The following is a 223727-nucleotide window of genomic DNA, read 5'->3' on the forward strand; positions in this document are numbered from 1 at the left end:
TGCCCTCGATGTCTGGCCTTAAATAACACTAAAATCTTGTGTATGATAAAACGGAAAACCGTCAGAATTTGAAATGTCATGTCTCAAAGAATATTAATTTACTATTCAAATGTACCACGTGGAATTGTGAAGCACTTTTCTGAGAAGCCTGAGCCAGCAGGCGCTTTACTGCAGGAATCCAGGTATTAGTCAGCAGCGTGTATCGCTTTCCAGGAAACGCTGCGCTCATTTCTACTTTTTATCTGAGCTCTCCCACGCTTTCTCACACACACAAGCAGTGAAAGCTAGCTCGCAACTTGACCCCAGATAGACGCCAAAATACGAAACGACAATAAAATATCTAAATGTGTCGAAGTTATCGTCGAAGTTTTGCTGTTAATAATAATAGTCAGATAAAATGGAGATAAAGTTACATTTTCTCCCAGGGCAACTATAATTTGCATAACAAATTAATGTTTCTGGTGTATTTTCATGTTCAATGTTGCCATTACTTTGTTATATTTATTTATGAATGAATGCATGGGGGGGGGTGTGACCTTGTGGTTGCAGTTCTACTGATAACCACTAGGGTGCAGAGTTGTGCACAGGAAGCGGCTGACTCGCTGGCCTCATAGCAGGCAGCATAAAGGAGACGTTCAGGGCTCTCCGGCAAATAAAAAACTTCATGGCTGGAAGAAGTCGACGGCGATGCGCGCGGCTAGGCTAGGCTAAAGCTAGTCTGAGGCTGGGCTGGGCTTTGCGGAGGGGACGCTTCCGAAGGCGGCCGAACCTCCACAAGGGCCTTGTTTTTTTTATTTTTTTGCCTTTTTTTTATTATAAGTGTAAGCTTGCTATAAACTAACACAAGAACCGCATTCATCTCGTGCGCCTTTTCTAATGGAACATTTGAGTTAATTAGCCTCGGAGAAAAAGAAAAGCAGGACCGACGAGTCAGCGACCCCCCCCCACAAGGCTTCTTCCTCCTCCTCCTCCTCCTCCTGTGTGGCGGTGACCGAATTGGTACCATGGCAGCTACTTTGTCGGCCGAGGAAGAAGAGGTAGGCCCTTTGTGTGTTTGTGTTCAATTCGAGGGACTGGAACCGTGTCAATGCTCGAATGCGGACTGAAATGTTGCCCAGAAAGCCGAGCGGAACTGCTGTTATCGATTTGTGGCGCATTATTGCATCACCGACAGTTCCCATGTGTGTTTGAGTCGTTGTGTTGAGCAAATGACCCCTCCTCGCCTCCATGCATAACCAATGCAAGCCCCCCTTGAGTGGGTGGAGGGCACAGCAGCTGTGGAAAATATGCGCATTTTATGACTAGTATCGTCTTTTCAAAAAAATCGTTTTTTTCCCAGTTTTTTCTGTGGTCTTTAAACGCATCATCATTATTGCATTGCGTTAACTGAACAGCACGACTTTGTTCCCCCCCCCCAAAAAAAACAACAACTAGTTATGCATAGCTCATTAATGCCATAAGACATCCGTTCATCGATTTTGGTGTACACCCGGGAATGGTCGCCAGACAGAAGCGCGACCATTCACACTTTAGTGTGTTTTTGTTTTTTCCTTAAACATTCAAACTCCTAACTGGGAAAGTGCACTGCCTGATAGTGAGAGGTGTTCCTAATATTTTGCTCTTATGATGCAGTGTTAAGTTCCAAGTACAACATAATTACATGCTTGCTGTGACTTGATGAATGACATGATGAATGCACGTATGAAATGAAATGATGAAGCAAACGCCCTGGCGGATGCGATAATTAGAGTTGTCAGGATTATGCAAATGCGAGTTTAACCACAACGAAAATCAAATAAAAAATGGAATCGTCGGTGCAGGTCAAACGACGTGACGCACGGCTACTACTTTTCCTCGAAACAATACTAGTTTGAGTATTCCCTTTTGATGACTCACTTTATGATTACATAAAGTTTCAGTTAACACAATGACTGATCATTTTGATTCATGAAGTTTCAATTGATACAATGACGGATCATTTTAAACAAAGACCTTTCTGTCTTTCTGACACATGATTGATGCTTCACTGGTGAAGTACTGGCGTACTTGGCGAGTACTCGATACTTTGAAATAAGGTTGGGGTTGGCCCAAATGTGATAACCTGGTTTTGGTACTCGCCCATCCCAAGTTGAACTGTAGGAAAATAAATAGTTGCTCGCTTCTCTGGCTTCCTCCTCCCACATTCTAAAGACATACTTGTTAAGTTTATTGTCTAAATTCTCAGTAGGTGTGACCTGCGACCGGTCCAGGGTGTACGCCGCCTCGCCCCAAATACAAGAATGAATTCAAATAAATGTTGAAGAATAAATAGTTCTTAAACATGACATGAAGTTGTGGAAAAAAAGACACAGAACTGTACTGTACTTCGAAAACAAACGCTGAATCGCCACATGATTGCCGTTGCATTCCAGCATTTAGCCTGGACCGCCCGACCACGTGTTCCCACTTTGAGTTGAGTTAGCATGTTTTTCCTCGTTGGCGATTCCTCGCTTCTTCCTCGTAGTCATCGTCTGCCTACTTTGTTTCATTCTTAGTTTTTTTTTCTAATGGGGGGGGTCCTATGGTGTGTGTGTGTGTGTGTGTGTGTGTGTGTGTGTGTGTGTGTGTGTGTGTGTGTGTGTGTGTGTGTGTGTGTGTGTGTGTGTGTGTGTGTGTGTGTGTGTGTGTGTGTGTGTGTGTGTGTGTGTGTGTGTGTGTGTGTGTGTGTGTGTGTGTGTGTGTCAGGGGAACCCACACACACGCGCACACACACATCGTGGAACTTCATTCAGGCAGCTGTTAAAAGCATTTCCACGAGACTCTTGTTTGAGGGGCGGGGTTGGTTGCAGAGTGCACGTGTGTGTCTGTCATGTGCTTATGTGCATGTATGTGTGCGTGTGTGTGTTGCGTGCGCTCCCAGGAAGCAGAGAAAGTGGGAAGAGAGGGCCTCGAGTGTTGTCGTATCGACTTCCTGTTTTTTGGGCATCGACTGCCTCGTCCCAAATGGAAGTGAGCCCCAATTTGGCCGCCATGTTACCAAACACAACATCTGCAAATGCTTTTTATGGCTTTTATACATAAACAAGATCTCTAAGCAATTAATAGATTAGCAAGAATAATGATTGATGAATTGGATAATTGTTAAGTACCGTTGGAATAGAACTAAAAATGGATCTGCCTTAGCTAAGTTTCAGCACAGAAAACAGTCACGAAGTAATCGACGCGGCATCGCGCTAATTAGATGACGTCGGCATTAAGTTTGGCTCTCGCAAACTAGTTACGCAAGCGAGCTCGTGGAAACTGCATCGTGACGGTCCCAAGCGTTGAGGGGAAACATCTGCCACGATCGGGTAAATATTTACGCATCCTCAAAGAAACAAATAAGCCACTCGTCCGCCGTTAGCGCGCCAACGCCACGGCGGAACGGATCCGCTGATTTGATCCCACCAGCCCCCCTCCTGAGAAACCAAACAAGAAAGTCTACTCCAGGAAGTCGGGGTCGTGGTCTGTAGGCGAGTGAGGGGGGGGCGTACCTGACAGGAAGTTGTCTTTGGCGCTAACATCTGAGGCCCAGCTTGACTTGAAGTCTATCAATAATGTTGTCACACTCCCGAGTGGATGCAAAATGCTGACGTCAGCTAAACACTTTGACAGACTCGATACGCTCACGTCGGAAAGAAAAGAAAACAAAAAATGAGACCGTAATCATCAATTTCCATTTATACTTGTGTGACGGTGATCATTCGGAGGCTGGAGATGAGGGGTACCTAATGGAGTGACCGGTGGATCCAAGTGTCAGGTGCACCGGCGCCTCACGTGGTGCATGTTAAGGCCCGAGAACAGAGCAACGGCTTTATATCTCGTCGTCTTTCCTCGAGAGAGAGAAAAAGAGGGGAAGAGCAGACACAGTGGCATCCTGTCTTCGGGCCCTCGCCACCCCTCACTGAGCGTTTTGTCCTCCGAAAGAGGATCCCACAAGTGGACTTCCTGCACCCCACGGCCCGCCGCCTCCGCCAACCCCACGACTCCCTTCGCGCTTGTGACCACAAAAAGTAGAAGGCCACGTGGGGTGCTGAGATGGCGGCGACTCAGAGTTTTCGGGGTGGGGGCACAGGAAGTACCCCTGACACACACACACCTTTGTGAGACTGCTAAATTTAGGGGAAGCTTTTTCAAAGTCAATTAGATTTATTTAGTTTTTCCAAAGGTCTAGGTTTGTGAATAGCTAAAAATATGACCTTTTTTTTTTTTGTTTCCGCTTGGTTTATTTTCTCGTAAACCCACCAGGGGGCCTTTCTGCTATTCTCTTGGGTTCTTTTCTGTGGTCGCTGCCAGATTCCACAAGAAGCTCATTAGCATCGCCCGACACAGCTGGCGGAAGTCGGAGCGACACGCTTTGGTGTTCGCTCATGATAGAAGGGGGAGGAAGCAGCTCTCAAAGGATTGTGAAATAAAATAAAATAGTTTGTTGTAAAATTCTACGCGCATGTGTCGCAGCAGTTCATGCTAGCGTGTTAGCATTGTTGCTAAGACTATTGGTGAGCCTCATATGAAAGTGATTTTTGTTTTTCCTAACTTTTCCGTTCCGGTATTTTTGCGGTTTTATGTGACGTTGTCGGCATCTGTTTCAGGCTATCAGACAGTTCCTGGAGGAAATCACCAAGTGGACCAGTCAGCATGGAGTCTCGCCGCTCTCCAGGGAACTGGCCGTCAAGTTCCTCATGGCGCGCAAGTTCGACGTGTTCCGAGCCATCCAGCTGTTCCACAGTTACAGGGTAGGCAAGCTTCCCGTTTTTTTTTTTTTTTTTGCCGCCGTCTCGTGTCTTCGCTTGACCCGGCCTTCTCCAGGAAACGCGGCTGAAAGAAGGCATCGTCAGACTTCAGCCTCAAGAAGAACCTCTGCGCTCGGAGCTGCTCAGCGGAAAGTTCACGGTGCTGGTAGGTTGCGCTCCGCGTTGTGTCGAAATGACCATTTTTGTCTTCTCGATTGTGCTCAGTCGCTGTTAATAAATTCCAAATTTATCACCTCTGCGGTTGACGTAAGTAATGCCCCTTGGCGCCGTTTGTGGAAATACGTTATTTGTTGCTAGCGCGCCACCCGCCAATTCCGAGACGTGAATGAGCAACATTAGCGAGTAGGGACGTGTTCTAATTTGGAATCAAATATTTCCGTGAGGTGGAAGATATATTTAGCCTTTTGTCATCCAAATTCCACCCGTAATAAAGACTCCCGCTTCCCTCCGTGCCTTCCCGCCGATGCAGCCGATTGACGTGGATGCTGCACACGTCGTTCATATCCTGTCCAAAGTATTTTTAGCCCTATTCCTGTATCGGCTGCTGTTAAATCGTCTTCCTTCAGCAGCAGCGTCATTTACTGAATCCACAGTTGCTCCTCCTGCTATGGACTCAAAAATAAATAAAAATCCAGCCGGTAAATTCGAGCGCCTCCGTGTGGTCGAGTCTAGAATTGTCACGTTTGAATTTCATTGAGAATAGTGACTCAACCTTGATAAAGATAAAAAACGACCCGGTTTTGTCAGTTGTGGGCAGGTTACCTGGAAATATGTTTTTCTATTTTATTTTTACATGTTTTTAATTACATTTTTTTATTTTTAATGTTTTTTTTATTTTTTGCAGAGTGCTCGGGATCCGTCAGGAGCCTCCATCGCCTTGTACACTGCCAAACTTCATCACCCAAACAAGACGGGCAACCACGTGGTTCTGCAGGCACTCTTCTACCTCCTGGATCGCGCCGTGGAGAGGCGAGCATTTTGACTCCCACCTAAAAAAAAAAATGTTTTGGAGTACCTATTATTGTGTTCTAAACTTATTTGTCACCAACAGCTTCGAGACTCAGAGGAACGGCTTGGTGTTCATCTACGACATGGCCGGTTCCGACTACACAAATTTTGAGCTGGACCTGAGCAAGAAGATTCTCAACTTACTGAAGGTTTGTCATTAGGACTGATCTCAACATCTGAGGCCGGATTTGTACTGCAGGTCCAAGTGGCAATGCTTTTTTCTGTATTCCCTCAACTCTTTTAGGGGGCGTTCCCGGCCAGGTTGAAGAAGGTGTTGATTGTCGGGGCGCCGGTGTGGTTTCGAGTACCCTACAACCTGCTCAGTCTGCTGCTGGAGAAACTTCGGGAGCGTGTAAGTGACTTCCCGTTTTATAGCCCACCTCATGTGCTGGAGACGAGCCATTAGACTTTCAGACAGGGACAAAACACTCTTAAGGAGCTCCACCTCCTGATATGGCTCGCGAGGCCACGCCCCTCAGTCAGGGAATACGGCAGGAAAAAAGTCAACTGAAATCTTGGCTTCCAGGTCCAGTTTGTGAAGATGGTCGAGCTGCGGCAGCACCTACCCAGGGACTGCCTTCCCCAGCACCTGGGAGGCCTTCTTCCCCTGGACACCTTCAGCTGGAACCAGCAGCTTCTCGCAGGCCAGAACGGCCGTGTGGACCCCGTGGACGAGCTGGTGGGCATCCCCCTGGAGGACTCCTCCATTCACATCCCAGGACCAGAATCCATGCGCCCGCAGGAGCTGCTGACGCACCTCGGGAGACTCCAACGCTCCGGCATCCACCTGGAGTACGAGGAGCTCCGGAGAGAAGCGCCGCCGGGGACCTTCCACTGTGCACAGTGAGTTCCTTCAAATATGGATCTGTCACTTTATTTGTCCCAAACACGACACGAGTGGAACGTCGCCATCTTTGGCCTTTCATTCTTTTTATTTACAGAGCCGTCTACAATCTGGAGCGGAATCGATATGGAGATGTTCTGTGTCTTGATCAAACAAGAGTCCGCCTGAAACCACGAAAGAGCGAGGTTCGCCACTGGCCGACTTGAGGCTTGACGCTGTCAATCAAGTGCTTAATTTTAGAAACATGTCCCAACAGAGATCTGACTACATCAACGCGAGCTTCATGGATGGTTACAAACAGAAGAACGCGTATATTGGTACTCAAGGTAAAACACACATTGTGTTCTTTTGAAGTATCTGCATTTTCCGTTCTGTTCAGTGTATTTATAGAAAATGGATGTGTACCTAGTATCGACCTGTGCGGTACACCAATTCGGAATATTATTGCGAATATTTATCTGTTGCAACTAATTATGAGCTTACTTGCATGATAAAATTGCTTGTTCGCCACACTGTAGGTCCCCTGGAAAAGACCTACGGTGACTTTTGGAGAATGGTTTGGGAGCAAAATGTGCTTGTTGTCGTCATGACAACCAGGTAATTTGATTTTGAAAAATTCTGACAAGCTCTGGTCGAACCGCAAGTTGGACCACTTAGGGTTCTGAGAAAAGAATGCAAAGTTCCTCATGGTTGCAGGACGGAGGAGGGCAGCCGAAGGAAATGCGGACAGTACTGGCCCCTGGTTGAAGGTGGCCAGGAGGTCTACGGTCACATAGCTGTGGTGAATCAAAGGGTTGACCACTACACCCACTACAACCACACCATCCTTGAGCTGCACAACACTGAGGTAAGGCCACAATATGTCACTTGAATATTCCCATGCAACTAAGATGTCCCCAATGGTCCAAACAGACATGTGAACAAAGGCAAGTGAGTCATTTCCAGTACCTCAGCTGGCCCGACTACGGCGTCCCGACCTCGGCGGTGACTCTCATCGACTTCCTGTCGGCTGTGAAGAAAGAGCAGTGGAATATGATCAAGGCCTTGGGACCTCAGTGGACGGGATACCCGCAGAGACCCCCCATGGTGGTTCACTGTAGCGCTGGGATCGGCAGGACGGGTGAGGAGGCATCTGCACTTACGTGGACATCAGAGCAGAGCGTAACTCGCTAACATGGTTGTGTTTTTCTCCCCCAGGTACCTTCTGTGCCTTGGACATCTGTCTGTCGCAGTTACAAGACGTGGGCTCGCTCAACGTGTGCCAGACGGTGCGACGCATGAGAACCCAGAGGGCCTTCAGTATCCAAACCCCGGACCAGTACTACTTCTGCTACAACGCCATTTTGGAGCAAGCCCAAAGGCAAGGCTTGCTCCCGACCAATCAGTGAGCTGCGCTTCATTCCTCACACCCATTTCCATCCATAATACACCCAGCCACAAAATTCTGCTGTTTGCCCCAAGACGCTCGTCTTGCCAAGTGCTGTCCTTGTCTTTCCTGGAACCATTCGTCAGCATGTGACAATGTGTGTGCGTGTTTGTGTGGCTGTATGGAGTCCAGCAAACAGGTTGTATGGTCTCATTGTATGGCAGCCTAAGCAGTAAATCCACCCAAAATGCAGTTTTTTTTGTTGTTGTTGTTTTTGCTAACAACCATTTGGTCACAAACTTCACGTTTTTTAAATGTATAATTTTTTTTTTACTAACTTTAGGGTAAACCGTTTTTGCAGGTGTTAGGAAGCGAGCCCTATTGCGAGTTAACACACCCCCCGCGAAAAAAAGTTGTTTTTATTTTTTCTAGTTCAAACCAAGGATAGGCAACTTGAATAATGGAGGTGGCCACACACTTCCAATATGTACTCTAAATATATTTCATTTTTGATCATACAATTTCAATCCACTATCCTAACCCAACCACAAAAGCTTTGAAGCCAACAACACGGGCTGAAAAAAGCATCAAAAATGATTGCACAAAACTGCTGAACAACAACACAAAACACATACACAATTTTTAAACTAAAATAAACTCTCAGAAAATGTTAATATTTTGAAGTCCTATCTTTGTACTTACTGTATATCATTCCAAACTTGCCATCTAGTGTTGATTGATGATATTACAACTTAAAATGACAGCTAAGCTTAGCCTTTCTACACGCAAAGATGTCAACCGTATCGCTTCAACATACTTCCTGGACACTGATCAGCACTTTCCTATTAAGCTTTGGCGGCGTCTTTGGGTGATAACAGAGCGCACAAAAATACGCACAGATGCTTGTCGGTGAGTTTTAGTAGCAAATATCTGAAAATAGCCAAAAATACAAATATGTGAAGCTGTAAATAGTCTTCGGCAGTTATTGTTTTATGGAAGGTAAAATACACCTGATGCACAATTTTCTTAAAGGGGAGGAAACTGCCAGGTTGCTCTCTTTTTACCCCCAAGGGTCCAAGTTTTTTTTTTTTTTTTTATATCGTTGTTTTAGCACAAGTTGGATGCCAGAGTAGCTGATAAGAGCGAGCAGCAAAAGACCGCCTGTGCTACTTTGCACAATAAGACACACTATGACACACGAGCAAGCCACTCGCACATTTCCATCCGTTTTTGCCTGTCCCAGCTGACACACACACTCGCACCAGTGAAGTGACTGTCCAAATTCCGCACAGAAAGGTCGCGATCAAACTCCCGAAAATGACAACTGTGACGCCAATGTGCTCACCCCTCCCTTCTGAAAAAAAAAAAGGACATTCCGCGGGAAAAGCCAAGTGTTGGTGAGTGGTGCAATATTTTCCCCTCACACAAACACACATTTATACACACACACACTCACCACGTCTTAGCACTTTTCACCAAGAGCCCCAATATACTTGGGAATGTCAGCAGTGATGTATGTAGAGATAATATAAAAATGAACCATTTATTGATCTCCAGAATGCACACATGTGCCTACCTTAAGTCCCAAGTGATGTATGAGACGGATTTTAAAATGTGTGTGTTGCTTTTAAGTTCCAGACTGTGGTTGTAAATGTGTGCTTGCATCTTGCCACATTGTTTTAAGTATATAAGTATGTAAAATATCAGAGTATACTGTATTATTGTATGTGTGTCATGCACCATGTTGTAGTCGGGTCAAGATTTTTTTTTCTTTTTATGTTAACTACAGAATTCATATTGAATTTACTTGTAGTGAAGCATTTTTTTTTTTTTTTTTTTTTTACATCTGCCGTTGTCATTTTCCCCCGCTTCCTTCAAAGCCGAAATGTGGCCTATTTTTATTTTTCTATCCTATTCAACAGCTGTTTTCATACGGGATATATAAAGTTATTTACATTAATTTTATATTTGTTTTATTATAACCTATTACTGTACTTTATCATTATTGTGAATACTGAATCAAGCTATACTGTAATAAATACAAACCATGTCAATGTGCTTTCTTTGTATCATTCTTGAAGCACACTTTGCTTCTTTATTTTAAGTTCACTCACTGCCAAATTGATGCTTGTTGACTCGTACCACACATTTTAGCTCAGAATAAATAAATCGGAAAAGAGAAAAAATCAGTCAGGTCACTTGAGTCGAGGCGACATTGCATTTTGAGGATGCGTGCATGGACTTTGGCGGCTGCTCTTCAAACCTGGTGACGCGCAATGTGACGCGCACCAATGCCAACATGGAGAGGAGGGGGGTCAGTGGGAAGGGGGGCGTGCCCCAACTATTTTGTTCCAAACACGAATAACGTCAGGAGTACGGAGTCCCTTCTTCCTAATCATTGCTGGGTATGTAACACCAAAGTCAACAATTTTAAAACCCATAAATGCACTTTGCACGGCTTGTCACGATGACTACGCGAGCGGCGTTTGGAGAGTGTGTGTGTTCGGCAGACGATCGCATGCTTGGATGATTTTTTTTTTTGTGCACAAACGTAGCGTTTAGTGTACTACACAACACCGCAATGGTGATTTTTTGTTTTGTTGTGTTTCATATAATAGAAGATAAACACTACGCGATGCGTTCTGCTCTGTTTTGATGTTTCAATCGAGCATGTTTGCAAATGGGAGGAGGTTACGTGTGTGTAGAGGGGAGGGGGGTGTTGTTGTGGTTCGACATTTTAGACGATATACGATGAGAGCAAATGACAAACTCGACCTCGTTGTTGTTTATGAATGCGCCACAAACGTCGTGTAGCCGCCGTACGACTTTGGCATTGTTCCGGAAGGGAGCCCCTTTTGTTCGGCGCTTCGACCGAGCACCGTCGAACAACAAAAGGCAAAATGTTACACGCATGGAACGACTGCCAAATATTAGTTTTTTTCGACAGTGCGTGTGTGCTTTCTGACGAATGGACATTTGTCGTGTCCTGTCCAGTTCTTATCTTTTGAGAGAGACCACCCCCACTCCTAAAAAAGGAGACAGAAGCCGAGGACAGAGGAGGAATCCCGGGCTGGCGTTTAAAGCTCCGCCTATCGTGGGCGATGCTTTAACGGCGAGCGAGTGACATGATTGGCTAGGGCTTTTCCCAAAACGGGGTGGGATTTAACCCGGAAAAGGTTGACCAAAAAGCGAGTCAAGTGTCAAACAAAAAACTCCAGCAAGTGTTCAGTCAAGGCACTTTCGGATTGTTCGATAACTAATAACTTTTGGAATAACTTTATTCAAATAATAATGGTATTTTTATTCAGTAAAAGCTTCCATTAAAACAAATAATTAGTTCCGTTTCGTAGTATAGACGTCGTAGTTTTTTCCACAAAATTAAGACATCAATCCCCAAATAAAAAGCCTTAAAATGTATATTTGATGTGAAAGAATTGTGAGGTAACCTTTTTAACAAGAATAAATACAATCAATTGAGATATATAACTATTTTGTTTCGCCTCAACGCTCAGCAGTGTCGCGCTTCCAGTCAAAATGGGAGAGCTCCATCGACCGCGAGCTCTGTCTTTGATTGACAGCTCCAACAGCCAATCGGGAGGCGCTACCCCGCCTCTATGCGTCGACCTCTCTCCGAATTATCCAATAACAAGACACTAAGGAGGCGTGGTTACACTAGCCCGCACGGCCCCGCCCACTGGCTAACCTAACGGAGATTGTTTTCTCCCTGTCGGGGAAAGCTTTTTTTCCCCACTTTGCAGCTCCACATCACCTCATGTTTTTGTTTTTCTTTTGTAAATCACACCACGAATTAAGTCGCGTTTGACACACCGGTCGCTTCGGACTGCACCCCAGCTGGAGGCATCGTGCTTAAACCCCCGCCGAACGGATTACCATAGCACCGTCGGCAAACTTAAAGGAGAGGGGTGAGTTCAGGTTGGAAATTCATTCAGCGAGCTAACACGGCTAGCCACGAAGCTCTTCACCAGTCTGCCGCAAAAAAAAAAAAAAAAATCACTAAACACAGAAATTACGCTTACTGTGTTATAAATTGGGAATAATTCCCCGAATGAGTCCCGAGTGGATGTTTTAACAACGCTACTAGTTAGTCGCATGTGCTTCCCTGTTCGCATCCCGGACGTCCCTTCGATTCGGGGCTCCTCATGTTGTTTACATTAGCTAGCAGCTAACACCGCCAAACACTCCCCCCACTCCCGCGACAAAGCAAGTTACATACTGGCTTAAATAGACGCAAAGAAATAAGCCTCCGTGAATAAATCAGCGAGCCCGTGACTTTTTCGTGTGTTTTGGTCGCTCTTATCTCCGTCGACGTGGAGCGCCTCGGCGGGGTCTCTCCCGCCTCACATGCTCCACCAAATGGCGGCCGCGTATGGAACTCAAGCTCGGTGCTTGTGGGGCAAGGCCTCGCGTGAAATGGAAGGGGGGCGTACCACAAGGGGCTTTCATGTACTCTTCTCCTCGAACAAGTTTAGTTTATTTATTCGTTCTATGTGTTTGGTGGATTAATAACATTTTCCTCAATTCCGACTCTTTCAATGTTCCTTATCCCCTCCCCACCCCCCAAATTGGTTTTATTGAAAAATTTCCCTGCCCTCCCGAGTGTTATGATCTGGGAATGTCGTTAGTATTGTCAACTGTGCGTGTGTGAAGCTCCTTAAGACTTTTTTTGTGCGATTGAAGGCTTTATAAATAAATTTGACTTCTCCACGTAGCAACGATTTGCAGTCGAACGACGCTAGGCTAAGCTAGTTTAGCTCCCACGCTCCAAGTTGCGAGTAAACGTGTTGTGGCATGCGTTTCTTCTAAATCAAGCTGCACATTTACGACTAAAATCTATTTCTCGTTTAAAAGATCTTGTTTTCATGGAGACTTTGGGGAAGTTGTAAATGGTGGAGCAACTCCCACACGTTTGTTGCTTCGGTGACGTAGGCACTCGGTAGCCGTGATTGGCCATAGCCATTCTGTGTTTTTACTCAACTCTCGTGACTAAAGGAGACGCAGAAGTTAAAAAAAATCTACCTTTATACGCCACAAAATGCACATTAGTGAAATGCAAACACGGCCCCCTCCCTCCTGCCTCAAAGCGATACACCTTATCAGCAAGTATTCCGTTTCAAAGTTTTGCATTCGGGTCTGTCTGGTATGTTATGACTCCATCGTGCAGGTTTTAAAAGGGAAGGTGGCTCAAAAGCAACACCCAAAGATCGAGTCCCATCTTCGATGGACTTTGTTGTCATGTGAGGGTGACAACCTCTCACTCACGTGATTTCCATCCACAGGTCTCTCAGCTCAGACGAGTATGAGTTCATGATGAAGCGACGACTGGAGGATCAGGAAACGGTTTTTGCGTCCCAGCAGCGGCGCCTCCCGGGCAACGCCGACACCTTCCAGCACCGTGTCCTGGCCCCGGCGCCACCGCCGCCGACGGTGTATGAGCCCGCGACGGACAACATGCAGCCCACCTCGGGCGTCCAGTACTCAGTCCCGCAGGGGTACCAGGTATGCAAATATTCTTGCAGGGACAGAGCAGAAATTTACAGAATTGATTATTAGTTCGTTTAGTCATTTGTTTTTTTCGAACCGGTTAAACAAATAGTACGAGCTGAAACCTCTACAGTGCGGCTCATCAATAGAACGTACTGTTGTCGAAATAATGTGCATCAATTGTGAGCTGCAAGAGACGCTTGTCAAATGCCAGAAAAGTCCAAATCACACGCTTCGTTGTTTTTTTTCTTCGCAGGTTCCCACGGTGGTTCAGAACAGCGGCGGCCACGGGCACGCGCCGAGCCCGGCCGTCCACGGGGGGTCGCACCACCACAGCCCCGCCGCCGTCCAATCGCACGGACCCCCGGTGATGCCGGCGCACAGCCACGCGGCCGCGCCCCAGGCCTCGGCGCAGGGTCAGCAGCAGTTTCAGCGCCTCAAGGTCAGTCCCGTGTGACCGAGATGTTTTTTTGTCTTCTTACAATAACTTTGCTCTTTAATTTCATCGAAGGTGGAGGATGCCTTGTCGTACTTGGACCAAGTCAAGTTGCAATTTGGCAACCAGCCTCAGGTTTACAACGACTTCCTGGACATCATGAAAGAGTTCAAGTCTCAAAGGTGAGCACGCCGTAACATTTCCGGCGTTCCGTGGACGATGGCGGTCATAACGCCGCCGCCTGTTTCTGCGTCGCCAGCATCGACACCCCGGGTGTCATCAACCGGGTGTCGCAGCTCTTCAAGGGACACCCCGACCTCATCATGGGCTTCAACACCTTCCTACCGCCCGGCTACAAGATCGAGGTGCAGACCAACGACCTGGTCAACGTGACCACGCCCGGCCAGATCCACCACATCACCCCGCACGGCATCTCGGTGCAGAACATCCCCATCACGGGTGCGCCCGGCACCCAGCACTCTGCCCAGGCCCCGCCCACCGCCACTACCAGTCCGCTGGCCCTCCTCACGCAGCCCGTCCCAGCCAAGATGAGCAAAGTGAGTTTTTATTGCATTTAAACACCCCAAAAAAACGTCGCACTGTCAAATTCAATTTGCAAAATAGTGCCGGACGGAGCCAGATACTTTTTGTGACACGTGTAAAATATGTGCCTTGTAAAAAGTAAAAAGCTCAGGAAGCACAACTCGAAACAAAAGTCGCTTTTGTGACGCATTTTGCTTTTGTTTCAAAATGACGGATCCTTTAGAATGAATAGAAAAAGCAATGATCAGTTCCAAGGCCTGACCCGTTGCCAACACAAATTACGCAGAAAGCGTTTGGCATCCAGAAATACACTTTAAAGTAAAACATGATGAAAGCCGCTTGACGTAAAGACCAAAACAAAAACGAGGCTCGCTTCGTTGGCAGTGAACATTCTGTTCCTTTATTTATTTATTTTATGCCTTGCTGTCCTGGCTACTTGTGTGGCCGACCGAGTTGTGCAGTTGCTGCCTCTTGCGTGCAAATATCCGCCACAACAAATCTTCCAATTGACACGTAGCGCCCCCCCTCACAGCCCCCCCAGCCGCAGGCGCCGATGTCGGGCGGCCAGAGCAACCCGTCCATCCCGGCGTACAGTGCGCCGCGTTCCCCGCCCATGTCGCTGCACCCGCCACATGGCGGGATGCCCGCCGGCTTGCCGGCGCAGAACAACCAGCCGGTGGAGTTCAACCACGCCATCAACTACGTCAACAAGATCAAGAACCGCTTCCAGGGTCAGCCCAACATCTACAAAGCCTTCTTGGAAATCCTGCACACGTACCAGGTCGGTGTGAGGAACTCCCCCCCCCCGACCCCACCCCAGGGAAGTGGCAATTTATTTTAAAATTAAAATTTATGTTGTGCAGAAGGAGCAACGGAACGCAAAGGAGGCCGGAGGAAACTACACCCCGGCCCTGACGGAGCAAGAGGTCTACGCTCAGGTCGCCCGGCTCTTCAAGAACCAAGAGGACCTGCTCTCGGAGTTTGGACAGTTTCTTCCAGACGCCAATAGCTCAGCGGTGAGCCACTCTTAAATTTGTTCTTAATTGTATTCAACTAATATTTTCGCTCGCCCGCTCAGCTCTTAAGCAAGACGACGGCGGAGAAGGCCGAGTCGGTACGCAACGATCACGGCGGCACGGCCAAGAAGCTGCAGCTCAACAATAAGCAGAGGCCCAACCAAAACGGCTGCCAGATCCGCCGGCATTCTGCTCCCGGAACCACGCCCCCCATCAAGGCAAGACAGCAAACTTTGATTTCTCCTTTTCCGCTTGGCTCTTTTTTGCTTGTTTTCACGCGGCCCCATTTTCGCATGTCGGCAAAACAGAAGAAGCCCAAGTTGCTGAATTTGAAAGATTCGTCCATGGTGGAGGCCGGCAAGCATGGCGTCGGAACCGAGTCGCTCTTCTTTGAGAAGGTACGTTTCCAACCTTGTTCCACCTGTTTAGGAATTATAATTATTTGTATTAATTACATCATTACTAAATATAGCCTATAACAATCTTTCTGTGAATGCTTGTATGGATTTGTATTGTATTAATTAATGAAATGATTATGCAATTAGATAGATGTAACATTTTGAGTCTTCATTTGACCAAATATTGATGTTTTGGAATGAATATAATAATAATTTTGATTATAATATTTTATTTATATATAAACATAATATATTTACATTTAATATACATCTAATTTATTTAATTAAATATAATAATTTAAAAATATATATTTATATATAATATTTTATATGATCAAATACTCTCATGGCCTACGTGGCATTGCTGAAGACGAAAATGATGCAATGATGTTTTTGCCTGGGTCCTAAATGTGCAAATGTGTTTGCCGCTAAAGGTGCGCAAAGCCTTGCGGAGCGCCGAGGCCTACGACAACTTCCTGCGCTGTCTGGTCATCTTCAACCAGGAGGTGGTCTCCCGGGCCGAGCTGGTGCAGCTGGTGCTGCCTTTCCTCGGGTGAGCGGGCGCTCGACATTTTCAATCTCAGCCGCCCCGTCGCGTCTCTCTCACCAATAAACGTCCCGCCCCCTTTGTCGCCAGGAAATTCCCGGAGCTTTTCACCTGGTTCAAAAACTTCCTGGGCTACCGGGAAATGTCGCACATCGAGGCGTACCCCAAGGAGCGGGCCACCGAAGGCATCGCCATGGAGATCGACTACGCTTCGTGCAAAAGGCTTGGCTCCAGTTACAGAGCGCTGCCCAAAAGTTACCAGCAGCCCAAATGCACGGGGAGAACGCCGCTTTGTAAAGAGGTCAGAGCGGCGCTGACATTTTGGAGTCCAAACTGGTTCCATTGTGAAACTTTGACATTGTGTGTTCCGGTTGGCTTCAGGTGCTAAACGACACCTGGGTGTCTTTACCTTCCTGGTCCGAGGACTCCACCTTCGTCAGCTCCAAGAAGACGCAATACGAGGAGCACATCTACAGGTGCGAGGACGAGCGCTTCGAGGTGAGTGACGTCACGTGAGGTCATCGTCTCCGTGCCGGCGCCTGAGGACTAAACAGGACAGCCTCGCCTGTGTCTCCAGTTGGACGTGGTGCTGGAAACCAACCTGGCCACCATTCGAGTCTTGGAGTCGGTGCAGCGGAAGATATCGCGGATGTCGGCGGAGGAGCAGGCCAAGTTCCGCTTGGACAACACACTGGGCGGTTCCTCGGAGGTGGTGCACCGGAAAGCCATCCAGAGGATATACAGCGATAAAGCCCCGGATATTATCGACGGCCTGAAGAAGAACCCGGCCGTTTCCGTCCCCATCGTTTTAAAAAGGTGCGTGTCCTAGCACTTCATAAAGCGGACATTTTTTCAATCATGTTACTCTGCCCAGGCTAAAGACCAAGGAGGAGGAATGGCGGGAAGCCCAGCGAGGTTTCAATAAGATCTGGCGGGAGCAGAACGAGAAGTATTACCTCAAGTCTCTGGACCATCAGGGCATTAACTTCAAGCAGAACGACACCAAAGTGCTGCGCTCCAAGGCCCTGTTGAACGAAATCGAAAGCATCTACGACGAAGTGAGCGCTCGTCCCTTTTCTCTAACTTATTCTGGCCAATATTTCAGACTAAAATGGAATGTTTTCGCCCCCCCGCAGCGCCAAGAGCAGGCGTCCGAGGACAACGCCAGCCCGCCGGCGGGCCCCCACCTGACCCGAGTGTACGAGGACCGGCAGATCCTGGAGGACGCGGCGGCCCTCATCATCCACCACGTCAAGCGCCAGACGGGCATTCAGAAAGAAGACAAATACAAGATCAAGCAGATCATGTACCACTTTGTCCCGGACTTGCTCTTTGCCCAACGCGGCGAGCTCTCTGACGTGGAGGAGGAAGAGGAGGAGGAGGAGGACGAGGAGATGGATGTGGAGGAAGGAGCCCCCCCCAAGAAGCCCAACGGCATCCCCGCCGGCGGCAGTCCCTCCAAGTCCAAACTGCTGTTCAGTGGCACGGCAGCCCAGAAGCTGCGCGGCTGCGACGACGCCTACAATCTCTTCTACGTCAACAACAACTGGTACATCTTCCTGCGGTTGCACCACACGCTGTGCTCGCGACTCCTTCGCCTTTACTGGCAGGCCGAGCGGCAGATTGAGGAGGACGTGCGCGAACGGGAATGGGAGCGGGAGGTTCTGGGGCTCAAGAAGGAGAAGAACGACAACCCGGCCGTCCAGCTGAGACTCAAAGAGCCCAGTGAGCCTCGACGATCGATCAATCGGGAAAATTCCTATCGCCTTCGGCACCAATGTCATATTTGTGTGTCATTAATCTAGTGGACATCGACGTCGAGGTTTACTACTCGGCCTTCTTGGAGATGGTTCGAAATCTACTGGACGGCAACATGGAGGCGTCGCAGTACGAGGACTCGCTGAGGGAAATGTTCACCATCCACGCGTACATCGCCTTCACCATGGACAAGCTCATACAGAGCATCGTCCGGCAGGTGGGCCTCTTCGTCTCCCGCGCTCATTCCCCCCCGCCCCGAATGGCTTTTTTCAACGCTCCACTCTCCCGCTCGTAGCTCCAGCACATCGTGAGCGACGAGGTGTGCGTCCAGGTGACCGACCTCTACTTGGCCGAGAGCGCAAACGGCGCCTGCGGGGGATCCGTGTCAACGCAGACTTCTCGGAGCACCCCGGAGGGCGCCTACCAGCGGAAAGCTGAACAGCTCATGTCGGACGAGAACTGCTTCAAGGTAAGAAAATGAAATGAAATAGAATGCGCTGGAGTCGCTTTCCCTAACCTTAATGATTCAAGAACATAGTTTGCACTAGAAAAAAATGTCAGGGCACACATAGTTGATACGCAAGTTTTTATTGTGAAATGTCAAGTGTCTTTCCCTAAAGAGTCCCCGGGTGGCCTCGGCAGTTCACAAATAAATGCCACTGCGATGTGGGAGCAGTCACCTGGCATCACCTTTGTTTCCTCCCAGGTGATGTTTGTAAGAAACAGAGGCCTGGTGCAGCTGACGTTGGAGCTGCTCGACACCGAGGAGGAGAACTCTGACGAGCCCCTGGAGGCAGAGGTGACAAACACGGCCGGCGAGAGACCCAAAGCAAAAACCCGCCGTTGAGTCGTTGATTGAATGAATAATCGTCGCCTTGTGCGTCTGCAGCGGTGGTCCGATTACGTCAGCCGATACTTGAACCCTGACACCACCACGCCTGAGCTGAGGGCGCATCTGGCCCAGAAGCCCGTCTTTCTTCCCAGGTGAGGGAATGTAAAATACATTCAATTAATCGGTGGAATAATCGTTTAAAAAAAAACATTGGCTAGCGGCTACTTTAATGTAAAATACATTTAATTAATTGATGGAGTCATCGTTTAAAAAAAAAAAAAAAAAACGCCCTGTTCATGGCTTGTGTTGTCGACAGGAATCTGCGGCGGATCCGGAAGTACCAGAAGTGTCGCGAGCAGCTGGACAAGGAGGCCGGCGAGGGAGGCAAGAAGCCGCTGGACAAGGAGAAGATGGAGTGCATGTTTAAGCTCAACTCGTACAAAATGGTGTACGTCTTCAAGTCGGAGGACTACATGTACCGACGCACGGCGCTGCTGCGGGCCCACCAGGTAGGCTTTGACACCGTCTCGCCGTTTGCGAGCGCTACGATCGGTCGTAACCCCGCCTCCCGCTTGGCCCACAGTCCCACGAGCGTGTGAGCACGCGCCTCCACAAACGTTTCCGGGCGCGGTTGGCGGCGTGGGCCGAGGAGCACGTGAGCGCCGACATGGCGGCCGAAAGCGACAAGTGGCTGATGGGCGAGGGCCGCGACGGACTTTTGCCCTGCAGCACCTCGCGCCAGCCCGAGGTCCTCCACTTCCGCAACGTCAACAAATACCGTGTCAAGTACAACCCCTAGTGACCGGCTTCAGGTCAGGCAGCCATTTGTTTTTAAAACTCAATGTGTGTGTGTGCGTGCGTGTGTGTTGCTCCAGTGGTGGCGGGATTACCGTTTTTTACCAGCGTTTTTAGCTGGCGACACATTTCGGGGATGCTCTCGTCCCGCTCACCAGCACTCGCAACGAGAAGGTCACTTTTTTCTACAGTAAACGCCGCTTTACCATTCCGCCGTCCACACGATCCAACGGGGGGGGGGGTTCTTAAAGCCAGCCCGGACACACCGGACAAGTGCACTTATTCCAGAAGCAAAATGACAACCAACAACGTAACTTTTTTCTTTTTTTTTTTTTTTTTGGGATGGCGCCGACCGGACGGCCAATCGCAACTCACTTCCTGTTCCGGACTTAACGTTGTCGTCGAGCGGCAGACAAGCGAGTCGCGTCAATGTATTGTACATATATACAGATATGAAATATATATTATATATAGTTCTATTAACATGCATCATCCTCGCCGCCCTGGAAGACAACTTTTTGTTTTAATAACAAAACAAATGCCTCGGCCAATGCTCGCACACACACGCACACACACAGTTTGTAAATACACTGTAAATAGTGTCAGACTTTTTAAGACCCAACCGTGTTGTTGTGATAGTAGTTAACTGTTAGAGTGTTTCAGAAAACAAAAAAAAACAAGCAAAGAAAGAGAGACAGGAAACATTTATTACAGTTTTTACCAAAGGGACTTGATCGTACAAACGTGCTGTTTTTGTCACACCTTCCATCGGGACCCTCCCCCCCCCCTCTCTCTCTTTGTGTGTTCTTTTATGTCTTTTTAATTTAGGTATTTTCGAAAAAAACATGGAAAACGTAGAAATATATCCAGGTGTTTCTGTTTTTATAAATGACATATATATTTTCTTCTCAATTGACCTGAAAAAACAAAACCGAGAAAAGCACTGCGACCACCCGACCCCGCCCGCCTCTCACCCTGGATAGATTTCTGCTGCCCCCCCTCCCTGTTGTATTTTTGATATTGGAAAAGTTACGCGAGCATGTCTTTCGTCCATTTATTTAGACATTATTTAAAGTAATAATAAAATCACATTTGTAGCCTACAATTATTCAATGTCTGTGGACTTTTATTCCTGTCTCGGCCTTTTTTCTTTGGCTTGTCCTTTCACATTATTGCTTTTACTTGATCTTGTCTCTGTGACAAAAATAATGATGAAACCCGAAATGAAGGTGCAAATTTCCATAAAAAGGTCATTTTCTATAAACAAAATTGAAGTCTCTCATCCTCCCAAAAGAAACCCAGTCGAACCCAGAACCTCTTGACCCTTTTTTATGATAACTGTTCTATGAAAGCAATAGATGCCAGCAGTTGACGGCATCACTGTTTGATAGTGCTTTTATTTTGTAAGTGGTTGTTCCGTTTATATCCAGCAGAGGGCGCCGTTTCATATTTTTCCCTGCCTTCTACGCTCTGCATTTCATGCGTGCATTGCTATTTGTTAAATTGTTGTACTGTATCGAAGTTGTTTTTTTACATTTCTTCATAAAACTACCCCTCTTAGTGAGTCCAGCTATGGCCATCATAAAACCTTAAATTGTACACAGCAAAGCTCTGACCTCTGCAGGTGTTGGTTAAGGACATCTTAAAAGGTAATTCCTCTGGGATGTTGGAACCATAAAGCATGCTAGCTTATTCAATGTGACAGCTACACACACACACGGCAGAATGTGACCTTTCTCTTTTTGCGTGCTGTCATTAGAATCCGAGCAAGACCAGGAAGATATTCTGTGAAGAGTTTTTAGAGGACAAACGTCCGATTATAAAAACATACTTTTTTGTTTTTGTAAATAATTGTCAATAGAGAGCAACTTTGATTCTGATAAAGGCTTTTTGGCCTTTTCTGTTTCCTTACATCAAAGCCCCGAGTCTATGACCCAGTGTACCCACCGTGGCCCCGCTGTTCCATACCCTCCTGAAAAGATGGCAAGAGCTCAGGAGGAGGGTGGCGGGGCCCCCTTCTGCCCGGCACGATAAAACAAAAGAATGCCCTCATTGAGCCGCTGCCATCCCGACCGCGGGCTCATGCTTCAATTGACTTTGCGGCGCGCGGCGCGCCTCAGGGTGCCTCTCCGAGTCCCCGGCCTCTTTGCTTCCCACAGGCGCGGCGGTGCACCGAGGAAGAAAATCATTCTGTGTGGGGATAAGCGGGTGAAACGTCAGTGACGGAACCCATTTGTCCAGAGTGCTGAGGGGACCCCCGAGTGGCGGCCAAAGCTCTGAAAAGAAAAAGTTGGCAGCCAAAGAGACACATTTGCTCTTGAGCTTCTGTGGCGTGCACCTGCGGGTGGGGGTACGTCCCCCCCAAAATAATCATTTATTAGGAGGCAGGCTTCTAAAGGCGGCCGGGAACTATTTGTTCAGAAGCCCACTCGGTGGTCCAACCTGGCTGAGAAGAACCCGTAGCAGTGTTTCACGTATACGTCAACGTTGTTAGCTTTGATGCTAAGCTAATCAGCAGCACAAAGGGTCAGACATGTTTTTTTTTTTGTGTGTATTTTCCATCCAGATTTTATTGTTTCTTGTGATTGTTAAGAAAGAGAGTGAGAGCGTTACTACTTGTGTGGAGGACTGCAACTCAGCATGTTAGGATTTAAACTGTGGTCCCGTGTGAGTCTTCTGCCCCATTCCGGCGCTTCATTCCCGCACGTAAATGCGAGTGCACAACACGTCATCGGCCCCGAAAACCTGTGAAATATGGAAACACGTGAAATTGACATTTTGAAGAACCATCAGCACAAATCCTTGCTAGTCTTTTCTCATTGAGCGGCTTTCAATGTGGACAAATCAGAAGCAAGATGCAAATTGTATGCAAATGTGGCCCACTTTGTGCGCTCACACAATCGGCTAGTTGTTGGTAATGCTTCCAAAGCTGCAGCCCGTTGTTTATTGGGAGGATCATTTTAAAAAAAAAAAAAATTGTCATATATATTTTATATATAGTTATTTTTGCTAAAACGATTTTTTTAGTCACATTTTTTTCAACCAAAATATTTATTTATTTTTAAATTATTTTTTATATAGTTTTTTCTTTTTGTACTGTTGCTGCGTCAAGAGAGCTCGGGTGGAAAGGTAACCTTCAGTGCTTGTCAGATTTGGCCGGGATGAGAAGAGCTGAAATAATCGATGTCTGTCAGAGCGAAATTATTTGGCTTCCCTTGAGGAGGTTGAGTTGCACATTTTTGCTTTTATCACTCAGAGGTGATGACCACCAAGGATGCTTCCCCTAACTAAAAAGCCCGCTGCCTTAAAAGTTCATCTCCAAGCATCCGAGAAAACAAGAAGCCCGAGGGTGGGAACATTTGCGAAATCTTGGACTCATCCCCCAAATGGTCTTCCAAGGATCTTAATTGAACTACAAACAGGACATGGTTGTCTCTTGTTTTTGAGCTTTCACGTCTTTCCAAATCTTGGGAATGTTTTCTTTCTGAGGAGGGAATCTCTTAGGAATCTTTCAGTAAGACCAGAAAATCCAATCTTTTATCTGATGTTGGCAATTAACCTCAACGGATTGCCTTCAAAGGTTTCTTTCACAGCAGATGATTACCGAGAAGGTTAAGGCTACGCAAAATTAATTGCTGTTAACTCACCAGCGTTAACTCATCGCCGTTGAGTTCTCGGGTCCAGAAAGTTTTTGGTCCGTCCCCGTCCACCAAAGTCTGCTGACAGCTGATCTTAGTATCCGACTCCCAGGTGGCAAGACTCTGTAAGAAAAAGCAGGAAGATGGTTGAACTGAAAATAACAACAAAACAACTTTTTTTTTTTGCCATCCAGATGTCTGACATCATAGTGAAAAAGTTTGTGGTTCGGTTTTTCCCCCGCAAGACTCGAGTGCATTGCTTTTGTAGTTTTTATAAGGACAAGCGAGCTAAATCTACAAGCTTCTCATTTCCTGTCTGCTTACTTTGGGATTTTTTCTAACATATACCCGAAGGCCTACCCCAATACTTTCTCACAGTTTGACTATGTTGCCTTATTTTACTCAGTTAACAATTTTAATACTATGAAATACTTCCTCTCTCAGAGAAGACTTGTAACACATAAGGTGTACCACAGGGAAGTATTTTAGGTCCCTTGTTTTTATACAGTTTGTGCTGGAACAACATAGATACCAGGAGTATTACAAAAAAATATTTAGAGAATTTATCATGCTTGACATGTTGAGATATATTCAAGTGTTGTCCCCCGCAGAGAATTCCGTGAAGGAGCAAAGTAATCCCGCCTGACTTGTGTGGGAATGCGGAGGTCTCTGCCAAATTTAATTATTTTTTTTTGCAATGCCACACAAAGTGCTTCTTGCTTGCTACCTTTGTATATCCAAACCAGGCGCAGCTTGCACCGGGACAAAAACAAAACATGACAAATGAGCTATGACAATGGCTCCTCGAGTCGGTCAGAGACAACATGCAGCTTGGGGTGGCAGGCCCAGTACCCAGAATGCTGCGGAAAGGGCACCACGCTGTCCCCAAAATAGGTCACAACTGCCCTCCCTGTCCCAAAACACAGCACTGTGGGGAAAAAAAAATACTACGATGGTTAGTGCCCATGAGTATCAGCAGGTAGCGCTGGGTGAACTAGCTTAATTTTCTTACAATGTTGTTTTTGGCTAGTGCTATCTCGCGTCCCTATTTGGTGACTCAACTGCCGTGTTGCCCCCTTTAAACGTGAGAATCATTTTGTTCATTGGTGAGAGGGCGGAAAAAAAAAAAAGAAATCCGAATTCACTTCAAGAGCTCATCACGATCCGCCCTCGAGGCCTGCAGATAAATTCCCATCCATCTTAAGGATCACGACGCCCTTTGATCCACGCGGACGGACGTGAGGGCGATACCAATAGGACGAGGCTGCCGGGAGCTCGCCATCCCTCAAAAGCAGTTAGTGGTCTTCAAGCCTTGAACTCGGAGGACCGCAACTTTGTCAGAGTCCTCATCCCGAGCGTGAAATGGAAATTGCCTCGTTGTCATTCTTCGGGTGAATGCATCGGCGTTCTCAAGGTTTTCCTATGCTCACCAGTGTGTTGTGAATGACTCAATAGTGCTCACGAGATTGAAGAAAAAAAAGAATTCAGCCCTCTTGGTTGGCATTTTTATCACGAGGCGGCAAACAAAACAACCTCGAGAAGCCCTGCCTGAAAAGATACCGAAAGTCTGTCAAAGTGGTTTTAAGTACCCATTTTAGAACCATATTGTCTGTTTTCACGGGTCCTCCAAAAAAAGGAATCTTTTCTGAGTTCTAAAAAAAAAAAAAAAATTGAACCCTGACCCCAATCCAAAGCCCGCCACTTAACTCATTCAGTGCCATTGACCATTATAATCGTCAAAGATATTCACCTTGCACTTTCTTCCGTCCACCGTCTCCTCGTCAAACTCCTCGCCGATGTGGAAGTTGATCTCGGTGGTGCGCACGGTGGTGGAGGTCTTGATGTAGAACTTCTCGCCGTCTTGCCGGATCTCCACGTGGGGGTTGGAAGCGGCCGCCACCGCCACCTTCCTCAGCATGGCGTTCACGCCTGAGGAGGGAGCGAGACAAATCTGAGTCCAAGTAGAAACGCTGTGTGTGGATCTTACGTATTTGTCGAGATGTTTGAGGAGGTTGCTATTGCAATTTGTGGCCGATGGTGCGCCTGAGGACTTTATGCTTTCTGATGTCCAGGATCATGGCTGTTGGACTATGTTGAAGTCTCCATGACAACGCGAAGGTTTACGTCCCTGGTGGTCTAGTGGTTAGGCTTCGGCGTTTTCACCGCCGCGGCCCGGGTTCGACTCCCGGTCAGGGAAGCGAATCGAAATGTCTGATCGAACTTTCATGTTTGTGTTTGAAACTCGCTGTAACGACTTGAACTCTTTCATGAACCCCAGCAAGATCAAGTGCACAACAACGGAGCCTTTTATTTGCCAGATGCAAAAGAAGAGCTCGTCTAATCCAAAATGAACTCTCGGCTGCTTTTTGTGCCGACAAACAGCTGCACCTCGAGATCATTCAACTTGACCGGTCCGTCGTCATAACAACACGTTTGTTGTGGTGCTCCCAGCAAGTCGGCTTCAGTCATCGCCCGACATTTGCTGCGGCCCATCACTCCTCTGCTTGTTGCTAAAAGGTGGGCAGGGGGTCACTCAAGTGGATTCCAGTGCAGAGGGAGCCGCCACTTCCCATCAGCATCTTTCTAATGGTGCAGCCACCGGGAGGTTACCCAGGGTGCAATCCGGTCCGGGGAACAAAACGGACACGCTGAGTCAAATTCGTCTAAAAAAGCATTTTGTTTTGTAATGACAGAAAAACAAGCATCCAAACTAATTGGGAAAAAAGTTTTCATCTGAAAGCCAAATGTCAACAAAAACAAAGGAATCGACAACCACCGTTCCAATACTTTTGGAGGGCCGTACACGAACAAACGGCTTGTGCCCGACTGGAGGTTCCCAACATTTGGGTTCACCCCCCCCACCCATCCCTTCGCCACCGTCGTTCCCCCTCGCCACCGCAACACAAAAAACAATTGAATGACCCACTTAACGTGTCCCACAGCACAGGCGGCACACTCGCCGCTTAAAACCGTTAAAGGCTGAAGACGATGCATATGCGTGGCCTACTTAAAAGGCTTCAACGTGAACAATATTCTGCGTGACAATGGCACATTTGGAATCCGACATCTGCCGTCGGTCTCAGCATCCTCATCATCTCGCCGTCCTTTCCCAGGGATCCTCTCCGAACAATGCCGTGTTGTTCCCAAGTCTGCCGTGCATTCCCAAAAGAACAACAGTGCCGATTTGTGTCTTTTGGCTTTTTTGCGTGATGGATGTGAGGCTCGCACAGCGATGTGGGATTGGAGGAAGAGGAGGAGGAAGAGGAAGGTGGACTCACCCAAAGCTTTGAGAAGTTCGTCGAAATTCTCGCTCCTCTTCATCTTCCAGGTGCCGGCGAAGTTGGCCATGTCTGCTGACTGAGGCGCAGTGAATGCCAGGGAGAACCTCTTCCATTCATACTGCCTTCCCCTCTCTCTCTCTCTCTCTCTCTCTCTCTCTCTCTCTCTCTCTCTCTCTCTCTCTCTCTCTCTCTCTCTCTCTCACTCTCCTCCCCTGTCACTCTTTCTACTCCTCCTCCTCCTCCTCCTCCTCCTCCTCTGCAGAGGCTTACCAAAATATTCCAATCTCAAAAGATCATTGAGGGCAAGTACTAATTTTCAAGGATGAGAGGACATACAAGGAATAGAAAGAGAAACAATAAAGATGACTAAAATCTTACATGGTAGCAACTACAAAATGTTAAGTTTGATTAGTTATTGTAGCAGAGGTCTTTTTGTGTTGTGTCAAGTTGTGGGTCTCAGTGGCCTGACAATCTACAAATAAATTTAAAAAATATATATTTTTTAGAAAAACACATCAAATCAGTACTTTGACTTCTACCAGGCCCAAATGACTCAGTTGCTCTGAACTGATTCCGAACGTTGCGCAAACGTTATCCTGTACCGCCGATAGGGGCAACAGTGAGCAAGTTGACTCACTCACCAAGCGCCAACAGACACGAAGAAGACGACGCGGAAGTGGTTGGTCCCCTCCAGCGTAATGTTGTCATGGCGGCTCGCGTGTAATTCCACTTGAGTTCTACGAATTCATTCAAAACCTTTGAGAGGGTTTTTAAGGTACGTGGACGCCCGTTACAATTCACCTTTTAAGTCAAGTACTAGACAACTCCCCGCTTGTGAAGCAACAAGCGGGCTTATATCGTTTTGGAGTTAGCATTAGCATCAACATAGTGAGAAGCTATAGTCTTTGTTTACATTTTCCTACACAGTTTGGCATTCTTAATTCAATCGCTTCATTTTCAGTGTGTTTGTTTAGGTTGCTGTTGTTAAGCTGGCTGTGCCGCTGCAAAAGAAAAATGACTACTCAAGTATGCAAAACTTCATCCAATATTTTCACATTGGTTAAACAACCCCTAGAATGACCAAATGTATCTTTTCATTTCAGTACAGCATCCTTTTTAAACAGGAGCATGGTGAGTACCAGCCAGACTATTTACACTAATAGTAGAGCAACAATATGCCTCCAGTTAATTTCAACAATCATTTTCTTCCCTTTAGCACACGATGATTCAATCTGGACGGCAGCCTGGGGTAAAAGTGAGACGGAGACTTCAGAAACAATTGTCACCGGCTCCCTTGACGATCTGGTCAAAGTGTGGAAATGGTTAGTGTGTGTGTTGTCTGTGCATGGCTTGTATTAATAGGTAACCTTGGCAACACAGATGTGATTAGTGCAGCAAAAAATTGAAGACGTTTATTGGACATGGAATGAAGAGTGAACAGGATGTTGCTTATGGAGCGATACTGTCACCGAGTGGCGTTTCTGAAATAATAGCACCAAAACAGAGTCAAATCAGTGAACCACACTGCCAAGAGAAGGACAACCAACCTGCCTGGATGATGTCACCAGAGAAAAAGACAACACGAGCTAACAGTCAGGTTACTTACGCAGGTCGGACGAGAAGCTGGAGCTGCAGTGGACGCTGGAGGGACACCAGCTGGGGATCGTGTCCGTGGACATCAGCCACGATGCCGCCATCGCTGCGTCCAGCTCGCTCGACGCGCACATCCGCCTCTGGGACTTGGAGTCCGGCAAACAGATTAAGTCTATGGATGCGGGACCAGGTGAGACCAGTGGACCATGAACGCATCCATGAGGAACACCACTCACTCGTCCCTGTCTGCTTGACTGCTGAATTCATGACGTAACGTGATATGCTTCCGCTCTAGTGGACGCCTGGACGGTCGCCTTCTCGCCGGACTCCAAGCACATCGCCACAGGAAGCCACCTTGGCAAAGTCAACATCTTCGGTGTGGAAAGCGGCAAGAAGGAATACTCTCTGGACACCCGAGGGAAATTCATCCTGAGCATCGCTTACGTAAGTAAGGCAAAGGCAACATGATGCATTTTGGTTCGACGTGTTTGATTTTGTTTTTTTCTCAGAGCCCAGATGGTAAATATTTGGCGAGTGGGGCCATCGACGGCATCATCAACATCTTTGACATCGCCACGGGAAAGCTCCTCCATACGCTTGAAGGTGGGCTCAGGTTAAATTACCTTGGGGAACCCGTGAGCACATTGTGAGAAGGATTGAAATGGATGCCAAAATGTTAAAGGGGCTTCCTTCCTCCTCCTTTAGGGCACGCCATGCCCATCCGCTCCCTCACCTTCTCTCCGGACTCCCAGCTGCTTGTCACGGCATCCGACGACGGCTATATCAAGATTTACGACGTGTATGTCCTTTTTTCGCACACGTGGCATTTTTGTTATGATTCCCGAAAAGCTCATTTAAAAGAAGATTATTTATTTTATTTTTTCCCCTAGACAACACGCCAATCTGGCAGGCACGCTGAGCGGACACGGATCATGGGTGCTCAACGTGGCCTTCTCTCCGGACAACACGCACTTTGTCTCCAGGTAACGTTTCATCTTCAGCAGGCTTAAAGTGAGGGTTTAAGATGTTGAAAATATAAATCCCTCAATTGACTTCCCCGCCATTTCCTCTGCTGCATCTCTAACTTTTTCCACCACTTCAGCTCCTCAGACAAGAGCGTGAAAGTTTGGGACGCCAGTTCCAGAGCGTGCATCAACACCTTCTTCGACCACCAAGACCAGGTAAGTCACTATTTATGTTTACAATGTTTTTTTTTTTTCTTTCCATGACATATTTCTTATTAAATTGAGAGTTGCATAATTGCACTTTCCTCAGGTGTGGACTGTCAAGTACAACAGCAACGGCTCCAAAATTATCTCGGCCGGTGACGATCGAGCCATCCATATTTACGACTGTCCCATGTGAGGTGACGGGTGGCAGGAGAGACCCCTTTTGTGTGAATGATGTTGTACTCGCTCATGACAGTACAATAAATTTTGTTTTTTAAATAAACCTGTCTGATTGGAGTTGATGATTATTAAGTACTTATTTTAATTATTTTTTCTTTAGGCGGATCACTCAGCTGTCGATTACACAGAATAACCTTGGAGAAAGTCTAAGGAATTCGGTTTTTGTTAGTAGAAATTAAAACAAAATTTAACGAAACCGATTACGACTACTAGCTTCATATGGGGAGTCTGCCGTCTGCTGGGGACATGTGGTACTGCACCCACTTTACTCATTTCTACAGTACTGAACGTGCAGGACTTGTTTCAACGACGGTGGTGCATATTTTATTCGGACATTGTTAGTAGTTTTATTTGGCATGTTTTATTATTTAGTTTGTCATTTTTAGTTATTGGATTTGTCACTTATCAGGAAAACGCCCAAAAGCCACTTATTCCAATTATTAATAATTATTATAATAATTAATACTTAATAATAATTATATTGATGTTTTTGGAGCGACAGTTAATGGACGCCATCCCTTCCGAGCTCCGGTGTCGTGTTGTTGCAATGACTTCATTCGACGAGCTTGAGGGCGTCAGTGAGCCAGCCGCAGCCTGAGCCTCCCCCCACTTCTCTCTCAGGGATAGAAAGACTCCTTGAAAGAGAGCAGGCGAACTCGCCTCCAATTGTCTCAGTCCAACGTCATGGAAAGACTTACTTTGTGTCGAGGCTGCGAGGAAATTGAGCCACAGAAACAATACCGGCTCGCCTGAAACGACTGTTGTGATTTTGCAAAGGCTCGAGCGAAGATGCGCAGGAACCTGCTTACGGGACTCACGGAGCAACTTTGTGTCTGAAGGAAGGACGGACGGAAATGTGGAGCTTCCGCCTCACAATGTATACGGACACCATCGCTCTCAACTCAAGTGCACTTTTCGTTTGGAATTATTTGCATCCGGGACCGTTTTCAGGATCCGTAATGTGACCAAAGTGGGGGGGAAAAACGAGCGGGCCTGGACCATATTATTTTTGGGATAATTAAAAGCAAAGTTTTGTTCCCGGATCTGGTTGGTGAAACCGGTTTCTTAACTGACTTGTTCGTTACAGGGAAGTAGAAATCTGTACATTTAAGGGGGCGTTAAGGTGCACGCAAATGACTGCATGATTTAGACTAACGAGTGCATGGATCGTATTCAAGTTTTTTCAAGTATTAGAGTTCAAGTGCGAGGAATAAGTTGAGTAAACAGCTTTTGACTGACAGTGCCGTTGCACACCTGATCCGTGTCATATGAGATGAGTTGAAATATTCATTCGTGTTCTAGATGTTTCCAATACAGCTGCTAGAAACCATGTGCGTGTAGATTATTTGGCATTATTGATATTGTTTTGTGACTGAGCAATCTGGACAAAGTCAAGATGTCGGTGAAAGCCAAAGCCCTATACACATTCCAAAGTGAAAACAAAGAGGAGATTAGCATCCAGGAGAACGAGGAACTGATCATCTTTGACGAGAACTCCGTGGACGGATGGTTCCAGGGGGAGAACAGCCGAGGGGAGCGGGGTCTCTTCCCGGCGTCCTACGTGGAAGTCATTCGCACGCGTTCCAACTCCAACGTGACCGACTGCTCCATCAGCCCGGCGGGTTCTTTGGGGAACGATTCGTATTATCTCAACTCCACCGCCAACACCACCCTCAACTCGCAACCCACTTACTACGATATCGACGACGATGACGACTGGGACGTCTGGGATGACGCGTCCACCGTGGTGGAGGACGCCGATATCGACCGGAGCCCCGGGGCCAACGGTCACCCGCGTCAGAGCCCGCCATCCAACAACCCCAACGTGCACTACCGGGCCAAGCCGCCCATGGAAAGGCAGGACAGCATCTCCAGCGGCAGGAAAGGCAGCATGGTGGGCCGCAATCTGAACCGCTTCTCCAGCTTCGTTCGATCCGGCGTGGAGGCCTTTGTGTTGGGGGACGTGCCCATGATGGCCAAGATAGCTGAGTCGTACACCATCGAGATGAACCCCCTGGGGCCTAGATGGAAGGAGAGCCCGCAGCCTTTCTCCTGCTCCATCGAAGACCCCACCAAGCAGACCAAGTTCAAAGGCATCAAGACGTACATCTCATACCGCGTGACGCCGAGCCACACGGCTCGGCCCGTGTACAGGCGCTACAAGCACTTTGACTGGCTCTACAACCGCTTGTTGCACAAGTTCACCGTCATCTCCGTGCCTCACCTGCCGGAGAAGCAGGCCACTGGACGCTTCGAGGAGGACTTCATCGAGAAACGCAAGCGGCGGCTGATCCTGTGGATGAACCACATGACCAGCCACCCGGTGCTCTCCCAGTACGAAGGCTTCGAGCATTTTCTGATGTGCGCTGACGACAAGCAATGGAAGCTGGGGAAGAGGCGGGCCGAGAAGGACGAGATGGTCGGGGCGCACTTCATGCTCACCCTTCAGATCCCCAACGAGCACCAGGACCTTCAAGACGTGGAAGAACGGGTGGACACCTTCAAGAACTTTGCCAAGAAGATGGACGACAGCGTCTTGCAGCTCACTCACGTCGCCTCGGAGCTGGTTCGCAAGCACCTGGGCGGCTTCAGGAAAGAGTTCCAACGACTGGGCAACTCTTTCCAGTCTGTCAGCCAGTCGTTCATGCTGGACCCTCCGCACAGCTCCGAGGCCCTCAACAACGCCATCTCGCACACCGGCCGCACCTACGAGAACATCGGCGAGCTGTTCGCCGAGCAGCCCAAGTACGACCTCTTTCATATGCTGGACACGCTGTCGCTCTACCAAGGCCTGCTTGCCAACTTCCCAGACATTATTCATCTACAAAAAGGTAATATATGTTCAAAACTTCACATTTGGCAAATCTGGTGTCAAACCGGGGGGCCAGATCTGGCCCACCATACCCATTTAAGTGGCCCGCGATTAGCCCGTCCGTCAACAATTTTGAGCTTCTGCATTCTTTCTAGTACTTGACTCCAAGCTATGTGTGAAGTACGTGTGTCATCCCATACTTTTGGTTTTGGTTTCAAACCGACAAACAAAACCGGTCTTGTTGGCCATTTCATTATGAATGACAGATGGGCTTGCCCGCCCCTCCCCCGCCCACTTCCCTCCGCAAAATGCCAACCTTTTAAACGAGAGGCTAAAACTGGTCCCTGTGCATTTTACATGTCAGTCGGCAATAAGCGTCTGTCTCCTCGGCTGTCACTCAGCAAAGCCATTTTGAAACTCAACATATGATTCCAATTTGAAAAAACTGCTTCGAAAACATGATGCGTACCAACAATTTTTTAATTTATCAAATCATATAAAGGTTATACTTAACATTTTTGGACCAGACCCTGCCGGGATTAAAAAGATTGGCGTGGTTGTGCGTGTGTGCGTGAGCCACGTGTTCTTAGTTTTGGATGTCTCTCGGGAGCAGGAAGCTTCCAGGTTATGTCAGAGCCCAGGCGTGCGTCCGGCACGTTGAACTCGGCTTTCGGGTTATTTTATTTTTCCTGCTCATTCTCGGGTTTCAAATGAGGGCAAAATTTCCGGTACATTTCCATTGGAAGTAAACCTGCTACATTTTGACGGCCTATTCCAGTTTTTTTTCTTACTTCAGCTCAAAGTCACCTGGTTGTTTCGATCAAACGTGTTAATTCCCACACAAAGTTTACAGTTTGAAAAATTTGACCCATTTTGCTCTCCATCTGCTTCTTCTCATCCATCTTTGTGAAGTCGAAGGAGGGCCAGGATTGGATTGCGAGGGCTAATTGCGCCGCATTGTTCCAGAATGACGGACCTTGTGAGCTTTTTGTTTGTGCAGATGTGATCGGCGCCGCTGCCCCGCCGCTGCCGCCGTATCACACTTGCTGCTTTGTCGGAGAGTCTCGCTCCCTGAATACATTATGACACCACCTCTGGCACATATTGCCAACCAGATCAAAATGGCCGCCGGGATGCGGCGTGACGGAAACAAAAAGGAATTCTCAAAAGTTTCAATAGCACAAAGGAAGATGAAACGGATCCGTCTCTTGGTGGATTGTATCAGAGGGATGAGATCTCTCTGTTACGCAAGAGGCCCTTCCTCGTCGAAATGTCAACAAAACCAGAAAACGACCACTTTTGAGGGGAAAAAAACAATTCCAGAAGGAAATATTACGCAATTCTAATCAGCACCGATTTTAGAACTTGCCTTTTTAGAAGAATTGGATGCTATATCTGGATCAGCTGGAACCTCGCTCGGTTTTGAACAAAACACAAGACTGCTGAGTGGGCGTCTCCGACTCACCATCAGTTCCCGTCATTAGCGTATCCACGGCGCCCGCAGTGTTTCCCCAAAGCAAATATTTGACAGTACGGCGCTAGAGTGGACCAAGCCCAAAAAGTCCCGTTCCTAATTGTTTTAAGATCCCGCACACTGGAGTTATTTACAGTGACGACTGTTCGGAATGGTACCTAAAGTTCTGCTCGTGAAAACTTCAGCGCCGTGTCTCGTAACGTGGATCCAATTATTTCATAAACGTAACAAGCAGTAAAACCAAAAAAAAAAAAAACAGCATGTTGTCGATGGGATGGGTGAATTTGAGCTTTTCCTGCGTTTGTGTCTTTTATTGTTGCGCTTATTCCACTTTGGCGAGCAAATGTTTTTTGTACTGGGCTGTTGTTTGCTCATAAATCTGGGCCCACACGATTTGTCCGTCCGTCTACATGCTGTGACATTCCTGTGCATGTTGGCCCACTGCGTTGCTGATTCACACCAACGGAGACCACAGATGTCTCCCAGAACTCTTTACTCAGCCCTCCCTCCCTTCACATACTCTCGGGGCACCAGAGTGCAAAAAAATAAGCCTTCATGGCTTTTGTCAGACCAATGTTAGCGTGTACAAGCACGGTCGTTGTCCAAATTGAAGTCTCGTCATTATTACGCAAACAGTCTCTCTATTGTCGTCGTCTCTCGTTTGATTCTGATCCAGCGCCACGAGAGTTGCGGTTCTACAAAAACGACACAGTCTTCTTGTCTTCAGCCGCTGTAACATGATGCACAATCAGTTTCAACTGGCAACCTCACCACGTCGCTCGTTCTGTCAATTTATCCGGTATCTGGATAAAAATTGGATATGAATGTTTAAATAGCAAAATATTATATAATGTTGCCTTCATGTTCCACACTGGTGTCTGTGGCTTAAAGGCGGGGCCTGGCCCGGTGAGTGACGTGTGTGTCAGCGAATGGAGATGGCTGTCGTTAGCGTGTTGAAATCTGACGGAAGATTTGATGTAAATTTAAAGTTTGAAAATTATGGTTGTTTTAGAGTCAGTTCAGTTGGCACTGAAACCTTTGTGGGATTGCACAAGGAGTTCATTTTTGTGACACAAGGAGCCATGTTTGCAATGGCGTGGCCTGTTTGGCTAGCAGACATTAAAGGGAAGTGAGTCACCGCATCCATGTGGGCGACAAAACATCCAGCAGACACTTTGGTTATAAGCGACAATGCAGGCTGGGAAAAGTACTGTCTATTAAAAACTCTTTTTATGTTTTTCGACTGCAATATGTATTTGAACACAAGCAATAACAACACCTGAAATACTGACTGGCATGAATTCTTTATCCTCTGCGATAAGCAGGAAAATAACACGGAAAATTTACCTGGTCTCCACCAAATTTGACTCGCAGTAGTTGTTGTTGTGTTTTTTTTAGAATTTCTTGGCAGGCTAGTCCGCAGGCCGTTTCTGACCCCCGGCTCCCCTGTCCTACTTTAAAAGGGAAAATCCAAATGGGTCCAAATTTGGAGCGTGGCGTGTGAACTGGATGAGCTTTTTATTGAGGGAGGCTGGCTGAATTTGCTGATGTCTGTCAAAAAGGCTGGCTGTGTCACGAACACGTGGAAAGTAGCAGCTGAGAGCATCTGTGTTTGTTTATGTTCATCAGTTGGCTGTTGGCAGCACAGCAGTTTGTTGGCATGTGTAAAGTATAAAATATCTTTCTTGAGTCAGCCCATTCAGTATTCAGTACAGTGGAAGCACATCTTTGTCCCTCCAGGTAAAACAATGCATGTTTTAAAGATGATGTATATTTACAAACCGCATTATTAAAAAAAAAAAAAAAAAAAGGTTGCCTAGCTTTATGCTAACGTATCATGTTAAACACCTTAGACAGGCTAACGGAAATTAGCCAAATGGCTCGAGACAAAACTTTAAACAATGCATGTTTTAAAGATGATGTATATTTATAAACTGCATTATTAAAGTAAAAGAAAACAAAAGTTGCCTAGCTTTATGCTAACGTATCATGTTAAACACCATAGACGGGCTAACGGAAATTAGCGAAATGGTTCAAGACAAGACTGCCCCTTTAAAGCAGACTGATTTCGGGGATGTATAAAAATTAAAAAGAAAAAAGTGTTGTGATTACATTTTGGCCATTTTTGGCAACGTGGTTGTGATACTTGCGGTTGCCATGACGACATCCTCCAGATGAGTCGTCTCCAACCGTGTAGATGCTTGTCAGCGACTTTAACGTGACATTCAAATGACGCAAGTTTGTTCGCTTCGCCAACATTTGGGAGGTCAGCTTTGCAAATCCCGTCCTGACGACCGCTGGAAATCTCCAACAATTTCCCTCAACTGAATTCAACTTTTGATTAGTGGCATATTTTTTCATGATTTGCCAAACATGACCCAAGGACGGATTTTGTAGCAGCTGTGATGACTTGTACTTCCCTTTGAGATCAGTGCTGAGATGAGAGAAGCTCTTTTTGTTTTCCTTTCTGGGCTTGTGCGATGAGGGGGAAGCAAAAGAATCGCAACTATTTTGGGTCAGTGTTCCGTAACAGCGCCTTGGATTTAAAAGATAAAATTGTGCAACAATTGCTGCTGCAAACATTTTAGCGACAGTGCTAAGCTATTGGATGAAGGCCCGTTTTGGCTGGAGCTCTTCTCCATCATACAGTTGTCAGCTCACATTTGTGCGAAGTGGATGCTTGAAAACGGGGAGAGCAAATCTCCCAGAATTCCTCCTGCCCTCTGAGGCTTGTGGGAAAAGAACGTTGAGCAGACGCCAGAGTTCAGCCGCCCGCAGGATTGTAGCCACAGTTAATCTGCGCGTCCTCATTCTTCTTCTTCTTGTCCCGCCGCGCATGCGTAGCCGTGCCAGCCCGTAAAGAGCTTGGCCGCTGTTTAGACAAGCGGCCTGAACCCCCTCCAGGTTTTGCTAATCCCTCGCAGACTATCTCGCCGCCATTAAGCTGTCACATGACTGCCACTAAACAACCAGTCACCGAGCAGGTGACCTTCTCTCAAAGTAAAAGTGGAACTGTGGTCATGAGAAGTTTTTTCACCAAACAAAATTAGTTCAAACCGTCTTTGCCGTGAGTGTTTTCCTCGTCGGTCAATTTTCCACTTCCAATTAGCGCTGTGGTGACCTTTAAAAACCTCAAAATGAACACTGGAGAAGAACGAGGCTCTCCTGCTGTTTACTTCTTGGTAGGAGACACATTTTATCCACAAAGAGATTGAAACTAAAAACGAATCAAAACAAACTGAATTTGAACAACTAAAGGAGATACTAAAAATGCTGACACAGGCACTCCTTGAAGTGGGTAGCCATGCTATGTGCTACATGCTACGTGGTGATGCACATCCTCCTCTCATGTGGAAAAAGGAGCGCCTGAATGTAGGTCATCACCACCGTCTCCTCTCTCTGTGCTTTCCCACACGCTTGCCAGGAATTCCGCTCAAATTCCGGGCCCCAACGTCGACTCGAGATGTCGTTGCCCCGGCGACCGCGGGCATGTCCCAGCTCGCCAAAGACATCAACCATGTGAAAATTTGAAATATTCCGGTTTTTTTTGTGTGCGTGTGTGTTAGCGTTCAGACAGGCTGGAACAATCGGATGGATGGTGCCCGTGGAAAAGTGACGTCATGGACGTCTGGGCTAGCATGGTTCCAACTTGCCCTCAGACGTTTGCTATGTAGTGAGACAAAAAGTAGCGAGTGCTTGGTCCCCCCTCGCTCCACTCATTCACAACAGTCAATTGTACCCAACAATGTATGCGGGATTTTACACGATTGCTCTGAGCAACAAAAATAGAAGACATTTTATTATTTATTATTCAATATTTATTATTTGTTATTTATTATTATTGTGTTTTTTTTTTTCTTTTGGCCACCCTGAGCAACAAAAATAGAAGCGATTATTATTTATTATTATAAGTGCAAAACTGTATTGTTATTTTACTTTTTATTTTATGTTTTTTTTTTTCTTTTGGTTTCAGGTGCCTTTGCCAAGGTGAAGGAGAGCCAGCGAATGACGGACGAGGGCAAGATGGACCAGGACGAGGCGGACGGCATCCGGAAGCGCTGCCGGACGGTGGGCTTCGCTCTGCAGGCCGAGATGAGCCACTTCCACCGGCAGCGGGAGGTGGACTTCAAGGACATGATGCAAGCGTACCTCAAGGAGCAGATTGCCTTCTACCAGCGCGTGGTGCAGCAACTGGAGCGTACGCTGCGCATGTACGACTGTCTCTAAGGACGACGCGCGACAAACGCAAAGATGCTCCCAACTCCAGACTGATCACGTCACGGACGACGGCGTCGCAGTGATTTGTTTATTTCACATAATTTAAGGTAGGACGTAATGTGTAGGTTTTAAATTTCTTAGACATTCCTTGAAACTAAAGCCATCAAACGGGTTCAGTCCCCTTCTCTTCAAAAAAAAAAAAAAGAATGTCTTAAACTGTCAGCATCACTTCCGTTTCCCAGTGAGCATCCAAATGTTGCTGAAGTGCCTTAAGTCGCATGTCCACCAAGTTCAGGACGGTTGGAAAAAAAAAATCTGTGGATTTTGAAGATCACACCACTGTGGTTAGCAACTGGAGGGTAAATTACCCAAAATTATTTTTGCTACCTTACACACTTTTTAACACACTGTTGAACTGAACCAAAGCGCACCGTGTGGCCGAAACGTACGTTAGACGTTAGTCAGTTGTATTATGGCGCAAAGTAGGCCATTCCACGTTTTGCTAGCAGGACAGACCAGCCTTATTATTAGCTATCCAGTACTCGCGGAGGCTGCCGATACCGACCACCGATACTTAAGGAAAAGAAAATCTACATTGCAGTCAGTCCTCCTCGGCTGTAGTTGGCGCTACAACGCAGCAATCCGACACATCGGTAAATCATCTTAAGTGGTTGAAAAAGATTTTGTTTACAATGTTTTGTCATTGTGTTAAATGAAATTTTGAGGTATCGGTACTCGGTATCAGTGAGTACTCAAAGAATGAAAACCCGTGCTGGTAATGGTCTGAAAAAATGAGGTATCAAACATCCTTAGTACAATTTTTGTAATATTGGGCTGTCCATGGACTAACTTAGCAATTTTTGCAATGCTAGCGGGAAATAAACAAAAGCTGAATTTTTGAGGGATTCTAAGCAAGAACCTTAATGTTTTTTTTTTTTTAATGATGTGACCAAAAATGTCACTTTTTGTACGATTAAAAAAAAGGTAATTGACGTTTTTAAGTCGTCAGTGTTGTGTTATTTTACATCCACAATTGTGACGTGTGAATGCTTTTTATGACTCTGACACAAATGAAGATTTTTGTGTCTGATTTACATTCCGCTGTGCTTGTTTTGTTATCATGACATTCCCAAAAGCAGCGATTCAGCTTCCTAAAGTGAACACATGCCGTTGTGGCTCCAAATGTTGCCGTGTGTGTTTTTTTAATACTCTGACCATGTCTGTCTGGCAGTTTCTCCCACAAGTCCGAATTTTCCGACGTCTTTCTTTTTTTTTTTTTTTTTTTCTTTCTTCAATTGCAGGGCTCATTTCTCTCTCTGCTTTTGTAATTGAATCTGTCCTTGCCTGTGAAGAAAAATGTGCAGGCAGGCTCTGAAAAAGGAGGACAAAAATTTTAGTAAATGAAAATTTCCTTTGAAATAAAACACATAAAAAAATGATGTAGATGTGTTGACCTTGAGAGTTTACAGGATGTTAAAAATGTCATTCACTCGATTCAAGGGAAGGGGACATAGAGGCTTTAAATAAAAATAATAATAATAACAAAAAAAAGTTGGTCTGATTTTGTCATTTAGCCTCAGCAAGCTTGCTATTGCTCCAAAATTTGAAGCAAAATTTATCATGACAAAAGCAAAAAAAAAGTTTTAATTGAAATAATATGTTTTAATTATTATTATTATTTTTAAAAAGTAGCATTTGTACTAAATTCTAAAATTTCCATAAAAGTTACTATGTTGAGATGATATGTATAATTTGACAAAATACAGTTGTAATATTTCAAGAATAAAGTTTTTGGAGGAATTCATTACACCAAATTTGTTAGCTGCGAGAAGGCCGATCCATTCCTCCTCGTCGAACTTGTCCAAGCACGCCTTTATGGGGACAACAAAATACTTCCCCTAAAAACTTTGTATAACATGTCTTCCTAAAATAAACAATTATTAAGCAGAATATAAATCTTAAAAAATGCTTGTTTAATGTGAGCCTGGAACAAACTAATAGACTTGAGTTCCTCTTCAAATCATCCCGTGTACTCGAAGACACTCGACCTTCAATCCCGGCAACGCGTTTCAGGTTCTCGCACTTTGTGGGATGTAACACGAGAAGTGGCAATGACCTCATTTTTAAACTCACAGAAGGAAATGTCATCAAGTGGAAAAGGGCAGCGGAAGAAATACCGTAGGGTGGAGGACAAAAAGTTGGATGGGCCTTGGTGACCCGAATGAGATGAATGATGGATGGTATCGCCGCATACCTTTGGCCGCTTGAGGTGGTCGGCAGAGTTTGAGTGCTCCCTCGTCTGAGCGAGTCCTTCCGAAGGGAAGAAGTGTTGGATTGTGTCCTCGCTGCGAGGGCACCTGCCAAAGCCATCAAGGACGGCCGCTGGAGGAAGTTTGTATCAAAACTTCAAAATGTTGAGTGAAGAAAAGGCAGATGCTTGGTCTGCATCGTTGAGTTAGAAGATAAAAAAGTCGTCACCGAAGCGCTTCGTGCAACTTCTTTTGTGTAGACCTCAGTGACATGGACTTGACCTCTGACCTCCTTCTCTTCCTCCTATTTGAGTGTGTCCAGGAACAGATGGTGAAAGGCATACTTGGAATTTTTTTTCTTCTTCTTTCTTTTGCTTGGTAAATGACTCTGCATTCATTTGTTTTTAGAGAGTTTTGCGACGGGAACGCGCCTGCGCGTACGGTCATGGAAACTGGATGGTTCTGGCAGACGAGTGGTGTTTCTTCTGAGTGGGACATTGTCCTCTGAACAACCTCTCTGGTGACTCAGCACTTATCAGAAGATCTTCTGATTTCGCAAACTACCTCGATCTTGTCCACGGGGGTGGAAAGACGGCGTGTACGCTGCTCGCACGCAACATGCGCATTTATGTGTTGGATCGCTCCATCAGTTTTGTTGATTTTACTCAGGAGTATATTTTGGCAAATCTCTACTTTAGCGTTTAAGTTTATTTATTGACCTGCTTGAATTACATGCAAGAGGAGATGAGCAGGTCGCGGTCGAATGAAGTTTCTAATTTCACTCTGATTCTATTCGTACGGAAGAGTATATTTGAGAGAAAAAAAAGAATACAAAAAACAGTTGTTTACATTCAGTTTCACAAGTGCTTTTTTTCCTCGTTTATTTTATTTTTTACTATCATAATATTGTTTGTGTATATGTAAATACTATCAAAATTTATAAAAATATGTAGTATATAGTTTACATTAGTTTGCCAAGTTTTTTCTACGTCACATTTTGAGCGATAAATGGCGATTGGACGTGATTGGTGGCGTGACAAAAATGGCGGCCATTTGAGCGTCTGCCTTCATTTGATTGGTTGTCAGTGTGGGTGGAGCCTGTTTACATGGCGGTTCAGTTGATGAGAAGCACCTGTGGCTAAAGCCAAACGGTGGCAGGATTTTGGGCAAAATGTCATTAATTTATCGTTACGAAGCGAATGCTCGGAAGAGTTCAACTTGAAACAAAATCAGAGCGACACAACGTTTTTCTTCGCATCAGCAGGAAACAGGCAGACTTTGCCTTTGGGCTAAAAACAATCAAAACAAGCGCACTTTTGGCAGGGAAGAAGATCCTCCCGCTCTGCTTTGAGGTCGCTGATACACAAAGACGGACTTTCTTGGCAAGTGTGCGTTCTTCTCGTTGGCTAACCGCTCGCAGTGTGTCGAAAGGACCACAAAGACAACAGCCAAACAAAACTGCAACTCCTTGAGGTAAAGTAAAATGATGAATTTAATGCTGGCGGGCGTGACCTCGTACTCAACTTCAATGTTACAATTTGGTGATAGCTGCAATGTTTTTGTCTTATTTCTTTCACTAGTATTTCGTAAGGATGTGGCCATAACAAATGTGGCGCCCAAAGTGGAACGTCTTTCATGTTAACAAATGGTCAGTGCAATCTTCAAAGATGACAGATAGCGATGTCTGCTTTTTCTTACATAAACATGTCTGTTTCTTTTTTTCCCCATCCCAGCTCATGAGTTTAAAACTCTAAGTGAACCAAAATGAATCACAACAAATTGTTACATCGCCCTCATCGCTGATTGGTTGTAGACCAGGAAGAATGTTCGAGACGCGCTACTGAACGCAACAAGCTAACAGACGACATGCTAACCACAAAGCAGAGTGTTGGTTGGGCAAATCAACTGTTTCGTCTTGCGTTCCGACACTGTAAGTTCGATTCCCGCATGTCAGTGTGTGAATGTGTGTGTTTATATAAAAAAAAAAAAAAAAATCAAAATTAAAAAAGTCTCGTCCGCTTACATGCTACATGTGGTTAGCATAAGGCCGTTTAACGATAAATTCAGTTTATTTGGAACCACACAAATACTAATGTCCGGGTTGTAAGATGAGTTTAAAATATTAATATAAATATTTGCTAATATTACAAATAAATTACTCAGTTTTCTGCTATTTTTCTGCCACACTGAAATTTCTGTTAGCGTGTTAGGTAACGTTAGCGCATCGGCGCACTTGCTTGAGACAGGCCCGCCACCTCAGTCACGTTTAAATGTTGTCCGTTCTTGGGATATTACGACAAAAGACTCTCCGTTGTATTATTAAGACACCTGGATAATGTTTCAAACTGCAAAACAAAGTCGGCAATATGTCTGCTTGAATGCTTGTTGTCAAGTTTCTGGATGAGAAGCCAATGTTTTTTTCCGCTCAATGACTTCATATCGGGAAATTGCACAGCCGTGATGAAAAACAGTGGAGGTCTGACAGCTCTGGAGCCAATTTCCCCAAGGACGCTCGCGCTTAAAATAACTCGCCGCGTCGGCATCTTTGCGGGTATCGGGCCACCGTCTCACCCTGCGGCATGACATCTCGGACCACCTCGGACGCTTCCCAGGATCACGTTGCGGCGTGTCCAACATCAACATGGTGCAAATGTTCTGATGCAACATCTTTCTGTTTGCTGTAGGGAGAGGTCCAGCTCATCAGCTGCATGCAAATGATTATGACAACCCCGCAAAGAATGTCCAAAAAGGGGTGACTGGGGTCCACCCTGATGATGTCATTCTTGTGGTCCGTCTGAGATGTGATGGCGACAACAGAGATGAAGAAAATCAGGTGTGTTTTTGTTTTTAACACAAGATTGAGTACCATGTGTTGTGTGCTAGCAGCGAGTTAGCATGACTGCGGTCAGCGACAATGTTGCTTTTGGCCTTTAAGACATAATGAAAGCGGCAATCAAGCTTTTGTGGACAAAAGCCAGATGTTAGTGGTTGTTGGCCTCTGGCCGTTGTTACCATTACACCATTGGCGCAATTTGGTTTTTGACTTCACTTAAACCCCGTGGCTGGAAAATGCAAAAACATATTTAAATGCTATGCTAGGTGACTTAAAGTAAAGAATCAACAGGGAAGCTAAGGCATTGCAACTAAAATAATAACAAAATAATATAATTAAACAATAGTAAAATGATAACCCGTTCTATTGTGCAACAGTCACTTATCTCACCTCCAGCTGTCTGAGTGCAAGTTTGTGTGTGTGTGTGTGTGTGTGTGTGTGTGTGTGTGTGTGTGTGTGTGAGGGGGGGGGGTATGTGTGTGTCTGAGTGCTGCGCTCTCTCTGAATGGTCTTTTCTTTGCTTCACTGTTGGCTGCGCAAGTGTGTGTTTTATTGACCTCCTGACCACCACATATGGCCTCGGGTGTGTTTGTGTGTGTGGGTGAGGGGGGCGTCCTGCAATCCCACCCCCCATCTAACAGCTGCATGTGAGAGTATGTTCAATTAATTTTGTTGTTGTTTGAACATTTGAGTAAAAAAAAAATCACTATTTGGTTTATTGTAATATAGGAAAAGTTGGGCTTGAAAACCACGATTAAAAGGACTGAGAAGCAGGAAGTTGCATAGCCCTGAATGTAAACCTGGACAGGCACAACACTGCTGGAATGCGACTTGTCGTCCCTAAGATCATTGAACTCACTTAAAACAGGCATTGTGTGACTGTTTTCATGCTTTGGAAGGTGCTGCTGTTTTGGTTAGCAACAAGGTAGAAATGGATTCAATAGTTAATAAGTGTGAACAAATCTTGTCGTGTCCATGAACAGATGCTGTGATAGTTTGCCCTTGAATTAAGCTACAGTAGCACTAGTGGTACATTGGCGCCCTCTATTGGTATGCCAAAGAATCACTGAATGAAATATATGTATAAAAAAAATAGATGCCTCTATAGCATTCCGCACAGCTTAGATATATAATTTAAAGCTGAGTTTACTTTTTTTCATGTACAACTAAGAATCGGCAGCGAGGTCAAGCGATTATCTCTGAGGTGGACGCCACTTCATGCCGGACGGGCAATGTGCTCCACGGATAAGTAGGGCCCAGTCAAGCCCAACAGGAAGCGCTCATGTTTGTCCAGCTTTAAACTTCATTGCAACCCTCTTTAGATGTTTTTATTTAATCAGCCCTCGGTGCACAACTTGTTGCCGAGGTTATCAGCAGGCCTGTTTTTTTTCTTGGATGAGGTCATGTTTGTTTCAAAGTTATAAACAACTTCTCGTGGTTGTCTTTCTTTAATTCCCCCCACTTTAGGGAAACAAGTATTTATCGTCCTGGCATCTCAAGAATGGCTCCTCCTCTTCCCAGTCGGGAGCTGTTTTCCCACTTTTATTTATTTATTTTTTTAAAAGACCAGAATCGTTTTGCAGCAAACTTGCGCAAGTTGACGTTCGTCAGAGACATGGAAAAAAAAATGCTGCTTTTAAGATTGAGGCATCTGGAGGGAACATTGTCTGCTCAACGATTACCCCCCCCCCCCCCCCCCCCCCCTCCAACATGGTCATTGTTTACAACCAGGGACGGTCCACGTGAGCCCCATTGGCCTTTAATTGCTTGCAAGAGCATTTGATGAAGTTAAACGAAAACAAATGAAAACGTCTCATTACAGTGGACTAGTGGTTAGTATGTCTGCCACAGTCTTTACGATTGAGGTTCGACTCCACTCCACATGTGAGTTTCATAGAACAAAATAGCTGACATGCAAGTAAACAGCAGCAGCAGCAACAACAATAAGGTCTGGATTCTGTTCTCCTTGAAAGACATCCAGGAAGGACATCACTTGCATATCTGCGGTTGAGATGTGATGACGTCAGCAGGCACGCACGCACGCCCAGCTGTGCTCACCTTGTGAAAAGCGTCAGTCAAAACGCGCTCATGCGCGCTCACGCGCACTCACGCGCACCGAGTTGACTTGACTACTACATTCGTTTTGCCAATGTTGTACTTTACTGCCATCTGGTGGTCAGGGTGGAATGTTGCGTCTAAAAATAAAACCACGACCTGATTGCAGGTCTGTTTTTATTGAGAACTAAAATTTGCCATAAACAAATTACGAGCAAAATCCATCCAGCCTTTCTCCAGAGCCCAGATTTCAACCCAGAAACTTAGCACTCATCCACTGTGCTGCAACAAACCTAAAATATTGTTAATAATTCCAACTAACGGATTTGACCTCTAAACCAAGAAATACTCTTGGTAGTGAAGAGTATTGTGAATATATCGTCATACTTTAAAAAGGTGTGTGACTGAACAAATCAATAAAGGGAGCCTTTGTTGCATCAGACTTTTTATTGAAATTAGTGTAATGGAAACCTTTCAGGAGGCTTAGATGGACGCTTGTCATGCTTTGAAAGCTCAACTTTGAAAAAAGGTGTGGGATGATGTAAGGGCAATGAAAGAAATAATAAATAATGAATGAACAAAAAGAGGGATGCTGATGAAACTCTGGATGAAAACAAAAGGGAGCAGCAGCAGCAAGCTAGTGAGGAGGGCGCTTAGTCTTCATTAATGTCGTTTAATTAGAATACAGCAAAAACACAGACAGATTATTTACACAAAAAGGGAGAAAGAGGAGGGGGAAGTGAGAAATAAGAAAAGCCAAATATTTCACAGGAAATGCAAAGTGTCCTTGAACACATCACTTCCTGAGCTTTGTGCCAACTGAAAAAAAACATAAGATGTCAAGACATTTCAGTACGTGGTAAAAAGTTACGTTTTTAACGCTATGACAAAAGGAACATAAACGAGAACTTTGACTCCTTTAGTGGAGAAACCATTTAAAGTCTAGTTCGGGCGTGGGAAAACTTTCTCCCCCATCCGAACGTACTAAATTGATAAATGTCTGATACAACAACCACATTTTTTAAAATTATAATACATTTTGAGCATCTGTGGCTTAAATATTTTGGGATTTTCATAAATCACACTGATTTGTTAGCATCATCGAATCAAATGCTGCCTCTGGTCCATAAGCCGTCGGGACCCCGGTCAAGTTCATTCCCCCAATCCGAGAGGAACAAAGAAGTAAAAATCATCAATATTAAAAAAAAAATCTATCTCAGTACGTGACTATATTTAGCTTACATACAGTTATGGAATGCTTTGAATGATCGAATTGTCGTCCATTCCGATCAACCCCTGCACCCAGAAGCTTCTGAAGAATTCCGTCCAAATCTGCTTAAAACCAAACTTCCTGTCCGCTTTGTGTTGCCAAACTCGGAGCTAAATTCACGTTGGAAAGTTTAGTTATCTTTTTCTTTTTTTTTTTTTTTTTTTTTTAGTACCAAATCCTCTACCTCCAAATAGACAAGCTGCTAAAATGTCACGAGTGATGATGTTTAAATGAATTTAGCCCTGAGAGACAGTGGGGTGGGGTGAGGGAGAAAGAAACAAACGAGAAAGCACAGAAGAGACAAAAAGCAGTTTGAAATCTCCTGGACAACACGCCATTAAAAAAAAAAAAACTAAAACTTCTAGTTGGAAGTCTACACAGGAACAAAAACTCATTTTGGGGGTGTCTAAAGGCAAGAATAACAAAAACAGTCACTGTGGACCTAAATGTGTTTACGTCATTTACCGTACGTGCACGAAACAGCTCACCTCATGAGCTGAAAGCGAATCGACGATCAAAACTGTGAACAAGCAATGCGAGCCTTTGATTGAAAATGGTCGAGCACACCGAGAATATTTTCTTTTTTTGCAAACACGGATCATGTTTATGTCACTTGTGCCCTTGAAGGAATGATAAAATAAATATAGTACATGGCATTGGAAGATAAGAAAGCCTCTCGCCTTGCCAAACAACGATTCAGTGTTTTGTTGCCTGAGAATCAGTCCACAGTTGAGTCGAGAGAAGTATGCGGCTGTTTGCGTCCAAGAAGAAAAATCCATCAAACTGCTGTGGCGACAAGTGAAGTCTTTAATACTGAGAAGACTTGGAGCGCTCCAAACGCTTGAGGGTCCACCTCTAGCTGGGGCAAGGGTGGTGTTGGTCAGGGAGGGGAGGGTTGGTTAAGAGTCTCAAACCCAGTACTGGTTCTTTTTCAAGACCGGAGTTGTCGTCCGGCAGTCCTGCACCAGCTCTGGGTCGGCCTCCTTGGAATCCATGTTGGACATGGGGATGTTATTGGCCGGATCTGTTTTGCGAAAGGTTTCCGTGCCGGCTACCTCGCCGTTTTTCGGCTTGGCTGCCGCCGCCGTCTGGACATTGTGCTTGCCCGTCTTGTTTTTACGGACCAGGTAGTATGCCAAGAGGGCTGCCAGGAGCAGGAGGATGAGAATGACCAGGATGGGGATGAGAATGGACCAAATGTTGCCGCGTCGAGAAACAACGGGGTTCCTGTGAGAGCCGCTGTCGGACGGCGTTGCGGTGGTATGGCCGTCCCAATGGGCTTGGTCCCGGTTGGCTTTCCAGCGAGGGTTTTCGGTGGTTGGGAAGGGGTACGCGGCCACGTTGGGTTTGTCCTTCCCGTCCTTTGTTGGGGTCTCTGAAGGGACCTTCAGTAGAGTGGCAGGGTAGACGCCTGAGGCATTGTAAGGGCCGGTTTGGAAGGACAGCACGCACTCCGCCGGCGGTACCCCATGAGCCTTGAGTAAGAAGCGGGCCTCATCCTGAGTGGGCCCATCTTGGGACCCGGAGGAACTTTTTGGAATTTCCATAGCAACGCGCCCTTCATCCAGGTCCCGCTGGCTGAACGAGTCCACGGGCTGGCCTGCGCCGGGACCGCCAGACCTGACGAATCGAGCGCCCCGCGGCTGCTGGATGACTGTGAACGTAGGGGAGGTCCTGGTCTTGTTGGCCAAGGCCGTTGCGTCCAAAAGCTTCCCGTCCACCTGAACAAGAGAGTCTTGTGGTAGTAGGGGATCCTGGGCAATCTTGGCTAAGGGTTGCACCGTGATGTTGAGGACTGATGACGCATTGGCCGCCCGACTCCGAGCGACAAAGGCAACGCTGTCGCGGGGCGAAGTGGACTTGACGAAGCGTACGCTGACTCTTCCTTCCTTGATCTGTGTCTGGGTGAAGGCCGACGTGGGTTGCCGGTCGACCATGACCGCTGCGTACTTCGGAACGCTTGTGATCTTGTAGAGGACGTCTTCTTCCACGGGACCACCGGTGGTGGCTCTCAGCATCTCCTCGGTCACCAGAGTCTCGTCGTCGCCCTGCTTCACCTTGATCTCTGGGGCTTTGTCCAGCATGAGGGTGCGAGCGAGGATTCCGATGTGAAGCGTCTGTGGCGCCGTCTGATGTTCCCCGTCGGACACGACAAATTCCACAAAGCCGTTTGCGAGGCTGCCGTCGCTGTGAAAGCCCACCTGCTCGTTGTTGATCATCTCTTGGGTGAACTCGGAGAGAATGTCCATGGTGCGGGCGTCAACCAGGTGCCCGTTTCTTGGGGGTTTGGTAACCTTGAAATGGACTTCATCTGGGGGGCTGTCTTCATCCTGGGTGTTCAGATGCTTCTTGGTGACAATGATCATAGACCCTTGTAGAACCTCCAGCAGCTGGTCAATGGTGACGAGCTCAGGGGGTTCCGATCCCCGTCGTTTGATGGAAACATTAAAAATCTCCTCTAGGACCACAGAGTCGGATGTCACACCGTCAGCCCGACTCCTCAGGCGGGCCCTGAAGGAAAAGCTATCTGAGGAAGCCACCGAGTCATCATGAAGATATTCCAGCTCTCTGCGGGTCACATCCCCCTGTGTGAAGTAAGGTGAATCCCGGGGTATGTCCCGACCTCCCAGGGTGATGCGTCCATGATTGGGAAAACGTTTGATCTCAAAGACCACATCTGCACTCTCTGGCTCAGGAAGGCTGGCCTGGAGGTTGGAAGCATCAAAGATGGAATCATCGATTGTTTTCCTCTGGCCTTGCACGATTTCCAGACCTGCGTGGAAACAATGAGCACATTACAAAGGGGGATTCGGTCACAAATGTGGCGGCCGCAGTCCTCGTGGATGGGTACGCTACATACTAGCTGTTTAGTCTTGTTAGCTTAATAATTAGCATGGCTTTCCTCATCCCTTTTGTGAAAGCGATACTTCTTATAACAGAAGTGTAACTTGTTTGCCATCATGGAGGCTGTGATTATGACTTAGGAGCGAGTCGTGTTGAGCACAGCAGGAGCCAACCTAAGGTTGTTGTTACTATTTGTACCTAGCTAGCCGAAAAAACAGGTAGCTACTAGCTAGCTAGAGAAAGAGACATTCACCTTTGTTCCTCCACATCTGTGAAGAAATGTTGCTATGCGTTGCGTAGTAGGAGATGGTGATGGGTAGCACGTCACGGACATCCGGGGCAGGGTGGGAGGACATAACGAGCTCCACTGAGTCCCTCACCACCCAGAAGGGCTTCTCGGGCAGCTGGTGCTCATAGAAGACCGCTCCAGATTCCAGCTGAGGACAAAGATACGGATTGAGGATGTACACTTGGACAGTAGTTTGTCTTGAATTGAATTTGTCAACGTTTCCAAAGGCCCATCTATAAGCAGAGCTCATTATTTTTGTTACTTTGGAGAGCTCAGCTGACATTTTTCTGCCTACATCTCCTTCCCCCTGGAGGTTGAAAAGAATTACAGGGAAATTGGCGCCCCGGCATCTCAAGACTGACCATCGGAATGTGGCGGCTTGTGTCTATTTTTCTGCGCTCGCCATGTCCTGAACTCAACTCCTTTTCTCTTTCTTTCACTTTTTCTTTCTTTTCTTTTACTTTTTCTTTCTTTTTTCTTTCTTTTCTTTCTTTTTTTTCTTAAACTTTCTCCCTCTCTCTCACTTTTGCTCTTTCGTTTTCTATCAGAAAACACTGACAATCGAGCTGTCAAGGTTTGAAACCGGCAAGAATGATTTGTTTTTGCTCCAAATGCGACAGAAACTTGCTTTCCATTAGTTTTTATCGGCTCTGCCCCATTGGTCAAGCAGTAAAGGGGGCGGGGAGATCGCTGGCTCACTCAACTGGCTAATTTCAGCAAGATCAGATATAGCGTGCTATAATTCTTGATCCTTGTTCACCTGAGTTTGGGAGAAGCGGTTGATTTCCTCCATTTGATTCTTGTCGTTAGCCAGGATGAGTCTTCCCAAACGAGGAGGCTGGAGCAACGAATAGATGATCTCGTTTCCGTCCTCGTTAGTCACGGCACCCAGATTAGCACTCGTGATAGGCTGTCTTGTTCCTGCACGGGCGTTAATCGGTGGAAAATTAACTTCCAAGCAGTGTCGTTCAGCAGACTCCAGAGTCAGTTTTGTCGATGTTTTATCATTTCATATGTGATGTGCTTATGAAGCCATCAAATAAAAATAAAAAAGCTTCTTGATTCTATTTCAACCTACTAAAACTCCCTCACTGGATATTTGCTGATGTGGACATCTCACCTGGAAACACCATGAGCTCCTCTTGCGTTACCATGGTGATGGTGAGCGGCCTGGCTGTGACCACAAATGTGTGGAGTGGAGACGTGTGTTGGCCGTCCGACACAGTGAAGCTGAAACCACCGGACTGGTCACCTGGAGACACACAAGGTTGAGTTTGAAATACAGAAATGTGTACGGATGGATCAGAACGTTCAGTTGGGCGCGAGTCGTTACCCTTGTGAATGAAGATGATTTCCCCGTTATCAATTTGGGTCTGTGTGAAATTGACGGCGGTCTCATCGGGGAAGTCTTTGAAGGCCACCATTCCGCTGGTGACCGTATCCACCGTGTAATAGATGTCCTCGGCGGCAGTGTCGCCGTCTTCAGTTCTCAGCATGCTGGACGTGATGTCTGCCTCCTCGCCGGCGAGGACCTGATGTGATATAGATGTGTTATCGACGGAATATATTTGTATAATAAACATTTCTTTTTTAAGACTATTTGAGTGGTGTGTTATTTTTACTTTTTTTTTTGGATTTCATTTAATATTTTTAGTTTTATAAATACACGGATATTTTTGTGTGGTTTATCTTAAATTTTATTTTAAATTAAAAAATACTTTTTTCATTTTTACCTTCTAAAATGTTTTATTTAGTTTGATTTGAGCATAAAACATTGTATTTCATGTGAAAGTAATATTAGAATAACGAATAAAATATAAACTAAAGTAAAATCAACAGAAACGGCTCCTGATGTCATCTTGTAGTTTTAGAAAGTGACGCTAGATGGCGACATTGGGCCGCTTCACAAGCATGTGTTGATAATGAGACTGAATGACCAGGTGCATTTAAAACAAAAAAAAGACTACATGCTTTTTCAAATGAATGGATCGATACGTTCTCCACGTAAATGAATGGATGACATAAAACCAATAAGCTCACACAAAATTAATGACATATCCCTCCCTCAGGCATATTAATGCAGTGCACGTTTAAATACTGGAGAAACAACTTGAGCATGGAGCGCTTCCTCTTGTCTTTGAGGCGACATCTTGGATTGAAACCACCCTTTCCTGAATCTGGACTTTGACCTGCATACACTTTGCACTTTGTCAAAAGTGGAACAAGTCAATGAACGCGAACAAGTGATATCAACTTAACTTGATGCCTGTGGCCATGTTGGAAACGACAAAATGGTGAGTTGGAAGTCTTTTCTACCCTTAAATATGCCATGTTCTACCATTATAGATGGAATGTTTCAACTAATCACACTTTATCTGCTGGTACTGTGTGATTGAGATTTATTTTGTAAATTGGCTTCTTGTGGAGAGTGAATTCTGCCTAGCAACAAGTGACAATTTTCCTGTAACCAGAAAAATGAGCCATTTTTTTTGTTGGACCAACTTCCAAAAAATAAATCTTAATTAATCTGGTGGGACTTGTGGTTGAGGATAGCGGAGCATAAAGTGTCAACAAAGATCACAATTAAGACTCCTCATAGCTAGCATAGTCAGTTCTAAATAAATACCCTGGGAACTAAACTTCAAAGGTATTTTCTCATATTTGTAGTAATTTTAATAACTTTAAAACCAGTTGACTTGAGATTTTATTTTTGACTTGCGAACTGCATGGCGGGCTCCATCGAAGTTCTCACAGTAGGTTGCCCACCCCTGGTGTGCTTAACTGCTAGCTGAGACCAGAAGACTACGCAAAAGGGATCAAGGATGAGTCCGAACAGCGCCCGAGCTGAGCCCATGTTAGTCGTCATCGTCTGATGGCGGGCTTCAGAGGTCAGCGCACACTTATTACTCGCAGCTTGCCGCACGTCGGATGGCTCATCATCAAATGGTGGTTTTTCCCAAAATATGGGTTGCCTGGGAGATGGGGAGCCGCAGGAGGAGGGATGGAATGGGCCGAATGACACGCTTGCTTTCCAGTTGCGGGAGCTGATTACGCCCGAGTCTTCCCAAGACTCCAAAGTATGAAGGAACTCATCCAAATTTGGACCACGGTCAAAACAAACTATTTGACAGACTGCATACGATGATATATTTGTGAGCAAACATAAACAGCATGTTCTTACAAAAGCAGCGACGGGAATTTTCGAGATAGAACCTTACCTCCAGCCCGGTGTTGCGTGTCACTAAGGGCGGCTCGTCGTTCATGGGCCGGATGGTGACGGCCACGGTGACGGCGAGGCTGCGGCGGTCAATCTCATAAGCTGAGGCGGAGACGGTGAAGTTGTCCACGGTGCTCTCGGTGCTGTCGTGCACGTAGTAGATCTGGCCCTTTTTGATCTGGGGGCGGACGGAAAGGACATTGTTGCATTTTGTGGGGGCTTGCAGAAAAAAATGGCTTCTGCTCGACACTGTTTCCATCCCGGAGTCACTTCAAATTCATATTTTCAGATTCGGGTACTACGGTGGACTAATGTTGATGGCCTCGAGTGTGTCCTAGAACTGTATGACAGACATGTATAGAGATGTTTGGGAGCCCGTGTAATTTTACAGTCACCACTATTATTTGCCGCGCTGCGCCGAGACAAAGTCAAAGGGACGAGTGACATCGTCTCTGTGGGAGGAGACCCAAACACAAAGGAATCAGTCACCGGCTGTCAATTGAGCCGCCATGGAAAGCGCCACCTACGGCAGGGTCCACTCTCGAAAGAAAGAAGGGCCACATCTTTCTGTCGCTCGGCCTCTAAGTCCTGTTCGACGGGAGCCATTTTGACACTTGAGACAGCCCACACGCCAAAGACGACAGCGGGACATTCATCTCGATAAAAGGCGGTAAAGTGCTCCGACGAGAAAAGACGCTTTGGGGAGCGGGAAGTGGCAAATGGATCCCCACGTGACAGCTCGCTTCTGGAATAACAAGCTAGGTCGTTACCGACAGAGCAGAGTCACCAAAAGTCAAGTCGGTGCGCTCGTTAGACTGCTACTGTGATATTTACACGACACAATCGTTTCTTCTTTGTCAGCGAATCTCGCATCTAAAGGATTAGCTCACCATGTTTAGTTGGCTTTTTATTATTTTGTAAATCTGGTTGTCCCAATATTTTTGTCCTCATGAGGCCATTCTACACCTAATAGGAAGGACTGATTTAAGTGAAGGTCTATTGGAGGAGAAAAACGACATGAGCAGATATGGATTCCTTGCTGGGAGCTGCCACGTCTGATTTATTTCACCTACTCATACGAGACTTTCTGTAATACTCTTGACTCCTATAACCTCTGCGAACTTCAGTTAAGAACATGATCGCAAACGCTAACACATACGCACACGCTAACGCACACACTAACATGCATGCTAACACGCACGCTGACACACACACGTCGATCTGCCGGTCTCCCGGAAAGGAGCTTGGGAACTGTTCAACTTGTGGAAAAGAGTCAAAAATTACAGTTGGCTCCAGCGGCGCAATGTGCTGTTCATTTGGGAGCGTGGCCGTAAAAATAAGAAGAGCTTACATAAAATATTTCCGAGAGGGAAAACAATGAGCTTTGTTTTTTGGCGCAACGTATCAATGCTGCCCTCCCCTCTGTAGAGTTTTTTTTCCTTTTGTGATTTCTCCGCGAACAAATCACGGGTGGTTTGCGTGAGCTCCATTATAGGAATGCGCGCCGCCAGTTTTTTTTTTTTTTGGCTGCTCCAAAGAAAACCAGTGTCAGTTTTTCCAGAAGCTAAGAGAAAGATGCAGGCCAGGGCTGGATGCGGGAGCGCCGAAGTCTGACGAGCTAAACGTTGCGGTGACGTTCTGGGGTTTCTGATTTTCCATCGGTGACTTCTGGTGCGTTTTTAATATTTTCCTCCAAGCGACGGAAGACACAACACAACAACTTGTGTTCACTGGTTACCCGGGAAACGATGATTGCTCATGGACAAACACTCTCGGATACTTTACAACAGCAATGAATGAGATGGTCTGATAAAGGTGACTTCACTTTGGAAAAATAAACCCCTCCCCCTCCCCGAAATCTTTCCCCGCCGTACCTCTTCCCATGTGAAATAAGTCAGCTCATCTCCATCTTGGAAACGGATCTCCCCATGCTTTGGCGGTTCTTCCACGACAAACTCGATGTTGAAGGACGTGTAGAAGGGGTGCGAGATGTTGATGACTTTGTCGTTGACGACCTTGCTGAAGCCTTCCTTCACGGTTAAGTTGAGGGACTGGATGGGGATGATTCGAGGTACGATGTTCACCTTCATGCGCAGGTCCTCCACTGTGGTGAGACCGTTGCTGACATCCAAGGTCAAGGCGTCCACACCCTGGAAGGACAGGGAACCTCAAGTACGTCACGCTAAGAAAAAAACAAACATCTGACAAGGGTTGATGGACACACCTGGACCGATGCAGAAACATAGAGGATGCGCCCGTGATCAACGTCCTCCTGCGTAAACGACTGAATATAGTCGAGGACTGGCGAGTCTGTGCCGTTGGACAGCTTGACCACATGACCGAGGCGAGGCGGTTCCTTGATGGTGAACACTATTTCTGCAGGCCCAATGTTGTCTTGCTCCACCTACGGAAAATGTACCACAAGGTTATCGCTCGCTAAGAGATGTCAAAATCCAATTCATTAAAATTGGAGCCGGGTGGTATTTCCTGTCAGTAATTCTGGAGTGCAAAAAGAATTTTCAACATCATTAACACTTGTATGGAAAATTGGGCCACGGCCGTGACGCCCGTGTCATGTCACACATTTACATCAGACGGATTTACGATCATCCGACTCTGAGAAGTTTTTAATCAGCTCCCCGGAGCCTCGAGCCTGTTTAGCAGTCATGGCTCCCTTTCACTATTTTTTACATCACACTACTTTGCATTTCATAGTATTGTAGGAAATATTTTAGATGCACTTCCAAAAAGCCCAGACAAATATTTTTACCTCTGGGAAGACCAAGGCAGACATTTTTAGATTCATTTCATTCCCACTCTGGAAAGTTATGTCATGTATGCTCTGGATTTGAGTAGTTTTGTTATCAAAAATTGCTCTTCATTAAGCTCAAATTCAAGTTCCATACTGTAATTTGTTTTAGACTTGACGCTTGATTTGAATCCCATTAGTTTGCTTTCCAGATGAACTGCAGGCAGGCCCTCACAAATGACTCAGGGAAGCTCCCCACGGGATACGCTATGCTCTGTTTTCCACACTTAGCAGACTGCAATTTAGTAAATAAACCAGATTAAAAGCAGTGGCTGCGCCGTCACATTTGGTGCCGCTTTCATGTGGCTGCCATGTCAATTAGAGACCAGTTATTGCTGCGGTAAGCCGTTTGATAAAAAGCTGCCCGAATCACGTCCAATCAACGTATACATCCTCCTCAAGATAAAGATTATTCTGTCACGGACAGGCAACGTGAAGAAATTGAAATGGTTGAACCACAGCAGGGTACGATGGAATTACCTTGAGAAAATCAGAGTTGACGACAGTGTGCTCGCCCTCGTAGGAAACGATGACTGCGTTGGTTATGACTTCAGGCTCGGGCAGAGAACCTTGTTTGATTATTTTAATTCTGAACGTGTCCTCATCGGATTGTCCTCTTGCTCGGACCGTGAAGCCAAAGGCATCTTTGGACCTCAGGCTCTCGTAATTATGCTCGTAAGACACGACACCCTTATTCAGGTCCTCCTGGGTGAATTCTTGTGCTTCGATCCCACTTACAATAATCCTGCCCTCACTGGGAGGTGACGTCACCTCAAATTTAATCTCGCGCTCATCCCTGATGTCCATGTTGGACGTGGCGCTTAGCAAGGTGGTGTCAAGTGTCTTGGTGCTTCCGTGGTCAATGACGACGGCCATATTGCTCGCCACGTTCAGGTAGGCTTCGCCGGCTTGAATCTGCAGCAGAACGCTTGTTTTGTGAAAGCCGTTAGACACCTGCAGCGGGAAGCGTTCCTGATCCGCCCCTTGGTGAACAAAGAGAACTTTTTTATCTCTCAGGTCGGCTTGAGTGAAACGGTAAAGGGATTGTGAGGGATTCTGTGCGGCCACAATATTGCCGGAAAGGATCCCCTCGCGAGCGTAGGCAATCTGGGAATCATTGAAGCCTGAGTAGGCATCCATGAACTGGATATCGTCCGTCGTTAGCAGGCGCTGCCCATGGCGGACAACGTTGAAAACTTTGTCCACAACCTGCAGTAGAGAGTGTTGGTTCTTGCTTTGGATAGATATCCTGAAAACATCTCGTATCGCTTCCTGAATTCCAAACCTGTCTGATCCCTGATCGAACACCGTGAAGTGGAATTCGTCCTGATCTGTGTTGGACCCATCGTGCTGGTATATGAGTCTGTCAAGTTGGAGGTCTTCATTACTGAACACTCGAATGGCCCCCTCAAATCGAGGCTGCCCCGGAGGGGAGTCCCTTATGAGTCGTCCGTGCTTCGGCTCTTCATTTATCTGGAACACGAAATCCGAAGAGCCGGTCGATTCCACCCAAAGATAGTTTTTGTTTAAAACCTCCTCGCCGCCATGTTGGACGATTAGCACCTCATTGGTCAGAACCGGCGCGTCGGAATCAGCACGGATGCTAATTTGGAATGTGTATAAAGGCGAGTACTGATCCTCGGCGAAAACTTTGAACTGGAATTGATCTGTAGCATCAACGGCTTTTCGCGAAAAGACTCTGTAGCTGATAAAATTGTCCAAAATGTCTCTCTGGGTGAAGGTGTCACCTTCGTTTAACTCGGTGTCCAGTAACTGGAGACTACCCAGGGTTGGAGGCTTGATGAGAATATACTTGATACTTTCCGGGTCTGGGTTTCTCCCTGTCACCTCAGCTTGAAGCTCCGTGTGTCCGATGACTAGCTCTTCACCGGCCTGCATCTCCATTGGCACCAGGATGGAGACTTTGACTGGCGAAGGCATGATCTTAACTAAAAAGGTGTTATTCCTGAGGGAGAACGTTCCCAAGTGCGTGTCAAACTGAATCCGTTCAACGACCACGTCTTCTTGGTTACTGGAATCGGTGCTGAAGTACCTCAGGTAGTTTTTATCCAGATCGGACTGATGGAACTCGGAGACTGGTTTTAACATCCCATCACTCGTCATGATCTTCAGTTCCCCGTAGACGAGCGGCTGGGTGACGTTATAAATGACATCGCCGTGGCGAGGGTGCGAGAGGACCGCCAAATTGTGAACGCCGATGGAAGCGTTGCTGCCTTGAGCCAGGAGAAGTCCAGTGTTGGTCACAACTGTTACATGAGGCTGTGTGAGAACCAACTTGAAAGATGCAGAGTGACTGGCAGATTGACCATCTGATACTTCCAAGGTCATTTCATTGACTTGCCCCCCTTTGTGCACATAGTAGATATTGCCTTCCTTTAGATCCCTGCAGGTAAACTCTGAGATGCTTCGCTCTGGTTCCTGACTTTTTACAAGGAAGCCACTTTCAACGGAAATCTCAGACGTCACAGTTATCACCAAGTTGTCACAACGGGCGTCGGACTCTTGGATTTTGAGGAGACCGGGGCTCAAGCGAGTCTTGCCGTTCTCTGAGATGGTGATTTCTTCTCCGCTCAGTTGTGGAATGTCTTCAGTAGGAACGATTGTAACGGGTAGCACGTAACTTTGAGGTGTTTTAAGACATTCGGGGAGGTCGCCGTTACTGCTAGCAACCACGTCGAGGTGAATCTGATCTGCGTTTCTTTCATGTCCATCGTGCATATACTTGATTTTCTGGTTGACGACATCCAAAAGAGTGAATTTTTTTGTGCGTTTTGTAGTGATGTCCATGTCGAGCAGGCCATACCACGGGTCGCTCTTGAGAGAAAAGATGATCTGGGACTGACGCATACCTGCGGCGCTAAGGTCAAAGGTCGGGCGCAGGTGGTCAATATCAAGGAGAACCTCTCCGGCTTCTGGCACGAGCAGCGGGAATACATCAAGGAGCTTGGTCACGTTTTTGAAGATATCTGGCGTGTCGTCTGTTGGGTAGCAATGCGTTTCGGTCGTTTCAATATCGACGTACTGCGTACTAGGCGGCGGGGAGGTCGTTGTTGCATCGACGTCGTAGTAAGTGGAATAGTCATAGTCCTCGCCTTCACACTTGACGTGAACGTCTTTGGTCACCAGAGCGTCCTGTAGGCTTCGTTCCTTCTGATTAACTTTGATCTCCCCAAAACATCCGATAAAAGACTCGGCAGTCATCTCTTCTTCTGCGCGATTTAATAAGTCACTCTCGCGAAAAACATCCTTCATTTTAGCTTGAATGCCTCCTAAATATAAGTTCCCCACCAAGTCCAGGCTTTGAGTCGAGTCGAGAGGAAGGGAGACGATCTGGCTGTCTATGTTGATGTCAAACAAATCCTGACTGACCTGGACCTTAACTCGATGCCATTGATCATCATCCAGCTGCACCTCGTTGTTCTCCAGCACCTCCATGCCCTTGCCGTAGTCCAGCACACCTTTAAGGTAGCCTTTCACGACACCGATAGCGATGAAGTCCGTATCTCTCCCCGGGTGAAAGGCAAGAAGGGCATCCTCGATGGTGGTTTTCATGAGGAATTCCAAAACTCTTGGAGCTCCACTAGCCCCACTCCAGGTGGGGAAGGAGACAAACGAATCTGGAGTGCTGAAACTGGTCGCCTCCCCGTCGCCTGCTTCAAACTCACTGCTGCAGGATTCCTTTGTGTCATGGCATTGTTTGAAGAGCGTGCCGAGAATATCAAACCCATGTGACTCAAATTTGACGTTGCTCATGCAGCCACGGAAAGGCGGGATAGCATTGCTGAGGTAGGGCGTGTCAAGATCTCCGGTTCCTCCCAGCCAAATGCCCTGGTCGATGTTCAGTTCCTCCCCGTCGTCGTTAAGAGGGACATAGGTGGAGAAGAGCTCGTCGATCGTCATGGTGAGCTTTTCATCCTGCATTGTGAGGGAAACTTTGTGCTCCAGAAGGTTATTCAGCTGGACACCTTCGGATGATGACAGGATCACCTCGCCTGCGCCCATGTTCATACGAGCCTACGGAAACATGACAACATTTTTGTCAACATGAACTTCATTGATTAGTTTTTGACATCATGCTTTTTAATTAATATGGCTTTTTGTATGATCGACTGATTGGTCACCAACTTTACTAAACTATTATTGCAAAATGGTTATGGTCCTTCATAAAGGTCGCAACCAGGACACTTAGGCAGAAATCTTGCATTTGTTGACTGCTTCAGAAAATTCAAGCTCCATTCCATTTCCATCTCCTCCAAGGCATCTGCTCACCTGTATTTTGCCATTTAGCAGCTCAATGAACAGATAATCCTCCATTCCAGCAGCCAGGAGCAGCAGCCCACTTCTCCGACTTGTCTTAAACTGTAGCGTCACGTGGAAGCTGGAGACATCTTGGAAGGTTTGGATACTGCAGAAGCTGTCCCCAAAGTAGGATTCTGCAAAGAAGAAAATTGGTTCATAAAAATTTACAAAAGTGAAAGGAAGCAGGCAATCAAAACTTGCCACTTCATTGAGATGAGACCACAAGTGCAGTGTTTTAATTTTCGTTGCAGCGTACTGTCTCGCATCCTTCTCCAGACAAGGTACTCCAGCCTTTAAGGACTTTATGAGTCATAACCCCTTGTGAGGACACACTCTCCATCCTTTATCTTTCCAACGGGATGCAAATTCAGCATTCAACGGCGCTCCCAGGGCCCTCGGCAAATGCAGAAACCCATGAAGGAATTCAATTATTTCCTCTTGAGCAGCCAAGATGACGCTGGATCAATGCCAAAGACAACCATTTCCGCAATCTGGGTTTCCCCTGAACTTTTACGGAGAGGGTGGGGGGGCGGGTCTTTCCAAAAGTTACGAGATGGCTCCCGATACAGAAGCTCGTAGGAAATAGCAATGGGTTCTGGATGCTAAGGACTTTCCCATGAGACTATTCCCCTTCACATCAACAGATTGGTGGGCATGCTGCCAGGGGGTGCATTCTCAACATAGCGGAATTAAACACTCCGTCGTGGTTAGGTGATAATGCAGAAGATGTTAAACGGTCACATTCGATAAAGAGGCTAACGTGGGAGAAAATAATTCATGACGTCAGTGCGATACGTAATATTTACTTGTTGCCAGTTTGGGGAAGTAATTGTTACTGTACTTGTGTATTTTTATGGTATTATTTACCGTAGTTAAATTTTAGTAGTCAGTACAGTGTTACGTCTGTTTTTCATGCATGACGACGATTAAAATAATTAATTAGACCGGCGAAAAAAATCTTCCTGCCCTGGACTCCAGTGTGAAAAATACATTAATCAGTTCTCAATTTATTAATTTAATTGATTATTTTTCTACTTAATTCTCAATTTACACTACTTAGAGGAACTTGGGTGAGTTGGCGCTAGCTCAGTCTAATGCCTGTATATGATTTGCTAGCATAGATACAAGCTTGTTTTGCTACGGTTTGAAAGTGATTATATTTGTTTCTCTAAGCAGCACAATTTTCATCGTGGCATGCTTTGCAGTCGAAAGGTTTTGGGTTCAACTATCTGCTCAAGCTTTTCCTCCTCATGTTCTCTCTTCACTCCGGCTTTGAAGCCACCCACACTCCCCCCCAAAAAAAAATCAATGTTAGATTACGAAGTAGAACTACTCCAATTTGCTGGGAAGGCAGCTTGAAAGTGGCTAATGAACCTGTTGAAGAGCAGCAAGTCCAGAAATACTGCAAAAATCTTCAGTTGTTAGTTTTTGGAACTTTTCAACTGCAATCAAACTGATGGTTGCGTTTGTCCTTTTTCATCCTTTGAGTGAACTTTCACTGATGGGCAGAGTAAACAGAAACCAGGACAATTGGTTTGTCGTCAGCAAGGACGGAAGCAAAAGCCTCCATGGTCACGCCCGTGCTTGGGAGATTGGACCGAGAGGCATCTGTTTGTGCTTCCAAGGCTGCGTTGAGCCGACTCAAGACCAGCGGTGAGTCTCCATTATTCAGAGGCGAGCTCGAGCAAAATGACTGTTGTTGCCTCCCTAAAATAAATATCCCAGGCAACTGTTTTAAACGGCACCACATGTTGCGTAAACATAAAATGAAACCCAGCTTAGATAATTGCTGGTGATTAGACTTCTGTCGTGTTGACTTCTTCTGCTTCTTGCCATGTCACTTTTGTTTTAGTTTTGAAATTTGCTACTAAATGACTACTCGCAGATAGCTATAAAAATAGCTATAATAGCTAACTAGCTTGTCATACATACATTGTTTATGCGGCTAGTTTGTAGAAATTAAAAGCTAGCTAAAAAATTGCTATAATAGCTAACTAGCTTGTTACACATTGTTTATGGGGCTAGTTTGTAGAAATGAACCCCCAAAAATTTGCACATGGCCAACCGCTAATAAGTGAAAGTTGAGTTTCTAGAAGTATTTTAACAATAAGTGTGAATCCGAGACATTCATCCCGTGAAGGCGAAACCAAGGTACTCACGACGAACGACTAATTGCGCCGGAGCCTCCGGGCCGAGATCGCTACTTAGACGGGAAATGGTCTTTTCTTCTAGCAATAGCATTAACAAAGAAAAGCTCGATGAGCTCTGCGCTTCTCACAGCTGAGCTTTTTGTTGGATTGTTCGCCGAGCGCAAGGATAAAACGCCGGAGGAGGGAAGCGATGCCAAGACAATTGCGCCCGAGGATTTTCCGCTTGAAATTCATCTCGCTCGAGTCTTGAGGAAGACATTTTGCCGCGTTTGCGCCACTTTCCGTACCTGGAATTGATTAGTCCCCCCCCCTCCTCCCGCTGAGACGGGTAAAAAGATCCGCCGCATTCAGGAGGAACCCATTTTCCAAATGCTATCTGTTTAAACGAACCGCTTTGTTTGACTCTCAGGCCTTCTGTAAGTGATTTTCATGCCACCGCTGCACCCGATGAATCGTATCTACATCATGAAAGGCAACAGAAAAGCTCGTTTTGTTTCGCCGCATCACATCGAGCTGTTGACAAGCACCTCGGACTACGAGGTTTCGAGCTGACGGCGTCGTGCCGGGTAATAAGATCACGAAACAGTCTTCCTCTGCTTTCACGTATAACCTCACGAACGACTCTTGTTGTTTTCCTTCGCCGCCTCCTTCTTGTCTTTCCGTGCTCTTTTGGGTCTCCCAACACATGGCCGGAAAAGGAAGATCAACTGAGGGGCCGCATAAGTCGCAAGACATTTAGCGGACTTGGACGGGATTTACTCTGCTCTACTCGTACTTTAGCTTATCTGTCGGTTCAGTTTGATAATGACCATTTTGGTGGGTAAGAGTCGATGGGCCAGCAGGTGAAAACAAAATGTCTGGCGGCCAGTGCCTTCTGTCTTTAGAACCAACCTTGTGTTTGTTTATAGTCCTTTGAAACATGAATGTAGATTTTCCTAAATATCTTAATCAGTGGCAAGCACAGTGGGCGTTTGTTCCTCCAGCACAAATTTGCCATAGCAACAACGCCCGGGATCCAAACAAACCGCCCCCCCACCCCGCCTCGCGCTTAAGCCTATAAATAGTACTTATGTTTCTCATTTGTTTCCTGCGGCTGTGGTGCGAGGGCACAAGGGCTTCTAGGTAATTACACGAGGGAGAGCCTGTTATTAAGAAGAATGTACATGCGCCGCTTGAGCTCCCGAGGAGCCCGATACGCAATCGTTAACATGATTTGCAAGCTCTTATGAGGGTCTATCGTTTACTTTCCCCTCGATGGTTTGTGGACTGCGGCGCGTTGCGATCGATCTTCGGAAAGACCGTGAAATAAATACCCCGAGTCGTCTGTAAAAGGGAGGATTTGCAGAATCCAGATTGGCTTAGCTTCCACCGAAACACAGTCCGAAATACCGTATGTTTCCCGAGTTGTTCAAAATGATTTATTTCCCAAAGATAAAGTTTTGATACAGTTTTTGAATTGGAGGGGATCCGCTTTTCAAATCTTGTTTGCGCTCTCAAGAGTGTTGGAAAGTTTGAGTCACTCCACAGTGGAGAGGAAGGCCACAACTCTGCATTGCTTGACAGCACTACTGAATATGGACCCCCTTCTCGCCGCCGCCAACTTTTCACAAGTCGCCGGGGACGCGCTTTTACGGGGTTGGAGGAGCCGTTTCTCACAGCTGCCTGAAAGCCGACTGACTCGGCATCGCTCGAGACACATCCCCGATCCACCGCCGCGAGGACGGAGGGGGTCCCATCTGAAAAGAACCGGCTCACGGCGACACGGCGGGGGAGCTACAGTTAAAATTCCTCCGCTTTCTGCTTTTTCAAAACCCAAAGTGACAAGGAGTGCACGGCGGCCCGAATCAAAAATTACGACCACTTGAATGGAGAGTGTCAGAAAATGTGAAAGAGAAAGTGTGCAAAGAACATGGTGAAAGAATCCCCTCTTGTTTGCCTTTGTGCTTTTCTTAGAAGACTCGGAGCTAGGAGGCCAAAACTACATTCTCGTGCCAACTGCTAGTATTTCGATTGCCGTTCACCTGGAAAGAAAACGTCACGTTTGGTCAACTTGACTTTGTCACACAGCCAGTGAAAATATTTCCACTCAGGTTCCACGTTCACAACAAAGCAATACTGTGCTGGAACACAAGTCCACACAATGGGACTTTCTCAAAAGTCCAAATAAGGCACTCGGACCGACTCGCAGCGTGTTGGCTCATCACCCGCGCCGCTAAAATAAAAACGCAGATGATCTCACTGGCCGTAACAACATTGTAAAACAAACAAGTGTGAACAGAAGCATTGTGGCCAGTCGCTGGACTGCTGCACTTTATGACGAAGCGGGTCACAAAAGTGGGCCTGTGTGTGCAGCCAAAACGGCGGAGGACCCGCTTGGGTGGGGCTCAAATTATCAAGCTTCTTCCATTGAAACGTTGCATAAGGAGTACTCGGCGCACGGAGGCGATTTTACTTTAGCAATAGCAGTTGTTGGCGAAGGTCTTCCCACACCAATCGCATCAAATTCAACTAGAATGCTAATTGTCATAAAATATATTAACAATAAGATTGTCTGTGATATTGGGCACTGAGCTACCGCTAAACTAACAGTTTTGCATCATGACTTTTTGATGATGTCTGAGGCTGCATGTTTAAACCTAGGCTGCTTTCTATCTGTCATTAGAAGTTGTATACTAAAGAAATTATCAGAACCTGCAAGTTGCATTATTAGTTCATTTGTACTAATTTGTTTTGTGGTACAGTTTTTACATTTCCTTATTTCGACTGACAATCCAATTAAGGAATTCTAGATAAGCTGCCAAAATTGTGCTCTGAGATTCTTTTGTATCAACATCTTTTCAACAAAAGTCAATTTATTGTGTTATTAGGGGTGCATCCGTCACTCTGCTACTAATTACCATCGTCGACTAATCAGTGGCGAAAAAGAGTTGTTGCTAATTTGCTTGTCACTGCTACGAATTCTTCAATGTGAATTTCAGCTCAGGGAATTGAAAAACTGGAAACGTGCCTGTAATGTACAGCGTGCGAAAGAATGCTAAAGATCGGGTTTCGGTCGTTGAAGGAACTCCAGGTTTTTCCCAGACACATCTCATAAATTCTCGACTCTCCAATGGCCTGCTTACGGAATCTCCCATCAGGAATTCCGCAGTCTTTGTTGTTGTTTAAAATATTTTGAGACCCTGTGCCAAAACGGTGCTTCATTCAACGCTCGAGTGCTCTCGATATATTTTTCTACCATACGTTCAACTAAACGTGCTACAATGGTTCAGAATGTTCCTCTCTTGTAGATCTCACTCGGATTCCATAATGGCAAGAAAAATGGTCGCTGTCAGTTGGACTATTGTTTTTTTCTGTTCATTCTGGAATGAGTTCCACCTGTGAGTTTTGGTCTTGTTTGCCTCTTGTGCCATGAAATATGTTCCCATCTCCACCTTATTGACTTCCAACTGTTTCTGGTATCTGCATCTCGCTGTTTGCTTGCGTTTCATGTTCGGGTCAGGCTTTAGGATAAGGGCGTTAGCATTAGCATGAGCAATAACGGCGAAGGGATTAGTGTTACGGTTAGCGGGAGGTTAGGCTGAGCTCTCAAATTCCAAAGTTGAAATTAGATTGCAGTACCTTCACTCTTTCCAACCACGTATGCCGTTTTGTGAGTCACACGTTTCGAGCAAAGCATCCCAAATGAACGTTATTTGTTGTCATTACCGTGACAACTCGGTTGCCATGTTTTGATTTAGTTCCAGATACTAACCAAAGGCTTCCGAAAATGCTACAAACATGACCTGTTGTTTCTTCCACTATAATTAGGAGGTTTTAAAGTAGAGCTGGGCAATTTAAGCAGCACAAATAGATGAATCAAAGGGAAGTCTTCATGTCAATAGGCGCTTGTGTGCTGTCGTTTGGCCTTTGTGGGGTCAAGTACGACACAACGTGGCTGGCTCAACAGTATCTACCAAAAAATTTAGAGATGAAAAATTAACTTGGACTCAATTCTTTGTTGAATGGTTACATTTGTTAAAGATTGGGTCACAATTCTGCGGCAGCACTTTGTTTTCATTCCTTAATATAACACACAGTAATTTTTAAATCCAGTGACATGCAAAGGGTCTTCAAAAGATGACCGCCAAGAAAAACAGAGGGGGAAAAAAAAGCAACATTTGGGATATGATGAATCATCCTTCAAATGCAAACCCCAAATTGGGACACAGTATAGTTTTGCAAGCGGGACAAACTTCCAGCGTCATACCTCCAAAGTTTCCATGAGCTAACGTGACAGTGAGACTTTTCTGTAAACGAGCCTCTGGCTGCCTTCCAGTGTGCCGATACAGAAGCTCTTGTGAGAAAAAAAAATCACACATATCTGACTTTAAACAGGGCTAGTAAAGCCAGTATGTGCTCAAGATCAGAGCGTCACATTAGCTCTCCGTAATGGGAACCAGCTGAAGGCACAGACCAGCAGACTGCCTGACTGGACTGATCCATTCCAGTCCAGACGAACCCCCCCCTTCCCCTCTGAGTGTAGGGTCAGAAAAATGCATTATCCAGATGCTGGCTCTCCAACCAATTCCGACCTCCACGCCCAAATTCAGTGGCACGAGCTGCAGACATAAACACTCACACTCACTCTTGCACTTATTAACGTACGCACAAGTCGTGCAGCCGTTTCGACTTTTATAGCAATTGATAGTTTCTCCTCGGCCTGCCGGCTGAGTCAGCCCGCCCGCCGCCGCGCTACCGTTGAGGTGGCCCACCCTGCCCCACCCAGAAGTCTCAATTGGGAAACCATCCCAGAACTGAGTACTCACTCACATACAGTACTGCAATAAACCGCATATAAAATACAACACCGTGGAAAAAATGTAGTGGACATGTTTGGTTTTCCTTTATGGAAAACCAAACCTAACTGTGTCCAAACGTTTTTTCTGTCTTCAGCATTGATTCTGCAAAAAAATTACACAACAAGTTACCTTAATGCCTTCTGCAGCCGGGTAGAGCAAGGACCAGTTAAATTCCGGAAAGGTTCCAGAGAAAAATGTTATGATAATTTATTACAAATGGTCTGCTTGCATTAAGCCCAATAGACCGTGAGGGAGCAATATGGCGTCTCATTCAGAAATGTTTTGTTAACTCTATTTTCCACTCCAGTCTTTCTTATTACTCTGAGTACATCAGAACTAAAACAGCTCAAATACTTAAAAAGTATTTGAAAGTATATGTCAATGTAGATTTGTAATGATTGAGTGGATCCTCCAAAATCCAACTACCAGCTCCACCTAGAACCAACTCTTAATCACAGCTGACCGAACACGTAAAAGTGTTCCGATACTTTTCCTGCACCGATTCTATTTTCATGACTTCCTATGAGCAAACTTGATTGGAAAATCCAAAACGAATCATCGGTGGAGCCGACAGGAATGGCGTCTATTTCGGTTCCAATGGTAATGATAGGTTGGTTTCTTACACACTCATCTACACGAGGATTTTCCAAAAGCAACAAGTCGTCACTCATTTTTTCCAGCCAACGTTGCCGTCCGTATTGCGGGACGCTTCCATCCCTACTCGCGGATTACGAGGTTTCATCGCGGAACACCCTTTTCAACTTGAACGTCGCTTTCTCTGGTCTGGTTAATGGTTTAAACATGTGGTGGCAAAGTCGGGGCAGATGTGCTCAGTCCGGACGTTGCCGGGGGAAGAAATCTGAGGTGGTACCTTTTGATTGTGAAAAGTTAAAACGATCTCGACCCCCTCCCAAAAATAAAAATCGAGAATATCATTTTATTTTTATCACTGGAATGACTTTTGCCTAATAGTTCGGAAGCTCTCCATTTAATTGTACTCGGGACTCGGCTTCGCCGCAGTCGCGCTCGGACTAAAATAACCGGAGAACTGGGTGGGGAAGTACGCACGCCTTTGGCTGCTGCGCCCACCTCTCCGGCCAAAGCTATTATTTCAGTCGGGAAAAGCTCAGTGTTGAGCGGGAATCTTATCACAGATGAGAAACATTTGTGTCAGAAATAAAGATAATTCAGAATCCCTTCAATTCAAACACATTATCCAGAACAAGGCCTGTTATAAAAGTTAAGATCACGACAGTACACCCTTTGGAATTTCACCAAATTCTGTTTTCCAGGAGCTCGTTCGTCCCTGCTCTGCATATTGAAAACAAGGAAAAAGGCAAAATGTATGAAGTGCAGAGCCAGCACAAAAAAGCAAAGCTGCCAAAAGCACAATGATCAATCAAGACTTCCGGATTTGAATGAGTGAGTACTTGAGACTTTTGTCACTTGTGATTTCTGCTAATATTATTCACTATACAGGGGGTCCTCAGTTTACAACGTCCTCGAGTTACAACACACGTCTCGTATATTATTTTTTATATTTATATTATTTTTTTCGTATTTCGTCTCATATATTTAAAGCCTCATATATTGAAAGCGGTTTTGCGTCATAAGCGTCCTAAGATTCGTACAAACTAGTTCCCGCGTGCGGCGAAAGAATACCCCGGAGAGGCTCTGGACCGAATAAGACGCCATTACCCACTCACATGATATACGCCATTTTGGACTGTTGCATCATCTCTCTCTTGCAACGCCCCTTCCAGTGTGCAAGCCAACCACAGGAATAAAGGTAAGGAATTATTTTCATCTTTTTTTATGATTGTACTGTTTCATTTTATGACTGTTCCGACTTACACCACAATTCGTTTTACATCGCTGCGTAGGAACGGATCACCGTCATATATCGAGGACCCCCTGTGATAACTACAGAAATCGAAAGATTCTAATGGCTGTTGTCAGGTGGAACTCTAAATCTCCAAATCAGCATTTTTCAGTTCACCAATTAGATTGCATCGTCAAAAAGACTACTCAGTAATTTGTAAAGCTCACGCCCATGCCTGGGCTGACCAATCGTACTGATTCATAAAAAAAAAAAAATAGATATGAAATTTACCAAACTGGAGGTTTCGGCCTGACGCCAGCCAATTATTGGAAGGCTTATTTGGCCTCAATAGTTCAGTCAATGTGATGTTTGTTAGCTTTGTGCATTGGTTAAATTATTCAAGTTGCTCAACCATCGACCCTCTCTGCTGAAATGATTTTGTGTGGATTCGGATTGTATACAAGAGGGACAAAAAAAAGTTTGCTGTCTGAAACTAGTCTTATATTGTTCGCAAGAGTTCACCGACTTGGTCAAACCAAAGAGTTAGACCAAAAATCGATTGAATTCCTGATGCGGACTGTCCTCTTTGTTTTGTGGCCAAGCGCTTCTTGTGACAAGGGTCATGAGTCTGAATTGGCGGCGGCGGCATCAGCGCCACGAGTTCCTGCCTTTTTATTGCTTACTTGAAACTCCAAGATGCCTCGGAGCTAACAAACAAAAACTTGATAAAGTACCCTCGGCAACTGTGCGGCAGCAGACTCGTGGGCGTGAAAAAGAAAAACAAGCGGCAGCCTACCTCGGAATGAGTGAGAGCTGCCGCTGTTTTTTTAGCACACGAGATTCTTTTTACATCCAATTTGCATTTAGATGATAAGCAATGCACGGACTGTTGTTCCGACAACAAAGTAATTACAAGTAACGCCGCACCCCATTGCCTCTGAGTGACTGCTGATATTTCTCTATTTCATTTATTGGGGAATATGCTCTTATTAGGCTATTTCTTAATTATGTGTGAGCGGAAGGATGGATGGGATTCAAATATAAGCAGCCGGAAAATGATTGCAGAATGCCTGTAAAGTTGATATCTGCCATATCCGAAAGACTAAAGCAAAAAGCAATTGATTAGCATTTTAAACGTAGTTGCTAAGGATGCGTCGCTAGCCTTAGCCGGTTAGCTTGCTAGCATCGCAATGGAACGCGTTGTGTTGTTATTGGCTCCTTGTCTCTCGTCCGTTTTGCCAAAAATGTTGTCAATCATCTTCCAAAAGCTCACATATCCAAAATTTTAGAAACTTGAAGAAAACCTAAAAATAAAAGAAAGTGACCGCATCGGTCCCTAATGTTTTCATTAGCATGCTAACTTCAAGGTGTTTTTGTCGCTCCCAGTTTAACTTTACTATAAAACTCACACGTGAAATCAAAGAAATGAAACTTATTTAAAATGTTTAAACAAAGCATTTCAGAAGTTTGGTCGCATATCACTAACTTATGATCAAAACTGTTATGGATGGAAATTAGCATAAAAAACTGCTATTTTAACACCCATGCTTCAGCAGCACATCCAACCAGAGCCTCATGATTATTAAAATTGACGCAAGCTGGACTCGATAGTTCTACCAGTGACTAATACACTTGGAAGCCTTCTGGCGATAAAATACCAACGTACTGCAAGATTCAGTCGCAGTGCTAAAGAAACCATCACGGATGTTCCCTTCAAACGTCGGCTGTCAGGACGCGTCTGCCGATCCGGAGCCTTTCATCCATCATCGTCGAGACAAAGCCCTTTATCTCGCCGCAACGCAATTAAAGTGTACTGATGGAAGTGTCACACGAGCCTGAGTCATTAGATGGTACAAGCGAGACACGCCGCACGCACAGATGGCGTGTGCATAATGGCATGTGCATTTACATACAGAAATGAATGTGGGCTATTTTTAGATAGGCTGCTGTGTTTGTCTTGTCACAAAGTGGCTCCGCTTTTTCATTTTACAAGACCTTGTTGAATTCAAGCGTCGCAGGAGCATAATGAGAGCTCATCGATAGGGGCAGGCCACTGAACGCTGGCCAAAGGCAAAGTAAAAAAATGTCCATTTCATTCAGCGCTGGAGGTGCGAGATCCACTCGGGCAGAGTTGCGGTCGCCTATACTTAAGAACCAAACAAAGCCCGGCAAGAAAGTCAATGCTCACTTCAGACAAGCCAATGGGGACAATCACTGCAAACTTGTTCTCAACAAATAAGTGAAAACATACTCCCCTGAGCACAAAGTTTGTTTTCTATTAAGACCAAAAATAAGTTTGCTTGCTCCCAAAGCCACAAACTTATCAAATATATCATGGTCCGCCTTAATGCTCCCCTTCAAATATATTGGAACAGGCTTCATTTTTGCTGGACAAAACATTTAAGCTTGACAACAAAATTCGTAACAGTGAACGTGCCGTATCTCGGAATCCACTCGTTTATCATATACATCATTTATAACATTTGTAAACAGAGATTTGGAAATATGTATGTATTATTTTAAGTGTGGTATTTCCATATTTCCAAATAAGATATATGCATTTGTTCTCATGTGGCACATATTTCTGAGGACTGTCCCCGGTGGTGACATAAAAGCACGTTGTGATGTTGCTTCTGGACATCTACTAATAACAGTAAACTTTCTTTCCTTCACCCTTGTCCTTTTCGCCATGTTTCACTGCTTGTCACACATCTCATGATCAAGATTTTTACGATATTCGCCTTTCGTTCACCTCCTTAAGTGGTGAGAAAAACAGTTTGGTTGTTGTGATTTGTTCTGCTCCCGCTAGCTCGCTAAAGTTTCATTTTGGTTCTGAAGAAAACTATTGTTTGAAGAAATACTTTAGAAATAAAGGAATAAAAACGACATCAAATTAGGACGAGGTACACTAAATTTTAAGCCAAGTGACGCGGAACGTAACACCGCATAGTCGAGAGCTAAGTTACGGTGACAAAGTAAGCTAACGTTAGCGTGTGCTTTGTTGTTAACGTCGGCCATATTGTATCATATTGAAGGCTGTTCCGATACTCAGAAAGGTACCAAAGAAATAAGCCAAGGTATGGTCGAATGTTTCTAGAATCCTAATTGCCTCATTTAAAACCTCAAAGTGTCCAGTGAGTGGTTATAAAATTGATTCCCCCACAGCTTGAGTTAAAACTATCGACTTCTTCCAACTTTCCCTGCTCGTTCATAAGAATTCAACGCTTGTATATAAAGAACGTTCAAACACACCGCGGCACCTTTCACTTCACTCAAACAGAGAAGACGCTTTAATCTTGGCCAAAAAAAAAACCCCAAAAAAAAACCACCCTTGATCTTAGTCATGAAGCCTAGGTGATAATCCCCATTTGAGGTTAGAATTTGGGCTGGGCTGGGATTTAGCAGGATTCCGAGAGGTTCTTTGCTCTTCTTTTGACCTCCTGGTGCACACCTGCTTTTTTTTGGATCATTCATCAGATCAAGTCTAGCTTGGCTGAGTTTCAACACAGAGAATGGCCATCAATTATTATTCAGTCTGGATGAAGAAACACTTGGTTAATATTAGTTTTTTTTTTTTTAAGGCGTTTGACTTCTGTCATCATTTATGGAAAAGCCGCATACGTCCGCTAGCGAAAGCCGCGGAAATGAAAAAAATACGTGGGATGTGCTGTGATGTTTTTATTCGCGGTGATTAAGTAAACCTCGCAAGAAGGTCACTCGTGCGCAGATGATGATCACTAATCTGCAGGTTAGCTCGCAGGCGGGGTCGTGCTTTGAGTGATAAATGGCATAAATGTTCTTTATATGTCATGCAAATAACCTTTAAAGGTAAAAATGAGGGAGCGGAGAACTGTGAGTGTCAACATCGTATACATAGAGGAGCTATACGGAATTTCTGGCAGCCGTACGTACAACAAACTCGCATTTGTTCGTCTTTTTTTTATGGTGCGGAGAAGTTCTAACTGACATGATGATGACAACCAGAAACCGGTCCTGTTTTGGGTTTAACGCGACTGGAGGGGATTCGGTAGAGACGAAATATTCTCAAATCGTGTTTGCCAGTTTGTATTAAGCCACGCATTTGTTTTAGTCGTAGTTTGACTTTTTTAATGTTTGGAGAGTTTGTCAAGTGCGAGAGAAAACTAAGATCGACGTCGTGATGGGATCAGTCTGGAATAAAAACGCTATGGAGCATTTCGAGTGACCGCATACTTTCACGTCACTTTTTGTTGTGTATTTCAAGATTTTGTGTGACGTCAGAGGTTATTTTTATAATAGTAGGACCGCAATATTTGGCTTGGCTGGTCATCATGGACAAATTTGAACAGATGATTTTAGTTTTTATTTATTATTTTAGAATTGTTCTGTCCACTTTTGGTCCTCCCCCTGCACCTATTATCTATTTATTATTTTTCTAGAATTGTTCTGTCCACTTTTGGTCCTCCTCCTGCACCATTTAGCCGCCAGCAGAGAGCGTTTCCATACATGACGTGTAAGTCTCCAAATAGTACGCCGATGTGTGCGCCCTAAACAAACGAGACTCTGTATCGGCCGCTCGCGCTCAGGTTGCTGTTTTAGCTGTGTGACATTTTGCGTCGTGCCTGTGAGTCATGCGCGAGCCAAGGCGTGGCCGCCGACACAAGTGACTCTCAGTTTCATATTTTGTGTGTGTATGTGTGTTTTGTAACGATTGTTAACACAGCATGAAAGTTGCTGGTAACTCGATGTGACTGTAAATAAGCACAACATGACTTGGGTTGCTCCTCGTGGTTTGCAGTCATAAATGATGAGTAACCGGCATGTGGCACAGAGAGCATGACTGCAGGCGGGGGCGGGGCTCCGGAGGGGGGAGACGGAGACAAACAAACAACTGTTTAAACTCCCATTCACACCTCTGTGGAGTTGAATCTTGGTTTTCGTCTGGATTTGTTAAAAGATGTTGTGTTTTTCTTGTTGGGATGGCAGTGTGTGGCAAACGCTTGCAAAACAGTGGCAAACCGCTCAATGATTCTGCTGGAGTCGATGAAACGGCCCCACTTCAGTAAGTTAAACAAAAAGTCTTCACTTTTCAGACGGCTTCTGTAAAAGGAGCCTTTGTGTCGTCACTTCAAGTAGAGTGAAGGAAAAACACGTGGAAAGAAAAACTCGAGCAGCCGGTCTTGGGCGATGTCAAGGTTCTGGCCGACTGTCGGGTCAGGGTGTTGGTCGTGTTTCCAGTAGCGTCACTCGCCCTGCCACACGGCTTTGTGAAACCTTAATCATGTGTTTCACTTTCTTAACCACCTCACTGGTCTGATGTGGTGGCGCTAACCGTCGGAAAAAAATGGCAGTGAAAGCGCACGTTGGCTCCAGACGGGCTTGCTCTTGAAGGTGGACACGCCTGCCGAAGTTTGCCCGCTATTACTAATGAGTCCAACAATTATCTTTGATTGTCTGTCATATTCTTAAAATATTATGACAATAATCCAAAGTAATCCAGTCTAATTCAGATGGAGGAATAATAGTTGCTCCTTGCAGTAGATAAAGAATATTGTATTATAATATTGTCGTATTGTCTGTCTGGCATTTGTATTCCAACGATTTAAACGGTTATAACGCCGCATCAATGCTAACAAACAAATTGATTGATGTCCTAAGTGGACTAGACCCCGTCCTCTTGCTATCATTCACACCATTCGTTCTTCCATGTCCTGAGTGTTGTTGTTAGTCACCTAAATGTTGAACAGAGGCTGTGGTTTACCGAAGTCAAATTCCTTGTTTGGCACGCTCAAACATGGCGAATAAAAAACTCTTGAATCTTGAATCTTGAATCTGTATCCATTTTCCTATTGACGTTTTTTTACGACGGCTTCAAAAAAGTGCTCATTAAAACAACAAAGCTAGCACGGCCGTTTCGCTCTACCGTTTGTCCGACTCGGATGCTCCGAGCGCTCAACGAGATTGGCTGCACTCTCTGAACTGTCAGGGGAAAAAAAAATCGCCTGGTGAACATGTGTGCAAAACACAGACCAGGTTGAATTTTAACGGTGCGCCACCTTGTAACAGAGGCCTTTTATTTCCAACACGTGTCGGACGTTTTGATCTGCCAAAGCCGTGGTGGAGGAAGCATGATGCTTCCCAGATATGAAAAGGACGCGTCACGTAATGTTGAAAGTGAATCTGATCAATTCTGGCCCTTAGTTATGAATACATTTACGCTTGTTTATGGGAATTTCAATGAGCTCCCGCAACCGAGTTCCACGGGCCAATTGAAGCAGCTCGTATATTTGTGCCTCCTAATGAAGGCCTGGTGCGGCGTAAAGCGCTGCCGAATCCTCTAGAATGCCGCCGAAGGCGCTCGATACCTTCCAGCCGGCGCTCACATGTTCCAAAGATGGTCGTGAAGAAAAAAGGGCAATGGAAATAAACGCATGTGGAGAATCGCGCAGTGGGACGAATAGCACGCTAAAGCATTCTCAGCCGTCCGTGCAAATGTTGCCAAGGAGCCCAAATGTGCTCTGAAGTCGAGTTGTCTGTCGTCTGGATTTTCTTTTTCTTTTTTTTTTTTTTTTGGTAAATGGAACATTTCTGTGATTTTTTTTTAATTTTTTTATTCAAGATTCACAGCAGGCAAAGCTTTTTCATCTTTTGTTGTTTTGAGGATGAGTCAAATAGTAAAAATACATGCACTCATCTTTCAGTTCATAGTAATATAAAGTTTTAAGTTGATTCTTTTTTATGCTCAGAAATTCTCCGAAATGTTCCAATTATAAGAATTCACAAAATTGTTCACATCGCCATTACCTCATTTCCAAAACAACAAATCAAAGACTTAAGTTATAAAACATAATCGGCTTATTTTGACCATTGTCGTATTTCAGTGCCTTTTCCATCCATAAGATGGCGCCATGCTTTCCGTCACAAGCAGCTGTGACATTTGTGAGAACGTTTTGAGGAGGCAGCGCGGGTCGGGCGTGGCGCTACACGTGGTCGCGCTTGTCGAGTTTGGCAAAGCAAACCTCAACTGCGCATCACCGCAGCGTTTTGTGCAAGACCTCGCTGAGAAAAAAAAAAAAAGCGCACACTCAGCAGTTTAAACAATATTATTTATCTTCGTGTCACTCAGCAATGCCACTTGGCCTTCATTATTTTTCGGGGCCTCCGCTTCCACATGAGCTCATCGCAGAAACGTTCAGGAGTTGGGACGGCGACTACCATCAGGAGTTAATGTCCCGGTCACGGTTAGAACCCGCCTCACCAATTGCCCGTGCGGGATACGGTTAAAAAACAGCTGTGCAGTTTAATAAGCGCCACAAATGGAATATTTGACGCCGTCTTTGTCGAGTGTCCTTGTGTGACTTTATGGTGCTTGGATCACTTTGGGCTTTTCCTGCTAGCCCAGAGAAAACCGCAGATTAAAATATACAGCGCCGTCGTCACAAGCTGAAATCTAAAGAAAGATTCGCTCGTGGACCAAAAACTATAGACAAATACGCGTTTATAAAAATAGCCTCGCTAGGGAAAAGGCGCTATTGTGTTTACGTTATGCGCCACTGCTATTGATAGCGCGTCACATGGACGGGAATACTTGTCGGTCTTCTCGGCGGGTCAGCTTTTGTTTTCGCTGGGCGACAGAGTTTACATGCCCGTACCGCAGGGACAATATCAAGGGTTGCTTCGTTTCCGTCTGCGGTGGAGGCCACTCGTCGCACAATGGACTGCGGTTGAATGTCAGTCAAGCAAGTTTTGGATCGATCAATGTTTCTAGCTTGTTTTTGGGACTGCGAGCTCGCATATCTCAGGTTTAGTCACCAAGCTGAGGTTGAAACTTGGAACCAAATCTTCAGCTTTCTTGCTGAACTGTCCTTCAGTCTTTTATCTGAACGCCTTGAGCTTTGTCGCCCAGTGATGGCTGCCTCGCACATTATTGTGACAGATATGAAATCTGCTTTGCCGTCCTTAAGTGCGTGTAGATACCCACACTTGCTGACCCGGATTTAGAAGGCTCTCGGATTAGTTCCATCCTATTTAAGGACAAGAACAAAACGGTCCTGTGAACGTTCTCCATCTTTTTGCGTCACGACTGAACCGGGGAAGAGAGAGAGTTGAGTTTTGCTGGATCTCTACAGACTGACCTGAAGCTCTCAAAACTTCTCCGAACACACGGAACCTTTTAATCCTTGCTGATTAATGAAGAGTGACAGACGAGATTCACGTTGAGTGGGAACTGAACCAACAACACCGTCAGTAGATCCAGCAGCACTTGTAAATGCAGACTTTACACTCTCATCAATTGCTTTAACGCGGTCATTAAGTCCGAATTAAAATTCCAGTCACCGCCCCAACATGCTGACCTCGCTTTCCTTCTGCTATTTTTTTTTTTTCTGGTCTTCAAATGATGGCTGCAAAATGAAAACGAGTCTAGCAGTTGGCTTCTTGTTGTTTATGGACAAAGCAACCTCCGTCCGGTGAGGTCACAATCGTGTAACCGCCGATGCTTTTATGCAGCTGTTCTAGATTCCCTTTCCACGGGAAGCGTCTGAAAAGATAATTCTTCTCTTTTGGCTTCAACTCAGCCCGGCCGCAGGCTGGGGAATGTTGAGCTGAGCCGATGTCCGCTTCTGCCTTCGCTTTCCCTTCCAGTTGCCAGCTAACATCCCCTCGTGTTGTGTGAGCATATGGGCCCGGTCTCCATGTGTAATAAAAATATTGGCGAGTAGGCGATTTCAGTCGATAAGAATTGGCAGCTCTCGTAAGGGTTCTTTCACGGTTGCAAATATTCGCGAAACGATCACCAGACGTAAAAAAAAAATTCTCATAAAGTTGTCAATGTCACATTTTGGGCTGAATTAAGTGACAAAAGCAAATTATTTTATATATATATATATATAATATTATTTGTATTCCTATTCATCCCAACATACCACTAAAATATTTGTACTGTGGATTGCACGACACGTCGAGTCCTCAGAGCAAACTCATTCCGCAGCCATAAAGCCAAATATGATTTCCAGATCCGCAATGTCGATGGGGCGAATGGAATTCTCGTTTGTTGCCGTTATCGGAAGCCGCCTGCACCTGACAGCAAAGTGGGCCAAATGATTGTATGCCACAAGTTTGGAGGGACGCCTTTGTCCGCTAGATTGAATCTAAACCCCCCATAATCCCGTTTTAGGTGAAGTTTGGACCGCACTGTCCATCAATCCAATGTGAAAGGAGGCCACACACAAACACACGTTGTCTTCGCTGCCCATCGATTGCGTCGCCTTTGACTGAACACCCATAAAGCGTAAAGATAAGCGGCGTCCCCTCCACGGTGAGCGAGGCCACCAGCTGTTCCCTTTGCCGGGGAATTAAACTCATAAATGACGTGACCGAATCTCTCAGGAAAAGACTCCGCGAAGTTCATGCAGTATGCAATCTCACTGAAAGATATATTGATATTCGATCAATGAGCAACCATGACAATGAATTATAATAATTGTAATAATAATAATAATAACAAAGCTGCATCAATATTCATATTTTTTTCCATAGAGGATCATGTTTGGCGTCTTTCATATTGTCTATTTGTTGCTGCACCGTTTGTGTTCAATGACGATACATCGCCACATCGTGTTGTGTGTTCGAATTAAGATAGCAAAGGTTAAGTCAGGTCAAATGTTTTGGTTTAATACAAAAACCACACAAAGTTCACGCCTCCGCTTTTTGTTTTTCAAAATCAAAGCTAAAAAAAATCATTTGGAAAACATGTCTTGGCACGGTTTGTTAAGTGTTAAAGTTCAGGATGTTTTTTTTGCATTATTTTTGTAATTTGTGAGTCATGATTGGATGGCTGGATAATGTGGCTCCCACGCAAACACACTTGAAGTTTCTCCTTTTGTATCCCTCACACCATAAAAGGCGCAATTACCTTTTGAGTCCAATTATGGACTCTCATCATGGTGGTTTTCCTGACAGTGCCGCTTTATCCGAGAAGCACGTTGAACCTCAAGCGTGTAAAATATTCAGCGTGATTGCACAAGGAGCTTATTGTCTGCAGCGAGCTTGTTGCCTCAGCTCCCCTTGTGCAGCTGTTCCGGGCTTCGCTTGCGACAGCACACTGAACTTGACGACGGACGTAATTTCCTCCTCGCTATTTTAAGATGTCGCTACCGCCATGCTAACACACACACACACATGTACTGTACATAATCCTAAGCCTGTATGGCCTTTCCTAACCTTTGCCCCCGTTCCAAAATGCTAGCTGCCTATGTTTAGCCCTGGTTCGATCCCTTAACTGCTCAGATTGGATTTTGATCCCGACCTGTAACTGCTCAGTCAAATTAGCGAGAACACTTAAAAGCAACATCATGCTAGCGGTTTTGACGATGCGAATTAAATTTTTTTATTGGTGGCCCAATTGGGCCGGCATGAGTCAACTCAGCTGGTCCCGACAAAGTCAGGCACTGTTAATATCGGACCCGGACACTTTGATAAATTCAAGCATGGTAGCCAGTTATTATGTGGATGTAGCATGAGACCAAGTTTATTGGCCGCCGCCACATGACGAAGCAGCTCAGACTTCTGATTGTGACTCATGCGGCCCGAGGCCCAGGAGGAGTCTCACAACTTCCAAATTGATTCCTGCTGGCTATATTTAAAGACATGACTCATATTCCCAAGTCACACTTGACGTTGTTCCCATTGGGGTAAATGTCTCTAAAACGTAGCGTGACTAGCATGCGCTAAATAGCACATGCTAAATTTTGACACATTCATCATAAGGCGGCTTTCTTGCTAATTTTGTCTCTATTTGGCAAAAAGAAGCAGAAGGACAATTCCAAATGCGAGACAGCTCCAGATGTTGGAGGCTTTTTTCTTTTTTTCCCCCCGTTTCCTGTGAGTCATGCGGCTTTTCCCGCGGAATCACACCAGAGTCCCTTAAAAGTTGGAGTCCAGTTTGTTTCACGGGTAGGCGTGCGCGCTTTAATGCATACTCAAGATTCTTCCAAGTATTCATATAAAGCGAATCCTGCTCGGTCACGCGTTCTTCTTCAGTTCGATAATTCTAAAATTAAAAAAAATAATTTGAAAAGTAGGAATGCCCTTCACGGACATTTGTCGCCGTCACGTCGCCGTGGGCCACACGCGACCTCATTCTGTCCAACATGTGACAAACATGTTACAACACGTTTCTCAAATGTCATCCTCACTTCTTAATTAAATTGCTAAACGATTTCCCCGCCACAATGTCCGTTAAACGCGCGTCTTGATGAAATTAGCCGCCGACAGCGCGGGCGATAGCGAATGTTAAGGTCATGGGCTCGGACGCCGGGGCGTTGTCCATCCCTCACGGGGGCATTTTGTGTTTATCGTTTTAATTTATTGTTGGTGATGAAAAAGGCAAGGAAAATAGAACTGAATCTTCTTTGTTCATTCTGGAAATAAATAAATAAGTAGAGCAGCGGTAGCGCAGAGGGCCCTATCGGAACATCTGGTCATGCATAATTCCTTCTTATTGAAAACTTGGCAGTTGTGTGATAATGAGAATTTTCTCTGGCGCTTCCCTTTTGGATGGCTAAAAAAAAAAAAAAGCTCTTATCAGAAATAAACACGCCAATTGACTTTGTGCGTGTGCCGCTTTCATTTCCAACGCGACCGACTGCGGCTGCGTGTGGGTCCTGCAGGTAAACAAAAATTTACTTGCAATCTTTGGGGGGCGTGGGGGGGAGATACCCTGACCTTTTTTTTTTTTTTTTTCCGATATAGATTGTGACATTGTTCCAAATGAATGACGCAAGTATGTTGCGAGGCTAACGGCGTAGCAATTGAGGCGATCCCCAGAGTGGCGTGATTAGTCCTTGTTCCCGAGCTGCCGGAATGCCGCCGAGCTAATGTGGCGCAGTCGAAAACCACGGCTTTGGAATTCCCCTGCCATCACAAGGCCATACCACTGTCACGCTTTATTTATTTATTTATTTAAAATTAACAACTAAATATCTCAAATTGAAACCTGAGCAACTAAGACCATGCCACAACCACGCCTTTTTTTTTCTTTTTTTTTTAAATCAACAACCGAACATCGCAAATTGGCACTTGAGCGGCTAAAGCTCCATCGTCACTAAACGCCGACCACTTATCCGATTGATGTGGATCAGGTTAAAGCAACAGAGGAGTTTCCCGTTCACCTTTCCGGAGTGAGCGAGGTTGAGCGTAGTCCTCGCCCCCGAGGCTAAACCGGGACTGCGTGTGGGCCGCCCCCCCCAAATATAAGCTGAGCCGCCTGTCAAAACGGGAGCAATGTGGGAAAGATCATCTGCCCGGGAGGCCTCGAGGTGTTTATCAGCATAAAGCTCCATTTGCAAGCGGGACAAAAGTCTGCTCGCTCAAGGCTGACTTTTTTTTTTTTCATTTATTTTCCCGCCGCCAGAAATCGGAACATGTGAAGCGGTTAGTGGCTAATATTTGGAACGGCATTCTTCTGAGCAGCCAGATGGGGGGAAGGAACGTCAAAGAGCAACCAAGATGGGGTTGGATTAACCCTCGAAAAGGCTCTGGAGGGAAAAAAAATGACTTGTTCCGTTTATGTTTTAAAGTTTGTCTTTCTCAAGAAGCAACACTGAGGCTTAAGGTATATACACATGCTAGGGAGGGCAAAGAATTTGAGGAAATGGGGGGGGAGGGGTGCGAAGGACGGTCATAAAAGAAATAAATAAATAATGACAAGACATCTTTGGGCTCAAAGAGGCCTTCAAAAGGGGGGCTGGTCTTCGAGACAACCTTGGTGCGTACAATGAGAAACATCTGCTTAGAATGTGGACGTCTGCGTCTTCAATTATGCGATAACATACCTCGGAGGTTCCCATCAGATGATGTTTTCTGTCTTTCCGTCGTCACCCGTTGTCATTCAAATTCTTAACAGAACCAAATTTGATTGAAAAAGGGGCATATCCATTTGTCACCTGGCGACTAATTAAGGCAAGATGGCGTCTTACTTGCTTGTCGTTATAATTCAGTGATGCTAGCTGCAGCTAACCGGAGCTAAGCAGCAGCGGCGGTGACGAGCGTCTCGTTCAAGGACGCTTTAACAAGTTATTTCTGTTCCACGAAGCAAAAGGCTGAACATTTCCATGATTGGAAAGGAGGAGTGCGATCACTAAGCCTTGCAGCCTGGCTTGCTTCAGGTCAGAATTAAAATTGCACATCTCGATCCAACAGCTGCCCTCCATAAGGTTGGTGATACGAACAGTCGGACGGCTATCTTTAGGTCCCCTGATGTGATCCGATCCACTGAATAAAATTAGTAAGGTATCACCCACCGTGACTTACACCCTTCGGGAGTAACTATTGATTCGGTTTTAAGCAGCGGATAGAAAGGAATGGGAACCGTTTGAAAAATAGTTCTTGTGGATGTTCCTTTTTCAAATAATGCTGTGAAAAGAGATCCAATATGGCCTCTCTTAATTTTCCTGTTTGGATTTTGTCCACCACTCCCTTGTTTAAACGATGAGGTGAGCAGGGGGTCACCTCGTGCGCCCCTAAGAATAACATCAATTCATCAGTATCTCAAAGCAAATATTGGACTTATTAGTCAACTACAAGGAAGGGCTCGTGCACACTCTGGATCCATTTTCTGAAGTTCCTTCCTTCCTTCCTTCCTTTTCCGCAACCCTTGTTAGCACTTAAATTGAAGGAACGTCGTAATAGTCACAAAAGGCACAGCGCGCTGCCGAGCGCCGCGATGTGTCATGTTCAATTTCAGATACCGACTCCATACATTGCGCATCGCTCGCTCGGGAGAAGACCGGGAATGCCTGTTTTGCCGTCGTTGCTTCTGTTCTTTCGATTGATGCGGTGATATTCCACCTCGGCAGGTAAAATACGATTCCGAGTGTGAGATCATAGTGGGAAGCGCAGATGGGAAACAACATGGGCATTTTTAGGCTCGCTTTTGCTGAGCCACTGCTTCTCTGTCCATCGTCCTCAGAGGGAGTAACGCGAGGACATAAAACTGTGGAAAAAGTTGTGGGTTGCAGTGCTGCAGAAAATGAACGGAAAATGTTATTACACCACTCTCTGGGCTTCTGTTCACATTTTTTTTTTACCCCAAGCTCTAAATCTGCTTGTGATTGAAGCGAGAGGCTCCAAACAGATGCAGCTTGACCATTGCTCACTTCTTGGCATGCTGGCAACATGCGCTACCCGGCCTCTGACATTTGAAGACGTAAACACATCGGCGGGCGATGGAACCTTCTCAGCCCCCGTACTGACAGCCGGTGGCGGAGATTTTGTCAAGCAAAGGTTAAATCTAATCAGGGACGACGCTACATCAGGCTGACATTAGCTGTTCGGAAGGAATCGGGGGGCCAGAAGACCATCTCTGCCGATGAGGAGGAAGTCCTTCGTCAGGCTCTCATCCATTGCAAAGGAGCAAACATGAGGTCGCTAACAGATTGCTTCCAGCTTTTATTCCCGGACAAAGCGACGCTGTTTGCAAATACTTGACTTCACACTCGTGGAGCGCTTCGCTCCTAGCGTAATTGCGCACTGCAATTTGCGGTGCGGCACTCAGGGGACTGACAGACGGCGCTCCTAGCCCGCCGCTCATCCTGCCAATTCTGACATCCGCTAAATATAGTCTTTAGCCGCTGACAGCATTTCAACTGTCACATTTTTTTTTAGCCGCTAACGCTAACATTTGCACTACCGACACATACAAATATGCGAAGCCAATGGAATTTGGATTGGCTTTGCCGACTACAAACTAGAAGTACGGTGGCCTTCGTGGGTCAGGAATGTGTCGTTTTAGCGATATTCTTTAGTTGGTTTTGATGATACGCGTTTCAGCGTCCCTCAGTGATCGAAATGAACTTTTCTACAACGGACGATTTGATGTTAAATAAGCTACGTCAGCACAAAACTCCCACGTTTGACTTCATCAAAAAATTGGCTGCAAAAGCTTTATGATGGCCGCACTGTGACGTATTTGCTGAGGGTAAACCGTTTTTAAAAGCGGAAAATTTTCTAACAACATTCTCATAGCTGAAGATATTCTTGGATGATTAAAAAAAAAAAAAATCAGCGTATATGTATAGTTTGTTCCCGCCGTGCATCGTGCACAAAGTGTACTCGCCCTGCGGAGGAAGTCACATTGAGCAAAGGTACTGAGGTTGACTTGTGCCTGTGCACTGTGGAGCCATTGTATGGACCCCCGCCTCCCCGTTAAAAAACTCACACCGCACTCTCACTTTCACCCCCTCTCCACCCCTCCGCCACCTCTGCATGGATACTCAGAAAAAAAAAACGTCCCTCGGGGTGTTCACGCTCCCCATGAAAGAGCGATTCTTTGCCTTCTTCATCTTTTCACCTCGCAGCCGCCTCGCTCGCCGCTGACCTCCGACAACAGAACCGCAATGCAAACACTCTCGGCAGACCTTGTATGTGCACAAATGGCCTGGATGGGAAACAGACCTCAAACGCCGGACCAGACGCACGCTTGAATTGCATCCAAACGCTGAGCAATGAATCAGGCTTGGGAATAAGACCACAGAAGGAAGTTCAGATCAAATCTTAAATTCAAACACCATGAAGGAGGGGAAGGGGGGTGGGGGGGGTCCTTGCCAACGTGGAACAGATGCAGATGGAGGAAAGTGGAGGAAGGGGCAAGCAGAGTAATTAGCAGTGGTCCATACCTTCATGGCTGAGGTCAGTGAAGATCAGCAGGGTCAGGACGGCGCCCACCAGGGCACATTGCAAGGCTCTCATATTTTTCGTGCTGCCAGTTAAGTCCTCCCAGCGTCTCTGCTTAGACACACTCCATTCACCGGGGCCTGAATGACTTTCTACTTTGAGGACCTACTACTGGATACTGTGAAGGGGCTGGGCTGGGCCGGGCGGGCCGGGTCGGGCCGGGCCGGGGAGGGACCAGGAGAGAGACGCCCTCCTTGACACCCTCCTCCCCATTGCAGAGCTTTCAAACACACTTGCACACATGTTCCGAGGCTGAAGAATGGTTTCCTGTCTCGCTTTCTTTCGCCTCTTCACTTTTGAGACACACTTGTGACAAATTTGTTTGGATTCCGATTCGATTGTTCCCGTGGGAAATAAAGAAAATAGGAATCTCCAAGAATGTTATGAGAGCAATGTTTTCCACAAACTCTCCACATACACATTTTCACACAACACGGCTTTTGTCTTTCGTCACATTCCGGGGAGTGACCATTCTCTACCGCTACGGATCGATCAATTGACCGTAGAAACGTTCAACAGTGGAGCAACAAATAATAGTATTGGGACCACACAGTTGCACCTTCCCTCCTTTTTGTCTTTGCCGGGTAATTGAAGTGGCCTGCCGGGAGCGCCGCCTGCTTTCTGCGAAGAAAAAAACCTTTTTGCTTTTAATTAAAGACCAATCGAGTTGCCAAGCTCTCTCGTTGCTTCTCCCTTGATCAATGTCGGCTTCTTTATGTTTTTGTTCTACTAACCTGCTCCCTGAGCTAATTAGGCTTGGCTTTAGAGCTCCTGGCTTCACATCTCGCCGTTACAGACCCAGCAAACTTTCCCCCCCCGTTATAAACAACGCTCTTAAATCGAATGTTGGTACGCCACCTTCCTTGTAATGACCGTGCGCGCTCTCCTGACAAGGATTAGTACTTTCTGCTCGGATGCTAAGATTAAACTTCCTGTTCGCTCGTAGAGTCGAGAGCCTTTCCCATCTCACGGTCAACCACTTGGCAAATTATTCTCACTGACAAGGGAAGTGGGAATATAATTAGAATATTCTAGCGGTGTGGAAAACCTTTTAGAACAATAAATAACTTTATTTTGAACAGAACAGTCGAATTAGCATCATTTTGGAATCCAGATGAAGCCATGGAAAGTTTACTTAATCTTTAGTGTCATAAATAAGTGGCCTAATTCATGTGTATATCCTGTGCATGGTTTTGTTAACATCAAAGGTCATTTTGGGTTTCAAATGAACCTTATCTACATTTTGGTAAACACAGATTAGCATCATCAGACAATTTAGACTTGAATTATCCTAATGCATGTTTTTATAAATGGATCTCTCAAGATTTATGCCACCCTGTTACTAAAACCTTTTAAGTCATCTAGAAGAACAGAAAAAAAAAAGCGTGAACTTAGCGAAATGGCGTCATCAAGCTAATAGCAGTGCATTGAAGACAGTTAGCATGTACTGGTGAGCAAAAACTATCAGTAGCATTGTTTTGGATCATTTTACAATATTTACAATAATAATAAAATTAAATTGTTCACATAGATATTTGATTTTTTTTATTGTAAACAATTTTTTAACCCATTTTTTTCTTCGACATTTACCATAGTAGCCAAGACCGTTATCGTGTACTAGCATGTACTCTTGTACTCAAACTGCATTGTTTTGCAATGTATCCGTAATGGTCCAGATTTGGAAAATATCAGTGCCTAAATTGTCTTTAATATGGGACAGCGACCCACTGCCGAAAAAGCTGCTAAGGCGCAATGACATGCCAGCTTCCTCGGAGCGATTGCGGCTGTAAGACGACCCGCTGAACGACACATGGCGGTTGTAACCCAACACTATTTATGGCAGACAATCTCCTCCGACAACAAGCTCCTTGATTATTTCAGCATGGCACGAGCCGCACGTTAAATCACTCCCACCCGAGCCTGCGACCACGATGACATGCTCCCGCCTCCCAGAGAGACATAATTCACCCCGGAATCTTTACCCACTGCAAATAGTACGCCGTTCACGTCACCGCTGGGTCCTCCGATGCGAGCGTCAGTCCCTCAAAGTGATTTAATTTAGCTCCAAGTGTTTCATTAAAGCGCGCTAATAATGTACGACGGGATTCCTGTGGAGTCTTTGATCCAAATGGGGAATTGTTTGCATTCAGCGTGTCCCCCCACCCCAAAACACATTAAACGTGTCCTCGGGCCTCAACATATTGAACGCATTTCCCAGTTCACCGCTGCCTCGCCGGATGGCTTTTTACATCACCTCATCGGCTACACGGCTCATCTCGGGTCCTCACATTTCTCCCGACAGATGCATCCGCTGTTACGTTTACACAGCTTTGCATGCGAGGCCACATGACGACGTCACGACAACGTATCGAGGTAGACTGCCACTCGATATCCGCTTCCAGCTGCGAGTCAAGTTGTTTGACAGATGTTCGAGCATCAAATATGTCTTGTATCATTCTGAATAATAGAAACAGTAACATGGAAATCAAAGTCACTTTGGTCTTTTGTGGTCTTTTGCTGTCCATCCAAGTTAACGAGCACGGGGTACACTTATCAGATCTCACGTCTTGACCTTCTGATGTCATTGACACCGGCAGAAGTTAACTGGGGACGTTAGCCCAAAATAATCACCTCTGGAGGCATCTTTGCTAGGCTCGCCTTTCAGCGCCCCGGCTCAGATCGCATCCTATCCGACCGCCGCTGTGCTCCCCGAAGCTGACGACTTGATTAAGCCACCGCTTTCGTGTCGGTGTTATTCCAACCTCTTTTTTTTTCTTCTTCCTCCTGTCAGTACGCGAGATGGAGCCAGATAATCATGGTACTGTTTTGATTATCATGCGGTGATGGGGAATAAGTGCCGTGATAATTAAGCGGGAACAAAGAGCATCGGGCCACCCGCTAGAACGCTACGACGGGCGGCCGAGGAAACCGGTAGTAATTTCTCCCGCTGATCGCCCGTCAACGTGCCCCCGCGTCTGTTGCCTCTACTTATAGCTGACTCGTCATTAGCATGATTGCGCCGGTTAAAGTTCACGCTTCCTCCAGTCTGTCCCGGCAGCCCAGCAAAAATACAGACGAGACGTCGGCGGTGACCTGGTTCCCACTCGAGGGACTGAGGGAGATCCCCTACCAAAGAAAACACAAAGAGCTGATGGAGGGAGGAATGGCCAAGTTGACGTAATTTGAACCACATTTCGTCACATTTCAAAATTGGTCTCCTTTAAAATCTGGATAAATCCTGGAAAGAACTGACAGGGGAATCAATGAATTATTTTTGCCTCTCCTTAAGTGATTGTGAAAAGTTTTAAATCAATCTTTGTGTTGTATTTTCTGGGCGACGGACGGTCGGAGCACAACAGATGTCATTTTTTGAGAGCATCGAATGTGTGTTTCCGCTTTGCTTCCGCTGGCTATTTTATGACTGCCATGTCGACTTAATTGGCTTTTCGAGACACTGTAAAAAGATGCACGTTTCTTTTCCACTGTGACGATAATTGTCGTTTCAAGCTTTTCAGTCAGCAGCGTTGACATATTTGCGAATTGAGAAAACACGGCGGAGCTTTTAGTGCATTCCGAGACGGCGAAAGCTTCATTTGCAAACAAATGGGCTGCTGTCAGACACACTCTCTGTCCATTTGTTTTGAAATTCGATCACATATAGGCAACGATGCGTCCAAAAGATAACAACAAATATGTGATCGTGTGTTAGATATCGCTGAAAATCAACTGTGCCGTAAAATAACAAACAATTGTATTAGCATATAGCGTTCCGTAAAACCATGCTAATGTGTATTTTGTTTGCCTTTCACATGAGGTTGTTTATATATTAGCCTGACTTTGAATAACTCGTAAGTTATGAAATGATTTTTTTAATGGAACAGTTTAAAAAAATGTAGTTAGTTTCAAAGCACGCTCTGAGATAACACTGTCGTATTAGCATATAGCGTTCCGTAAAACAATGCTAATGTGTATTTTGTTTGCCTTTGAAATGAGGTAGCCTACTAGTTGTTTATATAACTTTGAGTACCACGTGATTTATAATGATTTTTTTTAATGGAACAGTTTAAATATAGTTATTTTCAAAGCATGTTCTCTAAGAGATCACATAGCCTTGAACATACCATTTTGTCGAATTCACCAAAAGTTCCTTCTCGCTTGTATTGAGGCAAGAATTCCACCTACTGAGCGGCAGTAACGTACGTTTCAGCTTAATCAAGGTTACACGTAAACTTCATAATGGTGATCCAAAAGCATGCAGCAGCCTGCAGCAGGCGGTTCACCAGAGCAGAGCAGGTCAAAACAGGATTTAGCAGTGCCCCCTGGTGGAGGGTCACATGCACTCAAATGACCGTCCACTTGTAGAGATATTCACGTCTTAGGAATTTAAAAAAAAAAAATTGATTTACCAAGCCTGATGAGTGTGTGTGATGACAAACCCGTGTGAACAAACAAAATGTTGAATAAACAATCATTTCCGTCACAAGTGTCTGTCCAACGGCAGGTCAAATGTCAAGAAGTAAGAAGCGCAAGGTCGCAGTTCAAATGTGTGGGAACGAAATGCTGATTCACGCGTGAATACTTGCGGAATGAATCAGAGATCTGACGTGGGCGAGCATTTTTTCGCACGCTCTTTTTAATTGTGGCACTCACTGACTCTGTAGAACCAATAACGGAAGTGAAATGAGAAGTGTGTGCCCTCTGGATGGCTTCAGATTGTTGTGTGTTTGTGTGGGTATCAAAATGATTGATAAATCTCAGTCCAAATCTAAAGAAGTCAGTCAAAGTTTCTGCATACTTTCCTTTTCGACGTATTCCCAAGAGGAATCTACGAATTTCCTTTCCTTCTTCCTGCCTCCTTTAATATCTTTCAAGTTTCTTCTTTGTGGATTCCAAAGCAAGAAGACTGGCCAAAGCGAGGATTTCCACACGTTTCACTTTGACGCTGCCCATTTGTCTGCTGCTTGTTTGATGTCAAGTGCAGCAATGACTTTCTTGCTGACCTGAGGGAAATGTCCAAAAAGTTTCTTCTTCTGTAATCAGAACTTCTGTTATTCCCGACCTACATTGCTCATGTCAACACTGTGACGAGAAAGACGATAGTTATGCAAAAACGTGCTCAGGATTCCGTAGTTGGACGGCAACGTGGCATGATGCACTTCAAAGATGACTTTGGCAGCTCGTCTCTCTTTTGGCAACACATTTTTTTTTTTTTTTTTTGGGCGTCAGGGGCCAGCAGTCCTTAATCCGAGAGGCTCGGCGGAAAGGCCAAAGCTTCTCGAACAATCCCCGTTGCGGTGAAATCCAGCGATCAGTCAAGCCCGAGCCCCCCTTGAGCCTCCTCTGGGGGTTCGGGACTCGGGCCAGTCTTTCACAATGGCCTCTAAAGCCCCGAGGTGAAGTGTTGCAAGGTGGCGAAATAAAAAGGAGCAGTCGGAAGAAGCCAGAAGACGATTGAGAGCGAGAAGAGAGACAGTTGAGATTTTCTGGGGAAAATAACTCGTGCTTTATTCCACTGACAATTCTACTCAAGTCTCAAGAAACTGTATCTGAGTCTTTCAACTTCATGAAACAAAATAACCTTTCCTAGAAAGGTTCTCATCCACCGTCTGACCTCTGTGGGATTTTAGTTCCTTCAACAGTTTTAGGACGATACTTTAATCTTGTCTGATAGCAAGACCGCCTTGAATGTCCTTAATTAGTCATCACCTATTGGAGTTTTAAGTTTGGACAGTGTTGTCCAATTTAAGAAGACGGGCTGTCTGAAAACGGGCAGTGTGAATATGATCAGTGATTTCAGCTCACTGAAACTGAAAGTACTCGGGTTCACCGCGTGGTCCCTTTATGCCAGGCGGTTTGAGACACTTGCTAGCACAATGTTTGGGCCATTTTCTGTTAGGTAGTGTTTTTACTACACATATTTGAATGTTAGCTTGAAGTGCATACAACAAATGAAATGGATCTGCAACTTAACGACTGCGCTTCAAAATATCCATCTCCAAATGGGGGCGCTGTTGCTTTAAGCCGTACAGTGGCGTTCTGGTCCTCCGGGAAAATGGTTGGCCGGCCGGTGGCAGCTCAGCTAATGGGCGGCGCGCGGGGGCCTCATTTGCAATCAGCCTGGCAGAAGTTGAAGCACTTAACTTGATGGGAGACCGCCTGACATGCTTTTATAGCCTCCCCCAAACTTCCTCCCATTTGGCCAATAGACGCCGACACTTACAGGCTGCAAAGTCCAAAGATCCAAATTTGTCCTTTGCGGAGATAATAAGGCACTGTTTTGATTGTGTCAATGAACAACATGTTAAGTATTGTGGGGACAGTTCAGTGTAGCTAGAGTGGTGTACTGAGATTTGAATTTATATTGTAATCACGTTGGTAGCACGTATTCCTCACCTCAAATAATTTTCCACATTGAAATGAATAAATCCAACATTTTTTTTGTGTGGGTACAACACAGTCATGCAAACACAAAGAAAGAAGAGTTTCACAACTACTGTGACTTTGTAAGCTGCAGATGAATAGAGGATAAATAATTGATACTATTCGTTAGCATGTATATGAAATTTGAAAATCTGTGCCAAATTAGCAAATTTGGTGGAAATCTTCCACCAAAATGGCCAAAGTAATCAATTTAGCGCAAAACGTAAAGTAGACGTTTACCCAGTTTCTTGCGTGGGCCGGATCCATTTGCAAGGGTTTACCGAACCCTCGGGGCAAAAGAGTTGTAAAGGTCAAATCAGATAATCAGTCATAATCCTCTGTCGGCTGTAAAGGGCAGGCCAAGAGCAGCCAATAAAATGGGAACGTCCCAAAGGTCAGCGACGATGTGGCAGCTCTTTGTTGTCTGAGCTGCAGAATGCCAGACAACTACCAAAATACAGAACATCCCAAAAATGGATTTTGCCTTTTGTCAAAAATGCAAAAGCTGCTACGGATGTTGTGTTATGAGACCCGGCAATCGGAATCTGTGATCCTTGAGGTATTTCGATTCAAACGCATCCCAGACGTGCCACCCAGACACATGGAAAGTGTTTTCCATTGTGATAATCGGATGTTTCCTTTCATGCGCTCGGGCGGACCAAGGGCTCAACGGTCCTCATTTCATCTCAGCCAGATAAGGAGCCACATTAGCTCCCATGGGGCTCGTAAAGGCACCAGTGAAGAAGCTGAAGAAAGAGCAGACGTTGCCCTCACTTCACTTGTCAGATCTTTTTTGCTTTTTTCAAAACAAGTCGTATTCTTGAAAAAGGTTTACGATGTTATTATTTTCTTTTATTCTATTTATTATTTATAGATTTATATGGCTATTTTTTCAATATTATTTATATATCAATTTCTTGTTGCCAATATAGTTATTGACTTGCATTCCCTTTTTTTTTTTTTAAAACAGTTAAGTCGAACGAGCCTCAGCAGGACGCTTCCTCCATCGCTGGGCCTTAGTGCCTAATTTCGAAACTTGTTCAAACTTGCCGCAATAGATTGGCGGGTGAATGCCACATTTATTGTCCACGTCTGAAACTTTCCAAGAGCTTTAACAAGGCAGACGGCGATGTAAACGAGCAGCGCTATTGATTCTGTTCACCGCCACAACAACTTCTGCCCGCTTGAAACCACACAATGCTCATAAAGAAAATGCAGACGGCGACGCACTTTGAGCAGATACCACAATCAAAGCTGGTGTAATTACCTCCATCATCGATCTTTCCATTAATTAGCCCCCACCCGGCCCCCGCCGCAGCCCACATTTCTCTCTTGACGACGACAAATCCTAATTCCAATTTTTATCAGATTTAATATTTACCAACGTTAAAGATGATGCATCTAATTAAACATCGTAGCTGAGCAGAGAGGGGGAGGGGCGAGCAGTTAAACGCATCCCAAACAGAAGAGGGCGGCCGACGAGAGATGCATTTAAACACTCCTCGGATGAGGCCACCGGGTGCAATGCGACGTTATGGTCCTTCCTGCCGCTGGCGAGAGCCAGATGGCGCCTAACGACACTCCCACGTAGCAACTCAAGTTAGCAACTTTGCTGACTTGGTCACTCAGAGTTAAATTTGCTTAAAGACACTTTTCCGTGACAGATTCTAGCCTGGCAAATAATCGTGTTAAAATAGTTCTTTTTCAATTCTTACCGCTGCTTTTCATTAGCGTGCTACGTCAACAACGTTAGCCAAGTACGACTTGCACACAAGCAACAAATCCATATCAATGGAAACAAACTCCTCGGAGGTGGTCATAAAGTGACGCGGCAATAAACTCCAGACGATAATACGCGCCTTAGCCTCCCTTTAAATAACGACGCTTACCGCATAATCAATCGCGGGTAATTGAGTCAATCAATTCTCCCGAGAACGTTGCCACGACGGAGGCGCTCTAATCCCGGCCCAGCGAAAATGGCGGCGCTCTTCCCCATTTGAATAGCCACGATCGTCATCGTCAAGGTTACGGCAGCCGCTCCGCCTGCTGACGTTTTGTGAGGTGTGGATGATGCACAACGTGTACTCGCCGTTATTGGATGGCCCTGCCGTATTTATGCCGCAACCCCCCACATAACAAGTGGCGCCATCTGCATCCACCTTTAAGGACCTTGTTACCCAGCTTGGGAGATCCTTTGCTTCGTAAACTTTTTATGTCGAGGAGCTCCCAGAAACAAGACTCGGTTGGTGTGGGAAGCGGGCACCCGATTGATTTTTAATCCGAGACGACACAGTCGGCAGTTGGTTGCGAGCGTTTCGACTGATATTACGAATAAACAGCGTATCAATGTATTTTAAGACCAAATGTTGCTTGCGAGGTGGTTGGAACGGTCAATAATATTTTCTATTTAAAATTTGATATAATGTAATATAGCATAACAATATTTTATAATATTATATATAATAATAATATGATATAATATAATAATTAACTTGAGCTTGTTTGGGCGTGCGGCTTTTTTGTACTAAAAAGGAGAAAAGGGAGGAAAAAAACCAAACTTGCACTTATTTGGAAAGTCATTTTGAAGAAGCAGCCACAAATACATTTTTATGGATGTTTTTTTTCCCATTTGCTACCACATCCTGTGTGTGCTATCGATTTCCTGCCAGTGTCCATAAAATTACATTTGGGGAAAATAGACTACTTTCTCAAGATCAATAGAATGCAGGTGATTCCCCGATTATGGGAGTATTTTTCATGGGATTTTTAAAATTTATTTATTAGGCTCATTTTAATCCCTAGAAGGAAATAATCATTAAAAAAAGTCTTTATTTACCGCTCGGGGCCATTGAAACTGATGTTATGTTTAATAAAGCATCCAAGTGTTGAATGAGAAGCTATTCAATGAGAAGGATATATGGTGATATTTTATAGACGTCTCCTTCATGAATCATCAAATTTATGGAAGTTGTGCAGGTTATGAGGAGGAAGAAGTGGCGCAATGCACGAGCGCCGCACGTCCGAGAAAAAAGTTAGTGTAGGAATTATCGCCGCTTTTTATTGTCGTCAGGCTGAAAGGTCTGTTTTTCGATGTCTTGGAGTGGACGTGAAGGAGGCCCATAACAGATGCTCAAACACGTTTCATGATACACGCCGGAGAGATTTTTTCTAGATGAGATCAGATGTCAAGTTCAAGCGGTAAAACTGTGGACGACATCACCGGGCACGGCGGGTCCTGTCCTCCTCTTACCCTGTAAAAAAAAAATACTTGTAATCTTCTCAGTTCATAGATGCGATAAGTGCTGAGCTCATTTGAACTCTGTTGCTCACCAAAACGGCAGCCCCTAGCGAGGAATGTAAACACCTGAATGAATTGGTAGCCTGTGTTAGAATTAGCGCCTGATCTTAGTTTATTCTAATGAATTTAAATCACACACAAGAATCAAGTCATTTAGGGCAAGTGCTTTCACTTCCTAGTTGTGTTTCTTTTCAAGTAAATCCAGAATATTACAAGTCAAGTTACAAATAAGTGATTAATAACTAGTTTGAAATCAGAGACTAGTAAAAAAAAATCAAATGTTTTCAAAAGATTGCTAGCAATATCTCGATTTTTTGACGTGAAGACAATATGTCTTCGCGGTCCACCTAAAATGATGTGGCGGGCCGTATCTAGCCCCTGGACCTTGAGTTTGGCACCGATGATCTCGAGTCTAAAGTCACTGACTGCAAATATAATGAAAAAATCTGTCCTCTCATTCGACAGTAGAAGGAGAGGACAGATTTTTTCATTATATTTGCAGTCAGTGACTTTGAGACACCTCAGGTCATGCCGGCTCCGGTCCACTCGTCTTATGGTGTGCGCTGAGCAAGCAGAGAAGTAAGTGGAACGTGCTCGGGTCTTTGATGCTCATCTGGAGACTGCTCTGATTAATTAGAGACCCTCAAAGCTTGGCTCTTAGTTGTCATGCTGGAAGCTTCACACTCACCTTGTGAAATGCTGCTTTTCATACCTTCTGCTGCTTGCGTTCCTCATAAGAATGAGTTGAAATTGCAAGTTCAGTGCCCATGACTGCTTGTTGTCCTTGGTAGCTGCCGGGCATTCACCGAGTAGATATGCATTCAAATATATATTACAGTTATAATTTTAGCCGCATATGGAAGAGGCCTGATTCCGGATATCAGATTTCCAACAACTTTGAAGTTATCTCATGACTTTGGAGGTTCTACTGAGTATTGGCTGACCTTTTTCGACAAGGCCTCGTTTCAACTTGGCTCCGACGTGTCAAAGGAGAAGGCGAGGCGGCTTTTTACCTGTTCAGAGGTGACACGGGAAGAAACCGACTGACGACCGCCATCCATCACTCGGATGCGGGGTAATGGCCGCTGAATTTATTGGAAGTGTCTTTTTGGCCGGCCGGCCCGGTGGAATGCAGTCTGGCATTAATCCATTCGACCGGCGATCCATCAGCTCCTTTTCCAGGGTCAAACCGTACGACACACGCTTCACCGCCGTGTTGTCAAACGTGTACGTCCACGAACGTCCCGTCGTGATTTATTTTGACACGTGGACTCACAAGAAAGCATAAAAGTGTCAACACCTGTTGTTTTTTTTTTTTTTTCCTTCAAAGCCCGAACCTCGCGACGGTCCGGACGGGACGAACCGAGTGACCAGAGTATCAAATAGACAGGCGAGAGCTACCGCGTGGCCTCCGAGGAGTTTCCATCGGGTGAAGCTCGCTGATGCTGAACACTCTAGACAGCTGCGGCTAACTCCTCAACAAATCTTGTTTTCACCGCACCCCTAATTCTCTCCGGACGATGCGCGTCCATGTTTACAGTCTGCTGCGGAATAGTAATGAGGGCGGAGCCTGCGCTGTTGCAAAATAATGCAAACATGCGGTAAACATTCATAATTGAACATTTTAATAGCACAGATCAGACTGTGAAGCGTTGTGAATAATTAATGCCGGAGATGAGACCTTCTTAAGCGATGGCAAGTTCCTCCTGGCTGCTGCACGCCGCTTTTCTTAAACAAGCTGTTTGCTCATACCATGAAGGGCGTTTATGAGCCGAAGTAAGAAATGTATATTGAATATAAATTCAGGAGGTTCAATTAACGGAGCCTCCTGAAACGTTTGCTGAAACATTGCCGTGTGTTTATATTCCCACTAAATAAGCATAAATGAGTAGATAAAAGTTTATCAAAACGCCGGAGGCTGCTTTCCCGCATGTCCTCATTTAGGGGATCGGCCCAGGCAGCGTCCTCGTAGCCTTCAGGTGGCGAAGCGTGCGACGTTCGTGGTTGCCCAAGAAGGTCAATTCCCTGCTTCCCGGTGGAGCGGCGGGCTGCGGCGTTGAGGGTGCGAGCGCTGTGTTGGTTTTAAGTGTCGCAGAGCAGCGAGGTGACAAGCTCGCGTTGGGGGAAATGATCAAGTGCAAATACGTAAGATCGCGGCGCGGCCGAGCAAGCAACGCCTAGGGGGATGACGGCCTTTGATGATGCTGCGAGCCGCCTGCTAAATCAGTCGACCTTGGCGCCGGCAGCTCACACGTTGCTCGTCTTTCAGTCTAGCCAAAAGTGACATTTAGAGCCGTGCTACTGCATGCATTGATTGACATCAATTTCGGAGCTCTGCGTAGCGGCTGCTGCTAACGGCTATTTAGTGCGTTAAGCGGTTGAATCCCTGCTAACGGGCTAAACCGTTAGCCGCTCTGAGTTGAGTCATTCCGCGTCAGTTGTGGTCGTATGACAGTATTTGTTCTAATTAGCGGCGGTGGCTATATAAAATTAGCTTACAATCAACAGTGATTTTATTTTCAAACAGTGGAAGTAAAATAGGTCAAGGTAGTCAAGTCGTCTTGCTCGTAGGAGACGTTTCAGCTCCGAGGAATGAGTTCCACTCGCATCCGCAATTTGAACCCCATCAGACCATCGCATGCCAGGAGAAAAGTCGCCTGCGTGTGCATTTTTAATACACGCATGTTACTCAAGATGCTCCTCATAAATCATTGAAGTAACCCCGCCGAGCCACCCAAGTCCATCACGTGTTGCGACGATGGATGTTTTTCAGGGACCGGCGACTCGGCTGCTTTGTCTGCGAGGTGAAGAGATTTGTGGAGCGATTCGTCATGGAGATCCGAGCGATACTCGCGGCTGAGACACGTCAGGCGTTTCTGAAGAACGAGTCGTTGCCTCTGTCATTTTTGCCGGCCTCGTATCTTACCGTGCTTGTGCCCGTCGTTTCTGTTTTAAATGAAGGCAAATCCGTCCTTCAAATCGTGACGTAACTTGAGCAGGTTCTATTTGGTGGTCATTGATTAAAAAAAAAAAAATAGCACTTGAAGATGTAAAAATGGCGCCCACAGTAAAAAACAAAACCCAAACAAATGTTGAAGTGCAGCCTTGGCGAGCCCGCGTTGCATGTGATGTTTCTTCTCTTTAATGAAGTGTGACTAACTGCTTTTACATTTCACTTTAATTACAGATTGCTAATACGCCAGTGCCTCCGATCGTTCATAGTTGAATAATTTTAATTTTGCCTTCCTAAATTGATTTATTTAAGCTTAATGAAAGTGTTATCTTTTCAATGCGCCACCATCGCTTCGGCATCTCATTATGGCCACGCGTCAGTGCATACGAGTCACCCCCCCCCCCCCCACCACTGGGATGGAGATTTTATTCCTCAGGGAGACATATACCTTAAACTAAGAGTGAATAAAAATTAATAGCAATGATGTTTTCTTTTCATTTTACACAATAGTGTTCACTTCAGTGGCTTATGTTGAGTGAATGACTGAATACTTCAAAATTAGCAAAGTAAAAAAATGTGCTTGTCATTCGCAACTTTTTGTACATGATACAAAAATCGACTGGAGGACGGGTGGAATTTTTTCTCCCAACAATGGAACAACTGCCTTCCACTAAATATCTGCCGTTTGGCAGCAGCTTGGCTTTAAATTCCAAGATTTGTCAGACGGGAATATAATCCCGTCAGAAAACCGACGTTGTGTGTCAAGCGGCGAGCCGACACCTTTGATAAAACGCTGCTCAGCCTCGCCGCAGCGATGCCTTTTAGTGGAGCCAGGATTTTTTTATATTCTATTTTTAAGGCTAGTTTATACTGAGACGTTTCCCCCTCCCAGCACGTCCTCACCCCAGCACGCATTGATGAGCGCAGACAGATGGCGGGAAATGGAAGGTCCGCGGCGATATTGCCGCACCTCGCGCGACATCAAAAAAATCGGCCTTGATGTCAGAATCCCGACGGAATGCGGATCCGCCAAACCGGTGATGCTAAAGAGCGATAGCAGTTGATCTTTCTCCACAAAGGATTACTAATGAAATAACCTTTACTCAAGGATGCAAACATCACACAAATGCTGAGATGTAATCAGATTACATCTCCGAGGAGGCTGCTTGGCTTCGCTGAAGGGCACCTCTGTGTTTAACCTTGTCTCTCAACTCTTTACCTTCAAAATATGAGCGTCATCAAAATATTCCTTTGATCACTGTTGGGGAATTTATGCAGCTCAAAGATACAGATTTTTTTATCATCTTCGAAGACCCTAATTTAGTTTTTCCAGCTGTGACTCGGTAGGTCTGTTTGCTTTTTGTTTTGAACCCAAAATAAGACTCACAATCTCAAATTTACTTTCTTTCAGCTGTTTATTGTATGGTACAAATAGCAAAACACACAAATGCTAGTTAGCGGCTACAACAAGCCAAAACTAGCTTACGCGGGCTCGCAGAGACCAACCTACTGGCACTAACGACGCCAAATGATCAATCGACAATAAACTAGCTTGTGTTGTGTTTGTGTAATGACTTACAAGTCTAATGACTTCCAAACCAAAATCTGGTTGTCAGATATGCTAAGAGTTATGCTAGCTTCTTCGATTTCGACCGTTCTGTTTTTCTTGTATTTTTCATCCGTCCTGATGGCTCGGTCAGTCTGTTTTTTTTTTTTTTTAAATGCCGCACAGTTTAAAAACAGCAAGCACAAAGTTGCCGATCCTTTCCCGATTTAAAACCAGATTAAGATGCTAAAAATCAGTCCCCTGCCTTCGTAATGCAAATAATTATAAAATAAGTCTTATGGACTGTCTTCCTTTTCATCGACCGGTAACTAAACCACATATCAATACTAATCAGCGGTCACGTTGCCAATTGTTACCGGCTGCGGAGAACGTGAAGACGGATTCTAATTGCACTTGTCAGTCAATATCAATTTCTCAGTCCCCTGGTGCATTCAGCCTAATTTGGACGCTCCAGCTTCTTACAGGTATCCTGCGGCAAAACGGAGCCTTTCAGATACGTTCGGCTCTCAAATAACGACTCGGATGCCCGCGAGCGCGTCATTTCGATCGACAACAGGGGCAAAAGCAATTGAAGTGAACTTAAGTCCACCCCCCCACCACCCGGCATCATAAATAATATTTAATCCCTCTCTGGAAGAGGGAATTGGTAATGAGTCCCTGAGCTTTTTTGATGCATCTCAGCGCCTTCCAGCTAGTGCTGACACCAATAAGATAGAAAGAAGACAGCTTTCCGCGGGCCGAAAAATTGCGGAGGACGGGCGGCGTTTTTCCAAATCGCATCAGCCAAATCGTCCGACGAAATCGGGGATATTGAGACAAAGTAAAGAAAAGGCGTGGTAATCGTTTGAAATCTCATTAAGAGGCGCGGACATGGCAAATATTAGCACACGTGAGTGCAGGTAAAGCTTGGAAGTCTCACAGCAGAAATCCATTAAGAAAGGAGTCAAAGGGCTTTTTTTTTTTTTTCTTTTTCCTCGGGTAAAGTGATATTTAGCGCTTGGTGTGAAAGGACAAGGAAAGTGCATTAGGGCCAAGTCCTTTTTTTGGTATGTGAATGCTGCACACTGCGGCAATCTGTGTCATGCAGCGATTGTACTGCGGCTTTTAGGTGGTAACCGCTGTAGTTCAGGTGCGACACGCAACAAACCAGACTGGAGGTGAATGTTGCGGCTGTGTGGCTGAGATTGGGCGGAGGTTTACGACATGCCGCGCCAATGAAACAAGAAGTAGCGGCGGATCCTTCCGTGTTGTCATTGTCTTAAGCGTATTTGGTCAGGACTGTGTCTGATATGCAGCCGATATCTTATGCTAATGTTATGCTAGCTTGCGGTGGCGTTTGTTTTCACTCCAAATTTGACACGCGTTAATTTTTGCACAGGTAGAAAACCAGCACCGCCGCCGCCTGATGAGCGACTGTTCTGTTTTTCTCTTTGTATTTTTCATCTTTCCTGACAGCTAGGTCTGTCTGGGTACTGACATAGCTACCCAGCTAGCCAGTTAGCCAGCTAACCAATTAACTTTTTTTATCAATATAATAATCTCGCCAAGGAACTCCTGCATGGGCCTATTCAGGAATGGGATATTGCGATTTATAGGAATATATTGTATGTATTGAGAGTGACATTTACACCTTATTTGTTATTATTGTGAGACATGATTACGTAATCGGCCTCTTCCAATAGCTGAATCTCAATAATCAACGTGCCAGTGCGGTGGCTGCCTTTTCTGCCAAGGCACGTTTGCGTAAGAAACACGCACGCTATGGCGTCACCCATCATGATTTGCAAATGAGCAGATCCATCATAGATTGAAACGCTTCACAGACGTCAGCGCCGGAGTGTTCCGTTTGTCTGGCGCCTTCCACCTGCCGGGTCGGCAGCTGCTCGCCGCTTTGCCCTCCCGCCCGCTCCGCCAAACGCTTGCTTCAATGCTACGTGTCGTCAAATGTACCATGTGAGCAGTTCACAAAGAGTCTTTATTTTCCTACAAATAACTGACATTCAGCCTCAAAAGTGGATTTCGGAGGAGGGAGCACATAACTACAATTGTGGCCTCCCCGCCAATTGGCTGCACGCTGGAGCGAAAGACGGCCGGCGACAACGCCGCATCTCCGAGATGGAGATGTCCATTTCTCCTTTTTACCTCCTCCCTGCAATCTGTCTGACAGAATGGATCGTTTTGGGCTCTCTTTAACTGCGCCCCCGTCACTTTTTCGACCTACTTTTTGGCCTCCATTCGTGATTGTAAAGGCTTCGAGACGGATTTTTCTATTCACGCCATTTCCTTCATTTTCATGAGCAATTTTCTATTTTCTCTGCTGCCCCCGTTTAAGCATCAGTGGCTTTTTTTTTTTCTCAGGATAAAAACTGAAATATAGAAAGACCCCCCCCCTGCCACCCCCATAATAATAATTCAGCCAATACGTTGATTCAGTTGATCTGGGTAACGTGGCATCGTGGCGGTGGAATGAAATTGTTCCTCCGCTCTCAATCTTTCCATCTCACACTTTATTTAATCAAATGAACGCGCCGACGCATTCCGTTCCATCTTCAAATGTAATTGTCCGACAAAGTCAAAGTATTACGACACACTTTCCTGGATTTGGCGTTCCTGTCATCACTCTCCCATCTTGACTCATTCGCTGCCATTGGCGGCTATAGACGTCAAAGTTTCACTTTTAACTGGGCTGGGAGTCGATCTGTTAACTTCATGATAAAATCCGCCAAGGCAGAGTTTATGTAGAGGACATAACGTAAAGATATACAAGTTCCAGAATGGCCCTCTCGACTGTTTGAAGGAAGAGCAAGAAGGGTAACTTCAAAAGTGACCCGGTGCTCGTTGTTAAGAACATGGTGACAAAGGATTTGTGGCGTTCCTTGAGAACGGACATGCCATCCTTCCTCCCCCGTGTCCTCTTTTGTCATCACTCTCATACGGCCACACGTATTTTCTTTTGCACATTCCCACACTCCTCACGCCTCCTGGATTCTTCCCTTTGCCTCCCTCACAACTTGTGACATCATTCGTCACCTCCCTCATGTTGCTGTCCTCTGTCGTCTCATCGCATCGCCCCCTTTTCTGCCACCAGCGTGGGAGGAAATGAAAGGATTAGCGAGAGAGCGACAGAAAGACAGGCTAAAGCGCAAGATCTCGAGTGCGGCAGGCAAAAAACGTAGGCCTCTCACGGTGAGAAAGTGGGGTCTTCTTACACATCTAACGTGATAACAGCATGATGAAGTTGTGTCACAATGACGAATTTATTAGCAGGAGGGAACTAACTAACTAACCGGCCAACCAACCGACCGACCGACTGACTAACTATTCTTCATGCAAAAGGCTTTATCCTCAATTTTACTCAATTTTATTACCAGTAGTTTTCGTCAAGTGGTTGCGTTTGGAAATAATTATATTGAATAATGAATATAATTTAAATAATTTTTTGAGCAGAGTAGTCGCCTACCTATAAACCATATCCGGATTTTATTTCATGACAAAAGGAAATTCAACACACCATTTTTATTAAACTAACAAATGATATGACTACTGGAGTTGACTGGCTGGCTGGAGAACTGAATAACTATTGAAGTAAAGTGAGTGTCAAATTAACTAGATTAGACTGACTTGCTGACTGACTAGTCACCGTTTACAGTATTATTGACTCACGACTTTCTAATTGAATCAACCACCGCCACCGAGTGACTCTCAGTGGCTCAAAGGTTGACCGACCGACTGCGCACATGAAAGAAAAAAAAGATGTTGCTGTCACGTTGGAGATGAGAAGATGAGACTGGGTGAATCCATGAGGTGCGATGACATTTGCTCATCAACGCGGCGTGTTGGAGTGTTTGGGCCGAGCAGACGTCACAATCTCATCTTTTAACACTTTGCGTCAGTCGCTGAGTCTCGGCGGTCTCGTCACCTTGGTGGGCGAGTGGCCTCGGGAGCTTCACAGAGGCTGCGCGTTGGTTTACTTGTAATATTCCGTACGCGCCCCGACGTTTAGAAGGGCAAACATTGAACATAACAGAAATATAATTAATAGATCTGTTCCCAGGTTGAGTGTAAATCATTTGTAAAAGTGTCATTTACAAACGATTAATAGAAAACGTCCTGGAGCAGAGAAGCGTTACATAACTGGTGCGTGCGCTCGCTTTAGTTCCACCGTAGTCATCAGTGGCTTATTTGATATTTTTACATTTCTACAGTGCGCGACAAAGAATTAGCGCAGTCCCGTTATGCAACCCAAGCATAAAGGCTCGCAAGCTAGTATTTAGTGCGTGAGCTCCTCATGACCTCATTTATTACTTTGACTCATTAAGACTGTTTATTAAGTTAACAAAAATGATCTTTCACCATTTGAGAGAGTGCAAAGCCATTCAGCCTAGAGACAATAGAAAATCATAAAAATGATAAATGGTGTAGCATTTTAGACCAAGCTGTGATGCCATCATGATGAATCTACTTTTTGCTAATAAAGTTGTGAGGGTTTTGGAAGCAAGGTGCTGGACGGTCATGCTGATCTTGGTCCACTGGAGTGCTTCCAAGGAGAAAAGGTCCTCCGCTGCCAGAAATGTGTGAACATGGCAGCCAGCTGAGCTTGTTCATAATTGATCTAATGCCATATATTTGGAGAAGGAAAAGTGCAAGTAATTAGCCGCCGGCCTGCAGCTGCTCTGCGGGCAGTCCTGACTCATGAATCTGGCCACCGCCACACACGCACTGATATTATAATAATAATAATATTGAGCTTTTGTAGAAAATACCACCTTACGCGCAATACTCCAATCAGTAGAATCGTTTCAAAGTCGCACTGACATTTGCTGTTAACGTCTTGCATTTCTTGAACGTCAATAATTGTCTTTTGGTCCTTTAGCAAATAGACCAATAATTCTAAACTGTAGACTTTAAACCTTTAGACTTGAACGGGTTACATCAAAACAAAGAAAATAAACGTTATCTTACAAACGACTGCTAGCTTAATGCTAACGCATATCTTACGAAAGACCGCTAGCTTGATGTTAACGCACTACGCGAAAAGTGATAGGCTAATTGAAACTAGCATCGATATTGTGCTAGTATTATGTCGTCAAATTTACTCCCAATATACTGCAGGTACATTTTTATTCTTCCTACCAGTAATATTGTGATGACAGAATCATCAAAAGTGTGCAGAACACAATATAAAGTTGCTGCGGTAATAAAATCCTCTTTGCCTAACAGCCATTTTGTTTTTATTGTGTCTGCTTTGGCCGGAGCAGATATGAGATGTTTTGCTTAGTCGTGAGTCAGGTCCGATTTTAATCAAGAAGACGACGACTCCCCACGATCCCGCGGGGGGCTTCTCACTAGTCTTTTATGAGCTGACTTGAAGATTGTGTAGAGGCTGAAAAATGCCAAAAATGACACAAATCCTTTTGTAGACAAAAAAAAAAAGGACGTGCAGTGTTTATTTATATTTCAAGCTGTCACCATCAATAAAACATTTGTAACTGTTCAGAGAATAGTTAAAATATTCGAAACAAATATTAAATAAACAAATAAATACATAAATAAATAAATAAATAAATAAAATTCGCGAATAGCATCTGTCTTCGTCTCCTTTGACGTTAACGGCCACTTTTACAATCGTCCTCAGTTTGGTTGATTCCAATTCCCGCTCAAATTTAACGTATTTTTCCGTATCGTAACGCACCAAATTATAAAGCGCAATCTCCATGAACAGGTTTAAAGTTAAAAATATCCACCAATTGATCATAAAATTTAAAGTTGCACAATCGTCAAACATCGACACGTGCTGAAATTTCAACTTCACTCGCACAAACGGAAAATTATTGATCAGCTGATCATCATCGCTTAGACGCAAACAAAATCCGCTTCTCGTTTGATAGATCTTTCTGGTCTGATGTAAACATCTTCAACAATCTAATCATCATTGCTAGCCCGACTGCGGTCAAGTGAGGTGCCCTGATGTCACGCACGATGACGATTGGACCAGCAGGCTCTCGCGGCCTCCCATTAGCACCACGGGGTGTGATAACGACACTCTCCCGCTCACCTCTCGGCGCCGCCGCCAGCCAGACACGTGAGCTCTTCGCGTGCTTCACAGGAGCCGTTAACTAGCATCTGGGAAACATCACGCCTCGATATTACTTGTAGATGGGGCCTCGCTTGGTTGCACTTTAGCTACCTGCTTATAAGAAGGTAGCAGAAAAATGATTCCCTTTCTCCTTTTTCAAAAGAACGCTTTTTTTGCTTCGGTGAAATGTTAATGTAAATAAATGACGATTCATTTCTTCTGCACAATTTTCACAAGGGAGCTTAAGATGGTCTCCAAAAGTGTGTGTATGTTGTCCGTGCATTTGCACAGCTAACTGAAACGTTGGCCTTTGTAAGGTCTCGAGGGAATCTTAACGTGACTCGACACAGGCATGATGTGCAGCTGCAATAACCGCAAAAATACAATTTTTCTTTTCTCTCCAAACATGAAGCATTAATCATCCATTTATTGACGTTAGACAGGCCCTCAGTAGATTTTGAAAAGATCTCTAGCTTGTAATTTGATGGACCAAATTTATGAGGCTGCTCAGGCTTGTAAGGGTTAAATCAGTGGTGGAGTTGATTATTTGAAAAAAGAAAAGAGTGTGAAGTACCCATGCCTGACACCAGGGGGCCTCATTGGGCTGTAATGTTTTCCCCCACTGTCTTTTTTCAAGCACTCAGATAAACAGTGAAAACAGCTTCTTCCCTCGACACCCCCCCCCCCCCCCCCCCCCCCCCCCCCCCTTGTCGATCTAAAGCTCTGCATCCAGGTGATCGCCCAGGGGAGGGGTGGAGGCTGCTGTATACGTTTCAAGAGTGTCATTGGGGAATAAGAAGGTGCTAATGCGAGATGAGCATAGACCAGAGAGCCACTGGAAGGGATGAGGAGAAGGACGAGATCGAAGTGGCGGGTGGGCGGGGGAGTCGCATCCAAGCCACCTAATCAATGCTGCACCGTTGCTTGTGTCACGCCAGCGAACCTACTTAGTTTAATAAGGTGGTCAGTCAAAGTCAAAACAAGATACAGGAGAGCTCAGACCTCCAGCAAGGTCAAACGCTAATACCGTGCCAATTAGATGGCACTAGTTTAAAACCCAGAAAGCAAATTTGCATGGAGTAAAGCTATCTATATGCTGCAGGAATAGTAGCGCAATGTAGAATTGATTAATTTCCGTCACGTGTAGCATCGCTGTTGCGTTGACGTAATGTTAGCCGTTAGCCGGCTAAGCTATGAATTTAACAAGCAGCGATTAGTTAGCTATGACCGACAACATAGATGGATATTTTAAGCGGGAATGACGGTTTGTACTACGACAGCAACAATTACTGCTGCTATTTTTAGGGCTGGCGTGGCGTCACCTGCAAAGTTCAGATCATAAATAATTTACCTAAGGTTTCATCATAACGGTACTGAAATAAGAACAACTCAGGAGCGTTTGCGACTCGAATTGCTGCCGGGATGGCAATGAGAGTGCCGCTTTTGGCTGCGGGGAGTGTGATAGACAAGTCAGGTGGGAAAGGTGAGGAAATAAAGCGGTACGGTGACATTGGGCGACAAGGAGAGACTTGCGCGATGCCGCACCTCACATGCAGGACAGGCTGACAGACGGCAGCTAGGAAAGGGAAAGCAGCATGACAACGGGAGATGTCGAAGATCCAGACAGCTATTGGAGAAGACCACTGGAAGAAGAAAAAAAATCTAAATAACCCTGAAGGCGGTGACAGCTCCGACGGAAGCATTGTTTGTCTAAATAAAAACCCACTTGTGTGTTTTTCCCGCTGCCTCGCTTTACACTTGAGAACGTGCTGCCGTTGCTTTTGCTTGTGTTTGCATGCGTGTGGTGAACATCAATATAATTGTCATGAGCATACAGCTAGAGGTGTGTGTGTGTCTGTGTGTGTGTGTGTGAGAGAAAGGGAGCAGCTGCGTATAACAAAATGCTAGCCAGACGACAGAGCCGCCGTGTTTTCGAAGGCCCGGGGCGGGAAAATATAGAGCTCAGCTTGTTTGTCTGTGATGGATATGAATGCATCAGGCACCACAAACAAACGTGTGTGCGTACGTGCGCTTTGTGTGTCTTTTTTTTTTTTTGGGTTTTGTTTGTTTTGTTTTTGCGTGTGGGCTTTCAGCACACCGTCCTCTCGTTTATGCTGCAGACGCGGCCGCGGAACAAAGGCCCGGCCAACTCTGCTGACGCAAGGTCAAACTCGAAGGCGCGCGTCCCAGGACGCCTCCAAACAGATGTTGCCTGCACATGCACACACCCACACACACACACACACACACACACACACACACACACACACACACACACACACACACACACACACACACACACACACACACACACACACACACAGCAAGGTGTCTGATCAAATTCATTGCACGGATTATAAGCTTCACACTGACCAAAGACTGCCTAGAGTGCAGTCTTGACAGCAATAAATAAATAAAGAAATAACTAAATACATAAATAAAAAGTAGGTTAATAAACAGGCCTATAAATACATAAATAAATAAATAGATAAATAAATAAATAAGTAAATAAATAAACATTTACATACCAGTGTACATTGCACCCAATGTAAATAACCTTTTAAACTTTGTGAAAATGTGCATCCCCGCTGATTTTCCAAACTGTGCGCAAGGACAAATGTGCAACCGCAACATACTTTTGAGTCTGGTGCCGTTTTCTTCGTAATCATTAAGTCCAATCTAGAGTAATAAAAAAGCTGCAGGCCTTAGCTTGGCAGTTCATTCCATAAAAATGGAATTCCCTTGATGCTTAAGAAGAATGTTACAACCAGTAAGAGATTTTGACCTCAGCTAACTTGGGCATCCTTTGTAAGTTTTGAGTTTGAATCGATAGGAATCTTGCTTGGACACGCCGAAACTTGACTCGGGAAGTATGATGGCTCCAAGTGGGAAGCGATGACAACTCGCAGGGGCAGCGAGCTGTCCAATGCTGCTCAATAAAAGCATCAATAAGCAAAGACATCTGCTTGCTGGCGCAAGCAGGAGCCGCGGCATTGATCGTTCTATTTGGTTGTCAGCGAAGCCGGCGCTATCTTGAGCCGAGACAATATGATTCATAAAGGGAGTGAGTCATCTCCCCAGTGAGTCCTCTTGTTGTCAAATGCGACCGCCCGCCTTCCTTCTGAAGCCCTCGACAAATGCAGCAAATCAGTCTGCGTGTACAGTATGTTTGGGTCGGCGAGGAAGGGGTAGAAGCATTTGGAAGCTAGTGAGCCAGCATACACGCCTGTCGCGGCTACTAAACGCAAGGCGCGGTTAGCTGGGGACACTCCAGCCGCTCAAATGCACAGTAGCCTCATTATGTCACTTCTCCTCACGCTGCACTGTAATTCCTGCTTCTGCGATTTCCCTACTCCCCACAATACTTACGTGACTTTTATCGCCGCATACGCTTCAAGTATTTGGCCAACCGGGATGTCTTTTATGGGTACCACGGGTCAGCGGCATGGAAACAAGCCCGCTGACGCAAATAAGACTCCCCTGTCTGAATGGCTTTCTATTGTTTGGAGCCACTCGCGTTTGTTTTTGCAGTTGGCTGTATTTGTAGAGCAGCAGATTCAAAATGCCACCGTGCCGTGCTTTTATCCATCTCAACAACACCATGTTGTCCGGTTTTAAGTCTGTTAACCTTTCAAGCGTGTATTTTCAGAAGACGGGCAGTCACTGAGATGTTCCTGGTTAGAAATTTTTCATCTATCTAATCTATTTTAGCTCGCTAGCTGTCTTAGCTAGCTAGCTGTTTTAGCGAGCTGTCTTAGCGAGCTGTTTGAGCTAGTTGTCTGAGCTAGCTGTCTTAGCTAGCTGTAGGTTGCTGGTTAACGGTGACATTTGGTCAAAAGTAGTGCTAAAAGGCAGTGGTTTAATGTGCTGGCTGAAACACGTGGTCGACAAAGAAGGCAAATGAAAACTGGATAAAACATTGTTATGAAGAGTTTTTAGCCAACCGAAGACAGGGTGGTCAAAAGGGGCAATCGAAGGAAGCGATCGAAAAATATCAAAGAAAACTTGTGGCGGGAAAAACAATGACGTGACCATTTCTGGACCTTTTTGCACCTTCTAACCTCTTAGTGGTTTTGCTTTGTGTGATAACATTTGAAAATCAATAGTTCCTTTTACATCCAAAAGTTCTTTCCTTTATTATGTTGTATGTCAATCAAAGTGTTGGAGGTTGATCAATGTTTCATGAAAGTTTGGTAAGGTTTAAAATGATTGCAGGGTTGATAGAGCAAACTTGTCATTACTTTCAAAATCAATACCTCTGTCGTGTGGCTCGCAATCCTCGGCTGCGTGTGCTTCCTGGGCAAGTCAATTTTACAAAATTTCCTTTTGAGTAGCACAGCCAAAGTGCGCCATCCTTACACAGGAAGCAACTCAGAATGATTCTAGCTCATAATTTCGTAGCCAAGTATTCCTGAGTCACTGTTTGAATCACACTTTCCGACTCCCACTCGTGAGAAATTGCGCTCAGTGGTCGTGCTTAAATATATTTTCTTCAGGACCTTTTAAAAATGTCAAAGCTCAAGTTAATTGTTACGCCAACATCATCTTCTGAGTCAGCAGACAAAAGTTTTGGAATGGATGCCTTTGCTGCTACGTTGGTGTGAAATCAAAGATAGAAAAGTAGGCCATTCAAGATGGCTACCGAGGAGTACTTGGTGCAAACATTTCGAGAAGCGCTGGCCTTTGCTGTTTACCGCTTTGGCTTCGCAGCCTTCATCCTTCTTCATTAAGCAATAACTGAAAGTATAAATGGATGCTTCAGCACCGACATTGAACGATAAATAAATACCCAAAGGGAAATGGACTGAGTTACAACAATTGACTTCTTGGAAGCGCGTAGGTGCCATGTGGCGCTGTGGCCGTTGGTAATCGTATTAAGCTCCGCCCCCACCTGCTTTCATGCCACCGCTGCTTGTGGAGAACATGCATCAAGCTGTGTCAGAGAAATCAAGAGTCAAATTATTCATTTCAGTGTGACGGGCTGAACGCTGAACGCTTGACTCACAAAAATGTAAATGTAAGTCCCTTGTACTCGACTTATTTCCAAACACGAGGGGCCGGAGTGGGGAGCATGTGCGGCTACATGTGTGGATAGCATGTCTTACATCCCCAGGAGACGCACTTCAATCGGTCTCGGCGGTCCCCCGTGTGACTTTTGCATGAATGCACCGTGCTTGCAACATAACCAGAGTGCAGCAAAGTGGTGTGAGACAAGAATCGTAATATGTCACGCCCCAGCGCACTGCATTAATAGAAGCAGAGATGGAAAAAGGCCCCCCCGCCTGAAAAAAACATGTCGTTTTCCGCTTTGTATTAACAAACGCATGTAAACTGAAGACTGAGGTCAGTCAAGCACAGGTCAACACACCATGTTTCTGTTTGTCTGCCCTGTCAATTGACGTTGGAGGGAAATTGGAATTGTATTGACAATATGCACTTTTTTTAAATTTTATTTTTGTATTTTTATAGATTTTTTAATTTTATTTATTTTTTTAATCTGACACAGTAAGAGTCCTGGAAAAGCAATAATATTGAAAAAAAAAATCAAATCTCGTGGCAGTCCGATGCAAATGTAATTGGACCAAAAAGCCGAGGTGGAAATTGTGAGGCAGGTGGCATCAGAAAAATCCCCAAAACAAGTCCCAGTAGACTCACGGCTGTGCCGCTTTAAACTCTTGCTTGAGGAAAATGCGTAAAATATGTATATTGTGCATAAATACTGCTGACAGCGCGCAGGAAATATATGCCAATATTGTTTATATTAGACAAGGCTGCGAGAGGACAACAGAGGTATTAAATGCAGAGCACAAGGCCATAATACAGAATGAAATAAAGGACGATTGCATTAAGTTAAGACAGTCGGCGTGACGTTTACGGTACGGAATGATGCACGGTGACGTGACAATCGCCTCAGCATCGTTCCATCTCTGGCAGCGCATCACAAACATGGCTGCCGTTCAGCTCAGCTCTTGGCAGTCACGGATCTGCCGGCACAAAATAAATAAGTACACTCCACATGTCATAAAATAAGCCCACGCGGGGCGCGGACGCCGTGAGTAGAACGGTTACGAAACGAGCGCGTGCCGCTCGAGCCGCATTGACGCAGGGAATTAAATGAATATTTGAGAGGGCCTGTTTTTAAAACACTCATCATGAATCAACAGCCATTCAACTTTTATCTCCTTCCGTTACATGTTGGCTGTCGTGGGAAGAGACGCGACATAAAAATAGAGGTACACCTCGCAGCGTTAAAATAGAAAAATAAATCAATGTTTAGTTATTTGCGTGTTTCTTTTTTATAGACTACATTACTGACGATTACATTTTTTCACATGAAAGTAAAAACTACAAAAAAGGATTTTGTTTCTCCGTAACGGTCCATCTGGCTCCTCCTCCTGAGACATTCCCCGGTAGTCCCTGTTGGCCATTTTGTTGTGCTTTTGATGTTGCCGGAGTGATTTAATTGCATCATTTTCTAATTCGAACTCACTTAACACCCAATAATAGGAAGTGATGTGACGTCATTGCGTCCACGCCGATAAAACACAAGCACGTCATTTGACAGCACAGACCCGTTCTAGTTAAGCGTGATCCATAATCCAATACAATCACCATCATGTGGTAATGTATGGGTCGGGTCCAGCAGACTGCAGCTTGTAAGCGAAGCACTCAACTAGCAGAATAGCATGTTACTTAGTATTAATGGGCCGTGGAGGAGTTTGAGCTGCAGGCAGGGCAGGCCGTCATTAAAAGCCAGCAGCATCCAAAACGCCATCTTCCGCTTGGAACGACTTTAGAATGGCTTTTGTAAGCAAGCCTTGATACAAAATCAGTTCAGAATTTAGATTTTTCATGAATAATCACCTCTCAATGGGATGACCTCGTGTAGAAATATTTGTGTTGTGGAAAAATCAGGACCAGGTTTTAAGTTTTAATATGTTCCTCAAAGAGTAAATAAAAAGTGTAAATGTACCTTTTAAGAAGTCTCAAAGATAAATAAGTGATGACTTCCATTTTCTTCTGTTGTTTAACTATGATGGAGATGTAATAGCCAAGGCCATTTTGAAATTGCTCTTTTGTTTTCGGGATGCTGAAATGAAGCTAGCTAGCGCCGAGCAAGGCGGACTGATGGATGAGCGGTGAAATAGCGGCCCGGGAATGAGGAGGTAGGCTCTCCGAAATGGAAAGAGAAAAGTGAATCAAAATGGCCGAGTATGTGGGTCAGCCAGCCTGCTGTCAGGCGTCCCTCCGGCGTGTGCCCTGATAGACAACTTTGAAGAACTTAAAAGATGGATGTCGCAATGAACACGGCGGTCTTGGCTTAGCGCGGGATGGTTAGCGCCTGCTGGTGGTCTATTTACAAGGGTTCACAAGGAATCAAAATGGCCGCCACCAGGTCGGAGCCAGACGTTTCATCCTTTTTGAAAGAGAGATCTGAGCGACACGCTGTTTTTAGCCCTCCGCTAGGCTAATGCTAATTTTAGCACTGAATAACATTTGAAGCAAACCCACTCAAGTTGGTCCAAACACAATGATCCAACAGTGGACGCGAGATAAAAAAAAGCGCTCGACTTTCAACGCCAAACGCCATCCGTGGCTTCAATCTTTATTAAATCTTTCGGTAATCACTGAATATTAACTAGCCGACTAATTGCAGACCCCCAGAGGTGTTTTTAATGACCTGCTCTCGAGAGGTTGCAGCACACCTCCAATCTGGATTCATTACAGCCATTATTAGATGAAGATTCATTAATCAAGGTGTTCAGACTCTCCTGGGGGAACCTCGAGGACCTTTTTTTTTTTTTTATTGTAATTATGACTCCAGAAAAGCATTAGATTGAAGACATTTTTCTCTTCCTTTTGTTTGACTTTGAAGTGCCGCAGACGCTTGATTTACAGCGTTCTAATTTTAACAAAGCGAGTCAAGTCTTTGTGGATTTTCCCCCGCCTGAATTGGATTTCTTGTGCATTACATGGTTTATTAATAAAGGTTTTATTATGTTGACAGATTGATTTAATTTACTTTTCATTTACATTATTTCCTGTGGGTAAATGGTACAGACTGTCACTTGCCTTCCTTGTTGACTCACTTCTTGCTTTTTTCTTTCCTGGCTGGAGGTTGCTTGAAATGTCAGACGATGAGGTCCGTTTTTGGGGTTACTGTTGCGGGCCTGAGAGAGCGCTATGATAACTTCTGACTTTTCTGACAGGGCATTTAAAACAAATAGATAACTTGCCGTTAATGTTAGACATCGACGGAAATGTCAAATATGATGGAACATGCGCTGAAAAATATGTCGACGGGTTCGACATAATCTCATTGCATTTCTATGAGGGTTCTTGGTGGATTTTTTTTGTGGGTGTGGTGCGAGACCAAAATTTCCACTGAAATAAAATGTTTGACATTTCCATTCCCCTGGACGGTATCGCTAACCCCGCCCCCTCTTCCTTGCTTTTGGCTTCATTCTGAGAAATACATGCAAAAATGACGTCAGACTTCAGGATTTATAAAAATAATCACCAGAGTGTATTAATCCCGAAAGGTTAGCCTGATGTCCATTCATGATGGATGGAAAAAAAAAAAAAAGAAAACACGCTAGCCTGCGGTAAACGCGGTAATAAGATTAACATAGACTCGCTAACTCCCCCTGCTGGCGACCTTTCCAAATGTCAATACGACACGCCATTCACTCCTATTGAGGTTGCTTTGCCAATGTTTGGTTCCATAATGCAATCATTCCAAAAAACGTTCCCGCGGCACCACAGCTTGAGGCAGATTTTTCTAATTAGAATACGCCTGACCAAGATTTCGTCCCGGAAAGCTACTTTGCAAGTTAATTCATCGTAAAAGGCAGTAATGGTAGCTGAAAGCGTTTGTTTTCTCCCGCTTACTTCACACAGCCTTGTAATTTCGATAATCGCATGCATCTCGTGATCTTATAACACGTCTTGTACATTTACAGGCTTGTCGCTATTAAATATTTATACGCTATGTATTTGCTACAACGGCACTGGTGAGGAATACTCATCGACATTTTTTAAATTAAAGTCTGACTGGTCTGTTTTTTTTCAACACGAGATAAGGATTTTTTTTTTCCCAGCGACACAGACATCAAGCTCCCACGCCATCAGTGAGTAAATCAGTCGCACACCCACGCGGGCAGCCACGCTCGCTGGCTTCATCCCACCGGGCTCATCACCGGCCGGCGTACATGTGTGCGCCGGTGCACGCACACGCGCGTGCGTCATCCAATCAGCAGGAAATATCGGCCCAGGTGGGCGGCGGCTGTAATTCACGCCGGCTACTCCAGCGGCGCAGGTCGCTCCCGTAAAAATGGACGGCCGAGTGGCAACGCTTCGGTTCGCTCCCTCATCACTCATTTCAAGAAACTTCTCTCATGTCTGCCCCCCCACCTGCGTTCCTGACTTCTGCCGTTGAATAATTCAACCTGGACCTGGACAGGTCCAGGTTGGGAGGGATTTATGGGTCACTGCCGAGCGGCTCTTCCCAAAATAATTCAAAGCCACAACACGCAAACACGGGGTGCTTATTATGGTTGACCGTTACTCGGGGGGGGTCGAATCAGGATTGACATATTGCCGGAAGGTGCATAAATATTGGGACACGCGGTTGATAAATAATTGCGACGGTTGCCGATCGGACGATCGTTCGGCGGCAGGCTTTCCGCATCCAGGTGTGCTGGAGCGTAGATTGAAAAAGAGTATTAGGAGATGCGACACGCATGGGCGGCCAACTGCGTGCCAGGTAATTAATTTATTGAGCCGGGTCTGAGACAGATGGACAAGATGACAGGCTAAATCAAGGTAAAGCTTTTTTGACAACCTGTTTATGAGGTGTCACTTTGAATTTGGATCAAGGCTCGTTGGAGTCGCCACTGTTTTTTTTATTGGCGGCACACGATCACTAGCGTGCATGCAAGGTCTCGGCGGAGAAGAAGCGAATGTTGCATCGTTATTCAACAATCCTCTCGCTCGGGATGTAAATATATTATTTGGCCTTCCGTCGAGGACTGCGCTGAATCGTGCCGCATTGTGCTTGTGCCTTTCTCTCTCTCGCTCTCATCAGCCTCCCCATTTGCTGGATTTTTAGATCCAAATGCAAAATCAGCTGTATTATCTGTGCGGATGTTGTAAAGGAAAACGTGCTTCATACCGCGTGACAGCCCATTTGTCTTGTTTTATTTTTAGGCTCGCACAAACACCGAGCCGCGATGCTCAAAGACCATGCTCGTCGACAATTCCTCCACATTATCCTCCGGTAGAATTAAGTTATCGTTTTTAAATAGGATTTAAGGCGCATTTCAAAAATCGGGAAGGTTATACCAATGGCGAGATGAAGTTCATACTAGGGAAAAACGATGAGTTCAGATCAGTTGGAGGAATGTAGCATTTATTCTTTTAAATAAATAAATAAAATTTCATTAGCGATTATTGTTCCAATTTGGACATTGTGGGCGTAAAAATTAAAAAGCAAGTTTCCCGTTGGGTCATTCAGTTTTATAAAATATAAAACAATATAACAAACAAGGCCGTCAGCGGTTATCGTTTTAATTTGGGCATTATGGGCGTTAAAAAAAAAACATAATTTCCCGTTGGACATTCAGTTTTATAAAATATATCTATAAAGAAAATACAAGGTCATCAGCGAATATCGTTTTAATTTGAGTATTATGGGCGTAAAAATAAAAAACAAAGTTTCCCGTCGGGCATTCAGTTCGGGCGTAATGAACAGGGAAATGATGATGTCATTTGGCATGAGTGCAGCAAGCACCTGTCAAAGCATCTGGCCTTGTATAAAGCGACTTTCACCCGTCCCGTCTCATTGCAAAGGCCCAGACTGATAGCTGCAATTCAAGTCGACTTGCTCTCCCCCCCCCCTCCCTCCCTCCCTCCCTCTTTCGGTATTCCGATGCTTCACCATATCCCCTCAGGCAATTTCTGCTATTCAGCTGACCCCCAAAATTCTCGTTCCTGTCACTTCTTCCGAGCCGACAGCTAGATCAGAGGTCGGGTGCGGCGGCGGGACGGCACCCCCGCTACGCCCCCCCCCCCCCCCCCCCCCCCCCCCCCCCCCCCCACCGGGATGACATGCCTTGCTTAATACCTCCCCAGCAGTAACACGCGTCTCAGTCACCATAAAACACTTTGCGCTGTTTTGCCCGAGGCGCGCCAGGCTGACAGCCGGCATGGAATGGACGATGACTTCCATTATGTGTTTACAATCAAATGATATTACATTCATTTCTCGAGAAACGCAGAGTCGGCGGTCACAACTTTGCACTCGTCACGCCGACCTCGCGCCGATTCCGTTTGGCGGCTACACCGAATAGACGTCGCGGGGAATCAGCGAGACTGTCCGTGAAGATTTTGTGTTTTCAATCGGCCCCGACAGCAAACGAGTCAAACAAAGCGAGTCAGCGATAAATCAATTTTTTTGCTGATGATGTTTTCCTTATCAATAAAAAAAAGAAAAACAATTTAGTGGCTATAACAAAAACACAACAATGTAAAATTCCTTTCAATGTGTTTTTCTTTTGTTTTTCAAGGTTTGTTTCCAAATCTCATTTGTGTTATATGATAACAAATAGTTTCCTTGAGATTTTTGAAAAATGGAGTGCAGTGAGAGAACAACAAGAAGACGTCAGTGAAGTGCGGCCGCTCCTCGGCAGTAATTCGCTTAAGACTTATCTGTGCTGTGATTCACGACGCGTCACTTGGGGCTGTTTCATCACACTTTGCTGTTCATATGGCCAAGGTTGGCTCTGGGGTGAAATAACATTAGTTGACCGGTACCTACCTCCGTAAATCTCAACTTGGTTCTCCTCCCACTCCATCCATCCATCCATCCGTCTGTCTGATAGTTGCCGAACCAATTGGCCGCGTTCACGGGAAGAGAATTTAAATTTGGCTGCTGGGTTTTCTTTCTCGAGTTGATGAGGTGAACGTCGCGTTCGTCTTTTCGGTGGAGGGGGGGGGAGTCTCCCGCGGCTGAGCGGTGAATTACTTGTGACAAGTTATCGGGCCTTTTTAACGATGGCCATAATTGAGGATTAGCAGCTGACACCGCCCGCGAGGGGGACTGGCACTGCGTTAAATGGGACGATCGTATCTGCCACAGCCGTCGTCAGTACGATTTTGTATTTTTTTTGCCACCTCCACGCTCATCTTGATGACGCACGTCCGTCACCTGTCTTGCCTGGAGGTTGCGATGAGACGGTAAATTTTCAGAAAAGAAATTTGTACCTCACAAAAACTGCTAACCAAAACGTCATTTGATTTTTGCCTTTCAAATAATCAGCTGAAATGATCATAAAATGCATCCCGGTATTTTGTTCCGGCAGATGCGGAGAAAGAAGGCAATTCACCTTGGCTACAAGCGAGCGCAGTATCTTAAATCTCGCACGGCACTCCAGGCTAGCGTCTCGTAATTTATGAGCCAACGTAGCTAACAGCAAGGACTTGTGCCATTTCAAAAGCTTATTCCGCATTTAAGATATCTATAAGGCAAAAATAACTATAGGCAAAGTCATTTTGGGACAAATCTGTGCTTTTTGCATCCCTATATATATAGTTTTTTTTTTTAGCAGTGTTTTGTGGTTTGATCTGATCGCATATTTAATCGAAAGAAACCCAAAAAACAAAGTGTACTTTACTATTTGCAGAAATGTTATATGGCTTTTTTTTTTTTTAAATTAAACAATATTTTATTCATTCAGAGAACATACATGACAGCAGAGGCAACTACAAACATCACAAAAACTAAATAACACAGAGAGGCAAAAAAGGAAGAAAGAAATCGTATATAATAATAATAATAATAATCCTTGGAGGGTTTTTTTTCCCCCCATTGCTTCTGCACCAAGATTGGCAGCATCTCACCTTCGGATGGCATGCTCATCGTTGCCCAGGGAACATTCCACTTGACATAAGACATCCTGCTCCGGCTGCACCGAGCCCGAGCTTGACATTTGAGCTTTCTTATCCATCTTATCTAAGGAAGAGCCTCTGTCAGATGGCATTGAGACTGGACGGCCGTCTCCACAGGCACGCCGGACTCGTCCTCCCTCGCGTCTCGCTTCACTTTTGAACCCACTCGCATTTTTACTATTCAACTGTGTGACAATGATTGAATTGAAATGGAACATGAAGGCTGATTCTTGCAACCATTGCGCGGATTTCTTAAGGTTTTAAAATGAGCACAAAGAGAAAAGATATCTTAAATAAAAATGGAACAAATTTCAAGGTATCAGATAAAAAGAATCGTTCCTATTTACTTTAGCCGAAGTACTTGTAGAAGATGAAAAACATGGGTTGCGTGGGTGACACATTAGCATTAGCAGCTAGCTTGATAGCGCAAGCGATTACCGCTAAGAATTGTATGCCGGATGCCATTAGCTGGCCTCCCTCTTCTGAATAGTCAATTTTGGTAGAAGATAAACAAAATACTGTACATGTTGTGTGCGCGACACATTAGTATTAGAAGCTAGCTTGATAGCGCAAGCGATTACCGCTAAGAATTGTGTGCCGTATATTTTCGCTGTCGTTGATTTTTTTTTTGGTACAGTATGAGGGGTGAGAGTATAGACCAAATTTCAAGAGTTTGGATTCTGAAGTGTGGCCCCGTTCTTATCTCGTATATGTTCCACTGCGATGACAGTGAAATGAATGGCAGTGAGAAACAAAGCAGTAAACTACTGAGCATAATTCAATATTGTATTATAAATATTTAAGCCGAGTTATTCTGTCAGCGTTTAAATAGTGGATGGAGCTTTATTATGGCATCAGTGATTCATGTGTAGTATTGACTAGATGGGAATGCTGTGATGAAAATTCATGTTCAATAGGGAAAATGCACTTTGCAAAGCCATTTTGGAGGAAATTTGCCACGTGCAATATTGCCAGGCAGTTGAATTAGGAGTGACATCTGGGTGATCGCTGATTTGTTTTATTGCCTCAAAATGAAGCTGCGATACGCTTTTATTCACGTTCCAGAAGCTATTGAACCGCAACATTTAGAGCTCTGCTGCACTTTTAGTTGCGGGATCATGTCCATTATTTTCCTCCTATTTTTTTTATTATTCCATAATAATAATAAATTACCCTTTGCAATTCATGAGGTTGTGCAGGATATGTATTGTTTTTATTGTGGGCTCTGCACAAGCTGACCCCGTGACCCCTATGGTAATATGTGATCTCGCTCTTAAGAGCAACAAAAAAAGTCACTGAGCATTATTTAATGTGTTCGTGAACTGTCCTGACCTGAGTCTGAGCTGCACTAAACACAGTCTGAGAAGACTGCAAGCCACAGAAATTCAACTTTAAACTGATCCTGAAACATAGCCACATTTCTTCACTTGAATTTTTTTTCCCCTGATGTTTTGCTTTAGAAATGTTTTTCATAGCACGTCTACGTGGCCAACGAACAGGCTAATTTCAAAATAATGGCTTACCAAATATGTTAGTATGGTTTTATTTCGAAGTAGGCTCTCATAGCGCACTGTAGCATGACGGCTAGCTTAATTTACACTTTCGAGATTTCAGCTCACAGTTATTATTGCCATCACACAACCCCGTAATCTTATCCACTCGGTAATTCAGGACGCGAAGAAGCTGCTAATTAATTCGGCCGCTATTGTATGATACGCCACAAGTCTCTGGCGTTAGCGGCTAGCTGTTAGCTAACTGCTTTCCCTGTAATAAATGGTGACTGAGTTGTCACCGCAAGTGGTCCATGAAACCCAGACAAACATCTTTTTGATTTGATTTAACGATGACGACTTATTTTAGTTCTTTCCCGACATCCGCTCGCGAGTTGAAGCAAATTGAATCGGGCCCCTTTGCCTTTGTAAGTCTTCATGTCTTCATGTGAGGAATCCATTTTTCCCACAGCCCGAGATGCAATGAATAATAAATCGACAGAAAAGTTTTCTGTCCGCGTGGATGAGCGCCGAGCGTGAATCTCTTTTGGGAAATCTCGACGACCACAAGTGGATATGTGTAAATTATACATTTTAGAATATTAAGCGGCAGCTCTGCGGTGGACAACGTGGTACTTTTGATTAGAGCAAAACTCCTCCACCCGGAGTGGGGATTGGTGACTTACACCACCACGGCAGAAGTTAATTTTGAAGAGCAACTTTTTTCTGCGACTCCCTTTTTTGTTCCATTTAATCAGGTGTATGCAAATGATGGTGTGAATCATTTGAGCTGTAAATGGAGGCTGGATTACGGCAGCCCTGGTAGGCTTGTTAAGAAGATCCGCTGCTCAAAATGGATTTCACATTTTAATGGGCTTATAAAACCACAAGGCACTTTGTTTTCCCTCAGTAACGGCCGTCGCTGTTGTATACGCGTGCTGTGATGCCGCAGAAGGCTGCGCTTGTCAAGCGTAATTACTGTTAATTTGAGGGAAGAGAAAGTGATCCAGTGGCGCCGTTCCGATGCCGGCCAACTGTTGACCAATGAAAATAACTCACCGCGAGAATTGTTGACTTTCATTTTACGTGCACGAGTTTTCCATTTGGTGTTCAAACTTTACAATGTTGACCATTGTGCGTCGTTTGCACAGTCGTGGCGCACCTCGGCTAGCGGCCTGACTCATCTTTGATGCTCATGTAACTATTTTTTTTTTTTTTTTTGCACATACTCTCAGATTATTTTTGGACGACTTTATTTCTGAAAGGATGAAAGTTGGTTCAGCATGTTGTTTGCTTTGGTGACCGCTGTCCTGGCTTGATACTCCTGAGAGAACAGATATGAAAGTCAAACCATTTTTTTTATTTAAAAAACAAACTCTAAACTATTTATTTATTTATTAAAAAAAAAAACTCAATACCATAGGACAAAATTGTCCCAATCGTTGCTGGTTGCTCATTGGCTTTTTTCCAAATGTGTTGTAATGGCTTCTCATAATGAAGCCCGGCCCCATGAGAGTAAACGATAAGGATTACAGTCAGGAGGCCAAAAGCAATTTATCCGCTTGCGTCACATGACCACTAACGGCGACTTAATTGCCGGCGAAAACGACCCGGGCAGGCGCCGGCAGATTGTTTATTGAGGAACTAATCTGTCCGCCTCTGCGCCTCGGGCTGCTGGCCCGCAAATACAGTCGGACCCTAACCTGGCACAACAGGCGGCGACGAGGGTCGTCATTAATCAGGCCGGCTAACACGGAGCTCGCCGACGCCATGACATTGAAGCGAGAGCCTCGCGTATATGCGCCGCTCTTGCCGGGTGAGGTATTTAAAGCCATTCCCCGTTGTCGCTCCGCTAGCGCGCTTCCGTTGTATCTGCGGATGAAATATTAACCCGCGGACCGTCGCCTAAGTGTTTCATAAATATTGCAGAGTGTGGAAGCAGTAATTGGTTCGCCCATCTACAATGGCTGTCACCCCGGCCCGCAGGAAAAAAAAAAGAAAAAAAAAGGAACAGAGGGAAAAGGCAGCGCAGAGGACACAATGTAGCGGATGCGGCTCTTAATAGAACGCCGCATATCTCTCCTGTATTGTGCATTATGGCCACAAGGAAAGCACTTAGCGGCCGTGATAGTTTGCAATGCGCCGGCTTTATTACAAAAGCACATCGTATCCATTTCCAGGCGCCTCTTTTTTTGTGTGGCATTGAATCATGTGGCACTTTGTTTTGGGAAACAAAATCAATCAATATTTATACAGAACACCATTGGCTGGAGATTAAAAGGCACATTGAATTCGGAAAGGTGCTCTAAACTTTGAAAGTGGAAGCTTAAAGGCCCGGTGAGGTTTCAAGAAATGTCTTGGAAATTTGACTCACTGCCGAGAATTGTGTTTTCTGGAAAAGTTGAACGGATAAGTGGAGAAAATTAAGCAAAATTGTTCATAAAAAAAAGTGAAAATATAATTCTTGGAATGCATTTGCGCGTACTTACAAAAGTCCCATTTTGTTTTACTTCATTTTGGCAACTCGTCTTCCGAGTGAATTAACTAGCACTTTGAATTTTTTTATTTTTCCAAATTTATTTATTTAAAAAAGAAATCCGCCGGCTTTGATACTGCGAAAAAATTGGCAACTTTGGACATGCGGAATAAACAAAACATCAGTTTGTGTTCCTGCTTTGGTTTCGCCGCTTATCAGGACAGCGTTGCGTTATCGGTCCCGGCACAACATGCGTGCGTTGTGCAAGTCTGCAAAACGGAATTTATTTATTTATTTCCAAGCAGTGGGGGGGATTACACAACCCAGCTCAAATTTTGGTGGGCAGAACAGCTCAACGGTGTCGAGGGCCGTCGTTTTGGAGCTCATCCTTCAGCGGAGAATATTTCTTTTTATCTTCCCGCTCGCAGGACGCATGTGCCTATCTGACCTACTTCTCCCGCAAGTTGTCCTCTTTCTTACTTTTGTGCGTTTCCTCGTCGGCGAATTGAAGCAGCGGGCGGACGACTCCGTTTTTATCGATACATTTGCTAGATCATCAGAATTTCCCAACCCAGTTTGAAATAATGGGATCGTTTAGTCACTGCCACTGGCGCAGCTAGGTTTTTTTCTCGGGGGGCCAAGGGGCCTGCAAAAAAAAAAAAATTCTTCCGAAAACACCGATACACATTCATTATATGTTCTCAACAAGGCATGGGGAAAATCCTGTAAATATCTGAAAATACTCAAAAGTCAATGTTCAGGCCTAGTCCAAGCAAATATCAAAATTTATACGGCAAATGAATACGCCAATCAAATCTGGTCATTAAGTATTCGGCTTCCACAAATCTTGATGGCGGACTTTGAGTTCTTGCGTTTGAGCCGCGCAAAAGGTTTCTTAGTCCGACTTGAGTGCCAGCGTATGAGAACAAGGCGCTTCCCACCGGCTGTTGCGAAGAGCCCCGGGGCCAAAGGCTTTCTCTTTCTCCTTCTCGGCGTGACAGGAAACGTCTTCTTGACAGATATTCATCATTTAAGTCCGAGCGCTCTGCTCCGCCTGGCCTTCATATCTCGGCCGCTTTTCCCTCAAGCTCAGCAGAGAATCGGGATCCTTCCAGATATCAGCCGGAAACGAACTTTCTCAGACAAGATTTTAAAAAATACATTTCAAAATGCAACTTTTTTTTTTTTTGATGGTTTGGCCATGAACTACAAATAGTGTTTTAATAATAACAGCATTTCTGGCTTTACAAAACTTATCCATGTCGTTATCATTTTTTTTTATTCCATTTGAATGTCTTGGTGCGATGACGAACGTATTGTTAATCATCACACTCATGAATTCATTTTTTTTGCCTAATATTTCCTTTTGAAAAGAAAGTTCTATTTTGGGCCTTTAATGAATGAATGCAAGATGAGAAGATTTATATCTATATTAGCCTCTATGTCTAGGATATGGAAAAGTTTGCTATTATCATTGGATTTAAAAAGTCTATACAACCATTTCATTGCCAGGTGTAAAAACTCTTAAACGTTAAAAATAACTCAATTCGGGTAAAAAAAGCATTTTAGAGAAGGGGAGTTGCACAAGTGTGCACCCCCTCCCTAATTAGGCTATGTTCAGAATGAACCACTCACGTTCAAACATGAGTTAATTAAACTTCCTCTGATGACACCCGAAACTAAAGTTCAGCAGTTCAAGTCGGCTTTTTCTTTTTTTTTGTTTTCTTTCTAGCAGAGGCTTTTTTGCTTACACTGACTGCTACTCAAAACTATTTTTAATTCCCTTTCCACCTCGACTGATGATTCAATTCCATTTGAAATGTTTCATCTTTTCATCTTTTGAGGATGGCCAAAGCTGTCTTTGGTTTCAAATATACTTTTTTTAGAACGACGGCCAAAAATCTCAACCCTGGTTTCATTTGAGCGTATTTCAAGTACTGCTTGTAAAATTAAGAATGTTTCGGCACTAAAGGTGATTTTCCCCAACCATGTTGAGTGCACACAAGTGGAACAAATTGGCAGAATATTAAGAGCTATTTTTAAAAGAACTGCATTGTCACCTCGGGGGGGGGGGGGGGGGCTGACAGCTGCTGCTCTATGCAGTTGACATCACCTGACAGTCGAGCAAACAATTTGGCTCGTGGAGAAGAGTTCAAAGTAAAGTCGTTTCCCCAACTTCTTCAAGATTTTTTTTTTTTTTCCAACCTCGACATTTTGGGGTTGTACGTCATTTGGGTATCACAGCCTGTCCCTAATAATGTGACCTCACAAGCAATATTGAGCAACTCACCTTTAGACTTCCTCATTTTGTTCACTTGAATACATAAAGAGATTTTTTGTGTGTTTTTTTTTTTTTTTTTTTTTTTTTAGTTATTCCAAGCAGGTTACGAGTTCATTGAAGCGGCGGCAGTGCACTCAACAGTAAACGCTCCGTTTTTTTGTCGCCTGGCTGGCCGGCTGGCTGGCGGGCAGAGCCGTAATGCGACGTGTTTGCAAATTCTAACTTGTTAATATTACGGGCCATACTCCAAATGAAAATGACAGACAAATTAATTTTTGGGTTCATAACGAGAAAAAAAACAATTAGGCATGACGATGCGCTTCATGAGCGCAGTAATTCGTTTGGAAATGTCAAAACGCTGTCGCTCAATAATGCTTCCGTACCTTTTTTTTTCCGTTTGGACTGTGCACATAAACCAACATCTTTTTTTTATGATCGCAAATAAACAAGCGGGCCCACCGGAGTTGGCGGAGATTATGTTGAAGCAATACAACGCCTCCCCCTCTATTATAATCTACCCCGCGGTGTCGGAATTCCAACTGTGTTTGATTTTCGCTGATGAGCGTTTAGGGGTGAACTATTTTTTTTTTTCCTCCAGTTCAGCCTGAGAAAATGTCAGGTGAATTTAAAAAGATGAAAATAACAGACATTTAGTTAACCTGCAAGCAGGTTTTTTTTTCCTAATAGGTGTACTTGTTTTTTTTGCATTCTCCGTTCAAAAATGGCTGTGCTCGTTTTTGCATTCTCCCCGACTTTGAGTTTGCGCTCAAGTATGAAGAAATCTTTTCCAATTGAGTGCGAGTCCCTGCAATTCGCCCGCCGGCGTATTCTGGCGGACATGAACTCTCCATCCCGAGAGCTCTTCCTTGGGGAGAGGCAACGCGTGTTGCATGTGCTAAGGCTTAACAGCAGGTTTATACCAAGGTTAGCGTCACTCCTCAGGCCCGCGTAACTCCTCGGCGGAAGCGATTGACGTGGCCATAAGCCGATCTGGCTACCCGGGGAGCTGACGAATGCATCTTTGATGCCTCACTCGTGCCCATGTTGGAATCCACTTTGTACATACATGCATTTACAGCACATTTGGACGAGAGCCTTGAGTGCCTCTTGGAAAGTTGACCTTTTACTTCAACATGGATATGAGGAGAAAAGTGCTGTTTTTTTTCGGGGGGTAATATACCGGTACATGACATGGAATGGCTTTTAATCCATAAATACGGGTATGAAAATGTGTTTTTATAATGCTCTCATGTTTTGGTCATCTGTCCTCATTTTTTGTGAAACAGTTTGTAAGGTCACAGTTTTTAATATTAAAAATGATAATGATTGTATTAAAATAACAATTACATTTGATGTTAAAACCAAAAAAAGATCTTTATGCATTAACTCTTTTGGCCACCTGGGGGCAGTATAAAACAGATATGTAGAAGGCCATAGTTAGAAATAACCTACGTAAGCTGCAGTTGATGTTTTCAAAAGGACAAAGAAAACATCTTGTCGGTCTAAATGTCCTGCACCACCGTTTGTGTAGCCGTTGTTTTTTAGCTCATCTTTGGCAATGCGCATTCTTTGTTAGCATTAAGCTAATCAGACTTTCCGAAGACAAATCTTTTGTTCATCCCTTCTGATGTTCATCTCTACCTACAGCGCCTTGTGGGTTTTTTCCCAAAAGTTAACAAAGACTCTCTATCCTCACGATTCTGTTCTCGATGGCGCCTCATCAACCTCAATGTCACGTCCGACTGCCCGCATTCGCGAGCACTCCAACGCCAGGCACCTTTGGAACGCACAACAAGCCGCTTTAATTAGGCGCTCACATATTCATTCATCACTCTCATTACCGAAGCCAAAGAGAACTTGAGTACGGATTTAACAAAGTCGTGTGCCTGCTGCTTGAAGATAGCTTGTGCACTTGTACCCAAGTCCAATCAAAGGCTGTGACTCACAACCTTGTTGCAATCAACATTTTGTTGTGCGCTGTGTGGCCGCCATTTTTCCAAAACACTTTGAATCAAATTCTCTGAAATTGTCGAGATGCCGATTTCATAGATGAACCGCGCCCGGGGTAACTTGAGTACACCCTGCACTTTGCACCCTGAAAAAAAGTTCTCCGTGTTTTCCCTGTTTGTTGCAGTCATTAAAAGGACAGAAACACACGGTGGAAAATGTGTGTTAATTACGCCTGCGCTGCCAACACGGAGATTAGCGTGTTCTCGTTATCCGCCGCCGTTTGTGTGCGCTAATTCTCTGAGATGCTGAGACCTTTTCTGGGGCTGTTAGCACTCAGAAGAAAGTCTCTATTATGGGATGTGTTTACGCTCAGGGGGGCTCCTCGCCGGATCCTTCCACTAGCTCGCAGGCAGTCACGAGCAGCCTCGTTCTGAGCTTGCTGGGCCGTCAAAGGCCGCGAGGATGTTCCTCCAGAAGCCAAGACGGCTACTTTTTCGGATGTATTATTTAGTAGTGACACCAGGTGGTTCAAATGACGATGCGGCTGACCTTCTTGCTTTATCCAGAGCCTTCATGAATCTATCTGGGTTAGTTTTGGAACTGGGACAGAAAAAAAAAGTTTGCATGCAAAATGTAAAAGATTAGAAATGCATAATTTAATTCTCCTAAGCACTGCCAGGAAAGTGTCAGACCTCCATGTTTCTGCTGCCTTTTATAGTGGAATATTGCATCAACCATGATATAAGATCGTCTCGTCATTTCACTCAAGGCTCAATTTTGACAAACTAACGTCGTCTAGGTTGAAGCCGCTTAAAGATATTTGCAGTACGCTTATGAATGTTACGGATCGTAATGCTTTCCTAGCACTTGCGTAGAGTGTGTAGGTGGCCGTGACTAAACATGCAACTAAATGAGTAAATAAATAAATAATATGAATAAATACAATATGTAGAAATAGTTAATTGCATAAATATAATATTATAAATAAATGAATAAATAGAATGAAATAAAGCCATGTTTGCCTTCCCCGAGTCTTTGCAGCCTACGACACTGAATGGCATTTCCTCTTCTTATCTATCTATTTATTTATTTATTTATTTATTTATTTATTTATTTATTTTCAAAAAGGTTGCCACAGTTTCTGGATAAGCCGCTATCAATTGATGTTTGCTTTTGCTTTCATGTACACTGAGCCGCGCAAGCAGACAGCAGACAGGTTTATCGGTATAATTAAAAAGCAGGTCGATGAACTGGCCCCGCCCGAGCTTCGTTTGAAGGAGCAGCAAATGTCGCTCACTTGATATTCTCTATGTGCAATAGACAAAAAATTTAATTCAATTGCAATTTTGTTCTATAATATGAGACTTAATCTAAATCGATATTTTTGCCTTCATCGTCACGATTTCTCGAGAGCGCTCCACATCGTGGAAATTTCCAAACACCCTTAATTGGCCCTTTATCGACTTTGTTAGGAGTCGCTATTTTGTCTAATTGCCTGCGTGCACACGTTGCTCGTTTTTCTATAATTTCATTCAACTCACAGCATCTGCTTCTTCTTCTTCACACGCAGTTAGAAAAAAAACATTTGGCTAAATGTCAACCAGTTCCGGGTAGAGCAAAGCAGCCCCAGATTATATCCGATCACCCGATATGATCAATCCCTTTCAAATACAGACCAATTTCATTATTTTTTTTTGTTTTCTTGTGCCATTTAGTGCATCATTTCCCCCGTTCGGCTGTTTGCTGGTGTTACGTCAGCATTAGCAGTTGAGCCGTGGATTTGGTTACAGAAACGGGAATATGAAATCTCATCGAGCACGTTGAGCTGTATGAGCCTTCTATTGCAGCTGAATTGTAAAACCTCATCGCTTTTTTTTTTTTTTTTGGTAACTCTCCACAAGAGGATTTGATTGTAATTCAACACTGCGGATCCTTGTCTCCTGGGTTGCGACGTGTCGACGTGTGCTAATACATGTAAAGCCTGAATTCCCATTTCCATATACTGTATGTATGCTGATGCGCGGCGGGCAAAATATGTCACTAAATCTGCCGCGTGGCAAATCTGCCAGAGCTCCGTTACCTGCTGCATCAAAATGTTATGTTGCATCAGTGAAGCTGGGCCAATCAGTTTGGAAAGGAGACCGTTTTTGTTTTGTTTATCTGATGTTTAAGTGCATGTTTAATTTGTTCAGTTGACTCCATTGTTAAAACTGTAAAAATTATAGTTTGATAACAGAATGAAAATTGGTGTTAAACGTGATCAGTGTGCCAAAGCACTACTTTTATTTTAAGTGGAAATTTGGCTGCGACCTCTTGAGGCATTTGAGAAACGCAGAATAGGCACAGATTCCGAGGTTAGGTAACACCCCAAAATGTGAACGGGTCAATTTGCGAGTAGCGAATCGCGACCAGGCGAGGGAACATGGCAGTGTCCAAAAAAAAAAAAAAAACGTAGACTGAAAGTGACCTGCTTCTCAAATCCGTTGGGTGTGTAAAACATTGGAAATCTCAGCACATCACTCATGAGGACAGGAGCAGCACTCGCCAGCATAGCGCAATTAGCGACAGACTTTTTTTTTTTTTTTCTTTGCCCTTGTGACGTCCTCTCACCCCGCCAGCTAACTTTCCCGCAGTTCAAAGGTCAGCTCTGTAAAAATGTGTGCGATCCCCTGGGGGAGGGGTGGGGAGGTTTTCAGGAAATGTCCCGCGCTCACCTTGCGAATGTGTGTGAGAATTCTCGAAGAGACGCAAGCCGCCAACGTCCTCCCACAGTGTTCCGCACCGGCGCCGTCTTTGTTCCCATTTTTATTTCATCTATTTTATTTTTGCTCGGCGCTCCTTCGCCGATAAAAAGCGCTTTGTAAACGTTGTTTGGCGCTAGATGAAAACTTATGTCTCGCTCCCTTGTCACATTGCGTACAAACATTTCAGCACCGCAAACAGATATGAAAACATTTGTTTGCTTTTTACAACGCTAAAAATAGAAAACACTTGCTCCTTGTTAAATGCTCATTAATCGAACAGATTTACTAAGGCCGTCGTCGCAATTCCGTATTTGAACTCACTGCAACATTTCGGACTTTCTACTGATTTAGTTCTCGAGTGTTGCACAAGGTGACCGTTCATTAAATAAATTAAAAGTGACAAACATTGCGTACCATAATGTTTTTTTATCTAAAGTTGCAGAACAGTTCACCCCCCTTAAAAAAACTGTCGTGAGGCCACAAAATTAAAAAAATATAACGAATGAAAAATTAATGGGGAAAAAAAAATGGCGGCTCATTTGATTTTTACGTGAAAAGGTTCTAAAACACACGCCGGTGATAATTTTTCACCGTTCATAAAACAGCAACAACTAGTTAAACGTGATGAATGTGCCTTCGCACGTGCAATGCAGCCCAGCGCATGCGACACAATCACACTTGTCCGAGCCTCCATTAAGGCGCTCGGATGATTACGGATGAGAGTGTGGAGCGCTTGTGACAGGCGTGCACATGAACCGACACGTGGCACTGTCAGCTCATCCCGCGTGCGTGCTCATCGGAGGAAATCTCACAGATTAGCTTTGTGATCAAAACCATATTGTTGCCAATTCTTCTTCTGGAGGCCAAAATATGCCAAAGATATTTTACGTCTCACTATACCAGTTACAATCCCTCAAGGGAAAGTTAACGTTAGCCTCTGCTTTGCACACAATTTGTGATGCGCAACTTGTACATTGAACTATTTTTACATTTTTGTCCGCAGCGGGATGTGAACCTCAAAAAAGTAAGACTTCAAAGATGTTACAGATGAGCCGCCACATGCAACACTGCGCAAAGAAGACAGAAGGCAAACATTCCCCCTGTGGCTGCACCGACTGGGATGTTTACGTTGAAAAAGCATCACAGACGATTGCAGGGTAGGTGAATCGCAACCCGAAGCGTCTTCACGCATGTATGGACATGTATGGAGAAAAGCATTTTTTTTTCTTCTCTCTCCTTTCCCGCGCATGAGGTACAAAGTAGACTTTTCTTGTATTTCTTTCCTTGCAATCGTATCGAGGCCTCCGTCAACAACAGCGAGAAACGTGCCAGCACGTAATTGTGCATTCTGCTAGGTCACTTTCACGTACTGAGTAAACATTGTGAATTATGAATGACGTGCTTATAGGCTGTTCGAAAATACATTGAGGGAAGGCTCCGTTTAGATGTCATACTGCGAACAAAATGGCTTTTTTCATATGGTGTGGATTGTTACCTTGCCAATAAGAACATGTAATGCAAGCTCGAGGAAAGCGTTAGCGGCAGAAAAGATCACATGACACCATGTCTGACTTTCTGTGCGATAATTGGATGCTAATTGGGTTTTGTTTGTGTTGCTCGTGCTGAATTAAAACGCCTCAGACTGACATATTTGTTGACGCTCGCACGTATCAAGGGGCTTCGTGCTATCCGTCCTGTCCGACATCTTACGATCAATATTTCATGTCAAGTCGACCAAGCAGGTTGCTTACAGAAGTTCTTTGTTTGATATCATTCCTGCACTGTGAAGTATAAATTTACATATTTCGCCTCGCAGGTTTTCTTCCCTGTAAATTTGGGCTGCCCGTCAGTGGTTAGCACTAAGCTAACTGCTAAATACTGTGGGGTTTGAAAAAGTTGGCGTCATGAAGATGTATGTACATATTTCCAGAAATCATTTTTCAAATTAAAGTGTGAATGATCATCAGGTTAGGACAAAGGCAAAATGAGAAGCCCCTCAAACCTCCACACATTAGCTTTGACAGACTAATAGCATATTAGCCTCTTTAGCTAGTTAGCATAATGCGTGAGCTGCGAACTGTGTAGCTTCACTGTTTGCGGAACAATTTGCATTGGCCTAGTCAAAACTCTGATTAAATAAACAATCAAGTTGTAATTTATTCTTGCTTGTTTTGCTTTTAGAATGCTTGCGATTATCTTCCGCCAGTTAAAAAGGTACAAATGTGCCGCTTCTACTTCATCCACACCGCCGTGAGGTGATTTCACAGTTATGATTAACTTTCCTCTCCATTAGTCTTCTATGAATGTGTGCACAAATTCATATTAAACACGCGATAGTCGCAGCTGTGGCCACTCATCAAGCATATTGTTGAAAAAAAGAAAAAGCAGATTCATTGTCAACATGTGAAGATTAATGGCTCCTGCTGACTTGGCTTTAATCACGCTCCAAAGTCCGGAAAGAGCGGCTAACCGTTCCGACAAAAGAAATATATTGCACTTAAGTGCGTAAGCGTAAGGTCTGCAAATTCTTCATTATAATGAATCACTTTCCCCTCAGCAGCCGAAAGACGAGCGACGGCTGTTCCGCAATTAAAGACGGAGGCCCCGCTAAGTAATTTACTCTTTGCTGCCGGATGGTTGGCGTGGGTCCTTCACTAAATGCTGACTGGACTTTATATTTTAACACGCCCTCGCTTCAGAGCCCCTTTGGAAACATAAACTCTGTCTTTTTTTTTTTTTTTAATATCTAAATGTTTTATTTGAGTTGAGTCGTAGGCACGTCCCTTGTTTAAAACCGATTCAAAATCCATTTGCAGTACATAACACATATTTTACATTATTGTCGTCATGTGATTTTATTTCCCATATTTTTCACTTTTTTATACGTATAAAAACAAAATACAGTGATTTAGTTTTAGCCTGTTAATTAAATTTAAGGTGAAGAAGGTCAGTAGCCCTTGCCTTTGCATGTTTCTTTATGTGACCCTTGGGAGACAAAAGTTTGCACACCTTTAATTCATTGGAGGTTTCAAAACATTTCTTCATCGCGCACGGCGAAATAAATGTGCGTCACGCTCAGGACGTCGTCGGGCCGGTTAGCTGATTAAAAGCGAGCGATGCTAATTTTGTCGGCGGCGCGCAGGGAGACTGGCAGTTTAAGATTCATGAAGTTGCATAATTGGGAGCTGATTAAAACAGTTTGGGGATTTTTCAGAAAAGAGATCAACAAGACGCTTCGTTCTGGCTCATAAACGGACTCATGAAGCCAATCAGCGGCACTTTTAGTCCACCGAGGAATATCACGTGGTCGGGTTGCTGCACTCGCTATCCATGTTAAATGAGCTTCATTGCCTCGTTTAGAGGAAGGCAATTGTCATGTTTGACTTGAATTACGACTATTTAGCAATAAGAGAACTTTATTATTAGTAGGCCACCTAGATGCGGTAAATCTCGTTCAGCATGCGTACAACACACAGCGACGAAATGATTCATATTTTTGCGGTTTATTTTTCTGAAATATTTTTTCTGTCAACGTGCTGTTTTATTGCCATAGATTGTTTTTGGACATGCGAGCGAGCCTGCAGGCACACGCGGCGGCGACGCACACACCGGGAGTGTCACGAAGCACATTTTCACGGGTGAAAATATGACGAGCGACACGCGGCAGCTGTTCTTTGAAATGACATGGCCTCCTGCGGCCGCCACGCCTTGTGACACGCCGTTGTTTGGTACTCGAGAAATAGAGCGAGTCAAAGCGTCGCAAATATGCCAGTTTAACGCCCTTGAAGGACACACATACACACACTTGCACTTGTATTGACAAAACATTAGGACATTTCTGGCATCTCCTTGCTATTTTGTTTTATCACAGCAGTTTGGAATCCTGTGTATTTAAAAAAAAAACAAAAAAAACGTTCATTTCAAAGCTTTATCTTCGTGACGTGATCTCAATCAGACAATGTCTTCACCCTCAGCGTCTAAGACGGCAACAGTTCTGGCCTGCTGCCTCCATTTTGTTGGGGGTAAATAAGAAACAGTAGGTGGAAGTTGGAAAAATATATATTTCAAGGAAGTGGGAACCTTCCAATTAAATGCACAACAGGGTCCACCACCGTGCAGTCGGAAATGTTGTCGTGTTGTGCGGCGCGGCGCCTTCCCATGCAGACCCTCGCAGGATTTCAGGCTGTGGCTAATGAGGCTTAGCGCTTATGTGGGCCAACTCAGACTGGGGCTCCACCGTGGAAAAAAAAAAATGCTCACACATGATTAGTGTGGAAATCAAAGCCCGCCCTGAACACAACCTGCTACCTCGTTCTGTGTGTTTACAGCCGAGTGTTTGTTTTCATTCCGGTCGCTAACTCAAACGATGTTGCCGGGTGCGCGAAATTCACATATTCAAATATTTTTAGGACAATACATTGCTCTCTGCCGTCATGACGTCACCATGAGCCGACTTGAGTAATTACAAATCAATCCCGGTCCGGAATGTGACATTGTGTGACGACCACCCACCGCGTCGACCGCAATCCCGAGTCAAAGGCCTCGGATCGATCATCACCGTTGCAGTCTCGACGTGTCCTTCGGCCGTGTGTCCTCTGAGGAGACGGTCCCCGCCAGGCCTTTAAAGAATCAGCCGCGTTTGATGATGACTTGCCATTAGCTGCTCAGTATGCAAGCTGACCAACTCATGTCGTTTCCTTTCGGCGAGTCATTAGTCACACATTTATTTTGAACTGCTGTCAATTCTCTCTCGGTATGAGCTGACTTCTTTTGACCGCAGTCATTTAGACTTAGTCGGTCTCCTTATTGCCATTTAAACCTAAACAAGGCATTAGCTTTAAGTGCCATTAGCACTCAAAGCTAGATAACCTGGCACAGCTTAATTTTCCTCCCTGGGTAAGTGTATTTTAGCGTGTTTGCGGATTTGGTAGACCACGTTGGGCAAGACCCCGGGTCACCTGAAAAATTGCTGGCGGAAAGTAGGCTCAACTTTAGACTAGAGGAAACAAGTCAGCTGTGTTCACGCCCACTACGGCGCAGCACACACAACTTCTCAGTACATCTGCCAATCTTTGCTTTGGTCTTCCTTTTGATTTCTTGCCTGGCTGCTCCATCATAATCATGATGATGATCATCACCATCTCCGTCCGTCAATCTGTCCGTCCGTCCGTCCGTCCGTCCGTCCGTCCGTCCGTCCGTCCATCCATCCATCCATCCATCCATCCATCCATCCACCCAACCTCCACATCTTCATCTTCATTTCTGCTGACTCAGCACTGCTTCCCATTATTTGTGTTTCCATTTTTCCGAAAGAATGATATCAAATATTCCTCAACTCCCCCACGCACATGGAAATTTTGCATTTGTCCACATATTAGCAGAATGTCTTGCTCAACATGGCTGCCTCTTTGATTCAATTTATTGGCTTGGCTGTCATAGTAACAAGAAAACCAGAATGAAGCTTGTGGCTGTTCGGAAAAAAGGTTGTTCGTTAGTTGGCAGCTGGAAAACAGAATCAAACAACCGTGTCCTGCTGCCATTGCTGTCAAGTTTTTATTTTTTGCTGACACCAGCTGTTTTTTTTTTTAAAGTCAAGTGCACCAACGTTAATGTTTTTGTCACACGGGTTCAGGCTGCTTTCAGGAAAAAATATTTTGTCCTTTGCGATCTGCCAAGTAGTGCTCCGCTTTTTGCGTGGACTGGTGTTGTCAGCTCTGCATTGATGTTCTCCTTTAAGACACTTGTGCAGTGTTGAGACTTCCAACTGTGACTTTGCTGAAAGAGCGATAACTTTATTTGCCCACTATGTCCTTTTTCTTGTTTTGCGAGCATGTTTTCTTTTCCATATTTGCAACAAGGAAGCTGAGGCAGCATGGCAAAAAAAAAAAAAAAAGTCGTCTGAGATGTTTGACTTAAAACGATTGCGTCGTCTCAACCCTGAGCCGTCAAGATGAATAGAATGTTACTTGTGTGCTATTGTACTTGATCATTTTGCCTCAAAAAGTTTATTTTTTATTTTTTTACCTCAAAAAACAACTTGATCATTTTACCTCCATATTTTTCATTTTTATTTATTTAGTTTTTACCTCAAAAAACAACTTGAACATCTTGATCATTTTACCTCAATATTTTGTATTTTATTTATTTATTTTTCACCTCAAAAAACAGCTCGATCATTTTACCTCAGTATTTTTTATTTATTTATTTTACCTAAAAAAAAAACAACAAATTCCGTTCAATTTCTAAATACACGGGAATGAAAAGTTACCAACTCTCCACTGCACCAAATCAGGCGTCAATACCCCCCCTCGCAAATCCCCCAACCAAGCATTAGTCTGACCCGGCTCCATTCTTCCACGCCTCTGGTTTCCCCTCTAGTCAGAGAAATGAAAGCCCAGAGAGCCCGAGAAGAGACTCGCTCCAATTACGAAGCAGCCTGCAGGTAATAAACGGTCAACTTGAGATGTCAGTTCTCCTCGTCTCTGAATTTACAAGACTCGGAAGCAAAAGTCAAACTTGCTTTATTAATACAAAGTCATCTGGCCTTATTTCGGAAGGGTTATGTAAATTCAGATGAATTGGTTTCGATGACAAGGCTTATTTCTATTTTTGACAGCCAAAAAAATGGCAAACTAGTGAAGCTTCTTCAAATAAAACAAACAAACTTGGCCAACCACATAGTGCGACAAATGCCTTAAATGGATCTGAAAAGTGTAAGAAGTCGCACACCTTCTGCTTCTCTCCTGCTAATGCAGCCTGTGAGTTTCTCCCCGAAAGAAAAAAAAAGAACTTGAGCTCGCTGTGCAGGCTGCAGTCGATTGAGCCCAGCCACTTCATAGTAGCTGAGTTTTGATTCGGAAGACTCGGCTAGTCAACAGTGGCAAATGTGATCAATAAGCTGCGCTCCTCCCGCTGTGTAATCAACCTGACATTGCAGGTGGGAACTCTTTCCCGCCGGCGGAACCCCGCAGCGACAGCGAACCGACCCATTCGGGAACTTGAGTCTCTCTCGTTGAATTTGGTTTCACGCAGTCCGCAGCGGGAAGCCAGCCGGCGCTCTCCGCCATGCTCCTAATAAACAACCATTTGGAGGCTGGCAGTTTCACTCCTGCCGTCCGGGATGTTCGCAAATTCTGCTTCGTGGGGTTTGATAGACTTGGTAACTCGTTTCCATTAAGGCCAAATCAAGCGTCCGCCGATATCCAGAGATGACCTGGCGTCGCCTCGGAGCGATTTACTTTTGATATTGGATAAATTGTTACTCTTGATGATTACACACGAGGGCTTCGTGGCCTTGCGGGAAAACGTTGGGCTTTTCCACGATTAAATTCCGTGGCGTTACGTCATTGATAGTAAGTTCAAAATAACCCAAGAGATTCTGCTACTAAGCTAACGATTTGCCATTTGGTTTATTTATTTATTCATTTATTTATTTAAATTTTTATTGTAAGAAAAGTTAGCTCCTTGACCGGGATGACATTAAAATTACAGTTGCTCTCTTTGTTTGCTATTTTTCCAGCTTTATTTATTTATTGTTATTATTATCGTATAAAAGTTAGCTCCTTGACCGCAATGACATTAATGAATGAAAATTACAGTTGCTTTCTTTGTTTGCTAATATTCCAGCTTCCAGGTATCGATAGAGAACTGTGAGCGAGCGATAGCGCTATATTATGATATTGATATTTCACCGCATAATTACAAAATTCATTTATGCAGCCACGAACACACATTGAGCGAGCGTCAATTGTGTAGCAAGTCGACCGTTGCACGTGGCCCGAGGTACGCTATCGACTTGGCACCAATTTATTTTTTTTTTTTTTGGTCCCACCGTGTCAGACAACGTCACATTTACTGATTGTAACCGCATTTTCTTGATTTCTTTGACCGTCCAAAAGGTCCCGGCTGATTGATTGCCGAAGCACGCTCCGTAGCCCGCGTGGCGACTTCTCGTCATTGACGTGTCGGCTCTGATGAGTAAATAGAGGAAGTCAAACCCCCTGCCGGTCCTGTTGGGACCGCTCGCCGGGTCCGCTGACACACACTTGACAGATTGCGGCCTTAAAAACATCTCCCGGAGTTAGCATTGAAGTTAGCTTCTTGGCTTTTCCCGAATTGTCGCTCCCATTACACACACACTCGCACTTGATGGTAGCGTTAGCGCGTGATAACCGTTTATTACGGGCACTATACGTTTGACGCCAACCATCCGTGCTGGCTCAAGTCAAACCATTAGTGTCCACCCTGTCATTGAACCTTCAAATGACATTTTAATGGTTGTGTGACATGTTGGGGGAAAAAAAAACCAAAGTAAACAACTTTGAAGAGTGAAATGATGTTTTGCAAATTACGATAATCAACGCTGTTTAACGCCATGACCGCTTTTTTTTTCGTTCTCAGTTCTCACCTTATCATATCATAGTCAGACATATATTCTTAATCCTCTGCAAAGAACAAATATTTTTACCCCCGTCATCTCATTGTAGAATGCATCCGCTAGAAGGAGGAGCACAATCCATTGAAGTGAAGCAAAAATTTGAGTTGTGAGCATCTTCACTAAAATAATCAAAGTTGTATCTCAAGTATCACACCTGTATATTATAAAGCAGAGGTTGGAAAGTTTTTTTTACAAGCCGTACATTCGGTCCAAGCTCGAGGGAGCTCTTCCCGGCCGTATTAAATTATTAAGATGTTTTTGTCTCAGCGGGCCAGCAAAGTAAGTGTTGCAGCTCCACGTGAGATAAATCTCAGCGGCTCTCGAACGAGTGGTCCAGCTTTTTGGTGCTAATGCGAAGAACTAGCACGGGCAAAATAAAGGCCGACGGCCACTCTTTCCTGGTTATTATCTTTCTCTCCTGCTGGTTGGGAAGCGTTTTTATTGAGGTGCACGCTGGTATGGCAGCACCAGATTGTCCATTGAATATTGAGAAAACGCTAAGCGAGATGAATTACTGATGACGATTTGTTTAAATCTGATTTCCTGTCACCTTGGAAATGGTTTCTTCACGGACTTGTCCACAAATATTCAACATAAGATGTCAGTCAAGCGGCTTTGTGTTCTTGTCATTTTCCACCAGTCTCATCCAAATCTTAAGGGATTGATTTTAATTTGAAGGGATAAAATATGGAGAGGTTTGAGACAGGTGTTGAAAATTAGCTGTCTTGCTAAATCTCTTCACCCGTACATATTGATTAATGGCTGGAAACTTAAAGCCACTGTAAAGTGACAAAAAAAACATATTTTAAATTTTAATGATTTAAAACAAAATCACAAATGAAGTTCATTTTATGAAAAATGAAACCGGTAGATGGCGGTTATAAAGCCTGTTTTGTCAACGAAGAAAGTAAAGGGTATACATTTTCAAATTTAGGGAATAAAAGTGAAAATTCATCCGAAAATATATTCTCGCGTCAGTAGAGTTGCGACCAACAGTTGAATGACGAATTAATTTTTCAATTATTTTGTTGATTAATCGGATTAAAAAAACAATTTCCACCATCTATTCAAAATCAGGACATTCATTTATTTTCTACACTGAAATTTATGATTCAATTACTATTTTGGTCCATAATATGTAGGCAAAAATGTTTTTCCCAAATATTTGATTTTGATTCTGCATTCCCAGTGGCCCAAGTTGTTTTGATGATTACCTTCTGCTCAAAATTCCAGTTGAGACATAACAGTTCCTCTCATCAAGACCTTTTTGTCAGCCTCGTCCAAAGAGGCTTCGACTCTATCGGCTCTGCCAAGCGACGACCACCTGGCTCGGCTCGGCGCTCCCGCCGCACCAAAGCGTGCTGCGCCGATGCCAAACAGTCGCTAGAATCTCCTCCGCCCGTCCAAAAATGGGCACGGCGGCTTGGAGATCCTTCTCCCTGCCTTCCCTAAGCAGCTTTCCCGTTCATCTGTCATGCCGTATCCAAACTCAACCCGCCGTGGGAATGCCGGGCAGGCCAAGATGCGGCGGCGGCGGCTAATGACGGCCTTAAATATGGAATTTTCCCCCCGTCGGTTTTCGAAGCACTCACGGCTCGCTAGCAAGGTGTTCCTGCGAGACAAAGACAAACGTTATCGCCCGTGCAGCATCCAGCGGGCCAACAAACCGGCTCTTGACAGATAATCCATTTTGTGGCCAAAGACTCGGCCACCTGATGGGAATTCAGCAATTCTTATTCTCTTTGCGGGGGTAAGAAATACTCTCTCTTCAAGGACGGAATAATTGTGGCTCACTCGCAATACCGCGCCTGGAATTTATGTTTGGAACGCCTACGCTGTGTCTGAATGGATCTCCAGGTAGCTTTCGTGTCACAAGGAAAGAAGGATTAAGTGTGTGTTTTCGTAGAGTCAAGCAATACCACAAAAAAAAAAGATTTTGTGCCGTTTGTGTTGCCGAAAATGTTGCCTTGAAATACTCAAACTTCTTTGTCAGATGTGTCCTCATTGAAAAGCCTTTTATTAGTTCCCCAAAAAAAAATTTCACGAGACATTTGGGGGCCCAGGTAGTCTTGAAAATCTACAAAAAGGCCTTTTAGTTTTCATGGCTACATTTTTCAGATTTTTCAAGTGGAGGCTGGTAACATGCAATTATGGGCAGCTCACTTCATGATGGCGTCCGCCATGCTAACACAAAGCGTACCTTGGGCAGCACAAAGCCGTTTTGATTATAGCCGTGACGAGGCGTCTTGCCGTGCAAAAAGATCACCCCCCCCCCCCCCCCCAATCTCGACTTGTCTGCAGCTCATCGAAGCCATTTGTTCTCATACGTTCATCAACGGGGTTTGTTCTCAGTGCCGAATCTGCATTACATGAGCCGCCGCTCTTCAAATTGGGAGTTATTATTCAAGACGGCATCGCAAGGCTGAGACAATACGCCGCTTTGCTCACATTCCTAAATCCGAGTCTTGGCGGAACATCGGCACGCTCGTTTACGTTGCCCGTATTTATTTGTTTCGGTTCAATTGGCAAATATCGATCACATGGTCACCGTAGTTTTTGTGGCGGTCCACGCTTCATTTTTTATATCCGTGGCTTTAAAGCAAGCTCAAGGTTGATTATTTATCGTCTTATTTATGTTTGTTGTGGTTCCCTGAGCCAGAGGCCCTTTTTTTTTTTACCTTAACAAATTTAGCAAACGCTGAAGGCGGAATGCAAGTGAACTTGTAAATATTTTTTGGCAGGGTTGAAGGTAGATGGAAATTTCCATTCCGACACCTCACACGCTAAATGGTGATGCGAAATGTTTGGAAATGAAGTGACACTTTACCTTGACCTTTAGAAACACTCTTTTTTTTTTTTTTTGCGTGTGGTTTATTTAGTTCAAAATCAACATCCTTCACCGTTTATTTTGCTTTTGATACTCCAGAGGTGGTGGACTGCTTTTCCGTTGTGGTTTTGGTCGTGTTGATTTTAATCATCGGATAGAAAATACTTCGGAGTACAATAAGGTCAAATAAGTCCCAGCACCGACGCAGCAAGAAAGCTCGAAATGGTCAGCATACTTTTTGGGTCAAAATGGCTTCCTCCGTGCTTTTCTTCCCGCACTGAGCCACCAGCGTAATTCTAAATTGCTTCATTGTAGGAACTCGCTCTTCTAGAACAGGGCACTTATCCAGCGGGACCCTGGGGAGTACTTTACCTATTAGGAGGCCACACGGTGACCTTCGCATGGCCCATCCTTGTCCCTCTACTTTGAGGACGCCATCTATAGAGTTTAAAAAAATAATAAAAGTAATGAATAAGGCTTGGTAGTTTTGCTTTCTATGCATTTTGTATATTAGGAAAAACATGTAAAATTATCCATTAATTGTTTGCTAAATATTATGAATGTGACTACAGTATTTTACTTTTTTAGTTTTATTTTAAGGAGAAAATTTAGATTTATATCAATTAATTGTTTGCTAAATATGAATGTGACTACAGTATTTTACATTTTTAGTCTTATTTTTTTATTTGAAGGAATACATTTTCCTATTTTTACATTTTGTTGCAGTTTACTTGACCCTATTACAAAATAAACTCACAGTTTGGACAAATCAGTATTTTTTTTAACTATAATTTAAAATCTGTTCCACGAGGGATCCTTAATCAGTGTCGGCAATAGTTCATTCTTTATGATTCCTCCTTATTATATGTTGCATGACCCCGGTCCGCTAATGGCCTCCATCAAATTGACAATTAAGCCTTTACGGCCCTACTTTGCCTTTTATGTTGCACGACGCCGTCCTGAAGTGGAGCCCATAAATGTATATAATGTGTCATAATAGGAACGCTTTAAGCTCTTGGCTTGAGTCTCCTTACACAGATCATAACAAAACATAACACCATGATGATGATACTTGCTCCAGCAGATGCGAAGGTGGAGTTTTTTTTTTTCTTCAGCTCGTTAACCCGGTCAAGGCTGTAGTCCAACGGGGATTTTGTCTCTTTGAAACGTCGCACCTATGGAGGCTAAAAAAGTAAGTTAAAGGTTCTTGAGCACAATATGCTCCTTGGAAAGTTTTTATTCCTCAATTTCTGGCCTTGAAGTCTTATTTTTGCTTTACTTATTTGTCGCTCTGGCGAATAGAACGGGTATAAATATATGTTTTGGAATATTCTTGCCATGATTTGGAACAGCAAGGATTCCAGATAAGCTCAGCCAGAGAACGTCGTCAGTCAAAATCACCATTTTGAAATATTTGTTTTACATTCGCCGTATCCTTGGAAATTATTAAATAAATTCTGCAAATAAATAAATAATATAATATAATATAAACTATAATAAATAAATAAATTCATGGAAGACTGTATCAATATGTGCTCTGTGATTGGTTGACAAAGAGCCCAAGTTCTGACTTCAGCTCACCTTTGACCCTCACGAGGATAGAAAATGGTCGAACGGTTATTTGTTTTTCCTCAGTGGGTTGCTCCAGCCTACGGAGGCGCCGTCCTCTGCAAAGTGTCTATTAAGACGTTTGTAGGCAGCGACTCAAATGAGCGGCAAGATAAATGATGTCATGGCGGCACATTTGCTTTCGTCAGCGGGTTTTTGCAGCGCTCGCCGGCAAGTGAATTGCTTACTCGCGTAGTCCGGCTCACGCTGATTAATCGCTCATCTCGGCGTGCTAAATCTCAACGGGGACCCGCTGGCAGCGGGTCGGAACCTCCGCGCACGGAGGCTGCGCCATCACCACGTGACGCACTGCGACTTGCGCCATCTGTCCGTCGTCCTCTGCAGGCCCCCGTGGACAGATTCATTAATTGGTGTGTGCTGGCTGTGCAGCTTCTGGTTACCTCACACTTTGCCCCCCCCCCCCCTCCCCCAGTTGACCGCTTTAGTCCTCCTCTGCTGTTGAACTTTGGACGGGCAAATTGAATCCAGCTCTCCTAATTAGATTGTGTTTGTAACTATGTGAATAATTGGACAAAGACAAAAGGAGCTTGACAGGCTAAGCTAATGTTAGCTTGTGTGCTCTTGTGACTTCCAGTCACCTTCAATGTTACCATGTCAAATCTGCTTGACCAATCACAGACCAAAAATGTTGCTAAATGTTAAAAAGTAGCGTTTTCAGTACCGTGTGTCTAAATGAACCGCTCACTTGAAGACCAAGAAGAAAAAACGTGCAAAACATTTACAATTGTTGACGACTTCTAATTCTAGCAGAATGACTGACAGGCTTGACCGGAAATAATTAAAAACGGATCACGAAAATGACCCTAATTTATTTATTTTTTTAACGTCGGAAAAATAATACTGAAATGTCAGAGTAAATCAAAATATTTTCTCAAGTCAAAGCACTTCACACACTCTCAGCATTCCAATAAAATGCATTAAAATGCTGCGTTTCATCCCCATGTTAAAACATGAAGTCTAAGGGATCCCTAATCGCCCAATTACCAGCATCTCCATGCTCATCAAGGCCAATTAATTATGGAGGCTGGAAGGAAAACAAGCGAGCGCTAGATTAGCGAGGAACGCCGTTCAATTAGACACCACAGCCCCCCGTCCTGAATCAAAGTGCGTGGCGACACAGGATCATGCGAGGTGACCGCTTGTTAAACTTTGCTTTCTGGGCGGAGCCACAAACCCGGAGACCAAGAAAGCCATCAAGCCTTGCAAAGCTCTTAAACAAGAGAGTGATGAAAACAATCAATTATCAGAAAACTGCTCATGGTAATTAATAGCTAGGCATGTGTTTTGGAGTATTTCTAAAGTCCATGAAGGAGCTCAATAGCGCCCCCTGGACCATTAGGAAGTTTTAATATCCTTCACGATTGCCTGGTTACACAAAATAAAATCATCTGGACCCAGATACATTTGAAGTCGAACCAAACCTTTTTTTGCGGGTGTACAGTCAGGGGCCCACGAGCCGTAGGTTGCCGAGCAGCAAAGATAAAAGCAGGATTAAATATGGAAGTCCCCATTTGAGGGCATTTAGCAATTATTGGAACGTAATTTTTTAACAGAAGCACGATGTTTTGACCATCTCATTGTCGTTCCCGTGTACTCTCTCATCTTCGTCCTTCACTTTACCGCACTCGAGTCAAGGCCTTGCATAGCTGGCAGATGTTGCCCAGCGGGACATTTTGCAACTTCCAAAGGTGGCATAGCACGCTGTTGCTGCTGAGTCAGACGGCTAAATATGGCATTGTGTTGCCATTTAGCCTATGGCGGAGTAGACATTTGTCTCTTGGACGGAAATTGCATTCATAGAATTGTGTCAGTATATTGGAGTCGTTGCTCCAAATCAGGTTTTAAGATACTGTGAATGGATCCTGGCTAATGGCACTGAAGACGTTGGTGGACCCTACAAAATTCTGTTGGCTTGTTTCTAGCACCATGTGGGCATTAGCGGTAGCGCTCCAGAGTGATTTAGATCGGATTGGGCTGGCAGGACTTTTGGTGTCAGTCTTGGTTAACCCACTGCTGTATGGCGCTCCACAGGGTTCAATTTTAAGCCCCCTGCTGTTTTTGTTGCATTTGCTGCCGCTGGGTTTTTCCTTTCACTGCTATGCGGATAACAGTCAGATCTATTTCTGACGCATTCTCCCGTGTAGAAGAAATCAAAACCTAGATTCCACTGAGCTTCTTGAATTCTATTTCTGTCTCCAGGCTGAATCAAAAAGGGAATGAGAGGAGCTGCTTCCATTGGCTGGGAAATAATTTGACTGTGTTCACACCCGCAATGGCGCAAACGCCCCTTTCCAACCGTACCGGCACGCCCAGTTAGACTTTGCGCTAGACTTGAGCTAACCAAATCAGCAGCACATGTCATAAACACTCGAATGAGTTTAGACTGACCACTCGCATTATTTTGTCCCAAAATTCACTTTACATTATTTCCAGCAGGCCAGGTGCTGACGGCACACTTAATGGTCGAGGAAGTGTGTCGGGTCGCCAAGTCCTCCCGCGGGCAGTCGGCCGACTCTTAATACACTCTGAAGCCCGACTCGACCCGCCAGACTCCAAACATGCCATTCGGGTCACTAACCGCTGCTCTTCGCCACGCCGTCGACCCAGCACTTCCTTCCTGCTGCTCAAAGGTACATTTCACTTGATGAATACTGCATGCTCTTTTTTTTTTTTTTTTTAACCCCCCCATGCTGCTTTTCACTCAGGAAAATCCATCCGAGTCACAATAGACTTAAAAGCCTGAGGCTGTTTGAAAGGTTTTACCCCCCTCTCTGGTTGTCACAAGTTTCATTCATCACCTTGGTTGAAAATTACATTTTTCAATTGATTTAAAATGTCAATTACTGAAGACGATAGGACAATAGGCAAAACCTGTTAAGGATTACTGAGAGCTGTGTATTTGGATAAAGGCATTTATTTATTTGGTGGATGATGCATTAGGGTAATTCTGTATTTAATACACAGCATCTATTAAAATCAGACCCACGAGTTGTGGAAATATGGTGGACGTAAAAATAAAGACTCGGAGAGGAGCAATTTGATGGAAATGGCAATTGCTAGTTATTACATGATTTGTTTCATTGGTGTCAGTTTCAAACCTTAAGCCCATTAACAATATCATTAAATGCATTGATTTTGTTGCCAAGCGCTAGATTTAATCGTCCTAAATCAAACGTTTGCGAGAGAGCGAAGCAAAAGGGGGTAGCTGTGATTTTTTTTTTGTTTATTTCTTGATTTTTTTCCAAGCAAAGCCTCGGCACAAACAAACAAATGTGCGCCGGGGGAGCAGAAGGATTATTCACTCATTTCTGATCCCGCTAGATTGTGGGCGTCTTTGACGAAAATAAACGGAGACCTTTCAAATCAAAAGCCTTTTTGCCTGCGTGTGTGTAGGGGGGGGTTGTGTCTGTGTGCGTGCGCATAAACGGCCGTCGTGAAATAATAAAACAATGTGAAAGTAATTTCCTCTTTCATTTCCACTTGGGCCTGACTTCTTTACGGCACAACAGCTAAAAGCTGCTTCACCGTGTTGCTTTGAACTCATTCACTGCCAACCCAGTTAATATCTTTGATGTCTATAACCGTCATTTTTTACGTTTTTTTTAATGGAAAGTTGAGGTGACCCCCCCCTCAGTATGACGATCATTAGACACATAGTAAATCGAGTAACTATCAGCTTTTTCTACCCGCGAGCTTTGCTTATAATTGAGCAGTTAAGTATCGAGCGTTTGAGTTTCATGTGCCGGTCTGTGAAGGTAGTTTGGTATTTGACAACGAAAAGATAAGTGGCACTTGAACCTGTCTCCAGATGCAATCTGCGGCCTTTAAAAGTTCAATCTGATCTCAACTTGGCTGAGATCTCATCACTTATATGCTTTTCATCGAACGCAAAATCTAAATTGGTTGGTCTCCCAATATGCTACATTTGTGCCTCAAGCTGCTCGATCCACATCCTCAAAACCGAGGAAACTCAAATATGTTCGTATCTTACATTTTTCTTTTGCCAGCCTGTTGGCCTTTTTTTTTTTTTAAACACACTGTGCGGGCTGTGTTGAATTCATTATTATGCAAATGTGGAAAAGGTATATTTCACAATATAACTCGTTGTTCTAGGTTCCACTCACAGAAAAAATCTTTTCTGTGGAATTTGCATTTTAATCAGTTTCTCGTAGATGACGAACTGGACATTTTTTCTGGAGGATAAAAAAAAAAAATCAGTTCTCACAATATCCCCCCCACATTGACCTTGACGTTCACCACATTGCTATTATTATTTCCTATTTTCATCCCATTTCGATGCTTGAGTTGCCTTTTTGAGCTGGGCCCATAATCCCTTCATTCGTTTTCTCATGGAATTGGGCCGAGGTTGCGGCAGACGGAGTTGCGTAACCCAGGTGTTCCCAGCTACACCCAGCGTACGGTCCCGGGAGTCCACTTCCTGGCGTTCCCAGGCCAGATAATCCAGCTCAATCCCTCCCACCTGTCGGACGAGATCGCAACACCGCGGGGGAGTTGATCTTTTGCTTGCATTCTAATCGGAAGACCAGAAACGGACATGCGTAGAACCACCATTAAATTCTCATCAAAATTGAGTCGCAATGGCTATCGTAATAATTTACCGTAAAGGTGATGTTTTAAAACGACAATTTTGTTGTCCCTCGTAGGGAATAATGACAATCAAGGCACCATAATTTGCCATCAAAATGCTCTTAAGACGCTTTATTATATGCAATAAATGACATCATAGATTTAGGCCTATAAATACTGTTTTGCCTTTCAAAATGTTATCACCTCATGAATGCTCATCAGTAATCCCTCGTGAATTGTGGAGATGATGTTCCAGACCAAACCCACAATAGACAAAAACTGGTAGCAACAAAATAGCTTTGTTTTGACCGATATTTTATTGGAAGGGGGCGGAGTTAGTGATAATTGGTCGCCAAGTCGGCCGCTAGCCGATGTTTGTAGCTGAAAGATTTTTTTCAGTTTTTAATTGCCTTTTACATTTTCATATTTTGCCTTTGTTTTGCCTCAACGCGCCATCGATTTTCCATGCCAACATTATTTGCCTGCAGAATGCTACGCTAGCTGCGATAATTAGTAGCCAAGTCGGCCGCTAGCCGATGTTTGCAACTAAAAGAATTTGATCTGTTTTTAAATGCCTTTTACATTTTTATATCTTGCCTTTGTTTTGCCCAAACGCGCCATCGTTTTTCCATGCCAACATTATTTGCCCGCAGAATGCTACGCTAGCTGCAAGCGCGGCAATCCGCGCTCATCTAACGACTCCGCCATCGCTCGACTCCATCGCCCTAACGCTAATCAAGCTCGTCCCCGTGGCGAGCGGCGGTGCCAAGGCCCGTCAAATGAAAAGCCTCATTGGTGCCAACAAGCCGTTCAGAATGAATTCCCTGTCAAGTGAGGCTCGATTTTGAGAAAATTTCTCATTTTTAAAACCACTCTATAAATCGCACGTGGCGCTGAGGGGGTAGATGTTTGTCTCGTTGATCCGTTTGTGGTGAAAGCGACAGGGTGCGGCGCGTCACATCGACATGCGGCGGACTCTCTGACTGCCATCTCCTTTGGGGTTAGCGAGCGCTAATTTGTACACGGCGATGACAAGCGAATGCCTCGTCTTTCCGAAGGCGATAAGAGAACGGCTTGTCTAAACACGCCTGTCCCTCCATCTGTCTCCATTTACTTTTGAATACCGGTGCTCATCTGAGAGTTTTTGCCCCCCCCCCCCCCCCCCCCCCTCCCCTAACCAACTCCGCCTCTTCGAGTTTGACTGGCACGATTGCAAAGCGGGAGCCATCATTTTTCTCCGTAATGGACGACTCGGACGTTATCACCCAAATAGGACAGCTGATGCCAGCTGGTGATCAGGATGGCGTGTTGGTCAGGCTGTTCTTTTTAGCATTATTGTCCATTTATTGTCACGTTAGCCATATTGTCCTGAGCAGCCTGCCAATGTGCCCCCCAAATTCTGTCATGATGCTGCTGAAAGTCACGATCAGCCACAATTTGCAATCGTCAAATCGGGCTAACACTATAATATGATGTTGTCAATTATTTTATTTTTATTTTTTAAGTAGTAGTCTCTTTTTGGCTCTGGTTGGCCAAAAGAAGTCGTATCATGCATAAGCATGGCCTCCATCACACAGGCTGTTCCTGTCCATTTCTGTTACTATGGCAACACAACGTTTTGTTTGCGCTCATGAAATGCTCTTCCGCCAAATCAAATTGTCGCAGGCGGTGTTGACGCCATCCATAAAAGTTGCCGCGTTGAACTAATGAGGCCGATGGAGACACTCAGGCTCACTGTGATTGGCCGGCTACCACTAGCCAATAAGGGAGCAGAATTTGCTCAAAGGAAGATTGAGAATATCAAAGGCAATGCACAGCTTAAAAAAAGCCACGATGCAATTGGAAATTACATGAATTTTTATTATATGTCAACCAAAGGCACAGTCGTGTCTTTGCATAATTCAATTGCAGATAGTAGCCCATAATATTTCAACATTATTGTTTTTTTTTCAGAGGGTCTGATATGACACGTAATTATTCCCGCTAACCGAATTGTAATCGAGAATTTCATTAAAGCCGCATTTTCAACTAATTCATGTGAGAAATGATGTCAATTAGACCACATTTGAGCTCTATATATGGAGCCCAGTGTCCCTAATATTATGGCCACTTACAGTTCCCATACAGTGTGCATTAGTCACATTTAGACAACGCGTTAGTGATAGTAGCCGTTCGGCGTTGCTTTTTTTTGCGACTCGTCGGAACCTTTTACTGACACACTTGGTATTTCTCATCTCGTTATTTGGGCTGATTATAATTCCGCGGCTACATTAAATGTCAACGAAAGGCCAGCGATTGTGATGCAAATGTTAAGCATAGAATGTGTTCTTTCGTTTTGTCACACACACACACAGACACACACACGTGTACACTTAAGCGCAAACACAATGGCCAACAAAAGCAACAAAACAAAATGTCAATAATAATAATGTTGTTGAAACCCTCACTCGGCATTGGGACGCAATCAAATTATTGTCAGCTGGACCACAAAGCTACACAAAAGCTTAATTCATCTGGAAATGGATGTCCTTTTACAAATGCATATAAAAGAAGGACATTCAATTCAAAATGTTGAAAGTTTCTGTAAAGAGACGGCAAAAAAAAACAATTTACACTAAACGGCCGCGGTTAAGGAGAGAGAAGTAGCGTGTTTAAATTTTAAATCATGTAAAACACGTTATTTTTTTGTTGTGCTTTTGGTTTCTTGGAAATTTTCGCGGCCGCCGCTACGCACGCTTGATGGACACTCGAGCTGTGATTCCACAAAATATTTTAAGGGATTATGACCCTCAAGAGCGTTTCCCCTAACAACCTTGTTGATATTTTTATGTAAATGAAATAAAGCACTCTCAACCTTAACAAGGACGAGCGCTATGAAAAATGGACGGCGGGATTTATGAAACATGAAATCCGCGACGGCCCAAACACTCGCTGCTCATTCTTTGCCACATCTGTTCTGTTATGTTTTTACGTACGATCTCTCTTTTCCTCCCGTCCTTTTTTTTTTTTTTTAAGTGGAAGTAAAGACCTAGAGCGGATTTGCATTAAAACTCAACTACATTATTGTTTTTGACAAAGGTAATCCTCATATATCTGGATTAAAGCGAAGCCAACTGCAATTACGGGTAGTGACTTTTAAATGCGGCGAGTACATTTCGGAAGCTGTTGCAAAAGTGAATTTTACAAATGAAGAGCTCGGGATAAAGTTAGTGGCAACCTGCTTTTTATTTATTTATTTATTTGTCACAATGTTTTTATTCTACATTTGTTTTTCTGCATTTATGTAACACAACCTTGCGTAAACAACACGAGCATGTGCTAGCAAAATTACTTAGAACGTTAGCAAAACCGTTTCATGACGCTTCAGTAGACTTTAGCAGGTCGAGTGAACAAATATCCGCCTGTTCTTAGTTTTCTGCTCACCACAAGATGGCGCCCTGACGAAGTAGTTACGTTTCGACTTTCGCTGGCAGTATAAAACTGACGACGCGCGGCAGAAAAGAATCTTTAATGTCCTCTGTGGGGGTAATAAAGCGCGGCGATGCTTTATTGCTCTTCAACAACACCTTTGTTTAAAGTCAGCCGAGCTGCTTGCTTTATTCTTTGTCATTGAAAGTCAGCGCTGCGCCCAAAAAGGCCTCTAATGGGCTCCATAATGATTAGCTTGACTGATGGCATAATGAGGCCTTTATAAATATGTATGGCTCACATATTGCCGATGATTAAAACGCCAGGCGAAGAGGTCAAACTCACGGGAACCGGTCGAGGGAGGCGAGTCGCCGTCGCGCCTGCCTCACTTTATTTATGCCGTTTGCTCGACAGCCGTAATGAGGGCGAGCTGCGAGCGGGATCTCCTTTTTTTTTAAAAATCTTTTTATACCAGCCCTGGACCACCGCTTTCATTTTGAAGCTAATCCTGGAAAAGTTGCCTTGTCAGCTTGTCGGTTTTTTTGCTTTACGTGCGCATCTCGCTGTCTAAGCAACGTGACACAGCGTCTTCTCCTCGTAAACAAAAAGCAGCTGCTGAGTTTTTGGGCCGCTCTTTTATCATCAACACAGAGGAACGGTCATCATTAGCGACATGCTCAGAACTTTGGTTCTCTCTGTTGTCGGGTTTCGTTCTTTCAGTCAGCCGCTGACAAATCTTTGACACTTGGTCAACGTTTATCTTGCGTCTTCAAAGCAAAAAATAGGGCCAAGGTGGCGACGCTACATTTTGCTAGCTTGAGCTTTTTCACATTTTTTATCGCTACATTTCGCTAGCTTGAGCTTTTTTACATTTGCTATCAATCCGATCCTGGTAACTTTCAATAATAACAATATATATTTATATCTTACGTGAATCAATTGGGTGGGGGGGGGGGGGGGGGGGCACATGCTGCGCTTTAAATGATTAAAGTCCATTTTTAATCTTCTTGCCCAGGCAAGCTAACAATGTCCACATGTGCTTGTGACATGTCGCTAGGAAACGAATAGAACACGATGTTCCCGCTGGAGTGCACACGATGCGATTGAATGCTTGTTGTTGTGCCTCGTGGAGGAAACGATACAAAGACATTGGACAAAGCAACATTTGCCGGAGAAAGAAGCCGGGTGGACGCAACGTTAGCTAAGCGACGCAACGTTAGCTAAATGGCGCTTCGTCATTGATTTGTAACAAGGCCGAGGAAAGAAAGGAAGGTCCAAAATTTCAACAATTACCCTGTATTGGCTCTATAGAGGATGTTGGATTTTCATCGATTCCTTAAATAAATGATTGCGCAAGCTGTTCATGTGTGAATGCAGCACTTGTAGTCGTTACTCTGTTGTTGTTATATCTTTTTTTTCCAGTGCTATGCCTTCATCTTGTCTTCTTTTAAGATAAGTTTTGGGTTTCTTTTCTTTTTTCCCCCAGTGAAGAGAGAAATGTCTTACCTCGCTGACATTTTCAGCGGTGACTGCCGCGATGAAGGCGGGAGTGACAGCCGAACCTGGCGGCAAGGTAAGAGAGTTTGCGCTTTACTAGAAAGAAAAAAAAACGCTTGAAACTTATTGGTGATTTATTTTATTGTGAAGGGTTGGCCCAAAGAAAATGATGCCGTTATGAACCAATCAGGGATTATTTTTGTTTTAAAATTCCAGATTATCTAGGCACAATTAAAATGGACCTGCGCCATATGTGTACGTGTCAAAAGGGTTAACGGTCCCAATATGTCCCTCAAGACCTTTCCGAACGACTTGTTCAGAGGCAATTTGTGTGCCAGCCGTCGTCGTCTTGGCGCATAATGTTCTTCGCTAGCTGTGCCATCCGCGGGGAACTGTCGCGTCTCAACACTTGTCAGGGTCACGTTCATGCGGCAGGGCTGTCACACGCAGAATAATGCAACCGGGCTTCGGTGCACGCAATTGGGCAGCCTGCTGTGCTAATGGAAGGAAATATCCAAGGCTTACTGGAGGTGTTGTTTGATAATTTATGGCTTTGTATAATTGTCTGCAATCTCAGAGGGTTTTTTTTGCCGATCAGATATTTACGTCCACGAGGAACAGCCTCGGCTGTGCGGGAAAACGATATTTACGGCTGCATCTGTCGGACTGGATGCGGCTCTAAACAACAGCTAACCGTCAATTTATTAGCAAAGCGTGGGAGCTTTGGTAAACACTAAGTTCACAAAATAGACTCCGGCCGACATTCGGAAAAGGTCCGAGGAGTAGTACGCCTGTGTCTGTGCATGCGTTCAGCAAATAGCAGTCGGGGTTGTTTATTTACCTGGCTATAGAGCGCAATTTAGAATTTTATAAAACAGTATTAGAGCATAAATGAAGGAAAGCAGAGAAACGAGGTCGCTCCCTACAACATAAAAAAGCGCTCGATTATTCACCAGTGCTGCTGTTTTGGTTAGCAACAGAGGTCCAATGGAGACAACGGTTAACCCATAGTGCCACAACATTTTCAGTCAATTTATTCACGTTTTTTATTTTATTAACATTCTCATATTGGATCGTAATCATGAAAGGAGTCTGTGGAGAAAAAGACTTTTAAGATTAATTATTCTCTATGATAAAATAACTGTGTGTCATCTCCTGCATACACCTTCATTGTGTCATTAATATTCATGCCGTATCCATAGAAAAAAAAAGCATTTGAAATTGCTCTAAATTTTCCTTTACCTACGAAGTTCAGCTGTTTTTGCGTCGTTCTGCTGACTCAGCTATGAAGTCAACATAACTTGCTTGGCTGAGGTCATAAAGTCTTTCCATCTCTGCTTTTGGGTACTTTCTCTCTGCCCAAGGGGAAATCCCTCTAAAAATTGCTCTCAAGCAAAATAGAGTTTGCGTCTTGGGGATGTAGCCCACAGCAGTTGAGGTTAAGCGTCTTGCTCGAGGGCACTTTGGCACCAAATAACGAATTTATAGGGTGCGGTAAAATTTCCGGTTAATTTCGATTCTGAGCATTTGGCAGTGGAAATGATGCAGAGGTACACACACACGTGGGTTGACTCTTCACTCGCTATACGTGCGATTTACGTGCCGACGCCGCAGGTCGCCCGGCCCTCCTGTGGAGTCGTGCCCGTGCAAATCAAAGCCCCGTCCCGCCCCCAGATGCTACCCGTGCGCTCCAACTCTGTTGTCTGAATTTGAGCGTGAATCATCGAGTGTGGGATTATACGCCGATGAGTCACGTCAGCCGAGGGATGCCCGCTGTGCGCTTTCCAAGCGTGTGTTGCCAGCGAGACTTTGCCACGATGTTGTTGAGAGCAAATTCCCGCGGCGGAATAGATCACCTTCATCGCACTTGGCCTCGGAAGTCAAAGATGACTGACGGGTTGGTCTCTTTATTCCGTCTATTTATTTATTCATTTGTTTGTTTATTTATTTTTATTTATTTATTTTCAAATGGGCCTTCGAATGGGCTCATTTCTTTTCTCCAATGCGTCCTCCATCTTGGTGTAAAACATAAACAAAGCAACCCAAGCTCTCCCGTTCAGAGTGATCAGACTGCAGCGTAAACAGCGGCAGAAATGAAGAGGGGCGCCACCCCACCTCCCGGTGCATCTCCCAATCTCATCACACACTGCGGCTCACCCCTCTCTCCCTCCCCCCTTTCCCCCTCCCCGCTTCCTTCCCTCACTCATCCCGAAAATGCGCGCGCGATCCCCGTCGCAGTGAAAAGCGCACGTGTGGCCGGGCGGCTGACGGGACGCATTCCCCGTTCGGATAGCGCATCCTCCTCCGTAGCAAAAACATAAACAACCGCCCTCCCCTCCTCGCCTCTTCTTTTCCCTCCATCTCAAACGGAGTCTCGAGCGCGTTGGATATTTAACGAGCCAGCTCGGCACGGAATGAAGCGGAGGTGATTCCTGGATATTCTCCGGTAAGGATGACATTCTTCCTCGGCACCTGATTGACTTGTCGGAAAGCGATGACGAGTGCGATCGGATTGTAAACGGTCCCATTTTGGAGATTTTGTTACTGCCAGTTATTTGGGGACAACTTTGCACCATTATAGGACTTATATTTATTTATTAATTTTTATTTATTTAATGTTTATGTTCCATTAGTGTTGTGTTGGGGGTGCAGGGAAGGCGACATGAATATTGTTTCAATGGCATAGCCATCATACCAAATTTGATTATTGGCTTTTTAACTTCCTTTCTTCGTGCCCTCCATCTGGCTTTCCTCGTTATCCTTCATTTTGTCAGTCAAGCCTCACTCGGAGCCGATGCTTCTATTTCTGTCTTTTTTTTTCTCTTCATATCTGGGATGTCGTTATCAATTCTCCGTTCATCTTCTGCGGGATCTACTGGGAGGGGAGGGGAGTGGCCGGGAGGAAAGTGTCTGGATCCGGCCGTCGCTTAATGAAAGTGGAAGGAAAGAGATTAGTCGGGAAGTGAGAGGGCAAGGGAAGATTGACGGGAGGTCCGCAGAAAGGAGGATGAGAGGGTGAGGAGACGGAGGGAGGGGCGAGGGGGCACTAACACGTCTGGCAAAGTGCTTTTAAAGCTCTGGAGTCGGCTTACTCGCGTCCGAAAAGGGGCAACGTGATATTCTGGCCTCCATTCAACACATGGATGCACTCCGACGGCGAGGAGCATCAATATTTATCACATTGCCCCATTTCCACAACAGAAAATGTGATCGCTCCACAGGATGGGGAAAAATAATAAAAGATCAAATCAAATCAGCTCCACCTTGGATGGGACCTCTTCCCACTCATGTTGATCCTCTTCACAATTGCTTTTCTGGGATTCTCCATTCGTTTTCTTTCTTTGGGTGTTTTCCCAGGTAGAAAAGGTGGTTTGCGCCGTCATGGGAATGAACACATACGACTAAGAAGATTCCATGTTGTGCATTTAAAACAACCACAGGACTTTGCCCTCGCTAGCTTAATGCTAACACACAATGCAAATCGCTCTTGAGGGGCTAACGAACAGTATTGATGGTTGAGTCTGATGTTATAACCATTTAGGCAAAATAAATTGCAACATATACAGAAGTTGTCTGTGGATTTGCTGTCGGGTGAGGGAAGCATCCGGTCCAAGGGTGACTCAGCAAGGGGCGCCATGAATACACACCCCACCCTCCCTCCCCCTCCCTCCAATTACACTAATGCTGTCCACTGCCAAAATGACGAGCTAACAACTCATTTTCTGCACAATTTTTTTCTCCAGACCGTGGCAGCAAATATCGGTGGTTACCTTCATGATTGAGCGCGATGCATGAAATGAACTTGGCAATTTTGTCACGGCGAATCACACTTAATGATGTCCGAACGGGGGGTACTCGCGCATTAATGCTCAGCACACGTTTCTCTCGTCTGTCTCTCTGTCTATCTGTCTGTCTATTCATCTATATCCATCCATCCATTTCTATCCATCCACAACAATGGATTACATCTGATAATGAGAGGGGCTGAGAACAGCGCCCAGAGGAACGCCTTTCCCTATTTGAACAGTCTTACTCCATTTCGTAACTATCAAGAGGCCCACGCTGTAAACACATTTACCACCCAGTGACTCATGTTCAATTAAACTTTTTCCATTTTAAAGTCGCAAACCGAATCATGAATATTCCAAGTGGCTGTGATACGATATAAATTTGCCCCGTCTTTAACACAGATAAGAGATGAAGTGCGGTGCCATCATTTGCATGCTCTAATAAGATCCACATTAAAAAAAGAACTGATTTTTGTTTTTTTGTTTCCCGGCTCCCTCATCGTTTTCTGCTCTGATTGCACGGACCTCGTTTGCATTCGCTTGTCATGCGCTCGCCGCTCTTATTCCGAAAACACGCACGAATTAATATTTGTACACATTTTCGTGGAACCGCTGTGAGTCACATCGAATTGCTGCTTGACATTTTCTTATTTGCCGTATTGCGCAAGTCGGAACAAACTGTCTTAATTGCAGTTTATTCTTTACTATTATCATTGCCTTTGTAACTACGATACATAATTTAATATTACGACATACAGGCCTATTAAATTTAAATTTAAGTGTGGCTTGAGTAGCAATTATTTTGCAAAACATAACTTACGTTCTGGCAGACTGTTTGTAAAATAATTGTCGATAAGAGAAGGGGGGGCGAAATCAAGATTCACAATGTTTCACGGTGTTGATGTATTTTTGTGCCACGCGGCCTTGCATGCTTGGTGGCTTGACATCACTTTTAAATATTTGACACCAGCCCTCCTCCTCATCCTCTTCGCAGCTGGAGATCAATCCCAACTAATACATATTTAGTAGAGACCTTTCTCCGAGACCCCCCCCTCCCCCCTTGTGTGTGTTTGACACACTGTAACATCCTGGAACGCTTGCTCCTGACAAAATCATCTGGGAATTTCTCTGAAAGCCGTATCACTCGATCACAGCATGCTTAGATACGTGCAAAATGTTGATTGCAGAATCAATGCTCGTAGATCGACATTTTGAAAAAAATAATTTTACCAATGGAAATTGTATTTAAGTATGCATATTCTGTTTGAAGAGAAAATTGAACACAATTATTGAAGTTACCCTCAGTACAGTCAGTCCAGACTCTACAAACGGAATAAATCAGAATCCAACCTCTAATTTTAAGGAGAAAAAAAAAAGTTCAAAATATATATTAAGAAAAAATATATACATATATAAAAAAATATATATTAAGGGAAAAAATATATATATTAAGAGAAAAAAATATATATTTATCTATTTATTTATGAAAAATTGGAGGTCACCGAGGTGCATTTGTCAATCGGCAGCCATCTTTTTTTCCGTCCCGCTTGCATGAAACCGCTGCTCGGCGGCCGTGCGATGTTATCTTTTAAATAGGCAATGCGCAATTTCCTCCATAGAACTAACAAGGATGTTTCCGTGCTTGTCCCATCTAATTAAATGCGACATTAAGCGTAGTTGCCGCTTATTAAAATGCGAATGACAAATGAAGGAACATCGGCGTGGCTCGTTTGCCGCTCGCTGACATTTGGAAACGATCCGCTCCGAAATACAGCTCGGCGGGCTGTCGGGTAGCTTTAGCTCGTTGCCGCCGTGACGTTGCCTTCAAACCACCTCGGATGTGCGACTGACCTTCAAAGTGGAAGCGTTTAGAGAGTCGCAAAGCGATAATGTCAAGAGCGTCGGCTGTTTTTAGACGAAGAACAAAACCGAGAAGGGTTTCATCCGGCGCCCGTGTGATCTCGGCGCTCCCTCGATGTCGGCGGCTCCTCCGCGTCGTTTGATCCGCAAAAACAGATTACGGCACCGATTTACCTGCTGTCCCACTTTTGCTGGAGTTGTTCAAAAGCTGCTGCTGCTGCTTTTTTGTTGTTTTTAATTGATGGCGCCACGTCTGCATGACGGGAGCGCGCGTGACTAAAACGTTTGCCATGCTGGCCGGCGTCTCGTTTTCGGGTTTAAAAATAGTCAATGAAGTTTAAATCTGGGAATTGACACGCTCGCCTTGTTAATTCTCCGCACATTTGGAGTCAGAAATATTCATCGGTCCCTTTTACGATTCAAGCAAAACAGAATTTGAATTTTTTGACGGGCGATCAAAGCTGTTAAATTAGAAAATCCTGCCACTGGTTGCTCTTGACAACAATAAAATGAAAAAAAAATAAAGAAAATTTAAAAACTTAAAAAATATATATATAATTATTAATATAATATATAAATTAAATAAATAAAAATAAATTTAAAAAATGTATTTGTGACTTCTATTTTCGCATTGCCGCTATGTCCCCAATTATTCCTGTTGAGACTCTTCCCCAATCTGCAGTTGAGTAAACAAAAGTTCCCAGGACATTACTTCCCGTAATCCGCTTTGTGGTCCCTTGATACGTTTGGATATAAATATCATCACAGGATAGAACCAAGCTAAATGACGGAAGGCGGGAAAGCAGCGCTTTCATCACGAGTCGTTTTTTTTTTTTTTTTTTTTTTAACCACCATTCCCCTCGCACACATCTTCTCTACTCTCACTGACAGTGGGTTTTCATCTCACTTATTTATTCATGCGCTCCGACCACGCCGGGCTCGCCGCGACCGAGGCTAACTTTCGCAGCGCTAATCACTCGGCTTAATCCTTCTCCATACCGACCCGACGTGTTGATTCGGCGTCTCCGGTGACTCGTGGCTCGAGTATCTGCCCTCGACACATGCTCGCAGGTGAGCTTTCGTGGCCGCCTCGTTAAATCCTCCTCGGGTTTGCGGGAGGGGAGATCTCATTGGAATGCCGGGCCGCTCTGCAAGCTTTGTTTATAGTGAAATCCATCCCGCAGGCGTTGGCTACTTTGCTGAGGGCCGCGTCAATGCGCGGCCAAAAACGTTGGATTCGTCTCTTTAATTGATTCTATTCCACACTATTGTCTCGGACGAAGCTAATTAGTCACGCCTCGTTTGCCAAAGTCACCGGGGCTAATTACGTGCCGGTAGAGGTCGTGATGTAAATTGGGTGGCGTGAGTGGTGGTCGCCGGGAAGGTCGCCGCTCGTGTCCTTCGCTTGCCGCGCGATCAGAGGTGAAGGATGTTGAATTATGTTGAGCACGATGCTGCACGCTCACAGTTGACACCTTCCATGTCTCATAAAGGTCAACGTGCGCTGGTGTGCGGCTGGCGCATGTCGGGAAGCTGCGACGGCTATACCTTGAATAATTTCTGTAAGATTAGTCTGGTCATCGTCACAATTATTTGGTAACTTGTCTGACAGGATTTTTCTACTTAAGTTCACAAGTTTGAGCAGTGTGGTAGGGGTATCGGTGCTCCCTCTAGTGGTAGGTGAAAGAATGACTCAATTAGATGTTCAATCTGTTGATACAATGGCCTCATATGATTTACTTTATTTTTTTACTCCAATTCAGTTGTATATAACATTTGAAAGGCTTTTATGAATGTTGTCAAACATTTAGATGACGTTTATTTCAATTGAATCAGTAAGTAAAGTTTTTAGTCCCTGGCTTTTAAGTTGAGTGTTGATGTTCATACCGTTTTGAGTTCCAAGCATGCTTATGGAACGAGTTAAGCTCGTATCTCGAGGCACCACTGCGTTTGGTATAAAACCTCAGCGAACCATGATTCATAATTCAAAGCGAACACTTTGGTTGCATCCCAGCTTCTCATTGTAGAAGTGATGATTACAGCGCCAGGGCCTTTTGAATGCGGCACCTAACAATGAAAAAGTGCTTCTCTTTTTCCCGTTTTAATTAAAGACAAAACGCGGGCGCGTGCAGGGGAGGCTGCAAAACAAAACGAGCTCGACTCAATGATCAAGAAGACTGGCCAGTGACTGTTTACTTTATTTAAATATACAAATTTGAGGACTGTTGCATTATATGTTATTGACTATCGCTGCTGTTTTTCTTCACTGGCAGACAGGACAAAAAATAAAATATTTACAAGTTGTGTTACTCAATTAAAAAAAACAAAAAACTAATTAATTGGTAGCTTTTGGTTTAACACAATAAGCAAGTCATTTCAAGCAATGTGCCGCGGGGAAATTATGCAATTTTAATTAATTGGGCTGAAAATGAGAATTTAGTCACTACAAATCATGTATCTTTGTTCATCTATCCATGCCAGTGACAGACAATAACAGGCGGAGCAATTACATTTCCGTCCACTAGGGGGCAGAATTTAAAAACGTTTTCCCCTTTAAAAGTCTATCTTTGACCACCCCATGCAAGTATGATTTTAATTTTTTTTTTGTTGGTTTGTTTATGCTTATTATAGTTCCGCAAGCCTCGCATGGAACAACAAGATATTGGCATCGGAGAGTTTGTTTGCGCCATTGATGTGATTATCGTAACGAGGTTTTCCCACAAGCAAGTCGAATCTCACTAATCACGCAAGCATTTCTATTAAAGGGCCCAGCTTATTTTCGAAAAAAGCACACCGGTATATAGAATCGGTCTTCAATCGAGAGCGGCCGCGGCGGCGGTAATTACAGCGTCGACGCAAGTGTGTCAAACGTGTAATTAGAAATTAGCGTGCTTGGGAAATAATCGGAAAATACAGTCGCTCTCTGTCCTGCGGCGAGAACGTCGGCTCATTATCAAAGCTGACAATAATGTCAACTGGCACGCGAGCCGACGGGATTGCTTTTACGGCGAGTGCGGGAGATCCGGCCCACGGATCCCGACGTGCTTTCGTAAGTACCGCTGGGCGAGACGTCCTGCAGCATTTTCATTAGTGCGAGCTGAAACTTAAGCGCCGCTAGCCACGGCCCTGGTTGCGCTGACTGGTTGCCATGGAAACAGGTGAAGAAGAGGAAGAAATAGTGAAGGCGGCGGCAGAGAGTCCTGATGAGGAGAGATTGTGTGTCTGTTCCTTTTTTTTTTTTTTTATTAAATAAAAGGAAATGAACAATTTAGGCACACGTCACATAAAGGTTGAGCGAAGAACAGATTGTTCCGATTCCACTTAAATCTGCTCACAATCATTCCAAACATGCTCCAAAATTGGTTTAAATTGCCTTGATATGGTGAAGGGCTTTTTCCTTCGAAATCATAAGCGTCAAACTTAAGGCTTGGGGACCAGGTCTGGCCCGCCACATCAGTTTATGTGGCCCGCAAATTATGTTCAACTTTGTTTCTTGCTAAAACACCAAAACATTTGATCCGTTTAAATAAATATAATGATCAGATTTTTACTGGCTTCTGGTTTCAAAACCAGTTGTGCTTAAGTAATGTAAAGTGATTTTTATCCATTTATCTGGGTGGCATTTTTAGCAAATAGTTTTAGCTAGGCTCTACACAATAAAAAATAATAAAAATAATAATAAAAAATAAAAATAAGTGAATTTGTCAAGAGTGCATGAGCGGGGGATTTATGTTTTTTTCGAGATCATCTTGCTGCTTAAATTATAATCTAGTAACACTTGTCGATTTTCTAACAATAGCGTCTTGTCTCTCGGCATTCACACGGTAATAAAATAACTCATAATAAATTAAAATAAAATACGCCACCCAAGTTCCGCATTCCACGCTTCATAAATCTTTATGTAAATGATACAATAAATGCCACACAACTTCATCAATGGTCTTTTCAAACTTGCTCGCGGCGCTTATAGCATCTTATGGCGATGCGGCGTTCTCACTGTGTGCTACCCCTGCTCCCCGCTTAACTCCAACTCGGTCGGCCTTGTTGAAAATTAAAGATCAGCAGCAGCGATCTGGAATCAATACGCCGCGTGTAAATACCGCCGCTGCGGGCCGTGACATCGCTTTTGCGCGTCCATGTGAAGTAACCGCCCGCAGCCGTAAACTTGACTTGATGTCACGGAGCCCAAGGTCGAGGGTGTCGGTTTGACGAAATTGAGCCCGCCGTGAATTGCGATTGTGAAATCGATGGCACGCGACGACGGCGGCCAGAATGAAGACGTCCTTTGGCTTCATAGCGCTCAGGCGCAGCTTTCGGAAAAGAAGTCGGGAAAACTTTATTTAATTCCTCTAAAAATGACAAGAGCAGCCATTGTGGCTGTTTTGTTCTCACTTTCAAAACTTGGTGGATGAATTGACGCCATCAAGGGACTTCAAGCATGAAGCTCGTAACTTGATTCAAAGACTTCCTGACAGTTTTTTTACGATTCGTATTAATCCAGTTTTGGCAGCGGCCTGATAAACTGCAGCTTCTATCTTCCCGCGTGTCATAAAACCCTTTTTTTTTTAATGACCGCGAGCTTAACTAGAAGTTACAAAATAAAAGTTGCTCATTTCCTTTTCGGAAAAATAATGGCAATGGAAATTGCTTTTGGGGTCTTATCTGTTACCAGAGTGGTTATTTGATAAGTGATGATGCGTGTGGTGACGCGAGCGTCTTCCTGCTTTTTTTGGCCTTTATATTTTGAAATAATTGTCACAGACAAAAGCCACAGATCCAACTTGAGGGACAACCTGAAAACTGGACGGGTTCATTATGAAAGCTTAGCAATGAAATCTCATTGATTTAAACAGCAAATAAATTCGATTTTTTTTTTTTTGGCACTTTGTGTTTGTGTTTTTCACTGGCCGGAAATGCATTTTGGTTCTCCCCCCAAAAAAAAGCACAATTTTCTGTTTTGTGTTCAAGTGTAGGTGTTCTGGCAGTACAGTTGTACTGGGACTGTCCAAAAACGCAATTGCATCATTGCCGGTCACTGCCACCACGTTTTTTTTTTATATTTACCTCCTACACAGACTCAGTGAAGCATTGTATCCTAGATTTTTTTTTGTGTGTGTGTACGGTGTCCTGTTATCAGGCAAAGTGAAATCGCCTAGTTTCTTGAAACAAAAGCATCTTATTGGCTCTCAGTTCACCAATCGATACGCTAGATCATAATACACAGTTGAAGAGGTAAGAAATGCAGACTAAATGGAGCAGTCCTAAAAATAGATCAGGTCTTAGAAAAGTGTGACCATTGGAACCTTTAAATCTGATCCAATAGCCATAATGTGGAGTCCCTCAAGGGTCATTCCTTGGACCCCTTTTGTTCAGCATGTCAGGAACTCGATGTTGGCTATTATTGAGAGCTATTTTGGTCTCATTAGCAACGTTGAGCAATATTAAGAAATTGTGACATAACGAGAGTTACAGTGAACATCACCACGACTAAATAAATCTCACTCGACAGCATCTTTTTGTCCCAGCCTGGACATTTATCCGGTCCTTGGCATTATTTCCGCTCAATGGTGTCAATATTTCCGTTTCTCCACCGCGAGCCCTTCTTGAAAAATGAATGAAAAATGACGGCGCCTGATAAGTGACGCCTTCCTGAAAAAAGGCCATTGTTACTGCCGCAGATCTCTTCCGGTGTCAATGTTGGAGCGGTAACAACAGAAGCTGGAGGGTACTTGTTAGCAAATCTTCGTAGGTGGAACTCGTCTCTCCATAGCTGATGTTGTTTGGCAACTTTTTTAGACAGCTAATTAGCGCTGACCGACAAGCCAGAGCCTCTGCAGGTTTCAGTTTTGGAATCTTCAATTTCTGCCAGAAATCAGAAGTCCGTATTGTGCATGATGCTATCTTATTCCAAATTTCATGCGGCATAACAGCTAAATTCTGCTACACCGTGTTTGCTTTGATTGTCCGGCGCCGCTAATTACGCCAAGGCCACAAACCTCAAAGCGAGAAACTTATTCATTTACTGTTACGTTCTCACTAAAATCGTCGTCCCCCTCCCCTTGGCCAGTTGTGACTCAGTGCCTTCTTGGAACAATACAAATGCTCTCTGCAGCTCTGGCGCTGCTCCTCTCCTATTTCAGGTTTCTGTTTTAAGTCCAAAAACAATGAGCTCTGCCTGGTTTTGTGCTACACTCAGGTATTTCAGTTTTTGACACAAGCTGAGGGGAAAAGAAAAGAATTTCAGCTGAGAGCAACGAGTTCAACCAACGTTGCCTTGTCTGTTTGCAAGTTCAGGGAAAGCAAATGGTATATTCTGTTTAGATTCTAAATTTAAATGTATTACTTAATTTCATTATTATTATTATGATTATAAATTTATTATTCAACTTAATTTGAATCCAATTTAAATTATGTTTATACAATTTGTAAAGGAGTTGTGACAATTGCATATTTGTGAATACTTTCAGTATGGAAAAAAAAACATCATCCAACCTCATGGAGGCTGCCGATACCAACCACCGATACTTGGCCCTCCTCGGCAGTAGTTGGCGCTATTCTCCGGCAGTTTGATCAATTTGCGAATTATCGTTTGCATCAGTAAGAAAGAACTTTTTTTGTTTTGTCATAGTGTTAAATACTCTCTGTATTTATTGTGAGGGTGAATACTTGTACTGTTATCTAAAAAATAGTGCTGTGGTACATCCCTATAAAAGGCTTTCCAATTAAAAAAGAACAAAAAGCAAAATATCTGACAGGGTGGTAGACTTAAGCATTTAATAATGCAAACTACCGCTCCTTAATAAAAATCCTCCACTCACTCCACAAAAATGATACTCTTAAAAATACATGATGCAGGGAGGTGTAGTAGAAGCTAATTGCAAGCCAAAAAAAAAAAGTCAGTGTTTCCCAAATGACTGCATATAAGCTTTCCAAATTACTCGAATGAAATAAATACCAGCGGCAAATAGTCCTCCACTGACCCCTTTTAACTGAATTCCTCTTACTGATTTGCATTCGTGTCTGTTGTCAGGCAAACTTTCGGTGACCTTCTGCTGTGAAACTTCCTCTTATTCAAATATGCGTCTGCGCTAAGATCCTATTCTTGTTTACAGCCGCAGCCTCGGGGAATAGTCGCGGGAATAACGAGGGTTGCCCGCGTCCGAATTTACATCTTTGAGTAATTTTCTTGAAACATATTGTGAACTGCCACGCAAACAATCTTGCGGGCTTCATTTGCAAGCGGGCCCATCACTCCTACCTCGTAATTATGCCAGTCGAGCCATCCCGCGGTTCCTCGGGTCCGTGCGGACGTGACGTTTTGTGACGCCGCCGTGCGTTTGACGCCACGCCGGCGTCCGAGCCAATCGGCTGGCAGCTGCCACAGCATCTAGGGTAATTATTTACAGGAAGCCTTGTCGCCTCTGCTATAAATAGTATCCCTCGATCCCTCCCTAGCAGAGATCCCTCAAGCTTTGAGATTGTAAAGTAGCGAGGATAGAGGAGACGAGAAGCTCCTCATTTTAACTGGAGGAGGCAGGTCTGACATTAGCGAGCATCCGGCCAGGGACTTCATTACTACTCAGTCGGCTTCCGTTCTACCACTGACTTCTTCTCGTAGCGGCCCAGGTCAAAATCGAGATTAAGTTCCTTTGGTGTCTTCGCGGAATCGCTCGGTCATCATGAAAACGTGGCAGAGTGAAAGTCGGAGGTCTCGTTATGAGTGCTCAGCAAGAAAGTTTTAATGGCTAGCTTGATGTCGTATTTAGCCGCCAACTTTTTAACTGCGGAGCTATAAAAATGGTATTTCCGTTTGTAAATGAAATATAATTTTGGTCTATTTAGCAAAAAAGACCTTTTGTTGTCCCCAAGGACAGACTTTGAGGTTATAACGCAGGCAAGTTATGTTGGCACTTTTGCAACTTATTGATTTGACTTTATTAGCTTTCGGTTAGCATCGTTAGCACTCTGTGTTGGTCATTTACTTTATCACAGGGGCTTGCAAATAAATTTCACCTCACAACCCTAAAAAGTGTCTTTATAACACGTCCTTACACTCGCACTTTGATTGTTTTTGTACTATAAGAAAGAAATACAAGCCATGTCCAAACTTAATAGCAAGTTCGTGGTTTTATCATGCTAGGATTAGCATTTTGCTATAAGGGGAAAAATTGAAACATTGTGACAAGAAGTGTTTTTGTGAAATTCCAAGGCAGAATGCTGGCTGTACATTCTTGTTGATTCAATCTTAGTTTGACAAACACTAAAGACGAGTATCGAAAAACCAAACACCTGATTTATGAAGCAATACTGCAAACAAAATAAATAGGACAAAAATCCATCTCTGGCACTTGGATGCGTATCGATTGAAGCGTTTGCGTGTAATTTGATTTGAGACTAGTGCATCACATTTTTTGACACCTCGCCGGTCACCTTGATGCCTGCCTTCGCTAGCTCGCGCTAAACTAATACAGCACTTCAAAGACGCTAAGAAGGGATCGTATCAAATGAGCAAACCTTTCTTTTAAATCATCTTTGTTTCAGGGCTGTTCCCAAACACCCCGGAGGATTTTTTTTTAAAGTCCATCAGTGTTTAGAGAGGAAGATTAAATAACACACAGCCATTTGATGATAGCATTGATGACTTTGGCTTTGAACAACTAAGCTGGTAATTTGCTGACTGATTAATCTTATCACAATGATCATAACAGTGAGTTTTTTATATTGTAATAGTTTAGTTACTTTTTGGATTATTCTGATCAATTCTGAAATGCTAAAGGCCTTTAACATGACAATAGCAAAATGCAAATTACAAATATTATACTGACTGCGTAAGCAAATGTAGAAATGATTCTAATATTTTGAGATATAAATTTACATGTATGAGTGCAAGTTTATCTCACAGCTTTTTCCTGACGGCTTGCGAACGTGTGAGCTGCCGACACCTCCACGAGCTTTGTAAGGACTCGAGAGAACTTTTTGCGTCTCTCACCGAATGCGCTTTCCGCAAGCCTAATTCAACTGTCGGCAGTTTTTGTGATGATGTGAGAACACGCGGAGACTTTTTTTTTTTTTTTTTTTAACACATACAACAGGAGAGATAACGTCGGCACAAAAGCGGGATAATCGAATTTTCAGATGGGTGCGCTGATCTCTGGCGCCCGCCGTGGGCAGGCTGTGTGAAACTGGCAAGACGAGCGTTTCTGTCATCGTGCGTTTGATTTTTTTTTTTTTTTGCGCGTATCATCATTCTGTAGCGACATGTGACATCGATAGCCACCATGTACTCATAGGGAGGATTGTCGAGCCATTTGATCAATTATTGAATTTTTATTTTTGTTTTATTCATTATGATAAAACACTGTACAAATATTGACTTGTGAGATTTTCATTTTGTTTCAGGCCTCTCTCGCTCGCTCTTTTTCTCCCTCACATTTTCTTGTGTTCACTGTACCTCTTTTATACACTTGCGATGCCTCGGGGTCAACAAGCCTCTAGATAAACACTTTTTTTTTTTCCACATGACAGCTTTGATTCCTTCCGGATGCCGCTTTGAGATTCAAGCGCCTTCACTTTAGTTAATCGGCATTCAGCCCAAGCTCTTGCTTCGTCTCACGTCCTTCTAAAGAGGATGGAGAAAAAAACAAGAGTTGATTCCGACGGGTTGCCCAAAATAACATATACCTGAATTGCCTTTATCCCCTTTTTGTTGGGCCGCTTTGGGACGGAAAGCGCATCCCTGCTTGTTTACATCAGAAAGCAGTCTGGTGTAAGGCTGGAAAAGCCTTTCAGATGTCACCCAATGGCATCGGCCGCCTTTCTTTGATACGTCAATCAGACTGACAAACGGCGCTTATCTCCCTAAGAGAGAGAGATGAATCGACCGTTTCATTGGGCTGGATCCATACGGGCCGAACCCCGAGAGTCCCTTCAGGACTTTATCAGATGCACCGTCGCCCGATAAGACCCCGCTGAGATCGGCGGACGGGAATCTCGGGAGGGGTTCTCCTGCATGGATTTCACCTGAAATATGATCAGATTACTATTTATTATTAATGTCAAGCTTCGCACTTTCTGATTGGTTCATCTGAAACTGATAGCCAATCAGGTTATTGATCAACATGCGGGTCATCATCAAGGACGAGCCATTCACTGGATAGAAAACAAAATTGATAAACTTGTTTCTTTTCTTAGGAAGGCATAAAATGTTGGAGGTAGAAGGTCAAAGTTGAGATTATGACAAGAGATGTTTCGATCGAGACTTTTTTGGCTTCTGAGCTTTTCTTTTTTTTTTTTCATCTTTAGCCTTAGCAAAACTCAACCCAATTGTACATTAATAAAATACTATTTATTTATTTAACTGCCCCCCCCCCCCCCCCCCATTTTTTTTAATCCAATGGTATCTTCCGCCATCCTTGTGCTGCAAGTTTTTCCCTCTGCACATTGAAAAAATATCCGTCAGCATTTTCGAGCCCGGTGTCAGCCTGGTGTCATCTTTCCGTCTCACTCGTGAGCCCCATCCAGTCAAGAGGCGGCCATCTCTTGACATGACGCATTTATTTCAAACTCAAACGTTCATCTGCACCACTCCATGTACTTTTTTATGCAAATGAAATGAGTCTCAATTGACAGCTTTTAGCCACTTAGCTTCTTTAGCATCGTTTACTGCTTTTTTTTTTAAATCCATAATTGTCAAACGAAACGCCTCTGACTTCAAATGTTTGAATATTGTTCCGTGTCGTATGTAAAACGCTCGCAAATTTTTCACAGGGGATCACTTGAAGAATGGAGATAAATGCCGCGAGTCGGCGTCACCATCAAATCATCTCCAAAGACACCGTGAGGGTTTTACGTCCTCCTGAATTATTCCTTTTGTTTACATGTGGGCGATGAAGCCTGATTGTTTTTACTTGCTTACTCACCATAATGGACTGGCTGGGAAATTGAAAAAAACAATGGGGGGGGGACTTGAAGCCAAGAGACACATGATATATTGGCGATAGCAGGGCTAGCTGCTGAGTCAGCAGAAAGCGATGTTATGTTCCCGACCCTTTGTGATAAGGACGCTTGAAGGAAAAGCTCGCCAAAGATCCGTCACAGAAACATCTGTCCGGCACTCGAGTCTTGACAAAATCACCTGATTTGATGCGGGAGCCCGTTTGTAGCTTCCATGCTGCGACTTCATCCTTTCAAATTCAAATCAGTGACGCAAATCAAAATACTGCATTCAAGATTATGAGTGCTCTTATAATGAAGATTCTTAGACGCCGGTGCACGGAACATTATCGATGCTGCCGCGATGCAAGAGAATTTCAATATTGACTCCTCAGTGGCGACATATTTGTTATTGATAGTTTGAAAATGATTGGGCCAAAAAATCAGTAATTAACATCTGATCTTGCTAACCTCCCAAAATCAAAGTCAAATCATTAAAGTTGCCCGAGCCCTTTTTCCACTGATTAATTGATTAATGGCTTATCATTTAATTAAACCGTACTTGACCTGCTTGGCTCCCTTGGCACTCACTTTTTATCTGGGTCCAGTTGCTGCCCACCCTAATTAAGGGGGGGGGGTGACATGACAGCCGCCGAGTGGTATCTCTTTCCTCTCTTCTCTCGCCTTGAATATGACCATCACCCAAACTTTGCTAGGTCGGCCTAATTACTACCTTGATTATGTTGTACTTTCAAACAAACTCACGAAAAGGCGACCAAGGGGGGCAGGAGTCGCGAACCATGAAAGGCTGCGGCGGCCAGTAATTACTTTGGCGTGTCATGAATTGTCTGGAGGGCAAAGTTGATTTGTGTTTGCTTTTATTGTGCGCATAAACCTCAAATTCGCATTAACGTTCAAATACTGCACTTTTCACAAGCGTAATGAACGTATATTTTATTTCACGAGCGTAATAATGTTTTTATTAATTTTTAGTTTTTTAATTTATTTAATTTATTTTTTAATTTAATTTTAAATTATTTTATAATGTTATTTTTTTTATCTTTCAACGTATATTGATTTCACGAGCGTCATAAAATGTTGATTTATTTTTTTCTCCCTGTTGTCATTTATCGAAAGAGCCCATCAGTGATCGTCGCCGTTTCCCCTGGAGACAAGTGGCTTAATTACAACGAACGCCCGTGACTGTAAATCATCCCGTGCCACCTACTTCACATCGTAAACAGCGCAGTAAATAGCCATAGTCGGAAATGACTTTGCGTTTTCCTACTCTTTTTGCCTGATAATTAAAAATTCTGTTTAGTGCTTAAGCAAGGTTTACCATTCCAATTATACCTCCTCCCCCCTCCCCCTCCTGAAAAAAAAAAAAAACTTGCCTGCAAGGCTGTGAGCACAGTAGCAGGCAAGCAGGTCAATGAAGAGTCCCCGGAGTGCAGTGGAGGTTAAGTACCTTGCTAGGAGGCATCTTGAAGATGTTAATTGTTGAGAGACAAGAGCAAAGAAAGCTTTTTGCCACCTCCGAGCAGAAGCGTCACAGCAATTCGAAGACGGGGGGAAAAAAAAAATCCTGGCATCAGATTGTCAAACGAGACATTTGAAATTCGCAAAATCCTTCTAAAACCACATTTTTTTGGGGGGGGGGGGAAATCTCTTGTTTGAAGCCTTGCGGGTTGGGATTACTGAGGCGAGATAAGGGGGGAATATTGGTGTAATGAAGAAAGCACTGACAGAAAGTATCGCCTTCAATGGAGATAAGAAAAAGCTTCACACGTCTTTTTTTTGCCGACTTAAATACTTTGGCAAAAAAAAAAAAGCAGATATAATCAGATAAATACAGGTAGCTTCTCCGTAAAACCTTTTCATGCCCAATAGGTCGATTAAAAAAAAAAAAACACTCGAGTTTGCTAGCTGGAGCAGTTCCGAGGTTTGCTCGTCCACCGGATCCGCTTGAACCCACGGCGCTGTCACCGACACTCCCCACGACGCCCGCGTTCTCCTCGAGCGTGGCGGGGGCGGCGCCGCCTCCGCCCGGGTGACGCGTTGGCCTATCAGGTGGCTCCGGGTGAGGGCTAATCCTGTTGCAAATAGAAATGTTTGCCGCCTAGGGTCGGAGCACGGAGGATGGGGGGGATGCCAGAGCGATGCCACCGGCCCCAAGGAGTCAGTCATCCATGTGCACACAGAGAGATAGCCTAATCTTGTCACAGACACTGCGAGGAGGTGGCAGAGGGGGGAGGAGGAGGGGGGTCCAAGTCTCAAGCTCTCGCTTGCAAAAACTTGAGCTTACGGAGGTGATATGGAAAGCTCATGATAGAAACTGAGAAGTTTTTTTTCTTCTTGGAGAGCTTTGATGCCGTTGAGCCCCCAATTTGCTTAGGCGTGCATTTCTTACGCGTTATCGTATGGCACTCACGTCAAGAAGTCAGTCGGATCGTTTTTTCGGATTGTTTTTTTTTCCCCAAATGTGTCAATTACCGATTTCCTGTCTCACGTAGAAGCCGTTGAAGCTTGTCAAATTTTAGGTTGGCATAACAGAATCAACGTCAACATTGCAGGTTTTTTTTTTTTCTTTCCCCCAAAATTTGTTTTTGTGACTGAAAAAGCAAAAATGATTCACTAGAAGTTAATGTGGTGGACTCATTCTAAGCAAATAGCCAATGTGCTTAAGCTGCCATCTTTAAAATGTCAGTTTAGCGGTCTCATCTTTGTTTCGTCGCCACTCCCACCACTTTTCTATTCGAAGCACCAGCAAGAGCGGAAATTCTCCACAGTGTGACGAAGCAGCGGGAATAATTTTTGCATGGCCAAGCTGACGTCTTTCAAGTGGCGAGCGAGACAAACGTGCTGAGTTTCCCCCCCATCAGCCGCTCCGCTCTGCTCCGCTCCGCTCGCTTCTTAAAATACTCGGCTGACGAGGAGCCGACTTTTGGGTTTCATCGGAGCGGCAACAATGTATTTGCAAATTCAGCATCGGTGGGCCTGACACATCTTCCTTCCTCTGGTGCTTAATCGCGTCCTTGCTCGATTACGTGCCCACCTTGTCGAGCTAACAAGGAAAGTCGTTGCCTTTAAACTAAAGCCTCCCTCTTTCAAGCATAATATATAAATATATATAAATATAAATATATACTATATATATATTTGTATTTTATTTAAGTATAATGAAATTAATTAGGATCTTATGTCACAAGATAAAAAAAATAAAAATAATAATAATAATAATTATAAAATCATTTGTATTTTATTTAGGTATTGTCACAAGACATAAAAAACAAACACAAAAAACAACATGAAATTCATATAATTATAAAATAATGTGTATTTTTTTGGGTAATATGTCACAAGATAAAAAATTTAAAAAATCAGTTCCCATCACTTAAGTCTCGCCAGTTGCAAGACGGGTATGTGCGTATTTGCAGCCGGGGCATTTTAGAATGTGACATTTGCAGAAGCTAGCAAAGCGGCGCAGCCAGATATCACACTCGCAAAGTAATTGTTGTGCCACTAATGAGGCGGCTGAAGGCTCCAACATCTTGCCGAGGAAGAACAAGGTGTCTCTATTAGTGCAGACAAATGACTCAAGCGCAGATGTTAGTAAGCAAGCCCGGCGAAGCGAAAGTTCATCGCTTCACATTTAACTGCGTTAGCATTTACTAAATGTGAGCTTTTCATATCACGCTGGCTCCGTCTCGTCGTTAATGTACAAATCTATCCGAGCGGGCCTCTTTCACGTCAAATCTTCCCCGCGACCAATGAATAATTCATCGGCGGTAGTGTCCAACCCTCCCCGCTGCGAACGACATCTTTTTTTTTTTTTTTTTTTTTTTTTTTACATCGCCAAAGCAGGATCGTCTCGCACCCGCAGAGAGAGAAATGGAGCATGTGCTTATTACTGGCGACAAGTGGAGAGCCAAGGCGGCGTTTTTCAAAGAGTGCGCGGTGACAACGCTTGCAAATAAACACGTTGAGATGCTGTTTGGTGGCTCGTGGTGGGAAAATTGGATGGCGTCGCTTATGTATGTGTATGTTTGCCGTCACGGCACCGTCATCGTGATGGCACAAGATGCATCCGGTAGGCGAGACACAAAGCATTTGGCTAATTGGAGGCGTCGAATAAATGATTAACCAACACAATCGATAATTTAAAAAAAGTCATCGCCGATTAATTGTATTTATTTAATTTTTTAAATCACTAACCCTAACCCCTAACCACAAAAAATAGTTTTAGAAAAACTAGATACTTTTGAATGTAAAATAAAAAAAAAAAATCTGATTAATCGACAGAATAATCGACATCGATACTCAATATTCAATAATGACAGCCGTACTGTCAATTAGTTTCAAAAACCTTTCCTCTTTTAATGTGAACTCTAACCTCTACTTCTCAGTTGAAACGACATATATTTTTGGGAGGGGAAGTAAAAATAAAACTGTAGTTGCACAAGTGTGCACACCCTCATAATTGCTCATGTTTAAAATAAACCAGGACTGTGTTGACTTTGAATATCCGCAAAGGAGCATTTCCCGCTGCCCCAAGTGTTTGACTTGACAGCATCATTTTCATGTAACAAATTGTATCTTTTGCAGGTCGCCGATTGGTGGGAGAGGCCATGAGACCGCGGGGAGGCAATGTGGGTTAAGGGGACCCCAGCACACATCATCGCCCGCCTCTCCTCTCGCTCCTCTGCACAGCCGTCAGCTGCAGCGCCACGTTAGAAGCAGCACGCTCACATTTCCTTCCTGTAAGTAACGCCGCACTGCTCGGGCACGACATTATGCTGCTGCCGGTGCCTAAAGAGAGGCCATCTTGAATCTACTTTGACACTCTGACTGTTTTAGCCATATATAGTTTTTTTTCGTATCTGTTAAAGCCCAATTAAATACATTTAGTAGTCGTAGTTCTCGGCATCAAATGGTCCCCGAACCTTATGTTGGACAGCCTTACCTTAGTTAGTCCCATACTTACTGTATTTATTTGATTGTCTGGCCGCAAGGTGTTTTTCATACAAATATTTACTGTAACTATGTTTTGCGAGTTGTTTCGGCGTATAGGAACAGAACGCTGTTGTAAACCGAGAACCTAAAGAATCCATAGTTGTTCTTCCAAAGTTTCTAATTGAACCCAAACTTACTTTTCCTGGTGATCATTGCAAAACACTATTTTGCATTTGTCAACTTGTCCGGCTGGCTGAATGTCATCAATTTAGCACATGGCCCCCAAGCAAAGCTACTTGCTAATCTCTGAGCTCCTGATTCTCCCAAAAGTGATTTGACGCTTTCTGACAACACACAGATACCCTTATTTAGGAGCCTTTAAATCATTTTTCACACTTGCTTGCGCGCACACCATCTGTGCCGCACCATGGGAGGACTTTGAATTCCACCATTTGGTTTTGTGAAAACGTCAAGCCACGTCATCTCGGTCGGTGACACCGCAAAGCTTAAAGTGGCACTAACATGAAAAAATGTCTCGCCTATTATTTCACTTCCAAATTGTCGTAATGTGAATCCAGCCATCGTCGCCTCAACGCGGCTCATCATTGATATTCCGTTGGCTCGTTAAGCCCCGGGAAAGTATTTTCCTTGAGATTTAGTAGTCCTCATTACCCGACTTTGTTTGATTACACTGCGTCTGAATGGACTGCCTGAGTTACTCACCTTAATTCAGCTGCAAACGACTTGGAGCGCAGTTTAGCTTTGACCCCCTAAAGGACACCCAAAAAAAAAAAAAATGGACCTATTAGGTTGGTGTTTGTGTCCAGTGGACTGGAACCGTCTCCCTATGGAGTGGCCCAGACATTTTTTTGTGCTATCACTTGGGCTCTTTTGTGTCAATGGCTTCAAAATGGCCAATTTCCTGCCTGCCGTGTGTGTTTTCACGATTTTATCATCCCCCGCCGTAGTTATTTAGTCGCACTTAGGCCCATCAGTCATCGGCGCCGTTTCGAGGGGAGGTCGACATGCAGTAAAACTGACGGACGGCCTTCTGCCTGACTGAAGACGTATGAGACGGGAACAAGACCGATTTATTTTTTTTTTCTTCATTCTTTTTATGATATTTTGAGTACGGTCAAATGGTGCTATTAGAGGGCAGGAAAAAGACATGTTTGTGACAAAAGTAGAGATTTTGGAATGCATTCTCTCAAACTTTGAGACATTTTTTGGGGGGATTTGTTTGGAAGACACAATTTGGCTTGATGTGACGTGTTAATTGGCCGCCTGGAATCCAGCTTGGCATGTTGCTGGCATGTTTTTTTAAATGGTTAGATGTGGCAGAGGGTCTCAGCTAGCTTGTTTGTGAAATTTAGCGTTGTGAATGATGTAGTGTTGGCATTTTATGGATTTGAAATCGGCGCAACCTTTCCACAGGAGTTTAAAAAATTAGGAATCTCGACTCTGTGCCTCTGTTAAATCTGTTTCATAAAAAGCTCATTCTCTCTGCTTTTTGGTCAGAAAGTCATATTTTGGGTCAACTAGTCATATTATGGGTTTACTGTTCAAATTTTTTTTCCTGGCGAGAGATCGGCTTTTTTTTTATCTGCAACTCGGCTTTGAAAACAACTGGGGGTGAGAGTTAATATTATTTATAATTATTTCATATTATTTATTATTATTTCCAACCTCTTCCAGCATCAACACTTGATAGCTTAATTTTATCGATCCCAAAGGAGCACTTCCGAAGCACTAATTGCCTTTTCATTCTCGGCTGCATGCAAATGGGACTCCCTCCGTGTTATTTGGGTGACTTCAATGCTCGCCCTTTTAAAAACAGCAAAGGAAGCGCGCTTGCTTGTGCACTGTGACCTCGGCTACAAATGCTTCATTGGTGGCCTCGCCTGAGGATGCAGATGGCTTCTCTTGTTCATGCCGGTGCCACGCAGTACGGCCGCTGTGCTTTTTATTTCTTTTGGTCGAGAGCAACAGGTTGCCAAGGTTGCATTTGATCCGAACCAAGACTTGCGAATCCGTTGGAGCAGCTGGTGTGCGGAAAAGCCAATGAAAGCATTACAAGACTGCTGTAAAGTGCGCTTCAGTGATTAGGAGATCTTGCAAAGCCTTTTCACGCCCTGCGCTAATGTTCTGATGCTGAGCCGCTAGACCACACGGAATGCTGTTTTTTGGGTGTATGTGTGTGTGTGTGTGTGTTGTTGTTGACTCGTTTCTTTTGCAGATTGTTGAGCTCAGACTTTCTGTTTATCACGCACAAGCTCAACTTTAAATGCCGGTGAGTGAATTTGTCAAACTCGAAACACCCACCTTGTTCCAATATTTTTGCTCATCTGAAAAGCGGAAGGTGCTTTGTCGCGTGTTGTTTGACACGGCTGCTTGTAAATACCATGAAATATTCAGAATGCAATTTTTGTCATACTCATATTTAGACTTCGACAAAAACAAAGGAATTGGGATGCCGTTCCAATACTTTTGCAACAGAAACTGAAATGCAACCGTCTACTGCCGATGACGTATAAGTTTGCTGTTCAATCTTTAAATTAATATAATTTAATATAATAATAATAGTAAATAATATAATTAATATAAATAATCGAAATGACTAACAGATCCCTGTAGAGGGCGACGTTGCATCCTTTTGGATTTTATTTTTCACCACAGCTTTCGAGTCTCTTGCATACACGAGTCCGTGACATAATCAGAGTTTGACATCGCTGCCGTTTGTCCTTTGCAAAATTTTATTTTCACAAGGGTAAATTGTCCTGTTTTGTGTACATTACAATTAAAAGCATGAAACAGAAGTCCATAAATTTATGTGCAGATCAGTCCGCGAGTGTAGCTTGACTTTTGCGAGTCTTTTCTTCCAACAGAGCTTTGAGCTTGACCTAGTTTTTGGCAGGGAAAGAAAAACGATAAGACCCCCCCCTCCCCTCCCATTCCACAGCGCTGTCAATAGGCAAAGATTGTGCACTTCACAACTCGCCTTGTTTTGCATTTCCGTAATAAAGCTGAGGGAGAAAAACAGGCGCCCATCTCTCGGAGCAAAATGTGTGTTTGCCGAAGATTTCTCCTAATCCGGGCTGCACCACTCCACACAAGAATCCAAGGTCAGCCTTCCAAAGGAATCGTTCTTCTATCGGATTTGCAGCTTCTTTGATTCGTGCTCCAACTCATTGTCGCCACAAAGTCACGTATCGAATTCAAAGACTCACTTTTGATAGCAACAAAAATCCTTATTATGCCAAACATACTGCAAATGTTTACTTTAGACGGCAACGGTTGCCGCGGTAATGGCTAACTACATACTCGATGCTATTTGGTGTCTGAAAATGAAAGGCTTTCATACAATTAGTTGTCCGTGCGCGTGTGTGTGTGTGTGTGTGTGTGTGTGTGCCTCATTATTTTGAGTGATATTAAAATGTCTGACTGAATTAATCTCTCGGGGCTATGATATGTGTTTTAACAGCCCTTTAAATGGATATTCGCAGCTCATTCATCTTCTATCTGAAACGTCCTCACTCTGGGATCATATTCAGTTAAAATGAGAGGGGGAAAAAAAAATACACAATGGTGTTCGCTAAATGAACGAGCAGTCACAAAAAGAAAGTCAGAACCGGGAGGATTGGAACTGCCGGAATTTGAGTAGAGCTATCAAATAGTTTTGCGTCTCAGGCCGTTTGTAGGATTTAGCTTGGCAGCAGATTTTGCATGTGTCTGCGTGTGTGTGTGTGTGTGAGTGGAAACTTCCTCTTGTAAAGGCTTAATCTGTTTTTGTGGTCTATAAAGTCAGCTTTTAAAGTGATTGCAAAGCATCAGCAACATGAAGGTCAGCGGCCTTCGGTCAAGCCAGCCCCGGTAGCAGCTTAGTCAGAGAGACGGATTCCGCATCACGTATTCGGCTCTTCGTCAAGAGATGGCTTGCAAAACGGGGAGAATGAGCCAAGGAACGGCAAGATGCTAATTTGAATATTTTATTTTTGTTCCATAGACCTCGACTTATAATATTATATTATTAACATAACAAATTTAGTACGCCATTTTTAAAAAATGCGTCAAAGCGAGCCGGTTCACCCCGTGCACCCTCTTTCCGTGACTCTAACGAGAGCGTCCGTGCTTCTCGCCGCGCTAGCAAAGCAGCGTGCTCATGTGTTTATTGCATTTTCGTGTCCCGCCGCCGCGGCTGTCTGACAAATGCATTTCTTAGATGACTTTCATTTCAACGCTTGCTCCCCAAATTGCCTTTGGGCAGGCTGCATGTTGATCAGAATGTGTTTTTCATGTTACGTGAATGCTTTATGGAATAAGACTAACGAGCATAATTGAATGCCAATTTACAAACATCACCCCAATGTGGGTCACGCGGAGTTGCTTTTGACAAACACGCAGCACTCATTTGGGGGAAATGCAAGGCCACGCTCATATTTGCCTCAAGTCATTTATTCAATTTGTTAAGTCCTACCTGGTGCCACTGGCGCAGCTAGGGGGGGCCACAAGGGCACTTTCCCCTACCCCCAGGAATTTGCTTGGACCCCGCCAGGTCCAATTATTCCTGGAATTTTTTTCCACATCCTCCACATATTCATCAGCATTTCCTGGAGAATATTTTGGGTTTGTAATTTGTTAGTTTTTGGAGCCTCTGAGATATCCTTGCCACCCCCCCCAAAGAAAGAAAATCCTAGCTCCGCATTACCTGGTGCTGTTCCCGCAATACTTGATGACAGCTTCCTAATACAGCTTTAAAGTGACGACTTTGAGTCATTCACACAGGATTGCTTGAACTTTTTCAGCAACTCCCAAATCCCATGATTATTGTTGCATAATTTCAGTTCCCCAAATGAGCCGCTGCTCACAAAGCACCGATAATTTAAATTATAGTCCAAGCAAGTCGCTATACCTGCTACCTGCTGGTGAGCGCGGGGGTTCAAATAGGAATAAAAAACATAGTTTAATAGGTGATAAATGGCGAAGGGAAATGTCAGACATTTCGCGGGATGAGTTACATTCACAATAAAATGGCGGCAGCTGCTCAAGGGTATGAATCGCCAGACCGGCTCAAATGAAGCTTCCATCGGCAGCTCTAATTGGCTAGTTGAAAACAAATGAGGAAAACAATCCCAGTTTTTAATTAAAAAGGTTTTTGTTTGTGCGACCGGACCCTGACGGACCACTTGTTGTAAGCCTCTGTCTTACAGCAGCCTGCAAAATGAGCCAGTTGCCTGTTAATTGCTGTAATTGTGTACTTTTTTACAGCCACTAACTCAGTAGTTTTAGTTCGAATGGTCGCAAAGAGCGAAATTTGCAGCCAGATTTTTCACCCCTATTTTCTTCGGGTTATTGTAAAGTTGGGGCTGAATGGGATCATAATCACACAGATTTATTTATTTATTTACTTATCTATTTACTTATTTATTTATTTATTCTCCTTCTATTTATTTACTTATTTTATATTTAATTTGATATTTGATTTATTCAGTTCTCAAGGGAACCAGCAACATTACATTTGTACTTTTTGTTCCCGTTGACCCAGTAGACGCGTGTGTCAGCAAGAAGCTTCGACCGTAAGCTTGCTTTAATTCCGTCAATGAATTTCAGCGTTGGCAAGTCGCAGTCAGCTGCACATCTGCGAAATGAGGTGTCCCCGTGCTGGCTCGTTGGACGCGTTTGGCTGCGACGATACAAGCCACAAATATAAATAAATAAATAAAAAAGAGGCCATTAGATACAGCCAATAAATTGCAAAGCAGCAGTCGTCGCTGCTGCTATGCCCTTCCAGCAAGTTGACGCCAGGGAAGCTACTTGCAAAAAAGAAGATTAATTCACTGCATTTGAGTTTTTCAAGGCTGCTTAATTGCACATGTAATAGTCAACTTCCATTATGCCTGCTTTTATTTTATTCTCCCTTTTAAGCGTTCACTGGCTTTTTTCCATTTCCAAGGAAGGAAACGTCTTATTAGCGAAGTCGCACATGAACGTTTTGCGTTTCACAGAAATACAATCGATTGCCAAGAAGTCATTTACCGCCTATTGAGGGGCGATTTGTTGCCAGTTGTTTCTGCGCTACGTGAAGGATGCTTTCCCGATACGTGCGCTGACGTGCGTCACAGCGGCGACGCCGGAGCCAAAAGGTGCCTTAATGATCTGGAGACGGGAGATCATTGAAAAGCGGCAAGCATCATCAATCATTGGCAAAATAGACGCATCAATGGACAGTGCGGCAGGTGGTGCGTTCAGGGTCATTACGAGTTTTAATCATTAGCTTCTTTCTTTTCGGCAGCTTTATGGAAGTTCCTCGCAATCATTGCGCCCACTTGGCACACAGCGGCTCGCTAGTCCAGCTCGCGAGAACGCTCTGCTAATTTCCATTTGGCACACTCTGGAAGAGCTGGGCAGGACTGGCGTGTCACATAATCAATCGCGCCTCGCAAATTAGAATGTCCGAGACGTTGCGCAACATAAATAAACCAAACAACTATAAATAATTCACAGTCCCCAAAAAAAAAATCTCTAGCATGCTCGCCGTACTTTAATAATCAAGTCAACTTTATTTATAGAGCGTGTGCACAGCTGTGACAAAAGTGCCCGTATATAAAATCCAACATAATAGATATCACAAAATTAAATAACAAACCAGCTTGAATAATCTTTTCTCAAAAAACAAACGTAGTTTGTCTGTTGCCGAGTAACAAGCATGCGCGTTGACAATCTAAAATAAATACTGTAGCTAAAATATGATGCTTTTATTTTTTTAATATAATTATATAGAGCACTCGGTCGCTGCTGCAGTTGTTTTTTTAAATGTGCTCAATGAAGAAAGTATTTACAAATCCTCCCTGGCCGTGCTGATTTGAATTCAATGTGGCGACGCCCACCTTCCTTCCTTCCTTTCGCTTAAGCCGCGAGAAGGCACATCAAATCACGAGCATCTCGTCTCATTCAGCAGCAGCGAAGCGACGAATCGCTACAATGGGGCGAATTCAGTCCGCGCAAAACGAGGCAATCTCATCTTGAATGGGCGACAAAGTCGAGTGTTGGTGTGCGAGCGCCGCCGCGTAATTACACGTCTCTGAACTTGGATAGTTTTTGCACAATGACAATTGAAAATCACACAACAGCAAAGTTCCAACATTGATAAGATGGCGGAACGTACAAGTTTCAAAGCATTAACCTCGCCTGTGTTGGTTTTTTTTTGGTTTGGTGTATTTATTTATTTATTTTTGTTTTTTCAATTTGCCATATAGTGCATCGACACTTGTTTAGAGACGCGGGACAACAAAAAGCTGCATTGAAGTGTCCAATATTTGTTGTAGCCATCGCTTCCAGAATTCGTGTGTGTGTGTGTTGGGACTGCGATGGGACGTCCAAGCGTTTATGTGTTTGTCGTTTTGCCTCCGCAGGGTAGAAAAGGTTGAAGAGGTTAAATGGGTTTATTTGCTCTGCTGAGAATCTCCACGCTGCTGTGAAATTGTTCTTGCATCCGGGATTCATCTATCCTCACCGACCTAGAAGGGAAAAACAAGAAAAAGAAATGTTAGTTTTCAAGTGTTCCCCCGCCGGTGACCTCCAAACTTGGGTCGGCGTCTGCTGCTTTGTGTTGTGCCGACGCGACGTGGCGCCGCTTGACTGACATTGCTTCCAATATAACATAAATGCCCCGGAAATCAAGAGAGGGGAGACGAGACTGCTGTGGCTTTTGATTGGCTGATTGATAAACCCTGACACTGGATGATGTCATCAAATAGAACGACAGTAGAAGTACAGCTGGCCCGGTTCTTAGGTTTGTTTTTGAATCCAAGCTCAAACTAATTTAGGTTTTGTGGAAACTCTAAATTGTACGAGACTGTGAATCTTGATTGTAGTTAGTGTGAAGGTGAAGTTGTTATTGATATTGATCCCTGCTGCAAAATGGTTGGTTGTTTACAAACTATGTGGTCAGCGGCTACAGAGAGTTCACTTTCCAAGGACATGATCTTCACAAAAAAGCAAAACCAAAGGTCTGATCTGTTTAAATGTCACTTGCGGTGACGTTACATCAACAAATTTTGGAACTGGCTCTAGCGCCCACTTCATACTGTTAGCCACCTATGCTAATGCTGCTAGTGTAGCCGTGTTATGGACGTTTTGGGTAAAATAGTCTGCAAATTGTGCAACTCCTTTTCCTCAGTTCCTTCTCCCGTAATGACAACGGCTGATCTGCAGCTTTAGGGCACCTGCCGAAAGTGCCCATTTCATTTGTCTCTGGAGGACACGCTCTCAATAGATACAGGATCGAGTCGAGCGAACGAGGGGAGGGGAGGGGGGGAGTGGTGAATGATGGAAACAAAATGACATTGATGAAATATTCCCCGGCGCGCGTGGCCGCATTGTTCAGATGAGGCGTCGCACGCGTGCTATTAAGCGCGAGCGGGATGTGCGCGAGGGTTAAACAGCTGCCCGGCTCATCACTCAATCGCTGAGAAAACGAGGTGACGTTTCACCAAAAATTGATTTTCGATGCCCCGCCGGCGTGCTAATGTGCAAAGAATGACAGACATTTTTGCACCATTGATGACAGTTTTTTCAGGTCGGGAAGATGGCGGGCTGATTTGGCACACTGCTGGCCTCATTCATTCATTTATTTTATTTATTTATATTTATTTATTTATTTATTTATTTATTTATTTATTTAATACCGCAGTGTGAGTCAAATGGTCGGAGGGAGCGTTTTTTTATTTTATTTATTTTTAAAGATGCTGCTCTTGCAGATTGGCACCGGGGCTTTTCATGACTCAAGGCTTTCTGTGACAGTATTAAATGCACGACCTGCATTAGTCCCGCACGCCGGGCAAATAAAGCCCGAGGCATCCGGGGACGAGGGGAGCCTCGCATACTTATGCTTTTTTTGAAAATGCGTGACATCAACAAAATTGCATGAACTCTCACCATTGAGATTTTGTGAATCTTTTATGATTCATAATCATGTTCCACTGCACTTTTTCAAGAATTCACTCTTTCAGTCCCGATACCTCTCGTATTTTAAATATATTTAATTGAATCATTTCGTTTTATGACAAGAAAATTATAAACAAAGATTCAACGCAATATCAATAAATCGAGCCTTATTGTTTCAAGGATCATTTGTGGAGGTGTACCTAATAAAGCGGCCGACGGCCCGGCGTCCGATGGCCTTTTCTCGTAAGCCGCAGCTTAGCGCAGTCGCCATTGCTCACTTTTCACCTAAGCCGAAGAGAAAACGAGATCAAATCGTCCCCGGCGTGCAATCGCTCTATCGTTCAGCACCGATTCGATTGTCCTGTCGTTCCTTCCAACCTCAAGTGATTGAATTATTTGTCCGTTTGGAATATTTCAGTGCGGAATGCTTTGTGACCTCGGGAGCACTCGGAATAACGACGACTGGCGTTTCCTCGTTGGAAAACCGGGACGGGATTCGATGAGGCGCCCGATTAAATGCGTGTGGAGAAGTGGTGACATTTTTTACAAGAGGCTCTGGTGTCAGCAAGCCATTGTCTGTGCCGGAAGATGACAGGCGAGGAAGCGCGACGATGGATGAACCCCAAAAAAAAAAATAAAAATAATAGCCAGGCTTGTTTCCAAGAAGGGTTATGAGAGCAGAGCTTTTCTCATCAGTGCTTTGTCTGGTCACCATGGTTTCAACTTCACTGTTGGAAGGATCTTTGAGGTTGTAAATTTGGCATGAGTAATCCCATCAAGAGAATGATAGCACGTCTATTAAAAGCCTCTCTTAGCTCGTATGTATAATTCAACCGTCCGTAATGAGCTTTCCGGCAATATATTCACAACAACAATTTATTGATGACGCAAACGGCTAGCAAGTAAGATTTGCGTCGTTGGTTTGAGGGTTGGACTTTGCCGAGAAGTCGTAAGATAAAAGGCGAGAAGGATAGATGATGTCAAGATTGACTGTCGATTGGGGAAAAAAAAAAAACTTTGGCTCTGACTCTGACTCTGACTCTCGCTCTGACTCTCGCCCAGTCCCCGAAGATTGACTGACTGTCGGTTGCTATGGCGACAAATGGGCTGCTTCTGCTCTTGAGGTGTGAGATCTTACCTTAGTACTTTGTAAACACGCTATTCGTCACTCAAGCGGACAAATATTTCTCAGAGATTCTTCCGTCTAGCATTTGCCTTTTTTTTGGGGGGGGGGGGGTTGATTTACGAGCTCAAATTTGAGACACGAAGGCTGTATGATGGCCATCAACTCTAAGAGCCAAATGTTTTAAGCTGACGTGGCGTGACTCGTCGCCTGTCGACACAATTCAAGCGAGTGACGCTTGTTAGCGTTTGATCGGCCAGCTCCAGCGTAAGAACGTCTGGCTAGTGCCTCGATTTGCAAATGACTCAAGATGGCGGGACGGCCGTTCTCTGATAACAATGGCCACTTTATCGCCTATGTGTGTGTGTGTGTGTGAGTGAGTGACAGCCTTCAGGCTGTGGACGCAGGCGGATGAAGGGCGAAGGTGCGTGCCAGCGCCGAGGAACACAGCCGAGCCGAGCAAATGAATTATTGATGCTTTGAAAAGCCGTGGAGGCACTCTCCTTTGTTACCTCGCTTTCTTCGCCGCGCCAGTGCTCGGCCCGCTCATCAAATGCATCCTCACGGAGATGATTGTCACCCTTTTGGTTCTCTTCTTTACGTTCGGCAAACACAGGAGGAGGAGGAGGAAGGACTGCAATAGCCCACAGCAGAAAATAAAAAGCTAAATCAAGCCTAATGTTGGATTTCTTGGATCACACGTTTTTTTTAAATATTTTTTAATAATTACAGTAGTACCTTGATCTATTTGTGTAGAGGGGCTGTCATTATTATTATTATTATTTTATTTATTTATTTTTTTTAAACTGAAGGGGTTTTTTTTTCCCCTAGAGATCAGTGAGAACCGATACCAGGTGCCGATACCAGTCTTATTTCAAGCTAGCGGAACTAGAGTTTTTTTTTTTTTTCTCAAATTTTTTTCAAATTTTTTTTTTCTATTTCTGTATACACTATTTCCTGGCAATAGTCTGACTTTTTCCTCGTGCTTAACACTTGACAAGCTAGCGGAACTAGTGTTTCTATTTTATTTTACTTTTTTTCTACCCGTCAATAGTCCGACTTTTTCCTTCTTTTTTAAAAAAGTTGACTTTATTCTCGTGCAACTATTTCCTGGCTCGATCCTCCATCGACTTTTTAGTCAAGTATAACTGCAAACTTACCTTTGAGCATCAACATCTGCTCAGCTGAGGTCTGCCTAGTGATCTGGAAAGAAGCTCATCCTCCCTAGAGGAATTGTTTCACACACACCAGAAGAGGACGGAAAGAGTCCTAAAGTGAAAGGGAACACGCAGTGAACTCCGGCAAGAGTCTCTTGGCCATGCGTGAACTGATGCTGATGACATTTACATGTAGCTGTGACGCCTGAATGACTTCGGTCGCTCCGAGGGTCCGCGGCGAAACGGGCGGGCGGAAAACGCTTGCGGAGACGTTGCAGTTTAACACTGCAAGACAAACACTTTAGTGGTACTATTGTGCCGTGTGAGGGAGAGACCGGATGACATATGGACCAGTCTGTTGTTGTTGTCGTCCCCCCCAGCCCCAAGGCGTGAAGATGACTCTTGGTGAAATGTGAAGTTGTTGGGAACCTTTCGAAGCTATTTTACAAATGTCATCAAGTTGTCATCTAACGCTGATAAAAGCCCGATGGCTAAGCGATAGATGGGTCGGAAAAGAAATGATTGGAGATATTGCGATATTTGCTGGATGTCTTGACCATATTTGGCCAAAAGCTAATTTGTCCATCATGGAAACCTAAGCCAAAAAAAATCATTCGAGAATATTGAAATGTGGCAAAAGTATGCAAAATCGGTACTAAAGTGAATTCATTTTGTTACTGATCAGTGGCTTAGTTGAGGCCCAATCTGTTTGCCCAATCTGTTTACCCAATTGTTTACCCAGTCTGTTTACCCCATCTACTTTATTAGACTAAGAAAGTTATTTTTGATCATGACTCCTTAGCACTCCTCCAACAAAGTCCAACCGGAGACTGTGACACGTTATAATTAGCGAACGCTTTCATCTCGTCTCCAAATATCTAACTGACTATTCTTGTTACTCTCAAAGGGAAAAACGCCTTTGACTTGTAACACACTTTCCGCCCGTAATGAGGACTGAATTTCCTATTGAACTCGCACCGACCGGTTCAAACCCTGGCTGGATCCTCTTCCGACTAATCATTCCAAAACGGGCCCGCGGAAGCCCGAGCGGAGGCTTTGCCAGTGTTAACGAAGAGCCGAGGAGCGGCTCCAATTTGCTGTCCTCCCACCAACCTCCGCTAATCCCGCCGCGGCGTGATTACAAACCCGTCAGAAAGCATCGACTCCGAGGTAGCAAAGTGGAAGCGATTGATCCGACACTCCAGCGAGGTACGTCGGAAACGAGTCGGAAAGAGCTCCCGGACGGGAAACGCTAGACGGCAAAGGAAAGAATGTGCTAGCCAGGGTAGGGAGAGTAAATAGAAAAAGTCTACACACCCCCATTCAAATGCCAAAGATAAATCACTGAAAAAACGTTTCCCATCATTCATGTTAATGAACATTCAGATAAATAAAGGAAATAATGAGGTTGTGCACGACCTCTTATAATTGTGGATGTACAAACTTAACCAGACAGAAAAATATTTTTATTTATTTATTTATTTATTTATTTCCTTTTGCCGTTGAAACTTTCCTTCAGTGACACACGTGTGTCAAACTGAGCGCGGGCTGGAAGCATCAGACGGGCACGAACGGAAGCCCACAGTACCACCAGGCTGTCGCTAATGGAACTACACCCTCATCTTTGCCTCGTACTTTAATCTGATTCCATTGCTTTATTTGCTCTTCGGGGTGACAGTGAGGGACACGCGCGTGCGTGATTTGAATGGTGTGGGTTGATTTTAGTGCGGAAAAAAAGGTTCATTCGTTCCAAAAAAATGTGGAATGAAAACCAAAAAAACTGTGTGAGGCTTTTGTACAACTGTGTGTATGTGCCACGCGTGGGAGTGGATCCTCCCTCCCTCCCTTCCTTCCTTCCTCTCCTCTCCCTCCCTCCCATCCTTCCATCCATCCCACCTCGCATTTGCATTTCTCCTCATTGCGGGACGGAGCGTTTGGCGCGCGCACGCACAGTCTGGGAGTCGTGCAAAACGGATGTTCGCTGTCCCCTCCTTGGTTTAGTCTCTTTTTTTTTTTGTTTTTATCGCTACGGGAGAGAACGTTGCCCTCGCTCCCTCCTTCCTCCCACGCATGAAGGTGTTGCACTTGAGGTAGTGGTGGCGTGCGCGTGTGTTCCTCCGTGGGGCTCGCTCGGACTTGCTGTCGCGCGAATGGAAATGCGAAAGGATGCTCGACAGCAGCGGCGCTGAGGACCACAGCAGGTGAGTTCTTCCACGCGCGCCCTTGAATGACAGATCAGGCTCCGGCGACTTTTATTTCAGACTAAAATAGAGTAATCAAAAAGATTCACCTAAATCTTGGTTGAAGGCGCGTCAATCTTGGTTGAAGGCGCGTCCTTTGCAGGTAATCTGATCAGATGATCATCAGCAAGCATGTAAGTGTGTCCAAGTGTGTGCGAGCGCGCGTGTGTGTGTGTGCAGAAGGGATTTAGCCATTAATCACATTGTAATTGTCCCGTGAATGTGATTGCAGCACCTTTATGGAGGCTCCATATTAATCTTCGCCGCTGCGATAACATTGGCAGCCTCATCTGCAAAGATGGCTTATCTGTTCAATGGGCTGCAGCCTGCATTTGATGAACCCCTGCCAAACCCCCCCCCCAACACACACACCGCCCCCCCGTCCCCCCCTCCTGCCTAACAATTGGGATATCACATTGTCAGCTACAAGATGGTGAAACTTGGTCTCTTGGCTGCATGACAAGTTAACCCCCACCCGACCCGCCATCAGCATCCCACCTCGCCCAGCCCTTGCGTGTGTCTTTGCGATGCTGCCCGTCTTTGAGAACAACAGCCCGAGTATCACAAGACTGTGATACTGCTGCTCCTGCGGACATTCATAAAGTGCTGTTAGGTTATAAATAGCCTCAGGGAGGGAGAGGAGGGCGAAGCCATGATAGGCAGCACACAAAGAGGTGTGATGTCCAATATGCCCCCCCACCAACTAAAATAAATAAATTAATGTGCCCAAAATGTCGCCGTTGGAGGAGGCATCAGGCAAGAAAGGGTGTGGCATCATTTGCATTGACGCAAAATGTAAGATGCTTTCTTTGATGTAAAAAAAAAAAAATTAAAAAACGTCAGCACCAGCTTCAGTGCCAAAAGGCTTCCAGGAGTGTAAAAACAAAGTCGGAAGGGAACTTTTTTGTTTTTTTTTTTGAATCATCAGAGGCGATTTCAGACTAAAATCTAAACGTATGATGAAAAGCATTAAACCATTGTTTTCCATTTTCAATATTTTTTCCTATTGTAAGACAAGACAACAAAAAAGGCATTCCCGCTGGCGAAGAATGCTAATGCTAAAAACAATGCTAACGTGCTCCTCAACATGCATGTAGATTTGTGGCGGCAAATCTGACGAAAGCCAAACAGGCGTGTCACAAGTATCTTTGTAACTTATTTTTTTATTCAATCTTTCACTCAATTGACAAGAAGCTATTAAGGTTTACAAATTAGCGGTTGATGCTAAGGTTAGCGGCTTGTGACTTTTGGTGAAAGCGATAATGTTGGGCCCAGGGGCTTGTGGTGACCATTGGGAATTTTGGATGTCTATGTTTAGCTTTTAATGGAGTCATATTATATTGAAGAGACCTTCTTATTTCTCCGCCCACCTCTGGATAGACGACCCTCGAGAAGTGGCTTTGGCGGCGGTCGGCTTAAAGGTTGCGGATCAATGCCTTGGCTGCTTTTAGACGCCTGATCGGCTTTGTAGTCCGCACGCCCTCGGCACGCATGACACAAATGCGCGGATGGTGACCTTGGCAGCCGTTCATCAATAGGTTTGACCTCACTGATCCTGCAGGAAGCAGGAGGAATCAAACAATCCTCGGCCCCTCACGTGTCGTCGACACCATCCTCTTATCGAGTCGCCACCTGCTGATCGGCGCTTCCGATACGGAGGTGTCATGGCTTCCTCTCGCCTTACTGACCCGGACGGCTTTTGACGTTAGTGCGAGGTGACAGATCTCGGGCTTGCCCCGCAGTGACACAGTCAAGTGGCAAGCGGTATTCGCGGGCCTGCTCCGCTCCTGGAGATGCGGGCGTCATGGCGGGTGTAAACCTGACACCTGCTTTATCGACGAGGTGTTGATTAGCTCCCAGTTGACGTCGGCGTGGCAATTGTCTTGTTTATTGTTCTGACACAACTGGCTGGCGTTGAGATGATGACGGCTGGATGCATGAAGCTGCGGCGAGGACTGAATCCATCTACTTAGCTGTGGCTGCATAGTACTATACAGATAAAAAAAAAAGAAATTGTGAGCGGCATAATTTCTTCCATTTCTTCATTTTAACTCATTCACTACCATTGACGGATATAGACGTCACTCATATATTTTAACTGTGCTGGCAGTGAATGAGTTAATTTCTGGTGCCACTAAGTGTGTATCAAGTGATTCAATGATTCAAAAGAAATCATGGGCTAAAAGACTTAAAAGCACCACTTTGGGCACTACAATACCCGAGCTCTTGACATAAGAACCTGCAAAGTGATTTTGGTTATTGTCATGAAAACCTTTGGAAAAAGTCTCAATGAGCTCTTAGTCATCTCTTGTTGCGGACTGGGGCTTTGGGTGGTTGCGGCTGATTTAGAGCGCCTCGTTGTTCCGGCACGGACAAGCCGTTCTTAATGTTTGGCTAGCATTCTCTTCTCGCGTCCTCTTACGAGAAATAAAGGTGTCTTCTCTTTCTAGCGTCAAGTCCCCTGGCAGCGTCACAGCTTTGCGCTTTATCGCTTACGGTGACCAATCAAGGAGTTGACGCTCGTCGCCTGAGCTGGTAAACAGCCGGCGAGTCCACGCCGATATTGAGCGCCGCGGCGTGCAATCGCACTTTTGCCCCCGACTTCACCTCCGTCAGCGCCGAAAGCGGAAGCAAACATTTCCTTCTCAAATCCCGTCGTGTTGCAAGCATTAACATAATTATTGTATACGCTAATCCAAAGCTGACATTTTGAATTATTAATTTATATTGCAGGTTCATGCGGCGGGGACATTGGTTTTTTTTCCAGATATTTTCTTTGTCTTTGTTTTGCCACTGAAGCGATTGTGTTTTGCTGCAAGTTCAAGGGTTCATATTGATTGAAGCGGCTCATAAAAAACAATCGAGATTCATTTATTCACATTCAGCGCGCTCTCCCACGAGCTCATCTGCTTGAAGCTTAAAAAAAAAACGAGGAAATTGAACATAAATTGCGTTCGGGAGGAGCAGTGTTTTGCAAAATGTATTTATTTATTTATTTATCTCTATATCTATCTCTGTTTATTTTTTTTATTTGTTTATTTAAATCATTTAATTATTTCTTTTTGTATTTTGTCAAGCTTTCACTGCTTTCAATTGGCTACAAGGTGGAGACGGACCTTTATTATTATCGATTTGTGGGAAGAAAAATGATTTGGACTTTTCCCATCAATATATATACTGTGCTGTCCTCATGTAATTCGATTCCAAGTTGTATATAATGTTTGATTTGATTGTCCTTGTTCCTTAAGGACATTTAGTTTTGAAATGCGCCCAGTTTATTGTTGCTCCATCAAGTTAACAGGCGGACCGAAGCAATCACGCGCCAATCCTTGATGGAGATTATAAATAACCGCATCCCACCGTGACCCGCTTTCACTCAAAGTAGCTAAGAGGAACTCAAACACCGGCACAATAATAATCATCGTCTGCTTGTTTTTAGCGTTGTTGGAGACACGGTTGAGGTTCGCTAAAGGTCGTCAAATGGCATCGATCATGCTCGGTTTGGATTTTCTTCTCTGTCAAATGTTCCATTTGAACGCGGCGTCCTCCGCTGTGCCGTGATTCATCGGGGCTTCGTGCAAACGCCGCCATAAATCAGTTGGGCTCGCCCTCATTAAAATAAAAACCAGCCAGGGATTGTGCAAGAAGTGCAAAGGTCAAGGGTTGGAGAGTTTTTTTTTTTTTTTTTAACAGTAGGCGTCTTCATCAAGTGCCCGAATTTGTATGGAGAACATCGTGAAGAATCGATGGCTGTTACCGGGCAGATTTCAACACTGACAATGCTTTCAAGTAACGGTGGTTGTGCCTGTATGAGTGTGTGATGTGATATCAGACATAATTAGCCAAAGCAAAGAATGGAAACTGCCATAGACGGGCTAACGAATAGCACTCAGTCAGGCGTCCATTCTTTATCCTCTGCGAAGAATGACCCGTCCCTAATGAAGTGTCCCGCGAGCGTCCACCCACACAAAGCTCCTCTCGAGTCCCACCTGGGTGTAAAATGGCCGCTCCGTTTCCCAACGGAGGCTCTACAAACCCACTCGGAGCGTGGAGAGCTCATTTGGAGTGGCAGGCCTGAACCGCGGCTCGCTCGTTACCGGAATATCACTCGTGGCCGGCGAAGCGCGGCGCCGCCGCGACTGGAAGCCGCCGATGTGCTCGGTACGATGGAAGGGATGTTTGCGGTGGAGCAGATGTGACAAGCATATTGTCATTTGCCAGCGCAGCGCTAATCATACCCCGCTGATAAACAACCAGCGAAGCGTGTACAACGCACAAAGAGTGAGTCGTCGCATTTTGCGCAACGCTGAGTCAGATTCATAATAACGGAGGACCCACGTGATGAATTCCAGCTATTAGGCCTGCGTCTGTGGACTGTAATGTGGCTCAATACAATGGAAGACATTTCTGCCCGCTTTTGATTGACACAGCAGCGAGGTAATCATGTTTTGATGCTTGTTTGTTGGCTATACAAGTGCGCCGCAGCAGACTGGGAGCTGTTTTGAATCTTTCCACCCTGTCATGGAACTAAAATATGACGCGGTGGAGTCATTGTATGCCCGCCGCAGCAAATGTGCTTGGAGTCCATTACGTGTTCCCTTCATAAGATCACTGTTGTTGTTTTTTTTCCCTTTTATTATGCAATTCGAGACAACAGAGGCTTTGCTTTCGGTTAAACGGGGGAGCATTTAGCGCCCAAAAAGATTCAAATATGCAGCGAACATCCCTGCGAGTAGCTAGTGGACAAAGGAAAGAATAAGTAAATTTAAAAAAAGACAGAAAATAGACTGTGGGCTGAAGAGAGAGAAATTGCAGGAAGAGGAAACGGGAGGTCAGATTTCAAGTTATCGACCAGACGGGATAGCATGCAGAGATGTTTGCTTGCTTGCTTGGCATCAAGGCGCTGAAAAGGAAGAAAATACAACTGGGCTGGTAAAAACAGAACACACACACACAGACTTAAAAAAAAAAAAAAAAACCTGAAGGTCTTGTTTCTATTTTCCACCAATACATATTTTTTAAATTAAGGAGCTCTTCAAAGTGTGGCTGGCAGTTGGCCATCTCTATTTATTTATTCTTTCTATGTTTCTTTCTTTCGCTTGTTCGTTCGTCCATTTATTCATTTATTCATGTTTGCCAATATTTTTCCTTTTACTGCAAATCAGTATAGGCTCCAAATATCAGCCTCCTTGATAATCATTATCGTGGTTATCAGCCCTGACAAAAACAAAAAAAACAAAAAACATATCGGTCCATCTGTAAAATAAACTACATGCAAGAGCCAAAGATAAAGCGGGGATCTTTTAGCTGGGGCACTGCCCCACTTTCCCTTGGCCCCCTGCTAAAACCGATAATCATCTAGCTTGTCAGGTGAGAAGCCTTCTTTTGATTTTTTTAGTTTTCCATCTTTCAAAATCGTTCGAATTTAGCACTCCCGCTGCTTCTTTGCACTCCCCGCAGTCGAGGCGGAAGATGGAGCCGAGCCGAGGCGTCCCCGCCGCCGAGATAGAGATACTTAATCCATGTCCTCGGAGAGATCGCCCCGAAAGATGAAGCCGTAATTAGTCAGATAAAACCCAACATAATGACACCATTGATACAGGTCGGGGAAATGAGGACTGAGGAAAAAAAAAAAGAGAGAAAACCATTCGAAGGCCAATAAATTAGCATGCGCAGCAAAGTAGCCGCAGTGGACGTCTCAAAAGGGCAACGCACAATGCTTCTCTCATATTCCACCTGCTCTCAAATAAAAAAAATAAAATAAACGCTGACCTCCATACAATCAAAGATTATGAGGAGGAAAACAACAACAGTTTTCAGCGCGCTTACGCAAAGGGTCTCACGGGAGCTGAAAGCAATTAAAGCCAAAATTACTCGTCTAAGCTGTCCTTGCATCCGCTCGCACGCTAGCTCGCTATCTCGGGCTCCCAGTAGTCCAGGTCGTAAAGATAGAAGAGGAGAAGCTTCGAATCGGAGCGGGCCGACTAATCCGAAAACGACTAAAGGGAGCCCAATCTGGCGTTTGGACAAAAGAAGACGGAGGTATTTCACACGCCACGAGTGGATCGCTGACAAGGTCACCCCGCGAGCGCTTAAAGACGCCGCAAATCCCTCGTCGACGCAAGTTGGAGAAGACTCCTCTCGGCTTGGGAGTGATTTCACAGAAGGGGCAAAGAACTCTCATTAGAGTCCGATAAAGGTAGCGGGCCGGGGATCCTGCGGTAATGAGAGCCAGCTTGTCTTTGCTCGTCGCCATCCACAAAAGAAACACGTGTGCTGACAGGTTGGCCGATGACACGCTAGTGGTGGACATGCGTTTTTTTTTTTTTCTTGAGTCGTTCTTTGTGGTCTTGTCATGCGAGTCGTGCGGCAGCAAGACTCGCGTGACATTTACAACCATGTTCCAAAGCCTTCCGTTCATTTTTTCTATAGCGGCTCTCCTAATTAGGGTCTTAGGTGAAGCGGATACGACAATTTCCCGGGTGACTTTGGCCCCGAATTGGCGCCATAGTCTGACTGCTCACTTGTCAGTCACCTTTACACGTTTGGACAACTTTGGCTAGGCAAGCTTTATTGCTAGGTCACATTTGTGAGCCAAGATAACTCAATGCGCTTCACAAAAGCGTCATTAGCGTTAGCTTGTTAGCCCACAAAATTGTTAGCTTCACAAAAGCGCAACACGTAAAAGTTATACAAACGTAAAAGCAGAAAGAACAAAAGTAGCTTATTAAAATTAGGAAAAATATATTATCTGACCTACCACGACTTATTTGTCCAGTAGAAAATAACGGAAATGATTCATATTATGTTCACCGATTCAACATTTTCAATAGCATTAGCTTGTTAGCCCAGAAAAGCACCTTTTTCACCATAACAACAAGTTTAACGGTTTATCATTTTGTGCCTGCATAAGTCACGCCTTTCAGTTCTTGGTTGTTTTTCTTCGGACGCTGCACTTTCTTGGATATCAAATCGTTGATGCCAAACAGGGCTCCAAATGTACATACATCCACGAATGCAACAATAATCAAACATCATGCTGCAAAATCTGACGGAGCATCCCAGGTAAATGGAGTCTTTGCAATTTTCTCCAATTTCCCGCATCATCCCGCCAACGAGGCTGGCGCCAAATGTGAGGGAACGCCGAGCGCTTGAATTATTTATTTTCCCATTTGCATATGTAGCCTAGTTTGAGGGAGGCAGACGACTCCGGAGGATCTTAATGCGCCATACGGCCGCTCGGCCGGCCTGGGCGATTTACTGAGCCCATTACCTCGCATCAGGAGCAATCACTCCACGTGCAATGAAAGCGATACCATATGCCGCACGCACTCCTGCGATATTATTTGCCGGGATTGGCCGGGTTACATCGCCTCTCATCGTGCCCACCTGATCCCACCCCTAGCCCGCCGATAACTACCACCATCGCCAGGGAAAATCTGGCAGGTTCCAAAAGTACTTTGCACTTGTGCAGCAGGCCCTCCCTCGCGGGCCAAGGTCAAACACCATTTCATTTTCTCGCCTTTGATGGCCAGCCCCACTCCTTTTATCACACCCCCACCCAACGTTGTCACCTCCGTCACACCACTCCAGCCACGCAAACGCCCCACCACAACCACCACTTTGGAAAGTTTGAGAGGGTCCAGGTGGCTGCGCAGAAGTCATGAATAAGCAATCACTCAACTTCCACCTTGTCACGCTCGTAAAGTTTGAGCTACGCCGCGTAGCTCAAGACTCGTAGCCACCGGCTCATTTTCTGACTTGGCAAAAGTAAAAGTGCTCAAGAAATAAACAAACCCTATTTCTTCAATTAGCTAGCTAGCTAGCTATCTAATTGACTTATAGATAGATAGATAGATAGATAGATAGATAGATAGATAGATAGATAGATAGATAGATAGATAGATAGATAGATAGATAGATAGATAGATAGATAGATAGACCTCTTCTGCTCTCATGATCACGAAGCTCGAGTCATATTTGCTTTTTGGCGTAGTTAGCGCTCGGGGCAACGCTCACGAAAGCGGGTGACCCGCCGCTTAAACAAAGCCGTCCAAATTCTTTTGCCACTGCGAGTGGTAGAAAAGGCATTTTGTTGTGTCATTGCGCGGGAACGCAATCTATCAGAGCGCTTCGGCGGGACTTATGGGCTCTTCTTAAACGTCCCCCGGCGCTTAGGAAACTGCTTTTGTTCATGAGCCCGTTCTCATCCACCGAGATAAATTGTCAAGCAGCAAATTGAAATGACTTTGCTGTGGCACTTTGATACAACGCTCCGCCGTTCAGGGTCATGCATCAAGATGTGTTTGGGAGGAAATACTCATATTTTTTTTGTAATATTTTCTTGATGTGTTTTTTTTGTTGTTGTGATAGCCCAAAGCCGAAATGATTTTTCCTCGCTGTGTGTGGAGGTGTGGTCACGCAGGTGCTTGTTTTAAATCCTGAAATTCTTCATAGGTGTCCTCAAAGGGAAGTATATGAAAGAATGTTGTTTTTTGTTTGTTTGTTTTTTAGTTCAAAAGAGGCTGGTTCAAGGTGGAGGACAAAAAAGTTGCTGGCTCGTTTTGATGGATGGCGAAATGGCAGCCGTCGCGAGCACGCAATGGGCGAGCTGCCTCGGGAGACGGATAGCTTGATTGTTCCTTTAATTGGTTCGATGCCGTTGCATTCCTGCTTGAATAGGAACCACGTCGCATCATTGAACACGCTTGGCTGTCTTTGATGGAAGATTTAAGATGTCGGAATGAAAACAAATCACGCGCCAGCGCTGGAGAGTGCCTTCCTTCTAGCACGGCTCGATTCTTCCAACCCAATCAAATATTCGGCACATACGCCGGTGTTGTCATACCTGGGTGGGCCACCGGTAAAGACTTCCGGCTGTTTCTTTATCGGAAAGTTTCCCCGTGTGGGACTAAGAAAGGAACGTCAATCAAATTCAAGCAGGTTTTTTTTTGCGACTCCTGGTTGATGTCTACTGTCAAAAAATAAATAAAAACAAAGCACTTTATTTCAAACAAACACATACTGTATCTTAAGACTTCAGTCTGCTAGCTTAATGCTAACGCTAAGTTACAGCTAAAATAAAATGCCTTCCATTTATAATGAAGTTATTTCTTACTAATAAAATTAAGACTTCTAAAAAAAAAAAATTTGCCTAATTTACTGATTCATTTTTAACAGTCGTGGTTTTGCAGTAACAATGACAATTGATTCTCTTATTTATTTCTTAATCCAAATTAAATTTTTAATATTATTTTATTATTTTTATTACATATATATTTTTTTTTATATTATTATTTATTTTTTCACATAAATTATTCCTTTACTGTGAACAAAAAGTCATAAATAGTAGTCAAATTAAGGCAATATTATTACCATATTTAAATGAGACACATTTATTATAGCCTCCATTAAAAAAGCATTACTTAGCGTTACTATTTGCACTCGACATGTGAGTGAAACCTCGTTGCGACGTGGAGGTAAGCATGTGATTACTCTCGCCTGTCTGCGCGCCCTCTGGCTTCCTCCCACTGACCTAATACATGCAGATTAAGTTAATTGGATCTTGTAAGCGGCCAGGAGGTGTGAATGGTTATCTATCTCCTTCCATGAGCCACGTTAGCGAGCCAGTCCGGCCTCTTGCTTCGTATTGTCACCCAGCATTGTTTATACGAGTGTGGCTTCGGAACACAAATGGTTTTAAAAAAAAAAAAAATGTGGCATCATAAAAGCTGTGTCGGGGCTCTGCTGTGTCTTCTTTATAGGTGCCCATATAATAAGGAAGAATCACATCGATTTAAAATTAGAGCAAGCACACGAGATAAGCGCTCACCTCATTTTGCTTTTTTTTGCCACACTGGCACTTTCCGTCACCTCTCCGAGAACTCATTTGCAGCTCATTTTCCGAGGCCTCCTCGCTCGCGCAAAAGGACTTTTTTTTTTTTTCTTGCCAGACTCTCACGTCAGTCACAATTAAAATCAAGATATGCCACGGCCGTCCGGTTCCGTCACCATCAGCCTTAGTAGCGGCTACGAAATCTCAATTATTTGTGACTCTAAGAAGCCATGTTTGCATGTTAGCCGCCTTTCACTGAAGCGCCACTTTAGCCGCAGTCACAGCTGTAAACGCACCAGCCTGGAGACGTGTGCTCTCTGGAAACTTGATGAAATATTCTGGCTCGGCACAAAAACACTATAAGGACCATAAGGCGCACTTAAAATACATTGATAGGGACCAGAAAACAAAAATTCGGCGCGAGCTAGCAAGCTAACAAGCGGCTAGCTTAGCCATTGTTAAATAAGTTTTGGTTTCACATTTATGTTTTTGTAATTTGGGGGAAATTTGTCAAGAATGACTCAGTTGACTTAAAGGAACTTAATCGGGATTTGTAATTTGTAATTCTCAAACTTTAAATAATTTCATGTGTATCTTAATTATTTATGTAGTATTTTTTTGTATATTTTTTTTCTTCGGTCAGTCCAGTGTTTTCGTTCAACTTCCTAAAAGGAGGTGACGGGGACTGGGCATTAGCGAGCGCAGCACCTGCACAAGAGGTCAAGCCCCTGGTGAGGTGAAGTTCAGGTCAACTGGCATGGTGTCCGTCGGTATTTTCAGGACAACAGCTGGCCGCTGTTGGAATTCTGCACCTTGTTGCAGCGACCGGCTTCTTGGCCAGGATTAACGCTCTGGCGTCCATCTGTCGGGCATCGGCTTACATTTAAGCCCTGCCATTTCACAGGCCCGCCTGCGGTCAGCCACCCCGCGAGGCAACCAGCTTTAGCCTCCCAATGATACGAGGGTCAACTTTTGTATCCTCTTGAAATTCAGCAGGGCGAGCAATATTGACGATAGACAAAATCTCCTTTTAACCGGGCATCAAAAGCTCAATATGATTGCCAGTGTCATTGATTATGCGGCAACTTAGTCTTAGATGCCGATTTGTTTTCTTATTTAGTCACTCCACATTATTTTCTGTGTGCCCTGTGATTGACTAGCGACCAATCCCGGGTGTCGTCCACCATTTGCCCTGAGTCAACTTGGATGGGCTCCAGTTTCCCGCCACGCCAGACTAAAATAAAATCCATAGCCTATGTATAGATGCCGTAGCTAATACAACGTCCCATGAGCGCATACGTTGTAAGGTGTCGAAATAAATCATCACGTAAATACAGGTGAGTCCATTCAAGCATAGCCTTGCAGCTGACTAAGCGCTTTGGCAAAGAATGAGCTTGAGAGGCTTTTAACGCTTTGTCCCGCAACACGTAGTGTCAGCATCACAGCAGGGGGATTTTCCCAGAAGCTTACAGGTATTTACAATGGCGGTGAGCGGCGCTCTGGACTAATGTGTTGTGTCAGGTAGACCAAAGCTGAAGCCTCCGCTCAAGTCTTTGACCAGCCCACACAAGCATTTTAATTACGCGGGGCAATTACTTTGGAAAGTCCAAAAGCCGACGCGTGAAAGCTCTTTGACGTCAGGTTATATATTTATTAATATCGCTGAGGAAGAAGACGGATGGAAGAGTAATTTTAAGCAACTCATTTTTGTATTTGTTTTTGCTCAACTGGTCGCCAGCCAATCACAGGGCAGATCGACAACTATTCACTTCCTGAATCGGAAATGTAGAAATAAAAAAATTACAGATTCAGTCAATCTGCTGGGAAGACAAACACTCCAGTAATCTTAAATGAGGTGCAGTAGCTTTTTCACAAACCATAATTGTCCAACTAATTAATCTTTGCTAATCAGTATTGTGATTTGAAGCAGTCTTGGACCAGTGAGCCTTGGCTTGTTTGAGTACTGTTGGCTCACCGTTCCTCAACCGTATCCTTTCCTTTGAGAGCGCCTCCGCCCCGCCCCCCCTCTTCTCACTTCACCTTAATTAATGGTATCCTCACGGAGCGTCGATTGGAATAGAGAAGTTCATTTGTTCATTCAAAGGACATGCCTGCAAGGGAGCGATAGCGATAAATCATGACATGAAACTAACCCGTTGCGTTCGTTTGTATCTGGCAAAGGAACGTGACTTGCTGAATGTGCAAACGTGGATTATGATGGGATCGTTGGCCCGATTGGGCGTCGGTGGTAATCACGTCAGTCGTAATCTCATTTCATTGACTCGCATCCGAAATCCTTACGAGAGAAGCTGACGGGTTCTGGCGTTCCTTCTTCCCAGATCGATATGGCTTAGTGAAGAAAGATGATGGAATGCTCTGCAAGGCTGTTGGTATAATCAACATCTCCATCATTTTGATTAAAGATGCTATCATGGGATGTCCAGTGTTTGCCTTTGACCTCAGAGGGTCAAACATGAAATAGATGTTGTAGACTGAACTGACGTGCCATCTGTCTTGAGGTTTTTCACAGTTGCTAGCAACACATGCTAGCATCCCAACAATTTGCTCGTTCTGTATCTTATCAGACAATAAAATACCGTCCTTGCGGATTTTTATGTTTTGCTCTTCAAGTTGGGTCAATGCCAGCATACAGTTCTTGTTGTTGAGAACAGCATTTGGGTCCAGAATAATTATGGTGAATCCATTTCGACAAGTTCTTCGAACACCCGGGAAATGACGATTACGCAATCATCCTTTAAGTGCAGATTGCTAGCAGATTGCACCATATTACCATCTACACGACTGGTGGTAATTTAATCAAGGTTGACTTAGAATCTAAGTCTATCTAAGTCTTAGATAGTCCTGTTTTTATTCCAGATGTTTTCTCCATGTAGACAGCAGTTGTCAGCTAACTATCCAAACCGTTAACCGACATCGTCCCTCCATTTTTTTTTTTCCTGCTTTAGTAGTATCAAATTGATAGAAAGGAAGACTACAGGGTGCACCTAAGTGGAACAAACCCTTGATGTGCACAGTGGGAATTGGATTGCGGGCTGAAAAATGTTAATCTTAGTCGCAGCTGCACCCCCGTCCCCGGTTATTAGGATGATAGCAGTCGCTGATTGATCACCCACGAGCCGTGCAGTGGGAACGGCGCTCGGTAGAAAAGCGGTAATAACGGGCCGGTGGCAGATGTGAGTGGATTGCCGCCAATGTTTGATTTTCCAGTTCTGTGCTGGGGAAGTGTACATACTTTTTATTGTCCGGTCGTTGGCTTCAATCGACCCGCATGGAATGATCCTTTCCTGGTGTATTTATAGGAATAGCGTCACGTGAGAATGGGTTCTTATTAAAAATGTATTGATTGTTGAACTAGACTAAGTCTGCTTGTGCCTGTCTGGCGCTGATATGGCTTTTCTAACGCAACACTGCCTTGTTCTTCCAGGTAACCGATAAGATGGCGGCTCAGGAAGCGACCGGGCACAGCTTCCTGGTGACGTGCTGGCAGCCCGTTCTGATCCTGATGCTGGGCACCGTGCTGTCCGGTTCCACCACCAGCTGCCCATCCCGCTGCGAGTGCAACGTCCCGGAACGTAGCGTGATGTGCTACCGCAAGAAGCTCATGACGGTTCCCGAAGGGATCCCCGCCGAAACCCGGTTGCTGGACCTCAGCAAGAACCGCATCAGAACCATCAACCCCGACGAGTTTGCCAACTTGGCTATCCTGGAGCATCTGGAGCTCAGCGAGAACACCATCTCCACGATTGAACCCGGCGCGTTCAATAACCTTTTTGGCTTACGGACACTGGGACTGCGTAGCAACAAGCTCAAGCTGATCCAGCTCGGGGTCTTCACGGGCCTGAGCAATCTGACTCAGCTGGACATTAGTGAGAACAAGATCGTCATCCTGCTGGACTACATGTTCCAGGATTTGTACAACCTACGCTCGTTGGAGGTGGGCGATAACGACCTGGTTTTTATCTCCCATCGCGCTTTTCACGGCCTGAGTAGCCTCCAGCATTTGAGCCTTGAAAAGTGCAACCTGTCCTCCGTTCCGACGGAGGCCTTCACCCACTTGCACAGTCTGATCACGCTCAGGCTGCGCCACCTCAACATCAACGTGATTCGGGATTATTCCTTTAAACGTCTCTTCAGGCTCAAAGTGCTGGAGATTGCCAATTGGCCCTATTTGGATACAATGACCCCAAATTGCTTGCACGGATTAAACCTGACCTCTCTGACCATTGCGAACGCTAACCTGACCTCCATTCCTTACGTGGCTCTCCGCCACTTGGTGTACTTACACTTTCTCAACCTTTCCTACAACCCGATCCACACCATCGATGGGAATAAACTGCACGATCTGCTGCGTCTTCAGGAGTTTCACCTGGTCGGAGGGCGACTGGCCATGATTGAGCCCTACTCTTTCCGGGGTCTCAACTACCTGAAGATTCTCAACGTTTCGGGGAACTCCCTGACCACTCTAGAGGAGTCGGCGTTCCATTCAGTGGGCAATTTGGAAACCCTGGCCCTGTACGACAATCCCCTGGCCTGCGACTGTCGCATGTTGTGGGTCTTCCGGCGACGCTGGCGACTCAACTTCAACCGGCAGCAGCCCACCTGCGCCTCCCCCGAATTCGTCCAAGGCAAAGAGTTCAAGGACTTTCCGGACGTCTTGCAGCCCAACTACTTCACCTGTCGCAAATCCAGGATTAAGGATCGCAAGCCGCAGCAGCAATTTGTCGACGAGGGCGCCATCGTTCACTTCGCCTGCGAGGCCGACGGCGATCCGGCTCCGGTGATCATGTGGCTATCCCCGCAGAAGAAGTTCATCACCACCAAAACCATCGGAAGGATCTCCGTGTTGCCGGACGGGACCCTGGAGGTCCGCTACGCTCAGATTCAGGACAACGGAACGTACGTGTGCGTAGCTAGCAACGCGGGCGGCAACGACACGTCTCTGGCTCACCTGCACATTCACAGCTATTCGCCCGATTGGCCCTTCCAACCCAACAAGACTTTTGCGTTCATCTCCAACCAGCCGGCGGAGACCGGCGCTAACGACACGCGAGCTAACGTCCCGTTCCCCTTTGATATCAAGACGTTGATCATCGCCACCACGATGGGCTTCATTTCCTTTCTGGGCGTGGTCCTGTTTTGCCTGGTGCTGCTCTTCCTTTGGAGCAGAGGCAAAGGCAACACCAAGCACAATATCGAAATCGAGTACGTGCCGCGCAAGTCGGACGCTGGCATGAGCAGCGGCACGGCCGACGCTCCTCGCAAGTTCAATATGAAAATGATTTAAAGACGTGCAAGGAATATAAAAAAAAAAAAAGACTTTTGTGAGGACTAAGCACTGGATTTTGGTGTGGCCACACAGAAAATGACTCAAGAACCCGAGAAGGGCCATCGCTGACTTTCAAACGAGAGCCGAGATGAAAGCATGGCCGTCGCAACGTGGCTCGTGGGTCCCGTTTTACTGCAAGTCACGTTAGGCATAAACAGTTCATGTTCCTGTGGATCGATAACGGCAAAAGGATAATTGACAAGAGTTACACCCACCCGAGCTGCCAGAACGCGAGAGAGAGGTCGATGATGGTTCCGTGTCTGTTTTTCTTTTCATTTGCACACCGCCAACCCCCAGGCAACATGTCAAGTTCTGAATGATATCCAGCCGTGACCCATTTTCAAGTTGAAAATCAATACATTTCATCAGATGAGTGTTTGAAGTATGACTGCTTTGTCCTACTTTTATAGTCTTGACTGCGGCCGTTAATAGTCTGATCAGTCATCAGTGTCAAACTCATCGATTGGAAATGCCCTCGTAGGTAAAGGACATCTGGGAAAAAAAGAGGATGTGTTGTTTGTATATTGTTTGGGGAAAGAAAATTGCTACTGGTGCCTGAAGGAGTTTCCATTGAAAAATTAACGGACAAAATTTGAAAATTCATTCATCCAAAAAAAACTATTGGGGTAAATATTGAGTATAATTTTTTCAATGCATTTTTCCATTGAAAATTATGATGACAAAATTTGGAAATTCATTCACACAAAAAAAAAAACAATAGGAATAAATATTGTGTATATTTTTATGCATTTTTTTCATTGGGAAGTTTGTTGACAAAATTTGGAAATTCATCCATCCAAAAAAAACTTATTGGGATAAATATCGAGTATATTTTTATGCATTTTTTCCATTGAAAAATTAGTTGACAAAATTTGGAAATTCATTAATACAAAAACCTATTGAGATCAATATTGAGTATAATTGGATGGATTTTTTTTTTCTTTTTACTTGTTCCATGTAATTCCCCTTTCTCATCGTGGAGCATTTCAAATGGTCCTCGACTGGTAGGCATGAATATCAAAATACACAAAAGCACAAACGATCTGAAAAAATTGAGAGATTTGAGATTGAGTGGGAATAATTACAACAAATTGCAGATGAAAAAAAATCCTGCTATGGCAGAAAAAATGAAATGTTGTGAAGGGTTTAATTAAAGAAAATGAATTTGGGAAATTGTCACACTTCATTAAATTGCTCTAATTGTTCGAAAAGAAAGAAAGAAATATTTTTGCACTGTTTAAAACACCCAATGTGAACATACATCTCCTGCATCCACAGTTGGAAAGATTTTTTTGTAAAATTGGGAAAACAAACTGGTCAGTTATATCAAATTTAAGCATGAATTTGAAGAGAGGGTTGGGTTTTTTTGGGTCAATGCTGCATATTGAGAATTCCACTCTCAAACAGCAGTTTTTTTTTTGTGTGTCTAATATTTCATTGCTGCTATCACGAAAGCCGTGGAATTGATGATTATTCACACGTCCCCCCCTTGAATGTCAACATTTATTGTCCTCTTTGTGAGAATGTTGTGCTTCTTCTAGCCTTAGTTTCTCAATTGCACACTGTGGACAGCTGGCGCGTGAGCCGAAAGGCGGCCGGCAGCTCCATAACGGGGCCTCGCCGCAGACAGAGATGCGCTAATGGGCTGCGAAAATGCGCGCGGCAGCCACAGCGGCGGCGGCGGCCGCATGGATGCTTTCACCCGTGGATGCAATGTGAAGCAGCTTTGGTGTAATCTCTTTTGCATAAAGGAGAAAGAAAAAAAAAAAGCAGCCGGGCAAAATGGCTCACGGCTTATGAATGCTGTCTGTGTGTTCAAGGTGTGGCTACTGTTCCTGACATCCTTTGGTCCTGAGTCAACTAGGAATTCATGTTTTTTGGTTTCTTTGTTTTTTTTGACCTTGGACTATAACGAACATGTAGTCCAAGCCAAGTTTTTATGAAAAAAAAAGATACTTAAAAAAAACAAATATATGGAGAGAAAAAAAATCATTCAATTGTTCTGTGCAATAAGGTAATATGCAGATTTTTTTTTTTAATTAACAAAATTTTGTTGATGTTGAATTGTTGACAATATGGTATGTTGTATTAAACAATCTATGGAATTTTTTTAAACACACTCTGCTTCTGTCTTCTTTGACTACAGAGATTTTTCGCAGTCCAAAGTCCGTATTCGTGGTGCCTGGAGGTAAGATTGATTTGTTCTGTGACCAAATTTGTATCTCAAATCATTGCTCCCCATTGACATTAATGCAAATGCAATTAATCCGTTCCAGCTTTCCCTGACAAAAAAAACCCTAATACAAAACATGACTGTATGCTATGCTATGTTATGTCATAACGTACATGCCCTTGGGTTTTGCTAATCCAGCAAGACGCCGCCTCGGCTCGGGCACCTTTGGGACATCGGCCATTACCGATTTTTCCGCCCTCTGGCGCTATCAAAGCGCACTCATTTGTCATGTGACTTCAAACTCCGACACCCAGAGTGGGAACGGAGAGAAGCTATTCTTGGTTGTTTGGAGCCCCGGGGAGTGACGGGAGAAGCATCCCTCACATATTAGATGTGTACTTACAATTCTAGGTCAGGAACGGGCTGATGTATTCTGCTCGGAAAAAGTACACGCTTACATTTACACGCACGCATTCACCACCGGGTGCTCCCTGGACGCTCGTCAGAGAGCACACGCCTATATTTGGAAAACGCTTTTTACATTCAAAGAGACGCTTGGATGTCAAACGTTTTCTCCTAACCACGTGGAGATCAATTTCCAGCATTGGTGGGAAGCGCAGAGGAACTTCAATCATGCAATCAGTCAATCCCGCACAATGGAGTCAAAAAATAACCACAAATGCATACAAAATGGTGGACATGAAGTAAAAATCCAATATATGAAAACAAAGAACATCAAACCTTTGACATAATAATTAGTGCTACATGTGTACATTACACACAGACATGATTCTCCCAGCGGACAAAATCCTTAATAGCAGCCAATGGATCAATTGAAACGATCAAGTGAGCAGCTGACCGGCTTGCTAACGTCCCCCTGGTGATTTGGAACCCCCTGAGAAGCAATAATCCACTCGAGCTTCTCTCGCTCGACATGACCAGCCTGCAGATCAAACACAACCCATAAAATGCCTTTTTACCACATTCAGTAAAATGAAGGAAATCACGTGGTTTTAAAACAACCACACGATTTTGCCACAATTTCGCTAGCTTACGACATATAAATGATTCACATGCTTATATTCTTCATACTTTTGAAAAATGTCAAATATTACTGCAGATTATTGGCTCACGAAGATTTCCAACTCTTCTTCGTTTCTGCCTGCGTGGCTGCATGACACTGCCCCCCGGTGGATAAGTCGTACACAAGAAGAAGCATCAATAAAATAATCAGGATGTCATCATAACGTATTTTTTTTTCAGTGCATTGGATCGATGATGACGGCTGACGACGGGTAAACCAAAGCCAGCTGCTGCGCCGTTAATCAAAACGCATTTGGCGTTCATTAAGAAGAACGGCGTCCTGCAGTGGAAAAGGCCGCTTATTAGCGAATCGAAGGTGCGCTCGCAACGTGCGGTCTATGCGGCCTATTCACACGACTTTGTAAGGACTCCAAATTGGCTCATGGTAATTACAGGCCGCGCGACTCGAGAATCGTTTTGGATTCACGGCGCCATCGAGTTGATTATTATCATTATAATCATTATTATTATAATGATGATGCCACATTTTCTCCTTGTGCGAGACACAATTGGTGAAGAGGAAAATGGCGGTTTTGGATTGAAATGCACATTTGCAATTGGATCCCTGGTCTTCAAGCTCTGATTAGAAAATCGTGGTTTGGAAAACCTACTTTAAAACTTTAATTTTAGGCCCTATCCTTCGACCATAAGAACGGCGTGGACCCCAATTTTGAAACCCTTACTAGATTACTAGTGGTATCGGTTCTCGGTATCGGTTCGCGTGATTTGTGAGTAAATACACGCCTTCATACCTCAATGAGAATTTTTTGTTCATGTTGGTCAATCCTTCCTCATTCTCATCCTTTTTCACGGCATTGAATTGATTGAGAAGTCAGATGAGTTGCAAAATTATCAAGAGGCTCTTCTCTTACCGGCATATTGTCCTCGTAGCTGAAATTTTTATGGAAACCAAATTGGCCCCCGCTGTCAACCGGCTGCAGAGTGACTCGTTAAACGTCAATGGTGAAGCCTTAATTAGCGTCCCTTCAATATGCCAGCCCATGTGTTCGCTCTCTTTGTATATCTATACCTGTCTGCCCCTTTTTTGTTCATCCGTTTGTGTGTGTGTGTCAGCATCCTCTTCAGCATCCTCCTGCCAAGCTATGTTCTTGTTTCCATGGAGACTGCTTTTGCCAGTGATGGCTGGCCCACAGTCCACAGAAAGGGAGAGCGAGAGGAAGACGGATTTCTTGTTGTGCTGCTTGTTAATGAGCGTCTCTTCTTGTGGCGGCTCCTGTACTGAGACGCAGCGAATCATATTTGGCTTTTCAGGTAGTGCAATGCACGTGCCGCCTCTTGTGATTCGTTCGTTAGCGCAGAGAAGCCTTCATAGATGTGCTGCAATAGGCTTTACTTTCATATCAGGACTACATTGACAAAATTGCTAAAAACTTTGAAAAAAAATATTTTGTACTCACCAGAGATGAATAATGGTCTAGGTCTGGAAAATGCCTTTCTGGTGATATAATAATGTAAAATAATTCAAGGAAATTAGATGACATTTTATTGTGTTGAATGTGGCGTAGCTTCTATTTATATAGCACTTTGACGAATGCATTATTTATTTTTTTGCATTTTGTAAATTTGTGCTAAAAGCTTAATGTACTCTTTGATTCAGGGACGTGCAGTCAGCATCAGCGCTCATGACACGTACAAAAAATAGCGTAAAATGAATATACATATTTGTCCACTGATTTTTTAAAATTTGAACATTTTTATTGACAATATCGCTGGGATTGCACATTTCCTGTTTGAATCCAAAGTTGTTGTTTTTCTGATGGGACATAAAACCGCAGTAAAAAGGCACAGGTTGCGGCAGATATTATCTGCCAGCACTGAAGGGGGCGTACGTGAGTCAACAGGTAATTCATGCTGTCCCAGATGCAGGTGGCAGTGGACGAGACAACGGATGTCACAAACAAACCACAGATTTTTGGCATTGTAGATAAAAGTGGAGACATTTTGGGGATTTGATGTCGTGAGTCATAATGGACGAGCCCCTGCTGTGTGTTTTGGGAGTATTGGAGAAAATACAGCCGTGAAAAGCTGTTGTTGTGATAACATCAGAGCTTCATGGGGTCCAGGCCAAAATGAAAGAAAAGGTGCCGAAACTAAAAGAAAATAAGGAGGACTTTTACAAGAAAGTATTTTTGTGGCGAAGGATACGCGCGTGGACTTCATCTTCAAATAAAGGTAATAAAGTGTGTGTGTGCGCATGCATGTGTAGAATGCTGATAAAATACGAAATAAGCAGTAGCCAATTAAATAAGCTCCCATTTTGTTTATATTTTTGCCTCACCAACCACGAACCTCACCGCACGTAATTATTTTTTTTTTTCGCACGTTACTAACTGGCTAAAAAGTTTAGCGTGGCGAATCTTTGTTGCAGAAACTCGGTGGCGGCGAAGCGGAAGATCGTCGCTGTGCGTAGGTTAAATGTGACGTGAGCGTGGCGTCTGCCCCCGGGCCTCGCCCCTTGTCAGCCGGTTGTCGATGCATGCGCATGACAGCTGACATCGGCGGGCTGAGTCGGCGACAGCTTGGGCGCACGAATGTAAACATACATCGACGCTGACAAACTGGAAGTGTTCCATTTTTACGCGTTGTTTTGCGCACACCTCCTCTCCATCTTCCACAAACACGGAGCATCCTTTTTTTTTTTAAATCTAAAAAAAAAAAAAGCCACTGGGTACTTAATATTGCTGAAGCTTCGTATGGAATGGCATAATACGTTCTTGTCGACAGTTAGCCTGCCAAACTTTAGAGTTTGCTGTCGGCGTCCGACATCATCAATCAAAAGATACTTTGGCTTAAGTCCTCATTAGTCTGGTTTCCTTCCAAACGTATCACAAAGCCCGTCCGTCCGCCCACCCAAAGATATATTATCCGGATAAAATGAAAGAATTCCAAGAGGGCCTACAAATGGATACAAATGGACGCCTAGAGTATCCCAACATACTTTACACACACCTCAAGCAACTTCATCAGACGTTATTTGTTTCTCCTCCAGGCTGAATGAGCAAATGGTTTTCATGGTATGAGAAGGTTTGATGCTGCCTGCCGGCTCATGTTCTGCTCTCTCTGGTCGCACCCAATCGTATTCCGGCTCCCATCGACGATAAGAAACGAGAGCGGCCATTGTGTCCCCGCGGCGTTTCGGGAAGGAGAGGGGGGGTGACATTGAGTGACGATTGAGGGACTTACAACCTTAGCGAAGAACCATAGCAAGGGGTAAGCGCAAGAAATCCGATTTCTCCCTTTCCCCTAACACGGGCCTGAGCTGGCAGTAGTACAAGGCCGGGATAAATGGAAGTACATCAGAGTGGAGGGATGAGATTATCCTGCCTGGGATTTGGATGTGGATTTTGAGGAAACGCTGAAGGTGGGAGTTGTGATGAAGCGCTCAGAAGAGGGCAGTCAGTTGAAAGATAAGCGACAAACCTGAGATTTACAAGCACCTACCCTTGTTTTTGTTTTCTTTTTATTTCCTCAATAGCTGCATCAGCGTAGCGGAGGTCGTGCGGGTTTCCTCGTAAAGCCGCGGCTGTGCACATTATGAACGCTCCGGCGCTAATAATTGCTTCCATTAGGAAGCGCTCCCATCAGGATTCACGCAATTAGCTCTTCAATAAACAAACCGAACGTGTGTTTCAGAGAACAATTTAGTGCTTTTACTAATGACCAAACTCCTTATGTTGGTGTTTTTCTGTGGAAAACGTGGTACACTTAGTCTAATTTGACATGGTGCTAATCTTCTTTCTTTCCGGTAACAACAGTATTGTGGCTTTTTTGAGATTCCTGAGTAATCAGAAAAAAGATGCCAATGCAAAATATGCACATGAGGTGCAGGGATTATTTTGTCCACTTGGGGTTGCTATCATGTACGTGACTGTGACTTTGAATTGTATGGCATGCAAGGCGGGGCCTAGTCTGGTGAGTGACGTGGGAGTTGGTGAGTGGCAGTTAATTAATTATTAGTAATTTAGTTTCCTTTTAGTTTTCTTTATACTTATTAAAGTACTGCAGAAGTTATTTTTGTCACTTGTTTTTTTTTTTGTCCTCTGCCAAAAAAATAGCAGCTTAGGCCAGTAAATCAGAAGCGTGACATTATTAAAATAAAAAAAGTCAACGAGGACTCGCATGGAGCTATTCTTCTGCCGCATTAGGAGGCTCTCAAAGAAAGTGTGTCATCAATTTTTCACAGCTTAGCTTCGCTCTTTGGCGGGACAAATACATTTCCGTCATTGTCATCGGAAGTCGCCAGCGACGCTAAAGCATGAGGGATTTTTTGGGGGGGGGGGTTCTTTTATTTTGCATAAGCAGGTCGCTTCAACCGCACGAGTTGCATCAGCAATAATGAAAATGTCATTACATCCTCAACTCGGAAAAGACAATTTTTAAAACCAACCAGAGCAAAACATTGTGACTCGCTAAATATTAAATGCGTCCTTTAGTGGGAAGTACAAACCTGCATGGTAAAAATTTGAAGGCCAACATTTCTTCTCGGGGTTACAAGAACTGGGACGTACCAGTGTCCTTTTGAGTTACATGCCGTTCTGAACTTGACATTCGACATTCTCTTTTATGCAGAATGATGCAAGACACAAGGAATGAATGGCTTGTGCCATTTTTATTTTTGGGCCACTGCTCTAATCAAGCTATAGCAATTCACCAAAGAACAAAAATTAGCTAGCTAACTTGCTAATGCTAACGAACTAGCTCACGTACTAGCTAAACAAACGAATCAAAATGGCAGCAGCGGATTCATCTGTGAAATCAAGCATTTTGTTTGGGTCCATTTTGGAGTAAAATTTTGAAGAACTGCGAGGGGAAACGTTGCTTTTTTTGGGAAACATCAGTCAGAATGGAGAATAGGTGGTTTTGTTATTTCAGTCTCAAAAACATCACCCTCTGCTTTTGGAGCCAAGACCTTTAACGAGTACCTCTGCCTTTATGCGGCCTATAATATATCCTTTTTTTTTTTTTTTTTTTTAAGAATTTTTGAATCTAGTCGAATCTTTTGATTAAGTTTATCTGCACAGTCAGCACTTTTCTAGCTGACTGTGTGGTAGCTACTCTTGAGCTTCAGTAACCTTGAGTGGAGACGAGGATCCCATATGCCTTCCTTATGACATGAAAGTCAAGAATTTATAATCATCACTTGCACTACCGTATTCATCCCGAATAGAAACTTTGTGGCATTGAATACATAATTGGACATTTTTAATCTAGGGGATGTTGCTTAAAGAGGCGAGATGAAATAATTAAAAATAATAATTAAAATAATTGGATTCCTCTTGTGTTTTAGTTCATCAGTTAATCGTTGGTATAATTTGTTCTGAAACAAAATGCATTCTTGCTAATACTCTGTTTTTTAAATAGACGAACAGTCATTCCATTTTAAACTCTTCCTAATCCTAAACAATCAAATGACTCAAATATGCTAACGCGCTAAGATTATGATGAAAGTGATCAAAACAAAGTTGCTCGCTATATTGAGCCAATCAACGAGCTTTTGAGCTGATAATCACACAACTCATCCGTGTTTTATAACACTAACGTTAAACATTCATGTTGAGGGGCCCGTTGTAAAGCAGCTTCACAATTTCTTCCCATTTCCGCACTTGTGGCAAATCAAATAAAGATGAGTGTTTCTTTTTGACGAGAACTTCCAGGAATAAAAACATACTGAAGCGCCGACGAGCTAGAAAGGTAAGAAAAATTGCAGGGTGAACACCATACATGGCCACATTTGAATTGTAGATATTGTAAATGAATTATGTATTTCATCACAAAGACTTAATAATTAAAATGTGAACGGCAAATAGCCCTGGTTAATTATTCAACTGCATTGTTTTGTGAGGTGCCATGTCGTCTCGCATCGGGTGAAAAGTTACGCGCGTGACTCGGTGCTAAGATTTTTTTGTTCCACTAAATTTATGATGTCCTACTACTGTTGCGGCACATTTTGGTTTGTAATAATAGACAATAGAATCAATTACTTTGATTGGAACATTGACTCAGCCTTGATTACAGCTAATTTGCTTGAGTCAGAAATGATTCCATTTATCAGCCAGTTATGAATTAATATGAAGGCTGCATGTTTCTGGATCTAACTGCTGGCTCCTGAATTTCCCCCCCGGGGGATCAATACTTTGTCTGTCTGTCTGTCCGTCTGTCAATTACTGCTTTTATTTTTTATTTTTTATTTTTAGATTATTATTTTTATTTTTTTACTGCTTTTTAATGTTTAAATTAATGATTTTTTTATTTTTAGATTATTATTATTTTTTTTATATTTTTACTGCTTTTTTATTTTAAAAGTTAATCGTTTTTAGTTCTTAAAGATAATCCCAAATTAATTGCACGTCAGTAATCTACACTGAACAGATGGATTATGTAAAAAAATACTGCAACACATTTTGAACATTTAATTCAGTGATTTTTTTGACTTGACCACTTAACACTTGTGGTCGACATCACTACGTTTGCCGTTTGACACCCTCAAATATAAGATTATTTTTTTCTTTTTTAAAATGTCAGTCATTCATTCGCTGTCTGAATGCATTTATGCTTATTTTATGCTTATAATTCTGCACTAAGCACAATTTGGATGGCATCAAAGTCGTCACAGCAACACCTCCCTCTAATTCCAACATGTCACGACAACTTCTTGTTAGCAGATGGAGGAGGATAATATCATCGCAAGATGTCCTCATCCACGCTTCGTAATGTAAGGTTCCGTCGGCTTCCATGACGGACGAGGGGGACGAAAGGTTGTTTTCGTTCAGGTCCATCCGTTGGCGAGCTCTGATGCAGCACCAATGACTCGGCAGGTACGCCTACAAAGCCTTGCGTCACGTTGCCATGGTGATATGCATCATGTGGTCACGCAAATGAAATCTTTGCTTTTTGCCCTCATGCCGACGATTAAGGTCTTTCATAAAGCAAAACTTTCCAAAATTGCGTCCTGCGCCCCATAAATGAAGGTGCCCTTGTCTGTGAAAACTTCCGACAAGTAAGAGATGCACCTGCCGGTTAATGAAACATCACAGCGGCGCGCGGTGCTGACATATATGGGCCAACCCCAACCATGAATCCTCCGAAATAGTCCTCCACGCTCCTCCAGAGACGCTCAGTCCACAGTCAGAGAAGATGGGAAGCGCTCACTACCCATCGACCCTGGTGGCCCCAATCCGAGATGGAGGAGTCTGTTGCCATGGTGGCGCTGTGGAGGCCAGATGGCGCTCACTCATGAAGAGGCAACGTAGGAAATACTAAACATGCGACGACGTAGCACGTCAGATGCCTCGAAGCGCTCTAACCATGTCATGGGAATTTTCCAGAACATGTGAAGAGATAACGTGCTTGAAGAAGTGGCGTGGGGTGGGCAAAAAAAAAAAAAAAAAATCGAGTTTCACATCTGAAAGACTGGCCAGAAAATCTAAAAATAAATTAAAACATAAATTAAACTATAAAATAAAAAAATATTTATATAAATAAAAATAATTAAAAAAATAAAATAACATTTGTTTTAATTATGAAATAAATGTTCAGATAATTAATGATTCATTACACTTTGTAAACCCTATTAAGACTTTATTTTATGATCTGTTATTTTGTCCCTCAATTATCTCACAGCATGAAATATGGGCTTGTTTAATTAAACACAAAGCTATTGGTCTATTTTATGAGTGGAAGCGCAGATTAATTGCACCTTCTGCCGTCTCGTGGTAGGGCATTTAATTATTCCGCCCGTCACCACATGGCTGGATGACATTAGTTGTTGTAGATTAATAATATTTTTCACACCAATTACATGAATTTCTGATGATCTCTCATGGCAGAGCGATGTGGTGGGGAGTCTCGTTTATAAAACAAATTTCCATAACATAATATTGAAAGTTCTGTCTTGTTTCGGAAAACATTGTAATCCAATTGAAATTAATTTTGGATCCAGTTTCTCCATCTGATTCAATTGGTTCCATATCGAGAGTCCCACCTCATAACCATGCTAGCTTTTCGATAGCATTTTTGCTAACAGGCACCCAGAGACTGCTCCACTGCAGTATGGATGACCGTATGGAGTGTTGCGGACGTTGGATACACACCAGAGGGGAGTAAAAAGCCAAGCGGGCGGCCTGTGCTGCCTTCAGGTGCAGGTTGATAGAAGAGAAGCTTTTTTTAGCATCTGGGCCAGCCGGGATGGTGGACGTTTCAGAGGACACTGGAGATTACAGTTAAGAGTGAGTGAAGCATAGCGTGACTTTGCTGCACGACTTTTACACAAACCACCTAGGACTCTAACAGGGGAGGGAGGGGGGGGAGTCTTGAGGCATTGATGGAAAGAGCTGCAAAGACAAAAATCAATATTTGCAGCCGGCTGTCTGGAGGAGTTTGGCCACATCTGGCTCCCGTTGTTTTGGACTGGCGGTGGCTTTTATCTCCTGTGCTTATTCCGACTGTCTTTATCATACAGATTGAAAACAGGGCGGCTCCTCAACGCGGGCCAATCGCATACCATTTGCACCCAGGGCGATTCCGCCTCACTTCTCCCAGTGTATTTACTGTCGTTCACCTTTCACCGTCAGCCCTCATTAGCACGGCCGCACGTAAGCCTCGGGTCGAACGCGCCCGGAGGTTATCGATACTCCGGCGTCACCGTCGGCGCTGCTGATGAATGGATGCCGACTTGCCCAACCTCGCCGCCATCGCCTTTCTCCCTGGGTCGCTCAGCGCCTCAGGCTACCTTCTCTGCCCGGTATTGATGCGGAGACCTCGGGAGCGGTGTCGCTGGCGCCCTCTAACCCCGCCACCCAATTTGCCTTCGCTGCGCGTTGAGAGAATTGCGCCACACGGAGAATAACCTTCGCCGATGCAAAGAAATGAGACGGTTAATCAAAGTAGAGAGGAGAAAAACAGCTCAATCCAAGACGGAGCTGCTGTTGCTCCTTTTAGCCAGTTAGAGACTCCGCTTTGAAAAATGTTTTTAATTAAAGCAGTGAACACTTGAGAGTCTGGTCACGTTGACATTTTTTTATTCTTATTGTGTTTCATTTTTACCTACCAACCTACTTACATAAGCCTGCAGCTAACTTTAGCTATCTGCTGAAGAAAAAGTCATTTGAGACTTTTTGCTATCTGTGCGGCCCTAATTTTCTGCCTCATGAGGCTGTGAGAGAAATATCGTTTGATAGATTTTGTCTCACGAGGTGAAAAATTTAGTACCGCGTTGCTTAAACTATGTGATAACCGCTTAGGGCGGAAATTCAACATCCAAACATATTTTCCGGTCACATGATTCCAAGATGGCTGCCTCCGGCAATGTTGTTAACGGCTACATATTGGAGGATGCTTACAACTTTTTTTTTTTAAATTAGATGTTGGGTCAACATATTTTTTGTACTCTACAAAATTACAAAATGTTTTATGTAAAATCGTAAGCTTCCAAAATATAGCCATCAAACGGTTTAGCTAACTAGCAGCTAGCTATTTTGCTAACCAGTGAACCAACTAGCTGACTCCCATTTTAACTAAATGACAAACTCTTAATACACTAGCAAGCTAATCTTGCACAAAAAAAGTTAAATACGCTTTGTAAACTTTAACGGTATTTTTTTTTTTTTTATTGTAGCAGCATTGCGCTTCCGTGGGTTGCCTCCTAGAGTGGGCTAGAAAAACTGTAGGCCAGTTTGCTTAGCATTCCATGATTCATAGCGCGCACCCGCTCCCTTCCGGCCGGCGAGCAGGCCCGTCGAGGCGGCGGTGCCGCCTCACTCCAGCTGGTGTCTCCACCACGCGCCAGATGGCCTTGCTCGTCTGAACAACATTTGCCCTCCTGGTCTCAAAGCGACAGATTTTGTGCCAAAACGTTTACTGTACATCGGCAGATAGTAGTAGCGCTACGCTGGCACTGGAGCAACGGCTCCGCCTCTCGTTGAGCACACCCACAAGTGACATTTAGCCTCTTACATATTTAATTTGTATCTTTTTCAGTGCTGAATACGAAAGTATGAAATGGACAATCAAATAAAAAATTATATACTAGGCTAACTTCCTCCAATAGTGGAATGAGCCATCATTCCAAGAGAGTGTTGCACCTATTAGAGAATGCTAAACACACAACGAGAGAGCTTCACTTGAGGCAAAATGCTCAAAGCAAAAAAGCCATGCAATATAAAGTGCGCACACCCCCACACACCATATGGTCTTATCATATAGCCGCCCCCATAGAAGAAGAACAAATGGCAGAAGCTTAATACGACAAAAAGCACACATTACATGTTGTGCAGACAACATAAGAAATAAATGCGCAACTCCCACAGGCTCCATTTTTCCAAGATGATGACGTGAATGACTAATGTGGAGGTATGAATATGTCCGGGGGATTGTGGCCACAGCCTCGGAAGAAAGTCAACTGTATAGCACGCCTCGTAAAAAGCACAGTAGTAAAATGTCTCGGCCTCTTTGCAAAAATGGAGGCGATATAATTTAATGAGCCCGATAGGGTCGGGAAGAGTGTGTGCGTACTTGCTGTTCAACAGAGCCATTGTGCAACGTTGTGGCCATTATCTGCTCCACGCTTGCGCTTTGTTTACACTTTGATATAAATATTGTAATCGGTGCTAAGCCTGAAATGTACATTTTAATCCTCAAACTCGTCGGCGGGAGTAAGTAGCATCGTCAGAAACGTGTTCATTTTTTAATGAAATGGGCATGTTATTTTGGTGATTTTAGCATCCACGTCTGTTTTGGTCAAAAACAAAAATTAGCACTTCACAGCAAGTAGCAGCTGTGTACAAAAAAGAGGATTCAAACTGTTCAATAGCACAGCCAGTTGAAATTTACTGTCACTGTTGTGCGTTTTAAACAACACTGTAACTTTAGCTTAAATTATGCTAGCTTAATGCTAACACACAAAACGCTATGAATTGGCTAACGAAGAGCATGGTGTTGGAACTCTTTATGCGACGACTTTTTAAATACTATCAGAGCAACACGGATAACAAGACAGTACTCGGGAGTATATTCTTTATCTTCTGCGAAGAATGACCAAGTCGAAGATTTTATTCATTGAAATGAATGGCTATTATTTTATTTAACGATTAAGTTCATTCAAAAATAGGCACGACCTATGCTGACCTATGCACTTTGTAAAAATGATACGGCGACGATCCGTTGCAGATTATTTTAAGGTGTGGTTTGGCGAGAATCAGCACTTGAAACATTCTGGTGCGACTGGCCTGCCGTGCGGCGATAGTGTCGAGGCGATTTAGGTTTTGGGTTGTCCACAAAGATCCTCTGAGAAAGCCATTATGGAGTGTCAAGACTGTTTTGCTATCAGTACTCAGGAGTCGATGGAGCAAACTGAGGCGCCAAGTTTTCCCTTCTAATTTGCCCCCTCGCACCTGATAAGGCACACCAGGGTAAAGGCTATCTGGACTATGCAAACATCCAAGGATGCAGAAATTGCAAGATTGACAAAGGAAATGGTTTGCTTTGCCTAATGGCGCTATCGACCAAGATTTGGCATCAGCCTCATTCCAAGTAAATAGAGCCATAGTATTGAACATGTGACGTAATGGTGCAAAATTGGTTTGGAAACTCGGGTTTTGAGGCTTTCATGTTGCGGATTTTTATGATAAACTTCACCTACTTTTTAGCCTTCACGGTTATCTCGTCATTCAGAAAAGTGCATTGAGGGCGCCGGCACAAGCACAAAGGGGCTCACAAGTACGCTTAGTTAACATAAAAGCTGGCAGCAGTTCATGGTATTCACTTCAGGGCCAACACCGTCTCAGTTGTTTTTAATTTGAAATTTCAATTAATTTAATTACAAGGTTATTTTATTACCCATTCAGCTTTTGAACATTCAACTGTGCGTATAACAAGTGCTTCACGTGCAGCCAGAAAGGAATTGCATCACAGGCTAAATGAGAGCGACAAGTTCATGAAATTTTCAGTTTTTAGTGCATTGCTGCCACCATCTGGTCAGGAGTGCAGTTTGGCATTTAAACGAACCCGAAACTTAGTTGGAGCTTTACGTCTTCACGTATGAGAACTGAGAGAGAATCTTCATTATTCAAAATTTCAAGACCTCATTTTATATACGAGGCAATGTTTTTATTTATTTAAACTTAGCAGTCAGAATTTTTCTCATTTAAAAAAAACAATTTTGTTTTTTTGGAAGACTGGAACGGATTTATGGACTTTCCATTCATTTCAATGGGAATAGATGATTTGAGAATGAACACCAAATAAATCAAACTCGTCTTAAAGCACCACCGTATATTAATTCATTTGTGTTTGGAATCATATTTTGTAGTATTGAATATTTTGAGAGTTTCTAAATCCTAAAGACTTTGTCCCATTTGCCACTGACCAATTGGACACTCTCAACAACACCTGGCAGAAAGTCTGCTTACCAAAAGAAAACCAAATCCAGCAGTCGTGCAATTTCAATGCCACCCTTAGCATAATGTAGCGTAGCGGACTTGCCCGCTAATGATTTTGCTAGCCCACGTGCAGCACGCCTTGCGCAATGGCCTGCATGCTGGCTAATGTCCTTCATAACGAGGAGACAGGTGGTCGGCGACCTGCGAGAGCAAAACCCCCGCGGATGCCGCATGACGACGGCGGCCGCAACATGGCCGCCACGCCGTCGTACCCATTTAATTCCCTGGCAGTAATGTGGAAAATCCAGCAGCTGTCTGGGCTTTATATAGCATGGCCTGAGGCAGTGGGAACCTGCAGTGATTCAAATGGCACAAAGGCTTGAAAAACAGCCCTCTTCTGCAGGAAGTCCCCAGGTCCCCTCTGCCTTGCCGCTGCTTCGAGGCAGCCCTTTTGCGTGATTTCAATTCGCCTCAGAGTTGCCCGTTGGAATCGGTTGCTCCGCCATACCTTAAAACCGGACCCTTGGCTTCAACCTACGGATGCACTTTAGGAGTCCTCGGGCTGTTGAATAATCACAATTACCGATGTGGTTAGTATTTCTGATACATGAAGCAAAAATTTCTTAAAAATTGCATCAAATTAATTCTAATTTCTGATTATAAAACGGTCATAAGAGTAAAACTGTCCTGTTGCTAATATTATTTGCATTGATTGGAAAGCTTTGAGGTAGATTAGGTAGACATAGCAACACAGACAGGCTGAAATGTGATTGGACAAAAACATTTATTTTTTTGTGCTTCTATGTGCAACGTGAGGTTACTTTTATTTTTAACATAGTGAGCGCTAATAGTCCAGCATACCCATTTCAAAGCAAACTATCACTTTTACGGAATTTAATAATGTTTTTCATCACCGTTGTGCAGCAGAGGCGAACATACAATTAGGCAAGCACAGGCAATTTATTGCCTTAGGGTACCCCAAGATTTTCAGGGTAGCCCAAACATCTCATAAAATGGATCAATAATAAAGTTTTCCTCCATTAATTTAGTCTTAAATCGTGACTTCAAAACACATCAAAATGCTCCAGCCATCATGATTTTTAAAAGTTACAGATTTGACAGCTGGAAAATGTAATGCCAGTGTTAAAAAAAAAGAAAAGAAAAAAAAAGCTAACCAGTGGAAATATTTAGACCAGTGTGCTGGATTATACATACTAGGCGTGCAAGTGAACTCCATGAGACGCGAATAGTCACTGGATGTACTTAATTATATTCTGCACTTCACATCACTTTGCATTTAATTGCATTTCCTACTGTACAGATGTCAAATTATGCCCAGAAAATGAATTCCGAGGATTAGAATTGGCAGCATGCAAATGTCCCCGTGGTCCACTTCCAGTAGGCCAGCATTTGGTTCCATAGAATTCCCAATATATTAAGAGGACGTTTGGGATGTATGTGTGATCAGTTTTTAAATTCTAATGTTAGCATGCTAGCTTATAGCTTATTTATAGTCCATGGGCTGGTGATTCTTTCAATAATTGACACTTTTTACATTAAATCAGGGTTGAAGATGACTAACTATGAAGTGCCAGTCAAAAAAAAAAATCAGTAATTTGAAGTGCTGCCGTTTCTAATAAAGGATTGTTGATTGATGGCTATATACTTTAAAATTTGTCATATTTGACTTTTGTTTGTGTCCCTTTTAGCGATGCTGGAAATTTGCATTTACTGTCACAAGTCTGTCTCATGAAAGCCGGTCGAAACCGGGTGACGAAATGGTCATCAACGATCAAATCGCATTGATTTGAATGTAAATTCTAATGACACTCAGATTGGAAAATGTCAAATCTTCCATTTGCAGGTCAGTATAGGTCAAGCTTTGCAAAGATGCGCAAGCTGTTTCCCTATGCCGAGGTTCATTATTTCAGGAGCCCTGAACATTTGCTCTAAAAGCCTTTTTAGCTCTGCGAGACGCGTCTGCCACTGCCGTGCTTACAACTTTGGCTTTTCATTGAGTGGCGCGCACACACACACACACACACACACACACACACACACACACACACACACACACACACGCACGCTAAAGCACGTTTGTTTTAAGATGCTAGTTGAGGGGAAAACAAGTCATTTGCATTCCCTTAGAGTATTTCCATTTGAATTGGTAAATAAGTGCAAGAGGGAAAATAATGAAGTTTGTCTGCATAAAACTATATAAATGCAATAAACAACTTCTCCGGTATTTGAAATAAACCAATAGAAGTGGACTCTGGATTTTATTGTTTTACTGGGTTTCACTTTACAAGTACTGGAGTGCGAGGAAGCCATTGTGCGTAAATTAGCAATAAAATATTTCCTCGACACACTAATTATATCCAAACTTGGTGGAAATGGCAGACAGGTGGGTTTTAAAAGCACTGCGCGTGGTTTCATGTCAGAGGTGTGACTGTGTGTACTTTGATGACGCTGTCACGCATTAAGCTACTTTAGTCCTGATGGTTCATAATATGCTGCTCGCTGCTAGGATTTGCTGATGTCAGGGGGAAAAAAAGATGTCGCACCAGAAAGAGGTTGCAGCTCATCGCTACCCTTCCCTGACCTCAGGAAGAAAACAAAAAGCCAACTAGCAGAAATAGAATAGGGTAGTGTGCGCCGTTGTGGGACAACTCTTGGCCAATCCTGGCTCCCCTCATTCCCATGAAAATCAGGTGCCGCTGTACTTTAATATCAAGTTCATACAAATCGTCAATCGAGTCAAAGCGCCCAAATGATTTGATTAGCTTGCTAGCTTGCGTTAGCCAGATCGCATAGTGCATATTTCTACGTCCAATGAATACACAGAGGTGATTTATTACTGTTGCCCTGAACATGGTAGGCTGCCAGTGTTGCGCAAAGCCGATCTAAAAAGCTCCCAGGCGAAACAAAGCGCCTTCAGGATCTCTCAGCAAGCAATTAGCAAACAATAACAACTCCATGTGGCGTTTAATTAGTGACGGGGATCAACCACGCATTACGCTGTCCTGACCTCAACAAGTACCAAGAAAGTCAATTTGGTGGAGTGGGCGGGAGTGTTCATTGATTCCGGCAAAATCTGCGTAAAAGTCCACAAACCCCTCACGAGGCACCAAGCAGCTTGAGCGCTAATCGCTTAAAAATGATAAAATTAGCCCAAATGGTTGCTATTTCCCCGGGATGGTCATGTTTACATCGAGACGTCTTTGTTTAATGAAGGGCATTAAAGTCCTCTATTGTTTGCTCGCCACTTAAATCCACTTTGGCTAATCCCAAAGAAATTTAGGCTTTGCTTATTTCCCTCGGCGAAACAGTACACACACAATTTCAAATGAACTTGAAACGCACAAGTACTCGCTAACTACCAGATGCGCTCGTATGAGCCGACGCGGTCTTGCTAGCTGCTATACGGAGTTTGTTTCCATTCGGGAGCGAGTTTGCCATCGGGAATTTCCCAAACGGCCGGTCCATCTCAGGACCCATCAATGGACTTAAGACGAGCTAAATGTAAACGTGTAAAGGACATGGGACAGGCGTGTTTTAACACAAAAGGTGTTGGCTTATTCAAGCGAGGTCTTAAAAGCGGATTAAAGACGACCTTAAAGCTTAATGAAGACGACTTTCTTTGAACAGACGTTTGCAGTCTGGAAAGGCGCTCAGTACACGTCCATCAGACTGTCTTTTTAATTGAGAATCCTGTCACCCCCTACACACTTTTTTTTTTCTTCCCCACGCACACCCTCAACCATAAGAGTCATAATTAATCCGCCTCCCCGACAGGGTGGCCGAGATTAAAAAGTCTGCCCGACGAACCTTCAGCGAAGGACACTTTTCGAGAGGCAAAAGTCAAATCGTTCCGAGTAGCGGATTCATCAGACGATGAATCCCTGTAAATTTAGCAACCCGACTTGAAATTTCTCACTGCTCAGATGATGAATCAAAGTAATCCGTCTAATTGACTTGAGTGGCAAAATGCAACCAAATTTTTCTTGCTGTGCTTTTTGAAAAATGCCACCATTTTGTTTGGTAGCGCTTTCTTGCTCGACCTTGGCGCAGGCAAAAGCCTCCCGGGAAATCAAAGCGCTCATACTTGATTGGGGGGGGATTGCGGAGTTCATGTAAACAAGCGAGACTGCTCGCAGCGGGAGGTCGGAGCCGTAACTTATTTGCCAGCTCGCGCGCATCTTCCATTTAAATAAAAAGCCCGCAAGGTTTTTTAGAGCGGGCAGAGACGTCGCGGTCCATCGTAGCGTGTCTTCGTTCAATCGGGCAATTAATGTCGACCTTATGGTGGCATGTGAAAATATGGCAAGAAGTTTCTCCCACGGAGACGCTTTAGCATGACCGTCTGGCAGTCTGGTCTCGACGGAGAACCGGTCACAAAAAGTGCAATTAATTTCCGCCCGAAGAAGTTTGTAAGAAATGTTTCTTAGAAAGCAGAATACAGTCAGAAATGAGTCTGAATGAAAAGGATGCCCTGCTCATATATTCAATGAAGCTTGAGAATTGTGAAACATAAAGCCGTTGTCGCTTTACAAATAAAATTAGTCACAAATTTTGTGAAATCTCTTGTCCGCATCAATGACAACTAAATATTAAGCTTGAGAATTGTGAAACATAAAGCCGTTGTCACTGCTCTCAAATCCTTCTTAATGTGGAGAGAAGAAAAATAATAAATACAAATTAAATTAGTCACTAATTTTGTGAAATCTCTTGTCAGCATCAATGACAACTAAATATTATTGTCTTTGTTTACGCTGAATTTTTTTTACACATTTGCACAGGTTGTACTGATGGCTTCATTTAAGGCTTTTTTTTTTCTTCAAATCTGTGCCGTTTGATATGAATTTCATCTCAGCAGCTTTTCCTTAGTGGCCATCGTAATTTTTGTTTGATTTGTTGGTCTGAGATGGAATTTTGCTGTCCAAAGTCCTCTCGCGTTTACCTGCTTGATTGATTATTTTCGAGGCAGCTCAAACAATTTATTACAAAGAAAAAAAATCTTTTCGGGAAAAGCAGCGTGCTAAATTCTTGCCCAGCGTGCAAACCATCTCACATTTCCTTCCACTTTTGTTCCGCTTTGGCAGACATCCGCACCACCTTGATTGGTTGTCGCCTTCTCGCCTTCAGCATCCGTCCCATAATGAGTTTGACAGCAGCGCATTGATTCGGACTGCGCGGTTCCCACTAATTGTGCTCGACTGCTAATGCAGAGCGACGCCGGAATGCCGCCGTGACCCGGGAAACCCCAAAAAGGCCCTCGGGTGTTTTGCACCCAAGCTTCCTTTTCTTCACACTCTGTCATTCCTTCTCTTTCTTCACATGACTTCAAATGAGCTCAAGTCGTCTTAGGTGAAACTTAATTGTCTCTCCCTCCTAATAATAATAATAATAAAAAAAAGTGAATATAGAGAGTCTGTCGCAGTGTTGCGTGTCCTTATCATTTATCAAAGACCCGGCGAGTTATACATATTTATATTGTCAGATGACATTTATGCTCGGTAAATACTCAGCAAACGTCTGACTCGATGGGACGGCAATGTCCAAGTAAATTAATGTAGAAAGCATCATCGGCATACACGCTGCCTGCACTGGTGCCCCGTCACCCCCCATCGGTGTCTAATTAGCAGTACAATACTTCTTGGCTGGAAAACTTTAAGAACTACACAAGCATTCATTACATTGCGGCGGAAGCACTACTTTTGTCTTTGTCGGGACTGTTTACATCCAAAGGCAACGGTTGGGTGGATGTCTAAAGTCAAAATTAGACTATTAAAAAAAATCATCTGAAAGTCTTCAATTCAAAAACTCAAGGTCTTGAATTTGGCTCTTCTGACCGGCCGCGTCTCCGTCTGCTAATTTAAAGTTATCTTGCTAATTAAATGCACTTGCAATTATGAAGAGAACACCATTTTCTCCTAACCGTTGTTTAGCCAGTGGCAAAGTTGCAAATTGATCCAGGATCAGCAACTTGGCTCACTTTGCTGAGCGGCTTACTGCGCTTTTACAATTTCTCGTCTTATCGTTAACGATCATGTTGACCCCGCGTCAGCGTTGAATTGCCCGAGCGGACGCTTTCAGGCCTGAACCCTGACGAAAAAGTTCTCTTGCATGTCCTCTTGACTGGACTTGTCGTGGCAGACAACGAAAAAAGTGTCAAAGTGGACGCAATGATTAAAACCCGCGCGGGGCCCAGAGAGTCATAGCGTCGTCGTATTTTTTAAAAGTTTGTCCCTGAGCTGACATATTTTTTCTGGATTGTCTGAGTTCTGAAGCCCTGATTGCAAACCTGTATGGGTGATGGAGAGATACCGCTTCTATTTATTTTCTTTTTAGCGCCGTAAAGGTTTCTTGCCGCAGCTTATGTGCGGCGTTATCTTGGAAATGTGTTTTGGGATTATCAGATCATGTTGGCCTGTATTGTTTCGGCCTTGTGACTCAGCATGGGTGTTCCATCATGCCCCAAATGTTGGGGGGATCTTTGCCGCATTACAGGGAGCGCCTCGAGGTCTGAGCCGTCGCCTTGATAGCGTCTTAGCCTAGCCCGATGCTATCAGTTCATTTGAGATCAAATCGAAACATGACTCCAAGTGAATAAAATTATACCCTCAACGCACGTGTGTTGCTACGATTGGGGCACCAATCG

General features: G+C 44.3%; 7 protein-coding genes, 1 long non-coding RNA gene and 1 other non-coding gene across 19 annotated transcripts; 6 read left to right on the plus strand and 3 right to left on the minus strand.

Annotated features, from left to right (window-relative positions):
• The first annotated feature begins 614 nt into the window (after positions 1 to 614).
• ptpn9a (protein tyrosine phosphatase non-receptor type 9a) lies at positions 615 to 10048 on the plus strand. The gene is made up of 13 exons (XM_049724319.2): positions 615 to 1037; positions 4611 to 4754; positions 4828 to 4917; positions 5617 to 5741; positions 5824 to 5929; positions 6025 to 6132; positions 6307 to 6623; positions 6722 to 6809; positions 6881 to 6950; positions 7143 to 7221; positions 7321 to 7471; positions 7537 to 7744; positions 7822 to 10048. Exons 1-13 carry the CDS (start codon positions 1005 to 1007, stop codon positions 8010 to 8012), a joined length of 1710 nt encoding a protein of 569 aa, XP_049580276.1. The 5' UTR covers positions 615 to 1004; the 3' UTR covers positions 8013 to 10048.
• A 1632-nt stretch (positions 10049 to 11680) lies between these two features.
• On the plus strand, positions 11681 to 20925 carry sin3aa (SIN3 transcription regulator family member Aa). Its single transcript, XM_049724318.2, has 21 exons — positions 11681 to 11913; positions 13288 to 13507; positions 13749 to 13934; positions 14004 to 14110; positions 14188 to 14485; positions 15004 to 15252; positions 15335 to 15487; positions 15550 to 15705; positions 15796 to 15885; positions 16320 to 16438; positions 16523 to 16733; positions 16814 to 16930; positions 17010 to 17248; positions 17307 to 17490; positions 17569 to 18157; positions 18238 to 18407; positions 18486 to 18659; positions 18897 to 18989; positions 19080 to 19174; positions 19339 to 19531; positions 19606 to 20925. Exons 2-21 carry the CDS (start codon positions 13316 to 13318, stop codon positions 19819 to 19821), a joined length of 3831 nt encoding a protein of 1276 aa, XP_049580275.1. The 5' UTR covers positions 11681 to 11913; positions 13288 to 13315; the 3' UTR covers positions 19822 to 20925.
• On the minus strand, positions 20565 to 26899 carry crabp1a (cellular retinoic acid binding protein 1a). The gene is made up of 4 exons (XM_049724323.2): positions 26734 to 26899; positions 25206 to 25384; positions 23465 to 23578; positions 20565 to 22562 (listed from the first exon to the last, which is right to left on the minus strand). The coding sequence occupies exons 1-4, from the start codon at positions 26801 to 26803 to the stop codon at positions 22512 to 22514; spliced, it is 414 nt and encodes a 137-aa protein (XP_049580280.1). The 5' UTR covers positions 26804 to 26899; the 3' UTR covers positions 20565 to 22511.
• On the plus strand, positions 25581 to 25652 carry trnae-uuc (transfer RNA glutamic acid (anticodon UUC)). The gene has a single exon. It is a non-coding gene; the product is annotated as a tRNA-Glu (tRNA).
• A 458-nt stretch (positions 26900 to 27357) lies between the features above and the next one.
• On the plus strand, positions 27358 to 29781 carry skic8 (SKI8 subunit of superkiller complex). 2 transcript variants are annotated; one of them, XM_049724322.1, is made up of 11 exons: positions 27358 to 27511; positions 27711 to 27762; positions 27840 to 27867; positions 27953 to 28058; positions 28347 to 28519; positions 28625 to 28773; positions 28839 to 28932; positions 29035 to 29128; positions 29220 to 29312; positions 29432 to 29510; positions 29605 to 29781. In XM_049724322.1, exons 2-11 carry the CDS (start codon positions 27751 to 27753, stop codon positions 29692 to 29694), a joined length of 918 nt encoding a protein of 305 aa, XP_049580279.1. In that variant the 5' UTR covers positions 27358 to 27511; positions 27711 to 27750; the 3' UTR covers positions 29695 to 29781. The 2 variants fall into 2 exon arrangements, with proteins under 2 accessions (XP_049580279.1, XP_049580278.1); XM_049724321.1 differs by having other exon boundaries at positions 27361 to 27511; positions 27698 to 27762.
• A 558-nt stretch (positions 29782 to 30339) lies between these two features.
• snx33 (sorting nexin 33) lies at positions 30340 to 39681 on the plus strand. Its single transcript, XM_049722591.2, has 2 exons — positions 30340 to 32569; positions 37998 to 39681. The coding sequence occupies exons 1-2, from the start codon at positions 31135 to 31137 to the stop codon at positions 38249 to 38251; spliced, it is 1689 nt and encodes a 562-aa protein (XP_049578548.1). The 5' UTR covers positions 30340 to 31134; the 3' UTR covers positions 38252 to 39681.
• Positions 39682 to 41494: 1813 nt separating this feature from the next.
• Positions 41495 to 203534, plus strand: lingo1a (leucine rich repeat and Ig domain containing 1a). 10 transcript variants are annotated; one of them, XM_049722578.2, is made up of 12 exons: positions 41495 to 41964; positions 42072 to 42139; positions 42225 to 42421; positions 43176 to 43324; positions 51852 to 52076; positions 61617 to 61781; positions 68409 to 68538; positions 129856 to 130009; positions 144179 to 144375; positions 151227 to 151313; positions 172423 to 172577; positions 199514 to 203534. In XM_049722578.2, the coding sequence occupies exon 12, from the start codon at positions 199526 to 199528 to the stop codon at positions 201371 to 201373; it is 1848 nt and encodes a 615-aa protein (XP_049578535.1). In that variant the 5' UTR covers positions 41495 to 41964; positions 42072 to 42139; positions 42225 to 42421; positions 43176 to 43324; positions 51852 to 52076; positions 61617 to 61781; positions 68409 to 68538; positions 129856 to 130009; positions 144179 to 144375; positions 151227 to 151313; positions 172423 to 172577; positions 199514 to 199525; the 3' UTR covers positions 201374 to 203534. The 10 variants fall into 10 exon arrangements, with proteins under 10 accessions (XP_049578535.1, XP_049578536.1, XP_049578538.1 ...); XM_049722579.2 differs by having other exon boundaries at positions 144182 to 144375; XM_049722581.2 differs by lacking the exon at positions 151227 to 151313.
• cspg4 (chondroitin sulfate proteoglycan 4) lies at positions 47037 to 84755 on the minus strand. The gene is made up of 11 exons (XM_049722557.1): positions 84592 to 84755; positions 60099 to 60262; positions 56289 to 59843; positions 55224 to 55403; positions 54874 to 55149; positions 53001 to 53177; positions 51116 to 51314; positions 50903 to 51034; positions 50543 to 50703; positions 49747 to 49930; positions 47037 to 49422 (listed from the first exon to the last, which is right to left on the minus strand). The coding sequence occupies exons 1-11, from the start codon at positions 84662 to 84664 to the stop codon at positions 47558 to 47560; spliced, it is 6966 nt and encodes a 2321-aa protein (XP_049578514.1). The 5' UTR covers positions 84665 to 84755; the 3' UTR covers positions 47037 to 47557.
• Positions 179965 to 184121, minus strand: LOC125970388 (uncharacterized). The gene is made up of 3 exons (XR_007482089.2): positions 183997 to 184121; positions 183349 to 183470; positions 179965 to 180284 (listed from the first exon to the last, which is right to left on the minus strand). It is a non-coding gene; the product is annotated as an uncharacterized lncRNA (long non-coding RNA).
• Positions 203535 to 223727: the final 20193 nt, after the last annotated feature.

Source organism: Syngnathus scovelli, chromosome 6, assembly GCF_024217435.2.
Source record: "Syngnathus scovelli strain Florida chromosome 6, RoL_Ssco_1.2, whole genome shotgun sequence".
NCBI classification, from domain to species: domain Eukaryota; kingdom Metazoa; phylum Chordata; class Actinopteri; order Syngnathiformes; family Syngnathidae; genus Syngnathus; species Syngnathus scovelli.

Coding starts and splice junctions, on each gene's coding strand:
- ptpn9a (XM_049724319.2), top strand. CDS start 1,005: ATGGCAGCTACTTTGTCGGCCGAGGAAGAAGAG. Junction 1,038..4,610: donor TGTCGGCCGAGGAAGAAGAG/GTAGGCCCTTTG, acceptor CATCTGTTTCAG/GCTATCAGACAGTTCCTGGA. Junction 5,930..6,024: donor AGATTCTCAACTTACTGAAG/GTTTGTCATTAG, acceptor CAACTCTTTTAG/GGGGCGTTCCCGGCCAGGTT.
- sin3aa (XM_049724318.2), top strand. CDS start 13,316: ATGATGAAGCGACGACTGGAGGATCAGGAAACGGTTTTTGCGTCCCAG. Junction 15,488..15,549: donor CAGACGCCAATAGCTCAGCG/GTGAGCCACTCT, acceptor TCGCCCGCTCAG/CTCTTAAGCAAGACGACGGC. Junction 18,408..18,485: donor TACAGAGCATCGTCCGGCAG/GTGGGCCTCTTC, acceptor TCCCGCTCGTAG/CTCCAGCACATCGTGAGCGA.
- crabp1a (XM_049724323.2), bottom strand. CDS start 26,803: ATGGCCAACTTCGCCGGCACCTGGAAGATGAAGAGGAGCGAGAATTTC. Junction 23,579..25,205: donor TGGACGGAAGAAAGTGCAAG/GTGAATATCTTT, acceptor TTTTTCTTACAG/AGTCTTGCCACCTGGGAGTC. Junction 22,563..23,464: donor ACGGCGATGAGTTAACGCTG/GTGAGTTAACAG, acceptor CATATTTCACAG/GTTTTCGGGGCCGATGACGT.
- skic8 (XM_049724322.1), top strand. Junction 28,520..28,624: donor GTCTATGGATGCGGGACCAG/GTGAGACCAGTG, acceptor CTTCCGCTCTAG/TGGACGCCTGGACGGTCGCC. Junction 28,933..29,034: donor GCTCCTCCATACGCTTGAAG/GTGGGCTCAGGT, acceptor CTCCTCCTTTAG/GGCACGCCATGCCCATCCGC.
- snx33 (XM_049722591.2), top strand. CDS start 31,135: ATGTCGGTGAAAGCCAAAGCCCTATACACATTCCAAAGTGAAAACAAA. Junction 32,570..37,997: donor CATTATTCATCTACAAAAAG/GTAATATATGTT, acceptor TTTTGGTTTCAG/GTGCCTTTGCCAAGGTGAAG.
- cspg4 (XM_049722557.1), bottom strand. CDS start 84,664: ATGAGAGCCTTGCAATGTGCCCTGGTGGGCGCCGTCCTGACCCTGCTG. Junction 60,263..84,591: donor CACTGACCTCAGCCATGAAG/GTATGGACCACT, acceptor TCTTCTTTGCAG/AATCCTACTTTGGGGACAGC. Junction 53,178..54,873: donor CTTATTTCACATGGGAAGAG/GTACGGCGGGGA, acceptor GTCCGCCCCCAG/ATCAAAAAGGGCCAGATCTA.
- lingo1a (XM_049722578.2), top strand. CDS start 199,526: ATGGCGGCTCAGGAAGCGACCGGGCACAGCTTCCTGGTGACGTGCTGG.